The 288,358-nt window shown below is 35.6% G+C and overlaps 2 pseudogenes; both read left to right on the plus strand.

The window, feature by feature from the left end:
* Positions 1-71,613: 71,613 nt before the first annotated feature.
* On the plus strand, positions 71,614-72,208 carry LOC110145645 (integrin beta-1-binding protein 1 pseudogene; annotated as a pseudogene).
* A 128,914-nt stretch (positions 72,209-201,122) lies between these two features.
* LOC110145644 (elongation factor 1-alpha 1 pseudogene) lies at positions 201,123-202,504 on the plus strand (annotated as a pseudogene).
* The last annotated feature ends 85,854 nt before the right edge of the window (positions 202,505-288,358 follow it).

A 288,358-nucleotide genomic window follows, 5' to 3' on the forward strand; every position in this document is an offset into this window, starting at 1 on the left:
AAGGTGTAGACGGAGAGCCTGATGGGATACAGGCCGTGGGGATGCAGAAGTTAGATACAACTTAGCAACACCAACTACCAGCAAGTACAAAAGAAGGAGCAAGTGTGCTGGACCTTCTATAGTAAGTGGAGTGAGAGGGAATGAGATTATCATGTTAGTGGTATCTCTCACACTTGTTTCTTGTCTGCCCTCTGCTTGGTTCTTTTATTCCAAGAGCAATAAAAATGTCAGTACCAGGAGATGACATGAGATGATACAGCTGCTTGGCATCAAACAAAACAGGCGAAAGCTGGAAAGAGTAAGAAAATTGTGTTGCAATAAAAAAAAATTGTTTTTCTCTTGCTAGCTATCACTTTTAAGTTGCATTTCTTTTGTTCTCCATTTTGATTGTTATCCCCTACCTCTTGCCTTTCCCTTTTGCATTTATTATTGGTATTTCTGTCCAATTCTGTTTTCAGCCTTATTTATGATATTTAAAAGTAATTTTCTGTAGTTATGTTAGTTTGCAATTCTTAAGTTGTCTCCTTATTTTATCAATTTCTCTTCAACTCTCACTCTACTTTTCTTAAAGATTACTGCTTTGAGTCATTTTTTTTTTATTTCATAATTGGAGCAATTTATTTCTATAGCATACTCGTTTAAAAAACTAGTGTTTTGATTACTTTTGCTTATTCTTTGAGTTACATTTTTCTATTGCCAGAATTTTTCATCTTCTTTGCATACATTAGTGTTTGTCATTTTGTTACTTTTCTGTATAGTTGCATAATTGTCTTGCCATTCTTAATTTTGCTCTTGTTTAAAGTGACTTGCTCTTTCTAAGGTACCTAGTTAGTCCTCTGCAAAACAAATTTGAATTCTTTTTATCTGCATGTTTTCAATACACTGTGAGGGCTGGAAATAGTATAAATCTACCCATTCGGAGTCCAAAAGCATAAACCCCTTCTTGAGGACTTGATTTTGATCTCTCTTTTGAGAGTTTTTTCTTTTTTTTCTGTGTAATGTATAAATGTTCCTTTATATCGGGATATTCTAACACAATGGATGGATACTCCTAACCTTACAGTAATTTCCCAGTGCTCATGCCTTGTTTAGCCAATGCCTACCTTAGAGTTTGTTGTCATTTTTCAGCATCATGTGAGTTCCAGGAAACTTCTGTTAGGCCTATACCTTATGAAGTTTTAATTAATACAAGCTTACTTTACTATCTTAATGTGTAACTTTCACTAGTTTATAGAAATATTTAGACTTACACAGCTTTTGGTTTCAGCTGAACTTTCCCAGAAAAATTATTTTAAGTGGTTCACCAGGATTTATTTTTATTTTATATATAATAAATGCAGTCCTCCAATTGCCCATTAATTTTTTTTACAGAGATAATCAAAATGGTTAAAGGTTACTTGTTACAGCTGTGTAACATTAAAAAGAAGAAAGAACTACTAACTATAATAATTAGAGAAGGAAATTGGGAGAAAACAGTGAGATATATTGGGCTTATTGCTCTTTTATTTAAAGATATGCTTTAGATGATCTATTAAAGATTATTTAATTAAGAGGAATAAGATTTCCTGATCACAGACTTGAGTCAGTTTGAGCAAAGAAATAGCTATGTTGAAACTGCTGTTCAGTTAATGAGACCAAGGCTGATCCAAACACAATGTGAAGAGGAAATATTCAAGTTCCAAACACAGTCTCCCAGGCTTATTAATTACATGTATAATTATAGAATCTGTACATTTTCCCAAACTCAACCTTACAGTCCCTCTTTACTGAAACACTATTACTCCAGAAGTTCTTAAAGTTTCTCTGTCTGTGATGCTGTTATGGTGTACTTTTTTTTCCATGATATCCATAGGCCAAAGAAATCATCATTCTGTTTAATAGGTTAAAAAAAAAAACTTAAAAGTGTTCATATTCTAAAATGTACTAGTGATTTGAAAAACAAATGTACATAAACTGAAAAAGAATTTTACTTCATTCTTGAAATATTCACTAACTTATTAATGGGTTGTGTGTGTCTATTTCAACCCTTGAATTAGATTGGATGTCACCATCCTAATTCCTCTTCCAGACTGATTTTTGAGTGACATTTGCTTTAAAAATTTTTTTTTTCTATTATTAATGTATTAAGAGTTTATTTTCAGAGCAGTTTTAGACTTACGGCAAATTTGAGGGAAATATACAGAGATTTCCTATGTATTTCCTGACCCCACACATTCAAAACATTCTGCATTACCAACATTCACCACCACAGCATTTGTTTTAATTGATGAATGTATGCTGACAAGTCACCCAAAGTCCATATTGACATTAAGGTTCACTTGATATTGTATATTCTATACACTTGGACAAATGTATAATGACATAAATCCATCATTATATAATCATACAGAGAATTTTCACTGCTCTAAAATCCTATGTGATCCAACAACTGTTCATCTCTCTCCCCTTCCCCAAGCCCCACCAACCAGTAACTTTTTTATTGTCTCCATAATTTGTATAATCCAGAATTTCATATAGCTAAAAACATACAACATATAGATTTAAAAAATTAAATTGCCTTTCACTTAGTAATATGCATTTATGGTTCCTCCATGTCTTTTCATGACTTGATAACTTATTTCATTTTAGTGCCGAGTAACATTCCATTGTCTGGATGTACCAACCAAGGATATCTTGGTTCCTTCCAAGTTTTGGCAATTATGAGTAAAATAAAACTCCTGTAGACATCCATTTGCAGGTTTTTCTGTTGACAGAAGTTTTAAACTCTTTTGGGCAAATACTAATGAGCATGGCTATCATATCACATGGTAAGAGTAAGTTTAATTTTGTAAGAAACTGCCAAACTGTGGCAGTGGCATTTTGCATTCTTACCTGAAATGAATGAGAGGTCCTGTTGCTCCACATCTTGGACAGCATTTGGGGCTGTCAGTGCCTAGATATTGGGTATTCTAATAGGTGTGTAGCAGTATTTCATTGTTGTTTTAATATGCATTTCCCTGATGATCTATGACATGGGACATCTTTTCATATGCTTATTTGCCATCTGTATATCTTCTTTGATGAGGAGTCTGTTAAAATCTTTAACATTTTTTAAATCAGATAGTTTGCTTTCTTATCACTGAATTTTAAGAGTTCTTTGTGTGTTTTGGATAAAAATTCTTCATCAGATGTCTTTTACAAATATTTTATGCAAATCTGTCTTATCTTCTGATTATTTTAATATTGTCTTTCACAGAGTGTAAGTTTTTAAATTTAATGGAGTCCAGCTTATCAATTCTTTCTTTCATGGATATTAACTTTTTTTTTTTTTTAACTTTGGTATTATATGAAAGAAATCATCACTGTATCTAAGGTCATCCATATTTTCTCATATTTGCTTTCCAGGAGTTTTATAGTTTTTAGTTTTACTTTTATACCTGTGATCAACTTTGAGTTAATTTTTGTGAAGGGTATAAGGTATATGTCTAGATTGGTAATTATATTTTATCACAAAAAACACTAGAAATCTAGCTTGCAAAAATGATTATTAGTCAAAAGAATGTAGTAGAATATAATGCTGAAATTGTTAACTTCTTCAAGCTAGTATTTTACACATTGTTCAATAGATATTCAGCATTGCTGCATTTCCTTTGAAAATTTAACATATCCTACAGCTTTCCCGTGAGTTCAGATGGTATATAGAAGTATAACAAGATACATTTTGGGAATTGTGGGTATATACCATTGATAGAAAAACCAAGGGTCTAAAATGTATTAAAAAAACACATCTACAGACATAATTAAAGCAAAATGCTAAGTAGCAGAAGATATTTGAAGTACAACTTAGATATTGGAAGTACAACTGGGAGAAAACATTTGCCAATGATGTTCCTGACAAGGGCTTAATTTCCAAAATATAAAAATAACTCATACAATTCAATAGAAACAACAACAACAAACAACCTACTCAAAAATTGGACAGAAGATCTAAATAGGCATTTCTTCAAAGAAGGCATACAGATGACCAACAGGCACATAAAAAGATGCTCAACACTGCTAATTATTAGAGACATGCAAATCCAAATTCCAATGCAGTACCACCTCACACCAGTCAGAATGGCCATCATAAAATGTCTACAAATAATAAATGCTGGGGAAGGTGTGGAGAAAAGGAAACTCTCTTCCACTGTTGGTAGGAATATAAGCTGGTGCAGCCACAATGGAAAAATGGTATGAAGGTTCCTCAAAAAACTAAAAGCAGAGTTACTGTATGATCCAGCAATTCCACTCCTGGGCATATATACAGCCAAAAACTATAATTCAAAGATTCATGAATCCTATGTTTATAGCAGTACTGTTCACAATAGCCAAGACATAGAAACAACTTAAATGTTCATCAGTATATGAACAAAGAAGATGTGCATATATACATACATACAATGGAAAATACTCATACTCGGACAAAATAAAGAATGAAATGTCGTTTGCAACAACACTGATGGACCTAGCGATTATTATACTAAGGGAAGTAAGTCAGAAAGACAAAGACAAATACCATATGATATCTCTTACACATGGAATCTAAAATATGACAAAAATGAACTTATCTAAGAAATGGACTCACACGTATAGAAAACAGACTTGTGGTTGCCAAAGGAAGGGAGTGGGAGAAGATGAATGGGAGTTTGGGGTTGGCAGATGCAAACTATTATATGCAGAATGAATAAACAAGGTCTTAATGCATAGCACAAGGGACTATATTCAATATCCTATGATAGACCATAGTGGAAAAGAATATGAAAAATGTCTATGTATTAATTATTAATATGTATAATTGAATCACTTTGATGTGCAGAAGAAATTAGCACAACATTGTAAATCAACTGAACTTGAATAAAATAAATTTAAAGCAGTTCTACAAAGCAATGATAAAAGAAAAAATATTTCAACAGGAAAAACATGAGTAAATACCATTATTTTGTAATGAAATATTTCTGAAGTATTTTATAGGAGAAATACATGAAAATGCAAGTGATTTCTATAGCAATAAGTGAATAAAAAATAAAACTATAATAGATACCATCATATACTCACTGTAATGACTTAACAATACATTGAAATCATCAACAATTTCTATTTTTCCAAAAGTACAGAATGATAGAATTTTTATATACTACTTGTAGGAGTGTAAACTAATATATGGACTATGGAAATGAGTTTGGTCATTAAAAATTCACATATTCTCTAAAATGTAACTCCACTCCAAGTATATACTCTAGACACATGCATGCTCAATTACACAGATGTTGCTCAGATTGAGAAAAACTGAAAACAAACTAAATCTCTACTAAAATAAAGAATTAAATTGTATATTCATGAAATGGCCTATTACACAGGAAGGAAATGAGCAATATTGAACACAGGAAGGAAATGAAAAATTAAATGTCAAATCAAAGCCAGACACATAAAACATAGTATGTGAAGCCACTGGTATAAATTTCAAAATTAAACAAACTTAAATGATTTTTCATGGATTGCTGGAGGTAAACACAGGTTTTGGAGTAGGGGTATTTTATAGAGAGTAAGATATTGTGGGTTTCCCTCATGGCTCAGAAGGTAAAAAATCTGCCCACATTGCTGGAGACCTGGGTTTGATCCCTGTGTTGGGAAGATCCCCTGGAGAAGGGAACAGTTACCCACTCCAGTATTCTTGTCTGGAGAATTCCATGGACAGAGGAGCCTCACAGGTTATAGTCCGTGGGGTCACAAAGAGTCAGACATGACTGAGCCACTTTCACTTTCAGGATGTTGTGAGGAAGACAATTGGGAACAATTTAGGAGATTCTAACAATGTTATATATTTTGATCTGGGAGATAGATATACAATGTTGACTTTGTAATAACTTGTTTAACTGCAAGTTTTGTTTTACACTCTTTTCTATGAATGTATTACATGTCTCAATTTAAAAAATAAATGGTTAAAAAACTAGGAAATACAAAATCAAAATGTTAAGAACTGATTGAAATATAATTCAGTATCTTTTTTTTTTCTAAGAATTAGGTGAAAAGTTTAGATAGCAAAATTTAGCATTTAAAATTTTGGGTGGAGAGAGATGATTAGTAGTTGCATTTTCTACATTTCTGCTGTGTTTTTTCTCAAGATGTATCAACAATAAACAAACAAAAAATCAAAACAGGCCATGTATACTAACAAAGCACACTTACTCTCCAATACCTTCAGTAGTTGTCCCTACTGTATAGTATAATGATGTTTTTACTGGTAGTTTTTACAGGTTTTGCAGGTTGTAGAGTCACATGAGACAAAAGCAAGAGTTTTCTGCAGATTAATGGATTATATTACTATCTAGAGTAGAATGTATAATGGAAAAGGGATGATTGACAGGTCTAATTGGTAAAAGCAGAACAAGCTTGAGAAGATGCCTGTGGAAATAAATTACACTGCTAAGATTAGGCTGTTTCACCATTATGAAAAAGTTAGAAGAAAAGTTTAATTTTATTTAAAATTCATTTGTTAGGCTACAGAGAGGGACAATCTATACTTTGCAAGTGAACATGATATAAGATGTAAATTTTATAAGTGTTTGTAACCCAATGAAACATGGATAATCAATTGTTATTACCTAGGCTTTAATTGTCTTCATCATATAATTTTGACTGAGGAGCTAAAATGAGTAAAAAATTAAAAAATATATTTTTAAACAATTTCTGGAATGAGTGTGTTTGTGTGTGTGTGTTCAGTCATATCTGACTCTTTGTGACCCCGTGGACTGTAGCCCGCCAAAATCCTCTGTCCATGGAATTTTCCAGGCAAGAATACTGGAGTAGATTGCCGCTTACTCCAGGGGATCTTCCTGACACAGGGATCATACCTGTGTCTTTTGCATCTCCTACATTGTCAGGTAGATTCTTTATTACTGTGCCACCTGTGAAGCCTATTGTATCACAGACACACCAAAAACACATATTAAAAAAAATTAAGATTTTTTTTCTTGAAAACAGCTATACAACCTCCATCTGCCAATGTAGAAGAGGAAGGAGTTGTGGGATGGATCCCTGAGTCAGGAAGATCCTCTGGGGTAGGAAATGGCAACCTACTCCAGTGTTCTTGCCTGGGAAATCCCATGGACAGAGGAGGCTGGTGGGGTCACAAAGAGTCAAACCCTACTGAGCAACTGAACATGCATGCACAACCTAAAGTAAAATTTTTAAATGTTTTATATATTGACAATGTAAATATTTAAAATAAAATACAAGCCTTTTTTTTACTTGTGTTATAATCTATTTTAAGACATTCTCTGTAGCCCTCCTGCAAAAGTGGCCATGCTCAGAGTAATGTCTTCCATTAAACTCTATTGATTCTGGTAGTAGGTTGCACAAGATCAGGGATTGAAGAGCAAATGGACTGGTGAAAAGAAGTTGTGCATAGCTTTGGTCAACCCCTAGGTAACTTTCTTGTTTGTTTTTGAAAATTTAAAAGAAATTCCTCCTTTTTTATCAAAGGGAAGTTTGGCTTTATCCTGCCCCCCATCACTCCACTCCATACCCACTTCCCATAAGCTGGGTGCCTTGGGCAATGTACAGTATGCAAAATCATACTCAATTACTCTGTAGTTGAGGGACTCCAGGTTCAAGATCTATTTTATGATGATATTTTTTTAAGCCACTGTTAATTTGACAAGTTAGGTTAAATATTATATGTAAATATATATTAATGAAATTGTCTACTTAAAAGCACACACACACACACACACACACACACACAAATACTTCAGGCTAATTAATTTAGTAAAAGTTCAACTAAATATTTTAATGTGAAACACTATTTTCAACAATCTGTTTATACCAATAGATCAGACTGTTCTGTTTCCATCTGTCTTAATAAGTTTAGTATCACAATTATGTTGTAGTGCAATTTATTTTGCCAAGATATCTTTTTAGTGTTATGAATCTTGTTGCTTGTGATATGACACATTTGTTAAAAATGAATACTTTTGCATGAAGTGATGTACATGATATAAGTTGTATGTCCTACAGGAAAGCAATATTATCGTACCTCAAAGTCCTGTTGACTTTTATTTCCTATTTTAAAAGCAAAAATAGTTGATAGCACCATAAACAGCATGCAATAAATACTTTTCATGATGTGACAATGTGAATATTGGTCCCAATAAATATATTATTGTCCTAACACTCACAGCTCATTAGAGAAATGCTGCTAGTTTGTAAACAAATATGCAAGCCATCAAACTTTAAGGCCAAACTTGATCAGCAGAAGAATTTTAATTAGAAATGGCTCAAATCCCAGATCACAGGTATGAAAAAAATAGTACAAAATGTGAGCTTTAAAATGGAGGGAAATTTTATTTCACTGATTTCTTTAAGCTATTCCATCTACAATATATTGTTCTTGGCTTCTTGGAAGAAGACTAAAAACAAGAATGCTTGACTGATTAGGATTGTTTCCATAGGAAATAATAGATGCCTGTTATTAACTATAACATCAAATGCAAAATAAGAAGTGATTTTTTATTTTTATTTTTGATGCAAGATTATTAAAGTAGATGAAAATAATGTAATTCAATTTGCTTTTCAGATAACAGCAGGGAAAACTTCACTATGTCAGCTCACTGGTTACTCTCTACTAATTTTCAAAATATTCTATGAGGTAATATAAGGTACTTAAATGGTAGTTTTTGCAGAATCTTGTTTCTGAGTAAATATACTCCATTGTTCTTTAGAATTATGATGTCTTTCAATTTTTTGACCAAGAAACACACACAAAAATATATTTTCCATCATGATGTAGCATATATGTATGAATTGCATTTGTGTGCATAAGCAAAAGTTCATACGCACACACGCCGAATGGCCTTTATAGGTGTAAAAAGCTTGCTTATAATCCACACTATGCTTCCTTGGAAGCCCAGATGGTAAGAATCTGCCTGCAACACTGCAATGCAGGAGAGGCAGGTTTGATCTCTGGGTCAGGAAGATCCCTTGGAGAAGGGAATGGCAAACCACTTCAGTATTCTTGCTTGGAGAATTCCACAGACAGAGGAGTCTGGCAGGCTACAGTCCCTGGAGTCACAAAGAGTCATACATGACAGACTAACTAACACAAACATGCTATTTTATCTATTCTATAATTTTCATTAATAATAATATCATTTTATCATTTTTCATTAAGAAAAAATAAATTAAGATCTCAAATCTCCTCAAATTAATATTACTGACTTTACTAACAGTTTGAAAAACATCCCCTTTCTATTTCTCAGCTGGAATCATGGAGGGTGCAGAAGAGAAGAAAAAGAAGGTTCCTATTGTGCCAGAAACCCTTAAGATAATGGGAAGGATTTCAGAGAGATTAGGATAAAGTGCCTTAGAAAGAAATTTTCCCAAAAGATGCTTCGAAAGGCAAGGAGGAAGCTTATCCATGAAAAAGCTAAGCACTTCACAAGGAATACAGGCAGACGTGAACTGCATTTGAACTGAAATTTGAATGGCTATGGTGGCAAGATAAGCCTGCAACTTTTTTGTACCCTTGGAACCCAAATTGGCATTTGTCATCAGGATCAGAGTTATCAATGAAGTGAGCACGAAGTTTCTGAAGGTGTTACAGCTTCTTTTCCTTTGTCAGATCTTCAACAGCACCTTTGTGAAGTCCAAAAAGGTTTCAATTAACATGCTGAGAATTGTGGAATCATACATTTCATAGGGGAACCCAAATCTGAAGTCCATAAATGAATTGATCTACAGCATGGCTATAGCAAAATCAACAAGAAACAAACTGCCTTGATGGATAATGTGTTGATTTCTCAATCTCTTGGCAAATATGACCTCATCTGCATAGAATATCTGGTCCAGGAGATTTATACTTTTGGAAAATGTTTCAAAGAAACAACGGCTTCCTGTGGCCCTTTAAATTGTCTTCTCCATGAGGCAGAATGAAGAAAAAGACCACCTATCTTGTAGAAGATGAAGATGCTGGCAACCAGAAATACCAGATCAACAAGCTTATTAGAAGGATGAAGGAAGCTATCTACCATAATTATTTTTGCAATCTGGTCAGTTAATAAATACTGATTGTTTTCAAATTGAAAAAAAAGAAAAGAAAAGAAAAGGAAAACGTCCCTTTTGACAAACTAAATTTGTGCTGTTCAGTTTAATGCTTCAGAGTACATACCTTCCATAGCAAGGAACACTCAATAAACACTAATGAATGAATGAATGAATGGATGATGCTTAACATTTCTCAGTTGCATTCACAATCTAGCCCTACCTTTCTGAGACAACATCTCTGTACTTTATTGGGATTTTGGGTATTTTCCAAACTCCCAAGGATTCATTTGCATCCACTCTCTTGAGTTACTTCTACAGGGAGTTGTCGCAATTAAGTGTTCATTCTATTACTTTATTTATTTATTTATTTATTTATTTATTTTTGAAGAAAAGGCACACTTTAAGGCTGAAGCAGGGAAAGACAGAACTGTATTTTAATTCCAACCCTACCATGTGTTATTTGTTAATTTCTGAGACTGCTTTCTTATTTACAAATCTACACTAACAATTGATATCCATGTTTGTTATATAGATTAAATTTTATGATGAATACAAAGCACTAAATTTCAAAAAAGTCAATAAATGTTAAATGATATTAATGCTAATGGCTGTCTTACAATATACAGCATGTCTGCAAATAATTTTGTTTGTGTTCTGTTGGACTTCTTGCTTTATCACTTCTTACTTCCTTTTAGTTTAGTCTTAAAAGCTGAAGCAATGTAACCAACTGCCATGAACCCATTGACATGACTTCTGTTCTTTGATTTAAACAATTTATCTATAAAATGCATGATCATAATCTTAACTTTATCATGTCAGAAAAACATTGGTAATAATGCTAATTAAAATAGTGATAGATTACATGGAATTATCTACAAAGTCACACACATATAACTCTATTAGACACATATAAAAATAAGTCATTTTTGAGGGGAATATCAAAGGGAATTACAGGATCAGTATGTTACACTTATTCAGCAATTATTTCCCATGCTTCAAAAAACAGAAACTCTGTATCTAGCTACTTTGCATAAACAAAAATTATGTATCTAGCAAAAATAAAGGAACAAGGGTATTTCATTAATTGTTTCTCAAACACAAACCTGACATGGAAGTACTGCATCTTACAAATCCTGTACTATGTTCTCATTTTTTATTCTGCAATTGAGAGATGTCAGCCTTCTGATTCTGACTACGACAGAGTAGCTTATTTCAGACCAAACAGTTCATAAGGAATAATGATTAAAAATTTAAAAGGAAATTGTTTAAATACAATAGAGAGTGACCAGGACAGCTAGGCCTTGTACCAAAATCACAAAGAGGAAAATAATGCATTGAAAGAATCAGATTTTTTGCTACTTCTTCCACTTGGGATATTGACTGATTCTTTGTTCAGGCTTTTGATACTCATCATAATTATTTAGAGATTAATCTATTTTGCTGCATGTGGTTGTGACTTTTTTTTTTAATTGCTTGGTAGTATTCTGTTGCCTAGATAATATCAGCTGATTTATCCATTCATCTGCTGATGACATTTGTTCTTTTTCCAGTATTTGGCTATTATATTATGTTTGGCTATTATATGGTTAATCCCCCCATGGAAAGTGATAGATGCTCAGTCATGTCCAACTCTTTGTGACTCCATGGACTGTAGCTTGCCAGGCTCCTCTGTCCATGGGATTTTCCAGGCAATAATACTGGAGTGAGCAACCACTCTCTTCTCTAGGGGATCCTCCCAAACCAGGGATCAAACCCCGGTCTCCTGCATTGCAGGCAGATTCTGAGCCACCAGTGAAACCCACTATATTATGTTGTTAAAATTGCTTTAAACATTTGGGGAAAGTCTTTCTTTTAAGGAATTGTCCATTTCATATAAATTGTTGGATTATGGACACAAAGTTGTTCATAATTGTAGCAGTTATTCTTATGGCATCTATAATTCCTACTTCCTAATGTTCTTGCCCTGTATAATCCCCTTCCTTGATGCATGGACAAGACTTGTGACTTTCTTCTAGCCAATAGCACAAGGCAAAATTCTGTGCCGAAAGAATTGTACAACTGTAAAATTTCCCTCATAAATCTGAGGCAGAATATTTCTTTTAGGCAGGAAAATGAGGCAATCATAGGTTCACCTTCTTTGTTTCCCATCTCCAAGGATCACTTTCTTAATATCCACTGTCATGAAAACCCTTTTCCTCCTGAGATTTTGCGTGTTTTTTTTTTTTTTTCTTCTTCCCTTGTGGAAGGATAAATCCGGCCCCTGTTCCTCCATCTTGGTCAGAGGCAGAAGTCCTCTTATATGTTTTGAAATATAAATTTTTGAGAGAATTATGTCTGCCTCTGAATCTTGTTCATAGAATTTTATTATGGTTTCTTGAAGTAAAACTATAAAGTAGTTCAAGTTTTCATTTTCATATTAGTTAAACATTTAAACTTATACCAACAAGTAATGATTGTATTGTTCCCGTTGTTCAGTTCCTCAGTCATGTCCAACTCTTTGAGACCCCATGGACTGCAATACAGCAGGTTTTCCTGTCCTTCACTATCTCCTGGACTTTGCTGGAACTCATATCCATTGTCCAATGAATGTATAGTGTTGTATAACCTTTTTCTTTTTTTTTCTACCTTCTTTTACTAGTCTGATACCTTCATTTATTCATTTTCTCAGATGCTTCTATTTTAATATCCTCTTAAAATCTGTGTTGGATGTCTCTGTCTTCTCTCCTTTGCTGATGATGCTGAATCAGTACATAGGGGCCTCAGAGGAAAAATTTCTCATCATACGCTGTACATTTCAAAGACTGAAGACACAACCAAACTTAAAGACTGCTTTGGGAAAGTTGTTCACTGATTTTGGAACCTGAAATAAACAAACAAAAAAAAGTCTGGTGCAGATCTAAAGACAGAGATAATTTTTTTTCTCCAAATGCCCTGACCCCTGGTGGAATAAATCTCCTTGAATAATTTTTTTTTTTTTAACTGCCTCATCTATTAAAGATAGAAGACCATTGTGGGATTGTAACTGTGGTACTCAGCACAGAAAGACACAATGACACAAATATTATGTGCATATAGTTGTAGTAGATTGATATAAATAATTTAATACTGAAGGGATTCTATGTAGTTGCTTAGTTGCTAAGTCATGTGTTACCCCTTTGTGATCCCATAGACTGTAGCTCACCAGGCTCCTCTGTCCATGGGGTTTCCTAGGCAAGAGTACTAGAGTAGGTTGCCATTTCTTTCTCCAGGGGATCTTTACAACCCAGGGTTTGAACCCATGTCTCCGGCTTGGCTGGCCGATTCTCTACCACTGAGCCACATGGGAAGCTGTAATAATTAAGCTCTAACTATATATTTTTTTCTTAAGTTTACATTCACTTATAGCTATGGAACCAAGAAACACACTGTGGGGTCATCCCCCAGGTAAAGGTCTCTCCATGTCCCCTGTCTCCTGTTTTGTAGAAAAGCTGAAATCTCTCAGGCTTTCCTAAGTCAAAAAAGAACAGACTCAAGCAGTTAATGATTAGGAAAATAGAATCACAGACTCACTGTCTAATGTACATTCCTGAGTTGTTTTACAGACACTATAACTGCCACCAGAGGGAAAAAGCTAACTGCAGGACGACCAGACTGTATCCATTACATAAGCTGTTCCATCTTGAGCAGTATTGAGGCTGTGGCTAGGACGATTGCAAGAACTGGCCTTAAAAGGATGGGATTGACAGTATTTCTCACAATAATCTACATATTTATGGGTATTAAAATGATTGTAACTTGCTCTATCCATACATGTAAGTGGGCAATTAAAACGATCAGCAAAGAGATTCTTCAAATCCAGGTCAATGTCTTTTTTTTCCCTAAGACTTCAATACCCTTTCTCAGCATGAAGCAGTTACAGGAGACAGACCTTTGTCCCTAATCCCATAGAAACGAAATGAAATATCTGATAGGGGTGAGCGGGGGGATTTGTAAGCAGCTCTTTGCAGGGAACTACCCTCAGCAAGAAATCCCTTTTCCTCGTCACTATAGCAAAGCTATATTGCAACTAAACTTAAACCAGACACCCCTATTCTCTGCTCATCTCCAGTCCAAGCACACTTTTCAAATCATTTGATCACACAATGCCTTACATAACCTGTTGTTTCTTCCTGTAGAGCAAAGAAATAGACATGAAGAATAATGTAATTAACAGAAGACCAAACCTTTTCCCTAGCTTCCCCTTCAGTAATCTTATGAAAAAACTGTGTGAACAAACTGTGGGCAAGGTTAGCATCTAAAGAAAGATCATAAGATGTTAACAAGCTTGCATTTAGTGGGAGTGACAATGGCTCTGCCCTCTGTCTCAATGATTAACTGAGATTTACTTCCACTTTTCCCTTTAAAATTTTCATAGCCAAGCAGAATCTTCAGAGACAGTTTTTGGTGGACACTGAGTTCACCATCTCCCTAGACTTACAGTGATCTTATTAAAAGCAACTTTCTTTTCTACCAAAAACTGCCTCTTGGGTATTGATTTTTTGAGTGGCAAGCAGCCAGACATGAGTTCAGTTACAGCTAAAAAGTTATAACCATCCTATAATTATTATTTAACTTTATTCAAGAGAGACCTAAAGTTTTCCATTAGCTATCATTTACAAAATCAACTAATAAATTATAGTTAATTATTTGCTGAAATAATTAGTTAACTAATTAACCAACTCATTAAGTTGTCAATTAAGCTTATCATAGAGCAAATAGAATCACTTGTGAAAAACCATGATGTTAAAAGTGAAGACATAAAGGAAATACTCTTCATAGAACAGAAATGATAGACTCATGCTTGGCAAGAGAAAAAATATTACTATCACTAGCCTTCTTTTCCCTTAAACTTTTTAGACCAAGACTAAGATTTTTTTTTTTTTTTATAAGTCATAGGAGAGTTTCCTCCAGGGGGTAAAAGTAACAAGTTTCAGAATATAGAGTAAGTGAAAAATTTGTGAGCTCTGAAAATTTTTATTTTCAGCAACATTTGATATTATTACATTCTAATTAGTGTGTGAACATTTAAAAATGATTTTAAAACAACTTGCATATGTCATTTACCATAATATGAAACACCTGGACATACACAGAGTTTCTTTTTTTTTTTTTAAATAATGTTAAATTACCATTATTTCTATTAGTAGTGTGCCCTGTTGGCTCAATTTCAATACATGTAGGGAAGTGTAGTAGTTTATCAAGCCATTGACAAAGAAAGTGACAAAATTATTAATAAGTTCAAAATTTCACATGTTAACTTTTTATCATTACAGTAGAGGAAAAAGTAAATGATCAGATTTGTAAATGCATTAAACACCAATTATATCTTTATATCTTTGTAAGTTTTATGCTCTTCAAAGATAATGATAAACATTATTATGTAAAGTGTCATTATGTAATAAGAAAAATCTGTGTTATGCAATTATTTATACTTAATACATAATTATATAATTCTTTTTTTATGTATCATTTTCAAAAAGTATTATATGAATACAGCAGACTGTGCATAAATATTACCCTTTTCAGCCAACGTTCCTTGAAATAATATAAAATGAACTTTAAGAAGAAAATATTTCCATAGCAGCACTGAAAAAGAAATCTATGATCAGTGGAAAAAATATATTAAGAAGATACGTATCACAGCCTGAAAAACCGAAGATAGGGAAAATATGCAGGTGCCAATATGAAGATAAAATTAAAATATCTTCTGTTTTATGCTTCAATTCATTTTCTTTTTCTTTTTGCTCCTGCACATTTTTGAATTATAGCATAATACAGGAAAATGCTGAAGTCATACCTGTACAACTGAACAAATTTTTGCAAAATGAACTCACCCATGTAATCAGAACCCAGAGAAAAGAGCCCACTATTACCAGTATCCCAGCATACTTACTTGTATCTCCCTCCAATTACTAATTTCACCAGCAATAACTATTTCCCTTTTATAAACGAGACTGTGGTAACTCATTGCGTTCTATATTTGCTTGCATATGCTACACAATTTTCACATGCTTATTAGCGATTCTCTTTTGTGAAATCACTGTCAAATATTTTGTGCATTCCTAAAATTGGATTGGCCTTCACAGGGATACTTTTTATCCTACTACTGTTCATGACTTCATTTTTTACTTCCTTAATACTGTCTTTTAATAGGCAGAGATTTTTAATTTCAGTGATGTCCAGTTTGTGGATAATGATTTTATGTCTTTTTAAGAAAGATGTTACTTCAAACTGCTGCAGATATATTGTCATCCAATTGGTCACAATAGTCATATCTAATCATTTTGATACCTTGAGTATCTGTTGCAATGTTATTTTTAATTTATGATATTCATAACATGTCTTTTCTCCCTTTTTTTCTCAATTAATTTCTCTAGAGGTAAGTTAAATGTGTTAATTGCTTAAAGGACCAGTGTTTAGCTCATTTTCTCAAATGTATATTTTTTATTCTGTTTAATCAGTTTCTATTATTTTGCTATATCTTTACTTGAATTTATTTTTGCTTAATTCATTTTCCCCCTCCAGTTTCATAAGCTAGAGCCCTTTATATTTTTATTCAGGCTTTTATTATTTTTTATTTTATTCATTTAGAGATATGATTTTTTATCTGAATACTGAAATGTTCACCTCTCTTAATTCCATTATCACTGAATTCAAAATGGTTTCTAACTTGGCTTGTGTTTTTTATTTTTATTTTTTTTGTTTGACCCATGGGTACATGAAAATGTGTGCCTTAATTTTCTCACATGTGGGGAATTTTAAGTTACCTATTAGTGAGCTCTGAGTTAATTCAGTGCTCACTAAAACTTAGTAAATATATCTTGTATTATAATTCTCTGTAGTGTACCATTTTGTTTCCTTTCTCATTTTCCTATTCATATACTTTAAAGACATTCTTATAGTGGCTACTGTGAGGATTACAACTAATATCCTAAATTTATAACAATTGAGATTGAATTGATATTAAATTTAACTTCAATAGCAAGCAAAAACTATTCCTAATCATCTTTGTTTTTTCCCCTTTATACTGTTATTGTCACAACTTACCTCTACAAACACTGTGTGTGCTTGTTAATGTAGTATTATAATTTTTGTTTTATACATTTTCCCTTTAAATCATATAGGAAGTAAATAGAAGATTTACAAGCTAAACAATAAAATATTGACTTTTATGTTTACCTATAGTGTTATCTTTACTAGAGCTCTTTATTCATATATCTTTGAGCTATTGCTTATTATCTTTTGTTTCAGCCTGGACTCCTGGATAGCATTTCTTATAGGATAGATCTACTAGTGAAAAACTACCTTAGTTTTTGTTTAGCTATTTGTCTAACTATTTTAATTTCTCCATTTTTGAAGGATAGTTTTGTCAGATATGGCATATCTCATTTTATTGCACTTTGATTTATTGCACTTCACAAGTGTTTCATTTTTTTCCCCCCACAAATTGAAGGTTTGTGGGAACCCTGCACTGAGCAAGTCTATCAGTGCCAGTTTTCCAACAGTATTTTTTTTTTTTAATTAAAGCATGTATGTGTTTTTATAGACATAATGCTATTGGACACTTAATAGACTACAACATAGTGTCCATATAAGTTTTGTAAGCACTGAAAAAACAAAAATATTTATGTGACTCATTTATTGTGATATTTGCTTTGTTGAGATGGTCTGGAATCTAATATACACTGTCTCTGAGGTTTGTCTGTATAGGATTGTCGGTTGACAGAATTTTTTTTTTCCACTTCACCACCTTAAAACTGTCATTCCACTCACTTCTGGCATCTAAGATTACAAATTAGAAATATACTGTTAACACTGAGGATTCCTTGTAACTCATTTCATTGGTTTGCAGGTTCTTTACTACTACCACCACTTGGGAAGTCCATTATTATTTTACTATATCTTTACTTCCACGATCTTTGTGCTTAATTTGATGCATTCAAGATTATAACCTTGTCTCCACTATTGAAAAGTTGATTATAATGAGTCATAGTTTATGGATCTCTTTTGAGTTTACTCTGTTGAAGTTCATTTAACTTCCTGAATATGTAGATTTGGGTGTGTGTTTTTGGCTCTGTGTGTGTTTGTTTTAGATTAAATTCAGGGAGTTTTCTGCCATTATTTTTCCAGATGCTCTTTCTGTCCTTTCATCTATTTCTTGTTCCTCTAGGATTCCTATTATGTCTATATTAGTATGTTTAATGATGCCCCCATGTCTCTTGGGCTTCCCTTGTAGTTAAGCTGATAAAGAATCCACTTGCAATGCAGGAGACCAGGTTTGATCTCTGGGTCAGAAAGATCCTCTGGAGAAGGAAATGGCAACCCACTCCAGTATTCTTGCCTGGAGAATCCATGGACAGAGGAGCCTGGCAGGCTACAGTCCCAAGAGTTGGACATGACTTAGCGACTAAACCACCACCACCCATGTCTCTTAGACTGTGCATTTTTTTCTCCATTCTTTTTCCTTTATGCTCCTCAGACTAGACAATTGCTCTGTCTTCAGTTTCTCTTATATATTATACTTACTGTCTGCTAAAATCTACTACTGAACTTCTCTAGTGAATTTTTCATTTGTTACTATACATCTCAGTTCCAGTATGTCTGTCTTTTCTGTTCTTTTTCACATTTAAAAAAAAATTTCTCTTCATATTCTTTATTTTTCATATAGTGTTCTCTTGGTTTCCTTTAGCTTTTTGGCTGTGGTTTCTTTTAGCTCTTCGAGCATATTTAAGATAGTTGATTTAAAGTATTTGCCTAGTAAGTCAGTCCAATGTCATACTTTCTTAAAAGCAATTTTTGTGAATTTTTTATGTGAATGTGTTACATTTTCTTGTTAAAGAAATGTCTTCTTTGTTGAAAACTTGCTATTTTGAATATTATAATGTGGTAACCCTGGAAATACAATTATTTCCTTCTTCACAGTTTTTGTATATTGCTTTCTATGCCCTGTAGGTGTTTGTTTAGTGTCTTTTCCAAATTATTTTTGTAAAGTGTGTGTTCTTTGTCATGTTTGTTCTCTCAAGTTTCTTCTTCTTAGAGATTGGAAGAATTTCCTTGAACACCAGGAGCCCTCTTCCACCTGGGGTTGGTAGGGGGGAAATAGAGAGAGAAAAAAAAGCAAGTAGGTAAACAACAACAAAAAAAGAAAAAATGATCTCTCATAATCTTTGCAAATTTGCTCTGTGCTGGGAGCACTCCTTCACCCTTCAATTCTTAGCGAGGGTCTTTACAATTCTGCCTTACCTTTATGTTCTACCTATATGCAGTAAGCCTAGAGATGATAATTTAGGGTCTTTACAGGTCTTTTCTGAGCATGTGGTATGCCTGGGCATGAATGTCATTTTCTATGTTTCCCAGAATGCACGGGTTTTGGCATGCCCTAATTTCCCCCAAAAAAACATTCTTTCTAACTTTTCCTCCGTGACTTTCAATCTCTATAGTTTGTTTGAACTTTAATCTTTTCCCCTAGGCAAGAGAAATGCCTGCCACTTTTCTATCCTGAATGAGTTCTAAGTTAGGCAAAATGAAGACAGATGTTTCTCCTGAATTGTTCAGGTTCATACAAGCACAATTGTTTGGTAATAAAGTTTGCTCTACCCCCTACAGATACAGGAAACTGCTTTCCAAGCTGGGAATCTAGGCTACTGCGAAACCAGGGAGGCTGGTGAAGCAATGGCAATTAAAAATACCATAATGCTTTCCAATTGTTTGTTTCTTTGTTTAAATTTTTTTTATTTATTATTTTATTTTTGTCTGTGCTGGGCCTTCTTTGCCATACTCAGGCTGTCTCTAGTTGCTGCAAAGCACGGGCTTTGATTAACCAGGGATCAAACCTGTGTTCTCTGCACTGAAAGTCAGATTCTTAACCACTGGACCACCAAGGAAGTCTCTCCAATTGTTAAGTTGCTTTTTGCTTGACTAGCATTTGCTTGCTTGCTTGCTTTTATTATATCCACTTATTCTCCAGTTTCTGTGAAGAGATAGCTCCTAGATGCTACCTACTTACTCTACCATTTTCACTGAAATCACTCAAAGCACTTATTTTTAAAATTGCACCCTATGCAGAACCCTGATATGTCAAAATACTGCTTCTTTAAATTGGAGCAATTTAGAATATGAAGGAGGAAACAGAAACAGAGCCTTTACAGTCATCCCTTTCTAGGATTTGTCTTTGGAAGTGTTTTTTTTTTTTTAACATCTAAGTATTTTTGATAAACTGTTTGAAAAAAAAATCAGTGATATAAACCCATTTTTCAGATAAGAAAATTGTGGTTCCTAGACATGAAGCAAACTCTTCTAACACTACAGATAAGATAAGAAAAGCCTGAGACACAAGTCTAGGTATTTTGGCTTCTTTCATATTGCTCTTCCCACCAAGCCTTTCTCTCCCCTTTCCTCTAACCCACCTTTCAATAAAGAACGATGACACTGTTAGGGGAAGCACACTGACTGAAGCCGCCCACCCTGGCCAGGCACCACAGTAACCATGTGCATGGGTTATTTTATGACAGGAGGTCCTGGTAAGGAACAGGGACCTAATAAACCTCCACCAACCAGAAGAGTTCAGGAAAGGTCAAAAGGAAACACCACATGTCTGAGCACCTCCCAGAATCCTTCTCGCTGGCATCCATCTTGGCTGAACAAGGCTGGACCACCAGGAAATATCCTGAGTCAGAATGATTGGCTGAAGACAACCAGGAAACTAATCCCATCACCATAAAACCAGAGACTGCCAGCCACATGGCAGAGCAGTTCTCCTGGGTTCTCTTACCCTACTGCTTTCCCGCCAGGCACCCTTTCCCAATAAAATCTCTTGCTTTGTCAGCACATGTGTCTCCTTGGACAATTTATTTCTGAGTGTTAGACAAGAGCCCAATTTCAGGCCCTGGAAGGAGTCCCCCTTCATCCAACAACACCAATGAATTTTCATTTAATTTTGAAAATAAAAATACATGTGGAATAGAAAAAAAAAGGATGATATCAATGAAAATCTATGAATTCAGAAAAGTAACAGATAACTTGATGTGAAGAACTGACTCATTTGAAAAGACCCTGATGCTGGGAAAGATTGAAGGCAGGAGGAGAAGGGGATGACAGAGGATGAGATGGTTGGATGGCATCACTGACTCAATGGACATGAGTTTGAGTAAACTCCGGGAGTTGGTGATGGACAGGGAGGCCTGGCGTGCTGCAGTCCATGGGGTCACAAAGAGTCAGACTCAACTGAGCAACTGAGCTGAACTGAAGAGATCAATAAAATATTAAGCAAGCTGGCAAGAATTAAGGTGAAATAGATCCAGAATAAAAACTAAAGTTTGAGGATTGAACTAGTTCATACATCCATGCTAACTTCTTACCTGGTGTACTTTCTACTGCCAAATTAATACTGATATTGAATCCTGAGTTTGCTTTAAAAGGCTTATATAATGAAAAGTTTGCCTGACAGACTAAAATAATGAAATTTTAATAGCATACAATATCCACAACTTTATATGAATTTTTTGTAATAGTCCAAAAGGTTTTACTTCTTGCTCCAAATAATGACACAAATTTTTAATTGTCCGTATGGACTCATGAGGTCTTGTGCCTAAATATGTGAGTGCATGCTCAATGGTGTCTGACTTTCTGTCCGTAACAAACTACCCCCCACTCCACCCACCATCATTAGCTTTTTGAATTGTATTTAATACTTCTCTCAAGGAACTTCAACTCAATGCAGTGAAAGTTTCCAAACCCACAGTTATCTTGGCTTATTGTGAACTCTAGTTATATTATTAGTATTTGTGTCATTTATTATTCTGTGTAAACTATATAAGCTTCTTGCTCCATTATTCTAGTTACTTATTACCAGGCTATTATTGCTATTTTCCAGGTAAGCCTCCACCAACTCATGCAGCAAGTTGATAATCAAATTACACAAAAGAGAAAAGCCAAAAGCAAACTAAAAAATCCCCAAATTACATATACAAGATATGCTTTTGTATATGTATTTGATTGAAAGTCAAAGTGAAAGTCTCTCAGTTGTGTCTGACTCTTTGTGATCCATTTGATTATATTCCTATAATTTTTGTTAAAAGCACCCTTGTTGTTTCACCATATCTTTATACACAGACATTGAATTGGTACATCATTTTGTAAATCTCATTGGAGAAAATATTTTAAGATATAAAAGTAAATATAATATGGGTTTTAATTTACTACAGAAAATTTTAAGTGATTTTTACATTTATCCCAAAAACAATGGACTTCTCTTGAAAACATTAATCTTTATCCTCTCCTCTAAATTTTCTGCTTTATAGTCATTTCTCACATCACCTTAGCTTTCCACAAGCAACATGGCATTATAAAGATAGTCTAAATACATGTAAATGTGGAAGATATTCACATTTAAATTTATTCTGAGATTGTAATCATGCATTTTTCTTGGGATTCCATTGTCTGCTGGAAACCAGAGCTCCCTCAAAATTGCTTTGCAACTGCTATTCAATATTCATTTACTGGAAATGGTACAATAAGAACACCACATGATGAAACACTGTGCAGAAGGAGCCAAATATTCTATATAATTCAGAAAGAAGAGTGCATCTTAAAAGGCATGCACTAAATTAATGTAAGCACGAAATTAGAAAGATATATTTTAGCATTTTGTATGGTAGTGTCTCATACCACTACAGCATGTGGAATCTAGTTCCCTGACCAGGGATGGAACTTAGGCCTCCTGCGTTGGGAGCCTGAAGTCTTAGCCACAGGACCACCAGGGTAGTCCCTTGATTGGCTGATGTATTTGGGATGGATAGGTGCACACTGCTATATTTAAAATGGATAACCAACAAGGACCTACTGTACAATATATGAAACTCTGACTAATGTTATGTGGCAATCTGCATGGGAGGGGAATTTGGGGGAGAATAAATACACGTGTATGTACAGCTAATTCCCTTGGCTGTTCACCTGAAACTATCACAACATTGCTAATCGGCTATACCCCAGTACAAAATTAAAGGTTTAAAAATAAAAACATTGTAGAAACATGAAAAAAAAAAAAATAAAATAAAAGCAATTAACATAAGCAAAGAATTTGATGGCAGCTTAATGCCAGAGACCTGAGTTTGATCCCTGGGTTAGGAAAATCCCCTGGAGAAGAAAAAAGCAACCCACTCCAGTAATCTTGCCTGGAAAATCTCATGGAAGGAGGAGCATGGTGGGCTACAGTCCATAGAGTCAAAAAAAGTCAGAAACAACTGAGTGACTTCGTTTTCACTTTCGGCTACCACTAAACTCAGATTCGAAAGTCATTTAGGTATGATGCTTTCAGAATATGGCATTTATTTTGATATTATTAATGATGAGAATGTAAGAAGCCTAAGAAGCTTCTGATGTTCACAGATAGTAGAAGTTCTCACAGTATATTATCACATCTTTTTCAGTATACTTAACACTGCTTTGTTAAAACCTGCATCATTGCCAAGTTATCATGCCCAAAAGGTAAATATACACTATTTTTAAAACTGCATTACAGATACAAAAGTTTTTTTTTTTTTTTTCCTTGTAGCATCCAATCTATTTGTCTGTAGTGCAGGTAAAGGTGATTATCTGGCCATATGTTGTTTTTCATTTCATTTTTGGAGAAATTTGTTTTAAGAATACATAAAAACAAAAAAGATGCCTACCATACCATTATAAATTTCATGGGGAAATCTGAAGTGTAAGAATATAATTTACTAAAAATCTTAACTGTAAGTTTAAAAGACTGAAGACCATAATTTATCATTTCATTAAGCTGGTTTTAGAAAAGGCAGAGGAACCAGAGATCAAATTGCCAACATCCGCTGGATCATCGAAAAGGCAAGAGAGTTCCAGAAAAAAATCTATTTCTGCTTTATTGACTATGCCAAAGCCTTTGACTGTGTGGATCACAATAAACTGTGGAAAATTCTGAAAGAGATGGGAATACCAGACCACCTGACCTGCCTTTTGAGAAACCTGTATGCAGGTCAGGAAGCAACAGTTAGAACTGGGACAACAGACTGGTTCCAAATAGGAAAAGGAGTACATCAAGGCTGTATATTGTCACCCTGTTTATTTAACTTATATGCAGAGTACATCATGAGAAACACTGGTCTGGAAGAAGCACAAACTGGAATCAAGATTGCCAGGAGAAATATCAATAACCTCAGATATGCAGATGACACCACCCTTATGGCAGAAAGTGAAGAAGAACTAAAGAGCCTCTTGATGAAAGTGAAAGAAGAGAGTGAGAAAGTTGGCTTAAAGCTCAACATTCAGAAAACTAAGGTCATGGGATCCGGTCCCATCACTTCATGGCAGATAGATGGGGAAACAGTGGAAACAGTGGCTGACTTTATTTTTCTTGGCTCTAAAATCTCTGCAGATGGTGACTGCAGCCATGAAATTAAAAGATGCCTAGGACCAACCTAGACAACATGTCAAAAAGCAGAGACATTACTTTGCCAAAAAAGGTCCATCTAGTCAAGGCTATGGTTTTTTCCAGTGGTCATGTATGGATGTGAGAGTTGGACCACAAAGAAAGTTGAGCACTAAAGAATTGATGGTTTTGAACTGTGGTGTTGGAGAAGACTCTTGAGTCCCTTGAACTTCAAGGAGATCCAACCAGTCCATCCTAAAGCAGATCAGTCTTGAGTGTTCATTGGAGGGACTGATGCTGAAGCTGAAACTCCAATACTTTGGCCACCTTATGTGAAGAGTTGACTCATTGGAAAAGATCCTGATGCTGGGAAAGATTGAGGGCAGGAGGAAAAGGGGGTGACAGAGGATGAGATGGTTGGATGGCACCACTGACTCGATGGACATGGGTTTGGGTGGACTCCGGGAGATGGTGATGGACAGGGAGGCCTGGCGTGCTGCAGTTCATGGGCTCACAAAGAGTCTGACAGGACTGAGCGACTGAACTGAACTGAACTGATATTTCATGAAAGTATAAATTAAAATTTAAAGACATTAAGCTTTTATGTCTAATTGGAGAAGAATGGGATGAAATAAAGATCAGTTCAGTTCAGTTCAGTCGCTCAGTCGTGTCTGACATTTGCGGCCCCATGAATCGCAGCAAGCCAGGCCTCCTTGTCCATCACCATCTCCCAAATAAAGATAGCCTTGGCTTAAAAATAAATCCAAATTCAACCCCTTTCTTTGATAATCCCTTACTGTGTTTAATATAAGCAAGCAATTTACCTTCTATGAATCAGATTCATCATTTCTTAGATGAGGATAATAATACCTAACAAATGATTCTATGAAGTTTATAAAGGATAATCTTTTAAAGGATAGATATAGACATTGTTTTGTTGATAGAGCAATGCTTAAATTAAAATCATTGAAAGGCTTTAGTTTTACTTACTATAAATATTCAAGTATCATTTTCAAATAACAACATTTCAAAATATTTTGAAAATTCTATTGCAAATAGCATAGTTATGTTAGACATTGTTTACTAAGTATTGGGAACTCAGCTAAATTAATCCTTGTGGCAAGCAGATCAGGAAGTTTTCATTAATCACATATAATAAACAATTTTAGCTAAAATTAGTTGCTGAAAGTCCCAGAGCAATTGAGTGGTAGAGCCAAGATTTATGCTAAACTTTGGCTCAACATACAAACAAGGTATTTAAAAACCAAGCTACACAGAATCCCAATAACTTTCTTGGTGTTTGGTCAGAAAACAGGATACCCTTTTCTACATTTAGTTGGGAAAAAAATTCTTGTAAACAAAATTATTTCTCTTGTTAAGATGAAAAATAAGAAAGAAATTTAAAATTCAGTTAGATATAGACATCTGCATCATATAGGTTACATAGAGATGTCCAATAATTCCAGAACCATTTGCTGAAATAGTTCTTTTAAAACTGAATGTCTTGGCACCTATGTCAAATATCAATCAAATACCAACTGTGTGCCTGATTCTAGACTCTATTCTCTCCCATTTATTTCTATGCCTGCCCTAAAAGCAATAGACTTCGCTGGTGGTTCAGGTGGTAAAGAATATGCCTGCAATGCAGGAGATCTGGGTTTGATCCCTGGGTTGGATTCCTGTGTCGAGAAGATACCACACTATTTTGGTTACTCAAGGTTTATATTAAACCCTGGAAATCAAATAATGTGAGTTCTCCAAATATGTTCTTTCTGATAATTGTTTTGTCTCTTCTGGGCTCAATCTTCTTCATATAAATTTTAGGATCAGTCTATCAATTTCTATCAAAAAAAAATCCTTCCAGGACTGTGATTGAAATTGCAGTATATCCACAGATAAATTCGAGCAGAATTGATATCTTGACAATTTTGAGTCTTCTGAACCACAAACACAGTGCATTTTTCAATTTTTGAGATATGCTTTGATCAGCCAAACTTTGTAGTATAAAAAGTATTGCACATATTTTATTATATTTCTGCCTAAATAGTTCATTTTTCATTAATATTATACATGGCACTTTTATTTCAATTTTCAATTTTTCATTGCTAGTATATTAATAGTCTATTGTTTTTTGTTGTTGTTGTTGTTGTTGTTGTTGTTGTTTTGGTATACTTAAATCATTCTATGGTTACCCCAAACTACTTAGTAGTTCTGGCAGCATAATTTGAGGCTTTTCTAAATAGTCAAATTGTTTATTAATAGAGGGTCTTATTTCCTTTTCCATAGTAAGCACTTAATATCTTTATTATACTGATTACATACTCTGGTAAATAGAAGAAGTGAAATTAGATTTCATTGACTTGTTCCCAAAATTACAGGGGGAGAAATAAGATTTTATTTAAAAATGGAATATGAACTTTAGTTTTTCCAAACCTGTTCTGTAAGAATGAGAATGTTCTTTACAGATCCTATTGTGCTGACAGCTTTCAAACACATTTGTGCATACGTTGTACTGAAATGATCATACTGTTCTGTTGTTATTGCCATTGTGTTTTTTTTTTTTTAACTTTTTTATTCTGTAGTAAGGTAAGTGGCAGCCCACTCCAGTGTTCTTGCCTGGAGAATCCCATGGATGGAGGAGCCTGGTGGGCTACAGTCCACCGGGTTGCAAAGAGTCAGACACGACTGAGTGACTTCACTATCACTATTATAGCTGATTAACAATGTTGTGATTCACTCAATCATACATATGCATGTATCTATTCTCCCCAAACTTCCCTCCCATTCACAACATTCAGCTAAGTTCCATGTGCTATACAGTAGGTATTTGTTGGTCATCCATTTTAAATAGAGTAGACTTTACATGTCCATCCCAAACTCCCTATCCTTTCCCCCATCCTTCCATCTTTCCCCAGGCAACTGTAAGTTTGATCTCTAAGTCTGTGAGTTTGTTCCTGTTTTGTAAGCTCATTTGTATCATTTCTTTTTAGGTTCCACATTTAAGGGATGTCATACAATATTTTATGTTCCCCCTCTAACTTACTTCACTCAGTATGACAATATTTATGTCCATCCATGCTGCTGTAAATGGCGTTATTTCATTCTTTTTAATGGCTGAGTAATATTCCATTATCTTCTTTATTCATTGCTCTGTTGATGGATATTTAGGTTGTTTCCATATTTTGGCTACTGTCAACAGTGTTGTAATGAATACTGGGGTGCATGTATCCTTTCAGATCATTTCTCTGAATATATACCCAGGAGTAGGATTGCAGTGCCATAACTCTATGTTTAGTTTTTTTAAGGAATCTCTTTACTGTTCTCCCTAGTGGCTGTACCAATTTATATTCTCACCAACAGTGTAGGAGGGTTCCCTTCTTTCCACATCCTCTCAAGCACTTATTTTATGTGGATTTTTATTTTTCCTTTTTTTAATGACAACCACTCTGGCTGGTGTGAGGTGACATCTTATTATAGTTTTGGTTTGCATTTCTCAGGAAACAACAGTTAGAACTGGACATGGACCAACAGACTGGTTCCAAATAAGAAAAGGAGTATGTCAAGTCTGTATATTGTCACCCTGCTTATTTAACTTATACCCAGAGTACATCATGAGAAACACTGGGTTGGAAGAAGCACAAGTTGGAATCAAGATTGCCAGGAGAAATATCAATAACCTCAGATATGCAGATGACACCACCCTTATGGCAGAAAGTGAAGAGGAACTAAAAAGCCTCTTGATGAAAGTGAAAGAGGAGAGTGAAAAAGTTGGCTTAAGGCTCAACATTCAGAAAACTAAGATCATGGCATCTGGTCCCATCACTTCATGGTAAATAGATGGGGAAACAGTGGAAACAGTGTCACACTTTATTTTGGGGGGGCTCCAAAATCTCTGCAGATGGTGATTGCAGCCGTGAAATTAAAAGACGCTTACTCCTTGGAAGGAAAGTTAGGACCAACCTAGATAGCATATTAGAAAGTAGACATTACGTTGTGAACAAAGGTCTGTCTAGTCAAGGCTTTGTTTTTTCCAGTGGTCATGTATGGATGTGAGAGTTGGACTGTGAAGAAATCTTGCGTGCTGAAAATTGATGCTTTTGAACTGTGGTGTTCGAGAAGACTCTTGAGTCCCTTGGACTGCAAGGAGATCCAACCAGTCCATCCTAAAGGAAATCAGTCCTGGGTGTTCATTGGAAGGACTGATGCTGAAGCTGAAACTCCAATACTTTGGCCACCTGATGTGAAGAGTTGACTCATTGGAAAAGACCCTGATGCTGGGAGGGATTGGGGGCAGGAGGAGAAGGGGACGATAGAGGATGAGATGGCTGGATGGCATCACTGGCTCAATGGGCATTAGTTTGAGTAAACTCCAGGAGTTGGTGATGGACAGGGAGGCCTGGCCTACTGTGATTCATGGGATTGCAAAGAGTCGGACATGACTGACAGACTGAACTGAACTGAATAACTAGTAATGTTGAACATCCTTTCATGTGCCTGTTGGCCACCTGTATGTCTTCTTTAGAGATATGTCTATTTAACTCTTCTGCTTATTTGTTGATTGAGTTGTTGTTTTAATATGGTTAAGCATTACGAGCCAGTTGTATGATCATACTGTTTTGTTTATTCAGTCTAGCCTGTTATTATGGTGATATATTGATTGGTTTATCAAATACTGGAAATTTTTTTTTTTTTCCTAGGAAAAACCTTACTTGGTGACTGTCGTATTATGATATAATAAGAAATACATATTTTAGTCTTCATCCATGGTTTCTGGCACTTAGCTCCTAAATCTCTTGCCATTTCCTAAGTGATGAGCTCTAGGGACAACTTTTGTTATGATCTTCATGTGTTTGCTCCTGAAAAAAAATAAAACTGAAATGGATATATTTTTTATTCCTAATAAACCCTTTTCAATCACATCTGTGTTTATGATAATGATGTGATTTTTGGAAAGTCCCTATAAAAGAACAGGATGAGAACTGTTTACCTAAACTAATCATGTGATTAGAGGGGTGGAATTTTAAACCCAATCCCCTGATCTCTGGAGAGAGGAAAGGAGCTGGAGGCTGAATTAATTCCTAATGGCCAATGACCTAATCAATCATGCCTATACATTGAAGCATCCCTAAAACTCCCTAAACTACAGGATTTGGGGAGTTTCTGGGCTGGTGAACACAGGAAGTACTGGGAGAGTGATGTGTGTGAAATAGGCATAGAACCTCTATGCCTCTTCCTCCATACCCTGACCTATACACCTTTTCCAACTGTCTACTCCTATGTTATCTAATACATACTTGTAGAAGGAAGGCAACAGAAAACCAAGAATAAAATAGCTGAGCTCTCCACAGTTTGGCTTCCTGCTTACTTTCCCTGTTCAAAGAAAAGAGGAGACACCATCTTGCAATAGAGGCTTCATAGACAGCTGGGCTTCTCCAGTGACAGTCAGCATTTGATGCCCCATATACCTTGGTTCTTCTTGTTGCCAGTGGTCAGTCTGGTGATGGTGGTGAAACAGGAGCAATTAATCTGTAGATGAGGGAGGGCTTCCTTTAACAGTTGAATTTAGAGAACCATTGGAGAGAGAAAACTATGAAGTGTTGTTTTTCAGAAATGACTATGAAAGCTTTTATCACTGCTATACCCTTAAGAGCCTTAGCTCTACGCTTTTTGAAATTTTAGGGAGAGTTAGCCTATAATTTCAAGATACCTTAAACAACAAAACTTGAACCACATCTTCCAAGAGTCATGCTTCATAAATCTATTTAGAACAAGCTTAAAAATCACCACCAGCAAATCATTTGCATAGCCTGTATGGCAGCTGAACTTTCTTCTATTTAATTTTTCAGCACTGCGTTATTATAAGACATAGGTTGCAAAAAATAATAAGCTATTTGTATTGTAAGCTGAAAAGAATAAGAATCATAGAGTAGATGTGAAGCAGTCTCTTCTGAGGATAGCAAGAAAAATAGACATTTCAATGGTGTCTTTAGATTCGTAATTGAATTGATGGAAACACATATCCCCAGGTCATTCACCTTAAAACCTAAATAAAGAAACAAGCAATCGGCCAACCAGAGGTATAGAATTGGTATAGAATTCAAAGACTCAAGAGGCAGTTTTCTGTAACAGGTTAACCTGGGGTATCCTCTAATGCACATTAATGACGTCTCCTTTATGTACAGTTGGGAAGGTCCGCTGGAGAAGGGAATGTCTACCCACTCCAGTATTTTTGCCTAGAGAATTCCATGGACGGAGGAGCCTGGTGGGCTACAGTCCATGGGGTCGCAAAAAGTCGGCGACAAATACAATACTCCTATGTTGGTCTTCCCTGGTGGCTCATCAGTAAAGAAACTGCTTGCAATGCAGGAAATTTGGTTTCAATTCCTGGGTTGGGAAGATTTCCGCGGAGAAGGAAATGGCAACCCACTGCACAATACTTGCCTGGGAAATCCCATGGACAGTGGAACCTGGACGGCTACAGTCCATGGGGTCGCAAGATTCAGATATGACTTAGCAGAAACCACCACCACTACCACTCCTGTGTTGTGTCCTTTTGTAATACAGTGGCAAGCTAGTAAGAAAACCGTCTTTTCTGAGTTCTGTGGCCCACTCGAGCAAATTACTGAGCATTAGGGGGAAGTCACAGGAATCTCCAGTTCACAGCAAGTTGATCAGGAGTAGAGGTGACTTGTGATTGGTAGGGGGTAGGGGGAAGTCTTGGGGACTGAGCCCTTAATTTGATTCTTGGGGAACAAAGTAAGCTATCCCCAAATGTGCCATAATGGCATACTGATTATTTTGAATTAAAGTTACTTAAAATGCTTGAGGGACACTCTGACACTCCTCTCCATCTCTTGATAGCAGGAAATAAATCTATAATGTGAAATGTGCACTCCTGCATCTGGAAGAATAAAGATACCATTACTGCCAAACATAGTGAATTCAGGGAAGCCTGTATAAAGACCTGTTATTTCTTTAATTTACTGCCCCAAGCCCAAACTCTGTTAAGATGTTTCACCAAATTGAGCAACCAAGACCTAAATTTCTTTGTCCTGTCAATTTCTTACACATTTATTATTTGTCTAAAAATTGTAAGAGCTTCTTGCCTTGACCACTTCTTAGGTCCCATTTCTAAGAGACTTCTGAACCTGTGAATTAAATTTGATTTCTTTTTCTCCTGTTAATCTGTCTTGTGTTGATGTTATTCTTTGTCTAGTCTAAGAACTCAAGAGGGATAGAGGGGGAAATTTTCCCCTCCTGACACCTGTGAGATCTGATGCTATCTCCAAGTAGACAGTGTTAGAATATAGTTTAATTGTAGGGTACCCAGTTGATGCCAGAGAATTTCTTGGAGTATCAGAAGATCCATTCATTTTGTCAGAAGTGAGGTGGTAAGAGTAGCAGTAGCAGTGTAAAGAGAAACAAAACTTTTTTTTCCCTTTTTCTGATAGCATGTTTTTCATTTATTGATAAATTCAATTTGCTACAACTATGTTGAATTTTTTCTCTTTTATCTTTTTTCTTTTTTGCATTTATAATCCTGAGACCAGAAGCATAGTTTTTTTTTTTTTTTTCCCTGTAATAACTTTTTCTGATTTGAGTTTGAGGGTTATGCTAGCTTCATAAAATATGTTGGAAAGTATTATTTTTATTTCTCGTTTCTGAATGAATGGTTGTAGGATTAGTATTATTTCTTTCTTAACTGTTGGGCAGAAATGTACTGTGATGCATCTTTTCCTGGAGCTTCCTAGCTGGGGAATTTTAAACTATGATTTTAACATCTTTAGTATATACTCAGCTGTTGCAGTCATTTCCCTCTTCATAAGTGAGCTTTAGTACTTAGTATTTATAGAGTCTGTTGTGATCTCTCATCACCTGTTTCTAACACTGTTATTTTCTATCATTATTTTCTTTTTACTGATAAATCTTATCATTTCATCAACTTTTTGATCAATTTCAAGACCCAGAATTATGATTCATTGATTTTTCTTTTGCTTTTCTCTTCTCAATTTTATCACTTTCTAATCTTATCTTTATTATTTCCTTTACTGTGCCTGCTTTGGAAATATCCTCCTATACCACTAGTAATATTCCTTGCTCTAAAACCCACTTTGTATGATGTTAAAATAGCCATGTCAGCCTGGCTGACATGTTGACTACTGTTTTCAAGACTTGACATTCTTGATCCTTTTATTCTCAGATAGTCTGTGACTTTACAATAAATGATTTTAATTAGAATTAATTTACAACTTGATATCATATATATATATTTTCTTTGGTATATTTTATTTTTATATTTTATATTTTATATTTTATTTTTATGTCATCATTTATAGTTGATGACATAATTGCTTTTTGTTTACTTTTGGCTGTGCCACATGGCCTATGAGATCTTAGTTCCCTGACAAGGGATTGAATCTGTGCTCCCTGTATTTGAAGCACGAAGTCTAAGGACTGGATCACCGGGGAAGCCCCTCCTACTGATTGTTAGCATCATTTCTTTTACAATTTTGCACAGATGTGTGCGTGGACATTTTTTTTAACCTATTTGTCAATTAGCCTGTATTATTTCAAACTACACTTTTATTGCATTGTAGTGAATTCTGATATCAAAAGGAAATAATTGACATTTTTATAATACTGCATTTTCCCACCCACAAAAATAATGTAGTTTTCCATTTATGTATCTAACCTTTATCTGATATTATTGAATATTTTAATTTTTTTCTATAAAGTCTAATTTTAGATGGGTTTATTCTTATGTGAGTGAGTGAGTGAAAGTCTCACAGTCATGTCTTTGCAACCTCAGTCACTCTTTGCAAGCTCAACCTCATGGATGTAGTTTGTAATTTTATGCTATTATGAATTCTATGCCATTCATTTATATCATTTATTTGCTGTCTTGTAAAATCTATTATTGGTTGTAGCATAGTAATTTCATATCTTGTAAATTTAAAATATTTCTTACAATTCCATCAAATTTATCCATACATTTTCTTGGATTTTTCTTTGTAAAAATGACAATGATTTCTTTTATTGTTTCCTGTACCATGCATTTCATTTTTTTTCTTTTCTTAAGTACTATTTAGAATTTGCATTACAACATTAAATAGAAATGCTGTTCATTTAACTGAGATAAATTCTAGGTTATAACATAACTCTTTTGTTGGAATTTAATTGCTTATTATTGTTTTTATTATTTAGATATTTAAAATTCAAGTTAATGGTGAGATTAGCCTTTATTTTTTCTTTTTTTCACAGTATCTATGACTTAAAATTTTGCTGTCAAATCCTAAGAGCAATTCATATCTTTTTGTACACTTTGCTTACAGTATTGAAACATTATCTTTATTTCTGATGATAAGCTCTTTTGTTTCCTTTTTTCTTGCTTTTAAGAGCTCGAATTCTTACCAAACTAATGCTAATCGCTATTTTAGTCATATTGGTAATTTCTCACACATTTGCAGTTTAGTTGCCCAGTCTTTAGTTCTGGAAATAAAATAGTATGATTGAAACATTTTTTTTTTTTTTTTGATGGGTACATCAACTATTTTTTTCTTTTTCCTTTTTTTTTTTAAAATTATTTTTATTAGTTGGAGGCTAATGATTGAAACATTTTATAAGGTATCATGATTTTGGATGAGAAGTGAGAGCAGCTCTCCCTGCAAATATGTCACATGTCCCAGAATAATAAATAAGGAGGACTGAGTCAAATAATTGCTATTCCTTACAAATGCACAGGTTAGCTTCATTAACAACTGAGCAGCACCGCCTTGAAAATAGGCAGTATATAAATTTACCATGGATTTGTGATCACATTAACTTCGTCTTCTACCTATTATTTTCCTCCACGAGTCTACATGTCTTTTCTTTTATTTTTTTTTTATTTTTTATTTTTATTTTTTTTACATGTCTTTTCTTTTAGAACATAAGGTGTCTTGAAATTTCCTCTCCTTTAATCTATTTTAAATTAATAACCCCCTCAAACAGTGTTAATAAAAAAATAAACAAATGAGGATTGAGTCATAGCTTTTGCCAAAAACAGAGAGGAATTTAGAATTATAAAATAGTAAGTTAAAAGGATTTTTTTCTTATTTAATGAATATTTTCTTCTGAGTTTTATCTGCCTATCACTTGTCTCTTGGGCTAAACCATTGGCTATTCCTACCTACACAAAAACATGCATGTACTTGCATGCTAAGTAGCTCTAGTCATGTTCAATTCTCTGCAACTCTATGTACTGTGGCCTCTATACATGTGGTTCTCCAATCAAGAATACTGGAGTGTGTTGCCTTGCCCTCCTCCAGGAAAAAATATGCCTAGCATCCTGGATATCTTATAGACAATTATTTTTTCTTGAATGATAGCAAGAAATTGCTATAGAGAGTGTGAACAGGAAACACAACAGTGGATTTTTAAAAGCCTCCCCAACTTACTCCAATTCCTAATTTGACCTCTCACCTTAAGGAAAATAATGAAAATAATGGGACAACAGCATTGTCATTTTGTTTGTTTTTAATTATCATTCAAATTTTACTTGCAAACATTTTCATTTACATTTTTCAAAGTCTAAAATTGAATCAAATTCTTTTCTTTTACAATTTTTATTTAAAACATTATTAAAATATATTGTGATGTAAATGTATATAACATAACTAAAAAAATTGTTTATTTATAATGTAAAAAAGGAAATAAAGAGAACTAAAAACCTATTAAATTATCCAATGTTTCAATTATTCAGTTTCATAAATCAATTAGAGCTATATAAAGGTTTTGATCACTACCTATGAAATAAGATTCAGTTCATAGATCTGATTTACAGTCCTAATTAAAAGTCATTTTACCATGAGGTTGTTAAGCCATGGGATATAAGCTAGTATTTCTGCAGACTATCAGGTAAAGAGGCCAACAAGTGAAGCCTAAGCTAAGAATGAACCCCAAAGAGAGAAAATCAGAGAAACTGAAAAAAAGATAGAATTAAGATAAAGGTTAAAAAAGAGACTCAGAGAATGATTCCTGACTATGCGAAGAGAAAATGATGGGAAATTCAAAGATGTGGTAAACTTCTGAGAGATCATTACAGTGGAACTCTAGGTGGTAAAAATTCAAGTGTTTTTGTTCCTTGGTTTTTAATTTTACACTTTGCCTTTGTAAAGTTAATATATTTTTAGTCTAAGTTATGTAGTGGATCACAAAATGTCTTCCCCAAATGCATCACTTTTGTATGAGGATTATTTTGAACTAAACACAATTGAGAGCCTGCAGTTTTAAGAGAAAATACTGCCCCTCTCTTAACTTACCTAGAAGAGCTTAAACTGAGAATCTTCCCAAGGAAAGAGCTATTACCAGAGATAAATTTTATCTAAGTGGCTGCATCCGTATATTAGGGTGAACATTTAATTACTAAACATCTGTTCTTTTTTTTTTTTTTTCCTTTTATCATCCTGTGAATGACTCTCTTTTCCTTGAAAGTCCCAGGCTCTTCCTTAGCTCAGGATCATATATACCTCATTTTATCTTTCTTTACCTTGAATGTGGAATTCTCATACACATAACTATAATTTTATTTTATTCTGTTAATGTATCTTACATCAACTTAATTCTTAGATAAGCCAGAAGAATCTAGAAGAGGAGAGGAAAATTTTCTTCAAGTGTTATTTTTAAAATATGGAAAAAATTGGTCTTAGGATTTGCTTAAAAGAGGCTTTTATGTATCACATAGGAATCATGATGGCATTTGAAGAAAGAAAGAATAGCAATTGTTTTAATAATTATAATTAGTAATGATAATAATAAAAATAAATTTTGAATTAAACAAGTGGTGAGTTGTTAGTGAGAAACAGACATTTCTGACACTGTGAGTCCATGGCTTCTCTGTAGCTCTTGTGGAGAAAGAAAAATAATATTCCCTCTACTTTGAAGACTGTGACTGAGATATTCTGTATTTAAAAAAAAATTAACAGGAGACAAAATTTACTAACATGTAGACCTCAGCGATCAATGCAAAAAAATAGAGGAAAACAATAGGATGGGAAAGTCTAGAGATCTTTTTGAGAAAATTAGAGATAGCAAGGGAACTTTTCATGCAAAGATTGGCACAATAAAGGACAGAAATGGTATGAACCTAACAGAAACAGAAGGTATTAAAAAGAGTTGGCAAGAATACATAGAAGAACTATACAAAAAAGATCTTCACAACCCAGATAATCACAGTGGTATGATCACCAGTGTAGAGCCAGACATCCTGGAATGTGAAGTCAAGTGGGCCTTAGGAAGCATCAGTATGAGCAAAGTTAGCAGAGGTAATGGAATTCCAGTTGAGCTATTTCAAATCCTAAAACATGATGCTGTGAAAGTGTTGCACTCAATATGCCAGCAAATTTGGAAAACTCAGCAGTGGCCACGGGAATAGAAAAGGTCAGTTTTTGTTCCAAGCCCAAAGAAAGGCAATACCAAAGAATGTTCACAGTGCCACACAATTGTACTCAACTCACATGCTAGTAAAGTAATGCTCAAAATTTTCCAAGACAGGCTTCAACAGTACATAAATTGTGAACTTCCAAATGTTCAAGCTGGATTCAGAAAAGGCGGAGGAACCAGAGATCAAATTGCCAACATCTGTTGGATCATCTAAAAAGCAAGAGAGTTCTAAAAAAATCTGCTTCTGCTTTATTGACTATTCCAAAACCTTTGACTGTGTGGACCACAACAAACTGGAAAATTCTACAAGAGATGGAAATAACAGACCACCTGACCTGACTCCTGAGAAATCTGTATGCAGATCAGGAAGCAACAGTTAGAACTGGACATGAAACAACACACTGGTTCCAAATAGGGAAAGGAGTACATCAAGGCTGTATATTGTCACCCTGCTTATTTAACTTATATGCAGAGTACATCATGAGAAACGCTGGGTTGGAGGAAGCACAAGCTGGAATCAAGATTGCTGGGAGAAAAATATCAGTAACCTCAGATATGTAGATGACACCACCCTATGGCAGAAAATGAAGAACTAAAGAGCCTCTTGATGAAAGGAAAGAGGAGAGTGAAAAAGTTGGCTTAAAGCTCAACATTCAGAAAACTAAGGTCATGGCATCTTGGCCTACCACTTTATGGCAAATAGATGGCGATACAGTGACAGACTTTACTTTTGGGGACTCCAAAATCTCTGCAGATGGTGACTGCAGCCATGAAATTAAAAGATGCTTATTCATTGGAAGCAAACTTATAACCAACCTACACAGCATATTAAAAAGCAGAGACTTTACTTTGCCAACAAAAATCTGTCTAGTCAAAGCTCTGGTTTTTCCAGTAGTCATGTATGGATGTGAGAGTTGGACTATAAAGAAAGCTGAGCATGGAAGAATTGGTGCTTTTGAACTATGGTGTTGGAAAAGACTCTTGAGAGTTCTTTGGACTGCAAGGAGATCTAACCAATTCATCCTAAAGGAGATCAGTTCTGAATATTCATTGGAAGGACTGATGCTGCCACAGAAATTTCAATACTTCAGCCACCTGATGTGAAGAACTGACTCATTTGAAAAGACCCTGATGCTGGGAAAGACTGAAGGCAGGAGGAGAAGGGGACAACAGAGGATTGGATAGCTGGATGGCATCACTGACTCAATGGAGTGTGAGTAAATTCTGCTAGTTGGTGATGGGCAGGGAGGCCTGGAATGCTGCAGTCCATGGGGTCACAAAGAGTCAGACATGACTGAGCAACTGAACTGACTGACTGACTGATACCGTCTGGTGACTCAGATGGCAAAGAATCCAACCTAGGTTTGATCCCTGGGTTGGAAAGATTCCCTGGAGGGAGGCATGGCAACCCACTTCAGTATTCTTACTGGAGAATCCCCATGGACAGAGGTGCCTGGCAAGCTATGGTTCATGGGGTAGACTCGCAAAGAATATGACTGGAGAGACCCAGGAAAGCTGATACCCCAAGCTGTCATCTTACATACCATTTATGCTGAAAACTTGGCCCCTGTGTACCAGTGCTGAATTGAATCTCAGAGACAGAATTTCAGGTGAAGTAGAAAATAATAGCTTAGTGCTTTGCCAGGCAAAGGGAATGCACACGGCGTGTGTCCCTCAAAACAGTGTGTCCTAACCTGAGAGAATTTGACGAGGAGTTTTATAACAGTTGTTCAAGGGTTCAGTTCAGTTCAGTTGCTCAGTCGTGTCCGACTCTTTGCAACTCCATTAATCACAGCACGCCAGGCCTCCCTGTCCATCACCAACTCCCAGAGTTTACCCAAACCCATGTCCATCGAGTCGGTGATGCCATCCAGCCATCTCATCCTCTGCCATCCCCTTCTCCTCCTGCCCCCAATCCCTCCCAGCATCAGGGACTTTTACAATGAGTTCAAGGGTAGGGTAGTTGATAAGGACTGGGGTGTGTGCAGGGCCTGTACACCTTTAATCAGCCTTAGGTGGCCTCTTAAAGAGCTTCTTTGGTTCCTTTAATCTGAAATGAAGAGTGCTAACATCTCTTGGTTGCTCAGATGGTAAAGAATCTGCCTGTAATGCAGGAGACCTGGGTTTGATCTCTGGGTAGGGAAGATCCCCTGGAGAAGGAAATGGCAACCACTCCAGTAGTCTTGCCTGGGAAATCTGGGAGCCTGACAGCACTGCAGTCCTCCCTTTTCTCTGCATCCCTGACCTTCCCTAGGTAGCAACTCTTTGAGTCTGTCCTTTGGAACACAGGGGAGGTAATGAAGGCTGGAGCCTATTCCCTACAAACAAGAAACAGGAGCCCCGTAGGGTCCTGCTCAGTTTCACTATCCCAAGTTAAAGATAAAAGAAGGTGTTGTAGGGGGCTGGGAGAACAGTAAGGGCTTTACCAAGAAAAGCACAATAAACAATGATATGGTTGTTATGCAGATAAAGTCTGACTTCTCCCATGATCAAAGTTTCTAAAGGATTGAGTCTTCTCATCTTGGTACAGAGAGGGAGATATCCTTAGGAATGGAGATTGCCTTCACAGATGTAAATGTCTCTTTCAGAAGGATAACTAATACTGTTTTCAGAGTTTTTCCTATGTCTACCACTTCTAAAAATAATCAGCCTAAAATAATCCCTATGCAAAGAGGTATCTTTTTTGGCTGGCAAATTCTCCTTCTCTCTACTCAATGCCACAAGCCAGTTATTTTGTGTGTTTTTGGCTAAATCTTACTCTCATAATCTTCAACAGATAACAATCACACTTCACTATTAACCTCAAATTTTCCATTTAGTTGTCTGCCATTTTTAGACTCTGCCCTACTTATTTCATAGAGAAAATAAAGATGTTCAAGAATAAAGTTGAATGTTTAACTTTTCATTCTGATATCCATCTCTTTTTTCCCACCATTCTCAAGGAAGTTCTTAATCTTCTGATAAAAATGAAGCTTTTCTACTATTATTGACCTCAAGCACTCTATCTTTTAAAATATTATTTCTTCATCTTTTATTTCCACCATTTGCTATTTTCCAGAAGCTACAAAAACACTCACCTCTTCTCATGATTTTTGAAAAACTCTCCTTCAACTCTGTCAGAGGAGTTTGGGGACTGGAGTGCAGAGAATAATCAAAACAGCATGAGCTTTGAATCCAGATACACCAAGGATTAAGTCCCAACTCTATCCCATTCTTACACTGTAACACCATAAAGGTGCCTAATCTTTCTGATCCTTAACTTATCAACTTACAAAGTGAGTTAACATCTAACTTTGTGTTTTTGTATAGATTGAAATCCTCTACATGAAAATCCCAGTACCTGGCATTACAAAGATCCTCAACAAAATGAAAATTTGTGTTATCTATATATCAATTGTATAGTCTCATAGGTACTGTTTAAAGAAATAACAGACCCAAAATGAAATCACTTGTGCCCCATGTCAGCAAAGCAAGACTTAACATCTACCCTGACTGAAGTTTTGGTCCCTCTTAGGAATGTAATCTTAACTAGTCAGTCTGGAGTTTCTTGATCAGCACTAGTTAGGAAATCCATCAGATTGGCCTCTTTCATTCCTTAAAGAAAGAGGAGGTAAGCTACTCTTTCCTTGTCCCTTTGGCCTATAAAACCTTTCTACTTGCGTATGTGCTAAGGCTCCTTTTCACTTGTTAAATGGGATGCTGATCAATTCATAAATCATTTAAAGTAGCCAATTTGATTTTCAAATTTACTCAGTTGAAATTTTTTTTTTTTTTTTAACAGTACTATCCTTTTTTCTCTCCTTCCAGGGCAGAGACCTTCTGGTTATACTTCTCTTCTGGTAGAACTGTGCAACCTGTGACTCAGAACAAGATAAGGCTTACTTCCTATCCCTTTTCCAGGAGTAGATAGCTTTTGATTCTATGATTTCTCAATCATCGCTTAGGCTTTGGGTCCTAGGATTAGGTTGTTTTCCTAATCTGTCATATATTTGTAAAATTCATGAGTGTTAGCTGAAACATGGGATTCTGGATGATTCAGCAACAGCCCATAAGAGAAACTGAAATAGAGAAGCTTATTATTTACGGATTCTGGGGACAGTACCCACATACCTCAAGGAGGCACATGCCTTTATTAAGATCAGTGGGTGCAGTGCTTTGGAGTTCCTGAGCTTAGACTACATTGGCCAACTGAAATCTTAAAAGTGGGACTTTGATAAATCCCATGGGGGTCTTGTCTAAGTGTACATAATGGGAAAGCATTGGGAAGCAGGAGAGGATCACAAAGGGCCACTCACAAAGGGTAGGTATTCTAAGGAACTCACATTTACTTGTGACTCTGCCAGCTGCTGTCTAGGACATCTGCTTGTGTGAAGGGCTACTGTCAGAATAATGTCACTGCAGGCCATCTGCCAAATAAAATGAACACAGAGGCAGTAATACCATGGAGTAACTTAGCTATAGTCACAACACCTCCTTAAGTTTGCCTTCTACTTCTGTAACAGAAAGGTCTAGGAATGGCATTGATTTTTTTCCTTGTGGCTGAGCTCAGATGGTTTTGAAGGGGAGCACAATATACTACTCCAAAATATACCTCTTTGGCATAAGTATTATATTAGGTTGATTATTTTTAAGAAACGACAGGAAAAACTCTGAAAACTGAGATTAAGTTATCCTTTTGTAGGAGACATCCACATTTATAAGGGAAATTTCCATTTCTAAGGGTGTCTCCCTCTTTGTACTAGAAAGAGAAGGGTGACTCTAATCTTTAGAAACTTATCAAAGAAGAAGACAGTGAGTTACATTTGCATAAATCCATATCCTTGTTTATTGTGCTTTTCCTGGTAATCCCCCTAATTGGCCCTCCCTCCCCCAAATCTTCTTTAATCTTTATCTGGAGATGGTATTAAAGGTGATGGCTTGGGCCATTTTAGGGAGTTACTCAGTTTTCCTGGGTCTCTCCTATGTAAAAAGGAAATGTACATGTTACACAATTCTGTTTATTTTTCTCCTGTTAATCTGTCTTTTATTACAGAAGGGTCTCAACCAAGAGCTTAGAAGGGTAGAGGAAAAATTATTTTCTCTCTCCCACCAAACCTTCTGTTATCTTGTATTAGATATGCTAATATTGCCTCACAGGCCCTTGAAGTTCAGCTGATTTTTTTCAGAAAAATATATTTCCTCTTTCTTGTTCAAACTGGATAACTTCTATTGATCTAAATTCCAGTTCACTGATTTTTCCTGATTCTCCTCAACTATTGCACAGGAAGACAGGTTGAGCAGCATAATATATACTTTGTTTTTAAAGTGAAAACTAATTTGCAGATAGCAGGTATTTTCCTTGATATTTATTAATGACTGCTTCTTTTTCAAAAAGTAGAATGCTTAAATCCAAGGTAAAGCTATCATTCTGGTATTATATGATCAAACTGCTTTTTGTTTTTTGATTCATGCACTTTTGTGGAGTGTATTTCTCCCATGACCTCTTTTCTGAAATGGCCCGTACTCTGTCTATAGAGTACGTATCTTTCGCTTTCTATGATCACTCTTGAATTCTTTCCCACATGAAGCTAAGAACCCACTGTTGGAAGTCCATCCCAGGGACTCATCTGAGACCTGAAAAGTATCCTCTCTGGGGGGCAGGGAGGGGGTGGTGACACATCCTGATTCCACAAGAAGAGGGTATGAAGCTCTCCATTTCTACACCCTCTAGACCTTGCCCATGTGTGTCTTCATTTGGATAATTCTGATTTGTATCTTTTACAATTTATTTCTAGTCATTAACAGAACACTTTCCTCAATTTTGTGAGTCATTATGGCAAATTATTAAACCTGAAGGGGTGGTGGGGATTCCTAAATCTGTACATGGTTTGTCAGAAATGTGGGTAGCTTTGAGACCCTCAAACTTGTGGTTGGCTGTGGACAACTGTGACGGTTGAACTGTGGACAGTCTGTTCGGGACTGCGTCCTCAATTTTGAAAGTCTGTACTAAATCCAGATGGTTGGTACCAGAATTGCATTGCAGTACTGTGATCTGTTAGGCATTTTTATAAACATTAGATTTTTCTGATGAGACATGTTTCTTAGTCTACATTCTATTCCTTATGTATGTGAAGGTCTTGTATTTTTCACTAATTATTACTTATGAGGATTAAATGGAAAAAATATATGTACCTAAGTCAGGTGCAATGTTTGGCATCAAAAACAGATTCAATAAATGGAGAATATCTTTTTAAGAGATTAGCAAAAGTCAGGGCTTTCAAGACATCAATCCCCACCTCCTTTGGAAACATGGAAGACTGACAGTATTGACAACAACATGGCAGATTATTTCACTCACCAATTTGCAAGAGGTTGAGCTGCTCCAAATTTAGAGTTTTGAATTCATTGGAGTCTTATACTCTAATGACTTGCATACATTATAAATTTAAATGAGAAATTGCATAAGGGAATAAAATGATGTATTTTTTAGTTTGGTAAAGCTGATTATATTGAAATATATATTATTCTCAATAAATCTTTTAGTGCAGGAAAACAATGAGGAAAACAGAAATCACTATTAACTAACACAGCAGTGATTGCCATGAGGTAGATCTGATGGTTGCTAAAATTAACATCCAAAAATTTAAGCAAATTCAGAATGCTTGCATGTTCATAAAGATCTTTCTCATTAGATTTATTACTAGATGCAAAATGGGATTGGAGATTAGATCCTGGGATAGAGGCTGGCATAAAAATCAATGAAGTTTCAAAATATTCTGCTGCGTACTTTATATACTATGCCAAAATTAATCTCCTAGTTTTCATCATCATTCTATGATTATTGAAGATGTTTACATGAGAGGAAGATGGATGGGTGTTATGTAAAAACTTAATATTATGATTGCAACATCATGTAACAGTAAAAGCATTTTAACAATAAACATTTTTTTAAAGCATAACCTATTACTGGTTGTCAGGGTCTTGTACTGGGGGAAGACAACTGACTCCAAAGGGAACAAGGGCAATTTTGGGAGTGATGAGACTGTTAGACCTATGTAAATCAATTGTGCTTTGGTTAAAGGACTATATTTAAAGTCCATTATACTACATGTCTATTTCGGTTGAATTTTTGTCTATAAATTATACCAATAAAAATTATAATAGTTTTCCAGTATATGATGGACTAAAAGGTTAATATGAGTTTTTTTAAAGCTACTGTAATAAACTTGAGTTTGCAATATCTTATTATATTGCTATACTGTTTAACTTGGTGAAATGCTATTTTAGTTCTGTTCACTATAGCGATTCTTCTATAAAATAGTACAACCATACACTGAGTTAATATATTACAAGTTAATTAAATATGGATTCAAAGAAATGTTAGACAAAGTCTATTATTTTACATTCTGTGCCAGGAAAGTGTGTCAAACTCACAAGTTAGTTTTATTTAATTCTAATATAGTAATAACAAAAATAGCTTTCATTCATAGCATTCTCAGATTGAATCAAGCATTGCACAGTTGATATGGAATATTTTAGTTAAAATGTCAGAACAATTAACAGGGATAGATATTATCATTGCTTCTGATTTAGAGATTACCAAACTAAAGTTTTTATAATTGAGGAAATTAATGAACCAAAGATTAAATTGCCAACATTCACCAGATCATAGAGAAAGCTAGGGAATTCCAGAAAAACATCTACTTCTGTTTCATTGACTATGCCAAAGCCTTTGACTCTGTGGATCATAATAAACTGTGGAAACCTCTTAAAGATACAGGAATACAGGTTCCTCCTGAGAAACCTGTATGCAGGTCAAGAAGCAACACTTAGAACCATGTAAGGGACAGCTGATTGGTTCAAGATTGAGAAAGGAGTATGACAGGGCTGTCTACTGTCATCCTGTTTATTTAAACTATATGCTAAACACATCATAAGAAATCCCAGGCTGAATGAATTACAAGCTGGAATCAAGATAGGCAAGAGAAATACCAACAACCCCAGATATGCAGATGATACCACTCTAATGGCAGAAAGTGAAGAGGAACTAAAGAGCCTCTTGATGAGGGTGAAGGAAGAGAGTGAAAGAGACAGCTTAAAACTCAATATTAAAAATAAATACATAAATAAACTAAGATCATGGCATCCAGCCCCATTCCTTCATGGCAAATAGAAGGGGGAAAAAGTGGAAGTAGTGACAGATTTCCTCTTCTTGAGTTCTAAAATCACTGCAGATGATGACTGCAGCCATAAAATCAGAAGATGTTTGCTTCTTGGCAGGAAAGCGATGACAAATCTAGACAGCGTGTTGAAAAGCAGAGGCATTACTCCGTGGACAAAGATCAGTATAGTCAAGGCTATGGTCTTCCCAGTGATCATGGTCAGTTGTGAGAGCTGAACCGCAAAGAAGGCAGAATGCCAAATAATTTATGCCTTCAAACTGCTGTTCTGGAGAAGACTCCTGAGCTCCTTGGACAGCAAGGAGATCAAACCAGTCAATTTTAAGGGAAATCAACCCTGAATACTCCTTTGAAAGACTGATGTTGAAGCTGAAATTTCAGCATTGTGTTTATCTGATGGGAACAACTGACTCATTGGAAAAGCCCCTGATGCTGGGGAAGACTGAGTGCAGAAGGAGAAGAGGGCATCAGAGGATGAGATGGTTGGATGGCATCACTGATGCAAAAGACATGGATATGGGCAAACTTCGGGAGATGGTAAAGGACAGAAAGGCCTGGTATGCTACAGTCCATGGGGTCACAAAGAGTTGAACACAACTGGAAAACTGAACAGTGACAATAAAATTAATGAACGCACCCAACTAGTGTGTGCTGGAGCTGAGATCCAAACCAGAGTCTAAGACTTCACTCTTAGGCAATATAATGATCAAAATATGGGATTCCATTTCTACAGTAGCTTAAAATAAGTGACAATTTTTGGTTCTGTTTCTATCAGGTTACTAACACACTAGTTACTAACATGCTAGTCAACACAATACAATATTTCAAAGTATTTTCTAAAAGAATAGGATCCAAAATCTTTCTTTTTTTTTCTGTTAAGTATTATTAAATCTAAAAATTACAACTGAAGAGAAAAGCAATCAATTAAAGTTCAATTTACCTTGTTTTCTAGCAAACTAATCTCTAATCACAAAACTGTAACTGGCTTATTCAACCTATTATCATTTGATTAGAAAACAACATTTGGGGTTAAGGTAGATCTCAGAATGTAAGCAGCAATGCAGCATGTTCAAATAGCCACAAGATTTGAGCTTCTTCTTCTTTTTTTTTTTTTTTAATAATTCTGGCTTCAATAATGTTTGATCTCATAACAACATTTATATCTCAGTCTTTATGTAAAGAAATATATTTAACTAATACTGGGGAAAGGGATGGGGCTTTCCCGATGGCTCAGTGGGTAAAGAATCTGCCTGCAATGCAAGGAGCCACTGGAGACAAGGGTTTGATCCCTGGGTGAGGAAGATCCCCTGGAAAAGGAAATGGCAACCCACTCCAGTATTCTTGCGGGGATAATCCCATGAACAGAGGAGGCTGGATGGCTACAGCTCATGGGGTTGCAAAGAGTCAGACATGACTGAGCACACATGATAAGGGAAAAGGATAAATTTATGTAGAAAACATTTGTGGTTAAAAATCACAAAGTTTGAGGGTTTCAAAACCAAGACTTAAGAAAATTAACCAAACTTATCATATTAACAAACCCAAGTGTATTCAATGTCTTGCTTTACCTTTCCCATTTAGCAAAACTTTATGTGTGCTAAGTCGCTTCAGTCCTGTCCAACTCTTTGCAACCCTATGGACCATTGTCCACCAGGTTCCTCTGTCCACGGGATTCTCCAGGCAAGAATACTGTGCCCCCCTCCAGGGGATCTTCCTGACCCAGGGACTGAACCCACATCTCTTATGTCTCCTGTATTGGCAGGTGGATTCTTGACCACTAGTGCCACCTGAGAAGCCATTTATGCATTTTTAGTGCTACTTCACTTAATATTTATTCAATGCTAGAAATTCTTAAGATTAGTGTAAAGCCCAGACTGTTTTTGAATATCTTAATAATGGACTATTTATACAAACACATATTTATTTAGTACTTAAATAAAGTCCATAAACAATATTAGATTAAATAAACCTTCATGTATCAGTATTTTTCATTTAAAGAGTATGAGGTAAATTAGAGCAGTTAGATCCATTTCTAAATATTATTCAAATCGTGCTTTTACCCAAGGATTATTTTTACTGCTATGCACATGAGTAATGCACAATAATGTACTTTTTATATCATAGATTTTTATCATTTATTTTAATATGCTGTTCTAATCTGCATATATATATATGAAAATAATATATCTTATTACCATGTAAGAAGTATAGCATGTTAGTTAAAACCTCAAGTACTAGTCACTTTTACCCTCAATGATAACTTCATCTATTTTCAGCTGAGATTCCATGGTTCAGATCTATAATCACTTGCAAAAACTCTGAACCTATTATCCCTTTGCTTGCCACAGTCATCTAACAAAAGTCCAAATCATTTTATACCTACTTATCTGCCTATTTCATGTCTATACTTAAAGCAGCTGATTGAGGCTGGAGTGAATTTCTTAACTGATGAACTTATCTCATATTTCATGGTGAAAAAGCACAATCAAATATCCCTGTTGGGATGAAAAGCTAACCTATTCACAGTACACTAAGTCCAATAGCCTTATATTTTCTCTAGAATGCTAGTTAAATAGGCATCTCTGCCCTTTGGTATATCCAATGCCCTATTTCACCTTGCTCATTAAGCAAAACTTTCCTACATCCCTTTTGTTAATTCCAATAGTCACTTCTCTCAAGAACATCTAATTTCTTCATTCACACTTTTTTGATCCTTTTGTAGATGTTTTCCAGACCTTTCCTTCCAATACTTCTGTGTCAATGTATAGTAATGCTTCCTGTAAAAAATATGTTCATTGGCTTCCTTTTTGAAAAATCTAGGTTGACAATATTTCCCTTCCATTGATATGCTAATCTATTTACATTTAATGTAATTTCTAAATGGACCATCTTAAATTTTTTCCTATTTGTTTCATCTGTTGTTTGACCTTTTATTCTTTCTTTTTTGATTTCTTTTGATTTGTTCAATATTTTTTTACTTCAATTTCTCCTTTATTATAATTTTATTTATATGATTTTTATTCTACCTCTATCTCATAGACTTACTACAATTTATCTCAATTTGACCATTTACTAACCAATGCTAGAAACTACTACTTAATCCAATTTAATTCCCCTACTCTTTGCACTACCAATGTCATAAATTACATTGACATATATTATAACCTGACAAGACATTATTGACATTTAAATTATTTAAGTCAGTGTTCACTTATTATTACTCTAATTTTTAAGTCTATAATGACCTTCATTTCAAAATCGAAAAGAAATGAAAAATAGGTAGCAAGGTAACACAACAATTTTGAATCTTAGAATTCAAATCCAAATTTCTAATAAATTCCTGTTAAAATGGTATTTGTTTATCAGGCATGATGAGATACAGAGACACAGAAATCAGGGTTATGAAGAAAGAAATTTTTATTCACAGTTTCTTGGAGGCAGGAAGCATGGTGCATCTTACATGGCTACATGAAGAAATACCAGGGTTTGTCACACTGCAGAGGAAGTAAGGGGAAAATGTAGACCATAGCCTTTATAGTGATTTCTTGGAAAGGAATGGATGAGGCAATTAGCAGGCTAAGCAGGTTTGGATTGGTTGGTTGAAGTAATTTCATCAGACTCTGGAGTGTAGGACCTGTCCTGAGTTGTCTGCTATTTGTGCTTGGGTGATTAGGGGACACAGTCTTTCTCCAGTGCTTTTTTTATTATTCTTTATATGGAAACATAAGGTCAGAGGGGTGGGGATGGGAAAGCAGACAAAGATCTTAACCTGTTTCCCTAAGATCACTAGGGCCATTTTTAATAAACTCAACTTATTCTCTACCCCAATTCTATGTGGTTAAATTTTCTTGACCTTCAGAGAGACCCAAGAAAGCCTCCCATTGCTCCGTTGGTTGAGAAGCTAGATCAGTGCTTCTGCATCCCTTGTAGAACTCATTCTTGCTCAGTCATTGCCAAACGTTGCATTGTTCTGTATTACCCAGGGTATTGGAAGAATGATATTCTTAAGTGTGGGGTACGCTGCCTCCAGAACACAGAGGTCTACCAAGATTGTGCTTCCTTCTTCATAGCAGTGGTTGCAAGAAGCAGTGATTGTCTCTTACTTTAGATTGGAATTTACTGGCACACTCATGACGCCTGAACGTCTGAAAACATTACTGAAGTGCAAAGTCTTTGATTCTTATAGGATTTATCACCTACCCTCTAGTGTGTATCTTGCTTACCATGAGCTCTAGCATACTAGGCACTCTTGATTGCCTTTCTGGGTCATGATGCTATCATTAATATATGGGATCAATGTGCTGTTCTGTAGTATGACTAAATAATTCAGATCTCTGTGCATTATTTTGGGAGAGGATGCAAGATGCTGGGCATCAAGAGGAGGCTGATACTCTGCAGGTTCTGTCAGTTGACTCTAGCAATGACATGTTATCTGACAAGGTGGAAGATAAAGCTTCTAATGACTTGTGATAGTACATAGTCATTCTCCAAGACACATTCAGTTTCTGCAGGGACAAGACTAGTAAATTTAGTGGATATATAAAGAGTGATCAGGACTATCTCCCTGAATCCTTTAGATCATCAAGTGTGGCTTAATCTTTACAGTTCCCCTGAAATCATATATATATGTATATATATATATATATATATATATATATATAGCATTTACTATCCTGGTCAGGAGTGGAGGGTTGCTAGTTTCAGATGCTAAAACATGATGAGGTAGATAGCACTATAGGCCAAGGACTCTATGGAGGGATTACTTCAGGAGCTAATTATGTGACTCTGATGATTAGATAGTTCTATGCAGTCACTTGATTCACTGTGGAGAATTTTAAACACAAATTCATTCATACCATTGTCTCCATCTGCTGCAACTATAAACTAAAGGACTATGATGATGCAAGTATCCGTGTATCAATGCCAACTCAGACTGTGTTCAAAATGCTTTATTCCTCTTTCCCATACAAATGGATAAATTTTATTTCATTTCTCTAATTTTTCCATTAGTGTAAAGATCTTTCACATCCTTCCCATCCCAGTGGAAGTAGACACCATTTAGTTTTTTAACATTGGTTTAGTTAAACCTAGCCAAACAAAATATCTTTCCATACCAAAGATTCAGTTCAGTTCAGTTCAGTTCAGTCACTCAGTCATGTCCAACTCTTTGTGACCCCATGAATCACAGCACGCCAGGCCTCCCTGTCCATCACCAACTCCCGGAGTCTACTCAAACTCATGTCCATCGAGTCAGTGATGCCATCCAGCCATCTCATCCTCTGTCATCCCTTTCTCCTCCTGCCCCCCAGTCCCTCCAAGCATCAAGGTCTTTCCCAATGAGTCAACTCTTTGCATGAGGTGGCCAAAGTACTGGAGTTTCAGCTTCAGCATCAGTCCTTCCAATGAACACCCAGGACTGATCTCCCCTAGAATGGACTGGTTGGATCTCCTTGCAGTCCAAGAGACTCTCAAGAGTCTTCTCTAACACCACAGTTCAAAAGCATCAATTCTACTAGCTGGTAATTACTTGACTTGTGATAGTACATAGTTATTCTCCAAGACACATTCAGTTACCAAATTTTCTATGCCTTTCTTTTGCTCCTAATTTTTCCATCCACTTTTTTTTTGTTGATAAAACTTGTACATCTGATCTATGCTCTTCCAGATGCATATTATCTGAATCATTTTGCCCCAGTTTATATTAGCGCAGTTTACAGTAAATATAACTGAAGCTTACCTATTTCATTTGATGTGCTTAGTTGCTAAGTCGTGTCTGACTCTTTGTGATCCCATGTACTGTAGCCAACCTGGCTCATCTGTCCATGGGGATTCTCCAGGCAAAAATACTGATGTGGGTTGCCATGCCCTCCTCTAGGAGATCTTTCCAACCCAGGGATCGAACCCAGGTCTCCCTCATTGCAGGCAGATTCTTTACTGTCTGAGCCACTAAGGAAGCCCTTTCATTTGATAGGTGAATATTTTTAAAAGTGCAAAGCTGATTTAATTAATTTAAGCAGGTTCCGAGTCCTCCTTGCCTCCTTTCAGTGTTCCTTTTCCAGCTCCTGATCTAGTTTGCTAAGGAGAAAAATAAAAATGGTCTCTACAGCTCATGAAATCATTCATTTTCCCAAGTGACTACTGATCATCCTTATGGTTTTTTGAGCTATTTAAGCTTTGGGAAATATTTTTATCTGTTAAATGAGTATAGTGATAGATATCTTTAAATATATGACGTGTTGACAGTATATCACATTTGATTGATTTCAGTGCATACAATTTTTACATTTTAACCCACAGAAACTGGAATTAATTTTACAAGGTATGACATCTTAAAATCGCTGCTAGCCAATTCAAATTTGTCATTTATTTAATGAAAAACATATTAACACCCTCTAGAGTTTGAGTCAATGAAATGCAGAACAAGATTCTTATAACAGTCAAGTTTTTATTTTTGCTAATATTGTTAAGGCACATTCAAATAACTTAAAGCAGGAAAGAACTTTCTGACACTCAGAAGTGATAGCTCAGATGTAGAATCTTTAGATACAACTTTCTCGGGTAGTTCAAATGGTATAACAAGTGTTGTTTATCCCCATCTTTCACCTCTGCTTCCCTAACACAGCTTTACTTTTCAGAATACATGTGGCATCTCCTTGTTCCCCAACCACATATGCACAGTAATACCCAGTCCACATGGTGATTTCAAGATATTCCCTCATTGCATAAAAAATTGCAGCAGTTCTCAAATCATCACAGCACAATGCTAAGAGTAAGAGACACAGATGATTTTTCACAGAAATTGAAATAATGTCACCTTGCTTATCTTTTCACTTGAATAGCTTGCTTCCTCTTCCTGGATTAATTCATTATGGCTAGGGAAATGGAATGCATTGAATTGATTAAGGCAAGCAGGGGCTACTAGAACTAATGCTAGGGTAAATCCCACACAACACAATTTGATAAATGTATTAATTCATTGATTTTATCCCCATTACTCTTTTGAAAAATTCTAATGAAAGTTACCAAGTACTGCTATATAGACAAATGATAGTTAATTTATAGTCCTCATATTATTTGATTATTTAGCCTAATTCCTCAGAGCTTATTACTCTGTCTAAAATACTTGATGAATTTTCAAGACAATGGTCTCTGGGTTTTCTTCCTGTCTTCTACTCATGTTCAAAGAATGTTTTGTTTTCACAAAAATAAGTCCAAATCACAAATTTTTACACATTTTTCTGTTTAGAAAGCCTTAATACTAGGTCTGTCATCCTCTCTGCCCCCCATTTATGCTTATTCTATATGTGACTTCATTTACTACCATGGCTTTAAATACTGTCTCAGCACTAATGAATCTCAAATGTACATAACCATCCCTGGCCTCACTCTTGAATTTCAGATTGATATATTCAATAGTTGATGTGACATTTCACTTGGAAAATAAAAATTTCAAACTCAGTGTTACAAAAATTTAACTGTTTCACCAACTAATATCTGCCTTTAACTCAAGTATTACCCCTATCAGTAAGTGATATGAACATTCACTCATTTGCTCAAGAGCAGAATCCCACATCTGACTAATCTTCAGATCCTGTTGACTCTATAAGCAAAATATATTCCAAATCCAACTACAAGTCACTGCTTCCCTAGAATCCACCTTAGTGAAAGTCATTATCTCTACTGGGATAATGTCAATTGGTCACTCCCTAAACAACTTCTAGAATGTATTCTAAAGGAGGAGCCAGAGTAATCATTTTCTAGCTTATATGTCAGATCATGACATTTTTCTGTTCAGAATCATCAAGTAGCTTGCTAATCACGTTTAGAACAAATCTTAAGTAATCATTATAGTGTCAAGGAATTATGTTTTCTGTATGCCTTGCTGAAGGCAATAGGAAAAGAAGGTGGCTGAAGATGAGATGGTTAGAAAATACATCACCAGTTCAATGGACATGAGTTTGAGCAAACTCTGGAAGACAGTAGAGAACAGAGAACCCTGGCAGGTTACATTTGTGGGGTCACAAAGAGTCAGACATGAATCAGTGACTGAACAACAACCACAAATGCTTTTCTGGTACTATCCTCTTGGGTTAACTACTGGAAGAATTTCATTAGTAAAAAGATGTAAATTTTCTTGATTAGTCCATCTGAGAATATGAATTTTTATCACAACAGCCCTACTTAACAGAAAGTTCATGATCTTCATCACCAGTCACACATAGTCCAACCAGCTGGACTCTGTACCTACTCAGTGAGTTGATTGCGAGTGCGCTTTTGTGTGAGAGAGAAAGGTGAGAGTGGAGGGGAGCTGGTAAAGAGAGATCAGATTTCCTGTGCAGTGAAGTATGTCATTAAAAAGCATTAAATAGTCAAATAGTGTATGTTTACTACAATAAACATAGGTTAATATAGAGTTTAAAATATTTTCTATATTCTTTTACCCAATGAAAATTTATGTATGTCATTAAATTTCCATATATTTGAGCATTTGCTGGTTATCTTACATTTTACATTTCTAATTCTACTGTGGTAGAGGAACATACTCTGTATTATTTCAATATTTAAAAATTGATTTAGACACTTTTAAGGTGTTGATTGTAGCCCATCTTTGTAATTAAACCATGAACACTTGAAAAGCATTTTGAGGCAGTGTCCTATAAATATAAAACTAAGGTAATTCATAGTGTTCTTAAGATCTACATCTTTGCTAATTTTTTTATCCAGTTCTTTTATGAATTTCTGACAAAGTTGTTAAAACTTCTAACTATGATTGAGGTGATCTCTATTTTTTCTTTTAGTTCTGTTAATTACTGACTTCAGAATTTTGAAGCTCTACTTTTCTGTATCTGTTTTTTACTCATCTTTTTTCTGTCTTTTTTGCTTTGAGCATATTTAGAGCTCCATTTTAATTTTTATGTTGGTGTTATAATTGTTGTTCTAGAGATTAAAACTGACATCTTCAGCTTTTCACAGTCTACTTACAGGAAATAAAGTAATACTTCACATAAAATATAGACATCTAGTAAATTTGTAGTCTCATATAGTCACTCACCCTTTATGTTGCAGTTACATGTAATGCATCTAAATATATCACAAACTCCACGAGACTATGTTATAATTTTTATTTTCAACAGTTTTGTTAATGAATTAAGAAGGACAATATCAAAAATATATCCTGTGTCTTCACCCAGATACTATTTCCAGTGCTTTTTTATTTTCTTCAGAGTATCTCTTTTTGCATTAGATATAACTTTGCCTTATCCTAAAGCAATTTCCTCGGATTTTTTTTTTTTTAAAGTACAGGTCCTCTGGCTACTTTCCTTTCTCTAAAAATGCCATATTTCATCTTGAATTGTATTTTTGCTGGAGATACAATTCTGAGTTAAGCATTTGTTCTTTTCATTTCTATCAAAATGATAGAAACATGCTTCTCCAGCTTCCTATGAAGTTACATGATGAGAGACCAGTCTTTGATTATATTCCTATTATTTTGTATGTAATGTATCATTTTCTGTTTACTTTTTCTTCATGTTAAATTTGATTTTTATGTGCTTCAGCATAGGTGTCTTTGTATTTATTTTGTTTGCTGTTCTACTTACAAGAGCATGTTATCTGCATGATTTCCCTGGCTACCATATCAAGAAAAATGTTAATTAGAAATGGTGAGAACTAATATCCTTGTTTTATTTCTTATCTTAGTGGAAAAGCTTTAGTCTTTATTGTTAAATATTTGTGTTCGCTGTGGGGTATTCATAAGTACCTTCTATCAGGTCAAGAAAATTCTTTTCCATTCTTTGTTTAGTTTCATCTTGAAGAGTGCTAAATTTTGCCAAATACTTTTCCCAGTATCTGTTTATCTTGTATTTTTTTTCTTAACATTCATTGGGCCTTTCAGCTGTTCTTTTTATCTGGCTAACTCTCAGTTAGCTGGGTATACATTAACTGGTATGGTTATCCAGATTATCAATAGTCAACCATATTTACAGATGAATCTGTTTCAAATTTAGTTAGATCATTGATCAAAAGTTAATGATTTTCATATTTACACAGTTCAAGTTTTGCCCTAAAGGGGTCTTTTTGATTGATAACTACTAGTCTTCCTTAAACCACAATACAGAAAACCCACAAGGTTGCAGCCTCATTTGGGGAAGCTTGAGGAAGACTTGGCTTGGTCAGAGCACTGCTAAAGGGTCTTAAAAGACATCAGTTTAATATTCAGTTTACTTGGAGAACATGAAAGGCTTTTCTTATGGAATTCATAGTTTAAGCATTTTCTCCACTGGTGACTTTTTTATTCTCTACTACTTTTTCATTTTTCATCAGTTATTTTTTCTTTTTCTTTTAGTTCTCAGATTAAATGACATTTCTTTAAATAGTGCAAACAGTCCTTAAAAAAGGTGGCAAGTCAACATGTCCCCCTCTCTCAGTGTCCATTCCTTTGTCATTCGGTAGATCTGTCTTTCTTAATTATTGGCCTCCCTGTGGATGCTTTATACTTTGGATGGTAATGTTCTCAGGGAATAGTCACTTCAGGTAAGGGGCACTTCTTCTGGAGAGTTGGTTTGTATGCCATCACATCCTCCTTCTATTTGTTCCACATTTTACTGTATCCTGGAAGGGCTGTTTTTCATACTGTGTTTTGGAATTGTAACTATAACCCAGTTTGATAGAAAATGGAATTTCCATTTTTTGTTTTATACTTTAATACCTCTTATGAGATTCAGGGAGAAAAATAGGGTGAAAATTAATTTAATTCAATATCCCTTTGATAGCTCATTTTCATGCTGAATTTTAATGCCCTTTCATTCTTACCAATGACACTTATATAGAGCTATCTTCTATAAATATTTGATAAATAATAATGTGATACCTTAAATATATAATAAAGGTAATATCACATAAAGCTCATGTGATAATTATAAATTTAATGAAAAGTAAATTTATAATTTGGATGTTTTCATGACAATATTATTTTCTGATCTCAATTAAAAATGGTTGGCTTTATTAAATATATCAGAGTGATGAATAATAATTTCTTCTAGTTTTATATTTTAAAAATATGTGTTTCTATGTCTTTAAAGTAGTGGAGTTCAAGAAAGTGAACTTATAAAACCCCACTTAACACTTACCAAAGAATATGGCAATAAACCACTTTTAAAGTAATCTCCATTATCCATTTTAGCTAGTTTCAGTGTTTCGCATAAAATGTCTAGAGTTTTAGAAGCTTTCAGCTTATTCATCATCCTCTCATGTGGAACTTTATCAAAGGTTTCTTTCAAGGAAGTCAAAAGTACTTATTCCATGTGCACTTTGATAATACATTTTACTTCCCAGCTTAATGAGAAAAAGTTAATTTAGTCAGAAGAAATTATATATTAATCTATAAAGATTATTTTATACTAGTGATTAAGTTGGTATTTTCTCTATTTGTAAGATGTATATGTAATGTATTATGCCATATATACTTATATAGCAATCAAAATGATTCAATAACTTATTTCTAGTTTAAGTTATTAACACATAATTTACTTGGGTGTTTATGGAAAACTATGTCCTCAGAGTAATGAGAAATCTTCCTTCTATAGTTATATTTTGATTATTTTCTGAACAAAATGTACATTATATTCATATAGTGACAAAATTCATCAAAGTTGATGCTGAAGACACAAATCATTCAAGTAAAGGTTTCTTTTAAATAATAAAAGTGTTTAGGTGACATATTTTTACATATTTTAGTTTTGTGTCATGATTCTGATTTATACATAAAAAAGCCTTCTTTTTATGTCATAAAAACATGAGCTAGTTAGAATGCAGTCTTTCCAATTCATTGATATCTCACATTAAACTCCAAGATTCAGATCTAAGTAAAATACTTCCATTAAAGACTGAATATAAAAGACACAGAGAAGGCTGCTACAGTATCATAAATTATTTGAAAGGCCTGATATTACACTTCTTTATTGAGTCCTATGTAAGCCACAATTTCCATGCAGATATCACTCCACAGAATGGTTATGCACTTGGATTCTGGAGGCATGGTAGCCTAGATCTAAACTCAGGTCTGCCACTGAAGGAATGTACAACCTGGACAAAGTAAGTCATTAGAACCTCAGATGTCGCATCTACAAATGGAAATAATAATAACCATTTTCTGATAAAACTGTTGCAGTTTTTTAAGCTACAGTGAATTTCCACAACTAAACACATCTATATAACCAGCACCTTAATCATGAAACAGAACACTTCCTCCAGTGTTGTGGTCCTTTAATGGACCAGAACCGGGTGGTATGGAGTCGACAGTAAGAAAGTAAAAGAGAGAAACCGGCTGATATTCCCTGGTTTACGCAGAGGACCAATAAAGCCCTTGACACAGGACTTGCATCGCTCACGAAGGCACCAGGCCGCCCCCTCGAGGGGAGGAAGGCACAAAGTGCCTTCTCAAGAGGGTCTTAGAAGTCCGGGCAGGAAAGTGAGCATGACGGGCCTCCATGCTCCAGAGAATCAGCCAGAAAAAAGAGAGAGAGAGAGAGAGAAACAAAAAAGACACGGAGACTTAAGCTCTAATGGAGCAAAGGTGCTTTAATGATTTTTCTATGAGTATATATAAGTGGTGGTACAAGAAACTTCTTTCGGGAATGATAGACGTCAGAAAACCAAACGTACAGCAACCGTTACCAAGGGAACAAGGGGTAATGTTAGTCACAAGGTCAGGAGACAATCCATATCTCAAGAAAGGGGAGAAAGACTAAGCAGTTTTTTCATAAAGAGAATGTTTACTAAAGGAGACCCAAGCCTGCCTCACACAACGACCTCAGTCCCTGGGAGCAGCGTGCTGTTCCGCTTGAAGAGGGACAAAGGATTCATGAGAGACAGCACTTAGGCATCCTCCCGTCAAATATTCCCTGACACTCCAGATGTGATCCTTACGTTCCTTTCCTGTTGCTGGGTTTTAAAGTAACCGCCACTCTCGTGTCTAAGAGCACATATTAGCTTTGTCTACTTTGTACCTCCTGTCAATGGAATTATGTAGAATATTCTATTTTGTATCCGACACCTTTTCCTTAATATTATGTTCTGAGATTCATGTGCTGCTTGTAATTGTGAATATTTCATGAAGAAAGTCTAGAAGTCACAGAGATTGGGAGAAACGGGTGGGCAGTTCAGAATCAAAAATGTCACTAGCAGACTACATTTGAATAGGAAATTAATTAGCATATGAAGAAACCATCACCATTATAATCTGTAGTTTGCTAAAATATTTTCCTGTAGTCCAAATCTCTCTTCCATTCTGTACATGAACAAACATAAATACTATTAGTCTTCACTGAGAAATTAAAGTGGTCACAAATATGAAGAGCTGAGGTCAGTTTAGGAAAAGATAGAATAACACTCATTTTGAATCCTTGTTCCCACTGTTTCCCCATCTATTTACCATGAAGTGATGGGACTGGATCCCATGATCTTATTTTTCTGAATGTTGAGCTTTAAGCCAACTTTTTTACTCTCCTCTTTTACTTTCATCAAGAAGCTCTTTAGCTCTTCACTTTCTGCCATAAGGATGGTGTCATCTGCATATCTGACGTTATTGATATTTCTCCCCACAATCTTGATTCCAGCTTGGGCTTCATCCACGTCAGCATTTCTCATGATGTACTCTGCATATAAGTTAAATAAGTAGGGTGACAATATACAGCCTTGACGTACTCCTTTCCTGATTTGGAACCAGTCTGTTGTTCCATGTCCAGTTCTAACTGTTGTTTCCTGACCTGCATACAGGTTTCTCAAGAGGCAGGTCAGGTGATCTTGTATTCCCATCTCTTTCAGAATTTTCCACAGTTTATTGTGATCCACACAGCCAAAGGTTTTGGCATAGTCAATAAAGCAGAAATAGACGTTTTCCTGGAACTCTCTTGCTTTTTCAATGATCCAGCCGATGTTGGCAATTTGATCTCTGGTTCCACTGCCTTTTCTAAAACCAGATTGAACATCGGAAATTCACAGTTCATGTACTGCTGAAGCCTGGCTTGCAGAATTTTGAGCACTACTTTGCCAGCGTGTGAGATGAGTGCAATTGTGCAGTAGTTAGAACATTCTTTGACATTGCCTTTCTTAGGGATTGGAGTGAAAACTTACTTTTTCCAGCCCTGTGGCCACTGCTGAGTTTTCCAAATTTGCTGGCATATCGAGTGCAGCACTTTCACAGCATCATCTTTCAGGATTCGAAATAGCTCAACTGGAATTCCATTACCTCCTTTAGCTTTGTTTGTAGTGATGCTTTCTAAGGCCCACTTGTCTTCACATTCCAGGATGTCTGGCTCTAGGTGAGTGATCACACTATCGTGATGGTCGTCAAGATAGTTTTTTGTACAGTTTTTCTGTGTATTCTTGCCACCTCTTCTTAATCTCTTCTGCTTCTGTTAGATCCATACCATTTCTGTCCTTTATTGAGCCCATCTTTGCATAAAATGTTCCCTTGGTATCTCTAATTTTCTTGAAGAGATCACTAGTCTTTCCCATTTTATTGTTTTCCTTTATTTCTTTGCACTGATCACTGAAGAGGGCTTTCTTATCTTTCCTTGCTATTCTTTGGAACTCTGCATTCAAATGGGTATATCTTTCCTTTTTTTCCTTTGCTTTTGGCTTCTCTTCTTTTTACAGCTATTTGTGAGGCTTCCTCAGACAGCCATTTTGCTTTTTTTGCATTTCTTTCCCATGGGGATGGTCTTGTTCCCTGTCTCCTATACAATGTCATGAACCTCCATCCATAGTTCATCAGGCACTCTGTCTATCAGACCCAGTCCCTTATATCTATTTCTCACTTCCACTGTATAATCATTAGGGATTTGATTTAGGTCAAACCTGGACGGTCTAGTGGTTTTCCCTACTTTCTTCAATTTAAGTCTGAATTTGGCAATAAGGAGTTCATGGGTGGAGCTGTGTTCCCTCCCTGCCTTTTACCTGGGGCCAAACTATGGTGGAGATAGTGAAGATAATGGTGACCTCCCTCAAAAGATCCCATGCATGTACTGCTACAGTCCATACCCCTACCCCTACAGCAGGCCACCACCCACTCCCGCCTTTACCAGAGACTCCCAGACACCCACAGGCAAGTCTCCTGTGGGGTCACTGTTCCTTTCTCCTGGGTCCTGGTGCACAAGTTTCTGCTGTGCCCTCCAAGAGTCAATTTCCCAGTCCTATGTAAGTTCTGGCAGCTCTATGGTGGGGTTAGTGGTGACCTCCTCCAAGAGGACTTACGCCATACCCACACCCCGAGCCCCTGTCCCTGTGGCTAACCACTACCGACCCGTACCTCCACAGGAGACCCTCAATCACAGTTCTGTCTCAGTCTCTGTAGGGTCCCTGGGTCCTGGCACTAACAAAGTTTGTTTGAGCCCTCTGAGCATCTCTGGCGGGAATGGGGTTTGATTTTAAATGTGAATTCGCCCCTCCTACTCTTTCGCTGGGGCTTCTCCTTTGCCCTTGGATGTGGTGTATCTCCTCACAGCCACTCCAGTGCCTACTGTCTTACTGGGGTTTCTCTGACCTTGGACGTAGGGTATCTCCACATGGCTACTCCAGCAAAGTGAAGGTGCCGCTACTGATCTTGGATGTGGGAACAGTGACAGACTTTATCTTTTGAGGGGCTCCAAAATAACTGCAAATGGTGACTGCAGCCATGAAATAAAAAGACGCTTACTCCTTGGAAGAAAATTTATGACCAACTTAGACAGCATATTAAAAAGCAGAGACATTACTTTGCCAACAAAGGTCCATCTAGTCAAGGCTGTGGTTTTTCCAGTGGTCATGTATGGATGTGAGAGTTGGACTATAAAGAAAGCTGAGCACTGAAGAACTGATGCTTTTGAACTGTGGTGTTGGAGAAGACTCTTGAGAGTCCTTTGGACTGCAAGGAGATTCAACCAGTCTATCCTAAAGGAGATCAGTCCTGAGTGTTCATTAGAAGGACTGATGTTGAAGATGAAACTCCAATACTTTGGCCACCTGATGTGAAGAAATGACTCATTTGAAAAGACCCTGATGCTGGGAAAGATTGAAGACGGGAGGAGAAGGGGATGACAGAGGATGAGATGGTTGGATGGATGACTCAATGGACATGAGTTTGAGTAAATTCTGCGAGTTGGTGATGGACAGGGAGGCCTGGTGTGCTGCAGTCCATGGAGTTGCAAAGAGTTGGACACGACTGAGCAACTGAGCTGAACTGAACTGAGAATTCTTGCTTTTATCCAGAAGACAAAAAAAGGAAAGAAAACTGTCAGATTTTTTAGAGTGTATAGAAGAATGGCATTTATATAGATGATTTTCTGCTATTGTGGTTAGGTTCCAGGAAATATTATGAGTAAAAAATAAAGTTATATAATAAGATATAGTTAATTCAGTTGCATTCTTTACACAGAAATTTATAAAATACTGTGTTCTAAGCTCTGAATTCAGTACTAGAGATTCAAAGGTAAAAGTAGATACTGAAGGTCTGAAGTTTCATGGGGATATGTGCATGTGTATGCTCTGTCACTCAGTCATGTCTGACTCTTGGCAACCCATGGACAATAGCCCAGCTGACTCCTCTGTCCATGGGATTCTCCAGGCAAGAATACTAGAGTGGTTTGCCATTCCCTTCTCCAGGGGATCTTCTTGACCCAGGGATTGAAGCTGTGTCTCATTATGTGTCCTGCATTGGCAGGTGGGTACTTTACCCCTAGTGCCACCTGGAAGCCCAAGTGGTAAGCTAAAGATATGCAGATAAGCCATAGGAGTGGGACCTAATCTGGACTAGGAAGAGGTGATCCATTAGCAAGGAGACTTGCTAAAGTTGGGAAAATCTGTTAGTGAAGAAACATGAGAGAGGGAGGTCAGAATATTTCAGTCTATTAGGGGAACCATTGACCAAAACTGTCCACTGTGGCCAGACACTATAGTGACCATTTGCATGGGTTGTCTCATAAGAGGAGGTCTTGGTAAGGAGTGTGGAACTAACAAGTCACCACTACCTGGAAGAATTTGGGAAAAGCCAAAAGGAAAGAGGAAACAGTCCATATGCCCTACCAATCTCCCAGAATCCTTCTTCCTGGAATCTCTCTTGGCTGAGCAATGCATGTGCCACCATGAAGGATGCTGAGTCAGAATGATTGGCCAGAGATGACCCAGAAACTAACCTCATTATCATAAAACCTGAGACTGCAAGCCATGTGGCAGAACAGTTCTGATTTTCCTCATTCTAATGCGCTCTGCTTGGGCACTCCTTCCCAATAGAGTCTCTTGCTTTGTCTCCTTGGACAATTAATTTCTGAGTGTTAGACAAGAGCTCACTCTTGGGCCCTGGAAGGGGTCCTGCTTTCTGTAGCCTGACTCTACAGTTCTTATACCTGCTCCATGGAGCATGAGCAAGGACTGATGAGAAAAGTGGCTGGAGAGACCACTCATGATCAGTCATGGTGGTACTCCACGGCATGGCAAGAAATTGATCTAACTCCAAAGGCAGTGAGGAGCCTTGGGAAGATCTTTAAAAGGACAGTGACATAATTAGTGTTGTGTTTAAAAATATCAGTTAACACAATGCATAGAAAACAGATTAGGAGACAGCCGAGTTCATAGTTATTTAAATAGTCCATGAAAAGTATCAGAAGGCCCAATCTACTCCTGTGGCAATAGATTCAGAATCCAGACAAGAACAAGGGGTTAGAGGGGTCCTTTCAACTGAACTATATTATGTTAAAAAACAAAAGTTCAGTTGTTTTAAATTTAAAGATCTAATTGACTTTATTAGGTAATTCACGAATCAGGCAGCATTCCATCTAACAGCTAGAAGAGCCTGCTGAGGGGCTGTACAAAATGGAAGGTTCTTTATAGGAAGAATGGTAGGGAATGGGAGCTAAATATTAGCAAAAGAAAAAAAGGGGGGGGTTATCTTTAGGCTAGAATATATTTTTGTGGGGGAAGGAATGGGAACAGCCAGGTTTTTATCATGCAGTTTTTCTCCTTTTCCCTAGGGGTGGAGAGGGCCCAAGTGGCAGATTACCTCATTGGTGAAAACAAACCATTCCAGACTGGTTGATTACAATGGGATTTCTGTGTAAGGTAAAAACTGCAGTTAGGTTAGGTACTAAGTCTAGGTTTGGTATCATGGGCATGAACCATGGGCATTATGCCATTTGGGGCCTGGTGAGAAAGTACCAGGGAGATTGTAAATACAATAAAAAAGATACAAAAAAAGGCTGGTATTTACAAATACCAGGGGGGTTGAAGAGTAGCATAAAGAGCAAGTGAGTCCATAGAAATCTAGGAATTATAGTTTGGAGATCTCTTAACAGTATTCCTATAATAAATAGACACATAAATCCAAATATTTCCTTTCTTTCTTCCTTAAAACCATTAGGAAGAAATAACATTTGTTGAAAGCTCGTGAAAGGCACCATTCTAAGTGTTATATGCTTGCTAAATGTTTAATCCGCCTGACAACAATATTAATGAGAAATTTTAATTTTGGTAAAGAAAATTGACACAGACAACTTGTCTAATCATACACAGCAGTGAACAGCAAAACCTAGACCTAAACTCAGGCAGTGTGGATCTTAAGCCATTCTCATCCACTGTTTGAATTTTCTGGAGATACAATTTTTGATAAATAGGTTAAACATATTTTGGGTAAAGTTTTGAGTAGAAAAAAAAAAAATCATACTCATGTCATCAGCCACTGGTGGCAATTCAACCACAGAAATAGGATGAGATCATAAGAATATAATGCAAAAGGGCAGAAGAGGAGGTCCTTATTGAATACAAATGTTTAAGAGATGAGCAGAAGATGGGGAACCTGGAAAGAAGTTGGAGAAAGAGAGGCTTGATAAGAAAGTGTCAACAAAAACAAAAGAAGGGTCCATCAAGAAGTTAACTTCACTAGTGCTTAGACCATGGCTTTTGAAATAGCAGTTTCAACTAGTGATGAAGAAACAACAACATAAAATACAATGTATTAAGTTGAAAATGGAGATGAATAATCTGAAGAAAGTTAAAGTAGTTTTTTACTTTGAAGTTAGGATTGGAAAGAAGCACAATAAAGAAGTATTTAAAAGAATATGTAAAATAAACATGGAACATAATATGATAGGGAGAATTATTTCACAAATATTCTGAAGGGAAAGAAAGAGAAGTTGAAGGTGTGAAAAGAGGAGAAATCAAAGTGATGGATCAGTGTCAGAGGTGATGAGAACAAATACAAACTAGAATATATGTGAAAAGTGAGAGTGAAAATGTTAGTCACTCAGTCATGTCTGACTCTCTGCAAGCCCATGGACTATAGCCCACCAGGCTCCTCTGTCCTTGGGATTCTCCCAGCAAGAGTACTGGAGTGAGTTGCCATTTGTATTTATCTTTAATTTAGTAGGGAAGAATCAAGTTTCAACTGAAATTAGAAGGAATTAGATGAGAACAATTTGGTCACTGACTAATGAGGAAAACTGTAAATCAGGGAGCAAGAAAATGCCAGCAAAGCTCTGAGGGAGCTGTTTTAGAAATGCAAGAAGCAGCTAACCAGTGATATGTACAAAGATCTCCAATTAGTAACAACATCTTGTTGAGCTTAGAGGCCATATTTTCAAAGAAAACAAACTGCTAATTTAGATGATTTTCATTTAAATACTGAATGAATGACCCATGTGTATGAACTGAGCATATAAATTTATGGACTGATTACCCATAGTGTATGTATTGGATTGTTGCAGAAAAAGACAAGGGACAAAATTGGTAATGGTATTAAGTGATGAACAAAGTAAAGAATAGATTGTAAGGATTAAATTTATTCACAGAAAACTGGATATGCTGATAAGACAGGAAAAAACATTGGCTGGAAACAGTGAGAGTAAATTTGAAAGACAGAACATGTGGTCATGATGATGATACTGAGGGCAGAGTGGAAATTAGTCATTTAAGAAGTGTAGAGATAAAGAGCTACAATGTGAAAACAGGAAAAAAACAAAAAGATTGTATAAGGTTTATACATGGACCATTCACATATATGGTGAAGTCATATGAGAAGATGCCAGAGAAGATTCTAATCATCAAGATTTAAAGGGGATAAATTAGAAGCCTGGCAGATAAAGAGGCAGAATAGTGATACTGGATAGGATGGACAGGTACCAGGAACTTTTAAAGATGGAAGACATTTACATAGGATGAAAGCAGAAGTGGAAAGCTATGGAAAAGTCAATCCTCACTTGAGCTAAGTAGAGAATGGTAGAGTGAACACTTATGACACTTATGATGAATGCAGGAACCGACTAATATTAGAGGAAACTTAGGTTCTAGTGAAAGAGAAGAGATTGGTGGAGAATACTGCTGAGGATGTGTGGGTGTTGTTGCCCATGGAATAGAGATTCTGTAGAGAATAGTGGGGAAAATGACAGAAAGAGGAATTTGGGTGGGCCTAGGCAGAGAATAAAAACACTGAAAAGCATGGAAATTAGATTAAGTCAATGGTCAGCTACCCCAGATTTGACTTCTACTTAGTAGTCATCAAAAAACTAATTGCAAACATCTAATACATGGAATTTATCAGTCTAAATTTCTCAGTGGATACTAGAAATTTTTTTTTCAAGTGCAAGTGGAAATGTCAACCTGGAGTTTTTAAATAGCCACACAATTCACACTCTGAAAACTTTACTGAGGACAACAAAAGAAATATTAAGAAATTGTTAGGATCCTTCCAAGGAGACCTTGGCCCCTTTGGGCAAAGTTAGTTATTTGTTTAGAAGTTCACCTGAGTGAGAAATAACAGCTGCTTTGGGCCTGCAGCAGAATATCAGCTTCTCTGTAGGGTGTTACCTAGAGCAAGGTTTGATTCCGCTGTGTATGTATAAGTCATGTCCAACTCCTTGCGACCCCATGGACTATAATACTAGAGTAGGTAGCCTTTCCCTTCTCCAGGGGATCTTCCCAATCCAGGGATCAAATCCAGGTCTCCCATATTGCAGGCAGATTCTTTACCAGCTGAGCCACAAGGGAAGCCTTGATTCCACTGTAAATCAGATCTAATCATTCCATTATGAAGACCAGCAGCCTCTAATAGAGAAATCAGTCCTGTAACCCTTCCTTACATAGCCTTAAGTTTCTAGAATAGCTGTGGAGTGTCAGACAAACCACTTTCTACACAAAAGCAATGAGATGGGCTAAAGGGACAACTTGTTGGAAAATTTGAGTTAGAAATTGATGGTCAAGTTGTTTTTTTTTTTTTTTTTTTTAGAAATGGCTGGTGGCTCAGACAGTAAATCATACGCCTGCAGTGTGAGAGACCTGGGTTCAGTCCCTGGTTTGGGAAGACCCTCTAGAGGAGGAAATGGCAACCCACTCCAGTATTCTTGCCTGGAGAATCCCCATGGACAGAGGAGCCTGGTGGGCTACAGTCAATAGCATCACATAGTTGGACATGACTGAGCGAGGAAGCACACACATAGACACGAACAGCATACCTATGGAGGGTAAAAGAGAAAATAGTTTATAGTTATACTACATTGGAAATAACAAGAGACTTTGGAGCAGATCAAACCTAGATTAAAGTTTACAAGTGTGATATAGTTGCTCACTGATGTAGGAAAAATATTATATAGCATCTTGAATTTTCTAGTTACACATAAAATTGTAGTAATAAAATTATTTTGAGAAAGATGCCTATCAGTCTGCCTGAAAGATTAATATTATAGGACTCAGGGCAGTTTGAGTACCCTCTAAAACTGAATTGTGGAATAACCAAATAATAAATAGTTTAACATGCTACAATAACACCAACCACTAGTAAAATTTGTATTACACTTTTTTAGTTTCTAATTTTTCATGTGTGATAAACTAAAAGTTTGAAGAACTACTTTCATTATTAGCCTGTTCTTTAGAAGGACTTCTTCAGGATGATTTTGACAAAGTTCTTTGATGACATTTTTGAGGAACTGATGAATTGAGATGCCTATCTTTTTAACTCACTTAACAAATAATCTTGAAATAATTCTAGGTTCACAGGAAGTTGCAAAGATAGTATAGTGAGGTTCAGTGTAAACTTTATCCTGGCTCTTCAAATTGTTATACCTTACATAAATATAGTACAGTTATCAAAACTAAGAAACTGACATTGGTACAATTGGCACATATAGTTCTATGCCATTTTATCATATGTGCAGATTCATGTAATCACCACAGCAATAAAGATACACAGCCACTGCATCAGCATAAGGATCACCTCATGGTACCTCTTTATCTGTCATATCCCACCCTTACTATCCTCAGTCCCTGGAAACCACATATATGTTTTCTATCTCTGTATTGTTATGATTTTGAAAATTCATGTCAATGGAATTATATAGTAGTTTGCAGCCTTTTGAGATTGGCTTTTTTGTTCAACATAATAGCCTTGAGATACATACAAGTTGTTGCATGTGCCAATAATTCACTTGTTTTTATTCCTAAGTAGTATTCCATGCAATAAAAATACCACCATTTGTTAAACTATCCACCCACTGAGGGACATTTTGGCTGTTTCCAGTTTCTGGCTATTACAAATAAGGCTGGTATGAACAACTATCTACAAATTTTTCTGTGGGTATAAGTTTTGGCTTTTTGGATAAATACCCAAGTGCATCTGGTGGGTTGTAAGGCAAGAGCATGCTTTATATGTGTATGCATGTATGTGTCTATGAAACCTATTTTCCAGAGTGAAAATATCTTCCAGTGTAACTGTATCATTTTTATATCCTCACATGTAAGAAATCCAATTTTCATGAAACCTTGCAAGAATTTTATATTAGAGCTATTTTATTTTTATTTTTAGCCATTTTGATAGATGTATAGTAATAGCTCTTCATGTTTTTAACTTAGCCTTTCCCTGATGGGTAATGTTATTCAATATCTTTTTATATGCTTATTTCCCATCTATGCTTCTTTGGCAAAACATTTTTTCATGTCCTTTGATAATTTTGTAATTAGATTGTTTACCTTTGTTTTTCTGTTGAGTTTTGAATGCTCTTTAAATATTTTTAAATATGAGTCTTTCAGCAAATAAAGGATTGGGAAATATTTTCCCCAGTCTCTAGATTTTTAAAAAAATCCTTTCAATAAGATCTTTTATGGAGCAAAAGATTTTAATTCTAATAAGTTCCAATTTAACAATATTCATTTTTTATACAGATTGTGGATTTAATACCATTCATTTTCTGTCTTTTATTTAATAAATTGATAACAAGATCTTTATTGTTTGATACAGGATCAATCTCCATAAAATTTTCTTAACAACATTTATCATTACTTGTAAAATTACTGTTGTCTCTCAGTATTGGTAAAGTGGCTCTCGGACTTGTGGATACCCAAATCTGGGGATGTTTAAGTCCCATAGCTAATCATTCATATCTGTGGATTATGTATCTGCAGATTTAACCAACTGTGGATCATAAGCATTGTACACAATCTGTAGTTGGCTGAATCTGAGAATGCAGAAGTAAAGATATGTAAAGCTGTTTACTAATTGTTTCTAGTTTCAATTGTCATACTGCTAATAATAACAACAAACATAAAAGCTCATGTTTTATCATCAACCAAATGGCAGGCCAGTGATTTGCAATAAGTCTTGCAGGATAAGCAACAAGGTCCTACTAGATAGCACAAGGAACTATATTCAATATCTTGAGGTAAACCATAACGGAAAGGATACAAAAAAGAATGCATGTTTCTGTATAACTGAGTCACATTACTGTATACCAGAAACTAATACAATACTGCAAATTAACTATACTTCAATGAAAAATCAATTAAATAATAGAATAATCTATATAGTATTACACTTGATATTTGCAGCAATTCTTTGGATTATGTGCTATTATTTATTCCCAATATCAACACTTAGAGCTCAGAAGGTTTAAATAAACTAAATGCATGTTTTAATCACAATGCTAAGATCAGATCTAGTTTTGAGCTGATTTGTGCACAAATTGTCTATTACAAAGTATAACTCTATCTACTGCCCTGTTGCTGTGTTTATTTTATTTACAACCTAAACACTCTGAAAAATCCTTCGGTTTGACAACAACCCAGAATTTCAGAGATTTTTGTCCTACAAATTTATCTAAATCCACTGGTGTAGTTATTCAAAACAAATGTCTTTTTTCTTTTTAAATAAATAAGTGGATATAGAGTCAGTTATGACTAGATTCCAGTTCATTTCTCTTTGAAAAAATAAATATAATTGCCTAGCACACAGATGAGTAGAAAGATAACTAAAAACATTCAGGCCCCTTTCTACAATATTGTTAAGGCTAGATTATATTTTTTTTAGAAACAGTTTCTGTTTTTCTTTTTTTTAATAGAGGGATAGTCTATCAATAAGAGTAATCATAATAATTAGTAGAATAATTAATTTCTTATTTTTTCAATAAATTTTCAACATAGTCCATTCTATTTAATTGTTTATGAGTTTTAACACAGAAAGGATATTTTAAATAGCTATAAAAAAAAAAAGTAAAAGGAAATAAATTAAGTAAAACAAATTAACTTTCTTATTACTTAATTTTCCTAAAACTGGATGCAAATAATAAAATGATTAAATATTTTTTAATGTCTACATAAGCATACTTCAAATTCTAATGCACACTAATTAAACAATTATATGTTCATTGGATATCTGAATTTTTTTTAGTTTTTTTTTTCCTACTCTTTTGGAATTCCCACTATCTAGTCACCTAGTACCAAATTCACAGTCCTGAGTGAGTTCTACAAAATTGAGGAGGCCTAGTTGAATACAAAGTCTCAGTCTTCAGCTTGAATCCATGTCTGATCTGTGACTGTATTCGACAAGGTAAAAGGAAACCTTTATATATTATTTATTACTTTTCCTTAAAGCCTTGAAAATTACTAAAGCTCTAAGTACCTATCAATATTTTACTTGGGCCTCCTCCTGGGAAATGTGCAACTGATGAAGTTCAATGCAAAAGGTATACTTTTTAGTTTTTCAAATTTTATCTTTCAGTATGCTTTTTGATGTGATATTTCACTAACAATTCTTCCCAATCTGCCTTCTAATGATTGCTCATTCCTCATGTAGTCTGTACTTGCCCATCTTTGTTAGATAATTTACCAAGACAGGTTTATATTCATCTGGGATACTCTAAAATTTTCTCTTTGCACTTTCACATTTATTGACAACCTACTATACTACGAAATTTACTTCAAAACAAACACACGTGTATAGAGCTCCTAAGGTATAGGGTTTAATCTACAAAATGACACAGAAGGTAACTACAATTTTTTTCATTTTAAAGATTAGAAAGCTACAGCTTTTGCTTCAAGGAAGTGAGTATAACATGAAATTTCAGCTTGGATCTGTCTGACTCAAAGTCCCATGTCCTTTTATTTCACCTGGTTGCTTGGGTTAGAGCATTTCCAGCTTTCTGGCACCAGGGATTGATTTCGTGGAAGACAATTTTCCATGCCAAGGTGGGAGGGATTGGTAGTAGTAACGGTGAATTAGGGGAGTGAAGGGAAGCAGGGGCAGTTTGCCCTCTGGTCTCCAGCTCACCTCCTGCTGTTTGGCCCCGTCCCTAACAGGTCGACCATTATCTGTCTGTGCTTGGGAGTCGGGGACCCCTGGGTTAGAGAAATCACTCAATTAGAAAAGTCACAGAACAATATTTGTGATATTGTTGTCTCCTAATGACTTTCTCCTTCTTAAGTGTCAGCTTGACTTCATGATTCTTTAAAAAAACAAAAAACAGACCATGAAAAAAGTGATAGGCTGCCATTTCTAATGTGAGTGTGCTTAGCGGTTCAGTCATGTCCGAGTTTTTGCAACACTATGGACTGTACCCCGCCAGGTTCCTCCATCCATGGGCTTTCCCAGGCAAGAATACTGGAGTGGGTTGCCATTTCCTCCTCCAGGGGATCGTCCCAACCCAGGGATAAAATACAAGTTTCTTGCATCGGCAGACAGATTCTTTACCACTGAGCAATCTAGGAATTCCATCATTTACAATATTAGGTTATAAAAGAGATTGTGGCTTTTGCTTTGGATGCCATTTTCTCTCAAATCACAAGCTTCTGGAAGAAATCAGCTGTATATTCTGAGGCAGCCCAACAGAGATACAAGAATAAACCTGGGACATTTTGAGACTTGCCAACCAACGGACAAGTGAGGGAGCTCTGAAACAGAACTTGGTTAAGCCTTGAATTGACTTCAGTACTAGCTAATATCTTGGTTGACATCTCTTGAGAGACCCTAAGTAAGAACCATCCAGCTAGAACCAGAGTGGCTGCCAAGGCTCTGGCTGCCCGGGCGGTGGGTGTCTGAACCATGAGCGCAGATGGCGGGGAGTGATTCGGTCGCGACTGACTCTGTTGCGACCCCATGAACTGTTAGCGTTCCAGGCTCCTCTGTCCATGGGATTTCCCAGGTACTTTGCTTTTCTGTCAAGAATTGACTATGTCGGAGTGAAAGGATGCTACCTGTGCAGACACTGTCTGTATAACCTTTGAAGACGGTAGTATAGCGTTCAGTTCTGCAGGGAGCACCTGTGGATCAAGCGATGGTGGGAGATGTTTCGTAAAGGCAAAAAGCACCACAGCAATAGCAGTTCCCAGAGCAGGGAAATCAATACCAAGAGCAAGTTGGTAGACTCCAGCCTTGGGGGGCTGTCACGGTCCAGCACCGTGGCAAGCCTCGAAACCGATTCCACCAGGAACACAGGACAAAGCAACAATTCGGACACCTGTGCAGAACTGCAAATAATGTTGGTGCCATTGGGAAACTGAAATTTTCTGAGGGGAAAAGTTGGAAGGGCCACTGGACCTGATAAATTATATAGCTATTGCCCAGCAAGATGAAAAGTTGTCCTTTGTTCCTCTGGAGGAAGACTTTATTATGGGAGTTTCCAAGTACTGTATAAAAATATCCACATCAGATCAGTATGGTGTTCTTCATAGGCTTGCTCTGTATTTAATCATCCGGATGGTGTGTTTCCATGACGGTCTCGAGGCAGGAAACATCTTTCTGGCTCTGAAGACCACAGATGCGAGCAACCAAGAATACAGCCTGTGGGTTTACCAGTGCAACAGCCTGGAACAAGCACAAGTAATCTGCAAAGTTTTACCAACTGCTTTTGACTCTGTATTGACATCTGAGAAACCGTGAATTCTGCAATTAAGGGGGAAGTAGGCTTCATGTGCAAGTTCAGCTGTTTCCTCAATAGTTCTGTTTCCAATCTGCAGTGAAGAACTTTTATGGAAATATGAACAATCCTTTGCTTTCAATTTTCTGAAGAAAATGAAATCTATAAAATGTCAGTCATTTTTTTTTATTAAAGTGTGTCTTATTTAACAGTGGAAACAAACAAACAAAAAGAATCATCCAGCTAAACTATTCTCAAATATCTGACCCACTGTAACTGTGAGATAAGAAATGTGCTATTTTCATTTTCAAAGTTTGAAGTTTTTTAATGTGGTAATAAATATAATGTGGTGTGATTTTGAACTGTGGTGTTGAAGAAGACTCTTGAGAGTCCCTTGGACTGCAAGGAGATCAGACCAGTCCATCCTAAAGGAGATCAGTCCTGGGTGTACATTGGAAGGACTGATGCTGAAGCTGAAGCTCCAATACTTTGGCCATCTGATGCGAATAACTGACTCATTGGAAAAGACCCTGATGCTGGGAAAGATTGGAGGCAGGAGGAGAAGGGGGTGACAGAGGATGAGATGGTTGGATAGCATCACCAGTTCAATGGACATGAATTTAAGCAAGCTCTGGGAGTTGGTGATGGACAGCGAGGCCTGGCATGCTGCAGTCCATGGGGTCCCAAAGAGTTGGACATGACTGAGTGACCAAACTGAACTGAATAAATATAATACTCAAAAATACATATTGAATAAATAAATGAATAAATGCATGAATGAATAAATGCCAGGACTTTGAGTTCTGGATCTATATCTGATTCTGACATCTATTACATGAGAAAAAGAATTCACTAAAGAGAACTGCAAATGATTAGAACTGCAAAATAACATTTATGATTGAACTGTCTACAAACGTAGCAATAGTAGGGCTTCTGGGGTGGTGCTAGTGATAAAGAGCCTGCCTGTCAGTGCAGGAGATGCAAGAGATGCAGTTTCAATCCCTGGGATGGGAAGATTCCCTGGAGGAGGGTATGGCAACCCACTTCAGTATTCATGCCTAGAGAATATCATGGATAGAGGAGCCTAGTGGGCTATAGTCCGTAGGGTTGCAAAGAGCTGCACATGACTGAAGCAACTTAGCACATATGGGTAGCATACATGCTAAGTTGTAGTAATTGCCCAGAAAATTGGATAGGTTTTAAAATAAGAAAAGGTTTTAAGCAGAAATTATTTTAAATAGGTTTTTCAAGGAAGGGTTTCAAACTCAGACACCCTCTCATCTATCCAGGATGGCATAAGCCTGATGCCTTAGGGCTGAATTAGATGAGGTGCCTCTCACTCTTTGATATTATGATAATTAGTACTTACTAAGCCCCTATGGGGTATATGACCCATTCTGGGTGCTATTTGAAGGCTAGTTTAGTCATGATCCTTTTGATTTGATAAAGAGAATGTTCCATACATATTAATTACAAAAATCTTTCCAACTCATTAAGTTTGTGACCTCTTTGCTTTTTTGAAATTATAGCACAAATTGTCTGTACAATTCATTTGACAATAATTCATGTACTGGCTTGTGACATTTCTTGAATTGTTGTTTTATTGATGTTTAATTCTTCATGTAAGGAAACATTTCTGACTTATTATTTCATAATGTGCATCTCTGCATTTTTAACCATACCAAGCCACACAGTCAAACTTACAGGTAGTTAATTCTAAATATTAGATACAATGACCATATAGAAAATACAACCTTGTTATCACATTTTAGCTGTGATGTGTACCTGTGCAATATAATTTTGAAGCCCCGGTCTCCCTGTTGTACTCATCTAGAGATGTCTAGGTCACTCTTTATTCCCGAAGGATTTTGAATCATGATTCATTGTCATGGTTCTCCATGATTTTAATAACCAAGGTGTTGAAGAAATACAACAGAAGTGTTTGTTGCTCAGTCATGTCTGACTCTTTGTGACCCCATGGACTGTAGCCTGCCAGGCTCTTCCAGAACACTGGTGGATTGCCATTTCCTTCTCCAGGGGATCTTCCTGACCTAGGATCGAATCCGGGTCTCCTGCATTGCAGGCAGACTCTTTACTCTCTGAGCCACCAGGAGCTATGGGGTACAAGAGTAGTATGAAAAAGTTTTACTACTGAATAAGTATTAAACCAGAATGTGATGTACATTACTAGCAATCTGCTAAGAGATTGCAAGGACAGAAAGACATCTCACTCTTTAAATAGCCAAACAGGTAAAGTCCATTATTTAGTTGTTTTCAAGATAACCAATAACTTGTCCTCCAATAAGAAAGCTCAGCAGCACTATTTTCAAATACAGTTTATCCCAAATTCATCTGGTAATTGCTACTGGTGTTAACTGACTCTATCAAGAAGAAAAACAAAGTTACTGTATCTTTATGACTGGATATACTTTTACAACATCGAGCAAGACATCCATTAAAGTGAGGCTACTACCCTACCATAGATGTTGAGGTCCTTGATAAAGGCATCCCTGAGTCACATAACTGGGAAGAGGCTTGTCCAATTACTGAAAAGATTTATATACAGTCCAAAGAGACAGAGAAAGAACTTACAAGTTTTACAAAGTAACTATTCTAATATAGGGAGAGGGAAGACTTGTCTTCTCTTATTTTCAACAGGGAGACTTAAGCCTCTTATGTTTAATTATTATTTGTACTTATAGTGCAGATAATCTTTTTGATACCTAGGATTCTCTCAGTATGTCAAACTACCCCAACTATCTCCTCCTGAAGTTATTGCTTAAATCTCATACTTACCAAACTATAAGAAAGTGAAAGTGAAGTTGCTCAGTCGTGTCTGACTCTTTGCAACCCCATGGACTGTAGCCTACCAGGCTCCTCTGTCCATAGGATTTTCCAGGCAAGAGTACTGGAATGGGTTGCCATTTCCTTCTCCAGGCAATCTTCCTGAACCAGAGATTGAACCCAGGTCCCCCACAATGCAACAGATGCTTTACCATCTGAGCCACCAGGAAAGCCACCACCAAGCTGTAAACCTTACGTTATTTCGATGTGAAGCGCTCCTTTCCCCAAAAATCACATTTGATTTTCCAACCCACTCCCTCAGAGTACTTCAGTTGTAAAGCATCTTTCTGTCCACCTGGACCTACAATCCATTGATCTTATATTTCCTCATCTTCCATTCCCATTATGCCCGCACTTTCCTGATTATCAAGCTCTGATTCCATGGCTTTTCATTAAAATCATTCCAATGAATATATTCTTAATTCTTTTATTCTCCCTCTTCTATAGAGATGGAGGTCATCACTGCAGAAGTCCAGCCTTTTGTTCTCCTCCTCACATGCAAGCAAGGCAGTTGACTGTGATGGGAGAGAAACACATGTTGACTTGTCTCACTTTAACTTTATGGCTGTCCTTCACAAAGGAACCTTGATACTGCCTAGCAGTTCTGCTACATGTGTCTAATCCAGTCAATCTCCTTTCCTCAGCAACCACTTCTTTTCTTTTCTCTCTTTCAAGCACTTTTTCAATCTTCAAATTTTTTTTGTTTGATTGTTTGTTTCACTAAGAAAATGGAAGTGATCATCAGAAAACTGCTTTATGTTCCCACATCTGCATACTAGCTTGTATCTGTACAAATATATCAAGTTTCCTTTGAGGTTGATGGTCATAAAATTATTTAAAAAACAGAGAAATATACCCCCTAAACCTGAAAAAAAAAACCTATGCACCCCTCTCTAAGCCATCTTCCCTTGAGCTTCTCTCCTGATTTTTGACTTCTAGTAAGGTAAATACTTTGAGTTATCTATTTTTGTTTTTTCTTGTTCCCCTCATCTTTTTCACCCCCAAATAAATCCCCAATATTTTTTCTTCCCATAGTTCTAAACAGTTCTTGCCAAGGTTATTAATGATCTCAATTCAGTTCAATTCAGTCCCTCAGTTCAGTTCAATTCAGTCACTCAGTCGTGTCTGACTCTTTGTAACCCCATGAACCACAGCATTCCAGGCCTCCCTGTTCATCACCAACTCCCAGAGTTTACCAAAACTCATGTCCTTTGAGTCTGTGATGCCATCCAACCATCTCATCCTCCGTTGTCCCCTTCTCCTCCTGCCTTCAATCTTTCCCAACATCAGGGTCTTTTCAAATGAGTCAGTTCTTTGCATCAGGTGGCCAAAATATTGGAGTTTCAGCTTCAACATCAGTCTTTCCAATGAACAGCCAGGACTGATTTCCTTTAGGATGGACTGGTTGGATCTCCTTGCAGTCCAAGGGACTCTCAAGAGTCTTCTCCAATACCACAGTTCAAATGCATCAATTCTTCTGTGCTCAGCTTTCTTTATAATCCAACTCTCACATCCATACATGACTACTGGAAAAACCATAGCCTTGACTAGATGGACCTTTGTTGATAAAGTAATATCTCTGCTTTTTAATCTGCTGCCTAAGTTGGTCATAACTCTTATTTGATCTTTGTTGATAATCTTCAGAATGATCTCCATAGTTCTTTCTTTAATCAAAATCTACCAGTGCCCTGCTAGCCTATTCAAAATAAAAGCAGACAAAACTTCACAATGACCAAGACTTAGCATGATATAAATTATCTTGGACTCCTCATTCACATACACATTGACCAGAATACTGACATTTTTTCCTCTGCCTTCATTCTCTGTTCTTCTCTCACTCTCTTCATTCCAGACACAGTGACTTTCTTGAATTTTTTTTCCCCCTCACACATGTTGATTAAGCTCCTGTGTCAGGATTTCTGTATTTGCTATCTTTTCTGCTTAGAGTGTGTATAAAAATATATCTTATTCATTGGGCTTCCCTTGTGGTTCAGTCAGTAAGAAATCTGCCTGAAGTTCAGGAGACTCAGGTTCAATCCCTGGGTCAGGAAGATCCCCTGGAGAAGGAAATGGCAACCCACTCCAATACTCTTGCCTGGGCAATTCCATGGGCAGAGGAGCCTGGTGGGCTATTGTCCATGGGGTTGCAAAAAGTCAAACACAACTTAGCAACTAAACCACCACCACTTTATTCATTACAAGTTTTTAAGAACTCTGTTTAAATTTGATCTTAGCATCTTCCTGAATATCCTAAATAAAAACAATGATTCTTTTCCTCCGTCCTGGTATTCCTGCTGCCCTTTATCATGTATTAGCACCACCTGATATGCCTCCTCACGTATCTCCTGCCACCAATGGAAGTACCGTAGGACAGAGATGATGCTTTTTTACCCTGCTTTGTCTTTCTAAAAACACTTTCCGGAATAGAATGGGTACTCAACAATTGTTTGATGAGTTGATGATAAATAATTTATGATAATAGTTTTTACTCTACACTATATATTTTTTTCTTCCTTAACAATAGAGTAATACATACTATTATTTTTAGGAATATCTAGACTCCTTCATGTTAAGAGGGAAACATTTGTTTATCAACCACTCACTTAGAATACTGTTGCCAAAAACCATCCCCAAGAAAAAGAAATGCAAAAAGTCAAAATGGTTGTCTGAGGAGGCCTTACAAATAGCTGTGAAAAGAAGAGAAGCGAAAGACAAAGGAGAAAAGGAAAGCTATACCCATCTGAATGCAGAGTTTCAGAGAATAGCAAGGAGAGATAAGAAAGCCTTCATAAGTAAACAATGCAAAGAAATAGTGGGAAACAATAGAATGGGAAAGACTAAAGATTTCTTCAAGATTAGAGATATCAAGGGAACATTTCATGACAAGATGGGCACAATAAAGGACAAAAACGGTATGGACCCCACAGAAGCAGAAGATATTGAGAAGAGGTGGCAAGAATACACAGAAGAACTAGGCAAAAAGGATCTTAATGACCTGGATAACCACGGTAGTGTGATAACTTACTGAGAGCCAGACATCCTGGAATGTGAAATCAAATGGGCTTTAGGAAGCATCACTACAAACAAAGCTAGTGGAGGTGAGGGAATTCCTGCTAAGCTATTTCAAATCCTAAAAGATGATGCTTTTAAAGTGCTGCACTCAATATATCAGCAAATTTGGAAAACCAGCAGTGTTCTCAGAACTGGAAAAGTTCAGTTTTCATTCCAATATCAAAGAACCACGATGCCAAAGAAAGCTTAAACTACTACACAATTCCACTTATTTCACATGCTAGCAAGGTCATGCTCAAAACCCTCCAAGCCAGGCTTCGATAGTACATGAACTGAGAACTTCCAGATGTTCAAGCTGGATTCAGAAAAGGCAGAGGACCCAGAGATGAAATTGCCTATATTGGTAGGATCATAGAAAAAGCCAGAGAGTTCTGGAAAATCATCCACTTCTGCTTCATTGACTACGCTAATGTCTTTAATTGTGTGTATCACAACAAACTGGACAATTTTTAAAGGGATGGGGATGCCAGGCCACCTGACGTGCATCCTGAGAAATCTGTATGCAGTTCAAGAAGCAACTATTAGAACCAAACGTGGAACAACAGACTGGTTCCAAATCAGGAAAGAAGTGTCTCAAGGCTGTATATTGTCACCCTTTGTATTTAACTTACATGCAGGTCATGTGAAATGCTAGGCTGGGTGTGTCACACAGTGGAATCAAGATATCCAATCAAAAATATCAACAGTCTAAGATATGAAGATAATAGCATCTTTAAAGCAGAAAGCAAAGAGGAACTAAAGAGCTTCTTGATGAAAGAGAAAAAAGTGAGTCAAAAAGCTGGCATAAAACTCAATATTCAAAAACCTAAGATCATGGCATCTGGTCCCCTCACTTCATGATATATAGATGGGGAAAATGTAGAAACAGTGACAGATTTTATTTTCTTGGGCTCCAAAATCACTGGATGGTGACAGCAGCCATGAAATTAAAAGACACTTGCTCATTGGAAAGAAAGGTATGACAAACCTAAACAATATATTAAAAAGCAGAGACATTACTTTACCAACGAATGTCCATGTAATCAAAGCTATGTTTTTTCCAGTAGTCATGTATGGATGTGAGAGCTGGACCATAAGGAAGGTTGAGAACCAAAGAATTGATGCTATTAAACTATAGTGTTGGAGAAGACTCCTGAGAGTCCCATGGACAGCAAGGAGAACAAACCAGTCAATCCTAAGGGAAATCAACTCTGAATATTCATTGGAAGGATAATACTGAAGCTGAAGCTTCAATACTTTGTCCACCAGACACAAAGAGCCAACTCATTGGAAAAGGCCCTGATGCTGCAAAAGATTGAAGGCAGGAGAAGGGGATGACAGAGAACAGGATCGTTGGATGGCATCACTGACTCAATGGACATGAGCTTGGGCAAGTTCCAGGAGATATTGAAGGGCAAAGAAGCCTGGTATGCTGCAGTTCATGGGGTCACAAGGAGTTGGACATGACTACACCACAGCAATATCAGTTAGAATACAAAAACTCATTGAAGGAAATTATTACCATATATTTTTCATATATCTCACCTTATCTGTCACTAGTTTTTACTTAATATATGCTCAGCAGAATATGGTCATTGTGCTTTTAATTGCCTAGTTAATTTCTTTCCTTAATGTTGTGAGAATATACTTAGAAAATTAGCCAGTCATTCCTTAAATTGTCATTTTTCTGTACTTCCTACAAGTTAAGTACTCTAATGGCTCTATCAAGTTACTTTCATGTTAATTAGTATCTCCCCTAATAGGTCTCCCTCTTTCCTCTTCAAAATTATACCCCCTATTTATTTTTCAATATTTATATTGGAATTTAGTCAAATTACTGTCTTCTATATCCATGTGCCACACCCACCAACTCCACTGGTTTGCTACTCCCACAGCTTCAGAATTAATCTATCCTTTATACTAGCCCAGGTTTCTCTGTATCTCCCAAGGTCTAAGCTAACTTCAAATATTTTTATGATTATAGTAGTCTACATCCTTTCTAGTCTTCTTCAAACACTAAATTACACTTAGCATGCCTATAGCAATAGTATTTGTCTTTGTTTTTTCTGTAATTGTTGAATTATATACTTAAATATTGACTCTCCAAGTGAAGCATCACCATGTTATTCTTTTCCATTTGATGCTAAAATGGTATCATGTATCATGCTAAAAACAAGCTGAGAGCTTACTAATTTGTCCAAGTTATCATGAAAATGCTCTAGCTAAATTATAATAATTATAATAATTGTCAGAATGGTAAGTCAAAATAAATCATATTCCATTAATATATAAGGTAATTTCAGTTGAGACTTTTTGTGATTCAAAATTTTATCTAGAGGAACAAATTGAGAGGAAAGAGGGAACTAAATTTCCCTCTCTTCCAAATTAAGTCAGACACTTTCCCAAAAAGACCTGGTAAACATCATGTGATATTTACTTCATAATTCAATCTTTTATGTAAGCAGAAAAATAAAAAATTTATACTTGGAAAAAAGTATTACTGGGATTTGGTTTTATGAGGAATATGAAGAATTTCCCTATTTTTCCTTATGGAGGAGAAGAAGAATGGTCCTTCCCAAACCAAGTTGTTGGAAACTTGAAGAAATTTATAAAATGGAGAGACAACTATTTTGTGCAAAACTTCGTAGCTCTAGCCTGGTGTGGCAGTGAGAGTAAGGCATGGTAAAATTATCTGAAGGAGCTTAACATTGAATTCTGGGATTTGAGGATAAACATATAACTGGTGTGTACTTGCCCTGAGGATTATGAACTTGAGAGATAATATAGAGCTTCTAATGATGGCTGCTTGAGGATAAAAGGTAATGGAGAAAGCATGCACTCCCATTTTTTAGCATGACAATGTAAGTGGATGAGTTTCCCACAGGCAGTCAGAGACAGTAGTCTTTATCTAGAATTGGGTCCTAGTGAGGTGAGAGGAATCAGGAGCCAGGCTTAAGGAGAACTATAGGAAACCAGATAAAGATTATAGCACACATGTCGGGGAATTTTTGGAGTGCAGAAGTCCTCATGGGGACTTTTGAAGAACAATTACTTAAACCTCATAAAAAAAGACACTTCTAAATGAACACTAATAAAGAAATAGGATTAGAAATCAGCCACTGATATTCAAGATGCAGATTCATAAGGGAAGAAACTAAGAAAATATTGAGTAAGTAGTTTTCATTTACCATACCTGTTTTGATGATTGCAATATATATATATATATATATATATATATATATATTTGCCTGGTGCAAAGTAATTTTTAACACAGCTTGAAAACAATTTGAGTCAACCTTTTATTTAAGAAAAGGTTGATGCAAGACTGAGACACATATATAGTTAAGAAAATATTCTGTAAGTATAGAATATTAGAAAGTAGAAAATAACCTTTTATAACATATAAAACTCAATGTTCATATATAATCATTTATTTTTTATTTCTAAGAAGAAAGTTATATACTAAATTCTAATGAAAGAAAGAATGCAAAACGCTGATTACTGATGTAACTTTGCTTTAGTAATAATGCAATTTTATGGCCACGGAACTAGAAAAGGTCAGTTTTCATCCCAATCCCAAAGAAAGGCAATGCCAAAGGATGTTCAAAATACAGGGCAATTGTGCTTATTTCACATACTAGCAAGGCAATGCTCAAAATCCTTCAAGCTAGATTTCAACAATACGTGAACCAAGAATTTCTAGGTGTATAAGCCAGATTTAGAAAAGGCAGAGGAAACAGAGATAAAACTGCCAACATCTTTTGGATCATAAAAAAAAAAAAAAAGAAGCAAGAAAATTTCAGAAGAAAACATCAGGTTTTGCTTCATTAGGTAAGCTGAAACCTTAAGCTTTTACTGTGTGGATCACAACAAACTGTAGAAAATTCTTAAAGAGATGGGAATACCAGATCATGTTACCTGCCTCCTGAGAAATTTGTATGTAGGACAAGAAACAAAAGTTAGAACTGGACATGGAACAATGGACTGGCTCAAAATTGGGAAAGAAGTGTGTCAAGGTTGTTTATTTAAACTTCTACTCAGAGTACATCATGCAAAATGTTGGGCTGGATGAATCACAAGCTGTAATCAAGACTGCTGGGAGAAATATCAACAACCTCAGATATGCAGATGATACCACGCTAATGCTAGAAAGCAAAGAACTAAAGAGTATATTGATGAAGTTGAAAGAGGAGAGTGAAAAAGTTGGCCTAAACTCAATATTGAGAAAACTGTGATTATGGCATCAGTCCTATCACTTCATGGCAAATAGATGGGGAAAATGTGGAAACAGTGGCAGATTTTATTCTCTTGGGCTCGAAAATCACTGCGGACGGTGACGGCAACCATAAAATCAAAAGATGCTTGCTTCTTGACAGGAAAACTATGACAAACCTAGACAGCATATCAAAAAGCAGAGATATCACTTTGTCAATGAATGTCTATATAATCAAAGCTATGATTTTCCCAGTAGTCATGTATGGATGTGAGAGTTGAGACACAAAGAAGGCTGAGTGCCAAACAATTGATGCTTTCAAACTATGGTGCTGGAGAAGACTCTTGAGAGTCCCTCGGACTGCAAGAAGACCAAACCAGTCAACCCTAAAGAAAATCAACCCTGAATACCCATTGAAAGGACTGATGATGAAGCTGGAGCTCCTATATTTTGGTCACCTGATGCAAAGAGCCATCTCACCTAAAAGGACCCTGATGCTGGGAAAGATTGAGGGCAGGAAGAGAAAGGGCTACAGAAGATGAGATGGTTGGATGGCATAACTGACTCAAAGGACATGAGTTTGAATATATTCTGGGAGGTAATGAAGGACAGGGAATCCTGGTGTGCTGCAGTCCTTAGGGTCATATAGATTCAGACACAACTTAGCGACTGAACAAGAACAACAACTATTTTATGGTAAATATAGTGATCCTAAAATAATAATATAATGATTCTATACTAAAATGTAATAAAACCTAAATGGTTGATTGTATTAAAACTGAATAATAAATTATATTTAATTTAATAATTGGTTTATTAATCCCTCAAATATAAACTGCCTATGTGTGTTTGAGTAAAGTTTGGTTAATTTCAGAGTGTTATTATTGACACTGATTAAACTGGAGTATACTCTATCAAGATTTTACCAAGAATGGGGGGAAAATAAGTTCAAAGGAGAAAATGAATAGAAACAATTCATTCTCCCTATCATCACATACGGTTTCATTAAAAAAAGGGGGTGGGGGGTCATTAGTAAGTGACTCTCTCACCTCGACAATGAATAGTGAATCCTATCATTTGCATTCTTAGCTATCCATGAAGGCTTTCACCTGATAATTTCATTCTATTTGCTGAAACTAAAATGTGTAAGCCCAAGGAAACCAAAGAATAACATTTTCTGCTGGCTGTCATCCTTTCCAGACTGATTCAATCTGTAGCTGACTGCTTCAGAATGAGTTTCATTATCACCTTTAAGTAATTAATTGATTTCTTGATGCCCAATCTTCTTTCACAGTACAAAGATTTCACTTTTTGTCACATCCTCCAACTAAAGAGGTAATATGCCTTTCAGAGATGTTTTGTCTGCACAAGGATGCATTGTCTCCTGGCTATTTTCCCAGTCTCATACCATACATAAGAATGAGAATCATACTATTGCTCCTGATATACTTCGATCCAAAATGGTATTGGCTATAGTTTAGGAAGTCAGCCAATACAGTGCTGATATTCCTATCATGGTCTGTCATTGCCTTGTTTAAGATCAAGTGTTGCTATAATACCTAAATTAGATTAGCTATTTTGCTTCTGTCATCACAATACCACTTGGCTCCAAGCAGAGATTTTGGAATATAGTAATTTAAATCTCTTTGTCTCTCATGTTTCAATACAGTGTGTAAGTGCAAAGATTCTATACATTATTACACAGGCCATTTGTATGTTCCTATGTAGTCTCTGGGCTTCCCTCATAGCTCAGTCAGTAAAGAATCTGCCTGCAATGCAGGAGACTTGGGTTCGATTCCTGGGTTGGGAAGATCCCCTGGAGAAGGAAATGGCAACCCACTCCAGTACTCTTGCCTGGAGAATCCTATTGCCAGAGGAGCCTGGCAGCTACTGTTCCATGGGGTCGCAAAAGTCAGACAGGACTTAGCGACTAAGCCACTACCACCATGTAGCCTCTGCTGGGATGCAAAATTAAGAGTTTCTGTAAAAAAAAACTCACTGCCATGATTCTATATTTTCATCAGGGATATGGGCAGAGTCCTCATTGCCAATTTCATGTTATATATTTTTATTTTCCTAAGAACTAAGCAACGTGTATCAGTTCAAGCCAAAAATAAACTGCTACCTGATTTTTTGAAAGAATTTAAAATGATCAAATAAATTTTTTTTCAGAGAAGAAGCTTATCTCTGCCTGGATGAAAAAAAAAAAAAAAAGAAGAAGAATAAGAAGAAATGACAGCAATGCAAGGATGACTGCACATGACCAAATGGGGCAAGAGCTGAATGGGAACACCGAACTGGAAAATGATTCTGACAAGTTTTCATCAATACTGACTCAATCCGGTGGACCCTCTAAGTCTCTGAACAAGTATACCAATGTAAAAATGTTTAAGTACTTCAAAAAGCAAGAGAGGGGCTCCTTATGATGATTTTTCCTTACTCACGTTTAGTGTTCTGTTTATTTAATGGAAACTTCCTAATATACCTATAGACTTAGATTTCTTTCTCAAAAGCAGTGGGAAGCAAATGTTTATCATTTGGAAAATAGATGAGGAACTTGAAGTCTGTGGTTTAATTTTGAGTGCAGTCTTTTAGAGGGATTAGTGCATGAGAGCACCTGCAATAGCTTGTGAGTAGAAAAACTTTAAAACATTATTCCCAAGCACAGAAGCTCTAGGCAGGATGCCTATAAGCTTGATTAAATTAGACACTATTAGGGAAAATGGACAGAATATCATACCTATCTTTCTGATCTGAAGTTTATAGCAGGCTAGGACCTCCAGACTCCAGTAGTAAGCAAGGAGCAGAATAAATTAAGTTGCCAGCTAGATTTTTGAAAGGTGTAATCTTTCAGTACTTGAGAGTGTGGTCTAAGGTACAGGTGATAGGAAATCACATCTTACTCACTTTTGTTTCCTGGTGCCTAGCACAAAGCAGATGCTCAGAAAATGGCTCACAGAATAAAAAATTATTTCCAGCTCTGATTTTTTATTAACAACTTTAGTAAGAATCATTCTCTCTATCATGTAGACTAACAATACTAATGGTCATATTTTATTGGTCATTTCAAGAGCTAACAGGGATAATATATATCAGTGCATTTAAATTCTAAGGCTTAGAAGATACATGAAGGTTTATATATTTGAAAGATTTCTTCAGCAAATATATTGAAAGTTAATAATGACTTTATATCAATAACAGAAAAAACTGTAAAAAAAACCCACAAATATATGGATATTAAATAATACCTTTCTAAATAAACAACCAGTTACTGAAGAAATAACAAGGGAAATAAAAAATGCCTAGAAACAAATGACAATGAGAAATGATGACTGAAAACCTATGGGATTCAGCAAAAGCAGTTCTAAAGGGGAAGTGTATAGCAATACAATTTTACCTCAAAGAACAAGAAAAGTATTGAGTAGACAACCTAATCATACTCCTAAAGAAACTGCAAAAGGAAGAAGAAGAACAAAAAAGACAAAGTTAGTAGAGGGAAAAAAATAATAAAGATCAGAGCATAAATAAATGAAAAGGAAATGAAGGAAGCTATGAAAGTGAAAGTCACTCAGTCGTGTCTGACTCTTTGTGATTCCATGGTCTATATAGTCCATGGAATTGTCCAGGCCAGAATACTGGAGTGGTTAGCCTTTCTCTTCTCCAGGGAATCTTCCCAACCCAGGGATCAAGCCCAGGTCTCCTGCATTGCAGGCAGATTATTTTCCAACTGAGTTATCAGCAAAGATCAATAAAACTAAAACTTGGTTCTTTGAGAAGATAAACAAAATAGACAAACCATTAGGCAGATTCATCAACAGACAAAGGGAGAAGACTCAAGCAATAAAATTAGAAATGAAAAAGGAGAGGTTATAACAGACAATATAAAAATACAAAGTATCATAAGAGACTATTATGAACAACTATATGCCAATAAAACAGACAACCTGGAAGAAATGGACAGATTCTTAGAAAAGTTCGTCCATCCAAGACTGAACCAGGGAGAAATGGAAATTATTAATTAACAAAGCAATTTCAAGCACTGAAATCAAAACTGTGATAAGAAATGTCCCCCCAAAAAACAAAAGCCCAGGGCCAAATGGCTTCATAGGTGAATTCTCTCAGACATTTAGAGAAGTGCTAATGCCTAGCCTTCTCAAACTCTTCCAAAAAATTGCAGAGGAAGGAATATTTTCAAATATGTTATATGAGGCCACAATCATCCTCATACCAAAGCCAAACAGAGACATCATCCAAAAAGCAAGTTATGGCCAATATCACTGATGGATATAGATGAAAGAATCCTCAACAAAACCCTAGCAAACAGAATCAACAACACATTAAAATAATCATCTACCATGATCAAGTCAGGTTCATCCAGAGGATGCAGGGATTCTTCTCTATACAATCAATCAGTGTGATATACTATATTAACACATTAAAAGATAAAAAAAATGATAATTTCAATAAATGCAGAGTAAGTTTTTGACCCATTTATGGTAAAAACCTCTTCAGAAACTGAGCATAGAAGGATCATATCTCAGCACAATGAAGGCCATATATGACAAACCTATAGCAAACATTATTGTCAATGGAGAAAAACTGAAAGCTCTAAGATCAAGAACAAGATAAAGGTACCCACTCTCACCACTATTTTTCAATAATTTTGGAAGTCCTAGTCATGGCAATCAGAGAAGGAAAATAAATAAAAGGGATCTAGATTGTGTTTGCAAACAACATGATATTAGACATAGAAAACCATAACGAGGCTATTGGAAAATTACTAGAGCTAATCAGTAAATTAGGTACAGTCAAGGGATACAAATTCAGTACATAGAAATCACTTATACTCCTATACACTATGAAAAATCAGAAAGAGGGAAATTAAGGAATCAATCCCATTCACCACTGTAACAACAAGAATAAAATATTTAGGAATAAACCTACCTAAGGAAATATGAAAACTGTATACAGAAAACTATAAAACACTAATGAAAAAAATGCAAGATGACACAAACAGATGTTCTTGTATTGGAATAATCAATATTGTGAAAATGACTGTACTAGCCAAAGAAATCTATAGATTCAATGTAATCCCTATCAAAATACCAATGGCATTCTTCACACAACTAGAACAAAACATTTCAAAATTTGTATGGAAACACAAAAGCCCCTGAGTTATCAAAGCAGTCTTGAGAAAGAAGAATGGAGCTGGAGGAATCAACCTTCCTGACTTCAGATTATACTACAAAGCTACAGTCATCAAGACAGTAAGGCACTGGCACAATACCAAACATATAGGCCAATGGAACAAGACAGAAAGTCCAGAAATAAACCCACACACCTATGGGCACCTTATCTTTGACAAAGAAGGCAAGAATACACAATGGGGAAAAGACAGTCTCTTCAATAAGTAGTGCTGGGAAACTGAACAGTTATGTGTAACAGAATGAAATTAGAACACTTCCTACCACCATATACAAACTCAAAATGGATCAAAGATCTAAATGTAAAACCAGAAACTATAAAACTCTTAAGTTAAAAAATAGGCAGAACATTCAATGACATAAATCACAGCAAGAACATCTATGATCCACTTGAAGTGATGGAAATAAAAACAAAAATAAACAAATAGGACCTAAATAAACCTAAAAGCTTTCACAGCAAAGGAAACCATAAACAAGATGAAAAGTCAACCCTCAGAATGGGAGAAAATAATTGCAAATGAAGCAATTGACAAAGGATTAATCTAAAAAAATATACAAGCAGTCCAATAGCAGAAAATCAAACAATCCAATTAAAAACAGGGGGGTTGGGGGGGGCAGAAGATCTAAACAGACATTTTCTTCAAAAAAGACATACAGACGGCTAACAAATACAAGAAAAAATTGTGCAACATTGCTTATTATTATAGAAATGCAAATCAAAACTGCAATGGAGTATCACCTTACACAAGTCAGAATGGTCACCATCAAAAAAATCTACAAACAATAAATGATGGAGAGGGTGTAGAAAAAGGGAACCCTTTTGCACTGTTGGTGGGAATGGCTACTAGGGAGAAGACCAGTATGGAGATTTCTTTAAAAAATAAAAAATAAAAACTAGAAATAAATCTATCATATGACCCAGGAATCCCACTACTGGGCATATACTCTTTGAAAACCACAATTCTAAAAGAAGCATGTGCCCCAAAGTTCAGTCACTTCAGTCAGTTGCTAAGTCGTGTCCGACTCTTTCCGACTCCATGAACCGCAGCACACCAGGTCTCCCTGTCCATCACCAACTCCCAGAGTTTACCCAAACTCAAGTCCATTGAGTCGGTGATGCCATCCAAACATCTCATCCTCTGTCGTCCCCTTCTCCTCTTGCCCTCAATCGTTCCCAGCATCAGGGTCTTTTCAAATGAGTCAGCTCTTTGCATCAGGTGGTCCAAGTACTGGAGTTTCAGGCTCAACATCAGTCCTTCCAATGAACACTCAGGACTGACTTCCTTTAGGATGGATTGGTTGGATCTCCTTGCAGTCCAAGGGACTCTCAAGAGTCTTCAACGGCATAGTTCAAAAGCACCAATTCTTCTGTGCTCAGCTTTCTTCATAGTCCAACTCTTACATTGATATATGACTACTGGAAAACCATAGCCTTGACTAGATGGACCTTTGCTGGCAAAGTAATGTCTCTGCTTTTTGATATGCTATCTAGGTTGGTCATAACTTTTCTTCCAAGGAGTAAGTGTCTCTTAATTTCAAGGCTGCAATCACCATCTGCACTGACTTTGGAGCCCAAAATAATTAAGTCAGCCATTGTTTCCACTGTTTCCCCATCTATTTGCCATGAAGTGATAGGACCAAAGTGCCATGATCTTAGTTTTCTGAATGGTGAGCTTTAAGCCAACTTTTTCACTCTCCTCTTTCACTTGCATCAACAGACTCTTGAGTTATTCTTCACTTTCTGCCATAAGGGAGGTGTCATCTGCATATCTGAGGTCATTTCTCCCAGCAATCTTGATTCCAGCTTGTGCTTCTTCCAGCCCAGCGTTTCTCATGATGTACTCTGCATATAAGTTAAATAAGCAGGGTGACAATATACAGCCTTGACATACTCTTTTCCCAATTTGAAACCAGTCTGTTGTTTCAGGTTCAGTTCTAACCATTGCTTCCTGACCTGCATGTAGGTTTCTCAAGAGGCAGGTCAGGTGGTCTGGTATTCCCATCTCTTGAAGATTTTTCCACAGTTTATTGTGATCGACACAGTCAAACGTTTTGGCATAGTCAATAAAGCAGAAGTTCCAGATGTTTTACTGGAACTCTCTTGCTTTTTTGATGATCCAGCAGATGCTGGCAGTTTGATCTTTGGTTCTTCTGCCTTTTCTAAAACCAGCTTGAACATCTGGAAATTCACAGTTCACATATTGCTGAAGCCTGGCTTTGAGAATTTTGAGCATTACTTTACTAGTGTGCGAGATGAGTGCAATTGTGCAGTAGTTTGAGCATTCTTTGAAATTGCCTTTCTTTGGGATTGGAGTGAAAACTGAACTTTTCCAGTCCTGTGGCCACTTCTGAGTTTTCTAAATTTGCTGGCATATCTAGTGCAGCACTTTCACAGCATACTCTTTCAGGGTTTGAAATAGCTCAACTGAAATTCCATCACCTCCACTAGCTTTGTTTGTAGTGATGCTTCCTAAGGCCCACTTATCTTCACATTCCAGGATGTCTGGCTCTAGGTGAGTGTGAGCGATGACACCTTGTGATTATCTGGGTTTATTATCTGTGATTTATTATTATCTGTGATTATTACAGTTCTGTTTATTCTTGCGACCTCTTCTTAATATCTTCTGCTTCTGTTAGTTCCATACCATTTCTGTCCTTTATTGAGCCCATCTTTGCATGAAATGTTCCCTTGGTATCTCTAATTTTCTTTAAGAGATCTCTAGTCTTTCCCATTGTATTGTTTTCCTCTATTTCTTTGCATTGATTGCTGAGGAAGGCTTTCTTATCTCTCCTTGCTAATCTTTGGAATTCTGCATTGAAATGGGAATATGTTTCCTTTTCTCCTTTGCTTTTGGCTTCTCTTCTTTTCACAGCTATTCGTAAGGCCTGATCAGACAGCCATTTTGCTTTTTTGCATTTCATTTCCATGGGGATGGTCTTGCTCCCTGTCTCCTGTACAATGTCATGAACCTCCGTCCATAGTTCATCAGGCATTCTGTCTATCAGATCTAGACCCTTAAATCGATTTCTCACTTCCATTGTGCAATCATAAGGGATTTTATTTCAGTCATACCTGAATGGTATAGTGGTTTTCCCCATTTTCGTCAATTTAAGTCTGAATTTGGCAATAAGACGTTCATGATCTTAAAGATGAACTCCCCTAGTCTTTAGGTGCCCAATATGCTACTGGAGAGGAGAAATGACTCCAGAAAGAATGAAGGGATGGGGCCAAAGCAAAAACAACACTTAGTTGTGGATGTGCCTGTTGATAGAAGCAAGGTCCAATGGTGTAAAAGCAATATTTCATAGGAACCTGGTATGTTAGGCCCAGAATCAAGGCAAATCGGAAGTGGTAAAAGAGGAGATGGCAAGAGTGAACATTGGCATTCTAGGAATCAGTGAACTAAGAACTGGAATGGTGAATTTAACGCAGATAACCATTATATCTACTACTGTGGGCAGGAATTAAAATGGAGTAGCCATCATGGTCATCAAAAGAGTCTGAAATCAGTACTTGGATGCAATCTCAAAAATGACAGAATGATCTCTGTTTGTTTCCAAGGCAAACCATTCAATATCACAGTAATCCAAGCTTATGTCCTGACCAGTAACACTGAAGAAGCTGAAGTTGATGGTTCTATGAATACCTACAAGACCTTTTAGAACTAACAGCCAAAAAAGATGTCCTTTTCATTATAGGAGGCTGGAATGCAAAAGGAGGAAGTCAAGAAACACCTGGTATAACAGGCAAATTAGGCCTTGGAGTACAGAATGAAGCAGGGCAAAGGCTAATAGAGTTTTGCCCAGAGAACGCACTGGTCATAGCAAACACCTTCTTCCAACAACACAGGAGAGACTCTACACATAGACATCACCAGATGGTCAACACTGAAATCAGATTGATTATTTTCTTTGCTGTCAAAGATGGAGAAGTTATGTATAGTCAGCAAAAACAAGGTTGGGAGCTGACTGTGGCCCCAGTGATCATTACAGCACTATTTACAATAGCTGGGACATGGAAGCAACCTAGGGGTCCATCAACAGATAAATAGATAAAGAAGTTATAGTACATATATACAATAGAATATTATTGAGCCATAAAAAGGAACAATTTGAGTCAGTTCCCATGTGGTGGATGAACCTAGAGCCTGTTATACAGAGTGAAGTAAGTCAGAAAGAGATAAATAAATATTGTATTTAACTTATATATAAGGAATCTAAAAAAAAAATGATACTGATTAACCTATTTGTAGCAATAGAGACATGTACATAGAGAACAGACTTGTGTACACAACGTGGAAGGAGAGGGTAGGGCGAATTGAGAAAGTAGAATTGAAAGACACATATTACCATATGTAAAATAGATAGCCAGTGGGAATTTCCTGTATGATTCAGGGAGTTCAACACAGTGTTCTGTGACAACCTAGATGGGTTTTCTGAGGGATGGGTGGGGAACTGGGAGAGATATTCAAGATGGAGGGGGCATATGTCTACCTTTAGCTGATTCATGCTGATGCATGGCAGAAACCAATACAACATTGGAAAGCAATTTTCCTCCAATTAAAAATAAGTAAATTAAAAAATATTGTCTGTGCCATGATTTCTTCCTTCTTGATCAACACCCTAGACTCTATAAATTTTTTTTCTGCTCATAAACACGCTTTCTAAAATATCAAAAGCCTAGTTACTTCATGAATAGAAAGAAGCCCAACTTAAGAAATATTGAAAAAAAAATTAGCATTCTTAAAGTATTATTTACATATACCTAAAACTGAAACTAAGGACAAAATCTGGTGAATTATTATTCTCAAGAAATGCTTACTGAATTGAATTAATACCTGATACACAATTTAGAATTAAATATATTTTAAAGGATCCTTTGTGGTTGATATCACAGTGCAGCCATATGTTGCACTCTTTAAATTTATTAAATAAAAGTGACTACAGAGGTTTCTATAGCAAGTATGGATTTTGTTTTCTAAATAATGAAGCCAGTAAGCAACTCATAAAACTTCAGAGTATAAATTACTACTGCTGAAGGCTACCATTGCCTAATATTTTTCTGTAAGGAAGATTTAATTCTATTTACTGAGCATAAGTATTTCATACACAAGAGCTTGGAATGTTCTTTCCTGAAATCTTTGTACATTCTGAATATCATTTGTTCATAATGATTCCTTTATGTGAAAATAAAAACACAAATAAGCAGAAATGAAAATATGAAGAATTTCTTTGCATTAATTATAGCACAGAATGTGAGCTATCTTAGAGCTATCTTATATTTTCTGACTTACATTTAGACTTTAAAGTTGTTTTCAAAAATCACCAAAGTGTTCATATGAAACAAGTGTGTGAATGAACATATTTACTGTAGCCAATTCTTCATTTCACCTTGAAACTATTGTCCCACTTAATGTATTTACTTTCCCAGGGGTGTTATAACAGAGTGCCAGCAGGAGTTCGTTTTCTCGTAGTTCTGGAGGCTAGGAGTTCACATCTGATGTGTTGGCAGATTTGGGGTTTGTTTCACATCTGTCTTTGGCTTGTAAAGGGCATCATCTCCCTGTGTCTATTTACACTGTCTTCCTTCTACTATTTCTGTGTTCAAATGTCTCCCTTTTATATGGATGCCAGTAATATTGGACAATGTCTTATCTTAATGATCTAATTTTTAACTAATTTTATCTTCAATTAATCTATTTTCAAAAGGTCACATTCTGAGAAACTGGAGGTTAAAATATTAGCAAATGAATTTGGGAGGCACCCTCAAAATGTGAGTATTATGTTCAACCCATAACAGCTTTCAGCGGGAGAGCTCAATTCCTCCATGGTTGTTGGCAGGGGAGATTAATTCCTTACCACGTGGGTCTCTCCATAAAGGTAGTTAACAGCATATCATAGCATTTTTTTTAACATTTCAAAGATGGCATTTACAAATGCAAAATCTATATTCAAGTAATATCATGTTATTCCCAACATCTCATAAAATTCTCATGCAATGCTTCTAGAATTTATAAACTCTTTTCATGGAACTGATTTAACTTAAGTGGCATTACTAGGTATCATATTCTTTATGCATAATAACAAAAGTATAAAAGTAATTCAAATTATTTAAGCATGATGATTAATATTATCCAGATCCAAATTTGTGGGTGAAAGGAAGAAAAAAGATATAAGTAAAATTAAAGAATATCTGACAGTAGCAAAGTTTTAACTAATATTAATTTTAACTAATATTAATTTTTTTCAACAAAAATAATCATTTTAAAAAAGCAAAAGCAGATTCCATTAAGATTTTCTCAAGGTAGTAACTAATTATGTGGTCTCAATATTTTGCTTTTAGTTTAAAAATTCCCATTATTAGTTTTGAGTTAGAACAGAATCACTTCACAGGACTGCTGTAGATTTGATAATGTTCAGAATATTCTAGAATCAGGTATAAGTTAATTATTTGTAAATCCTTTCGCATAAGGGAAAATTGCAGTCACTAGCTGGGGAAGACTCTTAAGAGTCCCTTGGACTGTGAGGATATCAAAGCAGTTAATCCTAAAGAAAATCAACCCTGAATATTCATTTGAAAGATTGATGCTGAAGCTGACGCTCTAATACTTTGGCCACATGATGCAGAGTGGACTCATTGGAAAAGACCCTGATGCTGGGAAAGATAGAGGGCAGGAGGAGAAGGGAGTTGCATGGCATCACCAACCCGATGGACATGAGTCTGAGCAAACTCCAGGGGATGATGATGGACAGGGATGCCTGGCGTGCTGCAGTCCTTGAGGTTGCAAAGAGTCCAACGTGACTGAGTGACTGAACAACAAAGCTGCTCCAATGAGAGGGTGAAATAGACACCTCTCGTAACTTCCCATCACATGGCAAAGTGCCTACCTTTTCTCTAAGACTAAAACCTGGGAACACAATAGTTTCAAGGGCTTAATAAAAGGATACCATGGAGTACGTAATTATGCCTTTGTTACTATTTCACTATGCATCTTGCAAGGCTTCCCCAGTGGCTCAGAGATAAAGAATCCACCTGCAATGCAGGAGATGCAGGAGACATGGGTTTGATCCCTGGGTCAGTAAGATCCTCTGTATGCGGGCATGGCAACCCGCTTCAGTATTCTTGCCTGGGGAACTGCATGGACAGAGAAACCTGGCAGGATATAGTCCATGGGCCTTCAAAGAGTCAGATGTGACTGAGCATACAGTTACACATTTTGAAAGATAAGCTTTAACTTGATATCCTCCTGCAAGAAATACAGATATTTGCAGATATCCACCTACTCTCATTTGACAATAAGCCAAATTAAACCAAAACAAATCAACTAAACTAAAGATAATTTTTAGAAACTGCCAATAAAACATGACAATATATTTATAAATAATTTACAAGCACATGTTTACATTTTGAGTTGAAAAAACTGTTATCTAAAATTTTAATGTTAAACTGAACATCAATCAATAGTTTTGGTTTACAATAGTGTAAATAGTAAAAAAAAAAAAAATGTGAAAAATATACAATATTAAACATCCATATGATCTTGTAATGTTACCTAATAATTTTCTGATGTTAATACAGTTTGATATTTTCTCCTTATCCTCTCAAAAGAATTGAACTTTCTGTGAAGATTAATGCAGCACTCACTTCACTGCACATTAATGTGTAAGACGTTATTACTTTGAGCTCCAGGAATTCCCAGTGGCAAAGGGCATTAAATCATAACATCCACACACTGCCTTTTTAGTTTTCCTGACATGATAGCCTTACAGGTTCCTTAAATTCAGCAGTGATATTATGAAGTGATTTTGTGTCCTAAATTTAATTGGAATAGCAGCATATTTGTATTTAAAGAAAAGTGTATCATAACCACTACATCAAAATCATTGCAATTTTATTATCTTTAATATTTCATTTTAAGATTTCCATGGGAACAGCTGTTTTATTTTGAAAGTCAAGATTAAACACACTGAACTTTAAATTTATTTTTCTCTATACTTAATACTGTTTGATTTCTTTTGTTATAGAATTGGTTAACAACTATATATGCTAATCTGTTTTTAATTAAAGAGAAATTTAATCTTTATAAGTGAATACAATTTAGACTTAATTCTTAATAGCTCATCAGGTTTATTTGCATAAAAATGTATGTTGTTTATACAGACCTATATCTTTTATTCAAAGTGGTTATCAAAGTGTCAACTCATAACCTTTGGCTCTATTTTAACTGACAACACTACTCTTCAAGCCAAAGAAATATTTTCTTTCCAAAGATCCCAAGTATTTACTCTTGTAAATCTGCATGTTGGTTTGTTTTCTTTCTTCTTCAGTTTTCTGTAAGGTCGAGAGTGGAGAAAAAGTATAGGTGTGAAGAACAGAAAAGGGTGGGGGACTTGTTATGCTACAGGGAAAAAGCTTAGATTCTCAGTATGTTCAGAGGTTGGAGAGAACCTGCGAATGCAGGACAATTTAGGGTCTGATTTTAAGTTTATAATTATTATCACGTTTACTGCTTCCGCTGCTGCTCTGTCACTCAGTTGTGTCTGACTCTTTGCGACCCTGTAGACCATAGCCAGCCAGCCTCCACTGTCCATGGGATTTTCCCAGCAAGAATCCTGGAGTGTGTTACCATTTCCTACTCCAGGGGATCTTCCCAAACCAAGGATCGAGCCCACGTTTCCTGTGTCTCCTGCATTGTAGGTGATTTCTTTACCATTAGGCCACTCCAGAAGCCCTATTATCACATTTATGTTTTAGCTTTTTGGTTTATAATAAGAAACCTCATAATGAGCCTGAATGATTTAGAAATAGGTGCTCTACTCAATAGTACCAAAAATGTACTTTACACCAAAAGTGTAACGAAAATATGTGAAAAAATTTAAATGGGCCAAAAAGATCATGCAAAAAAGATGTCCTATCTAGGTGCCCCATGGCTTATCTCAGTCTTTCAGTGCTTTTGAGATCTTGGACAACTCTGTAAGTGTAGAAACATAATATAGCAAATGCTTCTTCTCTATAGAAGTTTATTTTATCAGAAACATCTAATTGATTCTTGTCATAGAGATAAACTCATTTTGCATGTATTTATAAATTTATTCCAGCTTACTTTATTTGCCTATATGTGTGTGTATTTCTTTCAATTTTCCTTTGAACCAGCTATAATGTCTTATCAGTCTTTTTTTATTACTTTATAAACTAAGTAAAATCTTTGACATGACTTTCTTTAAAAAAAAATACTGTGTATCACTTCTGAATTTATCCATCAAGATACCCAATTAATTCACCTGATAAAAACAGGTAAATATGTTGTCAGACAAGGATTTTTCCGGAGCAGTTTGAGCTCAGGTATAGATTTTCTTGGTTCTCTGGGGTAAAATCCATATAATAAAAGAACTTTGATATTTCTCTAGATTTTGTTTTCATTTCTTTCTTTTTTCCCCTCTCCACTAATATTGTGTTTTCTGTTAGATTTTGGTTTGTTTCACACATCTGATGTTTTTACCCCATTAGTAGCAACATTGATTGGGAATTTCATTTTATGATCTGACCACTTAATTGTCAAAAACAGATGTACAGAAGGTCTCTGAGTTAACAATAGTTCAACTTAACACATTTTCAACTTAACAAATTCATGAAAACAATATACATTCATTAAAAATTTTCCATTTTTTTCTTTCCTGGCTAGCAATATGCAGTAGAATACTTTCATAGTGATGGGCAGTGGCAGTAAGCCACAGTTTGCAAACATGCATGCAAACATGAGGGTAAACAACTGATACAGTTACCACAATTCTGTATCCATACAGCAATTCTGTTTTTACTTTCAGTATATCTTTCAATAAGTTACATGAGACATTGTACACTTTACTATAAAATAAGCTTTGTTTTAGGATTTAGCTCATCTGTAGGCTACTATGAGTGTTCTGAACACATTTAAGGTGGGCTAGGCTCACCTTATTATGTTTGGCCACATATGTATATTAAAGGCCTTTTTGAATTAACAATATTTTCAATTTAATATAACTTTATTGGTATGTTAGCCCATCATAATTTGAAGAAGATCTGAAATGAACTATAAAAATTTATGAGCTATTGAGTGAAGAAGAAATTTGGTTTGTTAGTCTGTTGTTTGCATGACTGATTAATTTGAGGTCAAATCAATTAAGGATTTCATGCATAAAATGAAGGAAAAGAGCTTTTTGATGAATGCTGAATTTCTGTCTTTTGTGCTTCTTGAATTGAAGAATTAAAACTGCATCTATAGGTCTATATGTCTGACAAAGTCCTTTACCTCTTGTGTATGAATGTGAAATACTTTCCCATCTCTACAAATTATTATTAGATTGATAAAGCATTTTAAATTAAATGAAAGCATTTTAATTGGCTTATAGCCTATCATCCTTCTCCATCAGAGGGCAGAAAGACTGAAAACCACAATCACAGAAAACAAAACAATCTGATCACATGGACCACAGCCTTGTCTAACTCAATGAAACTATGAGTCATACCATGTAGGGCCAGCCAAATGGATGGGTTATGGAGAGTTCTGACAAAACACGGTCCACTGGAGAAGGGAATGGCAAACCACTTCAGTATTCTTGCCTTGAGAACCCCATGAACAGTATGAAAAGGCAAAAAGATAGAACACTGAAAGATGAACTCCCCAGGTCTGTAGGTGCCCAATACGCTACTGGAGATCAGTGGAGAAATAACTCCATAAAGAACAAAGACACGGAGCCAAAGCAAAAACAAAACCCAGTTGTGGATGTGACTGGTGATGGAAGCAAGGTATGATGATGTAAAGAGCAATATTACATAGAAAGCTGGATTTTTAGGTCCATAAAGCCAGGCAAATTTGAAGTGGCCACACAGAGATGGCAAAAGTGAACATCGACATTTTAGGAATCAGCGAACTACAATGGAATGAAATGGGTGAATTTAACTCTGATGACCATTACATCTATTACTGTGAGCAAGAATCCCTTAGAAGAAATGGAGTAGCCATCATAGTCAATAAAAGAGTCTGAAATGCAGTACTTGTATGCAGTCTCCAAAACAACAGAATAATCTCTGTTCATTTCCAACGCAAGAAAATCAATATCACACAACTCCAAGTCTATGCCCTGACAAGTAATGCTGAAGAATCTGAAATTGAACGGTTGGTTCTATGAAGACCTAAAAGAAGTTCTAGAACTAACATGCAAAAAGGATGTCTTTTTCATTATACGGGACTGGAATGCATAAGTAGGAAGTCAACAGATACCTGGAGTAATAGGCAAATTTGGCCTATTGAAGCAGAGCAAAGGCTAACAGAGTTTTGCCAAGAGAATGCACTGGTCATAGCAAACACCCTCTTCCAACAACACAAGACTCTACACATGGACATCACCAGATGGTCAATACCAAAATCAGATTGACTATATTTTTTTCAGCCAAAGATGGAAAAGCTCTATACAGTTAGCAAAAGCAAGACCCAGAGCTGACTGTGGCTCAGATAATGAACTCCTTATTGCCAAATTCAGACTTAAATTGAAGAAAGCAGGGAAAACCACTAGACCATTCAGGTATTACCTAAATCAAACCCCTTACAAGTATAGAGTGGAAGTGAGAAATAAATTCAAGAGATTAGATCTGATGGACAGAGTGCCTGAAGAACTATGGATAATGGTTCATGATATTGTGCAGGAGGCAGGGATCAAGACCATCCCCAAGAAAAAGAAATGCAAAAAGGCAAAATGGTTGTCTGAAGGGGCTTTACAAATAGCTGAGAAAAGAAGAGAAGCGAAAGACAAATGAGAAAATTAAATATATACCCATTTGAATGAAAAACACCAAAGAATAGCATGGAGAGATAATAAAGCCTTCCTCAGTGATCACTGCAAAGAAATTGAAGAAAACAATAGATGGGGAAAGACTAGAGATCTATTCAAGAAAATTGGAGATACCAAGGGAACATTTCATGGAAAGATGGGTTCAATAAAGGACAGAAATGGTATGGACCTAACGGAAGCAGAAGAGATTAAGAAGAGTTGGCAAGAATAACAGACTTATACAAAAAAGATATTCATGACCCAAATAATCATGATGATATGCTCAATCAACTAGAGCCAGACATCCTGGAATATGAAGTGAAGTGGACCTTAGGAAGCATCACTACAAACAAAGCTAGTGGAGGTGATGGAATTCCAGTTGAGCTATTTCAGTTCCTAAAAGATGATGCTGTGAAAGTGCTGCACTCAATAAGCCAGCAAATTTGGAAAACTCAGCAGTGGCCACAAGACTGGAAAAGGTCAGTTTTCATTCCAATCCCAAAGAAAGAAAATGCATAAGAATGCTCAAACTATGCACAATTGCACTCATCTCAGATGCTACTACCAACGAAGTGCTCAAAATTCTCCAAGACAGGCTTCAACAGTATTTGAACCATGAACTTCAAGATGTTCAAGATGGATTTAGAAAAGGCAGAGGAAACAGAGATCAAATTCCCAACATACATTGGATCATTGAAAAGGCAAGTGATTTCCAGAAAAACATCTACTTCTACTTTATTGACTATGCCAAAGCCTTTGACTGTGTGGACCACAATAAACTGGAAAATTCTTCAAGAGATGGGAATACCAGGTCACCTGACCTGCCTCCTGAGAATTTTGTTTGCAGGTCAGGAAGCAACAGTTGGAACTGGACATTGAACAACAGACTGGTTCTAAATTGGAATACAGGCTGTATAGTGTCACCCTGCTTTTTTAAGGTGTATGCAGAGTATATCATGAGAAATAATGGGCTGGATGAAGCACAAGCTGGAATCAAGATTGCTGGGAGATATATCAGCAACCTCAGACATGCAGATGACACCACCTTTAGGTGGAAATCGAAGAAGAATTAGAGTCTCTTGATGAAAGTGAAAGAGGAGAGTGAAAAAGTTGGCTTAAAACTCAACATTCAGAAAACTAAGAATGGCATCTGCTCCCATTATTTCATGGCAAATAGTTGGGGAAGCAATGAAAACAGTGACAGATTTAATTTGGGGGGGCTGAAAATCACTGCAGATGGTGACTGCAGCCATGAAATTAAAAGACACTTATTCTTGGAAGAAAATTTATGACCAACTTAGCATATTAATAAGCAGAGACATTACTTTGCCAACAAACATCTGTCTAGTCAGAGCTCTGGTTTTTTCCAGTAGTCAGGTATGGATGTGAGAGTTGGACTATAAAGAAAGCTGAGTGCCAGGAATTGATGCTTTTGAACTGTGGTGTTGGAGAAGACTCTCCCAAGTCCCTTGGAATGCAAGGAGATCCAACCAGTCCATCCTAAAGGCAATCAGTTCTGAATATTCATTGGAAGGACTGATGCTGAAGCTGAAACTCCAATACTTTGGCCACCTAATGAGAAGAACTGATTCAGTTGAAAGATCCTGATGCTGGGAAAGATTGAAGGCAGGAAGAGAAAGGGATGACAGTGGATGAGATGGTTAGATGGCATCTCCATCTCAAAGGACATGAGTTTGAGTAAACTCTGGGAGTTGGTGATGGACAGCGAGGTCTCCTGTGCTGCAGTCCATGGAATTGCAAAGAGCTGGACAAACCTGAGTGACTGAACTGCACTGAATAGAAATACATGCCTATGTAATTTAAATATTGTTAAAAATTCACAGAAATTATGAAATATTAAATTTCTTATACTTTGACAGTACCAGACTAAAAGAAATTCTTATAGAAGCTAACTCTGAAACATTTTAAGAATCTAAGTATATATAATTAATCAAAACTTTGACAAGAATAAGGATAATTTTGGTTTCAGAGACAGACATGCTTTTCTTCATGAGTTTTAAATATAATATAGTTACACATTTATTTTAGTTAGCTTTTTTATAAATATTCATAAGTATAAAAATAAGGTAATGTTACTCCATAATGTTTAATATTTATGAACATTATAGACTTCCTAATTTACCAACATATTGTTCTTCAAACTTATTTCAGTAGCATTAACTTTAGCTTCAGGATCCTTCTTAGATCTTTATGTGACTTAGAGTCAAAATCTGAAATGTAATTCAGTTGGAATGACAAGTTGAAAATTAATTGTTAATTATTGGATATGAAAATAAGAATACCAAAGCACTGATTACTAAGCGTGATTTTAACTTAATATATATTTTTTTCTTTTTGAATATGTTATAGAGAGTCTATTGCTTTGAGCTGTTATAATAAAATGTTTAATTTGTTATTGTGTGAGGTCATATAAGGAATGTGTGTGATTGTGGAAAGTTGTACTGTGTATATGAATAAAGTCCACTAATGTGCTAAAATGCTCATATGTAAAAGTTCTCAGTTATATTCCTCCCACTTTTTGTCTATGAAATAGAATATGTTACTTTGGTTAGAAGTTATTACTAATATAGGTGGTTGAGACTATACTCAGAACAATATTCTGAGCATGATATATATAAATGTATGTACTTTTGTCCTAAAGCAGTGGTTCTTGTGCTTTTTAATCTCCAGACTACTTTACACTCTTAGGACTTACCGATGACACTTTTACACTCTTAGGACTTACCGATGACACTAAGAGTTCACCATGTGTAGATTATAACTTTTTGTACTTACATATTGAAAACTGAACTGAAATATTTTTTATAATTTTTATCTTTTTTTTAAGATAGAAACCATAAGTGCATCACATGAGAGCAGAAATAACATTTAAATATTAGTATGAAATTAGTTTTGACCACAAAGAACTACTATAAGCTGTACTAAAGAAAAGGTGGCATTTTTCCCCCAGAAAATTAAAGAATACTATAAAGGACAAAATGTGGAAAGTGAATTAAGTTGCATAAATTTGCAATATAAAGGTCTGATAAGAAATTATGAAATGTGTTAAAATCTTGGCAAAGTTTTCTGAATTTTGATAAGCTTGTTTGTTTGGTTTACTGATTAATGCCTTTGACTACAATTGAAATATTTTGTAAAATGTCAGTGTAATCTGCAGAGATAACAGAGATTTTATGTTCTTCTGAAACATTTTTTTGTGCTTTATATCAACATCATTATATCTTTGATTGTTTAAGAGGAAAAAATAAGTAAATGATCCTCCCATATGAAGGAAATTATTCTTTACAACTGTTTTAACTTCCCTCTTAATATTTTTCCCACTTTGCTTTAATATGCAATTAATTATTATTTCTTAGACACCCATGATGCTTATACGTTGTGTTTTGTGCATGCTCAGTCATGTCCAACTCTTTGGAAGCCCATGAACTGTATGTAGCCTGCCAGGACCCTCTGTTCTTGGGATTCTTCAGGCAAGAATACAGGAGCGGGTCGTCATTTCCTTCTCTAGGGGATCTTTCCCATGCAGGGATCAAACCTGCATTTCCTGTGTCTCCTGCACTGGCAAGTGAATTCTTTACCACTGTGCCTCCATTGCTTTTGTAATCAATTGCCTAAAATTTCCTCTGATAACTGTTTGATTTTTTTTGTCTGTCTAAATTAATATTGAAATACTGGAAAAAATACAACTTTTGCAATATCATTTACAGATAAAACTACGCAGTTTGGGATTTACCTCCACTGGACACTGGAAATCATAATGATCTTTTTCTGTTATCTTTTTTAAAAACAAAAACAAAAAAGGAGGTGTTCAATAAAAGAGCATATTTTGTGAGAAGCCTTTCAAAACCTTTAATGTCTCAACCCCATCATGCTTTAACATAAGGAAAATAGTAATCAGCATTTTTATGAAGTATTTCTCTTATAGTTTTCTTACATTTATCAGAGTTCCAGGGGTCATTTTCCTGGTGATATTTGATAAAATCAGGAGTTATTGATTATAATTTGTTGTTATTGAATGTGTTTAATTTGTCAAAAGCTTAATGCTTTACCTTGAATCTAGTAGCACTGAGACTATTAGTTTATTCCTGGGGCACTTACACATGAAGTTTAATAAAAATAGAAATGTCTAAGCTCTGCTCTAGACTTACTAAATCACTTTGCTTGATACTTATAATATATAAAATATATATCTTAAAATAACTATATCACAATATTTTTCCTCTATAATAATCATAGCTTCTGAGCTGACATTTTATGAAAAATGTTCAGGCTGCACCAGTGGATTAATTCTAGAGAACCAGGATTCCTGTTAATTAAGAAGCAGACAGCTTCACACACTGCTTACCCCAAATCCAGGAAAGCAGGTATTGATTATATAGAAGTGAAACAACTGATAGAAAAAATTTTATTGTAGTTTTATGTTTGGAATATTTGATTTATTAACATTAATTTTCTATTTCAGATACACAAGAAAACTCATTTTCTCAAGCTATTGAACCCTCAACTATTTATTAAGCTTTATATTTGTAAAATGAAATATTTAAAAATGAAGTCAGATTCCCAATGACCCCCTGCTGATTACTGCTGATTATGAAATTCTTACTAAATATTTTTATTTTTATGTAAAAATATTTACTTTAAAACTCAAAATCAATCTCTCCTCCCTTGTGCCAGAATATAATTGGACAAATTGGCTGTAAAACCAAGACCTCACTGGAGTTCTGTATTTGAGGATAATTTGCACTGAATCGTGTATGAGCAACCACTGTTAAGTATATATGGCTTCAACATGGTTTTCTAGACTTGAGACACCAAATAATGGAGTTTTTTTAAAAAGTCCAATCAAATATTCTTTATGAAAACTTCAAGACAAAATTAAATTTTGTGAGCATAGTAATTGTTCACTACTCTAAGTCTCTAGACTTCTAAATAAAGTAGCAAAGTAACCTTTATGGTTAATTAGCACATCTGTTGAATAAATACAAATAATCAGATCCAAACTACTCAGACAAAACATTTTGGAATAATGTTCGAGAATATTAAGATCAAAGGATGTGACGGTGGACATTGTAAAGAAAAACTGTGAAAAATTTAGGAATAAATGACAAGAGATTATGGGCTTCCTGTCTAGAACACTCCTTCAGGTAATCTAAGCCTTTCACTGTCTTTGAGCTCTTGCAAAAATCTGCAGATTGTAGAAAATTAATAATAATGCAAATTATTCTGATTCATACAAACATGACTGATTTCATCCCACAAAACACAATTGGATTTTGTCTCTGGATACACCTGTTTTATATCTATTTTAAATTCATTTTTCAACGTTTCTTAATTGCCTATCTATATTTGGTTCTTCAATTTACTTTTGAACCTGTTGCAATATCTTTCTGATTCTTTTATTAATTACCAAATTAAATGAAACATTTGACAGCCATTTATTTTATATTTGTACGAGAGCATAAGTTATTAGTTTACCTTACTGAAATATTTACTCTGAGAAGTTTTTTATATTGTTGTCATTTGTTTGCCTGTTTTTCCTGTGTGTGTGTGTCTGTGTTTTCTTGAAAGCCAACTAAAGTCTGAGTTCATATCTGAGTCTATAAGAAAAGTCATATATTCCACCAACAGTGTAAGAGGGTTCCCTTTTCTCCACACTCTCTCCAGCATTTATTGCTTTTAGACTTTTGGAAAGCAGCCATTCTAACTGGCGTGTAATGGTACCTCATTGTGGTTTTGATTTGCATTTCTCTGATAATGAGTGATGTTGAGCATCTTTTCATGTGTTTGTTAGCCATCTGTATGTCTTCTTTGGCATGTAACTCCATGGCTGATTCATGTCAATGTATGACAAAACCCACTACAATATTGTAAAGTAATTAGCCTCCAACTAATAAAAATAAAAGAAAAAAAAGTCATATATGAGTCAAGAAGCAGAAAGAAATGTACCACCAGAAATGTACTATCTCAGAAATTATAATTCAGGGACTAGCTGTTCAGTTGCTGTCATGTCTGACTCTCTGTGACCCCTCAGACTGCAGCACACCAGGCTCCTCTGTCCTCCACTACGTCCTGGCGTTTGCTCAAATTCATGCCCATCGAGTCAGTGTTGCCATCCAACCATCTCATCCTCTGTCACCCACTACTCCTCTTGCCCTCAATCTTTCCAAGCATCAGGGTCTTTTCCAACGAGTTGGCTCTTTGCATCAGGTGACCAAATCTGTGGCTCAGATCAGCTCCTTATTGCAAAGTTTTAGGGACACATTTAGATTATATAGACATTAGGATTAGGAAACCTAAGATGAATGCTTCTAGATGCCAAAGGTCTATGTGACTCAAAATAACATGTTGGTAGCACAGTTCTATTTTATTACTATTATGGCTATAACAATTATTGTGATAATTATTATAAATTAAGCAAAGCACTGAAAAATTACAGGAAGTTATATAATGCAAACTGCAAGTTAATTGAAAACTGCTTTCCTATTTAAAAACCTTTTATTGAACCCTTTAATTTTAGGTTCTATCAAATTTAAAATATCCTACAATGTTACCTGAAATCAAGTCAACTTCAATCTACAAATATTAAATTAAGGAAATACAAAGTACACCTAATTTATTTTAATATCTAGTTAGAGAACTGTTTGACAGACAATATTACTGATGGAATATTTAATCAGAATAAGAAGATTTAAAATTTAGTAGAAGAAAAATATAGTTAAATCATGGCTTTGGTGAAAACAACTTGTTCAGTTCAGCTCAGTCGCTCAGCTGTGCCCAACTTTTTGCGACCCCATGAATCGCAGCATGCCAGGCCTCCCTGTCCATCATCAACTCCCAAAGTTTACCCAAACTCACGTCCATCGAGTCAGTGATGCCATCCAGTCATCTCATCTTCTGTCGTCCCCTTCTCCTCCTGCCCCCAGTCCCTGTCAGCATCAGGGTCTTTTCCAGTGAGTCAACTCTTCACATCAGGTGGCCAAAGTATTGGAGTTTCAGTTTCAGCATCAGTCCTTCTAGTGAACAGCCAGGACTGATCTCCTTTAGGATGGACTAGTTGGAACTCCTTGCAGTCCAAGGGAAAACAACTTACAGAACCAATTAAAAAAGGAAAATAAATGCTGAAAACTAAGCAGCATCATTAATTAACATTAGATAATATGCAAGAACAATGTTAATGGTTAATAATCTTCACCCTCTATAGAATTTTTAAATATACAATTATAAGTGATAATAGCTCTATTTCTATGAAAACTGCCACTGTAATTTTGATAATGATAAGGATTGCATTAAATGTGTAGATTGCTTTGGATAGTATAACAAGTTTAACAATACTAAGTCTTTTAGTACATGAGGATGGAATACTTTCCATTGATTTGTGTCTTCTTTAATTTCTTTCATTAATATACAGTTTTTAGACCATAGGCTTTTTGCTTCCTTGGTTAAGTTTATTCCTCGGTAGCTTATTCTTTTTATGGAATTGTAAATGGGATTTTTTTCTTACATTCTCTTTCTGACAGTTTGTTATCAGTGTATAGAAGCAAACTGATTTTTTTGTGCATTGATTTTGTATCCTGCAAGTTTGTTGAACTTGTTTGCTAATTCTAACAAGTTTTTAGTATAGTCTTTAGGATTTTCTACTTCTGATATTATGACATCTGTATAAGGTGACAGTTTATTTCTTCCTTTTTAATTTAAATGCTTTTTATTTCTTTTTCTTGCTTATTTTTCTGGTTAGGCTTTCTAATATGTTGAATAAAAGTGGCAATAGAGAGTATCTATGTAGTTTTCCTGATCTTAGAGGAAAAGTTTTCAGTTTTTCACTGTTGAGTATTGTGTCAGCTGTGGGACTGACATACATGGCCTTTATCATGTTGAAGTATGTTGACTCTATACTCACTTTGCTGAGAGCTTTTTAATGAAAAATTGATGTTGAATTGTGTCAGAAGGTTTCCTGCATTATGATAGAACTATGATAGGATTTTCATTCTTCATTTTGTAAATGTGGTGATCACATTGGTTTTTTCTGTTGTTGTTAATGTTGTGGATGTTGAGGGCTTACCTAATAGCTCAGTTGACAAAGAGCCCCCCTGCAATGCAGGAGACTCTGGTTTAGTTCCTGGGTAGGGAAGATCTGCTGGAGAAGGGATAGGCTACACACTCCAGTATTCTTTAGCTTCCCTGTGGATCAGCTGGTAAAGAATCCACATGCAATACAGGAGACCTGGGTTTGATCCCTGGTGTTGAAACATCCTTGAATCTCTGGAATAAATACTACTTGACTAAAATAAGCGTTCCTAAAATCTGTATAGAACTGCAAAATAACCTGAATAGACTGAGCTGTCATGAACAACCAGAACAAAACTGGAAGCATCACTTTAAAACTATATTAAAACTATAAACTTATAAGTCTATAGATTTAAAACTTTATTAATTTATAAATATATGAAATTTATAGACTTTATAGACTAATAGATTTTTATATATTTTATAATTTTCTAAATCTATAAAATATATAAATCTATAGATTTAACACTATATTAAAAAGCTATAATAATCTGAACAGTATGGTTTTGCAAAAAATAGACCCAGATCAGTGGAACAGAATAGAAAACCCAGAAATAAGCTCAAGTATATATGATCAATCAATTCACAAGAAAAGAGCCAAAAATATACAATGGAAGAAGAATAGTCTCATTAAATGGTGTTGAAAAGATCAGAGATCAGATAGCCACATTTAAAATAATGAAACTGAGCCAATATCTTACACTATATACATTAAAGGTTTAAATGCTACTTATAATATATGTTTAGATTTTACTATTATTATTTTTGTTTTCAAATGAGGAAAAATTTGTGAGGTGGATTTAAATAATGCATTCAAATTTGTCAGGCAATTAGAAGCTGAGCTGGTCATTTATCTGAGTAAACTGAATCTATTCATTCATTTAATTTTACTGAGAAACTATCATACATCTGCAAATAACAAATAAAGAACATTGCTGCTAAATAAGAAAAATATATACCATCCCTCCAAATATATATAGTTAAAGGCAACAGCTGACAGATAAATAAACATTGTATTTTCCAATTGACCCCTCCTGTTATCTATGACTATGATAACACATGCACACACACACATACACATATGTGTACATGCATTGCTACTCCCTCCCTCTACCACATTTTGGTAGAGATTTTCCAGTCATTCACTGATTTTACAAATGTAGACAAAGGTATTAATTCCACACAGAAAGCATTTTTTTCAGTTATGTATTATCTACACTTTGAATACATAATAAGAACCAAACCAATCCATATTCACAGAGAAATGTACATTAATAGGGCTTTACTATTCCATTGCTTTCATTGATTAGCTTATTATTCTTGGAATACCTGCAGAGAATGATAAAACTCCTAGGAGTTTTCTGAGAGAGTTATCAACTGTACAACATCAAAATGTGATGTGTTTTTTCAAAGGACAATAGTCTTTGAATCCCTCACTCTAAAGTATTCCCCTTGCAGTGTTCAGTACTCTTAAATTATTTTATTATGATCTTTATCTAATCCTCCATCCATAGTTCTTCAGGCACTATATCAGATTTAATCCCTTGAATCTATTTGTCACTTCCACTGTGTGATAATAAGGGATTTGATTTAGGCCATACCTGAATGGTCTCGTGGTTTTCCCTACTTTCTTCAATTTAAGTCTGAATTTGGCAATAAGGAGTTCATGATCTGAGCCACAGTCAGCTCCTGGTCTTGTTTTTGCTGACTGTATAGAGCTTCTCCATCTTTGGCTGCAAAGAATATAATCAATCTGATTTTGGTATTGACCATCTGGTGATGTCCATGTGTAGAGTGTTCTCTTGTGTTGTTGGGAGAGGGTGTTTTCTATGACCAATGTGTGCTCTTGGCAAAACTTTATTAGCCTTTGCCCTGCTTCATTCTATACTCCAAGGCCAAATTTGCCTTATGCAAATTTGCCACCCTTACGGCAGAAAGCAAAGAAGAACTAAAGAATCTCTTGATGAAAGTGAAAGAGGAGAGTGAAAAGTTGGCTTAAAACTCAATGTTCAGAGAACTAAGATCATAGCATCTGGTCCCATAACTTCATGGCAAATAGATGGGGAAACAGTGGAAACAGTGGCAGACTTTATTTTTGGGGGCTTCACAATCACTGCAGATGGTGACTGAAGCCATGAAATTAAAAGACATTTGCTCCTTGGAAGAAAAGTTATGCCTAACCTAGACAGCATATTAAAAAGCAGAGACATTACTTTGCCAACAAACATCCATCTAGTCAAAGCTCCTGTTTTTCCAGTAGTCATGTATGGATATGAGAATTGGACTATAAAGAAAGCTGAGCACTCAAGAATTGATGCTTTTGAACTGTGATATTGGAGAAGACTCTTGAGAGTCCCTTGGACAGCAAGGAGATCCAACCAATGCATCCTAAAGGCAATCAGTCCTGAATATTCATTGGAAGGACTGATACTGTAGCTGAAACCCCAATACTTTGGCCACCTGATGTGAAGAACTGACTCTTTTGAAAAGACCCTGATGCTGGGAAAGGTTGAAGGTGGGAAAAGAAGGGAACAACAGAGGATGAGATGGTTGGATGGCATCATTGACTTGGTGGACATGAGTTTGAGCAAACTCCAGGAGTTGGTGATGGATAGGGAGTCCTGGCGTGCTGCAGTCAATGGGGTCGCAAAGAGTCGAACAATACTGAGTGACTGAACTGAGACTGAACTTTATAACTCCTCAGAATGAGAACACCTTTTAAATGTTATTTGAAGATTCAGTGATCAATCATAAGTTAAAGAGAGAGAGAAGCTTATTGTATATTTACCTAATGCTTAGGCAAGAATTTTTAAAAAGTCTAGGTATTTCATAAATTTAAATACCGTAACTGAGAGAAAACCTGCTATACAAATTATACTCCAATTTTCAGAGGCAGTGTTCTCGCCTTTGGGAAATTATTGGGCAGAAAAATCACTTGAAATATTATACCCAATAGAAATTCCTTCAGGGTAAATGAGTGAGGTACATAAATGGCCCCTTCATTGAGAAGCTTTCTATTTTTAAGCTCTTTCTTGCTTATAAATTAGGACCCTCTGAAAACTCTTTGAACTACTTTAGAATGCCACTAAATAGCACTTGAGAGTCTAACCAAAATTGATTTCACTATTCCGCATTACATTTTCACAAGATTATAAATGTTAAAGACTCTCTTAAATGTTTATCCTGTCCAACACTGGGTCCTTCTATGTTAATCCCAAAATAAACTCTGTTGACCTATACGAAAGAACCTGAAATTTAGAAGAAAGAAACAACAAAATGCCAAAACTAAATCCAACAAAAATATACATATTTACATATATGTGTATTAATATGAGGGAAGAAACTCTGAAATGAATTTTGCTTTATATATTGCAGTATGCCTTTTAGGATATAATAAGATCTGTTGGAAAATATTTTGTATACTTAAATAGTCCTGGATAAGAAAATGAATTAAATGTTCACATTGCAAACATGAAGCAAATGCAAGAAAAAAAAAAAAGAACTTGGATTGATGGCATTAAAAATTAAATGAATGAAATACTTTTTAAAACCAATTTCCTGAACATTTTTGCCATCATATACAAAGTTGCATTTCAAACGTGCGAAATTTGGCTTTCAATGTTATTAGAACGTGCGAAATTTGGCTTTCAATGTTGTTAGAAAAGAAAGAAATATTTGAAAGTGTGGTTAAAGTAGAATGTCAACTCAGTTCCGTCCAGTTGCTCAGTCGTGTCTGACTGACTGCTACTCCATGGACTGCAGCACACCCGGCTTCTCTGTCCATCACCAACCCCCAGAGCTTGCACAAACTCATGTCCATCGAGTCGGTGATGCCATCCAACAACTATCTCATCCTCTGTCGTCTCCTTCTCCTTCCACCTTCAATCTTTCCCAGTATCAGGGTCTTTTCCAATGAGTCAGTTCTTTGCATCAGGTGGCCAAAATATTGGAGTTTCAGTTTCAACATCAGTCCTTCCAATGAATATTCAGGGTTTCCTTTAGGATGGGTTTGTTGGATCTCCTTGCAGTCCAAGGGACTCTCAAGAGTCTTCTCCAACACCATAATTCAAAAGCATCAATTCTTCAATGCAAGGCTTTCTTTATAGTCCAACTCTCACATTCATACATGACTACTGGAAAAACCATAGCTTTGATTAGGTATGTCCAATTCAAGAGAAAGTAATTTAGTATTTCATCATCCATGAAATAAAATTTACTCTCTGAGATCATTATTTTGTAAATTACTATAGGTGAGAGGCATATATCATCTGAATTGAATAAAATGCATTTTATATAACAGTCTCCTAGGTTAATAATCCAAAAATACTATTAACTTTATAACAAATACATATTAACTTTCTAGCAATGTAATTAGAATGTAACAGAAGATAAATTTTACTCTCACCAATGTATTTTTAATGACAGTAGAAAATACAAAAATAGAACAATAGCTTGTTCACAACAGCAATACTTAAATATTTTTTATTTGCTTTCAACTTATATAAATGCTGTTGCTTAAGATGTATTTAAATAAGATTTTAGAAAATTCAATATTGCTTACTGATAAATACTTTAGAATTTTGAACTTCTGACCCCTAATTTGAAACTTTCTATAGACTGCTTTTAAAACAAATAGTGAATTTTTTGAAGCATCCTGAGCTAAAATTTTTCATTTCACAGAGTGATAAGTAGGGTTTGTTTTGTTTCATTTTGCTGAAGGAAAGGATAAAAGTAAAATTTAAAAATACTTGATTTCTGAATTTTCCATGTAGTTTTAAAATCCCAACTGATGTAAAAAAAAAAAAAATCCAATATGAGTGTTTGAAACCCTGTCTGTTTTAAGCAGAAAGATCTTTTTTAAACTTGAAGATCATTGCCTCCTTCACTGCAGACCTGTCTGTGACTAACAGACTTGCCAGTTTTATCTTCACCAGACACCGACACTCAGAATGAACTACTGGGCTCATCAAAACACACAAGTCAAGGGATATTTTTCAACAATTTATATAAACAAATTACTGAGACTCCAGAAAACTTGCTGTCTACAAATTTGACTGAAATTAAGAGTTATCAGAAGGCATGAAATAATCAGAGCTAAGGCATGGTTTAACAAATGTTATACTTCTAGAAGTCAGGTAACTATCAAGGTGAAAGATAGAAAGCTACTAATTTTTTCTCCCTGTCAAAGTGAGAATGAAAAGAATTGTTAGACTGACATATAGAAAAATGTGTGGGCAGAAGAGAATTAGAAGATAACCTTTAATGATGTGTGAGTGTGTGTGAGAGAGAGAGAGAGAGAGGAAGCAGAGAGAGACAGAAAGAAAAGAAAAGTGGTGAGATCTTTGAAACTGCATCTCCTGCATTGAACCTGCATCTCCTGCACAGTGGGTGGATTCTTTACCACTGAGCCACCAAGGAAGCCATGTTTGGATTAGTGTGACATTTATCTCTATTCTTTTAGTTTTTTATTAATTTTGAAAATAGAAAGCTCTCAATCTCAGAACAAAATCATCTGACAACATCACCTCATTTTCTTCCTATATTCCATTCAGAAGGTATTTATTTAATTCTTAATAAAATGCATGTGTCTTTTTAAAATTTATTTTATTGAAGTATAGTTGATTTACAGCCTTGTTTTTTTTTTTTTTTTTACAAAATAATTCAATTATACACACACACACACACACACACACACACACATATATATTCTTTCCCTTTATGATTTACTGCAGGATATTGAATATAGTTCTCTGCATTATACAGACCTTATTGTTTATCCATCCTATATATAACAGTTTGCATCCGCTAACCCCAAACTTCCAGTCCATGCTTCACCATCCACCTCCTTCTTGGCAACCACAAGTCTGTTCTCTATGCTGTGAATCTGTTTCCGTTTCATGGACAAGTTCTTTTATGTCATATTATAGATTCCACGTATAAGTGGTAAGTTTTAGTCTCTCAGTCATATCCAATTCTTTGCGACCCCATGGACTGTAGCTCACCAGACTCCTCTGTCTATGGGATTTTCCAGGCAAGAATACTGGAGTAGTTTGCCATTTCCTTCTCCAGGGGATATTCCCGACCCAAGGATTGAAGCTGGATCTCTTCAGCAGATTCTTTTACCATCTGAGGCAGATTCTTTACTGTCTGATTTACAAAGGAATGTCTTATGGTATTCGCTTTTCTATTTCTGATTTACTTCACTTAGCATGATAATTTCAGCTATAGTTTTTTTTTCAGAAGTTATCTTTGCTTTAAATAAATTATATTACACCACTTAAAGGGACACCTGCCTAACACCAAATTAACAGAGAATTTGGAGGCTAACCTATGTGCCATGTTTGAGTTTTTTGAGGCCACTAAAATTTTTAAAAAAAAATATATATATATATATATATTATCAAGATGAAGGCTGAAGCCTGTTAGGCAAAGATGTAGAAAACATGCCACTAGGTAGCTTTTCAAAATCCTTAAAAATAATTAATGATTTAACAATGATTTATTTGATTAAATTTAACCTAAACCCATGTTTTACTTTAAGTTCAATTTCTTCCTTCCAGAATGTATACAAATCAGCCATGTTATTTATATTGCATAGTTTGTATTTACTGACTGATGGTATTCTTTTATATCAATATGCCACAATTTGCCTAATATTTTCCATTTTGAATGGACTTTCAAATAGTTACAGATTGAGAATATTAATGAACAAAATTGCTCTAAATTGTCACATACAAGTTTTCAAGTAAATGCAAGTTTTGCTCTTCCTTTTAGATTATTATGTATTTTATTTGTTTTTTGTGCTGTATTGCAGTTGTCTGGACTTCCAGTACACTAATGAACTGACTTATAAGAATGTGCATCTTGGTCTTATTTCTTTATTTAAAATCTTATTGTGATAATTTAAAAAAAATATTGAGTTATACTTTATATACCATACAATTCACTTGCTTTACTTGTAAAATTCAATGATTTTTTAATATATTTACAGAGTTGTCTAACTATCACCAAAGGCACAGTATTTTTTTTTTTTTCTTGGCAGTGGGCATGTGGGAAAATAGTTCCCAGGTCATCTGCATTGGAAGTACGGAGTCTTAACTGTTGGACCACCAGGGAAATCCTCCTAACCTTATTTCTAATCTTTGTGAAAGAGTGGCAATGCCTCATTGTTAAGTATATCTCTTTGTCTCACTATGAAGTGTCTTTAGGCTCTTGGTAGTGCCCTTTCCTAGAATATAGAAATTCCAGTGAATCTGCAATGTAATGACTTTTTAAATGAATATTTGCTAAACTTTATCAAAGTTTTACTAGATTTATTGACAATAAATATGATAAATGCTCATATTTTTACCCTTTTCTGTATTAGTTTGATTTGTTATCATGATTTATTTGTTAGTATAAAATCAAACTTACATCTCTGGAAAAATTCAACTTGTTAATAATGTATTATCCTTTCTAGATACTGCAGGATTCTCTTTGATTTGATTTATATATATATTTTTCTATCTGTATTCATGGGATGTTATGGCCTATAATTTTCTTCCTGGTAATATTTTTGTCTAATTTTGCTATTAGGTTTATGATGTCCTCATAAAATAAATAAGAGATAGGTAGATTCCTTCTGTCTTTTCTGAAATAATTTAATTTAAGCATTATTTATTTTCTACATATGTATACCATTGTATGAGTTAAATTATTATTGTGGTTTGCATTATATACTTACAAAATTTATAAGTTGATGTCTTAACTTTCAGTACCTCAGCATGTGACCTTATATGAAAATAGGTACATGGCAGATATAATTGGTTAACTTAGGACGAAATCACACCGGAGTAGGGTGACCCTTTATTTCAGGTGACCCTTTATCTCCTTATAAAAAAGGAGACATTTGGATAAAAACAGACAACACACACATACAGAATGATAATACCATCTGAGGATAAAAGTAGAGATAGAGGCGATGCTTCTACTAGCCAGAAAATATCAAACATTGCCAGCAAATGACTACAAGCTAGGTGAGTAGTGCAGCAGATTTTTCCCTCATAGCTCTCAGAAGAACCACTGTTGACAGCTTGATCTTGGATCTCTAGTCTCTAGAACCATGAGACAATAAATTCCGTTGTTTAAACCACCAAATTTGTGGTACTTTGTAATTGCAGCCCTAGGAAACTACCATAGCATATTACATCTCTGACTTTGTCTCATGCTATCCTCTACATTATTTACTTTGTTTCAACTTCATTGTCTTCCTTTATTCTTAATGAGTTTGCTAAGACTCTAGGCACACATGTTCTTTCTACAGATACATACGTATTAATAGCTCACTGCCTTACCATTATAGGTCCTCATTCAAAAAAACCTCTTTCTCCATTAAATCCTACCTGATGATCCAAATGCAACATCCATCTCTAGTATTTTTATCCCTAATACATATCACTTTAACCATATTGGGCTAAAATTGTATATTGTGTTTAATTCCATTTACTTAAATGTCTAGGAAATTCAAACTAATGCATAGAAATAGAAAGGAGGTAAATAGTTAGAGAGGGAGAAAACATAGATGGTTGGGAGAGTTGGTATTATAAAAGTTACATAGGCATGTTTTGAGAGTGATGTGATATGCTCACTATTATGACTATAATGGTGATTTCACCAGTGTATGCAAATATCAAAATTTAACAGATTTTAAACTTTAATCATATTGGTTTATCATATATCTATTATATCTCAAAAGTATGTTTTAAAAATGTAGCAAGAAGGTTAAGAAAGAAGGAAATTTGGGCTCAGTTGATCATTGATTGCTTGTGAGACACCATGGTTTCTGAAAAATATTTATTTATTTATTTTTATTAGTTGGAGGCTAATTACTTTACAATATTGTAGTGGTTTTTGTCATACATTGACATGAATTAGCCATGGATTTACATGTATTCCCCATCCCGATCCCCCCTCCCACCTACCTCTCCACCCGATCCCTCTGGGTCTTCCCAGTGCACCTGCCCTGAGCACTTGTCTCATGCATCCAGCCTGGGCTGGTGATCTGTTTCACCCTAGATAATATACATGTTTCGATGCTGTTCTTTTGAAACATCCCACCCTCGCCTTCTCCCAGAGTCCACAAGTCTGTTCTATACATCTGAGTCTCTTTTTCTGTTTTGCATATAGGGTTATCGTTATCATCTTTCTAAAGTCCATATATATGCGTTAGTATACTGTATTGGTCTTTATCTTTCTGGCTTACTTCACTCTGTATAATGGGCTCCAGTTTCACCCATCTCATTAGAACTGATTCAAATGAATTCTTTTTAATGGCTGAGTAATATTCCATGGTGTATATGTACCACAGCTTCCTCATCCATTTGTCTGCTGATGGGCATCTAGGTTGCTTCCATGTCCTGGCTATTATAAACAGTGCTGCGATGAACATTGGGGTGCACGTGTCTCTTTCAGATTTGGTTTCCTCGGTGTGTATGCCCAGAAGTGGTATTGCTGGGTCATATGGCAGTTCTATTTCCAGTTTTTTAAGAAATCTCCACACTGTTCTCCGTAACGGCTGTACTAGTTTGCATTCCCACCAACAGTGTAAGAGGGTTCCCTTTTCTCCACACCCTCTCCAGCATTTATTGCTTGTAGGCTTTTGGATAGCAGCCATCCTGACTGGCGTGTAATGGTACCTCACTGTGGTTTTGATTTGCATTTCTTTGATAATGAGTGATGTTGAGCATCTTTTCATATGTTTGTTAGCCATCTGTATGAAAAATATTTAGATGGACACCAGAGGACAGTATCAAAGAGAAACTGGAAGATGATGCTAAATTTCTCAAATATTAAAACAAATACTACCACTCCAACCCCAACCCCATCTCATTTTTTTAATTCACTTTTATAAATATTTTTATATTTATATGCGTGAATTTTTTAATCGGCTCAGTAATAAAGTGAAAAAACTTATTTGTACTTTAGGGTTATCTTCCCATACAAAATATAACATTGTAAATATAAGTGGGTGCAGGATAAACTTAATTTTTAGTTTTTAAGAGATGCAATTCAAAATAAAGGTGCTATTGTACGAAAGGTTTCTATGCAAGTTTCAAGGATGAAATATGATACTCTTTATAAATCGTCTCCTTTCAAAAATGAATTGAAAAGGGATGGGCTGCAAATTGCTGAGAGAAATGTTAAATAATAAGAAAAAATATTATACAATATCATAATATTTATAAACTTAAGAAACAATATTAACATCTCTAACCTTGATTATATACTCTGAGTTATATATTTTTCAAGAAACTTAGGGCTTGTAAATAAGTTGTTAAAATTTATTAAGCAATATGTTCTTATTGTTGATTACTGCTTCATTTTAAGTTCACAAGTACACAGTATCATTTTCAAGGAGAACTGAGAAATAAAAAATAGATTTACACTCATTTTTTATCATGTATATTTTTGAGAGGTTATATTCCATTTCAAATTGCCAGAGGACCTTCCATGTGCATTTTTACTGAAGTACAGTTATATCTCTTTGGAATTATTAAACCCTGACAGCTATACATAAAGTTGAAATAATGGGATTTGTCATCTAAGAGTTCCTTAATCTTCTTTTATCACTATAGATATAATAATTGAAAATGTCAAGTTGAAATGATTGCAAGCCACAGACATCTGTCACTTATAATCATAAAATTTAGCTATGATTACTAAATGTATGCATCATTTCCAAGCCTATTATAGAAACCATAATTATTTGCAAAGCTTAGAAAAGCAAGTATCATTTTGTAGTGATTATATATAAATAAAAAATGTTGAAATAATTTACAAAAAGAATTTAAAATACTTCTCAGTATAGTTGAAAATATGTGGTACTTACAAATTGCTATTCAAAAATATGTTATAGCACTTGAATAATTTGGGGAGTTGGATAATAAGTCATAATTCTGTGTGATCTAGAAATGGGAATCTTCTCTTTGTCCCTGGTCTCTGGTCACATGAATAAGAAGACAGAACAAAATTTTCACTTATAAAAATTCTTCACTTCAAGTGAGGCCTTTTGATAATATTTTAACATAATCTTATAAGTTTTTTCCCAGTTACTTTGTTTTTCTGATAATATGGTATATATTACTTTTTGAAATTTTATGGTCTAATTTTCTATTTCCAGTATTAAAATTGTGATTTATTGTTATATATTAGAGTTTTCATATTCAGCAAATTTTTAAAGTTTTCAATTCTACCAGTAACTCTAAAGATAGCTTTTTGGTTTCTGAGTAACAACTGTATTATAGGGGAATCCTAGCAGTTCTATTCATTTCCAGTTTTAAAGTTTGTATTCTTATCTTCTTTTATGGTACAAAGTTAGACATTCAGCACTAGCTTAATTAGAAAAAAAAATGTCAGTGGACATACTTATTTTTATTTATTTCTAACATAAAGATATTGCTTCTAATAATTTCCAAGCAAGTAGTGCACAATAAATTTTTAGTACCTCATTGTTAGGTTAAATATGTTTTTCTTTATTGTTGTTCAGTCACCCCGTCGGGTCTGATTCTTTGTGAGCCCATGGACTACAGCACTCCAGGTCTCTCTGTCCCTGACCATCTCCTGAAGTTTGCCCAAGTTCATGTCCATTGCATTGGTGATGCCATCCAGCCATCTCATCCTCTGACACCCTCTTCTCTTCCCACTCTCAATCTTTCCCAGCATCAAGGACTTTTCCAATGAGTCAGCTGTTCACAGCAGATGACCAAAATTCTGGAGTTTCAACTTCAGCATCAGTGTTGCTCTTTACTCATAGTTTATTAGGATATTTAATATTGTCACTACTATTATTTTGTTATGAATGACAAGCTGAATTTTCCTATGAGAACTAGGATGGAGCTCAGGTAGAATGGGGTCTTATGGCTATAAAACATGGAAAATGAGAATTTCCATGTGTGGCCTGTCCAGCAGCACCCCATTTGAACATGCACTGAAGACTATCCCAGATACTTAAAAAACAAATGGATAAAACAATTTAGCTAAATCTGGTGAAGACTAGAAAGACAGAACATAAGACCGAATACCTATCACTTAACACCATGAGGTTCATAAAATTTATTGGAACTGAGAAAGAAAAAAGAAATTGTAGGAATAACTCAAAGGTCATTTACCCACAGAAACTGAATAAATTGGATAAAGTTATGAGGTCTTTCAGGGTGCAAAGTTAGATTCTCCCTGTCCAACTCAGAGGACTAATATGTAATTGCATTTATATGCAGAAAAGTGAAGACTATTTCTATACATTCAATTTTTAATCCCAATTTAAACTGGGAATCCTAAAAGTTGATTCATCATTGATAGCATAAACTTCATCAATATGAATTTTTCATTATTTAATGCAATAAAAAAACATTTGTATAAAATTATACTTAAGAAGCCATCTATTATTGGTTTCTTTTTGTTAATACTGTGAAAGTTAATATTAATGTCAGTAATGTTATTTTTGTTTTCAGTCTTTCAATTCAATCCTCTTTCTTATTCTTTGAATCCTCATTTTTATTCACAATATCCTCTAGAAGCAATTCAGTCTGGCAATATCATTTTTTCTTCTGGTCCAGAAGGAGAAATTCTGGTAATAATTACAACATTTTCTCTTTTTATTAGTAACTATACCATTAATAAGGTCCTCAGTTTATCCAAGAAAAGTATTCTAGCTGTGATCTGATATTTCTTTCCTGAAGTTATAATTTGTTATTTTCTAAAAAAAAACTTTGAGACATTAAAGCATATGCTTTCTTCATTATAGACAGTTTTTTTTTTCAGATTCCAATGTCTCTCTATTAATAAATCCCTAAGCAATTTAATATTTAAAATGCATTGCTTGATTTTCATCCAGTTGTCAGACTATAATTTTATAATTAACAGTCACTGCCTTCTCTGATTTCATGTACTTAGAAAGACAATTCTTTGAACTTTGTTCTTTTAATAGAGGTGCAGAAAAGTTACTCTTTTATCTTAGTGATTCAGGGTTTGCTGCCTTTATATCTTTGTTTGAGTCTATCTTTAGTCAAAAGAATACATTTTACATGTAGAAAAATTGTGCTGCTGTCTCTGTGTCAATTTATATTACAGATAGTTTTTAAAGATTCCTTTTCCCTTGTTAAGAGTTTAAGGAAATAAACTGAAAGGGTAATAACATAATTGAGAATCCTTACCCAAATAAACCTTATTAACATAAGATCTACCTGTACCCCTTCAATCAGCTTCTTTTCCAGAATTCAGCACTATAATTTGAAGGAATACTTTCCATCATATTTCTCTGAGTAGTTTTGCTTCTACTTGGTTTTTATTGGGCTTTCAAATGTAATACTGTCTGAATGCAAGAGTTGTTGCAGGCATATTAACTCTGCTACTTCATTTTCAGCTGTGCCTTATTTAAACACCCACTCCAGTATTCTTGCCTGGAAAATTCCAGTAACAGAGAAGTCTGGCAGGCTACAGTCCTTGGGGGTCACAAAGAGTTGGTCACGACTGAAGGACTGAACACACAGGAGGAGCCCAGAAATCAGATTTTGCTACAGACGTGTTTTCTAACATGGGCTGCACACTGAAATCGTCTGAAAAGTATTAAAAACAATACCAATTATGGTGTCCCACCTCCCGGTTCATTCTTTTAATTAGTTGTAGGTATAACTTGAAAATTTGAATTGTTAAAATTTCTCTAGGTATTCTAATGAATGTATAAGCAAGGTCGAGACCCATTGGCTTACAGTAACACAATTTTCATATGCAATCTTCCTAACAATAGCTGGGGAATTGAAGTAATATCAAGGGTATGAATTTTTTTCTAATGTGTGTTTTCTGTAACTCTTGCATTTTATAATGAGCTTGTATAATTTTTAAATAATTAACATTACTTTGTCTGGTATCAAATAGCAGTTCTAACTTTCTTAAGTGTATTCAAGATGTATCTTTTTTGTATCCTTTCATGTTTCTTTTTGCCATTATTTTTTTTAATCTCTAAACTTATTTTTTTTTAATTTTTATTGGCCTAGAGTTGATTTACAATGTTGCGCTGGTTTCTATTGTACAGCAAATTCAGTCAGTTATACATATACCCCTTCTATTCCATATATGTCCTTACAGAGTCCTGAATAGTTTTCTCTGCTTACAGTGGGTTCTTATTAGTTCTCTCTTTTATATACCCTAGTGTGTGCATGTCAATCCCAGTCTCTGCTTATCCCTCCACCACTTTCCCCCTTGGTAACCATAAGGTTATTTTCTACATCTGTGAGTCTGTTTTTCTTTTGTAAATAAGTTCATTTGTACCTTTTTTTATATTCCACATATAAGAAATACCATGTATTTGTCCTTCTCTGTCTGACTTCATTTAGTCTGATAAACTCTAGGTCCATCCATTTTGCTACAATAACGTTATTTCATCCTTCTAAAAGGCTGATTAATATTGATTGTATACATGTACCGTGTTTTCTTTATCCATTCCTCTGCTGATAGACATTTAGTTTGCTTACAATGTCTTGGCTATTGTAAACAGTGCTGCCAATGCACATTGGGGTGCATGCTCCCTTTCAGATTATGATTTCCTCTGGATATATGCCTAGAAGTGGGATTGTAGGATCATATTGTAGCTCTATTTTAGTTTTTTCAGGAACTCCCACACTGTTTTCCACAGTGGCTGTACCAATTTACATTCTTACCAGCAGTCCAGTGGGGTTCCCTTTTCTCATCTTCTCCAGTACTGGTTGTTTGTAGACTTTCTGATGATTGCCATTCTGACTGGAGTGAGGTGAGGCCTTATTGTAGTTCTGATTTTCATTTCTCTAATAATGAGTGATGCTGAGCATCTTTTCATGTGCTTTTTGGTTATCTGTATGTCTTCTTTGGAGAAATGACTATTTAGATCTTCCGTCCATTTTTTGTTTGGGTTATTTGTTTTTCTTGGCATAGAGTTGCATGAGTTGTTCATATATTTTGAGATTAATCCTTTGTTGGTTGCTTGTCATTATCTTTAAAATGAACTTTGCATTGGCAGTCTGTAGTTGAGTTTTTCCTTCTTATCCAATCTGATAATTTACCTTTAATTGTAGTGTTTTGATTTGTAACTAATAGGGTAATTGATATGCTTAAGTTTGAATCTACCATATTAATATTTATTATGTATTTTCCTCTTTGTTCCCCTATTGTTTCTGTCTTCTTTTGTACTATTTTTTTTAAATGATTCCATTATGCATCCATTGTTGGTTTTTAGTGATTATAGTTTGTTACACCAAAAGTTGCTTTCTAGTTTATAATATATGTCTTTATCTTATTACATTTAACTTTCCAGTGTTACATAACCTTTATAAATATAGCATGAAAATATGAAAATGATATAATGCTGCATTTTTCTCCCTGGCCTTTGTTGTTATGTTGTTATACATTTTGGTACTTCATATGTTATAAACCACAGTATGCTATCATTTTTAATATAAAAAAGTTAACTATTCATTAATAAGAAAAACAACTTATATATAGATCCATGTTATTATAATTTCCAATGTTTCTCATTTTTTATGCATGTTAGGAGTTAGTTTTTGCCCCTCCCACTGCTCTGCCCCACAAGGACTTTCTTTAACTTTGCTTTTATTATTAATCTATTTATGATGATTATTTCTAATTTTTATATGTCAGAAAAAGTTTTACCTTTCTTTTGAAAGGTATATTCATTGGCTATACAACTGTAAGCAGACTTTTAAAAATAAATTTTACTATGTTGTGTCACTGCTTGTTTACCTGCATTGTTTCTAATTAGCAATTCATATCTTGGTTCCACTGTACCTAACATGATTCTTAATCTAGATGCTTTTAAGATAATATTTTCTTCATAACTAATTTTGTGCAATTAAATTATGTTTTGCTTTGAAGTTTTCCTCATGATTTTTAACCTTCGAAGTCACGAGCTTCCTGGATCCCAGGTTGTGTAGTTTTCATAGAATTTGATGATTATTTGACCATTATATTTTCAAAATTCCCCTCATCCTCAGGAACTTCAGCTACACATATATTAAGACACTTTATCACCTTGATCAATGATATTCTGTCTACTTTTAAAAGTGTATCTTGTTCTCTTTCTGTTTTGCCTTGGGTGACTTCTGTTGCTATATCTTCAAGTTTGCTAATATTTTCTTCTGAAATATCTAATCTGTCATTATTTCCATGCAGCATTGTTGTTAATACTAGCATTTGATTTTCATTTCCAGAAGTCTGATTTCAGTCATTTTGAAAACTCCCTTTTCTTTACTTAACACGTTGAATATTTTCTCTGCCTTTCTGATGATATGAAATATAATAATAGCATTTTTAAATGTTCTTGCCTATTAATTATAGTGTTTGTGACATTTGGGGCTTTGTTTATGCTACTTTTTCTTATGCTAAGGCTTCCCAGGTAGTGCTAGGGGTAAAGAACCTGTCTGGCGATACATGAGACCTAAGAGACATGGGTTCGATCACTGGGTCAGGAAGATCACCTACAGTAGGAAATGGCAACCCATTCCAGAATTCTTGCCTGAAAAATTCCATGGACAGAGGAGCTTAGTGGGCTACAGTTCATGGACTCAACAAAGAGTTGGACACGAGTAAAGCAACTTAAAACACACAAGTTATCCTAATCATGGATCATAAATTTCTGTTTCTTTGTATACTGAGTCAAATTTGAAAGAATGCCAGATATTGTGAATTTTGCCTTTTGGGTTCTGGATGTATTTGTATCCCTACACATATTTTGGGGGCTTCCCTGGTGGCCCAGACATAAAAGAATTTGCCTACAATGCAAATTCTTTTGCCTACAGTGCAAATGCAGTGCAGGAGACCCAGATTTAATCCCTGCATTGGGAAGATCCCCTGGAGAAGGGAAGCTACCCACTCCGGTTTTCTTGCCTGGAGAATTCCATGGACAGTGGAGCTTGGTGAGTTACAGTCCGTGAGGTTGCAAAGAGTCAAACATGGCTAAGTGACTAACAACTTCAATTTTCACACATATTTTTGAGCTTTAATCTGGATTGAAGCTAAGTTACTAGGGACAGTTTGCCCTTTCGGATCTTGTTTTTAGTCCCGTCTTTGTTAAATAGGGACAAGAGCAACATTTATTCTAGAACTAATTGTTTCCCACTACAAAGGCAAGGATCCTTTTGAGGACTCTATTTAATATCTTATGAATTATGAGGTTTGTCTTTCTGACTTGAAGGGATAATAATTATTCCTGGTTTTAAGTGAACTCTGGGTACTGTTCCTTCCATTTTTTAGAAATGGTATCCCTCCTACATCCTTTGACGTCAAGTGGATTTCTCTCATGCATGGGCAGCAAGCACTCTGAATTACTTGAGCAGGGTAGTTTGCAGATTTCTAGGATTCATCTGTCTAGCTTTTCTCTCCAGTGTTCTTTTCTTTAGACTCTAGCTGCCTAGGTCTTCCTGGGCAATTCACTCTGGATTCTTAACTGAAGTGCTTACTGTGTCCCAACCTGAACTCTCCTCCACAACACTACGATCAAGAAAAAGCATTAAGCTGGTAAATCATTTTGCCAGCTTTGTTTCCCAGGTCTCAGGGATAACTGTCTCTTGTTGCTTGATTTTTAATATTTTAAAAATCATTGTTTTATATATCCCATGGGTCAGCAAGCTATGACCAACAAGTCAAATCTGCCAGTGATCGTTCATTCATTTTCATATTATTATGACAAATTTTGAGATAAAATAGCAGAGTTGAATAGTTTTAAGAGAAAATTCACATCTCACAAAGTTGAAAACAGAAAGTGTTTTCCAAGTCTTGATTGGTATATTTTGTTTGTTTGTTTTCAGACAGGAGGATAAATCTAGACCATGTTACTGTACTTTGGCCAAAAGAATTATGTTTATTATTTATCAATATCTCCTTTGGATATCTTAAATCATAATACAGATTTTTAATGTCAATCACAGCAAATGTTAGCAAGAAAAAAGTAAAGTGAATATATTTTCAAGTGTGTAGTCACCCAATAATAACTCAGGAGCACACTTTATAGAATGATTTCTCAAGTCTTGCTTGTTTTACTCTATCTCAAATATTTTACTTTCTGAGCAAATTCTTAATATCCAAAAGAATAGACAATGGACAATGCTGTGTTACTTCAAAGCACTTAAACTTCTGAGTTTTATTCCATTGAAATTTGATTTCTGTTTTTTTAATTTTTTTAAAATCAGAGCTCTGTTAGCTATTGAAAATGAGATTGAAGTCATTCAGTCATGTCCAATTCTGTGACCCCATGGACTGTAGCCTGCCAGGCTCCTCTGTCCATGGAATTCTCCAGGCCAGAATACTGGAGTGGATAACCTTTCCCTTCTCCAGGGGATCTTCCCAAGCCAGGGATTGAACTCAGATCTCCCACATTGCAGGCAGATTCTTAGACTCCACTTTTAAAAAATTTAATACAAAAATACTCCATTTTTTCTTAATATAGTGTAGTATATCATTAATAGTAACATATTTTGTGTATTAGTGATGTATTAAACACTTTGTTTAATTTATTTTTCATAAATAATTGCAAGCAAACACAATAAGGTCTGTACTGGTATTAAAAAGCCCTTAGATCTGAAAAACAATACTAACTTTAATTGCTGTTCTGGTCTAGTTGAATATTAATACTAAATTTCTAACACTTTCCCAGAAATTTCCATTAGCATTTTGTTCCAAATGATTAACTGCTGCTAGTTTTAATTACCTTTTAAATCTTCCTCCCTAATATTTATCCTGGCTATAAAATCTTGGATCAGTCCATTTTATTTGTTAATTAAATAAGCATATGCTTTAGGCATATACTTTCATTGAAACAACCTATTATATTGGATGCTGATTTTAACTATCAAACATTAGAGAAACCCCCCAATTTTTTTCTACTAAACAGTGTTCAAAACATAATTATAAGGTACTATGGATTCTGATTATTGCAGCTCTTTTAAATATCTTGTCCAGTAAGCTAAATTCCATGAAGCCCTGAGATGAATGTGTATAGTTATAAACACTTATTTAAACCACAAAATACTAAGCTTAACTCAAATCAACCTCAAAGGAGTAAAATCACAAATTTGTGGCAGTACCAGCTGATGAGGCATACTGTCATCTTTGATTTACTTATATAGACACTTTATTTTGATACAACATCATAAAAAATTATTATAAGAAACAGTATTAAACTGCCAACTTAGAGGTTTTTGAAAACGCATAGACACATTTGTGACAAACAGTACTAGAAACAAAAATGGTCACTATAATTTGGTAGTTAGGAGCAGGGATACAAAATAATTTGCAACAAGTAGGAAATTCCTGTACAAAAAAATAAGTAACATCCCCTTCTAAGAAGTAACAATGTCCATGTGGGAATCACAGATACAAGGAATGAATAGGTAATATAAAAATATGCTGCCAAATTTCCATGACCACATGCACACACTTCTCTGAAAACACAAAGTCCTGTCTGTTTTTTATGTATGAAGTAATTGAAAGATGGCAAATTGCCCTTAAGCATTTTTTCCCTTGAGTTTTTTATAGTCATGTCTGATAGAGAGCATTATAGATTTCTCATTGCTTGAATTTCTATGAATAAAGGTATTTTTTAAAAAATATGGCAGGAGCTCTTCTAGATTCTCTAATAGGAGGAGAAATGGTGTTTGATTATCATGTTTAGGAGAAAGAACTGAGCATGTGCTTACTTTTTTCTTAGGCTGTGAAACCACATATTAAAGTTGTAAGTTCTGATATATTCACATGTGGAAAGTTTATTATTACTCTTTAATAAAGAGGGCACTTACAGTTTTGGTTTATGTTCAAATACTGGGGTTTGGAGTTGAAGTGTATTTAGTAAAAGATTACAGTCACGTTTCATAGTTCAACTTTTGCAAGAAAATCACTGATATTCATTCAACAAATATGACTTTATTTTTGGCAAAACAGACAAAAATAACTTCATTTATGGGGCTTATATTCTACTTAAGTGTGATAGATGGTTAAATAAGTGAATTATAGAAGATATTAGGAAGTGAAGGAAGCAAGCAAGGAAAATAAGACATGGAAGAGGAAGATGAACATCAGGCCAAAGGGGCTGCATCTGTAGAAGGCTTGGCTAAAGCCTTTCACTGTGTGGGTCACAAGAAACTGTGGAAACTTCTTAAAGAGATGGGCATACCAGACCACCTTACTTGCCTCCTGAGAAACTAGCATGCAGGTCAAGTAGCAATAGTTAGAACACGACACGGAAAAACAGACTGGCTCAAAATTGGGAAAGGAGCACAACAAGGCTGTATACCGTCACCCTGCTTATTTATTTATTTTATTTATTTATTTATTTATTTACCCTGCTTATTTAACTTCTGTGCAGAGTACATCATGCGAAATGCAGGGCTGGATGAATCAAAAGCTGGAATCAAGATTTCCGGGAGAAATATCAACAACCTCAGATATGCAGATGATACCTTTCTCATGGAAGAAAGTGAAGAGGAACTAGAGAGATTCTTGATGATGGGGAAAGAGGAGAGTGAAGATGTCTTAAGACTCAACATTCAGAAAAAAGAAGATAATGGCATCCAGTTCTATCACTTTGTGGCAAATAGATAGGGAAACAATGGAAACAGTGACAGACTTTATTTTCTTGGGCTCCAAAATCACTGCAGATGGTGACTGCAGCCATGAAATTAAAAGACACTTGCTCTTTGGAAGAAAAGCTGTGACCAACATAGGCAGCATATTAAAAAGCAGAGACATTACTTTACCAACAATGGTCCATCTAGTCAAAGCTCTGGTTTTCACAGTAGTCATGTACGGATGTGAGAGCTGGACTATAAAGAAAGCTGAGTGCCAAAGAATTGGTGCTTTTGAAGTGTGGTGTTAGCGAAGACTCTTCAGAGTCCCTTGGACTGCAAGGAGATCCAACCAGTCTATCCTAAAGGCAATCAGTTCTGAACATTCATTCGAAGGACTGATGCTGAAGCTGAAAGTCCAATACTTTGACCACCTGATGCAAAGAACTGACTCATTGGAAAAGACCCTGTGCTGGAAAAGACTGAAGGCGGGAGGAGAAGGGGATAACAGAGGTTGAGATAGTTGGATGGCATCACCAACATGATGGATGAGAGTTTGAGTAGGCTTCGGGAGTTGGTGATGGACAGGGAAGCCTTGCATGCTACAGTCCATGGGGTTGCAAAGAGTCGGACACAACTAAGAGACTGAACTGAACTGATGTATTATTATATTGTGTTTTTAGACATACAGCTAATACACTCTTAACAGACTTTAGCATAGTGTAAACATCAATTATATGTGCACTGGGAACCCAAAAATTCATTACTTGTTTTATATTTACTATATTGCAGTAGTTTAGAACCAGACTCACAATATCTGTGATATATGCCTGCATATGGAGTACAAGAAAGAAGTTTTCAGGATGTTTCCAAATCTGCCTGGCTGTCTAACTTTACTTATCTATCTATCATCTATCTTTCTATTCACCAAATTATTTATTTACCTACTTACTTCTCCTGAGCAATTAGAAGATTGAAATGGCTATTTTTTAAGATGGAAATATCAAAGGTATTAGGGAGGGGAGATAATTAGACATTCAGTGTCGAATAAACTGAGTTTAAAATATCTACTGTCCATGTAAATAGTGATGTGGTATATGCAGGAGATCTGGGGGTTTAGGGAGAGATATGGGTAGAAGAGATAAATTTGAAACTATCAGTGTATATAACATTTGATTTATTAGGTCATCAGACAGGATGTGATTTAAGAGAGTGAGTGTGGAACACAGAGACCCAAGGACTAAGCCCTTGGCTATAACTGTGTAAAAATGTATGAGCAGTGAGAAAAGTCTCAAAGGAGACTGAGAGGAGCAGCGAGACAGGAGGAAATCAGGAAAATGTGGTGCTTCAGATAAAAGTGAAAAAAAGCTGATTCTGAAATAAAGGTGGGAAAAGAGATGAAATTCACTTGTTCTTTACTCCCCCCAAATTTCAACATGATACACTGAACTATATGTGGAATTCTGTATGTCATTTATATACCAGAGTCCTTGTGGAAGAAAGTTGAAAATGATGAAACAATTTTGTTTTGAGGTATCATTACTAACATATATTAAAGTTTATGGATATTTAAGTAAAAATGCCCATTAACAAAAAATAATAGACACAACAAGCCAGGTTTTTCTAGATTACTTTTTTATAACACCAATGAGCTTACATAAAGAGTCTACCACTTTGATAACAAATTTTTTCACATAACTGAAAGTATATATCACATTTTCAAGTGAACTGAAATGGAAGGAGGCCAAGGATAATTAACATAATTAATCTTAGGAATGTTGACTCAGATACTACTACATAAATAACTGACCAACTAATTAATGTGTTCATTTACATAGTCATCTAGATAACTCTAATCATGTGTTTCCTTTGCCCCAAACAAAAATTTTGGGGAGCAAATGGAATTGAGCAGGTTTAAGGTAAGGCATAACTGACAATGTGACCTTTCGACTATAGTTTAAAGAGTGATAAGGAATATCCAGGTGAAAAATCATGCTAGTGGGCAGAGCAGGTAATGATGGAGCATGCTAGCATAGGAAAAGCCCACAGAAAAGAATCGTGAATGTGTCTGGAATGTCAGGGGGAAGGTACTAAATATAATCATCAATAGCACAGTGGTTAATGTAAAGTGGAAAGGATGTTAGAAGAGTCAGAAGAGCAAATCGTGGACAGATCTCGAAAGATCTTTTCTGTCAAGCTAAGGATTTGGGGTTTTATCCTGTAAGCTATGGACAGATTGTTAAGCAGCAATTTGACATGATCGACTTTTCTCTGTATAACATAGCACCACTGGCTGTTTTACCTGGTTGGGGACAAATATCAATCAAGCTGGCTTTCTGGCATTGTGTAGACAACATAACTGGTTGATTGACTGAGTACTTCACATTTTCATCTCATTGTTTTGACATGTGTATAGCTAACCTCAAAATAAAAATGGTATTTTTAGTATGCCTGATTTAGTCCATAATTCTTTATGACAGCTATCTTTAAGAGTTAATTCTGTCACAAAATTACAAGTGCCTATTTTATATATGTATATACGACATTTTGTTGAAGAGAAATAGTGTGAAGCTCATAAATTAGAAAGCAATATTAATACACAGAAATGGTACAGTAAAACTTTTAGAAAATATTAACACAAGCTGTGCTAAGTAGTAGAAGTTGAGGATGGTGAAATAAGAATTTTAGGCTTTATTTCAGGTCTCTTTTTGACTAATGTGATCTTAAACTTCTTCTCAGTAGTAAATAGGTAATTCATTAATTTTTATTCATAAAATGCTATGTACTTTAAACGTATCCATGTTTTTTTGCATTGTTTATAACAAGAAGTCTAATTTTAGATATCATATTGAATATCAGGAATAAGAAAAAATACTACAAGAGAGTTAAACCCAATACATACGTATAAGCTGGATGCTAATTTCTGTTTCTAGTCTAAATGGGAATTATAAGCATAAATAACAGAAGTCAAGTTCACAATACCTCAGTGGAAGAAAACCAGAGAATTACTTCTACTGAAGAAAGCAAGAGACATGTTCCATATCATCAGAATAGTAAACTGCAAATGAAGAGATAGCCAATCATTACCAATGAAAGAATCTTTATAGTATAAAAGTTTCTGCATTTGTTTCTTGTTTACTCATTGTCATGCCCAACTCTTTTGCAAACCCATGCATGTAGCCCACCAGACTCCTCTGTCCATATTCTTGACTGCTCAGGCAAGGATTCTGGAGTGGGTTGCCATTTCTTTCTCCAAGGGATCTTCCCAATACTGGAGCTTCCATGCAAATGTGTCTCCTGCATTGCAAGTAGATTATTTTTTTTTCCTTAGTCTCTTCTGTCTGCTCTTTTTTTTTTTTTTTTTCTTTTCCACAATATTGTGGTGGTTTTTGCCATACATTCACATGAATCAGCCATGGGTGTACATGAGTTCCCCATCCTGAATCCCCCTCCCACCTCCCTCCCCATCCCATCCGTCAGGGTCATCCCAGTGCACCAGGCCTGAGCACCCTGTCTCATGCATCGACCCTGGACAGGTGATCTATTTCACATATGATAATATACATGTTTCAATGCTATTCTCTCAAATCATCCCACCCTCGCCTTCTTCCAGAGTCCAACAGTCTGCTCTTTACATCTGTGTCTCTTTTGCTCTCTTGCACATAAGGTCATCATTACCATCATTCTAAATTCCATGTATACACATTAATATACTGTATTGGTGTTTTTCTTTCTGACTTACTTCACTCTGTATAATAGGCTCCTGTTTCATCTACTTCATTAGAACTTATTCAAATGCATTCTTTTTAATAGCTGCATAATATTCCATTGTGTATATGTACCACAGGTTTTTTATCCAGTCATCTTACGATGGACATCTAGGTTGCTTCCATGTCGTGGCTATTGTAAACAGTGCTGCGATGAACACTGGGGTACATGTGTCTCCTTCAGTTCTGGTTTCCTCAACGTGTATGCCAGGTAGTGGGACTGCTGGGTCATATGGCAGTTCTATTTCCAGTTTTTTAAGGAATCTTACAACTGAGCCATCAGAGAAGTGCAGAATAAAAGAGTCAAGAGATTCAATTCAGTCAGTCATTCAGTTCAGCCACTCCATTGTGTCTGACTCATTGCAACCCCACGGGCTGTAGCGCACCAGACTTCCCTGTTCATCACCAACACCCGAAGCCTACTCAAACTCATGTCCATCGTGCTGGTGATGCCAACCAACTATCTCAACGTCTGTCGTCCCCTTCTCCTCCTGCCCTCAGTCTTTCCCAGCACAAGATATTTTCCAATGAGTCAGTTCTTCACCATATCAGGTGGCCAAAGTATTGGACTTTCAGCTTCAGCATCAGTCCTCCCAGTGAATATTCAGGACTGATTTCCTTTAGGATGGACTGGTTGGATCTCCTTGAAATCCAAGGGACTCTCAAGAGTCTTCTCCAACACCACAGTTCAAAAGCATCAGTTCTTCAGTGCTCAGCTTTCTTTATGGTCCAACTCTCCCATCCATGCGTGACCACTGGAAAAGCCAGAGCTTTGTCTAGATGGACCTCTGCTGGTAACGTAATGTCTCTGCTTTATAATATGCTGTCTAGGTTGGTCATCACTTTTCTTCCAAGGAGGAAGCATCTTTAATTTCATGGTTGCAGTCACCATCTGCAATCATTTTACAGCGCCTCAAAATAAAGTCTGTCACTGTTTCCACCGCTTCCCTATTTATTTGTCATGAAATGATGGGACGGGATGCCATGATCTTAGTTTTCTGAATTTTGAGTTTTAAGCCTACTGTTTCACTCGCCTCTTTTACTTGCATCAAGAGGTTCTTTAGTTCTTCTTTGCTTTCTGCCATAAGGGTCATGTCATCTCTATCTGAGCTTATTGATATTTCACCTAGCAATTTTGATTCCAGCTTGTGATTCATCTAGCCCTGCATTTCACAAGATGTACTCGACATATAAGTTACATAAGCAGGGTGACAGTATACAGCCTTGACATACTCCTTTTCCTATTTGGAACCAGTCTGTTGTTCCATGTCCAGTTCTACATGTTGCTTCCTGATTGCATACAAATTTCTCAGGACGCAGATCAGGTGGTCTGTTATGCCCACCTATTTAACAGTTTTCCACAATTTGTTGTGATCCACACAGTCAAAGGCTTTGAAATAGTTAATAAAGCAGAAGTTTTTCTGGAGCTCTCTTGCTTTTTTGATGATCCAGTGGATGTTGGCAATTTGATCTTTGGTTTCTCTGCCTTTTCTAAATCCAGTTGAACATTTGGAATTTCATGGTTCATGTACTATTAAAGAATGGCTTAGAGAATTTTGAGCATTACTTTGCTCATGTGTGTTTGATGAATGCAATTGTGCAGTAGTTTGAACATTCTTTGGCATTGCTTTTCTTTGGGATTGGAATGAAAACTGACATTTTCAGTCCAGTGGCCACTGCTGAGTTTTCCAGATTTGCTGGTTTGTTGAGTGCAGCACTTTCACAGCATCATCTTTTAGGATTTGAAATATTTCAATTCGAATTCCAAACCCTCCACTAACCTTGTTCATAGTGATGCTTCCTTGACTTTGCATTCCAGCATGTCTGGCTCTAGGTGAATAATCACACCATAATGGTTATCTGGGTCATGAAGATCTTTTTTGTATAGTATTTCTGTTGATTTTTGCCACGTCCTCTTAATATCTTCCGCTTCTGTTAGGTTCATACCATTTCTGTCCTTTACTGTGCTCATCTTTGCATGAAATATTCTCTTTGTGTCTCTAGTTTTCTTGAAGAGACCTCTAGTCTTTCGCATTCTGTTATTTTCCTCTTTCCTTGCCTTGATTGCTGAGGAAGGCTTTGTTATCTCTCCTTACTATTCTGTGGAACTCTGCATTCAAATGGGTATATCTTTCCTTTTCTCTTTTGCTTTTTGCTTCTCTTCTTTTCTCAGCTATTTGTAAGGTCTCTTCAGACAACCATTTTGCCTTTTTGCATTTCTTTTTCTTGGGGATGGTCTTGATCTTTGCCTCCTGTACAATATCACGAACCTCCATCCATAGTTCTTTAGCCACTCTGTCTATCAGATCTAATCCCTAGAATCTGTTTGTCACTTCTATTGTATAATCGTAAGGGATTTGATTTGGGTCATACCTGAACGATCTAGTCATTTTCCCTACTTTCTTCAATTTAAGTCTGAATTTGAGAAATAATGAATTCATGATCTGAGCCACAGTCAGGTCCTGGTCTTGTTTTTGCTGATTGTATAGAGCTTCTCCATTTTTGACTGCAAAGATAATCAATATAATTTTGGTATTGACCATCTGGTGATGTCCATGTGTAAAGTGTTCTCTTCTATTGTTGGGAGAGGGTGTTTGCTATGGTCAGTGAGTTCTCTTGACAAAACTCTATTAGCCTTTGACCTGCTTCATTTTGTACTCCAAGGTCAAATTTTCCCATTACTCCAGGTATCTCTTGACTTCCTACTTTTGCATTCCAGTCCCCTGTAATGAAGATAGTTTCTTGGTGTTAGTTCTAGAAGATTTTGTAGGTTTTCATAGAACCATCTGACTTCAGGTTCTTCAGCATTTCTGGTCAGGCCATAGACTTGGATTACTGTGATATTGAATGGCTTGACTTGGAAATGAACAGAGATCATTCTGTTGTATTTGAGATTGCATCCAAGTACTGCCTTTCGGACTCTTGTTGACTATGAGGGCTATTGCATTTCTTCTAAGGGATTCTTGCCCACAGTAGTAGATATAATGGTCACCTGAGTTAATTTCACCCATTCTAGTCCATTTTAGTTCGCTGATTCCTAAAATGTAGGCGTTCACTCTTGCCATCTCCTGTTCGACCACTTCCAATTTGCCTTGATTCATGGACCTGACATTCCAGGTTCCTATGCAACATTGCTCTTTACAGCATTTGTCTTTACTTCCATCACCGGTCACATATACAACTGGGTGTTGTTTTTGCTTTGGCTCTATCTCTTTGTTCTTTCTGGGGTTATTTCTCCACTTTTCTCTAGTAGCATATTGGGTACCTACTGACCTGGGGAGTTCATCTCTCAGTGTCCTATCTTTTTGCCTTTCATACTGTTCACAGGGTTCTCAAGGCAAGAATACTGAAGTGGTTTGCTATTCCCTCTCCAGTGGACCATGTTTTGTCAGATCTCTCCACCATGACCCATCTGTCCTGGGTGGCCCTACACGGCATGACTCATAGCTTCATTGAGCTAGACAAGGCTGTCATCAATTTTGTTAGTTTTCTGTGAATGTGGTTTTCATTCTCTCTTCTGATGAATAAGGATAAGAGGATTATGGAAGAGACTGGGTTCAGTTCAATTCAGTTCAGTTCAGTCGCTCAGTCATGTCTGACTCTTCTGACCCCATGAATTGCAGCACACCAGGCCTCCCTGTCCATCACCAACTCCAGGAGTTTACACAAACTCATGTGCATCGAGTCGGTGATGCCATCCAACTGTCTCATCCTCTGTCGTCCCCTTCTCCTCCTACTCCCAATCCCTCCCAGCATCAGGGTCTTTTCCAAAGAGTCAACTCTTCACATGAGGTGGCCAAAGTATTGGGAGCTTCAGCATCAGTCCTTCCAATGAACACCCAGAACTGGTCTCCTTTAGGGTGGACTGCTTTAGCTGTCTTTATACCTCCTTACTTATCCTTTCCTTTTCTTATTCATTCACGTGTTTATGAGCTAAACATTAATGAGATCATTTCCCCATTAAGATATCAATAAACAATCAAGCAAAACACTGTATCCGAAATTATGCTAGTACATAATTTTTCTATTTCAAACAACTTTGGCCTATAGAAATTTGGAGTAAAGCTCCACCAGATTATATGAACTTAAATATGGGAGAACTCATTGAACACATAAAATGTAGAGTTGTAAATGGAAGTAAAGCACATGGATGCCAAACAAGCAAACAATAAATGCTCAGCGCAAGCATACAAATGAGTCCTAATAATCCTAAATGTCTTTAAGACATGGATAACTAAGGAGATCCAAATATTTGATATGTACTTTGCTTCTTACTGGGGCTTCCCAGGTGGCTTAGATGGTAAAGGATCTGCCTGCAATGCAGGAGACCCAGTTTCAGTCCTTGGGTTGGGAAGATCCCTTGGAGGAGGGCATAGCAACCCACTCTAGTATTCTTGCCTGGAGAATTCCATGGACAAGGGAGCCTGGTAGGGTACAGTCCAGGGGTCACAAAGAGTTGGACATGACTGAGTGACTAAGCAGATCAGAATTCATTTAGGCCTGCTATCTTGGCTAAATAATTAATAGCCTTCTGTTTCTCTCTTAAAAGTATCATAGTTTAGATGATAAGTTTATATGACTACCTATTTATAATGTGTACAACCTTCTCTAGCATTTCTTTCTTTTTTTATTTTTTTGTAGTAGAACTCTTAAGATTTATTCTGTTAACACCTTTCATGTATAATATACAGCAGTTTTTGGCCATCCGCTGGCATTTACCTTTACCTTACCTTTACCTTTACCTTTAACTCAGGGCACTGTGCATCCTCTTGCTTACAAAGTTAGCACTGAAATCCTTCACTTTCAGTTACATATGTGATTTAGGTAATAGTTCTTATTTTGATGGGAGACTGTTGGCTGGTGAAGAGGGCATGTGTAAATTTAAAGTATATCCTTGGCAGCAATGTGCTATAAAAATCCAGAATCCATCTGTGGATTTTACAGTGCTAATTGACAGATGCTGTAACTCATAAAATGTTCACAGTCCATACAAGTGATAAGAGCACCAGATGGGACCTGTCCAATAAGAAACTCCAAAAGCTTTTCCCTTCTGTCTCTCTAGAAGATTACCAAAAATATTTATTGTGGAATGTTATTTGTTATGATGACAGAAAGTATGTGAATTGGAAAGAATTGAAAAAAATAAAATAAAATATCTCAGAATTTTTAATCTTTGCATTCAAACTTACAATGTCATATCTTCTAAACTCATGATATTGGCATGCATGTTTAAAATTTTTATCATAATATATATGTGTATTAAATATAACTTCACTAGATTAGCATGTTATATATAACTATAAACACAAATATAAGTGCTTACAATTAAAAAAAAACTATTTTACCATAGCTATTTACAACATACAATCTAGAATTAACTATTTTTTTTTAACATTTTATATCTCCATATCATGTTTTATTCTTCAGAGTTAAATATTAGTTAATTAGCAGCTCTGTCCTATCAGGGGATAAAGCTCTCTCATATTGTACAGTATCTGATTTTTGTTCCTTAATCTGCTCAAAATAGTCATATCACTAGTTAGTTAAGACAATACAATAGGATTCTCAACTTTTTGATTATGTTGATTATAGTTTCAAACTGTGTACTGCAATTTTTTCCTAACTCATATAAGTTTATATTTTTAATATCTGTCTGTAATGCATTCTTTATTTAAAAAAAATCTTACATAAACTTTATATCAGCCATAACTGGGACCATCTGGGCATGATAATTTTGTTTTAATATTATACACTGGATTTCATTTTTAGAGAAATATTAGGTTCTCAGCAGAACTGGGTGGAAAGCATAGTTACCAGATACACTCTTCCGTATATTCACACTGCCTCTCTCACTAGCAACATCCCTTACCAGAGTGGTACCTTTGTTACACTCCATGAACTTACATTGATATGCTTTTATCACTCAAGGTCCACAGTTTAGATTGCGGTTCATACTCGGTGTCATGGGGCTTCTATGCTGGCTCAGATGATAGTGAATCTGCCTGTAATGCAGGAGACCTGGGTTTGAATCCTGTACCAGAAAGATGCCATGGAGAAAAGAATGGCTACCCACTCCAGCATTCTTGCCTGGAGAATTCCATAGACAGAGGAGCCTGGTGGGCTACAGTCCATGGGGTCACAAAGAATCAGACTCGACTAGTGACTAACACTCCCACATTTCACTTGGTGGTGTACATTCTATGGATTTTGAGAAACATACAGTGACGTGTATCCACCACTATATTATCATGCAGAGTAGTTTAACTGCCCTAAAAATCCTCTGTATCCTGCCTATTCATATCCTTATGTGGAACTGAATGCATTTCAATTATGCAAAATTGAATATTTTTGAATTTTCTTTCAACACCTTAAAATTTCATTCCACTCTTTTCTTGATTGCATGATTTCTGACAATTCTGCTTTAATTCTTATGTTTTCTCCTTTATAAGTAATGTGATTTTTTTACTCTTCTGGCTTTTTTAAGATTTTGTCTTCATCTCTGGTTGTTTACAGTTTACCTAAGATAGGCCTAGTTGTAGACATTTGGTATCCATACCACCGTTTTGTGTTCTCTGAGCTTCTTAGTTCTCTGGATAGGCTGTCAATAATTTATTTTAAGTGTTCAGCCATTATCACTTCAAATATATCTGTTATCTTTTTTCTCATTTGGTGCTCCAATTACACGTGAATTACTCATTTCATATGTCCCACTACTTTGGGATAGTCTGATATTTTTTTAATGTCTTTCCATTTCCTTTGCATTTTAATTCTGGAAAACGTTAGCATATTTTCTAGTTCACTAATTCTTTCCTCAGCCTTGTCCAGTCTACTGATAAGTCCATCAGAGGTATTTATCATTTCTATTACAGTATTTTTTTATTCCAAGAAGTTTCTTTGATTCTTTCTTAGAGTGTCCATCGCTCTGCTTACAATTTCCTGATGCTTACATTGGGTTTGCATTTTCGTCTTGTTTTTAGCATGACTTGCAATATTTTTTTGAAAAGTACATGTAATACAGCAGGTGACAAAAGCTAAGGTAAGTAGGCCTTTAGTCGTGTCTGACTCTTTGCAACCCAATGAACTGCAGCACGCCAGGCCTCCCTGTCCATCACCAGCTCCCAGAGTCCACCCAAACCCATGTCCATTGTGTCAGTGATGCCATCCAACCATCTCATCCTCTGTCATCCCCTTCTCCTCCTGCCCTCAATCTTTCCCAATCTTTCAGGGTCTATTCAAATGAGTCAGCTCTCTGCATCAGGTGGCCAAAGTATTGGAGTTTCAGCTTCAACATCAGTCCCTGCAATGAACACCCAAAACTGATCTCATTTAGGATGGACTGGTTGGATCTCCTTGCAGTCCAAGGGACTCTCAAGAGTCTTCTCCAACACTACACTTCAAAAGCATCAATCCTTCTGTCCTCAGATTTCTTTGTAGTCCAACTCTCACATCCATACATGACTACTGGAAAAACCATAGCCTTGACCAGATGGACCTTTGTTGGCAAAGTAATATCCCTGCTTTTTAATATGCTATCTAGGTTAGTCATAACTATCCTTCCAAGGAGTAAGTGTCTTTTAATTTCATGGCTGCAATCACCATCTGCAGTGATTTTGGATCCCAGAAAAATAAAGTCAGCCACTGTTTCCACTGTTTCCCCATCTATTTGCAGGAAGTGATAGGACCGGATGCCATGATCTTAGCTTTCTGAATGTTGAGCTTTAAGCCAATTTTTTCACTCTCCTCTTTCACTTTCATCAAGAGGCTCTTTAGTTCCTCTTCACTTTCTGCCTTAAGGGTGGTGTCATCTGCATATCTGAGGTTATTGATATTTCTCCCAGCAATCTTGATTCCAGCTTGTGCTTCCTTCAGCCCAGTGTTTCTCATGATGTACTCTGCATATAAGGTAAATAAGCAGGGTGACAATATACAGCCTTGACGTACTCTTTTTCCTATTTGGAACCAGTCTGTTGTTCCATGTCCAGTTCTAACTGTTGCTTCCTGACCTGCATACAGTTTCTCAAGAGGCAGGTCAGGTGTTCTGGTATTCCCATCTCTTTCAGAATTTTCCACAGTTTATTGTGATCCACACAGTCAAAGATTTTGGCATAGTCAATAAAGCAGAAATAGATGTTTTTCTGGAACTCTCTTGCTTTTTCAATGATCCAGCAGATGTTGGAAATTTGATCTCTGTTTCTTCTGACTTTTCTAAAACCAACTTGAACATCTGGAAGTTCATGGCTCACATATTGCTGAAGCCTGGCTTGGAGAATTTTGAGCATTACTTTACTAGCGTGTGAGATGAGTGCAATTGTGTGGTAGTTTGAGCATTCTTTGGCATTACCTTTCTTTGGGAATGGAATGCAAACGGACCTTTCCCAGTCCTGTGGCCACTGCTGAGTTTTCCAAATTTTCTGGCATATTGAGTGCAGCACTTCCACAGCGTCATCTTTTAGAATTTGTAATAGCTCAACTGGAATTCCATCACCTCCACTAGCTTTGTTCATAGTGATGCTTCCAAAGGCCCACCTGACTTCACATTCCAGGGTGTCTGGCTCTAGGTGAGTGTGAGTGATCACACCTTCATGATTATCTGGGTTGTGAAGTTCCTTTTTGTACAGTTCTTGCCACCTCTTCTTAATATCCTCTGTTTCTGTTGGGCTGAATGTTTAATGGTTGCTGCAGCGGTGGGTGACAGGGGATTCATTTTTCTCTAGTGGCCTTCTTTTTGTCTCCCTTGTTGTCTTTTGGTTTTCTTCAGGATGCCTTAAATACAGGTTGAGACTTGAAGCTCTTTCCATTGTAATCTATTGTTATTATATTTTAGTCTTGTTAATGTCTTGTTAAGAAGTGGGATGGGAAAGAATTCTATAATCTTATGCTTAAATTTCAGTGTTTGAGTTGATCTGTGTTCTTGGACTGTTACTTTCACAAGAGTTTCTTTTGCTTTTTTGTTTTCATATCTTAGGAGAAACAGAAGTTCCGGGAAATGTGCTTTCCCTCAGATGAGATAAGTGAAGTGACTCAGTCATGTCTGACTCTTTGCAACACCATGGACTGTAGCCTACCACGCTTCTCTGTCCATGGGATATTCCAGGCAAGAGTACTGGAGTGGATTGCCATTTCCTTCTCCAGGGGATCTTCCCAGCCCAGGGATCGAACCTGGGTCTCCCGCATTGATAAGTCTCTGTAAAAATCTTTTTCCCCAGAAAGCTGGCCTTTATTACGAAGAATGCTCTGGTCATATTTCAAATGGTTTATTTTCCCCTCCCTTGCCAGAGACCTGAGGTGATTTTCCTTTTGGCTCATCCTGGTGAGAATCTTGTAAGGTTTCTGGAAGTAGAATCCACAAAGCAAGACTTTCCCTTAGTCTGTGGTTTCAAGGAGATTTTCACATTCACTGGATTACTTGTATTAGTTGTCCTCCAGGCCCCAGTGTTTGGTATGTCTCCAGGTAAGCTACCTCTGAGCACAAATGTCTTTTAATAAATTGATAGATCCTGACTTAGGACAACTAGACAACTAGAATCTTCTCCTTGTTTTCCTCAATTATTATTCGTGGTGGTTGTATCCACTGAGAAAGTTGGGGTTCATAGCATGTAAATTGGATCCTATACTTCCCTACATAAATATTTTGTTGACAAATATATGTTTCTTTTCAGAAACTAAATTAACTTTGATTAAATACTACATTTACTGATTATCTCAACATACAATATTGCCTTTGAGAAGCTTGTTTCACAGGTATATACCATATATTTTACAGTTATTTATATTATACATATATGAATATGTATTCATATTTTGCATTTGAAAAAATACATGATGTTAACTTACTGATATAAAAATGAAATTATGAAAAGAATCTTTAAGGTAACAACATGCTTCTCATTTTTTTATCCTTTAATTTTGTGTTATTGAATCTATATTGAAGTCATTTTCTCATGTTTTTGACAACAGAAGCAGTTGCTATAACAAAGAATTTAATGTCATGAATTTCAATGGAAAATTGGAAAGTTCTATTACTACAGGAAAATCCTTTGTCCTGGACACAAAGACCTCAGTTATTAATCCTGTCAACACTGATATATTCTGTCACCTCAAATAAGTTATTAAAGTTGAATTGACCTCATAAACTATCAAAGAGATGAGTACTTATCATAGAAAGGAAGCCATATTTTAATATAAATAGTTTTGAAAATTAGCAATCACAGTGAACAATGCTGCCATGCAAAACTGGTAATGAGATTTATGCTGGTATTTTGGATTTACTAATAGATAATGTTTACGTATTTGGAAATAGGTGATATGTCATGGAAATCAATTAACTACAGTGCATTGACTCTAGATAAGCTTCTAAATGAAAAATATCCCTCAAGTAGTCAATCAAGATGCAATTTAAACTTGACTCCACCACAATTTTAATTTTCTTTGAGAGTGAACTTCATGTCATAAGAAAAACAAGACAAAATGAAAGCATTGTTCATTATTTGATCTTAATTAAAGTGTACCTTTAGTTTTCACATTCTGACTGGCAGGATTTTATGCTTCCTATTTCTTGAATCTGTTATTCCAAGCTACAAATTTTTGAAATACATTCATATATGTTCTAAACTTAAATAGCTGAATTTATGTACACTTCATGCAGGCAACAATTATTTATCAATTGCCTCCTATGTCTCTAGCAGTCCTCTAGGCAATGAGGAATTAAAAGTCGATTAGACAAATTCATTGGACCTTACTAAATACAGAGACTAGAAATTTTACTTCAGTGCTCATTAAACACATTTTAAATTATTATTTAACTAGTCCAAAAAGTTCAGCCTATTGCAAAAATAAGAAATTGCATAGGATGTACACTTATACCACAATGCAATGGTTCTAGATGTTAATGCAAACATTTGAGTAAATCCCACAACCCCTTCACCTGCAACACTAAAATTACTTAGGAACAAATCCACCATACTAAATATTTATTAAGTCAGAGAAGAAGTAAAAACTATCATATCAAACAACTTATTACATAACTGAATGGAGGAGGATGTGTAAAACAACATTCGGTCAAAGTAATTTTCTATACTAAGTGGGAACTCATAAGCCCGAATGCTGTTCTTAGGAAAAGGAGAGAGAATAAATAAAAGAGAAACGAGTAGTATACAAGATTAAGAGTAAATTCAACTTAATTTTTTAGAAAAAGAATATACAAAAGCAGTAGGCAGTAAGTGAGAAGCAAGATTGCTAAAACCATTACTAGGCAAGTTATAAACTAGAAAAACAATAGCATTGCTATGACAGAGTTACCTGGCAAAAAATAATAAAATTTAGAAAGCCCTTAGGTTAGTATACTGTAATGGTCTTTATCTTTCTGGCTTACTTTGCTCTGTATAATGGGCTCCAGTTTCACCCATCTCATTAGAACTGATTCAAATGAATACTTTTTAGTGGCTGAGTAATATTCCATGGTGTATATGTACCACAGCTTCCTCATCCATTCGTCTGCTGATGGGCATCTAGGTTGCTGCCGTGTCCTGGCTATTATAAATAGTGCTGTGATGAACAAGGCGAGGGTGGGATGTTTCAAGAGAACAGCATCGAAACATGTATATCTAGGGTGAAACAGATCACCAGCCCAGGTTGGATGCATGAGACAAGTGCTCAGGCCTGGTGCACTGGGAAGACCCAGAGGGATGGGGTGGAGAGGGAGGTGGGAGGGGGGACTGGGATGGGGAATACATGTAAATCCATGGCTAATTCATTTCAATGTATGACAAAAACCACTGCAATGTTGTAAAGTAATTAGCCTCCAACTAATAAAAATAAATGGAAAAAAAAATAAAAAATAAAAAATAAATAAAAATACAAAGATGGAAAAAAAAAAAAAAAAGAAAAGAAAGCCCTTAGGTACTTAATAAAAATCAAAGGAAGAAAGAAACAAAGAAAAATTTTAAAATAATTAAAGCTGTATGTAAATACAGTTATATTTTTGTATAGTGTGTGTCATGGCTGTTTGAAGAAAGGTGCCTGATTTTTGGTTGAATAATATTTGTTTTATTTTTCTGAAAAAATGCAGTTTAAAATTTGTCAGAAATAGATTTAGATTGCTGACTTTGAATGATATATATAATTTATAAAAGTGTATCAGAAAAGGCACAAATGTAGTCATTTGTCAAAGGTGCTTACAGCAACATTTTATAGCAAATATAGTATAATTAATATAGTATAAATATATAAGCAATGGGCACACTATCTATAAATAATAAACTTTATATTTTTAAAAGTTCGATTGTCAAATTTTATAATAAATTATATACTGAAAATAATTCACTATCATAAATTCCAATTTTACATAATAAAAGTGAAATATATTTAAACAATTTCTTAGCACTGTTTGAGAGATTATGTTGTTAATGAAAATCTACAACTATTATTATTATGTTTATATTCAAAACTATGGAATCAAGATATCCACCAGGATTACAAGGTGAGCTTTAAATGGTGAAGTCAACATATCATTTAGTGGAATCTTACACATAGCAGAATCTATTATTCCCTTACAACCAACCCTTACATATTCCAACTAATATATTTACTTAGCTTTCAAGTTTATAACTCAAGTTCACATGTCAATAACAGAAATATCCCATCATAACATATATTTTTGTTTGCAAGAGCTTATATAAAAGTTAGTGTATGCTCAGTATTTTTGATGTCCATTAACTGAATAAAAGTTTGATTTGCTACTACCAAATATATATTGAAACGTTTGAGACTAAATTGTTATTAAACAAATAAAGTCTAGGTAATAGTTCATGCCTGTTATTTTTATTTAAGACCTGTATTTTCCCCCAGTTTTGCTTTATTAATCAATGTAACTTTATCAAAATCATATTTGAAGTCATTTAATCCTTTGCAAACCTGTTATTTTGAGTTGCTCAATCACTGTTTGCTTTAAAAAATCTTTTTGAGTCAATTCTTCTTGACACTGTGGACTATAGCCCACCAGGCTCCTTGGAATTCTCCAAGCAAGAATATTGGTGTGGATAGCCGTTCCCTTCTCCAATAATAATCTAGTAATAACAATTTAAGATCCAAGTGCACATTTCAACAGTAATGATTTGCACACCCCCAAAGTATGGTGATTATCACAGTATCATTTAATTATCATAATTATCCATTGAGATTTTAATTTTAAAGTGCAAAGAAAATTTCAAAAACACTATCCTTTTCTATCGTTAAACACATACACACACAAAATGAAAAGAGCACAATTCTGTCTAGCTCTTTTTTTTTCATTTATTTTTATTAGTTGGAGGCTAATTTTTAACCTGATACAATAAGTAAATAATACAGATAAAGACAATGAATTTAAATTAAAAATAAACATTCTATGTGAAAACATTCTGGAAGAATTTTGAGAATAAGTTGGCAGTTGGGGTGAAGCCAAATTTAGATTTCAACCTACTTTAAACAACTGTCTTGGATAACCATAGAATTTATTTTGTTATTCTATTAAAGTTTAATACTAATAATATGTATTTTTAACCTAATGGAATCATCCAAAGCATTTAATCACTATGTTTGATGATATGACAATAGAAATACCTATATTTAGCTTGTTTTATTAAGTTAATATTCACATAAATTAAACACAACAAAATATCTGACTTTTTCAAAAGTAGATGTAAACACTATTTACAGTACTTTAAATATAATAGAATTATTCAGATAAAGCAGATTATAATAGCTGATGAATTTATAACTTAGAAATAAATAAGTATAAGTACCCCAGACCATTCTTTTTATCACTTAGTATATAAACCACATCAAATATGAGAAGTAGTCTAGAATTATAAGAGCCTCATGAAGAAAGTTCCTACCATCTTTAATTATTATTCTCTGAGCAATTTAAGTGTTCTTTTAATTCCATTACACCAACATTTATATCATGTGAATCATAAAAATACCTTACTATCAAGGAAGTTTTATGGAGTTGACTATGGTATTGTCAAGCATCTTAGTTCTACTTAATTTCTGTATCTTGAGTAACTGCTTTTCCCTTACACAATTCCTAGTAATATAAATCTTTCCTGATTAAAAAAATTAAAACAAGCTAAGCAAGTTATGAAATACAAACTATGTTATCTAATTCATAAAACTGTTGAAGTACTTAAAATGACAAGGAAATGATTTGTGCGAACCTCTTAACCTCAAATTTAATGTTAAAAAAGAGCATTTTTACTGAACTTGAACACAGCATTGAAATGTGAGAAATCATCGTATTCTTTTTATCTTTATAATTTTAATATCATTACAAAACACTTTTGTGATATATAAAGTAGTTCCACAAAGCCCAAAATTAAAAACAAAATGAAAGTTTATACTAGCATGCTATCTGATATTCAATTCCACATAATCCAAAAATATTATGGTTCAATAACTTTAGCATATTTATCAATTGTATATACATTGTTATAAATTTTGACAACTGCAGCTTCTATTTTAGTGGTGAAAGAAAGTGAAACTCTTAGTCGTTCAGTTGTGTCCAACTCTTTGTGACCCCACAGACTGTAGTTGGCCTGGCTCCTCTGTCCATGGGATTCTCTAGGCATGAATACCAGAGTGGGTTGCCATTTCCTTCTCCAGGGGATCTTCCCAGTCCAGGGATGGAGCCTGCATCTCTTGCATTGCAGGCAGAGTCTTTACCATCTGAGTGACTCACACATGAAAACAGGCAAGAACACACAATGGAGAAAGAAGAGTCTTTTCAATAAATGCTATTGGAAAAAGTGGACAGATTCATGCAAAAGGATGAAACTGGACCACTATTATATCATATACAAAAAAATTCAAAATGGATTAAAAACTTGAATATAAGACTGAGATCATAAAATTCCAAGAAAAAAACACAGGCAGTAAGCTCTCCAATAACTGTCCTAGCAATATCTTCTTGGGACCGTATGCTCAGGTAATAACAGCAACAAAAAATAAACAAATGCAACTGTCAACATATTATTCTTAAAAACATTTACATAGCAAAGGAAACCATTAACAAAATAAAAAGGTAACCGACCAAATGGGAGAAGATGTTTGCAAATCACATCTGTTAAGGGGTTAAGATACAAAATACATAAATAACTTATACAACTTAATATAAAAAACCCAAACAGCTCAATTAAAAATTGGGCAAAAGACCTGACATTTTTTCCAAAGAAGGCATACAAATGGTTAATTCCAAAAAACGGGGCTGTTCACTCAGGAGGTCAGAAAAGAAGCTGAGGGAATAGAAAAGTATAATTAACTGGTGAAAGTGAAGCTGAGTCAAGAAAAGTATATACTTTTGGCATGCTTCAGACAATTTTAGTCTTTGAAAAACACGATTGATTTGGAGTAAGCATTTTGTTCTGAGGCCTCACAATTCACATTTTAAAAGTTGATTATTGATTTTTTTAAATATGTTTTACTGAATTTCTATGTTTCCTTTTTGTGCATTAATTTATTAATTTTAATATATCTAGAGTTCTGCTTATGGCTAATGTTAGGTTAAGTTTATGTCTATATCTATAGTGTTTTCCCAAAACAAGTTTAAGATTATAGTGAGACTTCATACAGGAAGTGTGAGGTCTTCCAGGAGGAGGTAGCCACTTTGAAATAGACAAACACATGACAAGGAGGAAAATGGTACTAAAAACCTCAAATTGGTAAAAAGTATGTGTTTATATATTGCTATGGTTTTTATATATTTTTTATATATTGCTATGGTTTTTCCAGTGGTTTTGGGATTGGGGGCAGAAGGAGAAGGGGACAACAGAGGATGAGATGGTTGGATGGCATCACCGACTCGATGGGCATGAGTCTGAGTAAACTCTGGGAGTTGGTGATGGACAAGGAGGCCTGGCATGCTGCGATTCATGGGTCGCAAAGAGTCTGACACGACTGAGCGACTGAACTGAACTGAACTGATATACTGCATCTTTTTTCACTCAGAGAACAAAAAAGATCTAGGTTTAGTGGCTTGACCATCCTTGACCCCCAAACCTGAACAAAGCAAAGTGAACTTATTTAGTGAATTCACTAGATAGAAGTTCTCAGGAAGGTCCAAAGCTAATTTGACCAATCTCTTTTTACTATCATTCACCAGCCAAGTTAAGTCATCCAACCATTAGTCTTTAGGCCAGCTTAGACTGGATAGGAAGGAAACTTTGGGAATCTATGTTTTGATGCATGCTTTATGGAGACTTTCCTTTAAAATTAAGAAAGTAAAAAAAATATATAAAGCAAAAGCTTTTCAGATAAGGTGTAGTACAAAAAGATGAATTTAAAAAAAAGCAACAGTAGCAGCAAAGAAATAATCAAATTAAAGGCAAAGATATTTACAAATGTTCACCAGCATAGCGTGATTCTTCCTTCAGAATAATCAAGAATATAGTTTACCTTACAGGGTTCTCATATTCACTCTCTTTGAGTTGTCTTTATTTCACATAAATTGACCCTGGCAAGAAGTTGCAGAAGTGACTGCCACCTACTATCCTTGTTTCATTTCAATATAATGACCATATTTATTTATCTTTTCATTTCAACATTCCCTACTTTACCACCTTCTGATATTCAGCAGGGCTGTAAAACATTCCCAGAGTCATCCATGCCCTTAATTCTACTGCTCCATAAGAAAAATGAATAAATGAATGAATGTATGATGAATGAATAAGTAATCATCATTTGCTTCCTTTAAGGTTATGCTGCCCATTTGCTATAACTATGTTAATTATGGCACCTAGTGAAAACAATAAATAGTTGTAATTTGGTAGAACTAAAATAAATGTTTGGATAGAAATATGCACTTTCCAAGTTAAAAGTTAAATAATAATACCAAGGCCAAAAACTGAAATAATATGAATAATGGAATTGAGTTATGGAATATAAGATGTTTTTCCGGGTGGCACTAGTTGTAAAGAACCCACCTGGCAATGAAGGAAGCATAAGAGATGTGGGTTTGATCCTTGGGTTGGGAAGATCCCCTGGAGAAAGAAATGGCAACCCACTCCAGTATTCATGCCTGGAAAATTCCATGGATAGAGGATCCTGGTAGGCTATGGTCCATAGGGTAGCAAAGAGTTGGACATGACTGGACACAAATACACACATACATATACAATGATAGAGCTAGAATTTCTCTTAAAAGAGAATTTAAAAAAAACTCATACTGCATCCTACTTTCTTTAATCTTTAATATATGTGCCTGCAATGTATCTGATGTCATTATTATATTTTATTTATATGTTTTATTATATTATATTTACATTATTATATTTCATTTAGACATGAAATAAAGAATTGGGTTAAGTTAAATTAACCTTTGTATTATCAATAAATGAAGGACACTAGTAAGAAACATGGAAATATTAAAAAGTAACATATGACATGGTTAGAGATGAAAGGATTCTGAGTTTCTAACACAAGGCTGTGTCCAAAGCCAAATGAGAAAAAAATCTATTCTGTATTTATTCTGTATTTCACAGTTTATAGAATGTTTAGCTAATATTAAAATAATAGAAATAATGAGCTATGAAAATATATTTCAAAAATAGAAAATTAAACACAGGAGCCTGCTCATTCTTAAACAGTATCAGCCTTAGCTTTAATATTGATTTTATATGGACTGTAAAATATATAAAGCATTGTTATTAATTTCTTTGTATTTTAGTTTCCTCCTTAATAAAAAATGAAAACTAATTAAAGCTCTCTAATAAAATGTGCATGCAGTTAATTAATGCAGAATTATGTCCAGAACACATTAAACAATTATCATATGCCAAATGGAAAACATATAAAATAAACAGGTTACAGATGTCTTAAATACTCATCTATTAATCTTTTTTTATGGCCAAACTGTTGAGACAGCCACATTTATTAGAATAAAAGTACTGTATATGTTTTGTATTATTTACATATTTCTACCTCTGGAAACATCATATATGTCTTTAGGGAGCAAATGTGTGATTTTAAATATTCACTTAATTATTTCTAATAAACTGATGTTATAAAATGAGAAAACTGGAATCCCTACGGTGAACCTCTAATTATAACCTTGAGTAGATATTGTTGTATTTTAAGTAGTAAACTCTGACAACATTTCCTGGTTGTGTGAACATCCTTACTACTTTAAAATATTTCCATGGCTTGCTTTTGTACTTTCTTGGCAAAACCTAGCTTTTCTTGGAGAAGAATGAGGGATGGAAAAAGAGTAAAAGAAGTGACATTCTCTTCATCATCTTCAGTCACATGCTTTGCTAGTTATTTATTCACTGCCACACCTTGTTATTTGTTCACTATCACACCTTAAACTTTGAAAATTATTTTCAGTCTCCCAGATTCAATACAGCTCTGACCAAATTATTCTTACTCAATAAACATTGATTAACTCATTACACCATTTATGTTTCTGAAAAATACAAATGAGAATTTTAAAAAAATATTAATAGAGAAACACAATTACAACGTTTTGTACAAACATTCAGTGGAGAAAATTAGAGATTTATGTTTACGATCTGGAGTAAGGGAACTGCTTAAATAATAGCAGTTCATTTCCACAGTTGTGTTTCCACTACAAAAGGGAAGATGGTAAAAAGATAGAGCATGCAGGAAGCAAGAGACCTTGGTCAAAGCCTGCAAAGATAATATGTAAAAGAGAGCAGAACCAAGAAGAACATTAAAGCAGAGGTTCAATACCTTGAAGTTTTGAAACAGAAAATCTCTGCAGGAACCAAGCAGGAGGCTAGAAATGATATGAAGTAAAGTTCCCAATATGATATGAAGGAATAATAGGTGGACACTAAAGATCTCTATATTAATAAGTGCCTAGAATCTATGGTGACACCCAGCAAACTAACAGTCATATAGCAAGAAAGCAGGTTGGAATAAGATGTGCTTATGAAGCCAGGCCTGGTATGAGAATGAGTTGCCAAGTATGGGTCCAAGTGGCAGGAGATAGAAGGGAAATAAGACCTTTAGAAACAAATCCATATATTATCTTAGGAAGGGAGGTCTGCATATTGTGATTGCTTATTGTAAAAGACTGCAACTTTCAGATAAAGTCCTTGGTATTAAAATTGGTACGGCTAGAACTATCAGAACAATACCTTTAAATAATATTCCTTTTTGATAGTAAGATACTGAAAAACAGAGGGATGGAGTTGATGGTGAACTTTAACTGTATTGAGCATGTTTACTTTATAACATGAGAAAGCTTATTTTAACACATTTATTTATGGACAGTTTATATGAATAGAAAAGCTGTACTTTATGTCAAATAGTTACTGATTTTTAGTGTCTCCAGAAAAAGATAACTTAGTATTTCAAAGTGTGATAACTTAAGATTGGTCAGAAAAGTTAATTTCAGAATAAGAAACAAAAGAAAACAAATAGATGACTTGAGAAAATTGGAAAGGTACATTATTATTTAATTATGTTTTGTAATAAAAATGTCTAATTAAAGGGTTTAAGATCAATTTTGCACCAAACCCAGGTACAAGCTCCAACATTTCCATTTCAGTTAAGTTTTGGACTTAAAGCAGTAGTTACATTAAAAACATATTCATTTTAAGGTTATAAAATAGTATATTGATTTGTTTTCACAAAAAGTTATATAATTAAGTCCAACTGATTAAAACTGATGACATTAAACTGGCCATTCTAATTTTACCTGCAGTTCTGAGGGTTTTATTAGTACACTGTTGTCATTTGATTGATATGTTATTCCAGTGCTTTATAATACTTTCATGAATAACCTACACAGTAGAGTTTCAATGTTAAAATATTAAAACTATGATGTTTCATCCCTAAAGCATTTTTTCATTTTATTCTGAAATCATTTTAAAATACATTATTAGAAAATGCTAGAAATTTCTTTAGCTTCCTTTTCACTTTCTAAATTAAAAAAAAAAATTAAAATAATGTTACTTATTTCCATTTGCCTGTGCTGGGTCCTTGCTGCTCTATGGGCCTTTCTCTAGTTGTGGCAAGTGGGCCACTCTGCAGTTGCGGCGCATCGGCCTCCCACTGCGGGGGCTTCTTTTGTTGCAGAGCATGGGCTCTAGACACACAGGCTTCAGCAGTTGTAGTGCGCAGGCTTAGTAGCTGCGGTTGCCTGGCTCTATAATGCAGGGTCACTAGTTGCGACTCACAGGTTTATTAGCTTCACAGCATGTGGGGTCCTCCAGGACAGGGATCAGACCCATGTCTCCTGCACTGGCAGTCAGAGTCTTCATCACTGAGCCACCAGGGGAGCCCTGCTCTCGATTTCTTGCTTAGCAGACATCTGGCGGTTGTTTCACATCATATTTGTTTAGCCATCCTTTTTTTTTGTTCATAATTCCATAGTTTATTTTAAGTATATTTGTTTGCACAAGACAAATATATAAATCATATAGAAATATTTTCTCACTTAAATTTTCCAAGTTATCAGTAATAGTCAAAAATATCATAACATACTGATTTACTCGGTAAACACATAAGAAATTAAATGTGGCAATTTACAGTCACTATTCGGTTTTTCTAGGATAAAGAGAACTATGTAGACTGAATGCTAAATTCCAGGAGTTTATTTAGTTTATTGATATATAATTGCTACATAGTTTTGAAAAGACACTACATGATATCTTGAATCTATATGAAGAAATAAAAGGCACAGTTAAAGATAACTAATATGTAAACATAAAAAGGTGCAATGCATTTTTTGTTAGAAATACTTTTTCTCTGCTATCTGACCTAAAATATAGCTGCATTAAGCGATGATTATATATCTTTCTGTAATTTCCACTCAATTTTGCTGTAAATATAAAACTGCTCTAAAAAACAGCCTATTTTAAAAGTGAAGAAAAATATAACAAAAAAGTATATATCTATTGACCTGCAATGTATAAAGATATAACTTGTAAATAATGCCAGAGGGAGTGGAAGGGATGAAGTGATATACATTGAAAATTTTGTAAACTATTGAAATGACTTTGGCATTAAAAAGTGATAGAATATTATAAATTAAGAAATTAATTTAAATCTGCCGAAGTTAAAATTTAACATACAAAAGGAGCTAGTAGAGGTTGAGAGGGGAAGATATTGAAAAAAAGAATGAATGGATTAAAAAACACTGTTCAACTATATGCTTTCTATCAGAGATATAGTTTAGGTCCAAAGAAACATAAAGCTTGAAAATTAAAGTATGGAAAATGATATACCACCATGTTAATGGTAATCAAAAGAGAGCTGAAGGAGTTATAATAATATTAGACAAAATAAACATTAAGCCAAATAATTGTTACTATAGACAAAGAAATACAATTATAATTATCAAATGGTGGTGGGGGGGTCTATCCATCAAACAGATATAACTGTAAACCTAACAGCACCTAACAACAAAGGCCCAGAAGACAATAAACCAGAGGAATCGGGTGGAGAGGGAGGTGGAAGGGGGGATGGGGATGGGGAATACATGTAAATCCATGGCTGATTTATGTCAATGTATGACAAAAACCACTACAGTATTGTAAAGTAATTAGCCTCCAACTAATAAAAATAAATGGAAAATTAAAAAAAAACAAGATGATACATTAAAACACACACCAAAAAAAAAAAAAACCTGACAATTAGAATGAGAACTAGCAATTCCACATTGATAGTTAGAAAGTCTAACATTTCAATTTCGATAATGGAATAGAACAATAAACAGAAAATCAATAAAGAAACAGAAAATCTCAGCAACAACTATAAACTGTTTAGAATTAAAGACGTGCATGAACACTCCACAGAGTATGCTTATGTAAAACAACAGCAAAATACAGATTCTTTTCAAGTACATAAGAAATATTGTCCAGATAGACCAAATGTTAGACCATAAAACAAGCCTCATTAAATGTAAAAGGACTGAAATCAAACAAAATACATTATGAATCTCAATGAAATAAAATCATATTAATAACAGAAGGAAATTTGATATATTTACAAATATGTGGAGATTAAATCACGCAGTCCTAAATAAAAAGTGGTTCAAAAAAACACAAGGAAAATTGGAAAATGCTTTGAGCTTAAAAAAAAAAAGTATGAAAACACAGCAAAGAACACACAGGATAAAACCAAAACGGAGGAAAATTTAAAGCTGCAAACACCTATATCCGGAGAAGGTAATGGTACCCCACTTCAGAACTCTTGCCTGGAAGAACCCATGGTCAGAGGAGCCTGGCATGCTGCAGTCCACGGGGACGCTAGAGTCGGAAACGACTGCGCAACTTCACTTTCATGCATTGGCGAAGGAAATGGCAACCTACTCCAGCGTTCTTGCCTGGAGAATCCCAGGGATGAGGGAGCCTGGTGGGCTGCCGTCTATGGGGTCGCACAGAGTCGGACACGACTGAAGTGACTTAGCAGCAGCAGCAGCAGAAAACACCTATATCAAAAAAGAATAAAGATATTATATTAATAATCGAACATTCCTCCCTATGCTACAAAAGAATAGCAAACTAAACCCAAAGCAGCATAAGAAAGAAAATACTAAAAATTGAGGTTAAAATAAAGTAGATAAAAGAAAAACTATAGATAAAAATCAACAAACGCATGTTAGTTGAAAAGATTTTAGAAACCTTTGTTAGATAAACAGAAGGAAGCAATAAGAAGGTTCAAATTACTAAAATCAGAAATAAATGAGAAGAGAGTACTATCAGCCTTGCAGAAATAAAAAGGATAAGAAAACACTATGAAGAAATATATGCCAAAAATTTAGGTAATTTAGATGAAATGAACAAATTGTGAGCATGACACAAAGTACAGAAACTGACTAAAAAAAAAATAAATACTCTGACTAGAAATATAACAGGTGAAGAAACAAAGTTAGCAATATGAAAATGTCTAACAAAAGAAAGCCTGGGCCTACATGGATACAGTATGGAATTCTTCCAAATATTTAAAGGATTTTCTAAGTAATAAGAGAGAAAGGGTAACTTACCAACTTATTCTATGAAGTCAGCGTTATCTTTATACCAAAACCAAACAAACACATCAAAAAGCAAGAAAAGCATAGAAAAAATGTCATATAAGAATGTAGAATTATAATATATTTATAATATACTAACAAAATATGACCAAACTGCATCCAGCAACATATAAAAAGCATTCTATACTATGACCAAGAAGTATTTAGCTCAGGAATACAAGGTCACTTCAACATTTAAAAATCAATCTATTGTGCCATCTTAACAAAAATAGAAAAAAATATAACTATTATCTCAACAGACAACAATAAAGCATTTGTCAAAAAGCACTTTCTACTTGTGAAAACACTCTGCATTCTAGGAATACAAAGGAACACTCCCAGTCAGATATAGGGCAACTATGAAAAACCCATAACTAATATAATGTGTTCATGCATGTGAAGTCACTTCAGCTGTGTCTGATTCTTTATAACCCCATGGACTGTAGCCTGCCAGGTTCCTGAGTCTGTGGGATTTTCCAAGCAAGAATACTAGATCAGGTTGTCATGCCCTCCTCCACGGGATCTTCCTGACTCAGGGATCAAACCCAAGTCTCTCCCATCTTCTGCATTGTGAGGTAGGTACTTTGCCACTAGCACCATTGGGAAACCCCAGCTAATATCATACTTAATAGTAAAAGACTGAAATTGTACCTATTAAGACCAGGAACAAGACAACGATGTTTATTCTCATTACTTCTATTCAACATTTTACTGGAGGTTCTAGCCAGTTACAAATCAAGAAAGTGAAAAGACAATTCAGATAATGAGCAAGAACATTTGCAAATCGTATACCTAAAGACTCTAATCTATAATATATAAAGAGCTCTTACAAGTCAATAGTAAAAAGGAAAACCCAATTGGAAAATGGGCAAAAGATCTGAATGGTTATTTCTTGAAAGAAGTATGCAAATAACCAATAAGCACATGAAAATATGTTCAACTTATTAAGAAAATGTAAATCATATGAGATCCCATATTCACTCAGAATAGAATGGCTCTGCAATAAGACAGATAAAAACAATTGTTGATGAGAATGGGCAGTTGAAATCCTCTACATTGTTGGTGGGGATGTAAAATGATGCACTACTTTGGAAAACAGTTTGATCATTCCTAACAATGGAATGCAAGGAGATCAAACCAGTCAATCCTTAAGGAAATCAACCTGAATATTCATTGGAAAGGACTGTTGTTCAAACTCCAATACTTTGGCCACCTGATACGAAGAGCTGACTCCCTGGAAAAGGCACTGATGCTGGGAAAGATTGAAGGAAAAAGGAGAAGAGGCCAGCACAGGATGAGGTGGTTAGAAAGTGTCACTGCCTCAATGGGACATAAATCTGATCAAACTCGCAGAGATGGTGGAGGACAGAGGAGCCTGGCATGCTACAGTCCATGGAATTGCAAAGAGTTGACACGACTTAGTGACTGAGCAACAACAACAAATAATGTTAAATATAATTAGCATATGGCCTTAGATATATGCCCAAGACCCTTGGAGGAGGACATGGCAACCCACTCCAGTATTCTTGCCTGGAGAATCCCACATACAGAGGGGCCTGATAGGTTGTGGTCCATAGGGTCACAAAGAGTCAGACATGACTGAAGCAACTTGGCTTGCACACATACCCTCAAGAGGATAGAAATCATATGCTCACACAAAAAGCTAGCACATAAATTTTAATAGCAGCTTATTCATAATAGCTGAAAAGCAGACTAGGCAAATGCCTATGAATTGATGAATGGAAAAACACAAGCTCATCTATCTGTACAATGGAATAGTATTTAGCCATAAAAAGTAACAATATATTAGCATAAACTATGACTTGGCTGGCCCTTGAAACATATTATGTAAGAAATCCAACATAAAAGGCCACACATTGTACACTTCCATTTATGTAGTATGTCCAGATTAGGTAAATCACATAGAGACAGAAAGATGAGTGTTGGCCAGGGACTGGGAGAGGGAGAAGAAATGGCTGCTGATGGGTATGAGATTCGTTTTGGGGGGTGATGAAAACTTTTGATATTGGTGATGATTAGAGAGCTTTAGAATATACTAAAATTCACTTAATTCTATACTTGAAAGCATTATTTTTTTTACAGTATGTTGGTTATGTTTCAGTAAAAATATAAATTTAAAAATCAAGTCTAGAAAAGTTCAAGATGCTACACAAATAAATTAAATGTCAGTCAAATAAAATTATAAATTCTAAAAGAGAAGAAAATAATTTGGGCACTCAATGTATAACATGACAATGTAAAGCATGAACACAAAACTTAATAGACATGTGAAGTATGTATCAATGTGATATATAAAGAGGAACATAGTCAATAGAAACTGAACCAAAATTATGCATATGAAGAGATATTAGCAAACAGAATCAAGCAATACAAAACAGGTCATTTCTCACATATATTCTAATTCTTCAGTCAACAAATATCCTGTTAAGCTCTGACTCACCACACTGTCATCTTCATTTGTACAAACATGTTTGCTCTACCAAAGTGAAAAATATGAAAATTCATAACTTATGGATCATTAAAAAATTTCTAAAATGCAGTTCTACTCATGTTTCTTAGTTTTGTGCTTATGCATTTTAATTATCTATATCCAATCACTATTGTTTATCTACTATATTAGAAGACACTTCTAATTATATAATTAATTATGTCATATTTTAAAATGTGGGAATATGTTCATGTTAACAATCTGAGAACCTTTATCTGCACATTACCTTTTTTGAAATTCTATGTACCTATTGCTCCTGTATATAGTTAACATTTTATTTTCCCTTGTGTTTGATATCTAAAATCTCAAGTATCTTCAAATTCTAGTCAATAAATTACTTCACAGTGTCTTGTTTTGGTATTATTTTACCTTAGAGTATTTTAAATTTTTTATTAATGAGAAATGGCCCACATAATTGTGTGTATTCTTTTACTTGTACCTTAATGTGATAATTATTAAAAACACTTTGCAGTACTTTCCATTAGTATGCTTCAATTTATGCATTCACATCATCTTAGTGATCTCAAAAAATAACCATTTCTGTTATAAGTCTATATCCAATATGTTTCTGAGGTGACACATAGGAATTGACTGAAAAGAAAATTAAAAATCTGTTTTCAAAGCCATGACAGAGTTACATATGGTTCTAGATATGATAACCAACTTTCTTTGTTGCAGAGTTTGTAGAATTTGTAGTTATTTAATCTTTAACAGTCATTCATAGTTCATATTAGGATCTTAAATATGTGAAATTCACAGGTGCTTTTGGACCATATATTACTTTTCATCAGAATCCCTCTATCATTGTGGCCTCCTACACAAACTGATGATCTCTAGTTACCAATAATTTTGAAAAAAATCTTTTAAAAATTATATTTTTCAAAAAAATTTTAATTTTAGAGTACAGATCAAAGAAGATATATTTTCTTTTAATGAGAAGTCGAGTTATGGAGATCATATTCATGGTTAAAGCAAGCAGCCCATGGAATTCTCTAGGCCAGAATAGTGGAGTGAATAGCCTTCCCCTTCTCCAGTGGATCTTCCCAACCCAGGGATCGAAACCAGGTCTCCCACATTGCAGGTAGATTCTTTACCAGCTGAACCACAGGGGAGCCCAAGAATACTGGGGTGGGTAGCATAGTCCTTCTCCAGTGGATCTTCCCAACCCAGGAGTTGAACCCGGGTTTCCGTCACTGCAGGCGTATTCTTTAGCAACTGAGCTATCAGGGAAGCCTAGTGAAAGGAAATAAATTATATTTCAATCAGTTTAGTGCAATCTTAAGTTGTGGCCAATTTAGATTTTCTGCTGGTTCAAGTGCGATACCTTCTTTTAATGGACAGCAAAATCATCAGCATTAGCCACAGTAATTGGCTGTTTAACTATCAATGGCATATGTTGTTGAAATTCTAAAAATAAAAGTGGAATTCAAAATAGACTGTCTACCATAATTGTTATGAGCAGTGCTCTGAGGAGATATGCATCCCCTAGTAAAACTACAAGTTCATATCAAGCACTACTAATAAGAATTGAGTAACAGATATTGGCAGTCCTAACTAAAGCTCATCTCTTCTGACAGCAAGTAAAGCTAGTTGAACAGAGCAAGAGTCAAAGGAAATATGACCTCCGACATGGTAATTGGCAAAGGACTTTGATTCATTTGAGTGTGTTTTTCTCCTTCATCCTTAGCTGGGTATAGCATGGTTTTCAGGCATTATCTCATACAATAAATAAATATTCAAAGAGAGCCCCAAAAGACAATCTTCCCAAGGGTAAACAGTACACTCAATTTGGAGAATGGGGTACATATACAGGACGTTACCAAAAGATGCAATTAAAAATTTATTCTCAAATTTATCGTCCTATAAAATTGCATGTCAATGTCTTTCTTACATATATATAAACAGGGAAAACATTTTTTAAAAAATCTTTGATTCTTATCCTGCTTCATTGCCTTGATTATTAAACCCTAAATTTAAGATCCAAGTACTAGAGCAAAATGTCTATAACTTGGTAGATTCAGAAAATAATAAGTGTGTATATAAATGTGTAATGTGTGTACAGACTGAGATATAGAAACAAAAGAGGGAAAGAGAAAACAACAGCAAATATGGCAAAATGTTAACTTGGGAGAAATTTGGTTGAAGTTTATACAGAATTCTTTGTTCTATTCTAGAAACATTTCTGTGTTGAAATTTTATCAAAATAAAATTTAAAAGAAAAATCAGGCCCCACTTTATAAAATTCTTGACTCTGTTGTCATTCAGGAAGATAAAAACAGAAATATAGTTTTTTATGAAACTTAAAAAAATTATCAGAAATCCAAGTTTTATAAAAGAAGCATGTGCAAACCCATTTAGATAATAAGTTTCTTTCCAGAATTTATAGGGCTCAACGGAAGTAAGTATATGGATACCAGAATCTTTCATTTTGCACAACATATTTGCTAATAGTTCTTTCTTAATTCCATGCGGCATACCTTTAGGAGAGAGACTTCTGTTCCAAAGTTCTGATTTATGAAATGAAGTAAGTAGCACTATAAATCTCTGACTCTGTAATAAAGAATAGAAAATGAATTCCTATAGCTTTCTCCTGGAGAGCAAAATATATTCCTTTTCTCTATTACCTACTTGCAATACAAATTTTGTATCGTAATTATATTCACATAATAGTAGGTGTGGGAAATATATGTAATAAGGAAGTGAACATCAATTTACATTCCTGCTACATGATTGCCAATATATCCAAGTATAATTTGTGGATAAGTAAATGGACAGTGTGACCCATATACTCTCTTGCTTGATTATATTTCAGCTGCCTTTTTCTCTAAAGCTACATCTCAAGAAGTGGGGCATTTTTATTCATTCTTTAGTATAATATATAGTTAAACCTGTCATACAGTAAAATAGTAGTAATTCTGCAGATAGCAGAAAATCTAATAGATGATGAATAGATACTCTAAGTCCTTTTATCTTTACAAGAATCTCAATAATTAACCATACAACTGCTTGTCAACCTTGACTATCTCATCATAAAAACAAACAAGGCTTTGCAAGTCATTTATTTTTTCAACAAACATTTGAGTGTCTTCTATGTGCTACTGATTCTGTAGTCTTTGGGGATCAGCAATGAACAAAATGGAAAAAATAAAATAAAATCCCTGCCTTTGATGAACTATTTGAGTAGAGCAAAAAATACAAATAGACAATTAAATGCAATGTAATGTATATAAGATGATTAACGTGGCACATTAAAAAAAAACTGCTCAAAGGGAAAGAATCTATATAAAAACCTATATATCACAAGTAAAGGCTGTATTTTAAATTAAGTGGGAAGGGGAGTTCTTTTTGATAAGGTGACATTTATTTCAGTATCAGTGAAGGCATAATGCGGAGAGAGTTTTCACTCAGTGCAAAGTTCTTAAAACACACAGAAATAGTTGGTCCTGCCAGTGTTCAAAGAAGAGGGTATAAATGAAAGGAGAGAGAGAAACTAAGATTACTAAGATCCTGGGGTGGGGTTGAGGGGAGTGGGGACTAGATCATGTAATAATTTCAAGAACTTTGGTTTTACTTCAGAATGAAATGGTAAACCATTAGAAGGTTTTGAACAAAGAAGTGATTTTATTCTGCCCATGAAATTGAGTATAATTCATTATAAGCAGAGGTGGAAGGGAGAAATCCATTTGAGAGGCTATGGTTGTAATGCAGAAGCCAGATAATAGTGACTTGGATCAGTCGAATGTCTCCCAGCTACTCCAGACAAGGTTGATCCAAACTTGGAAACTCTGTCTGTTTCTCCTCCTAGAAAATTAGTGAGTTAGATTGATCTCTTTACTTCGTTTCAAGAGTTAATATTCCATTAGCATTTGAGTGTCCTAAAATGGAAGTCATAGCCAATTTGAGTGGAAAATAAGTTTAATAAGACCAGCAAAATGTTTCCATAGATATCAAGATGCCTCTTCTTCCTCCTTCATTTACCATCTGTATTTGTATTTGCAGAGCATGCTGCTGCTAAGTCCCCTGGTCGTGTCCGACTCTGTGCGACCCCACAGACGGCAGCCCACCAGGCTCCCCCGTCCCTGGGATTCTTCAGGCGAGAACACTGGAGTGGGTTGCCATTTCCTTCTCCAATGCATGAAAGTGAAAGGTGAAAGTGAAGTCGCTCAGTCGTATCCGATTCTTTGCTACCTCATGGACTGCAGCCCACCAGGCTCCTCCGTGCATGGGATTTTCCAGGCAAGAGAAAGGGAGTGGGCTGCCATTGCCTTCTCCGTGCAGAGCAGCAGTGGAACCCATAGAATATTTGTTACAGTCTTAACAGAAGACAGGTGCCACAGGCAAATTAGGATAGTTTGAAGAGGAACTATAAATAAGGAGTCCAATTACTGAGGCATGGGTTGGGTGTAGGGGACACACAAGAGAGAGCCAGCAGCCGTGGAGCATCACCATCTGTAAGACCACAAGAACGAGAAGAGTTTAATAAAATTGTAAGCGAGAGAGAATCCTGTAGACCAGCGTTGTTAAAGGGAAGAATGATCCATTATGAAGAGAAATAGCAGTTTAGGATTACTTCTCAAGGTTAGGACTATCTTTGGGTGGTAAATATCCTGATGTCACTTTCTCCCCCTACCATACATCCTCCCTCTTATTTCCATTGTCTGAATGGAGAAGAGAGCCTCAGGCCTCCAGAAATGAATACAATCTACTACCTGTTAGCTCCCAAGGGGACAGAAACTTTAAGAGTAGCCCTGGAGGGACAACTGGAAAATACTTGACACAGAAGGCAATGAAAAATGCTTTTGTTTATTATTCATACATGTATTCACATATTTTTCAATCATTCAAAAGAAAAGATTGCTGAATATATCCAATGTGCCCATACTGGTAATAGTATTGGTTTTATGGTGACAGTTTGAAGGAAGGGAAGTTTTCTAACAATAATAATTTAAAAGGCACAAATTCCCAAATTTTATTCTAGTCCATCTTGTATCTAACAGTCAATTGAACTCGATGAAGATAAATAAGAAGGTGTATGTTATTAGTTGCTCTATCTTTTATTTCATTATTTTCTTTCAATGAAGAGGAGTTTGGTCCTTTATGGAAATCCTTTCTGAAAATAAAATGAACATGAACCAAAATTTATAAAAACAGTTAGGTACGAGGAATGCTGGTTGGAAATCCTGTGTCTTTGATGTGGGTGGCTACACCTGTAGAAGAACATATGAAGGATACTGAAAATTATGGAGTCATCCGGGACCCAGTTCTGATTATCACACCCAAACTAATCATCCCTACAGGCTAACAGACACTTTTACTGATTTATATAAAATGTAATGACATAGTCAAAATAAAGATAAAAATCAGATCATATCACTTCTCACTCACAACACTCCAACCACTTGGCCGACTGCTGAGAATCAAAACAAAGTTTCCTAATAGCACCTGTGAGAATATTAAAAAAAAAAAAATTTGGCCTCCTCTCCTTGCTAGCTGTCCACCCTCATCTCTACCTGCTCCCCAGCTCCACTTTGGCCTCTGTTTCAGCCACAGTGCCTTTTTGCTGTTCCTTGAATGTGCCAGGCTTGCTCCCTTGAACTATCTGTTACTTCTGTCTGGAATATTTTTTTCAAAGATACCCGCACAGCAAATTCTAATACAATCTCATATTTCTGCTCATATGTCACTTTATCAGTAATGCTCTCTCTCACCATCTGATGATGTAAAATAGGCATCTCTCACACCAATCCATCCCCACCAAGATTGTCTCTGATTTCCCAGCTTTTTATTTTTCTCTGTAACTTTTGCCATTGCTTTGTGCTTAGTTGCTCAGCCGTGTCCAACTCTTTGAGACTTATATATAGCTTATTTATTATTTCCTTATTTCTTACTTGTTTGTTCAGCTTTACGAATAAAATATAACTAAACCTTCACTGGCACAAGGGCAGATGTATTTGTCTATTTTGATCATAGTTTTATTCCCAGGTGTTAGAACATATATACACTGATGTTGGTAGATGCCCAATGCAATTTGTAGATAAATGGATAATGAATACTTTGAAGTTTCAGCCAGTAAACTGAAACATATGAGTGACCAAGTAATAATTTTACAACACATTAAAATTTTAGTTTAAAAGTTAGAAGCAGGCAAAGAGGTTCTTAGAAATAGCTATATAAATGATTTCCTACATCATAACAAATAATACCAGAATAAAGGTCTCCTGGAAAGCACAGGAATGAAACTCACACAGACCACATAGTAAAGAAGGCAACTTTCTTCTTGATAAATGAAGGCTACTTAACTGCCTTCTGAGTAGATGTTCAGAGAAATATGAAGAGAAACAGCAGAACAAGCATTATTAAAAGCAATGTATCTTTCATACAAATAAGCACCTTAACAAATATGATGATAATAATAATGAAAGTGTAGGTTGAAGTGCTTTTTAATAGCTACTAGATTATGGATAACAAAATGAGTATTTTTATTTTCTGTCCAAGCTTATCAACATATCCAAGATATTTACATGGCTAACTATTAAAATTAATTTTAAGAGACAGAAAATACAATAAGAACCATGTTGCTGTTGTTTAGTCACTCATTGATGTCTGACTGTCTGTGTCGCCCATGGACTGTAGCTCCCCAGGCTCTTCTGTCCTTGGGATTGCCTATGCAAGAATACTGGAGTGGGTAGCCATTTCCTTATCTACTCAAGGAGAGATCCAGGGGAAAGATCCAGAAGATCCAGAGGATCTTCCCGATCCAGGGATTGAACACGCGTCTCCTTCATTGCAGGCAGATTCTTTACCACTGAACCACCAAGGAAGCCCAGGAACTATGCAGAGTGAGCTTTTCACCAGATAATTTTATTTTATTGGAAGTTCAAACATTTTCCTCAAATATACATTTCTAGATGAAATCCTTTTTACAACCAAGTGAGATGAACAAGAATGCAATAATTACTGCTCTTCTTTTGCAAGATCATAAAGTCTCTTCAGCTCTGTTTACTTAATCACAGACTCATTTCTAGTAAGTGTAAAATTGAGACTTAAATTCAGATCTATTTTTTAGCCAAGGTTTACTTATCAAGATGCTAACATAAGCATGTAAACAGTGTATCCTAACAGAGACTGAACAAATATTCACATGCAACACACACACAGTGGCAGTAAAGGCCATACTTTCTTTGGTTATCAGTAGAGTACCCCACTCAGGAAAAAGCAGAGTAATTAACTGATTCTTGATTTGTATAGATAGTTCATCAGAACACAGAAAAACCACAAATGTTATCCAGTACTTGATATTTAAACTACATAGAATTCATTCATTTTATCTTGATATCAAGTATCAAGAACCTAGGAGGGAAGTAAAAACTTTTATTAAAGATGATAATAGTCAAGAAAGTGAAAAGGGAGCAGTCTAACGTGTTTAACTTCAGAAAAGTGGACATCAAAACCATTCTTGGAAATGTACTGTATTTCTTTCTGGGCAGCACTTACAAGGGTATGTACATGGTAAATTCAAACTCCATCTTAAAAATCTGTGAATGTTACTAAAAATAAGCTACAATGAATGCTCAGGCATGTGTATGTGTGTGTGTGTGCATCTGTATCAGGAGTCAGCAACTACTGTTCTTGAACCAAACTCAGCCTGCTGCCTAATTTTGTATGTAAAATTTTATCGGAATACAGTCAATCAATTTATTTATATATTTTCTTAAAAAAATTTTTTTTCATTTATTTTTGTTAGTTGGAGGCTAATTCCTTTACAATATTGTAGTGGTTTTTGCCATGCATTGACACGAATCAGCCATGGATTTACATGTGTTCCCCATCCCAATCCCCCCCTCCCACCTCCCTCCCCATCCCATCCCTCTGGGTCTTCCCAGTGCACCAGCCCTGAGCACTTGTCTCATGCATCCAACCTGGGCTGGAGATCTGTTTCACACTTGATAATATTCATGTTTCAATGTTATTCTCTCAGATCATCCCACGCTCGCCTTCTCCCACAGAGTCCAAAATTCTGTTCTATACATCTGTGTCTCTTTTTCTGTCCTGCATGTAGGGTTATCGTTATTTATATATTTTCTACTGCTGCCTATATGGTACAACTGCTGAACTGAGAAGGAGAGAAAACAGATGGCCCTCAAATTCTAAATCTTTACTATTTGACATTTTCTAGGAAAAAAACATTTATTGAACTCTGATATATAGTAGTTGATATATATCTAGGTCTAGATCTGGATTTAGATATGAAGAACCAAGTCAGACAGCTCCCCTAGCATTGTAGGTGATATTTGGATAATTATGAGTATGAAGGAGGCATAAATGATGTTTGGAACACAGTATATTATGAAATATAACTACACTTTGCTCAGGTATGGTCTCCGTTGACAGCCTGATTTTGCATCCTTTCATTGGCAGAGACTTACTTGGAGAATCTGAATTATCTACAGTGTTGAATGATCTGATATTTGAGTGCCGATGTATATTTTTGATTTAATCAGCCTTGATGGTGACGTTGACATCAAGGCTTTAGAGAATGATTCCAAGGTGCAATCAAGTAGTTGTAACTTCTACTTTAGAGAAGCAGAAGTGTCATTTCAGAGATCCTTAAAATACAGGATTGAATTTAGCTTACTTTATTGACAAGTTTTATGCTTACACCACACTGAAGTAACAAGGTTAGCTATCCTCCTGGATATTACTGCCACGTATATCATTCTTGTTTTTTTTTTTTTATGTACAATTCTATTTATTTAACTTTTTTTTTTTGAGGATCTACATTTTATTTTATTTTATTTTTTTTTTTTTTTTACTCTAAGAGCTTTTTATTTTTTTTTTAATAGGCTAATTGCTTTACATCATTACAGTAGTTTTTGTCATACATTGAAATGAATCAGCCATGGATTTACATGTATTCCCCATCCCAGTCCCCCCTCCCACCTCCCTCTCCACCCGATCCTTCTGGGTCTTCCCAGTGCACCAGGCCCGAGCACCTGTCTCATGCACCCAATCTGGGCTGGTGATCTGTTTCACCCTAGATAATATACATGTTTCAATGCTGTTCTTTTGAAACATCCCACCCTTGCCTTCTCCCAGAGTCCACAAGTCTGTTCTATATATCTGAGTCTCTTTTTCTGTTTTGCATATAGGGTTATCATTACCATCTTTCTAAAGTCCATATATATGTGTTAGTATACTGTAATGGTCTTTATCTTTCTGGCTTACTTCGCTCTGTATAATGGGCTCCAGTTTCATCCATCTCATTAGAACTGATTCAAATGAATTCTTTTTAATGGCTGAGTAATATTCCATGGTGTATATGTACCACAGCTTCCTCATCCATTCGTCTGCTGATGGGCATCTGGGTTGCTTCCATGTCCTGGCTATTATAAACAGTGCTGTGATGAACATTGGGGTGCACGTGTCTCTTTCAGATCTGGTTTCCTTGGTGTGTATGCCCAGAAGTGGGATTGCTGGGTCATATGGCAGTTCTATTTCCAGCTTTTTAAGAAATCTCCACACTGTTTTCCATAGTGGCTGTACTAATTTGCATTCCCACCAACAGTGTAAGAGGGTTCCCTTTTCTCCACACCCTCTCCAGCATTTATTGCTTGTAGACTTTTGGATAGCAGCCATCCTGACTGGCGTATAATGGTACCTCATTGTGGTTTTGATTTGCATTTCTCTGATAATGAGTGATGTTGAGCATCTTTTCATGTGTTTGTTAGCCATCTGTATGTCTTCCTTGGAGAAATGTCTGTTGAGTTCTTTGGCCCATTTTTTGATTGGGTCATTTATTTTTCTGGAGTTGAGCTGGAGGAGTTGCTTGTATATTTTTGAGATTAATCCTTTGTCTGTTGCTTCGTTTGCTATTATTTTCTCCCAATCTGAGGGCTGTCTTTTCACCTTGCTTATAGTTTCCTTTGTTGTGCAAAAGCTTTTAAGTTTCATTAGGTCCCATTTGTTTATTTTTGCTTTTATTTCTAAAATTCTGGGATGTGGGTCATAGAGGATCCTGCTGTGATTTATGTTGGAGAGTGTTTTGCCTATGTTCTCCTCTAGGAGTTTGATAGTTTCTGGTCTTACATTTAGATCTTTAATCCATTTTGAGTTTATTTTTGTGTATGGTGTTAGAAAGTGTTCGTATATCATTCTTTAAAGTCCATTTCTTAAAATACTATGAAAGAGTCATGCAATAAAGTAATTTCAAACATTGCCTTTATATGGAAATTTTCAGCCACAGTTATTGTTAATACATTATAGTAGGCAAATCATACACCTACAACACGAGTCACTTTTTGAATTTCTGTGAGTGTGACAATAACAAAAGAAGGAAGATTGCACTGTGTTAAATACTGTGAGCAGGGTTGTAGACAGGGATGTGATATTCTGAAATATTAACTTAGTGTTTAAGAATACACTAAAATATTTCTGGATTTGTACATCATATGCATTTCTTAAATATTTGTTGCATAGTAAAACCTTGCAAATTTATAATGTACTTATATGTGAAAAGGGATTATAGATTCATATCATTCAGTACTTATGCAGGACTGTCCTAAGCAGTGTAGGGGGCCTAGCAACTTTGATTGCTTATCAGCAACATTCTCCAGTAATTGGGACAATAAAAACTGTACCAAGTTTCCAAAAATATTCCTAGGAATTGTAACAGAGAACAAATATGAATCCATATTGGATCTATTCTGTTAGCTCTAAACTTCATGTTCTGTTTCCTGTGCTTAGAAATGCTGGCTCTCCACCTCTGTAAAAGCATGCTGCCTAAAGTCTGAAATACACATGATTAGCCTTTTCTCAAAGCTCTGCTTCCCAGGCTTTACGTTTAAAGGTATAACATATTTTCATTCAAATACAGACAAAAAGTCGCAGGAGAGAAAGTAGCAATTTTCTTGTTGGAGGTTTACAGGAACATTGTAACCAGACCTACAAGGAGCTGCAAGAATAAAGTTTGACCACATTTTCTCTGGGGTCTGGCCAGCACCAGGAAGCCTGTGACAACTACACACACTTCCTCCTCATTTAGTTAAAAGAAGCCTGACTTCTAACTCGGGTCAGATGGCTCTTTGGGACAGTAATTCACATCTCCTCAGTCTGCTGGCTTTCAAGATGAAGTCACTATTCCTTGCTCAACACCTTGTCTCTTGATTTATTGGCCTGTCGGATGACAAAGCGTAGGAGATTGGACTCGGTAACAAGACCAGTTCCACTTCTATTGAGAACCACCGACATAAATGATCTGATTGTACATTATTATTGTCATGATTAGTTTTATACTGTTGACCATATAATCATCATAGCTGAATCAATCAACAAATCATGTTTATTGAAACTATTCTATGTACAAAGTTACTTTCTGCTTTTTGAATGTTTCATAGATTTGAGTACTGGGTATTATATGGTTAACTGGCAGCTCTAGAATACTGCAAACTATAAATGTCCACCATCCTTGCTAAAGGTCAAATACCATTTCATTGTCACCTCTAAGGCCAGCTATGGTATGTGTGATGACATATAACAGAGTATGAAAGTACACAAAACCTGAGGGATGAAACATTCAATCTTTTGGAACTGAAACTCATGTGAAACTTCCAGGTTCAAACCCAGAAAGTCCATTATTTATGATTTCGGAAAAACTATGAAAAAATACACAGTGAACTTCTTGATAAAGAAGTCTAAGTTCATAAAATTTACATATAGGGGCAGAAATGAGAGAATTGAGATCCAAATATAAAATTCTGGGTCTGCCAAGATTTGCTTGATTTTATCTAAAACTGCGAAGAGACAGTCTAAGATAATATAGTTGAGAGATGTGTGGTCAGCAGAAAAAGAGTTCTACTACACTGTAAGCATGATCAGTGTGAGCAGTGAGGATACCCAGGAACAGAGTCCCTTGGGCACTAATCTGTCCATTAGTTCAGAGGGAAGAGCACACAACATAAATTATATGAATTTGAGGAGGACAGTGACATCTTTTCTTTACACAGACTGCTTCTATTTATGATATTGATTGAATTTTTGACCCCACTCTGTGCAAACATCTTTATCAAATTCTTTGAGCATTCTATGCTTTTCCTAAAAGTATCATTAAATATTTATTTATAAAACGTCCTTCTCCCTAAATATTTTTCTACCATTGAGAGACAATAATACATAGATAAGCTGATTATTATGAAACAAGGAAAACCACATAATGAAAGGCAGACTTAGAGACAAAAACATTTATCAAAGGAAAGTAGTTTAGTAGTAAAGATTATCTGCAGGAGTATAGAAATGTACTAAGTTCATCATAAGTTTACCAAAGAAACCAAGTTTGTTGACAGTCAGTTCATGGTGGAAAAACAAATTTTTTTTTAAACCATGATATTCATATCTGCAGAAGTCATCATATATTTTCAGGCCTCAGCATCACAAAAGTAAAGAAAAAGTTGTTTTGGTTGTAGACTGGTTTATAGAAATGGTCCCATTTTTAAGCTTAATTTCCACCACACTCCAACACTTTAAAACTTTCCACTTGCTCTTCAGCATACACAGTATGTCATGAGTGCAATTATCTATATCCTCCACCCCCTCTCTTCTCCTCCTCTCTTTAACAAAGCTTATTTAACAAAGCCCAATTCTCCTGTGAGAAAACCTATAAATTCTCAGATAGTAGGTATTTCCTTTTCTAAATCCCTCATATCAATAGGTCCAGGTTATTTTTCTCTTTGTTTTAACTGCTATTTTCGAACCACTTCCCCATTTCTTCCTTAAAACCATTCAGTTGTGAATTTCATATAAAAAAATCAGTTCCTCCTTATTGCAGTCACATAAAAATATCTGAAATGTTAGGTCCTGATCAGTTTCTCCAGCATGATTCTTGTCATACTTGTCAATAATAGTACTGACCTCTCATTTACTTGAAGTGTTCTCAAAATACCACATTTTCTAGACTATAACTACTTACTTCTGTGGTCGCAGCCTAGTCCTTGTCACTACCAATAATGGTAACCATTCCATAATCAAAATTTCAAAATTCTCATGACCACTATCTCTAATTTTTCCAGCTCATTTCATTTAATACTGACTCTAAAATTTATTAAGGACTTCACTGTGAACCATGTTTGACCTTATTATTTTCCCCATGTTCTTTCCCTTCCCTCTTATAATCACTTGCCTCTTTGCTGGGCTTAAATGCTGGTCCATATTTGTAATCATTACCTCTCATGAACTTTCAACTTCTCATTTTCTTTCTTGCTTTATTACATTCTCATAGAAAAACCCAACTGTGTTTAATTCCAACTCTGCACTTGTCACATATTAGCATCTGTAAAACTACATATGACTGGAAGAAAACAGAACTACACATTTTATTTTACTCTATTCAGTAATAAAACATTATTTGCTTTGTCCATTTATTCTCTGAGACTTCAAAATTACTTTTTCCAGACTACTTTTTCATCAGATTTCTAAAATCTTCTTGAAATAATCATGGCCCCCTAATGATCTTACTTTCTAGTTCACTGACAAAATGGAAGTAAATTTAAGTGAATTTCTATTAGCTCCTATCACTAAATCTATCCATCCACCTAAATCTTGATATGTGCTCTGACTTCTTTTCTATTACTAAGAATACATTGTTCAAGTTCCTAGCAAAGTACAACCCCTTCATTTTTTCACTAGATCCTATCCCTCACTGTCCTGAATCAACTTTCCCCTCATTACTGAATTATTACTCTAAGTATACAAATATCCTGAAATGCCTCCTGTAATTCAGTAAGGCTATGCCACTAGCTTAGTTCTGACTATTCATACATTTACTCTTGGAAAACAAAAACAACAAACAACTACCACCACAACAAATCCCCAGGAACTTTATATTATAAGAAGACTCCTTAGTACACAGACTTCAAGGCAGAGATTATTAGGTGGGATGCTTATTAGAGATTTCCCTAAGGATTAATACTTGTAAGGAGTAGACGTCAGGATTAGGCAGAGGAAGTTGAAATGTAATATAGATACAACACAAGCTTAGTTATCTATAGAGGATTGTGATAGAGGTCACAATTTTGGAATTAGGATGGTCCTTCATAATTGTTCCAAAACAAAGTAATGATGTTTGATATTGCCATTTTGCTGAATCAAAGGATGCACTTCCCCTGGGGGAAAGGCATAACCCTCAGTGAGATAAGCCCTTTAGCTAAGGATGATTTCTGTAGAGGAATTCAGTGTTACCTGGAAGAATGGCTCTTGGATCTCTTGGAAGTGTGAGTGGTACACCATAGCAGCAGCTTAATGGTATATTTTCAGGAAAATTAAAACACGGAAAATTTGCAAAAACCAACATTATGTGCAAATCACACTTAACAGGAAACTCTCTCCCACATTCCTAAACAATTTGAAATGTATCCACCTCTTACCATCTCCTCCATCAGTAGCAGTGTCCAATTAATTTTTAAAATAATCTGAAATTCAGCTATAGCCTCCTAACTGATCTCTGGATTACCACCCTTTCCCTACTTCATTTGAATCTTATTATAGAAAAATGAATGAACTTATTAAAATATAAATTAGTTTTTGTCACCTCCCTATTCAAAGCTTCCTATCTCATTCAGACTAAAAGATAAAGTCCTTACATCTTCATGCCCCCCAGCATGATACAGTCCTGCATACCAGGGTCCCTCATTACCAGTTATCTTCCTTGCCACTCAATCCTGCCAATTTCACTGTTGAGGAACATTCTAGCTGTTTGCTTCAGAGCATTTTCCAATAATATGTCCTCTCTCAAGTATGTCTTCCTCCATATAATAGCTCTACCCATTCCCACGTCTCCTCATCTTTATTTCGGTCACTTTCTCAGTGAATCCTCCTCTAACAACTCTATTTTAATTTGTTAAAGCCTAAAGCAACTTACTACTAAATATTTTACTTATATTTTTATTGCCTGCTTCCTCCAACTAGAATGATAATGGATATTCTCCTTAATTAACTTCTTACTCTCACAGTAGACATCTGATCCAAAAATGTAAAATTTGCCTCTACCATCAAAACATGTCTTGAACTTTTTTGCTGCATCCATTGTCATCACTCTGATCTAAGCCACCCCATCACCTTTTGCCTGGAATGCTGCACTGGCCTCCTAACTGCTCTTGGTATTTCCATTCCCCACTCCCATCTCCACCTCACACATAGAATTGTGTTTGGTCCCCAGAAGCAGATAGAGTGATATTGAAACTGTAAGACCATACCATTTCCCTGCATAAAAGCTATCACACTTGGAAACAAAACTGATATTTCTTAGCATGTCTTGAAAGACTCCATCTATACTCCTACCATCATTCCCTATCACTCACTCATTTCGCTAGAATATAAAACTCACAAGGAAGACAAGTGATTTTTGTCTCTTCTGTTTACTTTGGTATCTCTGGTATTTAACAAGGCATCTAGGGACTTCCCTGGTGGTCCAGTGGTTAAGACAGCCTTCCAGTGAAGGGGGTGCAAGTTTGATTCCTGGTTGAGAAACTAAGGTTCCACATGCCTCACACACAAAAAAATAAGAAACATAAAACAGAAGCAATATTGTAATAAATCCAGTAACAACTTTAAAAATGGTTCACATCATAAAAATCTTAAAAATAAAAAAAATGACATCTAGCACATGACACAAGCTTGGTGAATTCAGTTCTCATTTCATTTTTGTGGCATGCTATTTTCCAAAACTGGTTTCAACAACACTTCTCATTCCATTTTATCTTCTCATAAGGTGAACTGACATCCCTCTTATTAGAAGGTGAAATGTATGTTTCCTTTCCTAGAAATCTGGGTAGAACTGTGACTACAGCAGAATTCATGCTTCCTATAGGACCTAAAAATCTAGATCATTAAAATAAATACAAATTTTTCCAAATATTTGTGAAATGTTCATTCCTAGAATCTAGCCAAGACACTGCAAGGAAATTTAATAGAATATGGGGAAAAGCACACACATTGAGGAACAGAAGTAATGACCCACAATCCCGGTTGATTTCTCTCATCATGTGGATATGTTATTACGAAAACAGATACTCCAGTCCTAAATTCTCAATCCCTACTAATTTCTCATGAAGCAAAGATGAATCACCTTCACCAAATAACATTCAAACTGCAGATGTGTGAACAAAATAAGTGATTTTTTTTTTAAGTCACTAAAATGTGGGGAAGTTTGGTATGTTATATTGGTAGTTGAAACATTTGGGTACATTCACTTTCAATACCTTTCCACCCTCAAGTCTTTTCCCTTGTAGTTTCCTCTGCTTACAACAGTATCCAGAATTCACTTGTCTTGTGGCTTCAGGTCTCTTCTCAGATATTACTTTTTCATTCACTCAGCTATTGTGTTTAGCATCATATACAGAGAAGTCTATGTATATGATGGACTGGATAAAAAATAGCTGGATTTTGAGATTTGTTCAACAGTTCAAATATGTCCTAGATGAGCTCTCCTTTTCTGATTTTCTTCCATTTACATATAAAGAAGTAAGGAAAAGGACAAAATTCCCATGCCAATTATCAAATTATTATTCAGAAGCTTCATACAATGAATTCTATTTTCATCTCACTGGTTAAAATTTGCCCTAAAGTAACCTCTAACTATGGGGTTTCCCTGGTGGCTCAGTGGCAAAGAATCACCTGTAATTCAGGAGGCCTGGTTTCGATCCGTGGGTTGGGAAGATCCCCTGGAGGAGGACATGGCAACCCACTCCATTACTCTTGCCTGGAGAATCCCAGGGTCTGAGAGCCTAGCGGGTCACAAAGAGTGGGACACAGCTGAAGCAACTGAGCATGCACACGCACAACCGCTACTGTAATAGAAGACTATACATGTTTTTTGTTTTTTAAGAGGTTAAAATATCACACTAATAATTTTAGATTAATTATATGTTAAATGATAATGTTTTGTATATAATGAGTTAAAGTCTACTCTATGATTAAATGGCTTCTCTGGTGGTGCAATGGTAAAGAATGTGCCTGCCAATGCTGGAGACATGGGAGACATGAGTTCGATTCCTGGGTAGGGAAGATTCCCTGGAGTAGGAAATGGCAACCCACTCCAGTATTCTTTCCTGGAAAATTCCATGGACAGAGGAGCTTGGTGGGCCACTGTTCATGGGGTCACAAAGAGTTGGACACAACTCAGTGACAGAGAATGCACACACGTATTATTAAAATTAATTTCACCTTGTTTTAATGTACCTAATGAAAGATTTTGAATTATGTTTGTGGCTCCCATTATATTTGTTTTATACATTGCTATTCTAAATGGATCAACCATGATCATATATAGATCTCATGTTGATGGACTGCATAATACAACAGAAAATCAAGAATATTAGAATCAGACAGACAATAATTAGGTTTGAATCCTGAATTTGTTAGTTTTATTAAGACTGTAGACTTGGATTCATAACTTTTCCCTAAGGTTTAGATTCTACACATGTAAATTAGGAATATTAATATTAGGCCTTTAAAACTGTCAAGAATAATTGTTTATAAGATACTCCCAGAACTATGACTTGAAAAATAATAGGTGATCAAAAAATGCTAACAATTATAACTGTCTTTTAGTAGTGTGTTTTTAATAGCACTAAATTTTGAAGTATCACAATACTTGAAACTTTTGTGCAGGATAGTGGAATACGGCAAAATTTAACATAACTTGGCCTAGGACTACTTTTTGGAGTAATGGAGAAGATGCATGACAAAGAATCTGGTATAAAATCAAAAGATATTATAGCAGTTAAAAACCAAGTATTATGGGAAGTAGTATGAGAAATGATAAATTTCACTTGAAGTCCTTAGGAGAAATAAGGAAAATGTCACATGAGATGAGCCTTGAAGGGTAATAGCAAGAGCTGAAGTGTCAGGGATTATAATATCATCTATAATTTAGCAATACTTATTATCATCTTTATTTGCATTATTTCATTTGGACTTTATAATCTCTTAGGAAATTATCATTATGATAGCCATAGTAATGGTAAGTAAATTAAAAAATGAAAATAAAAATGATTTGTTTAAAGTTACCATGGCGTAATATTAATAACTCAGTAGACAGAATTTCAAAGAAGGTGTAACATGTGGAGTGTTCAGGACATGTGTAGAAACAATAAACACCTAGGACTAACATTATCTCTGATTGAAGGAAAGGATGTATTTGATGGTGAGACAAGAAAGGTATATTGTGGTTGAAGTAATAGCTTAAATGTCATGTTCAGAGATTTGAACTTCATTAATTGATCTTCATTAATTGATCATCTTCAGTGGGTTTCAGAGAAGTGTTACAAATATTTATAATATATTAGGAAAATAACTGTCTTGGGAATTCATGAAGTTTGTAGGAGAAAATGGGTTATTTTATTATGGCAACAATTTTCAATTAAGGACAATTTTTTCCCTTTCTCAGGGGTCACATGGCAATGTCTGGAGACTTTTTTTTTTTTTTTCCACACCTGGGGATGGGGTGTTACTGGCATCCAGTGGATAAGTGCTAGAGATGCTACAAAATATCATACAATACAGGACAGACCCCATAAAAAAACAATTATATTCCTAAACATATTATGAGTGCTAAGACTGAGAGAAAAGAATGACTATGGGATAAAATTGTTATCCCCTAGCTTGCACTCGCTTCCCTGGAGGCTCAAACAGTAAAGAATCAGCCTGTAATGCGGGAAACCCAGGTTCAATCCCTGGCTTGGGAAGATCCCCTGGAGAAGGGCATGGCAACCGACCCCAGTATTCTTGCCTGAAGAATCCCATGGACAGAGGAGCCTGGCGGGCTACAGTCCACGGGGTCGGAAACAATTGGACACGACAGAGCGATAAAGCACAGCACAGTTTATGCTCATCTAGCACTTAAACTTCTGATTTATACTTAAAGCATCATATAATTACTCTTTCTGCTTTCCCACAAAAGACTGCACAAAACTAAAGAACAAAAACTGTGGTTTTTTTTTTTCATTTCCCTAGTTCCTTACACAGCTCATACTACATAGTAAATAATTAATGGATGATTGTAGCTGTGAATTGAATTAAAGTAATAAGATCATAAACTAGGACAGTAGAACTGGGAATAAAAAAGAATAGAACAGTTATGAAAGGCATTTGCAAAGTTAGAATCAGTGTGATTCAGCAGTTGATAAAAATGATAAAGATAAATTTAGCATTAGAAAATCTTGACACAAGTAAGCAAGGAAATAATAAATACAATTTGGAAAATGTTTTGCTTTCATGGAACAATACCATACAGTTTTTTCAACAGACAACAAATACCAATCACAAGTGTGTAAGAGTTTTCAGAGTGATCAAAGCAAATTGCTGCATTACCTCTAACTATGAGGCTATGGTAAGGTATGAAATTATCTAGGGATTTTGTATAGAATAAAAAAAGAATATTGGCTGAAGACAAATACACAAGAACACTTTTACTTAATGTGTAGCTAGTGGAAAAAAAGGAAAAATAGTCTAAGATTACTAATTGCAAAAATTGAATGAAAATAAGCTTTATAACATAAAGCTGCAGATAAATCAAACTATATATATATTTTTAAATCCCAAAAAGATCACCACATTAGGCAGTTACATCTTAACCCCATAAAAATAAGTGCAAGGGTTAAGTGATTACTTTAAAACCAATCTTCCTTATCATTATTTAGTTTTATTCAAAAGTGTCATAACCAGAATCTACTTTAACTTAGTCAAGATCTTGACATTCAATCAGCTAAGTTCAATTTAATTCAGTTGCTAAATTGTGTCTAACTCTTTGCAACCCCGTAGACTGAAACACACTAGGTTTCCCTGTCCATCACCAACTCCTGGGGCTTATGAAACTCATGTCCATCAAGTCAGTGATGACGTACAACCATCTCATCCTCTGTTGTTCCCTTCTCCTCCCACCTTCAATCTTTCCAAGCAGCAGGGTCTTTTCCAATGAGTCAGTTCTTTGCATTAGGTGGCCAAAGTATTGGAGTTTCAGCTTCAGCATCGGTCCTTCTGATGAATATTCAGGACTGATATCCTTTAGGATTGACTGGTTGGATCCCCTTGCAGTCCAGGGGATTCTCAAGAGTCTTCTCCAAAACCACAGTTCAAAAGCATCAATTCTTCGGTGCTCAGCTTTCTTTATAGTCCAACTCTCAAATCTATACATGACTATTAGAAAACCAGAGCTTTGACTAGATGGACCATTGTTGGCAAAGTAATGTCTCTTTGCTTTTTAATATGCTGTCTAGATTGGTCATAGTTTTTCTTCCAAGGAGCAAGTGTCTTTTACTTTCATGGCTGCAGTCACCATCTGCAGTGATTTTGGAGCCCAAAACAATAAAGTCTGTCACTGTTTCCATTGTTTCTCCATCTATTTGCCTTGGGATGATGGGACTGGATAACATGATCTTAGTTTATTGAATATGGAGTTTTAAGCCAACTTTTTCACTATTCTCTTTCACTTTCATCAAGAGACTCCTTAGTTGTTCTTTGCTTTCTGCCATAAGGGTGTTGTCATCTGTGTATCTGAGGTTATTGATATTTCTCCTGACAATCTTGATTCCAGTGTCTGCTTCATCCAACCTGGCATTTCGCATGATGTACTCTACATATAAGTTAAATAAGTAGGGTGACACTATACAGACTCCTTTCTGCATTTGGAACCACTCTGATGTTCCATATTTGGTTCTAATTGTTTCTTTCTGATCTGCATACAGATTTCTCAAGAGGCAGGTCAGGTAGTCTGGTATTCCCATCTCTTTCAGAATTATCCACAATTTGTTGTGATCCATACAAGCAAAGTGTTTGGTGTAGTCAATGAGGCAAAAGTAGATAGTTTTCTGGAATTCTCTTGCTTTTTCAATGATCCAACAGATGTTGGCAATTTGATCTCTGGTTCCTCTGTCTTTTCTAAATCCAACTTGAATATTTGGAAGTTCACAGTTCGTGTACTGTTGAAGCATGGCTTTGAATTTGAGCATTACTTTACTAGCGTGTGAGATGAGTGCAATTGTGCAGTAGTTTTAACATTCTTTAGCATTGCTCTTTTTTTGAGATTGGAATGAAAACTGACCTTTTCCAGTCCTGTGGCCACTGCTGAGTTTTCCAAATTTGCTGGCATATTGAGTGTACCACTTTAAAAGCATCATTTAGGATTTGAAATAGCTTGATTGGAATTCCACCACCTCCACTCGCTTTGTTCAAAGTGATCCTTCCTAAGGCCCACTTGACTTTGCATTCCAGGATGTCTAGCTCTAGGTGAGTGAGCATACCATCATGGTTATCTGGGTGGTGAAGATGTTTTCTGTTTAGTTGTTCTGTATATTCTTGCCACCTCTTCTTAGTAACTTCTGCTTCTGTTAGGTCCATACCATTTCTTTCCTTTATTGAGCCCATCTTTGCATGAAATGTTCCCTTGGTATCTCTAATTTTCTTGAAGAGATCTCTAGTCTTTCCCATTCTATTTTTCTCCTCTATTTGTTTGCATTGATCACTGAGAAAGGGTTTGTTATCTCTCCTTGCTATTCTGTGGAACTCTGCATTCAAATGGGCATATTTTTCCTTTTCTCCTTTGCCTTTAGCTTCTCTTCTTTTATCAGCTATTTGTAAGGCCTCCTCAAATAACCATTTTGCCTTTTCCATTTCTTTTTCTCGGGGATGGTTTTGATCACTGCCTCATGTACGAAGTCACAAACCTCCATCCATAATTCTTTAGGCACTCTATCAGATCTAATCCTTTGAATTTATTTGTCACTTCTACTGTATAGTCATAAGGGATTAGACTTAGATCATATCTGAGTGGCTTAGTGGTTTTCCCTACTTTTTTCAATTTAAGTCTGAATTTGGCAATAAGGAGTTCATGATCTGAGCCACGGTCAGCTCCTGGTCTTTTTTGCTGACTGTATGGAGCTTCTCCATCTTATTTGGCTGCAGAGAATATAATCCATCTGATTTTGGTGTTGGCCATCTGGTGATGTTCCTGTGTACGGTGTTCTCTCGTGTTGTTGGAAGAGGGTGTTTGCTATGACTAGTGCGTTTTCTTGGCAAAACTATTACCCATTGACCTGCTTCGTTTTGCCCTCCAAGGCCAAAATTGGCAGTTACACGGGGTTCTCAAGGCAAGAGTACTCAAGTGGTTTGCCATTCTCTTCTCCAGTGGACCCCTGTTTGTGGTGGACTGGATCCACCATGACCCATCTGTCTTAGGAGGCCCTATATAATATGGCTCATCATTTCATTGAGTTAAACAAGGCTGTGGTCCATGTGATCAGTTTGATCCATTTTCTGTGATTGTGGTTTTCATTCTGCTGGCCCTCTGATGGATAAGGATAAGAGGCTTATGGGAGCTTCCTGATGGGAGAAACTGACTGAGGGGGAAACCGGGTCTTGTTCTGATGGGTGGGGCCATTCTTAGTAAATCTTTAATCCAATTTTGCATTGATGGGCAAGGCTGTGTTCCCTCCCTGTTGTTTGACCTGAGGCCAAACTATGGTGGAGGTCATGAGGATGATGGTGACCTCCTTCAAAAGCTCCCATGCAAGCACTGCTGCGCTCAATGCCCCTGACCCTGCATCTAGGCCACCGCCTACTCATGCCTCCCCCAGAGACTCCTGAGTCACCTATGGGGAAGTCTGGGTTGGTCTATTGCAGGGTCACTGCTCCTTTCTCCTGGGTTGGTGGGCACAAGTTTCTGTTTGTGCCCTGCAAGAGTCTGATTCCCCAGACCTGTGTAAGTTCTGGAGGCTGTATGGTGGGGCTAATGGCCACCTCCCTCTGGAGGGCTTATGCCATACCCAGGTCTGCCCCTGCCCCCGCGGCAGGCCACTGCTGACCCATACCTCTGCAGGAGACCCTCAAACACAGTTCTGGCTCCATCTCTGTGGGGCCTCTGGGTTCTGGTGCACACAAGGTTTGTTTGAGCCCTCTGAGTATCTCTGGTGGGTATGGGGTTTGATTCTAAACATGATTTCACCCCTCCTACCATTTTGCTAAAGTTTCTTCTTTGTCCTTAGACTTGGGGTATTTTTTTTTTTTTTTTTTTTTGTGGGATCCAACATTCTCTTGATGGTGGTTCAGCAATGAGGTGTAATTTTGGAGTTCTCACAGAAGATGAGTGCACATCCTTCTACTTTACTATCTTGTATGATGGCCATAATCTGTTAAAACTCCTCCTGAAAGTTCAATATATAAAAATGAAAATGTCAGCAAGGGCCAATTTATTTTCCTCTCAGTTTTACTCAACTTATTTTCTACTTCTGTCACAATCATAAACACATTGGGAAATTCTAACCTACATTAATGTGCATACTAAAAATTCAAATTTTCTTTTCTTTTGGGATGATAAGAAATCTATCCTTATCATTTAAAAAAAAAAAGCTTAAATGAAGCATAGAGTATACATACAATACTTACATACATCAGTGATTTAAAAGAATATTCCTGTAACATACTGACAGAAATAGAACATAATCAGCACTTCAGAAGCCTCCCCCCTTTATCTGCAGCTGCTGTCCTGCCATGTTTAATCATGTATGTGTTTGCTATTTTGAATTTATATAAATAGAGTCACACAATGTGGACTCCCACATGTCTGGCTTCTTTAACTCAATATTGTGTTTGAGATTCATGCAGAGTATATGTCTCTTGTTTGGGGATATGTACATTTCTATATATCTGTTTGGTCAGCTCATATATATACTTCTATTGGATATTTAACTAGGAGTCAATTTGATGTGTCATAGGGCATAAATAGGTTGAGACTTAATAGATACTGCCAAAGCATTTTCTAGAGAAGTCAAAATGAACCCTTACTAGCTGTGCATTACAATACTGTTTGCTTCACATTGTTACCCTGTATTTATGTTTGCTTTTTTAAATCTTTTTCATTTTAACCATTCTGGTGGCTGTGGAGCAGTCTCTTATTGTGTTTTGAATTCATATTTCTCTTTTAACTACCAAGGTTGAACACATTAGTAAAGATAGACTGAGCATGTGGCTGTTTCTTTTTACAATGAGTGCCTAAGCTTCTCCTATTTTTTTATTGATCTATTAAATTTCTATTAATTATTAGTAGCTACTTATAGATTTTGGATGCAAGGAATTTGAGAGATACATATATTGCAAATGCTTTCTGTACACTCTGTAGCGAGCCATTTCACTCCCTTAATTAGGTCTTTTGACGAACACAAATTCTTAATTTTGCTGTTCTCCAACTTATGTTCTTAATGGTTACTTGTGGTTTTATTTTTTATTTGTATGTTTGTTTGTGTGTGAGAGAGAGAGTGCACATACTCTGTTGAGGAGTCTTTGTCTATTTGAAGTATTCAAAGGTGAAGAAGTTGCTCTATATTTTCTTCTAAAAACTTTTATTCATTCATCTTTCACATTTAGGTCTGGAATCCTCCTGGAACTAGGTTTTGTATAATGTGAATTGGTTTCGGAGGTTGAAGTCATGATACACACACAAATACACACACACACACACACACACACGTAAAATTTCAACATTTTGATACCTAATTGATGTAGAACCTTTGGTTAAAAAGACCAATTTTACCCACAATAGTGCAGTGTCATTTTGTTCATAAATCAGATGATCAAATAGTGTGGATCTTTTCTTGATCACTAGTCTGTTTTACGGTCAGTTTATCTATCCCCAAAGTAGTATTCAGTGTTCTAACGTCATTAGGACACTGAATAGAAGTATCTGTTCTTTTAGTATATGTTTCTTTTAGCCTCCTTCACCTTCTTCTTCAACATTTTCTTAACTTTTTCTTTGTCATTTGAATTTCATATGATTTTTTATAATAAATTTGATGTATACACAACTATTGTGGATTTTAATGATCTTGTGTTACAACACAGATTGATTTGGTGAAAACTGACATGTTTATAGTATTGCTTATTCAAATCAATTTTGTCTTCTTAATATATCTAAAACTATATAAGTACATACGTATATACACACGTGTTCATACACATTTTTAAATTAGTTTCCAGCAACAAAGTCTTGCACATCTTCCATTAGATTTAACCCTAAAAACTTTAATTTTTATAGTTTATAGAATTTTATGGCTTATAACTATAAATGGAGAAGTTTTCCTATTCTGGACTAGAAATGTATTATTGGAATTGATGCCCATAAGCTTAAGAGACTGGCCATGAGGACAGCTAATGCTTATAGATTTCTAAATTTTCCTTCTATACTATTTTTGTGTGTGTGTGAAAAAATAAAGAAATGTTTTATATTTACTCATCTAACTTTCTTTCTCAATACCTCTTTACTCTTAACTCTCATTTATTTATGAAATAAATAATTAAATAACCACCATGTGCCTTGTATCTGGGGCATTTATGCTATGTTTAGGCAACTCTTTTCTTCTACATTTACCATTATCACTATAAAACAAACTTTTCTATTATTAAAGTATTCTCTTCAAATCTTCCTCTTCTTTATCTGGATCTTTACTAGGTTGTGATGATTTATTTATTCAACAAATTTTAAGAGCATCATGTGCTATACATTGAGTTGATCTCATTAGAGTTAGCTGCTGTATGCCAGACCGACATAAAATTTGTCTCTCAAAAGGAAAGTGTTTATCAAGGTTAAATTCTCATCCAATGAACATCCAGTACATAGAGAATTGCCCTTCACTGTAGATGAGGGTCTTGCTACTGATGGAAAACTGGGTATTCCTTCATGCTTTGGAGCAACAGTCTGCACTTCTACTTGGTGAAAGGCCTGAAAAAATATTTTTGAGGAGGGGAATTCCCTGTGATTCTGTCTACTTCACTTTGAAAATTATATCCATTCCCTAATTTTCTATAGTGCCAAAGAAAAAATGTTAGATATAGTCACACACATGGTTTTCTTATCATTGCAGGTAGAACCCAAGCTGTTTAAAAAAATCTCTCAGAATATTTATGGAAAGCAATTGTCACAATAAATAAGAATAATAATAAAAAGTGGATGGTTTGAATGGTTTACCTGGTTGTATGTATAGGGCATAAAGTATTGACAATACCCAGAAACATTAGACAAGGACAGAACCACAGGCTGTATTATTATTATTAAGGACAGAAGTAGTACTAAGAACAACAGTGATAGCATTAATTCTCTTTGAATTGTAGAGTTTTATATTAATTAACATATGATTTATTTTAATCCTTCAAATATCCTTGGGATGCAATCAAGCAATTTGATATATACAGAAACAGAAACCCAGGAAACCTTAATAACTTGCTTCAATCCTTATAACTTGTCTCAGGACTAAAATGCTGGCTGCAATAACTGTCATAAGCAATAGATTACAGCATACATAATAGATGGTATAACACCCTGAAATAAACAATAGTTTTATGATGGTAGAATATAGATAACACCTGATGAATCAACTACATTTTATACCATATAATGAGCAAATTAAGATTAATCTTTAAGACTGGTTGAAAGAAATAACTCATTAAATTACAATATTACTCTACTTTAAGTATAATAAAAGGCTTGATTAGTATTTCAAACTCCAAGAAACAGACTGTAAGCAAAGTGAGAAAGAAAATATGGGGACATGGACATATGATCATTTAATATTAATGATATACATTGATTCCACAACAATTGGTTAGCTTTTCCATGTATCTAGCATAATAGTACATACAAGAAATATGGGGATGAGACTCAAGTTCCTCTCTAAATAGGCAGCACACAAGTTAAATCTATTTTGACTACTGCAGGAGATAAATACTTTAAAAACAAATTATGCAATAGTGTGTGAAAGTTTAAATCACAAAGTTAAAGATATATTACAGGAGGGGCACATGTTCATTTGGTCAAATGGTACTTGTAACAGGCTGGATAACGGCCCTCAAAAGACATTATCCTCTAATCCCTAAAATCTAGAAACAGCACTTTATAGGGAAAGTTTTTCATTTTTTGTTTTTTTCCTTTTTCTCAGATGTGACTAAACTGAGGCTTCCCTTGTGACTCATATAGTTAAGAATCCACTTAATGGGTTTGATCCCTGGGTTGGGAAGATCCCCTGGAGGAGGGCATGGGAACCCACTTCAGCATTTGTGACTGGAGAATCTGCATGGACAGAAGAGCCTGGCAGGCTACAGTCCATGGGGTCACAAAGAGTTGGACATGACTGAGCAACTAACCACAGACCAGCACAGGGACTAAACTAATGATCTTGGGATAGCAATATTATCCTGGATTATAGCCTCTAAATGCAATCACAAATACTCTTATATGAGAGCAACAGAAAGAAATTATACAAAGAAGAGAAGGTAATGTGACATAAAGGCAGAGATTAGAGTGATGAGGCCCCAAGCCAAAGAATGTAGGAAGTTGTCAAACGCAGGAGATTAGGAACATATTCTCCACTAGGGCCTCTTGAGGGAGCATAACCTGTCCATATCTTGATTTTGGCACAGTGAAATTTATTTTCATTCTCTGGCATCAAAAATTGTGCAAAGTTAAATTTATGTTGCTTTAAGCCATCCAGTTTGTGATAGTTTCTTAGAGTAGCCACAGCACACCAGTACAATATACACCAAAAATAACAAGGAAGGTCAGTTAAAAAAAAAAAAAAAAAAGAAAGAAAACCCATCTAAACAACCTTAAGGAGGAACAGTTCTTCCTGGCTTTGATATCTACGTCTTTGTTTTTAAATTTTCAACTCAGCTTTGAATATAGAGTTTTCTGACCTCTTCTGAATACTCAAATTTATACAATCCAAACAGAGAATATATCTACTTATATAGACTCTCTTCCTGTTTCCATCTTGTTGATTTTTAGGTGTAAGACCTGAGAAATACTTCATGGAATGGATGCTATTTGAAGAGAGAAATCAAGTAAAATGAAGAGAGGGGAAAAAAAAAAACACTCTAGGCAAGTATTTTACATGAGCAGAAGTACAGAAATGATTCGTTTCAATTTGTCTCATTGGTTGATTTGTACAAAGAGATAAAAAAGGTATCTAAATAACTTGGAGTGTTCATGTGAAATTAGTGACAGACTTAAATGTTGGTAGTGGATAAAGCCACATTAGGGAATAATGGAAAATTTGGATGATGTTTTGTTGTAATGAAAATGAATGTATACCAGAGATTTAAAGTTGGTGAATCAGGGAATTCCCCAGGGGTTCAATAGTTAAGACTCCACATTTTCATTGCCAGGGCACAGGTATGACACCTGGTTGGGAACCTAACATCCTACAACCTTGCAGTGTGGCCAAAAAAAAAGAAAGAAAAAAAAATTAAAGTTGATGATTCAAGCATAGTTCAAATGACCAACACTAGGCTCTGGTTCTGTGGGTATGCAGCCTACAGGTGTTGCCTTCTCAATAAGATCATTTTTGAAATTCTGTATGAGGACTTTTTTTCTGCTAGATGAATATCTCTGTAGAATTCTTGCCCAGATAGTTGACTTCAACCAAACACAGACAGGAATTGATTATAAATAACCCAAACCCATCACTCCTTAAGTGAAATATCTCTGAGGTGAGTGTTTTATATTGAATCCCAGAAACCCCAGCAGGTTTAAGCTCCAGCTTACCACAGTGATAATCATTGATTGATTATAGCACTAACTAGCTAGGTTTTCTCTGTCTCTTTTCCACAGACTCTGATTCATGATTCCTAGGAGTACCTCCAAATAGCCTACTTACTCTCCAATTCTATCTCAAGAACTGAATCAGGGAAGGCCAAATTAAAACAACACTTTTTCAACTTTATTTTTCTATCACATTATCCCAATAATTAATTTTCACATAGTAGTCATTCTGTGTAATATAATGTTAACTGCAGGACTTATAGATAAAACACAGTAAATTCATTTGAGTTTGAATTTCTAATAAATAATGGGCAATACTGAAAGATTATTCATTGTTATTCTGAAACTAAAATTTAACTGGATGCCCTGTATTTTTATTTATTAAATCTGGAAAACCTAGGAAAGGCAAATGTAGTTTCCAAATATGAAAGACTTGAATGGCAGACAAAAGAGAACTCTAACCTGAAGGCAACTTTTCCTGTAGGAGACTCATTAAAAATTAAGATTTTTTAAACTACAGTTTCTAATGTATCATCATAATGTGTAGTCTACTTTGACCCTGAGTACAACTTGCAATAAATTTGATAGCTTCTCCTACAGTTATCTTTTACAGACTAAACATGTATTCTCCATTTTGTATTATTTTTTAAATTTTTAATAGTCAATTCTTGATGAGTTAAAAGCATATGTGATGGTTCTGAACTTCGAAACATTTTGTATGGTTTTATTTCCTGTTTCAGATAAGTTTAGAAGCATAGAGGCAGAATTACCAGGCTTTTTTTTTTAATGTAATGTTTTTCACTTCCACACTTCATATGGTTCTCCTTTGTTTTTGTCCTTCTCACCAGCAAGTTTAAAATTACACAGTAGTTAATAGAGCCAGATATTTTCATTCTGAAATTTTATTTATTTGCTCCATCCAATACATGTCACTGGCATTATATTTGCTGTTGTCTTCACCTGGGTCCACTCCAGAGTGAAAATGGTATTTTTAACAGTTTGGAAGCAGTGTTTTAAAGCTGGAAGCTAATTTTAAGAACCATTAAACCCATTAAACTAAAATACTGCAAGTATTTAATTTGATTTCCTCTACCTTCTCCACTCATCAGTTGCATTGTTTTCCTGTAAAGTAGTGAAAGTACATGATAATCTACCTATGAAAGTATTTTAGATACTCTCTGTTCAAAAGTGTCTTCCCTCTTAAAATTTCCATATTACTTAATAATTATAATATAATCACTCATTGTATAAAGCTTTCTCTTTTGGTGTGAATTTATGTACCTGATTTAAGACTTCCAAAACAACTGTATGCTTTTTAGGAGAAAAGTACGTGGTTTTGTTTTATCTCATCTTTCTCTGACCAAAGAAAGAGAACTCCTCTGTGAACTGTATACTGATTAAGTGAATGAATAAACGAACACATTTGTGAAATCATGAGAATACCTCAGACTATGATTCATTAACTTTGAAAGTATTTTCTATTTTTAATATATGCAATTGTTTTTACATGATGGTATATCATCTTTTCAGTGATGGTTTCTTATTATGGTTCTGTCAGCTGCATGTGTAAAAGTAGAGCGCTGTCTTTGATTTATCTTCTAATCAAGAAAAACTTCTCCCACCTTTTGAATCACAAGGCAGGAGATTTCTGCTATCTTGCTAGTTCTAAGATTCTATTTCCTTACTTCTCCACAACTTTTAACAGCTTCAAATCCCTTGTCTCACTTCCCACATTTCTTCATTTAAAAGAATCTCTTGACTCAAACAACATTTATGTCCTACAAGATCTCACATAAACCAAAATAGATTCTCATGCATATCCAGATTCCACTTGGGAAAATTTTTTTTTTTTTCTGTGCAGTATGTAATTCTCCAACAGAGTAATGATTTGCATGGAAAAGAGAAAGCTAACAATTTTTTCTCTATATACATTGGCACAAAGTAACAGTTGTAATGTGCAGTGTATCTGGATGTAAAAAATTCTTTAACACATTCTCTTAAGACAATGGTCTTTAACAACCATGTTAAGAGGTTATTTCTGATATGTTATAGATGGGTAGCTCCATTCTTAGCAAAGAGAAGGCAGTGTTTTTAGCCTGCAGTCAGCTTCCCAGTCTTGCTCACAAATTTCTGCACTAAAGATGCACAAAGGCTCTTTGGTAGTCCTAGATTTTGTGTGCAATCCAATGTTATTTATGAGCAGAGTTAGCAAATAACCAATAAAGTGTAATTGGAAAATTGTTTGATGATTATTGTTTGAAATTATCTGTGATAATTTCATTTTAGTGTTTGAAGTAATAGAAAGGTATCTAACATACTGAGAGTACTGGGATAAAGATCCTACTTTTAATACTTGCAAAAATACATGAGGTAGGTAATAGTATCTTCATTTACAGAAAAGTGACATTCAGAATGGTTAAATGGTATTAAATCAGGTGTCAGAGGAAAATGTGATTCAGTGAAATTCAATCACTTATCCAGGTAATGTCATAGCTAACATTAAAATCCAGGGCCTTGTGACAACAGAAGCTGATATCAGGCTTTCTTAGTTTGTTTTTCTGTTTATTTGTTTCACTCACTGTTTTTTCCTAAAAAGTTATGATTTTTAAGATATAATGAAAGATATGAGTATAGCACTTGCTCATAACTTTAGATTTTATCTTGTGAGATGTGCTTTGTGATATTTAAATTTTTTATTGATTTTTAAATTTGCAATTTCAACTTTGATTTGCTATGAAGTTTCTGGTATTTGGGCTTCTTTGGTGGCTCAGAAAGTAAAGAACCCTCATGAGATGCAGGTGACCTGGGTTTGATCCCTGGATCTGTAAGATCCTCTAGAGAAGAGAATGGCAACCCACTCCAGTATTCTTGTCTGGAGAAATCGCTTGTACAGAGGAGCCTGGCAGGCTACACTCCGTGGGGTTGCAAACAGTTGGACCTACAGGACATGACTGAGCTACTAACACTTTCACTTTTCACTTCAGGTATTTGGATGTTTGCTATTGTTATTTCTGACATCTAACCATCTCCAGTCAATTTTGATTATATGGACTTCCTGTTAAAGAATATAATCTGAAAAACTGTGGTCTTTCTGATTTATTTGAGTGTCTTCAAATTTTGAGCATGAAAAATCAACATGAATTTATATGGACACTGAAAACAAAGGACTTTCATATGTGTACTTGATTTTACTAATTTCTCTATATCTTTATTTTTTGTTTTATTGACAAAGATTATTCTTTTAATTCAATATATTTCTATTGATTTCACATCATAAACTAAATCAATTAACATTTTCAAGTATCTGTGTTTTCTATATTTTTCTTATACTGTCATATTTAATTTATACATACTCATAACTATTGTTTGATATTTGTCTCTGTCATGTTGTTTAAAGATTAATACTATTGGCTTGTTTGCACTTTCATTCCTTGAACCCACTTCAATAAAATCTAACTACAGTTCTTTTCAGAACAGAATCAAGTTACTCTTTCTACTTCAATCCCACTAGTGATCACAATACTATTATTTTATAAATACTTATTATATTATAATAATTAATAAGGACTTCTCAGGTGGTGCAGTGCTAAAGAATCCTCCTGTCAATGCAGGAGATGGTAGGGAAGATCCCCTGGAAGAGAAAATGGTGACTCACTCCAGACTCACTGCCTGGATAATCCCATGGACAGAGGAGCCTGGTGGGCTACAGTCCATGGGGTTGCAAAAGCTGGACACGACTGACCATGCACACACAATAATTATACATGCCAATGTTTAAGTAGACAAATATAACCTACATTTTGGAAATTAAATTATTTATGTACTTTTGTGCATTTTTATGCCATAGAAAATTTAGATCTGGAGATAATATACATCATCATGCATCTTTTACATTGGAAAAGTAGGAATCAGTTTATAAAAAATAGTTTTATTAAGTATACTCTATACAATTTATACTTACATGTATGACAACTGAAACTGTTGACAATTTTTCTTTAAAGGAAAGCATTAACTAGCCACTTGGATATTACTAGAAAAATTATAACATATTTTCTTGAATATAGTATTCATCACTCAGTCATGTCTGACTCTTTGCAACCCTATGGACTGTAGCATGCCAGGCTCCACTGTCCATGGGATTTTCCAGGCAAGAATACTGGAGTGGGTTGCACTCCCTTCTCCAGGGGATGTTCCCGACCCAGGGATCAAACCCTCCTCGCTTGCATCTCCTGCACTGCAAGCAGATTCTTTACTGTCTGAGCCACCAGGAAAGCTTTCTTGAATATGACAGTACCCCAAAAATAAAAACCTATATTTTCCTCAGGAAAAGATCCCAACGTATAGAATACTGTTAAATGTCTATTTGGAAGGTTAATTTACTAGTTTAGATCATTTATTTGGGAAATGTGTGTTTAATTTACTAGTTTAGATAATTTATTGGGGAAATAATTAACCTGAAATTTGATCATACATATTTACTGAAATAAATTCTTTTAAAATGCTATTAGCATCAGAATTTCCTTATGCATTTTCCTTTTGATAACCTCTTTCATTTATTTTAAATTGTTTTCTAATGGTGACACATATGAGGGCATCATTATACTATTGAGTTGGCTAACTAATTCATTTGGGTTTTTCCATAACATCTTAAAAAATGAAACTTTTGGCCAATCTAATACCTAAGACCTTGAATATGTGAGAATTTCTATTAGCTTCAATGGTACAAGTTTACTGAATTTGGGATTCTTGGATAGTCTGTTTTCCCTCAGAGTTCTAAAGCTGTAATGTTCCATTCATTCTAGCTCTTCTAAGATGACTCAGCTTGTTCTTTTTCTTGTAAATTGAATTTTTGCTTCTTGAATTATTGGAGATTACTTCGTTATGGTGGTTTGAAAATTCCAAAGAAATATAATTTAGTGAAAGTCTCTTGATTATGTTTAGATGACTTTATGTCTAAAATTTTTGGTCAGAGTTCTTTCTTTCTAAATCAGGAACTATTTCTTGAATTATTTTTGCATTTTAGTTCCATTGTCTCTAATGTTCCAGCCTTGATATCTGCCTTTATTCATTTAATAGTATAGTAGAGATGAAAATGAACAAAACAAAACCAATGCGAGATTCAGTGTCTTATTTTTGCCTGGAGGAGACAGAAAAAGCAAGAATTATAGGTATGAAAGCTGCAATAGGAACTCTGTCTGCATCTTACACATTTCTGCATCTGTATTTGCAACTAGGGTATGCTTCCCCATTGCTTTTCATTGCCACTTCTAGAATATTTTCCTCTTCCTTTCCCTAATAATGCCCATCTTTATTTGCTTATATTTAGACTATGCTATTTACATTGCAATCACCACCTACCTTCTAGAATCTTTCTGATTTCTCAAAGAAACCCTAGATTATGTCCCTTGCCATAAGACTGCTTCTCATTTAATTCTTAATGATTTCAATACCCCAAAATACAAGCTTTCTCACTTTCTGGCTTCTTACGTGAACACCTCTACACCAATGATGTTGAGTTTCATTCTACTTCAGTTGCATATTCACGAACATGAATATATTCTAAACTTTGTCCATATGGCAATCATTTCAGTGTCGGGTGTCCATTCTCCACTTTTACCATCCATCTTCCAACTCACTCTACATTCTAGTCTTTTGACTGCGACAGTCCTTTGACCCCCTTGGAAGTGAGAAATCACCAGTTCTATGAACTTTCTTCTGTTCCTCATCTGTCCCTGTGTTGAGACTTATCTCACCACCTAGACCTAAATCAACTCTCAATATTCAACTAATTATGCCGAATATGACCATGTGTGTCTTACTGCATTCTTGTTCTATCATACCTGCTTAACAAAATCTTAACCCTGGTTGAAAACTGGTGCAGTTTAAGTTGGAGAAGGCAATGGCACCCCACTCCAGTACTCTTGTCTGGAAGATCCCATGGACGGAGGAGCCTGGTAGGCTGCAGTCCATGGGGCCGCAAGAGTCAGACACGACTGAGCGACTTCACTTTCACTTTTCACTTTCATGCATTGGAGAAGGAAATGGCAACCCACTCCAGTGTTCTTGCCTGGAGAATCCCAGGGACGGGGGAGCCTGGTGGGCTGCCGTTTATGGGGTCACACAGAGTCGGACGCGACTGAAGCGACTTAGCAGCAGCAGCAGTTTAAGTTAACCTGGAGGGAAATATATAGCCATAAATATTGATAAATAAAATTTCTGTTTTCCTCACTGTGTCTTTAGCTTCCTAGTCAGCATACTACACATATAACTGGTCTGTTTAGTCTTCTACTTCCCTTGTGGCTATTCTATTCATTCAAAATCTTCAATACCATTTCAGTCTCACTTCAACTTAGACTTGTTATTTTTCTGAGAAAAATAAATTAGAAATTCTACAAGCTTTGCTCATCACCTTCATCTAACTTTCATAGCATCTGAAATGGATTCCTTTCCTCCCTCAATCCCTTAGTACAAGATTGTCTGTGCATCTAAGGACAAAGATACCACATTTGTCCTTTTCATATCTATTCAAAGATGTGAATTCAGCATGCTTCCCTTCTCTCTCCAGCATAATCAATGTCTCTCCTCTTTGTTAAAGCATACCCATCTCGTGTTCATTAAATATGTTAGTATCACTCCCAGCCTAAAAGCATGAATAACACATTTCTCGAGCTCACATTTTTTCTGGCTATAATTTATTCTCCATTCCCATTTTCATCAAAGCTTCTCACAATATTTGTCTATCTTCAACACAGTACACAAAAGATGCTCTGAAAATGCAAAATACAGCATATCAGTCTTCCAGTGGTTTCTCAACTCACTCAGAGTAAAAGCTCAAGCCCATACAATGGCCTAAAAGGCTCTACAGCCTCAGTCCCCAGCCTCAACCCTGACCTCACTTTCCACCACTGCGTGCTTTCAGGGTCCCCGCAGCCACACTGGCCTCACACTGCCGTCACTCAAGCCCAGTCCCCTCCCACTCCAGGTCCCCTGTTTATATAGCATCAACCATGTGTACAATTCACCCGTCACTCCCCATAAATAATTTACTAGCATCATCATCTCACAAGGACTTTCTCCACCCAGCCTATTTAAAATGGAAATTCCCATAGTATTGTTTGTATCCTTTGTCTCATTGATTTTTTTCCTCCATAAATCGAGTACTTTCTATTATATTACAGACTATTTATTTATGTAGTCAGTTAGTTAATTGCTTAGTTCCCTGCCTTCTTCCAAAACAGTGCAAAATTTAAAAGACAAATGTTTTGGGGTTTATTCAGTGTGGTAATTTCAACACAGAGGCATTGTCTGGTTCATGCTATGTGCTCCAGTGACTTTTTTATTGAATGAATGAATGAATAACCAAACAAAAATAATCTTCCAGACATAGGCACTTAATTCCCATCAGCTATATTGCTTATGTATTTTCAGAAAGGGGCTTCTAGAACAATGCACATCATTGCGGCTCCCTGGCGTTGTGGGCAAAGTCCATTTGCTACAGGTAAAGAATTACAAGAATCCAAAGAACATGGCAGAAGCTCAACTTTGAGCATGTTGGTCAGTCACTGCAGGAAATGTAGCCTTAGACAACAAGTTAGAGAAAGACATGCCCTGTCATCTCTTGTGCTGGAGGTTGCTAATCTCCCACTAGAGACTTCCAAGGGCAGACTCCAGTTTAAAAAAATAAAAAATAAAATCAAACAAGAGCCAGAGAAACACAACTTGCAGGAATTAATAGATCCTTTGACATAAATCTTACATTAGGTAGACAAATAAGGCAAGTGTGAGAAACAGGTCTGAGGACAAAACTGTCCAGGGCCAGAAACACCATTGTTCTAAGACGGTCGAAAAGTGAGCTGCAGGATGCAGCTAGAGAGCTATTCTCCAGTAGCTACCTTGCCAGAAAATTTATAATGGACTTGACATTCTTACCCATGAATAAAATATGTTCAATATGAGTTAGATTACCTCAGGAACAGAGGACTAAAACACATATTTGAAAATACAAGCCTTTTGTAATTAGGGTCAGATGTGCAGTCTGAACTCTACATGTCTTTCATGGCAAAATTGATGTTACCCCACACTAGTTCTAAGTGACTCAAGGAAATACATTTGGACCTTGCAACATTTCTTCTTTAAAGGAATGCTGTAGTACTTTAAAGTTAACTAAGACCTAGAGGCTTATTTCATCTCACCCACAGTCAATGTACAGTAATCTCAAAATCATGGTCAAACTCCAAACTTCCCCATGTCCTCTTGAGATCCTTCAATCTAGAAAGGACAAATGCATAAAGATTCTCCAGGCTGACTTAGAACAAATTATAAATATTTTTAAGATTAACACTCATGACTAAAAGTAAAACAGCCGCTCTTAAAATTCACCCATTGCTATCAGGCATTATCACAGAACTGTCAATAGGAAAACTGCATCCCAACGATTGTGGTCATTTTACAACTTATTCATATTTTTATCTCCTATAGGTCACCTTTCTGTCAAGGATGTAAGATGACTGGATAAATAGATACAAAAGGAATACAACTTTGTTGATGCTCATTTTTTATCAACAAAATTTGTAATCACAAAGGAAAATGGAAAGATATGCTAGAGTATGTTTGGGTGTGCTGCGTGCTGTTGGAACATAAAAGATAATAAAAACTGATCAGCGATGCCGTGGCAGGATGCTAATCAACTGAAGCATGCTAGGAACTGAACTGACCTATGAGGCAGTTAGATGAATGCAGTGCACTGTGATAACCAAGAAACCTAATCCTGTTTCTGCATTTTAGTGTGTGTGATGGGTGTTTAATCTGCTTATGAGTGTACGCTATTTAAAAAATTGAATCTCTATCAAATACACACTTTACTTTGTCTTCCATAACATGTTTTGAAATTATTTTACATTTGGTTCCTCGCTAGACAAGACTGAATCTGAAATGGAATACTTCATATTATGAGACTATAAATTAGAAACAGTACTGTCTATTTGATGTAATTGACCGCAATTTCTAAAAGGAATGAAATTTTCTCTATGAAGCAGTGTATCTACCCGAGATACACACAAGGATGCATATGCACATGGGATATGGTTAAAAATGTGATTTATTCTGGTGAAAAACTGGAAACAGCATAAGCCTTCCAAAAATAAGGGATAATAGGATGGTAAAATAAACTTCAGTTTATATGTGTAAAGAATCCTATACTCTTTTATGGAACATCCCTTCTTCTGGGTCTATTTTTATAATGGGGAATGGCTGCAAAAGTAATTTTCTTTTCTGAACCTTTGCACACACCTCCCTGAATGATCAACTTTGGAAAAAAAAAAAAACACACACACACACATTCAATCAATCCTTCCATCTTCTCTTTGCAAAGCAAGCCTGTCATGTGAATGTTTATGTTCATAGTTCTTCCATTCCCTAAATCATAAAAGATGCTATACCTCCATGGTATTCAGGGATGAATACTACCACCAATAGAGTATTCATAAATTTACCTGGTTACCAATCTAGAGGCAGTCACCCCTATCAGGTTAACAGGAATACAGATAATATGTGATCACCATCTGCCTATCTTCCCCATTTGTTCATCTTTCAACTGATTCTGTCTTTAGAAAGAAAGATAGGGCATTTTCTTTTTTTTTTTAATTTTAAATCTTAAAGTGCTTGTGCACCAACTAGGAACACTGAAGCATAGACAAAAGTTGCAATTTATATATCAAAATCTGATGTATTCATTTTTTTCCCATTTATTTGTATTAGTTGGAGGCTAATTACTTTACAATATTGTAGTGGTTTTTATCATACATTGACATGAATCAGCCATGGATTTACATGTATTCCCCATCCTGATCCCCCCTCCCACCTCCCTCTCCACCTGATCCCTCTGGGTCTTCCCAGTGCACCAGGCCCGAGCACTTGTCTTATGCATCCAACCTGAGCTGGTGATCTGTTTCACCCTTGATAATATACATGTTTCAATGTTGATCTCTCGAAACATCCCACCCTCGCCTTCTCCCACAGAGTCCAAAAGTCTGTTCTGCACATCTGTGTCTCTTTATCTTTGCGTATAGGGTTATCGTTACCATCTTTCTAAATTCCATATATATGTGTTAGTATACTGTATTGGTCTTTATCTTTCTTGTGCTTGTAATTTCTGCTATACTTGAAGCTTTAGATTTTGTATCTTTCAATTTCATTTGGTTTTAGCTTAACAAATCACAGATAGAGAATATGACTCAAACCTATGTATAACTTAATAAATTATTATAAGATAAACAGTCTTATATGCCCAGCCAGGTCCTGCCCTGGAATAGTCGGCAGAACTTCACTGGCCACCTTGGAAATTCTCTGTATCCCCATCTTAATCAAAGACCCTTGTCACCACGAAAATTAACAACCATCAGCTTTTATAATATTGCTTCCATGAATTTCTTTACACTTATATTGCTCAAATATATATCATTGGGCATTAATAACATAGTCTTCCATTATTCTAACTTGTTATATTTCAATTCTGTTATTAAACATCAGATTCTCTTTAATTATTTTGTTTTCCATAGAGTTCATCTGTTTATGACCTGAGACTTGTCATGCATAGACCTGCCCATTATCTAGATTTTGTGGTTTGGATATTCATCATGCAGTTCAGCATGTCCACGTGTCCCCTGAATTGATTTCACATTGGCATCCTGATGCATATATTCAAGCAGACACTAGAGGTGGTGTAACCATAGGATATACAAACTGCTTTTCTCTCCTTTTAAATGCAAACAACTCAATGATGATGTTCAATACCTACATCTATCTATTTACCAAGCTGTAAAACAGTAAAATGTTATTTTCTTTATTAGCCAGAATAATTTTATAAGAAGATGTTTATCTATATATACATTTTGGTTACCTAGTGGTAAAGTCTGTATGGGAAAGGTGAGATAAATATGCTATCCTTTCCTTTCATTTATCTAATTACCTAGATAATGAATTAGTTTCTTACCATCCTTATATTATGAATTTAAACATATTGAATGGGTTAACTACCATTATTATTATTGAAGCTCAAGATATGCCTCCCATATTTGGCCACTGATAGTGTCTTACCCACAAGGGAGCAGGAACCGTGTCTGTCTGTGCACCACTGTGTCTCCTGCACCTATAACAGCCTGGGGTCTATGATGGGTGCTTAGCAAATATTTTTTTTGCAGTAATACATGAAGTACCTAAAATTAACAAGGAGGAGAAATAGACAGGCAGACGAAAACCATGGACATGTGGACATGGTGGGAAAAGGAGGGTGGGACAAACTGGGAGATTAGGACTGACACATGAACTGCCATGTGTAAAATAGATAGCTAGAGGGAAGCTGCTGTAAACACAGGGAGCTCAGCTCAGTGCTATGTGATGACCTAGAGAGGTGGTGTTTGGGAGAAGGCGGGAGATCCAAGAGGGAGAAGATATAGTATACATATGGCTGATTCACTTCATTGTACAGAAGAAACTAACAAATATTGTAAAGCAATTATACTCCAATAAAAAAATCCCTAAAATAAATGAGGAAGAATAGAGAAGAACTAACTCTTCCTTAGTGGGATTGTATCTTTTTCTGCACAGTAATAACCCTAACTTATGCCAACTCCTAAAGGAGATCAGTCCTGGGTGTTCATTGAAAGGACTGATACTGAAGCTGAAACTCCAATACTTTGGCCTACTAATGCGAAGAGTTGACTCATTGGAAAAGACCCTAGTGCTTGGAAGGATTGGGGGCAGGAGGAGAAGGGGATGACAGAGGATGAGATGGCTGGATGGCATCACCGACTCAATGGGCATGAATTTGAGTAAACTCCGGGAGTTGGTGATGGACAGGGAGGCCTGGCGTGCTGAGATTCATAGGGTCACAAAGAGTCGGACATGACTGAGCGACTGAACTGAACTGATAGCAACTCCAGAAAATGTCAGAACCACTGTATTTGTTTTTTTCCTGAACTTCCACTTGGGATTGAAAGATGGGTTGCAACTGGATTAGAATGTGTCATACAGACAGACTAAACATTAGAGCTGTTCTTTTTCTGCATTTTTTTAGTCAGAGCTTGGCCCAAGTTGTGTGAGTAGTAGATTTTTTGAAGGCACTAAGAGATAAACAGATTAAGGGACCAGTTTGGATTCTCAATGGCTAAAATCTGATACTACTAACTAGAAGACCAGCTAGGGAAAGATCCAGTCAGTTACACTGGTAAGATTTCATATTAATCCTATAATTTGCCTGTAAAAAATTTGGGGGATTCTACCTATATTATTAAATCATTTGGAAGCATAACTGTTTTCTCCCTTCCTAGTCCTTATGTTTTCATTTCCTTCCCTTGCTTTACTTGGCCAAAGTCTTCCTAAATAATGATTGATAGAAGTGGTGTTAAATTGGCATTCCTAAAAGTTTCCCAGTCTCAGGGAAATTTTTCAGTGATTTCCCCAGAATGGATGACATTTTCTTAAGCTATTTTGTAAATACTTTTAATCAATTTGCCAAATTCTTCTTTGAATACTTTTTATAAAAATGTACATTGAATTTTATCAAGTTTTTCTATATATTTATGTAATCATATAAATTTAAGTCATTAATATAATAGATTTTGATCAAACTTGATAAAATTCAATGTATATTTATATTCAGTATGACATAATAGATCCACCCATATATATACACATACAGACATATATATACACACATAAATATATATATAAAGCTCTAGACAAAAATAGATATAGATTTATAGATTCTAATTTTATAATTATCAATCAGTAATTTTTCATTTCTTTTAAAGTCCTTTTCAGATTTTGGAAAGAAGGTTATGTGAGCCTTGTATAGTAATTTACAGCATGTTCCTAATCTCCAAGGAATTTAACTTTGCAGATACTTTCTTTGAATGTTATCTAGAACTTGAAAGTAAAATCATTATGGGTCTAGAGTTTTCTTTGTGAGGAGAATTTTGACTACCTTTTTAGTTTTTCTATCTTTTATGCTGACAACATAATTCAAGTTTCTTCTTTTCTTGTATAAGTTTACTCACAGCAAATTTAATTGCAACCATTGGCGGAGTCTGGTGGCCTGCCGTCTGTGGGGTCGTACAGAGTCGGACATGACTGAAGTGACTTAGCATGCATTGACTATATCCTGCAACTTTTCACATATATTATTAATTATTATTATTACTCAGTTCAAAATATTTTCTAAAGTATATTATAATTTTTATTGACCAATTGGTAATCAAGGAAATTAGAAATATGTAGCTTAATTTCTAATACAATATACAGATTTTATGTAATACCTATTACATAAAATATTTATGTAATGTATGTCAAAATATTTGTGACACTTTTTACAGAACTAGAATAATTCTAAAATTTATATATAACCACAAAGACCCATAATGGCCAAAGCAATATGGAAGAAAAGAGCAAAATTGGAGGCATAATCCTCTTAGACTTCAGACAATACCGCAAAATGACAGTAATCAAAACAGAATGGCTTTGGCACAAAAACAGAAATATAAAAATAAATGGAACAGAATAAAGGCCAGAAATAAAGCCACATACCTATGGTCAGTTAATCTATGACAAAAGAAGCAAGAATATATGATAGAGAAAAGAGAGTCTTTGCAGCAAGTGGTGTTGGAGGAAATCTGGACAGCTACATGTAAATCAATAAAACTGAAACATTCCTTCACACTGTATACAAGAATAAATTTAGGTTTAAAGACCTAAATGTAAGTGATAACATCATAAAATTCCTAGAAGAGAACACAGGTAAAGCATTCTTGGATGTATTCTCAGATTGGTTTCCCAAGGCAAAAGAAATAAAAGAAAAAAGAAAAAAAGAGAGAACCTAATCAAACTTAAAAGCTTTTGCACAGCAAAGGAAACCATCAGCAAAATAAACTATCAACTTATGGAATGGGAGAAAATAGTTGTAAATGATGCAACCAATAAGAGGTTAATATCCAAAATATACAAATATTCCATACAATTCAATATTAAAATAAATAAATAAATAAAAGATGAGCATAAGACCTAAATAGACATTTTGCTGAAGAAGACATACAGATGGCCAACAGGCATGGGAAAAGATGCTCAACATCACGAAGTATTAGAGAAACGGCAAATCAAAAACATGAGGTATTGCCTCCCACCAGTCAGAATGGCTATTATAAAAAACTGTACAAATCATAAATGAGGGAGATAGTGTGGGAAAAAGGAAAACCTCCTACACTATTGGTTGGAAAATAATTTTATGCAGCCACTATTTAGAACAGTGTGGAAGTTCCTTAAAAAAACTAAAAATAAAGCTACCATATGAGCCAGCAACTCCACCCTGGGCATGTATCCAGAAAAGACATACACTCTAATTTGAAAAGAGATATGTGCCCCAATGCTCATTGCAGTGCTGTTTACAATAGTCAAGATATGAAAACAACACAAGTACCCATCAGCAGATGAATGAAAAAAGAAAATGTACTATATATATATGTATATATATACACATACATATACACATACATATACACACACATATATATATATGTGGAATGGAATATTACCCATTTATAAAAAAATGAAATATTGTCATTTGCAGCAATACAGATATACCAGAGAAAGACAAATATTATATCATTTATTTGTGGAATCTAAAAAATGATACAAAGGAGTCTATATATAAAACAGAAACACACTCATAGACAAAGAAAAAAAAATTATGGTTACCAAAGTGGAAAGGGAGGGGGTAGAGATAAATTAGGGGTAAGGGATGAACAGATAAAAACTACTATACATAAAATAGACAAACAAAGAGGCTTTACTCTATAACACAAGGAACTATTCAATCTTGTAATAATTCATAATAGAAAATAATCTGATATATATATATATATATATATATATATATATATATATATATATATCATTCCCTTTGCTATACACCTGAAACTCACATAGTATTGTCAGTCAACTATACTTCAATTCTTAAAAAATGCAGCAACAAACTGCTGATCAAGATCTGATCCACTCTGAGGAAAGTTCTCCCTGAGTTCCCCAAAATGCTATACAAAAGAGAAAAAATATTTTCCTAACTTTTAAGAACTTCTCTATATTGCTGTTTTCATCATGGAAGACAACTATAATTCTCTCTAAAGAAATAGATAAATAAATTCTGAGTTTTTTAAAAAAAGAATAGTATCTTAGGCTTTTTTGCAATGAGTTTGCTGCCAGGACACAGGTGTCATGAAAACCACCATTAAACCTAAGCAAAAATGGGAAAGGAAGTGACCCACATCAACATGTTGTCATTGGGCATGTTGATTCAGGGAAGTCTACCGTGACTGGCCATCGGATCTACAAATGTGGTGGCATCGACAAGAGAACAATTGAAAAGTTCAAGAGGCTGCAGAGATGGCAAAGGGCTCCTTCAAGTATGCCTGGGTCTTGGACAAACTGAAAGCTGAACGTGGGTGTGGTATCACCATTGATATCTCCTTGTGGAAATTTGACACCAGCAAGTACTATGTTACCATCACTGATGCCCCAGGACACAGAGACTTCATCAAAAACTTGATTACAGGCACATCCCAGGCTGACTGTGCTGTCCTGATTGTTGCTGCTGGTGTTTATGAATTTGAAACCGCTATCTCCAAGAATGGGCAGACCCTTGAGCATGCCCTCTGGCTTACACTCTGGGGTGAAACAACTAATTGTTGGAGTTAGCAAAATGAATTCCACTGAGCCACCGTACAGCCAGAAGAGATACAAGGAAATTGTTCAGGAAGTCAGCACCTACATTAAGAAAATTGGCTACAACCCTGACACAGTAGCAATAGTGCCAATTTCTGGCTGGAATGATGACAACATGCTGGAGCTAAGTGCTAATATGTCATGGTTCAAGGGGTGGAAAATTACCCGTAAGGACAGCAATGCCAATGGAACCACCCTGCTTGAAGCTTTGGATTGCATCCTGTCAACAAATCGCCCAACTGACAAACCTTTGTGTTTGTCCCTTCAGGAGGGCTATAAAATTGGTGGTACTGGTACTGTCCCTGTGGGTCAGGTAGAGACCAGTGTTCTCAAACCTGGTGTGGTGGTCACCTTTTCTCCAGTCAATGTAATATCTGAAGTGAAATCTGTAGAAATGCACCAAGAAGCATTGAGTGAAGCCCTTCCTGGCGGCCATGTAGGCTTCGATGTCAAGAATGTGTCTGTCAAAGATGTTTGTCATGGCAATGTAGCTGTTGACAGCAAAAATGACCCACCAATGGAAGCAGCTGGCTTCACAGCTTAGGTAATTATTTTGGACCATCCAGGCCAAATCAGTGCTGGATATGCACCTGCGCTGGATTGTCAAACAGCTCACATTGCTTGCAAGTTTGCTGAGCAGAAGGAGAAGACTGATCATCATTCTGGGAAAAAGCTGGAAGACAGCCCTAAATTCTTGAAATCTGATGCTGCTGCCATCCTTGATATGGTTCCTGACAAGCCCATGTGTGTCGAGAGTTTCTTTGACTCTCCTCCCCTGGGCTGTTTTGCTGTGCGTGACATAAGACAGACGATTGCTGTGGGTGTCATCAAAGCAGTGGATAAGAAAGCAGCTGGAGCTGGCAAGGTCACCAAATCTCCCCAGAATGCTCAGAAGGCTAAATGAATATTATCCCCAATACCTGCCACCCCGGTCTTAATCGGTGGTGAAAGAACTGTCCCAGAACTATTTGTCTCAATTGGCCGTTTAAGTTTAATAAGTAAAAGGCTTGTTAATGATAACAATGCATCGTAAAACCTTCAGAAGGAAAGGAGAATGTTTTGTGGACCATATGCTTTGTGTGTGGCAGTTTTAAGTTATTAGTTTTTAAAATCAATACTTTTTAGTGAAAACAACTTGACCAAAAATCCGTCCATTAAAAAAAAGTTTAATGAGAAAAAAAGAAATACTATCTTTAAAAATATTAATTGTAACTCATATTAATACAATAACAGTAGTACCACAAAACATAAGAGTACTAGTAGTTTTGGTGTGTACATGAGGACTTGTAGAAAAATTCTACCAAGTGATGTCTAAAGGCAAACTTACCCTGCGATAAATATATGCATAATTTCATGAGGGTTTGGTTGTTATAAATTTATAATATAAAATGTATGATATAAAATGTCTTCATACTACAAATTATTGTTAAAATTCTCCACACTTACATCATAGAAGAGATGAATATGTTTTCTTTTCCTTGGATTTATACAGAGACATCATTAAATTGAATAAGAATTGATTGAGCAATGACAATATACTAAGTAGGATTTAGGTATATAACGGTGCCCATATACATGATGATAACATCTTGGAGGAATTTTGATGTTTGAGGATAAATAAGCCAAAAATAACATAATACTCTCTTCTAAATAAGTTAATTGCACACGGAACTCTCATTATAAGGTTTTTATACTTAGTATGTTTTCAGCTATATTATGAGTACATGGAAAACTGAGTATATTTGAGAAGACTTTCTAAATTACCTCCTTCATTTGTCAATATGCAAGAAAATTCTCTAAAGTCTATTGCCAAAAAGTTTATTCCACAGAGAGTACTCATAGTTTATAAAATATAGAGTCAACTTTTTAGCAAACTACTCAAGATTTTGGAGAAGGAAATGACAACCCACTCTAGTATTCTTGCCTGGAGAATTCCATAGACAGAACAGCCTAGAGGGCTACTGTTCATGGGGTCACAAATAGTCAGAGATGACTGAGTGACTAAGCACACTCAAGACTTTATAAATCTTTATAAATCCAGTCTTAGTAATCAGAATCATACTCATACATTAATATCATATGAAGGGAAAATGAAATTTTACTCCTTCATATCTCATAATTGTACTAGAGGCTGACTCTCAGTTCTTTTATTTTCCCTGAACTTAATTTCATTGCTTTCTTATTTGTGAATATTGGTGACCACATTAGGCTTATATTTCACACAAATGTCTTTGAAAGGCATATGAGGATTGTTAATAATTCAGCATATGATGATCAACTTTTATTAACATTTTACTATAATTGAAAATCAAACAGGTCAATCTTATGATCTGTGTTAAACTAATTTCATTTAATTTAGCCCAAGAAAAAGTAGTCCATGTTCATATGTGTATACAAACGTTCTGTTATAATATGCACAATACCATTTTCATATGGTAAGACATAAAGAAATGTATATATTAACAGAAATAAATGTGTCATAAATTTTCTCCTGAAAACAGATTTTTAAGTTTTAGGAAGCTTTGATTAATTCTGTGTGTATAAGTACAGTAAGGATTTGGTGTTTCAATACACTATGTTAATACTTAATTTGAAACAAAAAAAAAACACCTTTCTGAACCAACTGTCAGTAGTCCTTTAAAACAGAAATTTATAGTGTTTGATTTGTAGACCACTGTTCATGGCAAGTCACTGTCAACTGTAATGGACTTTGCAGACAGCCACAAAAAGTAAGGCCACCTCTCATCATGAGTGCAGACCACAATATCATCCAATGACAATATAGATCCCAATCTGGAGATTTGTGATATACGGTTCATGAGATCTCCCACAGTCCTCTCTTCACAGAGTGCTGGCTTTTTGACTCGAAGATTAGGATTATGATTTGTAGAGTGATTTTTTTCTAAGCAACAGCACATTTCCATTTCTTAAGGTTAAGTGAGTAGCTAAGGTTTCAGTTCACTTGAGTTCAGTCACTCGGTCATGTCCAACTCTTTGCGACCCCATGGACTGCAGCATGCCAGGGTTCCCTGTCCATCACCAACTCCCAAAGCTTGCTCAAATTCATGTCCATCAAGTCGGTGATGCCATCCAATCGTCTCATCCTCTGTCAACCCCTCCTCCTTCTGCCTTCAATCTTGCCCAGCATCAGGGTCTTTTCCAATGAGCCAGTTCTTTGCATCAGGTGGCCAAAGTATTGGAGTTTCAACTTCAGCAACAGTCCTTCCAATGAATATTCAGGACTGATTTCTTTTAGGATTGACTGGTTGGATCTCCTTGCAGTCCAAGGGACAGTCAAGAATCTTCTCTAACACCACAGTTCAAAAGCATGAATTCTTCGGTGCTCAGTTTTCCTTACGGTCCAACTCTCACATCCATATACGACCATTGGAAAAACCATAGCTTTGATTAGATGGATGTTTGTTGGCAAAGTAATGTCTCTACTTTTTAATATGCTGTTTAGGTTTGTCATAGCTTTCCTTCCAAGGAGCAAGCATCTTTTAATTTCATGGCTGCAGTCACTAATTGCAGTGATTTTGGAGCCGAAGAAAATAAAGTAAATAAAATAAAATAAACCTAAGGTTTAGATTTTGATAAATAGATATGAGAAAAAGAAATTTGACTATGAAAAGATTATAATGTGAGTATAAAAAATAGGCTTTTACTTTTTTCTGTTAAATTCTGTTGCTTTAACCATAAAGAATTAATACCGATAAGAATTCCAGAATTTCACTTCTGAAATTAAAAATAAAAGAAACCTATACTTTTAGGATTTGGGTTGTAAATTACCAGCACACAATAGTTTCCTCTTAACTAAGAGCAAAATTAATCTAGTCTAATAAAAATGTCAATATTGGTATGTTAACCTTTATCTGGCTATTTGACAAATGAAAGTATTCTCTCCTGATATTGGAATAATTAGATGTTTCAAAAATAAAGTTTGTTTAGGAAAGATACAAACTTAAAGAGATATAGGTAGCATGGATTTGTAATATCAGAATCAATAATTCTACAACAATTTGCCATAGAATTAATCTTCATATAGTAATTAAAAACTCAAATGTCCATGATTTAAAGTAAATCAAACCTATAATTCAAAGAATCTTATACAAAGAAGCAATAATATTAACAAACTTAAGTTAGGTAATATAATATCCTCCTCATTATCTGATTGTCTAAAGTTAATTTTATTTTCTAAAATTATAAGATGTAATGAATAAAATGCTCTGAATGAAAAACAATAGAACTATAAATATTTTTGTGGTAAATAGTAAAATAAATAATATAAGAAGGTAAATAATACAAAAATTTCTTGGTTTATAATTCAAGATATTTATGAATTCTATCCTGCAACATTACAAAGGTGCTATTATTGTCATGCTGAGATTACTAATTACAAAATATTTACAAAACTTTCTAATAACATTTACAAAACTTTCTCAAAGTTACTAGCTAGAAAGTAGTTGACTCTTAAATTAAAAATTCTCAAACTTCTTTGGCCAGCCCCATAGAATACAGCTCTGTCCTGTCACTCATCCGTGGTTAAACATCTTTTAGTGGTGGTACACATTCTCAGGACAATGGGACATTTAAACACATACTGTGCCATCCCCTGTCATCTGCAACTGCCAGTATAATAGCTATTGCTTTATCAAAAGACTTTCCATTGCCATGAACTCCTTTCAGTTCAGTTCAGTTCAGTTGCTCAGTCGTGTCCGACTTCCCACGCTATTCATTTATAGTAATTCAAGTTCTTTCCCCTACCCCCAGGTTAGGAGCTGTAGTTTCAAAGTCTTAAATATAGTCTAAAGGATGCCTAGTCCACCACACTAGTTAAAGCTGAATTCCCACTAAAACAACTGCTATTGCCTCTATTCAAAACACTGCCTTTTTAAAGCAAATGTAACAATTTTTTTTATGCTGTTTAAGTTCTCATCCAACTAATACTTAAAAGATCTAGGGGATTTCAAAACAAACAAACTGTCTGGGACAATCCTTGGAAACACGTATAGAGTTCCACGCAAATGTTATTTGTCCCCAACATCAAACACATCCTTGAAAAACAGCACCAGGAAGACTTAGAGTGGTCAACCCTTTGTCCCTAGACTTCAGCTAGACCCCTAGATGTACTAGCCTTACCCAGAATTTTTCTGTGGCAACCTCACAATTCAGGTATCAATAACCATAACCTATATTGCTTAAACGTAGACTAGAATTACAAATTACAAATGCTCAGAAGCAAACCGGAATTACTGTTTGGAAACCATGATGCTCCTGTGCTATCACAGAATGGAGATTTCTGCATTAGTTCTGGATTCAATAGAGAAAATCTAAGTATGCCTTAGAACTATTGCTCCGGTTGGGGGGGGGGGAGCAGGGGGAACAGTTATATACGTAGTGTCCTGTAATATACAGTATTCCTTTAGAACAGTGAAGTGAATATCAAATCATGGCTGCAGACTGTTGTGATAAACTGTCTGTATCTTAACCTAGTGATCCCTGAATCATCTTGTCTGTTTTGAGGTTTTAGTGTCATCGTAAGAAACTGGTTATTGTAGGTAATCATTGGTGGAGAAATCTGTAAACATTTTAAGTGAATCTTTCTTAAATTTCTCAGAAGTCTAATTGTTTCAGAATTCAACAACCAGTTCAAAAGTTCTCCAGTTTAAATCAACAACCACCAAATATCTCTGTAGTCACATACTCCAACCTTAAATTTCAATCTTAATCATTTTGATAAAGTTCTTGGAGTTTTATTTCAAATCAGAAACTATTGTGATGAATTTGGAAAATTAGGATTTACACACTCTTTCCAATAAAAAGACAATCTCTGAGAAAGGTAGGAGAGAAATTTGTTGCAATATTTATATTTGGTGGAGTCAGTATCAATAATATGATTTAAAAAACATTTAAAATATACTGAAATAGACACTCAAAAAGTAATAATATATTGCTTTAACTTTTAAAAATCATTTTATATTCCAGTATGCATCAATTTTGTTATTTTCATGGTGTGTTAAATCCATATATTACACATATTAAAAATCAATTTTTATAAAATTTACTCCCAATTACAACACACCACATAGAGGTAGACAAACTGCTAAAATTCATCAAGCATGCCTTTATAATTAACAATATTTACAACTGATTTTGAAACTATGTGTGTGTGTGTTAGTTGCTCAGTTGTGCCCAACTCTTTGCAACCCCATGTACTGTAGTCCATCAAGCTCCTCTGTCCACAGGATTTTCCAGGCAAGAATACTGGAGTGGGTTGCCATTTCCTTCTCCAGGGGATCTTCCCAACTAGAGAATGCATAAAGTTGCTGTAGCAACTTTATATAGTGAATATAAGTGTTCATGTTCACTATATACATAAAACAGTGATATATTCTGAAATCATATGAAACAAATAGAAAACTGCAAGTCATTTATCATATTTGGATAAAGGTGATTGGCATAAGCTACATAATATATACCTGCTTAAGTATACTTGGAAATACTAATTTGTCTGATGAATCACTTGATAAGGATAATATCCTAAGTGAAGTTTAAGCTAAAGCAATCATTTCAGGAAAAAAATTATTTCACAATTAGATCTGTCATGAAAAATTTAATTCAACCTTTCAATCTAAGATAGTCTAAAATGATTTTTATAATTTTACATCATTTACTGTGGAAAAACAATTAAACTAGATCTCTGTAGAGTCACAGGTGCACATAAGTATCCAATTTTCTGGATTTATGATGCAGACAAGAAAAGGGATAGGGCAAATTAATAAGTGCTATAATAAACACATGCAAGGCATGGATTGTTGGCAGTAAGTACATCATTTTCCATCACATTCTACTGGCTAGTTCCAGGGTTGCTCCTAAATGCAAAGAATCTAGGAAATGAAGTTACCTGGGTGCTCAGGAAGAATAAGTATCTTTCAATTCAGTTGATCAGTTGTGTCTGACTTTTTGCAACCCCATGGATTGCTGCATGACAGGTTTCCCTGTCTATTACCAATTCCTGGAGCTTGCTCAAACTCAGGTCCACTGAGTCAGTGATGTCGTCCAACCATCTCATCCTAATTGTCCCCTCCTCCTCCTGCCTTCAATCTTGCCCAGCATCAGGATTTTTTCCAAAGAGTCATTTCTTCACATCGGGTGACCAAAGTATTGGAGTTTCAGCTTCAGCAACAGTCCTTCCAATGAATATTCAGGACTGATTTCCTTTAGGATGGACTGGTTGGATCTCCTTGCAGTCCAAATGACACTCAAGAGTCTTCTCCAACACCACAGTTCAAAAACATCAATTCTTCGGCACTCAGCTTTGCTTATGGTCCAACTCCCACATCCATACATGACTACTGGAAAAAACAGGGCTTGGACTAGACAGACTTTTGTTGGCAAAAGTAATGTCTCTTCTTTTTAATATGTTTTCTAGGTTGGTCACAGCTTTTCTTCAAAGGAACAAGCATCTTTTAATTTCATGGCTGCAGTCAACATCTGCAGTGATTTTGGAGCCCCCCAAAAATAAAGTCTCTCAATGTTTCCATTGTTTCCCCATCTGTTTGCCATGAAGTGATGGGACCAGATGCCATAATCTGAGATTTCTGAATATTGAGTTTTAACTGAACTTCTTCACTCTCCTCTTTCACTTTTATCAAGAGACTCTTTAGTTCTTCTTCACTTTCTGCTATAAGGGTGGTATCATTTGTATATGTGAGGTTATTGATATTTCTCCCAGCAGTCCTGACTCCAGCTTGTGCTGCATCCATCCTGACATTGTACATGATGTACTCTGCATATAAGTTAAATATACAGGGTGACAATATACAGTCTTGAAATACTCCTTTCCTGATTTGGAACCAGTCTGTTGTTCCATGTCCAGTTCTAACTGTTGCTTCTTGATTAGCATAAATATTTCTCAGGAGGCAGGTCAAGTGGTCTGGTATTCCCATATTTAAGAAATTTTCACAATTTGTTGTAATTTACACAGTAAAAGGCTTTGATGTAGTCAATAAAGCAGAAGTAGATGATTTTCTGGAACTCTCTTGCTTTTGTGATGATCCAATGGATGTTGGCAACTTGACCTCTGGATCCTCTGCCTTTTCTAAATCCATCTCGAATATCTGGAAGTTCACAGTTCATGTACTGTTGAAGCCTGGCTTGGAGAATTTTGAGCATTACTTTGCTAGTGTGTGAGATGAGTGCAATTGTGCAGTAGTTTGAACATTCTTTGGCATTGCCTTTCTTGGTTGTTTGAGGAGGCCTTACAAATAGCTGAGAAAATAAAAGAAGCTAAAGGCAAAGGTGAAAAGGAAAGATATACCATTTGAATGCACAGTTTCAAAGAATAGCAAGGAGAGATAAGAAAGCCTTCCTCTGTTATCAATGCAAAGAAATAGGGGAAAACAGTAGAATGGAAAAGACTAGAGATCTCTTCAAGAAAATTAGAGATTCCAAGGGAAAATTTCACACAAAGATGGGCACATTAAAGGACAGAAATGGTATGGACCTAACAGAAGCAAAAGATATTAAGAAGAGGTGGCAAGAATGCATAGAAGAACTATACAAAAAAGATCTTCATGACCCAGATAACCACAATGGTGTGGTCACTCAACCTAGAGCCAGACATCCTGGAATGCAAAGTCAAATGGACCTTAGGAAGCATCACTACAAACAAATCTAGTGGAGGTGATGGAATTCCAGTTGAGCTATTTCAAATTCCAAAAGGTGATGCTGTGAAAGAGCTGCACTCAATATGCCAGCAAATTGGGAAAACTCAACAGTGGCCACAGGACTGGAAAAAGTCAGTTTTCATTCTAGTCCCAAAGAAAGGGATTCTTTGTTCTAGTTTGGACAAAGAATGATCAAACTACTAGACAATTGCACTCATCTCACATGCTAGAAAAGTACTGCTCACAATTCTTAAGCTAGGTATGTTTAGAGAAAATCTAAATGATCTATTCCATAGGCACTTAAGCTTTACAGGTTTTGTTTTGTTTTGGTTTTGGTCTTCACTCTATAATGGAGGTAATAAACCTCATATTGTTGTTGTTTAGTTGCAAGTCATGTCTGACTTTCTGTGACCCTATGGACTGTAGCCTGCCAGGCTCCTCTGTCCGTAGAGTTTCCCAGGCATGAATATTGGCCCAGGTTGTCATTTCCTTCCATGGATATTCCTGGCCTTGGGGTCAAAGCTTCATCTCCCGTGTTGGCAGGTAGATTCTTTACCAGTGAACTACAGGCAAGCCCAATAAACCTCATATTTAGTACTGAAAAAAAAAAAAAAAAAAGAATAGTGGAAACAAATGTTAAAGACCTTGTCTATCTACTTCACAAAATATATGTTTCACAAAACACAGAATATTTAAAGCTTTAACCTCCTTCTATGACACAAGAGATAAAGAAGATGCTTCAGTCAGTATGCACAAAATGGGCTGAAGCTGTTAATCATGAATACCTCACTCTATGATCTCTAAGTCACAGAAATAAACAATTAGGCATGAAATAAAAGTCAGGGGAGAGAGTGAACTACTGAAACCAGACATACTGAGTTGCTAATATGCAAGTTTGCATTTTAGAGGAGAATTTTAGGAAATAAATAAGTGTGGCATGTGCTATGGCAACCTAGCTGAACTCTAAAGAAAAATACTGTTATACTTATCAAATTCAAATTTTCCCTGTTTAATATTGTGACTTAAAGGACTACATGTAGATAGCTATGTAGGGTTCGTTCTTCAGAACATTAACTAAAATATCAGAAGTTTATTGAATTCTCTATCAAATCAAACTTGTAGAGAATCAGTAGACAGAATTTTGTTTTGACCACAAAACTGTCTATATTTTTAGACACTTAGTCTTGAGGATCTAAATTAACTGAAGAAACTATTACTTAATAAAAGTACTGTCATCCTATAGCCTTTCTGTGGTGAGAGGGTGGGTGGGAGGAGGAATAATCGATCCCAGGTATCTTGTCTGCCTCCTTTGAGAGTATCAGACCAGCAGTTGGTGAATATAGACTGTGAAGAATGGGCAACAGAAAACAATTAATAAAGGAGATCTCTCAAAAAGGAATAAAATGCAGACCTATACTTTTGATAGACACAGACCAGTCAAAATACAGGTCTAGGAATTCCACTCAAGTTCTTGTCAATAATGTGTTATGTATTTTATGCTGGGTGGAGTCATTGTGCTTTAAGAGGCTGAGGCCAAAAAATGAGAATAACATTCTTAAGCCATTGCCCTTTCCTAAAAGTGTATGAGTGGAATCCAAGTAACAGGTAGGAAAATAGAGATTTTATGTTTGTTTGGCCAAAACATAATCAGGTTATTGAGATGTCAGCTAGCTGTTTCTAAGCATTAAGCCGATATCATTATCCAAAGATGCAGAAAGAAGAGCCTAAAGCAAAAAAAGGTAGAAATTGTCAAATAGTTCTTCTAGATTCTAGAGATACATGGTCCCCACTTGATTGCATATTCCATGAATTCCTTTTGCATGCAATGGTAGAAAGTAAGGTTTTGGGAAGAGGGCACAGTAATTTAAGGACAGAAATGATAGGAGGTGAAAGGAAACCAAAATCTACTACATGGCATAACCCAGAATCGAAAGATTGAAAGTTGTTAACAGATTAAATTTAGGCACCTTTTTCTTTTCAGGGGTTAAGCAGATAATGAATGGAAGCACAATATCTTCATCGGTAGACAATGGTTTTATCAAGCAAGTTTGTAATTTCCTTGGTTCTGTCTCACTGCAGCAAAAATTTGAAGCGGCAGATGGACCAGTATTACAGCCGCATGTTACAGCTCAATTTTATTTAGAAAGCAAAGGAAAATACATCCTGAAGGCATGAGGGCAGGTCAACCCAAAAGAGGCAAAGAGAAGAGAAGTTCCTGGCTCAATTTTGGCTTCTCTTTTTATGTTTGTTTTTTTTTTTTTCTCCTCCCACTAAGCTTGCTCTGTGTAAACTGGGCTAGCCAGGAGGACTGTTTGTTTTACCTGGGATCCTCACTCTGGTCTTTGGACCTTCCCTTGTTCTATTTTCATGAGTTTTTCCCACCATTGTCTTTTAGCCAATGCCATTTTGGACTCCTTTTTCCTGTTCTAACTATCTAACTGTTTCATTCAGTGTTTAATGGAGCTGAGTCCTGGGCAGAGATTAAAGGTTGAAAGTAGGTTAACCATGTGGAAACAATAAATATCAGCATGTCAAAATCTAAGATGGGAATACAGTGTCCAGAAATGGAGAGCTCTCTCAAGTGTTTACAAAGAAAATTTTATGATGTTTTCCAATTCTGCATAATATCCTCTAGTTTTTCCCTTCTCTTACCTCTTTTGTAGGTCCACACCATGAATGACAAGAAGAAAAGAAAAAAAAAAAAAAAAAAAAAAAACAGACTCCAAGATTTCTTAGTCTTCAAGTCTATAACATATCTCACATTATAAAAGTATATTGTTAGTATAATCAATAATCTAGTTTTTTATTCATTCATTCAAAAACATTGATTAAGTTCCTAATAGATGCTTAGGTATTAGGTGCTACAGAGGCAATTATGAACAAAATATCCAATGAGTAATCCTTGGAAGCCCCCTCTTACTTAACATACTTACAAAATCCCTCCCAGGACTTCCTGCCATTTGCTTTGATGACTTAGACATTTCTGAGGCTTTCCCTTGTTCCAAAACTGATTGAAGGCAAGCAACATTTATTAGGGGCAAAACCAAATATGTCAATACCACATCAAAGCAAATAACAGGGAGATGAATGAAAAACTATGGAAAATGCTACCTGTAGGCCGAGGTAGATAGCCAATCATTTATTATTCTATGGAATCTAGATCTTCTGTGACTACGACCCCAGACCCTACCTTCTTGTCAATTGCTTAGATAAAAGACATGGCAATAATGAAGAGGGTTAAGTGGTAAAATGCCAACCACTTTGGCAGATACTCTTACAATAGTCACACAGAAAGAAGAGTAAAATGCTTTGGAGAGGCTGAGTTTATGTCAATAGGAATTTTTATAAGGACAACACAACTTTTTTAGAGTCTTTCAAGATATTAAAGTAAGTTTTTGATGTTGATGTTCAGCTTAGTAACTTACAAGTGAGAATATCTGTAACAGTTATTTTCTTAAAAGTATTTTTATTAGAAAATTCAAGGTCTCCCCATATTTCTAATTTCAAATAATTGTTCACAATCAGTTGTCTTTATACATCTGACAATATCTGGGAGTGAAGTTTCTAATGCAATTCCCTATGAGTTTGAGGTTGTATCTCTTTTTTAAAACATTTCTGTTCCTTTTTTTTCAGAATTTTTTGAAATGTTTATTCAAGATTGGATATTCTTCCTTTTAGGTTTGTAAGATAATGTATGCATGTGATGAAGACTACAAATTCCATAAAAGAATATGCAGTGTAAAAATAAGCCCCAATTTATCCTTTACCCACAATTCTCAGTTCTGATCTCTACTGGAAATGACAATAGTCTGGTTTGTGAATATCTACATTTCTCCATTTTCCTCAAAAAAATATATATAGGAAATTATTTCACATCAGCCTTTGATAAGTTTCTTGAATTTGGAGAAAATAAGTCATATGCTGAATCATTGGAAATAAATAATAATAGAGCAACATGCATAGCTTCACATATTTAAAACCAAGTTTTTCTAAATGATAGCATGGTTTTGTAAACACACTGGTCCCACTATTTTCCTGCTTATTTTGATGTTTCATGTGTCAAGTGGTTTGAGTATATAATTTTATAAAAACAACTCTGTGTACATGTGTGTGCACATGTGTGCGTGGCTAGTAGGGATGGGTGGCATGGGGGATGTGAGAGGTTGAAGGATTTTTATTACCAAAATTAGCTGTTTCAAAGCAGAAATGGTGCAGATTGACAAAGATCTGAATTTGAATCATTAAACAAATGACAAATGGATGTCAGGGAATAAAAAAGATAGATGATAGGGATGCTTAGAATCAGAGATTTTGATGACCTGTGTTTATCTAATCAAACCACTGAAGAACGGTTCCCTTTGGTAAAATGCCTAGTGCAGTCTATTTTTATGGCCTAAGAGATGGCATTTTTTAACCACTTTACTTAATAGACTGTTTCACAATCCATCTGATTTAATCATTTGGATATTGCTTCTCTGACAGTCAGCCTAACATTTTCTTTGCTTAATTTTATCTGACTTCTGCTTTTACTCTTTTATCACATTATTCCAGAGAAATATGACTGGCAGGTTTTAATGGATGTAACTTGATGTATATCTTTAATTTGGGGCATTAAAATAATTAGGAAATTAAAACCATACAATCATTTCTTATCTGTCCCATTAATTGTCTTAAATATTCCTATTATGATTTCACATTGGTCCCATGAGTAATGATATAAGGAAGAACTCATTACATTATGGGGGAAAAATCCTACACTTTATTAGATTTATACCTATGGGTCAGTCCATTGCAATGTTATCCCTGATTAATATTTTTTTACCTCTCTGAGTTGCAATTATGCTTTGCATAATGAGTGTTCAGGGTTCAGTACAATAAAAGAGTCATGAAGGTCATGGTTGAACAAGTGGAATGTGATGAGTAATAGCTCTGAGGTCTAGAGTAATATTTAATATAGACTCCATTATTTTCCTAATGTATCATTCTTTTTATCTAGAATTAGGACTTTATTAATGTTCAGTGACATCATGCTTCTTTTATCAAATGTAAGTCTGAGATCTTTGCATGACATGCTGAAAGAGTAGACATGCCAGGTTGTGATGCTGTTAGATAAACTTTTATGTAATGAAAAGTTGAATTTTAATTTGAGTAAAAAAATAGACCATATACTACACACATCTTTGCAATTCCTCCTTGCTAACCTATTTCACTGATAACAGAAAAGAACCTTGAGGAGCATTTATTCATTCACATTTCTTGTTTATAATTTGATTAGTCAGCATCCCTTCAGGAACATTTCTCCCCTCCAAGGAAACAAATGAGAGGAGTTGGGAGGCTATGGAAGCACTGGGTCCCCAAGGCACAGCTGTATTCTTTTGCTGTTTGAGTTACTACATTCTTAGAAAATATGTTGGAATCCCAAGATAGAAGCAATTAAAAGAACATATGATTTAGTTATTGGACAGAGAAAATTTATATAAAAACTTTGTCAGGATATAATACTGCCAAAAATAAGTCTAACCTGGTGAGGCATAGAAGGGAGGTAGGATTTCTAGAAAACATTCCAGAAGAATCTCCCTATATACTCTTAGAAAAGAATAAGTCCTTGTTTTTCCAAGTTTCTCCTCTCTGGGGTGATGGATGTCCTCTGACTGCACTTTTAAATATACACTTTTAAATATACTGTATCAGCCAAACCAGATACAGTTAGAAAATAAGTGGGAAACTCCAGATCCAGTGACTAATAGGGCAATGAATTAATTGTATTTCTCTTTCTTATTTTATGGTATTTTACATACCCTGAATTTTAGTTCCTGTTATGTATGGTCTGAATGTTTGTGTCTCACCAAACACTAACTCATATGCTGAAATTCTCATGCTCAATATGAAGGGATACATTTAGAAGGTATTTAATATCCTTTCAAAAGAGGCTTGAGAAAGCTCCTTTGCCCCTTACATTCTTCATGTGAGAATACAAGGAAAAGTCTGCTACCTAGAAGAAGGACCTCACCTAACCATGCTGGCACCCTGATCTCAAACATCCAACTTCCAGAACTGTGATCATAAATTTCTATAGTTTAACAAGACACCCAGTCTGGGACATTTTGTTATAGCATCCTGAAGGGACTAATTAAAACAATTACTGTGGACTGCAGCTCACTGGTTAAACCCACTTACTCTTAGCAACAACACAGTTTACCCATCCAGGCACTTTCTAACCTCCTAACCTGAGTGTTAAATCTTGTTCCCTGTATCTCTAGTCACTGGCATCCTTCTAATGAAGAATAAGACTCAGAAAAATAAGTGGTTTTTTTTTTTTTTTTTTTTTACCTGAATATTACCTGTTCTATGAAGCACAAGCTGGAATCAAGATTGCCGGGAGAAATATCAATAACCTCAAATGTGCAGATGACACTACCCTTATGGCAGAAAGTAAAGAATAAAGAGCCACTTGATGAATGTGAAAGAGGAGAGTGAAAAATCTGGCTTAAAACTCAACATTCAGAGAACTAAGATCATGGCATCTGGTCCCATCACTTAATGGCAAATACATGGAAGAAACCATGGAAACATTGAGAGACTTTATTTTTTGGTCTCCAAAATCACTGCAGATGGTGACTGCAGCCATGAAATTAAAAGATTCTTGCTCCTTGGAAGAAAAGCTATGACCAACCTAGACAGCATATTTAAAAGCAGAGATGCAAAAAAATAAAAAAATTTAAAAATAGTAAATAAATCAAAAGCAGAGACTTTACCTTACCAACAAAGGTCTGTCTAGTCAAAGTTATGATTTTTTCAGTAGTCATGTATGGATGTGAAATTAGGACCATAAAGAAAGCTGAGCACCAAAGAATTGATGCTTTTGAACAGTGGTATTGGAGAAGACTCTTGAGAGTCTCTTGGACTGCAAGGAGATCCCACCAACTCATCCTAAAGGCAAACAGTCCTGAGTATTCATTGGAAGGACTGATGCTGAAGCTGAGACTCCAATACTTTGGGAATCTGATGCGAAAACCTGACTCGTTGGAAAAGCCCCTGATGCTGGGAAAGATTGAAGGCAGGAAGAGAAGGGGACAACAGAGGATGAGATGGTTGGATGGCATCACTGACTCAAAGGACATGAGTTTGAGTAAATTCCAGGAGTTGGTGATGGACAGGGAGGCCTGGCGTGCTGCAGTCCATGGGGTCGCGAAGAGTCAGGCACTGAACTGAACTGTACCTTTTCTTTAGAATATTATTTTCCGGAGCTATTGCCTATCACGTTGACAGATTTAGCTTTTTTATAATTAGCCAGAATATACCTGAATTTTCACTGGAAGTCCCTCTTGGTCCCTCAGGCGCCTGCAGCTAATTAATTTCTTCTTTCTCTCTCTTATGTATAACACCCAATTTGTCTCCTCTAAATACTCTCCTAGGATAACAAAGGGAGTACACTCTGATAGGGAGTTGCAGATTTAGTGCTTATTTTCATTTAGCAAGTATTTTGTATGTCAAGGGCTTAGGATTTCTCCAGAACATTAGGAAGATCCCTAACTCACTAAAGGCAACTGTTCAGTTTCACTGATGATTGATTTGAGTGGACATCATTTCTTGTCAGAGAATCTCTGAATGGGCAAATGCTATTGTCAGAGTGCTATATAATGTACTGTTTACAGAAAAAAAATATGATAGGAAAGTAAAAGTAGGAAATCTAGTCTAGCTTTGAAAAGCAGAGAGAGAAACTTGGAAAGGAGACATAAAAAAGCTGAAATCTTAAAAAATGAATAGAATTTATTGAGGTGACAGGTAAAGGAAAATGTACCTGAAAAAGAAGAAGGAAAAGAGTAAAACTGCCAATATGACTTTACATTTTCCTCAGCTTGCAACAGGCTTTGTCCTGCTTTTAGACCTCTTACTTCTTGGAGAATTTACTTTAGAAAATATAACTGCAAAGTCCTTCTCTATCCACTTTGACATGCAAATCTTCTTCCACTTTCCTACCAGTTTTACAAACTAAGAATGTAGGGAATGACTTTCTCAAGGACCAGAGAGCCATCAGTTTGAAATCAAGGAGAGAGCGTTCTTTATGCCAATCTCTGTGGGAGGGCAGAAGCCTAATCTAGATAAGGGATAATTAGCAAACACAGATGGTCAAACAACACTGACTGCCTCCCACACAATGTCCTCTAGTACTTTTCCATTAGCTCACCCCAGCTTTCCTGCCTTTTGTCTCTGAAATCAAGTTCAGTTTTTCTCTCCCACAGCAAGAGTCTTGAATACAATCTTTCTGGACTGTTTCATTCTATTCAGTTTAGGGTTTCTTTTTTCTTTTTCTTTTTTTTTTTAAATTTAGTGTTTCTTTTATAAAATTCAGCCAAAAAAAAAAAAAAATAGGCAACGTGGTGCTGTTGAGGAACATAGGATGTCTGGTATGGCTATAGTATGGAGGATTCAAAGGAGCAGTTAGTCTTTTATGTCGCTGGAGAAGGCAGAGCAACTTTCCTTTAGTGAGAATCTGTACAGAAAATACTCACCGTGAAATTTTTATCAAACTTCAGTAACTTAGGCCCTAAACATCTAGTCCTGAATTCTCTAAATGCCAGGTTCCTCTGAACCATTAGGTTTTAACCACTGGCTCAATTCAGCATAAGCTATTCTCATCACTCTCTATTAAAATGTAAAAAAATAAAATAAAGAAATGCTAATCTGAGTTTTGGAATTTCATATTAAAGTGAAGCATTTTATAGCAATATTCAGAATGTATCTGCAATGAGAGATCTAAAAGACACATATATTCAAACTGAGGTTGTCAATTTCAATGTTTTCGGAACTCATACCGTTAGGGGAAGCACACTGATTGAAACCGCCCACCCTGGCCAGGCACCATAGTAACCATTTGCATGAGTTGTTTTATGACAGGAGATCCTGATAAGGAATAGGGAACTAATAAGCCACCACCAACCGGAAGAGTTCGGGAAAGGTCAAAAGGAGACACCGCGTGTCCGTCCACTTCCCAGAGTCCCTCTCGCTAGTGTCCATCTTGGCTGAGCGATGCGTGCACCACCAGGAAAGACTCTGAATTAGAATGATTGGCCAAAGACCACCCGGAAACTAATCCCACCACCATAAAACCCAAGACTGCGAGCTACAGGGCAGAGCAGTTCTCCTGGGTTCCCTTACCTACTGCTCTCCACCCCGGGTGCCCTTCCCAATAAAATCTCTTGCTTTGTCAGCATGTGTCTCCTCAAGACAATTCATTTCCGAGTGTTAGACAAGAGCCCAGTTTCGGGCCCTGGAAACGGTCCCCCTTTCTGCAACAATACGTTTTCTATTAGTTAAGACTTTTTAACTATTGGTATCCTTTAAAATCTCTTCATTTACATATATATATATATATAATATCTTAAGCAATTAAGAGATTTTTCATTATTTTCAAAATATACTCATTTATTTCATTTACATTACTGTTAGATTATAGAATCACTCAGTTGTGCCTGACTCTCTGTGACTCCATGAAATGTAGATTGCGAGGCTCTTCTGTCTGTGGGGATTTTCCAGCAAGAATACTGGAGTCAGTTGTCATGCCCTCCTCCAGGAGATCTTCCCAACCCAGGGATTGAACTCAGGTCTCCTGCACTGCAGGCGGATTCTTTACCATCTGAGCAACCAAAGAAGCCCATGAATACTGGAGTGGGTAGCTTCTCCACTGAAGCATGGTAAAAAATCTGGCTGGTAAAAAATCTGCCTACGATGCGAGAGACCCGTATTTGATCCCTGGGTGGGGGAGATCCCCTGAAGGAGGGCGTGGCAACCCACTTCAGTATTCTTGCCTGGAGAATCCCCAGAGAAGCCTGGTGGACTATAGTCCATGGGGTTCACAATGAGCTGGACACAACTGAGCGAATATATATTTTGCAGGAAGGGGGACCGTTTCCAGGGCCCGAAACTGGGCTCTTGTCTAACACTCGGAAATGAATTGTCTTGAGGAGACACATGCTGACAAAGCAAGAGATTTTATTGGGAAGGGCACCCGGGGTGGAGAGCAGTAGGTAAGGGAACCCAGGAGAACTGCTCTGCCCTGTAGCTCGCAGTCTTGGGTTTTATGGTGATGGGATTAGTTTCCGGGTGGTCTTTGGCCAATCATTCTATTCAGAGTCTTTCCTGGTGGTGCACGCATCGCTCAGCCAAGATGGACACTAGCGAGAGGGATTCTGGGAAGTGGACGGACACGCGGTGTCTCCTTTTGACCTTTCCTGAACTCTTCCGGTTGGTGGTGGCTTATTAGTTCCCTATTCCTTATCAGGATCTCCCGTCATAAAACAACTCATGCAAATGGTTACTATGGTGCCTGGCCAGGGTGGGCGGTTTCAATCAGTGTGCTTCCCCTAACATATATATATATGTATAATTATATACATATTAAGAAACAATTAAGAAACTTTTCATCATTTTCAAAATATACTCATTTACCTATTTATATTATTGTTAGATGATAGAATCACGTCTGAATTTTTAATTAATTAATTTTAGTGCAGTATAGTTGCTTTACAATGTTGTCTTAGCTTCTACTGCATATCAAAATGAATCAGCCATATATATACACATGTATCCACCCCCTTTTGGGTTCCCCTCTCAATTCGAACACCACAGATCATTAAGTAGAGTTTCCTGTGCTATACAATATATTTCTATCAATCTTCCATTTTATACACTGTATCAATAATGTGTATGTGCCAATCCCGATCTCCCAATTCCTGCCACCCCACACCATTCCCTGCTTTGTATCCATATATTTGTACTCTATATCTGTGTCTCTAGTGTTGCTTTACAGACAAGGTCATCTATACCATTTTTCTAGATTACACATATGTGCATTAATATATGATACTTGCTCTTCTCTTTCTGACTTCACTCTGTATGACACTTTCTAGCTCCATCCATATCTTTACAAATGACCCAATTTCATTCTTTGTTATGACTGTGTAATACTCCATTGTATATATATATGACATCTTTTTTATCCATTCCTTCATTGATGGACATTCAGGTTGTTTCCATGCCCTGGCTACTGTAAATAGTACTGCTGTCAACACTGGGGTGCATGTGTCTTTTTGAATGATTATTTTCTCAGGGTATATGACCCTGAGTGGGTTTGCTGGGTCATAGGATAGTTCTCTTTTTACTTTTTAAAGGAAACTCTGTACTGATCTCCTTAGTGGCTGAACTAACTTACATTCCCACCAACAGTGTAGGAGGGTTCCTTTATTTTTCACACCCTCTCCAGCGTTTATTTGTAGATTTTTTTGATGATGGCCACTCTGACTGGTATGAGGTAATACCTCATTGTAGCTTTGCTTTTCTCTAATAATTAGTGATGTTGAGTATCTTTTCACCTGTCTGATGGTCATCTGTACATCTTTGAAGAAATGTCTATGTAGGTTTTCCACTCATTTTTAAAATAATTATTTATGTATGTAGTTTTTGTTTATTTTTGGCTATGCTAGTTCATTGCTGGACATGGGCTTTCTCTAGTTGCAACAAGTGGGTGCTACTCTAGTTGTGGTGTGCAGGCTTCTCAATGCAGTCGTTTCTCTCATTGCAGAGCACAGGCTCTAGAGCATGAGGGTTCAGTAGTTGTGGCACAAGGGAGCTCCAACAGCATGTGGAATCTTCCTGGACCAGGGATCAAACACATGTCCCCTACATTGGCATTGGCAAGTGGATTCTTAACCACTGGACCCCCAGGGAAATCCTCTGCCCATTTTATGACTGGGTTGTTTGGAATATTTTGGAGATCAATCCTTCATCAGTTGCTTCATTTGCAAATATTTTCTCCCATTCTGAGGGTTGTCTTTTTGTCTTGTTCCTGATTTCATTTGCTGAGCAAACACTTTTTAAATTTAATTGGGTCTCATGTGTTTATTTTTGTTTTTATTTTCACTGCTCTAGGAGGTGGGTCAAAAAAGGTCTTGCTGTGATTTATGTCAAAGATTATTCTATATCTTTTAGTTTTATCATTGGTTAGGCATAACAAAAGCTTATAAATTGAAATTTCATAAACCAAGTATTATCTATATCTCATGATGTTACTTTGATATTATTCACTAATAAGGTAACTAATTCAAATGGTTGCCTACTTTGCTATATTCTCTTTTCTCTATTCTAAATACTTAGATTTGATCTATTTTTAAAATTATTCATTTAGTGGAAATTTACTGAAAATACAGTACCATATTAAAAATGGTAAAGTACCACTGAAGAATCCCCAAAAAATTTCCCCTCAGTCTTACCCTACACCTCATTGAAAAAAAAATTAAAATACTACTGTGATTCTATGGTTAGGCAAACTAAAAGAATATATATTTACATAATAGAACAGGGAGGTTTGCTTATACAAAAGAAAGGAGTTAAGCTATGATTCTCAATTCTGGTTTCACTCAAGAGTCACAAGGGAGAGCTTTTTACATAACCCAGAGCTTGAGCCACATCCACAGTGATACAAATTTAATTGTTTTGTGGTAGAGTTAGGTTGTTAAAATACACACTTCACGTATGTATTTTCTATGTCTTGTGAGGAATCTAATGCCCTGCCACAGTTGGGCAAACTGGTTAAAGGTAGAGTCTGTGCACGGTGATCTCTCCTGGTATTTCCACTTTATTTCCAATCTAGGGAAAAAAAAAAAAAGTAGTGTTTTTCTTCCTCCTTACTGACTGCTTCCCAAAGCAGGAAAGAAAGGGCAGTATCATGTCATATATTTGGGGGCGTATCACAGATAACTACCTAAATTAGTTCTGTTTTGCTTTATTTTTCTAAACTATATTGCCTCTCTGCCAATTAGATTACCATGACTAAGCAAAAGGGTATTTTGCTGTACTGTAGTCTAGTTTAATAAAATTCTATAATTATATATGACTAACATCTCCATAAGTAACATTATACTCTTTGCCATCATTTTATATATATAGATTTCTCCTGTTTAGATGGGATGAAGTTATATTTTCTGCATTATACAATTAAAATCCTTTCACACAAAATGAAGAGTCAGTTTTTCCAATCTGTATATCTGAATAAGAAATACAAATTTGATGCCTTTTCTTTCAGGATTCCAGAGAGGTTGAGATCATTAAAATGAAAGATGTTTAGTTTTTCAAAATTTGGTTTATATATGTGTGCATACAGATTATATGGGCTTCCCAGGTGGCACTAGTGGTAAAGAACCCACCTACCAATGCAGGAGCTATAAGAGATGCAGCTTTGATCTCTGGGTCAGGAAGATCCCCTGGAGAAGAGCATGGCAACTCACTCCAGTATTCTTGCCTGAAGAATCCCATGGACGAAGGAACCTGGTGGGCTACAGTCCATGGAGTCCCACAGAGTGGGACATGACAGAAGCAACTTAGAGCACATGCACAAATAAACCATGAATTAGGGAAAAGAGTAGAGAGTGAACTTGAAGAAACTTCGATAGATAACAACATAGTTGAGAACCAGATCTGGTCCCAATCTAGCACATTAGAGCACTAAGCAAATAACAGGATCAAGTATGCCTATGAGATATAAACTTGAGAAGAATCACATCAGAATATCCTATCAAATTTTATACTGGCACATGACTAATGAATAATTTACCAAGATTATGAGGTTACTCCTTAATATCTTTTGTTATCCCTTCAACATACTTTCTATATCGTTTTGTGTCCAACTAATTATAGAAGAGAGCTGAAAAAGCTTTCTCTCTATCTTTAAGGAATTGCTAATCAGATAACTTCTAATGAGGGCTTTCCTTGAGCACCCCATATAAGTAGAGTCCTCAATCTTATTCTTATCACTAGTGATTATTGTTTACTTCACAATAGTCGTTTGTAAGTATACACTTATTTATTCATTTTCCTTGCTTAGTACCTTTTTCTTCAATAGAAAACCAGCTCTTTAGAGCTGAGAAGAAAAGTCCTTTGATTTACCAATGTGTCTAACAGTCTACCTGGAATTAGAGATGTTCAATAAAATGACTTGGATGGGTAATCAACTAGTCACCCCCAATGTATATTCCCTCCATACCCCCCAAACGTTAGAGTAGATATGAAACAGTTTTAGTGCTGCAATAATGGGAAAATGTAATAAAAATGCCTAAGAATATGCATATACTAATAAAAAGAAAAAATGAGAATTGAGAGCCATTAAGCCATTATCAGAATGGCATGCAAAATACACTTATTTCTTTTATTACTATCGTTATTATTCTACTGACCAGAAGAGTTAAAAATGGTTTTTGAATTCATTTAACTGACTTCTGAGTAACAGCTCACAAGTAAATTTAATCTGCTTTTGTACTCCTGCCAAAATTGGAGGAAAGTTTTAGCACTAGAAGTTTTAAAAAATGCTATCAAAAGAACAGGAACTGAAAAATAACCGCTTTAAAATGCAGAAGCAACCAGACTAAAGAAAGACATCAATACCCTTCCAAATGAAGCATTGAATCATTGAAAGAATAAGAAACTAATGAAGGTCCTAGCAAGATAAAGTTGTTTATAAAAATTTGACCCATAACTACAAACCTAATACATTTCATCAAATCCAAAAATGGAAAAAATTTTTTACAAAAGATAATAGAATACAAACAGATAAAACACTAACACTCAAAATGTTATGATTATCATGAAAATAAGAGATCACCTGCCTGGAGAATTCCATGGATAGAGGAGTCTGGCAGGTTACAGCCCATTGGGTTGCAAAGAGCTGGACATGACTGAGCAACTAATACTTTTACCATATTGATTCCACTCCGTGCCGCAGTCATTGTAAGACTTATGTATTAGCTCCTTTATAACTTAACAACAACCAAGAGATAGATACTATTATCAATAATATGTTAAAAATAAGAAAGCTAAGGCACAAAGAGGTAAATTAATTTGCCTAAGTTCTCACACAAAGTAACTATAGAACCAAAGTTAAATCTGGGTGATGCCAATTCCTCTCCAGTTGAATTGGTGTTAAAAATTTATTCCAATCAGCTCTTCAGCTTAAGACTGGTAGAAGGATATGGATTAAAATGCAGCAAAAATTCAGGGAATTTATTTTTCTAGAGAACATATTTTTTTTTTTATTTTACAGTGAGTTTTCAGATGTAACAAAAATATACAATGATCTAGCAAAGAAAACATTGATAATTTGGATTTTGTTAAAATTAAAGAACTTCTGTACTGTGAGAGACACTATTAAGGGAATAAAAAAGAAAAGCTATAGGCTGAGAGAAAATATTTGCAAAACACTTACAAAATAGAGGGCTTCTATCTAAAATAGACAAAGAAACCTTAAACTTCAATAAAAAAAATAAACAATCCAATTAAAAATGAACAAAAGATCTTAACAGCTATATCACCAAATAAGATATACAAATTACACAGAAGCATATAAAAACTACACATAATTTATCATTAGGAACTGTAAAATAAAATAATAATCAGGAATTGTAAAGTAAAACTATAATGCTTATCAATTACAAAGGATACACCAAAAACAAAATAACGATAAAGCAGATGGAGCAACAGGAACTCTTATTTATTACTGGTAAGAAAACACAATGGTATAGTCACTTTAGGGTATACTTTGGTAGTTACTAGAAAAAAACTAACTATATTTTTACCACAAAATCCAGCAATTGAGGTAATAACTGTTTTGAAAATGCATGGCCACACAAAACCTGCATGTAAATATTTACAGAACCTATATTCATGACTGTCAACAACTGAGAGCAAATGGGGGCTTCCCAGGTGGCTCACTGGTAAAGAATTCACCTGCCAATGCAGGAGACACAGGAGACACTGCTTCAATCCTTGGGTCAGGAAGATGCCCTGGAGTAGGAAAGTGCAATCTTATCCAGTATCCACACCTGGAAAATCCCATGTACAGAGAATCCTGGCAGGCTGCAGTTCATGGGGTTAAAGAGTTGGGTGTGACTGAGCAACTGAGCATGCAGGAACAAAAGCAAGGAAGGTGTTCTTCAGTAGGTGAATGAATAGACAAACTGTGATACCAACAGAGAATGGAATATTATTCAATAATAAAAAGAAATGAACTCTAAATCTATAAAAAGACATGTGAGAAACCAAAATGTATATTGCTAAATGAAAGAAGCCAGTCTGAAAAAGCTTTCTGCTGGGTAATTTCAATTACATTATGAACTTCAATTCGCATGATGGGAAACACATTATGGAGGCCAAAAAATCAGTGGTTGCTAGTGGTTTAGGGCAAAACTAGCTAATGATGAGGCTTAGGGAGCAGTTGAACTATTCTGTGTAATATTCTAATTGTATATATTTTTCACATTAAGCATTTGTCAAAACCTATATATTTTTACACAACAATGAATGAACTTTAATCTATGAAAATTAAAAAGTTGTTTAAAAATGACTAGGGGATCCCAGGGAGGAATGTGCACTGTGACAGGAGATTCTAACTGTATTGTTGTTGTTCAGTCACTAAGACCTGTACGACTCTTTACCACCCCATGGATTGTAGCAAGCCAGGCTTCCCCCTCTTCCATGTCCTTCACTATCTCCTAGAATTTCCTCAAACTCATGTTCATTGAGTTGGTGATGTTATTCAACCATCTCACCCTCTGTCGCCTCTTTCTCCTTTTGCCTTCAATCTTTTCCAGCATCAGGGTCTTCTCCAATGAGTTGGCTCTTCACATCAGGTGGCCAAAGAATTGGAGTTTCATCTTCAGAATCAGTCCTTCTAATAAATATTTAGGGTTGATTTCCTTTAGGATTGACTGGTTTGATCTCCTTGCAGTCCAGGGGAGTCTCAAGAGTCTTCTCCAGCACCACAATTTGAAAGCATCAATTCTTTAGCACTCAGCCTTTTTTTATGGTCCAACTGTCACATTTCTACTTGACTACTGGAGAAATCATAGTTTTGACCATATGGACCTTTGTCAGCAAAGTAATTTCTCTGCTTCTTAATATGCTGCTAAGTTTGCCATAGCTTTTCTACAAGGAGCAAGTGTCTTTTAATTTCATGGCTGCAGGCATCCACAGCACATCCATGGTACAGTCATCACTGCACCATCCACAGTGATTTTGGAGCCCAAGGAAATAAATTCTGTCACTGCTTCCACTTTTCCCCATTCTATTTGCCATGAATTTTGGGACCAGGTGCCACGGTCTTAGTTTTTTGAATGTTAAGTTTTAAGCCAGCTTTTTCACTCTCCTCTTTCACCCACATCAAGATGTTCTTTAGTTTTTCCTCACTTTCTGCCATTAGGGTGGTATCATCTGTGTTTCTGAGGTTGTTTCTATTTCTCTCAGCAATCTTTATTTCAGCCTGTAATTTATCCAGTCCAGCATTTCATATGATGTACTCTGCATATAAGTTAAATAAACAGGATGACAGTATACAGGCTAGACATAATCCTTTCCCAATTTTGAACCAGTCCATTGTTCCAAGTGTGGTTCTGTTGTTTCTTGAATTGCATGCAGGTTTCTTAGGAGGCAAGTAAGCTGGTCTGTTAGTCTCATCTCTTTAAGAATTTTCCACAGTTTGTTGTGATCCACACAATCAACAGTTTTAACGTAGTCGATGAAGCAGAAGTATATGTTTTTCTGGAACTCTCTTGCCTTCTCTGTGATCAAACAAATGTTGACAACTTGATCTCTGGTGCCTCTGCCTTTTCTAAATTCAGATTTTCATCTGGAAGTTCTCGTTTCACATACTACTGAAGCCTATCTTGAAGGATTTTGAGCATAACCTTACTAGCATGTAAAATGAGTGTAACTGTATGGTAGTTTGAACATTCTTTGGCATTGCCCTTCTGTATTACAAACATATACATAACTTCAGGGGAGAGAATTGGAGGAAAAAATGCTAATCTAAGTAACCTTGCTCATAAGTAGACTCTATGGGATTGAAGTGAAAAGGAATCAAATGTAATCACTATATTTTAGTTGACAAAGTTTCTTCCCACTGGGGTATAAGTTATCAATTCTGATATTGCTATATAGGTACACTGAATTTGAATGATTAACAAAATTCCTGGCCAATGCTGAGAGTTAGGTTTCTCACTGTTGGAGCAGGAATTTACAGATAAGCAAGAGGAGGAGGCTAGGATGACCCATATGGTAATGGACTATAGTTGAAATATCAGTACAAATTCATGCTTAGCTTAATATAAACAAGATGATTATATAAAGAAATAGTCATAAGTGAGAATATTTACACACCCATGTATATTTCCCTGTTCTATGAGGCTACCTAGAGGCAATGATGCTCAAATAGCAAAGAACACACCTAGCAACCCAATCTTGCTTTCTAATATCATTTCCCAATAAATGGAAACAGAGCCCCTTAGAGGAATGAGTGATTCTAAACTGGGGCAGGAAACATACAAGATGAACTCAGAGCATCTTGTAGTGCTAGAAAGTAAAGAAGAGTTAAAAAAAAAATGTAATAAAATTTACACTGATGGGAGCTTGTCAGAGGGACACAGAAGCCAACTGAAAGAGCTTCCCCAATGATTAAGGCTGGTACAATTTGAGTGACAAAATAATTTTGGGCTACAACCCAAAGTACAAAATAAATATACAGCATCTATACTTATATAAATATAAATGAATCATAAATAAATTACTAGGCAAATAAAAATCATAAATAAATTACAGGAAAAAGAGATACATTTCTTTTGGGAAAAAAATTCAAGTAATTGATTTTACATAATCTATCCTTAAAAGTGAGAATCATAGAATGGAAACTTCACCTGGTGTCTTCTTCAAAAAAAGTATAAAATGGAAAGGGGAAAATATTAATTTCATGTGATAAAACATGACAAACATTATCTCAAGCAGTTTATCAAGTCATTATCAAAAGTAATAAATCATGTCGCCAGTATTTACCCCTTGACATGACATGATAAAAACAGAACTTTTGGGTCTTCCTCCCCAAACCCATATGTTTATTCATGAGAAAAACATCAGACAAATCTCAATAGAAGGTATCTTACAAAATGCTTGACAAGTAACTATCAAACATATCAAGGTAATCAAAAACAAGGGAAGTCTGATAAAAATTCCCAAGAGGAGCTTAGAGATATAACAAGTAAATATTAGGTGGTATCTTGGATGGGATCCTTGAATAAAAAGAGAATATATGTAAAAATTAAGGAAATCAGTATAAACTATGGACTTTTGTTAATAATAATGTATCAGTGTTGGTTTACTCTTTGTAACAAAGGTACCATGCCAAGGTTGCATGGGTGTGCTAAGTTGATTCAGTTGTGTTCGACTCTTTGCGACCCCATGGCCTCTAGCCCTCCAAGCTCCTCTGTCCATAGAAACCAGGCAAGAATACTAGAGTGGGTTGCCGTGGCATCCTCCAGGGGATCTTCCTGACCCAAGGATTGAACCTGTGTCTCCTGTACCTCCTGCATCACAGGAGGATTCTTTACCATTGAGCCACCAGGGAAGCCCATACCAAGGTTAGATATTAATTATAACAGAAAATGAGTGAGAGAGTATTTGGAGACTCACTGTAGTAAATCCATTATTTTATAAATTAAAACTATCTTAAAATATAAAGTGTTAAAAAAAACAATATTTTTTTTTTTTTTTTTAATTTATTTTTATTAGTTGGAGGCCAACCATTTCATAACATTGCAGTGGGTTTTATCATACATTGACATGAATCAGCCATGGAGTTACATTAAAAAAAAACACAGTATTTTATATCAGAGAAGCAGTTCCTTTGTATCCACCTAATTCACTTGTTTACATTGTACCAAAACCAGAAAGACCTTGGAGGAAAGCAGGGGACTACTTTACTCAGACAAGAAGCAGCAGGATCATAGCCACTGTCCCAAATGTGGAATCTTCATTGGAGCAGATTAACATATCCTGTAGCCACTGCTCTGGAAAACACATTCTTTTTTTAATCCATTTAAGAAAATAAATGATTAGTAATGGTTTGCATGCAATTAAAATAAAATGCATTGTCCATTTAGTTTTGGAGCAAGGCTGTATTAACCTCCCATTCCAAGGTATAGTACAGTCTAAAGAGATCTTATTATCTGAATATTACTGTATTAATTTCCTGTGGCTGTCACAAATTACAAATTATTATCACAAAGTTGTTGTCTTAAAACCACATAAATCTAATCTCTCTAAATTCTGGAAGCCATATGTCTGAAATCAAGAGGTAGGAAGGACCATGCTGGCTTCACAAGCTCCAGAGGATGATCTGTTTCTTAACTCTTCCAGCATCCAGAGGATGTTGGCATGCCTTGGTTTATGTTTGTATCTCCCTGTTTCATATTCACATCATCTTCTATGCTGGTACTACTTCTTTGTCCCCACTTATAAAGATACATGTGACTGTATTTAGGATATTTTATATCTATATGTACATATTTTATATCTGCAAGAGATTATTAAATTCATCAGAACAAATAATTTTGAAGAGAACAAACAGGTATGAGGGGCAGAGGAGAGTCAGACAGACAGACAGACAGACACAGAGAAAGAACAGACATTTGCAAAAAGGAAGGAATTCAAATAATGAATATCACATATTTTCTTTCTTTAGGAATTGGGGCAAGAAAGAAAGAAAGGAAAGTTAGTTTCCACCTTCTATAAAACAAAAAGCTTATACCAGTTTTCTATTAAAAGAGCTAGATGGAAGAACTAATAGAAAAACTAATATGATCATTCAAAAGTCAAAATTCAAAACTCCAGAAACTAAGGAGTTGTGCAATATGAATGTGCTTCTATAAAAATATAATCTACAGAAAACTACACTATTTGTACACCTCCAAGACTGTTTTAGCTGAATATTCCATGATTTATTAAAAAAAAAAAAAGGAACAGAATCTCAATCTGAGGCAAGAAAAATTATAATTTTTACCATTTTATAATTAAATCCCAGTATTTTGAATAAATCTGAAGTAAAGATTAACAATATTTAATTATCAATTTTCAAATTTCTTGAGAAACTTAAATCCTTTCTTCTAAGTCTGAATAATTTACTTTTCAGTCATTATGAAGTCCCTATGTATACATCCATTTTATTAGCAGCTCACTATATTTTAATCTTTAGAATAGACTACAAACATTTACAGATTCAAATTCCCATAAATATGTTTAAACCTGATTTATTTCTTCTTGTGTAAAATTATATATTTTCTCCTATCTTCTCTCTTTCTAATAAGATTGCTTGGGTAATGAAACTTTTTATGCTTCAGTGTTTCCATTTTGCATTTATTTAGTAAAATCATTTTGAAAGTACCAGGATGTGGTTAGGCTAATTAATGCATCCTGAAGTTATTATTATTATTTTTAAATCTTCCTACCAGGATGGAGGAGCTTCCCAGATGGCGCTAATGGTAAAGATCTCACCTGCAAATGCAGAAGACATAAGAGATGTGAGTTCAAACCCTGGGTCAGGAAGATGCCCTGGGGGAGGTCATGACAACCCACTCCAGTACTCCTGCCTGGAGAATCCCATGGACAAGGAAGCCTGGCAGGCTACAGTCCATAGGGTCACAGAGTCAGACACTAATGAAGCGACTGAGGGCATTGAACACCAGGATCAAAAGAGAGCCCTTCTCCAAACATATCCCAAATCTCTTTCTTGCTTTTCACCATAGCATTTATAAATACATATTTTATTTATTTAATATTGTGTTATATATCTCTTTCACTAGAAAGCAAGCCCTATGAAAACAGAACAGTTTTGTTCCCTATAGCAGTACTTAGAACAGAGCCCAGTTTGTGTTAATCATTTCATAAATACATATTGAGTGAATGAATACAAATATTTTTGCCATATATATGAAAGCAGTTCCATTCTAAATTCATGTTTATTGCTTTATGGAAAATCCTGTACCATTATTATGGAAATTTATCTAAATTCAATTAATGTTAAATAATAGATTTTAACAAAAAGGACTGTAAATACTAATTTTATTCATAAATTTCTTGTATATAAAAAACATTAAATTTGAGAGAATTAATTTTCTAACCAAATTTAATTTGCATGAATTTTAAGGAAATAAGAACACTTCAATTGTAGCATACAAAAGTTATTTGACTAAGTAAAACCACATTCTTTAAGTATCTTAAATTAGCTTTCATTCATGGCTTACCACAATCAAAATCATAATATTCATTAGATTAAAGGATTCCTCCTTTGCTCTGAGGGCTTTTTTTTTTTTTGCCATGAAGAAAATAATAAGATTATTATTATTAGTTATTTGTTTTCATAATTTATATACTTTAAAAACTTTAATATATTCATGCAAATATATTTAATTGCCCTGGACAGCAATTTTATTATTGTTTTTTATTATTGTTTTATTATTGTTTATTATTGTTTTTTATTATTACACTTCAATTAACTTCTCTTATTCTAGACTTTTTAGTTTAGTTAACAGATAGACTAAATGAATGGGCATGTAGAAGTCACTGATTACACTCAGTTAATTTATTATATAATATAAATGAGCCTTAGGTTGCATTTAAACCTGGTTCCCTAAGAACCTGACTGAAGTACCAAACTACACAGTAGAACTGCTCTCAATGTCCCAGACCCCAAAGGCACCAACTCCCAAACTGAACTCACTGGTCTCCTCACACCACTTCTCTCTGCCCTCCGCGGATAATTCCTGTGCTGCCAACCACATAACAACTCAGACTAGAAGCTTAGAATCACAGCCAAGTCTTTCCTTCACCACCTTTGAGGCCAAGTAATACTGGTTTTTATCTATGAATATTGTTTTAAACTATTCCTACTCTATCTCATCTGCCACTGAACCAGACCTCAGTTTTTGCCAGGACAGTTGCAATAACCACCTAACTCATTTTCCTGCTTTAATTTTCTCACCATTCCTAATTTATCCTTTACACTGCCTAAAGATGGATTTTTCCAAAACACATGTCTCAGCAGGCCGTTCCCCTGCCTAAAAATCTTTTTATTATTTTTTTTCCATTTATTTTTATTCATTGGAGGCTAATTACTTTACAATATTGTAGTGATTTTTACCATACATTGACATGAATCAGCCATGGATTTACACGTATTCCCCATCCCGGTCCCCCCTCCCACCTCCCTCTCCACCCGATCCCTCTGGGTCTTCCCAGTGCACCAGGCCCGAGCACTTGTCTCATGCATCCAACCTGGGCTGGTGATCTGTTTCACCCTTGATAGTATACTTGTTTCAATGCTGTTCTCTCTAAACTAAAAATCCTAAAATAGTTCCTGATTGCCTACTAGCAATTCAAAATACATGGTATGCCAAATAAATCCATCACAATTTTAATCTAGATAATCTTTTTACATGACTGTTGTCTGCTTCTGTATGCTAACATTTTCACACAGAATTCTCTGTCAGGCATATTTCCTTTGCATCGAATATCTTTATTTTCTTATCATGCTTAGGATCCTTTTCAGTTAGCGTAAATATAATTTCTTAAATACCTCCTCCAATTCGCCCAGAATTATTTCAACCACTTTGCTCCTGTGATAATCTTATATGTATCCCTATTTTAGATTTTATTAAACTACATTGTAACTGAGTCAAAGCATCTGTTCTACTAGGCCAAAAATGGCAGTTTATCTTTGTTTTCCCTGTATCTAGTACAGTGCATGATACACATATACTGTGTAGTGAATATTTCATTTTGGTTATTATACTTTTCAATCTAGAAATTTTGTTTGATATTTGACAATATTTTCTTTTTATGGTTCTCTATTTGCTGAGACATTGCCATTGAACCTTTACGTCTTTAGACATGATTTTCTTTACTGCTTTGCAACTATTTAGACTATGGTCTTTGAAATCTTTATTAAATCTGATATCTGGTCCCTTTCAAAGACAATTTGTATTTTCTACCTATTTTTTCTTGGGTTTGGATCCTCCTTTCTGCTATTTTTTCTTGTCTCAAAAATGTTTTTGTAGAAAACTGAACAATTTATACAATATGTTACAGATTCTTATATCAGCTCCCCCCCCCACCCCACCTAAGGGCTTGTCAGTGTTTCCTTGTTTCTTTATGTAATGCCTACCTCAATTATTTCAGTAAGTTCTATTTCTGTTTGTAGTCTGACCCCATTCTCCAGAAGGTGTAGCCTTGGACATGCACATAATCATGTGAAATCTATTTGATTTTCTTAAATAGTCTCCCTATTTTCTGTATTCTCTTAAGAAAATTTGAGGAATTTTAGTACTAATTTTAACAAGTTATGATTTCTTTTCTGGAGAAAGTGGTCACAAAGTTCCTTATGGTATCTTCTCAGGAGCATATTTTCTATATTTTATAAACTTATAACAAAATCCCTGAGTATTTTAATGACAAAATCCACTTTTGTTTAATTTTCTAGAAAATTGAGTTGTAGCAAACTTACAGAACCAATAAGAATGAACATATAAAAGTATTTTAACTGTTGAGATAGTAGAGTAAATCCTACTGAATATTAAGTATTTAATTTGCTACATGATTTTCAGATTTGAGTATTTGCTCTATTTTGGAATTATTAATTAAGTAGGTAGATTTTCTTTCAAAATACTGAAATGACAGTGTGGACATTAGGTAATCAAAGATGAGAGATACATCTTATATGTATTTAATACTGTCTTGGTGTTATAGATATATATGCCAGCTATGTATTATCAATGAATGAAAATGATAAGTGAAACAATATCTAACATTATTTTTGGATTTAACAGTCCACAGCTTTGGCAAGGATCCAATATATGGTCTTTGAAAAAAAAAAATAGAACAGGTTCAGATGCAATAGGATAGAACAGTTTATAGAAAGACATATTTGAGAATTAAATTCTGTGAGCAAGTATAAAATCAAGTTTGGTCAAATATAATAAAGAAATAAGACCAGTATCTAGAACCAGTAGATGGTTGGAAATAAATTACCACATTATTGTGTCTAGTGTAGAACTCCAAATTCACAAATAACCAGTATGGCTAAGATCAAATAAAACCACATGGTTATTAGCAAGGCATTGAAAAGCTGAGGCCTTGTATTAGTTACATAACTGCCTTTATTTAAGAACAGCTGCCCTGAAAGACCAATGCCTCCATTCCCATCAATCATCTCTCAACCTATATCATAGGTGTACTATGCCCCAGTCAACAGACAAGACTCTCATCTTGTACATATTTTTGTACAGCCCATGAAGACTAGCTTAGTTTTATTTATATAATAGTGTTTCCCAAAGTATATTCCATGGGACGCTAGTCACATCATTTTGTAGTTGCAAAAGGCTTATTTTTTAAAAAATAAATTTGATAAACATCATTTTACAGCTTATCTTGAAGAAATTAAAAATCTGTGTACTCTGATACAAGTTCCACAATACAAGGAGACTATTTTGTATTTTAATAAATATCTTACATACTTTATTGATTACAATGCTATTTTTATATAGCAAATATTAAAATCCCTAGGATATCTCCTACACATACTTCAGAAAACTCTGTTGAATATACTGAATACTCAATATATGTTTGGACATTAATGACTAAAAGTTAATTTTGAATGTTTGCATTGTATGAATCACTGTACAGGGTACTGAGTGTATAATGAAAGGCAAACTAACTTGAATAATATTCTATTATTGTATAAATATGATAATAACTTCATATATCCTTATATAGAGTGAAATTTAAATATTTTCTATTGACTTTTCTTAACAAAGAACAAGACTTTCAAAATACTTTTACAACTGCTGTCTGTAAAGCATAAAACTGTCAACATAAAATTACTATTAGAATCTGAACATGTTTTACTATCCATACACTTGTTATGTACTTATTTTATTAATTACAATTAGCACAAGAAAAATATTTGCATTAAAGTAGAAATATTTCTGATTCAGAGATCAAAGTGCCTTTTGTAGCTAAGACAGAGAAGCAAAACATCATTTAGTGCAATTCCTGATATTAATTCTGAGTCTGAAAAGAAAGTTTAGAAAACCCAATGTCACACATTAGTACAGCCAAATATTAAAAGATACAGCTTTCATCTCCAATGCATTTCATTGATACTAAAATGCTTCTCTAAATTTTGCTTGTATGAATATATTGTTATTAAAAAAAAAAGCATAAACAGAAAAAGTATTTATTGCAAATCACACCACAAAAGGACATTCAAGTTAAACAAATTTTAGTTTAGGTACATTGCATATAATTTCATAGTATTTTTTCATAGTACAAACACTTAATGCCAGTGAGGGAGGTGACATACAATCCTATAAAGCCTTCCTACAATCCAAACTGCCTGTCTACTAGAGAGTCAGGGGATTTGATATCTTAGAGAGAAAATTGAATGTTGTCCCCTATAACTTTATTTGTCAAGGATAACAATGTTTAGAATTGAGTAATCAATTCTAGCTTCATCAATCAATATACTTATGGAATTTAGAATTAAAACTATCCTCTCAATCTACTTTCCCCCCTAAAAAGTCTCATGAACCAGATAATAAATAGATCTCAGCCATCACATTCTCTTATTCAGTAATGTCCACCAATGTTTACCTGTGTTCCCCTTGCCTTTCAACATTTAGCTTTTAATCTTTGGTTGATATTTTCAGTCTGTACAAAGTTGTTGTTGCTGAATCTGTCCGTGTTGTACCCGAAGGAGGACCACAGTGATACATTTGGTGCCAAGATACTTGACCAGTTCATGAATATCTCCAAGCAATAGGAATTCACATGCATAAGCTAGAATGAAACTTTCTGAGACAAACATTTTGGAATTACAATATGAAAATTGATGTGTCAAGATATTCATCTGAGACTATCCCTGGTTGCACTGGTAATAGGAAGAGTCTAAAATTGGGAGACAACTGGGGAATACCGCAATGAAGTAGGCTCCTACAATCTGTCATATCAGAGCCTCCTGTGGCATTCCTTGTGACTCAAATGGTAAAGAATCTGCCTGAGATGCAGGAGACCTGAGCTCTCTCTCTGGCTGGGAAGATCCCCAGGAGAAGGGAATGGCTACCCACTTCAGTATTCTTGCCTAGGGAATCCCATGGACAGAGAAGCCTGGTGGGCTACAGTCCATGGGGTTGCAAAGAGTCAGACATGATGGAGCAACTCTGACCTTCACTTTTCATAGGAGCCTTCTGGGTGCATTTTAAGTTATGTCCTATGATATCTCAAGCATGGTGATATAAAAAGTAAGCAGGAGAAATAATGTTAACAAGATGGATGAATAAGATATTTATTGATATCCCTCCTCAACAGCACTTTGGTACTCATGCAAGGATAAAAGTGTCTTTGTGAAAGTTAAAACAGCCAGTTCAGTCCAGTAGCTCAGTCGTGTCTGACTCTTTGCAACTCCATGGACTGCAACACGCCAGGCCTCCCTGTCCATCACCAACTTCTAGAGTCTACTCAAACTCATGTCCATTGAGTCGGTGATGTCATCCAACCATCTCATCCTGTGTCGTTCCCTTCTCCTCCAGTCTTCAATCTTTTCCAGCATCAGGGGCTTTTCCAACGAGTCAGTTTTTCACATCAGTGGCCAAAGAATTGGAGCTTCAGCTTTAGCATCAGTCTTTCCAATGAATATTCAGGATTGATTTCCTTTAGGATGGACTGGTTGGATCTCCTTGCAGTCCAAGGGACTCTCAAGAGTCTTCTCCAACACCACAGTTCAAAAGCATCAATTCTTCAGCACTCAGCTTCCTTTATAGTCCAACTCTCACATCCATACATGACTATTGGAAAAGCCATAGCTTTGACTAGACAGGCCTTTGTTGGTAAAGTAATGTCTCTGCTTTTTAATATGCTGTTTATAGCTTGGTCATAGTTTTTCTCTCAAGGAGCAAGTGTCTTTTAGTTTCATCGCTGCAGCCACCATCTGCAGTGATTTTGGAGCCCAAAAAGATAAGGTCTGTCACTGTTTCCATTGTTTCCCCATCTATTTGCCATGAAATCATGGAACCAGATGCCATGATCTTAGGTTTCTGAATGTTGAGTTTTAAACCAACTTTTTCACTCTCCTCTTTCACTTTCATCAAGAGGCACTTTAGTTTTTCTTCACTTTCTGCCTTAAGGGTGGTGTCATCTGCATATCTGAGGTTGTTAATATTTCTCCCAGCAATATTCCAGATTGCGCTTCATTGAGCAAGGCATTTTGCATGATGTACTCTGCATATAAGTTAATTAAGCAAGGTGACATAAAACAGCCTTGATGTATGCCTTTCCCGATTTGGAACCAGTCTGTTGTTCCATGTCCAGTTCTGTTACTTCCTGACCTGCGTACAGATTTCTCAGGAGGCAGGTCAGCTGGTCTGGTATTCCCATCTCTTGAAGAATTTTCCACAGTTTTCTGTGATCCACATAGTCAAAGGCTTTGACATAGTCAATAAAGCAGAAGTAGATGTTTTTCTGGAACTCTCTTGCTTTTTTGCTCATCCAATGGATATTGGCAATTTGATCTCCAGTTCCTCTGCATTTTCAAAATCCAGATTGAACATCTGGAAGGAAGTTCACAGTTCACATAACATTGAAGTCTGGCTCAAAGAACTTTGAGCATTACTTTGCTAGCCTGTGAAATGAGTGCAATTTTGTGGTAGTTTGAGCATTCTTTGGCATTGCCTTTCTTTGGGATTGAAATGAAAACTGAGCTTTTCCAGTCCTGTGGCCACTGCTGAGTTTTCCAAATCTTCTGGCATACTGAGTGCAGCACTTTCACAGCATCATCTTTTAGGATTTGAAATAGCTCAATTGGAATTGATTTGTAGTAAAAAAGCAGAGACATTACTTTGCCAACAAAGGTCCATCTGGTCAAGGCTATGGTTTTTCCAGTGGTCATGTATGGATGTGAGAGTTGGACTGTGAAGAAAGCTGAGCACCAAGAAATTGATGCTTTTGAACTGTGGTGTTGGAGAAGACTCTTGAGAGTCCCTTGGACTGCAAGGAGATCCAACCAGTCCATCCTAAAGGAGATCAGTCCTGGGTGTTCAGTGGAAGGACTGATGCTGAAGCTGAAACTCCAGTACTTTGGCCACCTCATGTGAAGAGTTGACTCATTGTAAAAGACCCTGATGCTGGGAGGGATTAGGGGCAAGAGGAGAAGGGTATGACAGAGGATGAGATGTCTGGATGGCATCACCAACTCGATGGGCATGAGTTTGAGCAAACTCCAGGAGTTAGTGATGGACAGGGAGGCCTGGCATGCTTGATTCATGGGGTTGCAAAGTGTCGGACACGACTGAGGGACTTTACTGGACTGAACTGAACTGAATCCTTCCTAAGGCCCTCTTGACTTTGAGTTCCAGGATGTCTGGCTCTAGGTGGGTGATCAAACCATCATGCTTATCTGGGTCATGAAGATCTTTTTTGTATAGTTCTCTGTATTCTTGTCACCTCTTCTTAAGAGACAGTTAGGAGATTGTAAAATCCTGCTGAAGTCCAAGAATGAGCAGAAACATTTTGAGAAAATGGATCTACACCCAGAAAGCAGACTCACTAACATGGACCTGATTATAAATCACATATACTCATAAAGACTTAGCTGCAGCAATGATTGGCTTTGGTTCTTTCAATAGCGCCAATTACAATTACAATTTCCATTACACCAAGGGGCCTAGGAAGTGCTACCTACCCGGGCATTCAGTAATATGTACATAGACCTCTGTCCTGACTGTGAACCCTAGAGAGACACATGACTGGCTCCAGCCTTTCTCATCAATAGTTCAGGAACTCCAGGAGAACACTGAACTAGATGAGAGAGCTTTGTTTGATGCCCAGAAGTCCAATGGAGAAGTTTCAACACACTACTGGAGCAAAATATGCGATTGGACACATTCATGAGGGTAAGAGGATCAGTCTGACTTTACCCAATCCACCCCTCCCTTAAGGCAGCACAGCTCAATGCCAAGAAGCCCTTCTTAGACTGATTTATCTTGCTGGCAGAAAATGAGAATGTACAAGTGAGAACCCAGCTTCCCAGTTTCCCACTCTCCCTATCCAGAGTCCTGAACAGTGAGCTGTACAACTAAGGGGTAGCCAGCAGCTAGGCTTGAAATGGAATGCATGAAGGGGACACAGATCCTACAAACTACATCAGGCACTCCACTGGGAGGCTCACCCAAAAACCACTGCAAATACTCTTGGTTGAGCCATGGGCAACCCAGCACTCTGTGATTTTTCATGCAAACACACTTCTACCCCATGACCAACTGTTTGCGCATGGTCTTAACAGCAACAGAAGTGAGCTTTTATAGACAGCTGGTTAGCATTCACAGAAAGCCAGCCAAAATCTGCAGCTCTGGTAAAGACTGCCTTTGGAAAAGTAAAAGGGGGATTTTCAGCATGTGGCTTATTCTGGAAAATCGAGAAAAGTTATACATGCTTAGGAATTTGCCCACAAGAGGGAGCAAGAAGGGTGGAGAAGGCATATTCAGAGAAGAACTGAGGAAAACTCAGAAATCTAGCAAGATTGACAGAAGGCAGTTCTTTCTAAGAGTCAGTCAGTAAAATCCACTACAATATTGTAAATTAATTAGCCTGCAACTAATAAAAATAAATGGGAAAAAAAAAGACTAGAAAAGATGATTGCTACTTGGAAAGCAAAAACACTAGTGCAAAACTTCAATAAACATGAATAATTAAAACATGACACACCAGAGGGATGCAATAATTCTGCAATGACAGATCCCAAATACACAGGGATCTGTGATTTATCTGATAAAAAATATCAAGATAACTATTTTAAGGAAACTCAATGAGCTAGAAGAAAACACAGAAATACAATTAAGTGAATAAAGTCAGTAAAGCAATGCATAAAGAAAATGAGAAGCTTAAAATCTTTAAGCCTCTTTTTAGAAATCTTAGAAAGAAGCTAACAGAAATTCTGAAGCTGAAGAATACAATGAATATAATGAAAAATACAATAGAAAGAGTCAACAACAGAATGGATCAAACAAGAAAAAAGTTTAAGTGAATTAGTAGGTTGACCTTTGAGATTATTCAGTTTTAAGAGAATAGACTGAAAAAATGAAAAAGAGTGAGGAAAGCCTACACATCCTAGGGGATACTACTAAAAGAAATAATCTGAGGATTATTGGAGTCCCAGAAGGAGAAGGAGCAGAAAGGAAGGGGGCAGAAAGATTCTTTAAAGAAATAATGGCTGAGAACATCTTCAAACTGGGAAAAATTCTGAACATCCCTGTTCATGAAGCTCATAGGTCCCCAGTTTCAACATAAAGAGATCTTCTCCAAAACACATTATAATAAAACTATTAAAGGAAAAATAAATTTTAAAAGCAGCAAGAGAAAAGAAGCTTGTAGATTACAAGGGAAACCCAATAAGGCTCTCAATGAATTTCTCAGTAGGAATCGTATAGGCAATGAGTAGGATAATATATTCAAAATTCAGAAAGAAAAAAAAATGACATTGAAGTATATTCTATCCTGCAAAATTATCCTTAAAAAATAAAGGAAAGATAAATACTTTCTCAGGCAAATAAAAGCTGAATAAATTCATCACTTCTAGAATAGTCTTGCAAGAAATTCTGAAAGGAGTTCTTAAGCTGAAATGAAAGAATGCTAATTAGTAATATGAAAATATACACTATACAGGTAGAGGTAAGTGTATAGTCAAATTCAGAATATTCTAATATTTTAACATGTTAACCACTTAACTCTAAAATAAATGTTAAAGGACTAAAGTATTAAAAATAATTATAGTTAGAATAATTTGTTAATAAAAACACAACATAATAAGAGGTAAACTGTAATATCAGAAACATAAGAGGAAGAAAAGGTAGAATTTTTGTACATGATCAGTTATCAGAATAAAATAGTTCTATGTTTTATGTAAATATTATGTTAACCACAAGGGGAAAAAAAACCTGCAATAGACCCACAAAAGATTAAGTTAAGGGAATCAAGGCTAACAATATGTAAGATCATTAATTCACAAAGGAAGATGAGGGAAGAAGAAAGAAACCCAAGGATTTATATCTATTAGGAAAACAATGACAGTATTAGTAGTCTATATCCATCAATAATTACTCTAAATGTAAATGGATTAAATTTTTTAATCAAAAGGCATAGAGTGACTAAATGGATTAAAAACAACAAAACCTTATTATAAGCTGCCTTATACAAGAAATTCATTTCAAATTCAAGGACTCATATAGGTTCAAAGTGAAATGATGGATAAACTTATCCCATGCAAATAGAAACCAAAAGAAAGCTGAAGTAGCTACATTTATTTTAAACAAAATAGACTTCAACTCAAAACAGTACAAGTGATAGAGAAAGACATCACATAATTATAAAGGGGTCATTTCAAGAAAAGGTTTTGTGATTATAAGTACATATGTATCACATCAGAGCATATGAATATATTTAACAAATACCTATCTAAAGGGAGAAATAGAAAACATAGAAATAGAAAAATTTTAAATAAAAGAAAAATACTGATTTCCACTTTCAGTATTCCACTTTCAAAAATGGACAAATCATCCAGACAGATAATCAATATGAAAATGTTGAACGTGAACTATATATTAGATCAAATGAACTTCACAGACTATTGGAAACATTCCAGCCAACATCAGGAGAATACATTCTTCTCAAGTATGCATGGAATATTCTCTAGAACAGATCATATGCTAAGTCACAAAACAAGTCTTTGCAAATTTAAGAACACTGAAATCATACCAGGTACTTTCTCCAACCACAATGGTATAAAACTAAAATCAGTAATAGAAGGAAAATGGAGAAATTCATAAATGCATGTGGACACTAAATAACACACTTCTAAACAACCAATGGGCCAAATAAGAAGTCAAAAGAGAACTCAAAACTCTTACTTTAAAAAACAAAAATGAAAAATAACATACCAAAACATGTGGGATGCACGAAATCAGTACTGAAAGGAAATATTATAGCAATACATGCCTACATTAAAGGAACAAAAACTTAAATAAAAAACCTAACTACTCTGCAAGGAACTAAAGAAAGAAGAACAAGGTTAGTAGAATAAAGGAAATTAAAAAAAAAAAAATCAGAGCAAAAATAAAATAAAGGCCAGAAAAACAATAGAAAAGATCAACATAACCAACAGCTCATTAAAAAAAAAAAAAAAAATGAACAAAATTAGCTAGATTAAGAAGAAAAGAAAGAAATCTCAAATAAACTCAGAAGTCAAAGAGGAGACCTTACAATGCATATAACAGAAATAAAAAGAATCATGAGACTACTATAAAAAAAGTTAAATGAAAACAACTTGGACAACCAGAAGAAAAAGATAAATTCCTATAAACACCATTTCAGTCACTCAGTCATGTCTGACTCTTTGCAACCTCATGGACTGCAGCAAACCAGGCTTTCCTGTCCTTCTACAACCCCTGGAACTTGCTCAGACTCATGTCCATCCAGTCAGTGATGCCATCCAATCTTTCATCTCATCCTCTGTCATCCCCTCCTCCTCCTGCCTTCAATCGTGCCCAGCATCAGGGTCTTTCCAAATGAGTCAGATCTTCACATAAGATAGCCAAAGTATTGGAGTTTAACTTTCAGTACCAGTGCTTCCAATAAATACCCAGAACCGATTTCCTTTAGGATGGAATGGTTGGATCTCCTTGCAGTCCAAGGACTCTCAAGAGTCTTCTCTAACACCATAATTCAAAAGCATCAATTCTTCAGTGCTCAGCTTTCTTTGCAGTCCAACTCACATACATACATAACTACTGGAAAAACCAGAGCTTTGACTAGATGGACCTTTGTTAGTAAAGTAATGTCTCTGCTTTGTAGGTTGGTCAGAACTTTTCTTCCACTTTGACTAGATGGACCTTTGTTGGTAAAGTAATGTCTCTGCTTTTTAGGTTGGTCAGAACTTTTCTTCCAAGGAGCAAATATCTTTTAATTTCATGGTTGCAGTCACCATATACAGTGATTTTGGGGCCCCCCAAAATAAAGTCCCTCACTGTTTCCAATGTTTCCTCATCTATTTGCCATGAAGTGATGGAACCAGATGCCATGATCTTAGTTTTCCGAATGCTAAGTTTTAAGCCAACTTCACTCTCCTCTTTCACTTTCATCAAGAGGCTCTTTAGTTGTTTTCTGCCATAAGGGTGATGTCATCTGCATATCTGAGGTTATTGATATTTCTCCCAGCAATCTTGATTCCAGCTTGTGCTTCTTCCAGCCCAGCTTTTCTCATGATGTACTCTGCATGAGTTAAGTAAGCAGGGTGACAATATACAGCCTTTCTTGATTTGCTTCTTGACCTGAATACAAATTTCTCAGGAGGCAGGTCAGGTGGTCTGGGATTCCCATCTCTAAAAATTTCCCACTGTTTATTGTGATCCACACAGTCAAAGGTTTTGGCATAGTCAATAAAGCAGAAGTTCCAGATGTTTTTATGGAACTCTCTTGCTTTTTTGATGATTCAGCAGATGTTGGCAATTTGATCTCAGGTTCCTCTACCTTTTCTAGATCCACCTTGAACATCTGGAAGTTCATGGTTCACGTACTATTGAAACCTGGCCTGGAGAATTTTGAGCATTACTCTGCTAGTGTGTGAGATGAGTGCAATTGTGTGGTAGTTTGAACATTCTTTGGCATTGACTTTCTTTGGAATTGGAATGAAAATTGACATTTTCCAGTCCTGTGGCCACTGCTGAGTTTTCCAAATTTGCTGACCTATTGAGTGCAGTACTTTCACAGCATCATCTTTTAGGATTTGAAAAAGCTCAAGTGGAATTCCATCACCTATACTAGCTTTGTTCATAGTGATGCTTCCTAAGGCCCACTTGACTTCACATCCCAGGATGTCTGGCCCTAGGTGAGTGATCACACCATCATGGTTAATCTGGGTCATGAAGATATTTTTTGTATAGTTTTTCTGTGTATTGTTGCCACCTCTTAATATATTCTACTTCTATTAGGTCCATACCATTTCTGTCCTTTCTTGTGCCCATCTTTGCATGAAATGTTACCTTGGTATCTCTAGTCTTCTTGAAGAGATCTCTAGTCTTTCCCATTCTATTGTTTTTCTCCACTTCTTTGGACTGATTACTGAGGAAGGCTTTCTTATCTCTTCTTGCTATTCTTTGGAACTCTGCATTCAGATAGGAGTATCTTTCCTTTTCTTCTGTGCCTTTCACTTCTTTTCTTTTCTCAGCTATTTGTAACACCTCCTCAGACAACCATTTTGCATTTTTTCATTTATTTTTCTTGTGGATGGTCTTGATCACTGCTTCCTGTACAATGTCATGAACCTCCATCCATATCTCTTCAGGCACTCTGTCTATCAGATCTAACCCCTTGAGTCTATTTGTCACTCCCAATGTACAATGGTAGGGGATTTGATTTAGGTATACCTGAATGGTCTAGTTGTTTTCCTTACTTTTTCCAGTGTGTCTGAATTTGGAAATAAGGAGTTAATGATCTGAGCCACAGTTAACTCCCAGTCTTGTTTTTGCTGACTGTATAGAGCTTTTCCATCTTTGGTTGCAAAGAATATAATCAATTTGATTTTAGTGTTGCCCATCTGGTGGTATCCATGTGTAGAGTCTTCTCTTGTGTTGTTGGATGAGGGTGATTGCTATGATTAGTGTGTTCTCTTGGCAAAACTCTATTAGCCTTTGCCCCGCTTCATTCTGTACTCCAAGGCCAAATTTGCCTGTTAATCCAGCTATCTCTTGACTTCCTACTTCCTATAAGCATGCAACATGCCAAAGCTGAATTATGAAGATATAGAAAATCAATAATGAGAGCAAAACAGTAAAGACTAAGAGAGCAAGCCAATAACGACTAAGGTGGTTAAATCAGTAATCAAAAACCTCCCAACAAAGAAAACTCCAGGACCAGATGTTTTCATAGATAAATTCTACCACATATTTTAAAAAGAATTAATACCAATCCTTCTTAAACTCTTCCAAAAATTTCAAGAGTAGGAAATACCCTCATTTCATTTCTTGAGGCCCATATTGAAAGTGAAAGTGTTAGTCGTTCAGTTGTGCCCAACTCTGAGACCCCATGAACTGCAGCCCACCAGGTTCCTCTGTCTATGGGATTTTCCAGGCAAGGATACTGGAGTGGTTTGCCATTTCCTTCCTCAGGGTATCTTTCCATGCAGGGATCGAACCTGGGTCTCTGGCACTGAAGGCAGGTTCTTTACTGAGTGAGATACCAGGGAAGCCCATGTTACCCTGATACCAAAATCAGATAAATATACTACAAGAAAAGAAAGCTATACATAATACCACTGATTAATATAGATGAAAACATTTTCAAAAATATTTGCACATTGAATTCAATAAAAGATTTAAGGACTATATACCATGTCATGTGGGATTTATCCCTGGGATGCAAGGATAATTCACTATACATAAATCAATAATTATGGTTCAAAATATTAACAGATTGAAAGAGGAAAATCATATGATCATTTCACTAGATATGAAAAAAGCATTTGGCAATGTACAACATCATTTCATGATCAAAAACCCTGAAAGACTGAAAGAAACTCATTATGATAAAGACCATATATGACAAGTTCACAATTAACGTCATGCTTAATGGTCAAAAACTGAAAGCTTTTCCTCTTAGTATCATGAACTTAATAAGATTGCCCACTCTCACTATACCCATTCAGCTAAGTACTTGAAGTGTAAGCTAGTACAAGCAGGCAAGAAAAAGAAACAAAAGGCATTCAAATCAGAAAGGAAGAGATGATATGAAGTTCATATACTTAGGGATAAATTTGTATATATATACATGAGTTCGTATATATTCATATGAGTTCATATATGTTCATGTAATTAGGGATTAATTTATATATATCCCTAAAGAATCCACCAAAACTGCTAGAGCTAAGAAAATAATTCTGAAGGATACAAAATCAACATACGACAATTAATTGTGTTTCTATACACTAATAATAAAATATGTAAAAAAAAAAAAAAAGGCAATTTCATTTAAACAGCATCAACAAAAAAAATAATTAGAAATTAATGTAAACAAGGATGTGAAAGAAAAAAAATTTGCAAACTGTTGATCTTATAATAGGTGAATATCCAAACTATATAGAAATTCATACAACTCAAAAGTGAAAAAACAAATAATCTAAGTTTTTTTCCAAAGGTGGCATACAATTGCCAACAGGTACATTAAGAGATGCTCTACATCACTGAAAATCAAAGAAATACACATTAAAACTATACTAAGATATCACTTCACACTTGTAGAATGTTGATTACCAAAAGACATAAGACTGCAAATGTTGCCTGGGGAGAGCTTCTGAGTGGCTCAGCAGTAAAGAGTTTGCCTGCAGGAGATGCAGGTTTGATCCTTGGGTCAGAAAGATTCCCTGGAGGAGGGCATGGCAATCCACTCCGGTATTCTTGCCTGAAAACTCCCATGGGCTGAGGAGCCTGGTGGGCTACAGTCTACAGGGTCACAGAGAGTTGGGCTCACCTGAAGTGACTGGGCACACTGGCTGTAGAAAACAGGGAAAACTTGAGCCCTGTTAGTGGGAATTTAAATTGGTGAAGCCATTTAAAAACAGTAAAAAAAACTCTTCAAAAAATTGAAAATATATGAACCATATGACCCAGCAAAACTACTTATGGATATATGTGCAAAGGAAATGAAATACATATTTAACTAAATAGAATCACACTATATATCACAAGTGATACTATTTTATTATGATGTGATACTATTTAGTTATCAAACATGCAACATTGTCATTTGAGACAACATGGATCAATCTTCAGAATATTATTCTAAGGTAAATAAGTCAGACTGAGAAAGAAAAGTACCATATAATCTTACTTATATAGGCAATTAAAAGAAAAAACTAAAAACAACAATAACACAAGGCAAACTCATAAATACAGAGGACAGATTGGTGGTTGCCAGAGATAAGGGGTCAGTCAGTCAGTTCAGTCTCTCAGTCGTGTCCGACTCTTTGTGACCCCATGAATTGCAACACGCCAGGCCTCCCTGTCCATCACCAACTCCCTGAGTTTACCCAAACTCATGTCCCTCGAGTCAGTGATGCCATCCAGCCATCTCATCCTCTGTTGTCCCCTTCTCCTCCTGCCCACAATCCCTCCCAGCATCAGGGTCTTTTCCAAAGAGTCAACTCTTCGCATAAGGTGGCCAAAGTATTGGAATTTCAGCTTCAGCATCAGTCCTTCCAATGAACACCTAGGACTGATCTCCTTTAGGATGGACTGGTTGGATCTCCTTGCAGAGATAAGGGGTAGGGGTGAATAAATGGGTAAAGTTGATCAAAAGGTGCAGCTTCTAGTTATAAAATAAGTAAGTCATGGGGATATAATGTGGAATGTGGTACTATAGTTAATAATATTGTACTGCATACTTGAAAGTTGCTAAGAGATAGATCCTAAAATCCTTATCACAATAAAAAAATTATAATCGTGAACACTGACAAATGTTAACTAGGTTTATTCTGTTTATTGCTTCCCATATGCAAATGCTAAATTTGTATGTTGTGCACCTAAAAATAATATAATGTTATATGTCACTTATATCTCAGTTTTTTTTTAAGTGCTAAGAGAATAGATATTAAATGGTCTCAGCAACAAAAACCTGCAATTATATGGAGTGAGAGAGACACTTACCAATCTAGTCATTGTAACAATTTTGCAGTACATATGTATATAAAATCATCATATTACTTGCCATAAACATACACAGTGTTTTATGTCAATAATATCTCATTAAAACTGGGGAGGTGGGCTGGGAGGGAAGGCACAAACAAAAATAAATTTAAAAATATGTGAGTCTGGACTGTTTACATTCTTTATATTAACCCTTTTCATACAGTTCACCCTGGAATGCAAAGTCAAGTGGACCTTAGGAAGCATCACTACAAACAAAGCTAATGGAGGTGATAGAATTCCAGTTGAGTTATTTCAAATCCTGAAAGGTGATACTGTGAAAGTGCTGCACTCAATATGCCAGCAAATTTTGAAAACTCAGTAGTGGCCACAGGATTGGAAAAGGTCAGTTTTCATTCCAATCCCAAAGAAAGGCAATGCCAAAGGATGCTCAAGCTACTGCACAATGGCACTCATCTCACAGGCTAGTAAAGTAATGCTCAAAATTCTCCAAGCCAGGCTTCAACAATAAGTGAACTGTGAACATCCAGATGTGCAAGCTGGTTTTAGAAAAGGCAGAGGAACCAGAGATCAAAAAAGAAAGAGAGTTCCAGAAAACATCTACTTCTGCTTTATTGACTATGCCAAAACCTTTGACTGTGTGGATCACAATAAACTGCAGAAAATTCTTAAAGAGATGGGAATACCAGACCAGCTGACCTGCCTCCTAAGAAATCTGTATTCAGGTCAGGAAGCAACAGCTAGAACTGGACATGGAACAACAGACTGGTTCTAAATAGGAAAAGGAGTATGTCAAGGCTGTATATTGTCACCCTGATTAGTTAATTTATATGCAGAATACAGCATGAGAAATGCTGGGCTGGATGAAGCACAAGCTGGAATCAAGACTGCTGGGAGAAATACAAATAACCTCAGATATGTAGATGACACCACCGTTATGGCAGTAACTCAAGAACTAAAGAGCCTCTTGAAGAAAGTGAAAGAGGAGAGTGAAAAAGTTGGCTTAAAGCTCAACATGCAGAAAACTAAGATCATGGCAGCCAGCATCACTTCATGGGAAATAGGTGGGGAAACAGTGGAAACAGTGGCAGACTTTATTTTTTGGGCTCCAAAGTCACTGCAGATGGTGACTTCAGCCATAAAATTAAAAGACGCTTACTCCTTAGAAGGAAAGCTATGACCAACCTAGACAGCATATTAAAAAGCAGAGACATTACTTTGCCAACAAAGGTCCCTCTAGTCAAGGCTATGGTTTTTCTAGTGGTCATGTTGGATGTGAGAGTTGGATTCTGAAGAAAGCTGAGTGCTGAAGAATTGATGTTTTTGAACTGTGGTGTTAGAGAAGACTCTTGAGAGTCTCTTGGACTGCAAGGAGATCCAATCAATCCACCCTAAAGGAAATCAATCCTGAATATTCATTGTAGGACTGATGTTGAAGCTAAAAAGACCCTGATGCTGGGAAAGATTGAAGGCAGGAGGAGAAGGAGATGACAGAGAATGAGATGGTTGGATGGCATCACCGACTCAATGGGCATGAGTTTGAGCAAACTGGAGTTGGTGAGGGACAGAGAGGCCTGGTATGTTGCAGCCCATGGGGTTGCAAAGAGTTGGACATGACCGAGAGACGAACTGAACTGAATTGATGCTAACCCTGGATCTGAATGAACCCAAGATGAAAGAAAAAGAGAATCTCATTTCCAGGCACATATATATATGTATGTATATATTTTTATGTGTGTATGGTAGTGGTTTAGTCTCTAAGTTGTGTCCGACTCTTGTAACCCAATGGACTGTAGTCTGTCAGGCTCCTCTGTCCATGGGATTCTCCAGGCAAAAATACTGGAGTGGTTGCCATTTTCTTCTCCAGGGGATCTTCCCAACCCAGGAATTGAACCCAGGTTTCCTGCACTGCAGCATATTACAAGGGCAATCCAATATATGTATATTTAAGCTTCCATGTTCATTTTGGGCATGGAAAAACAATGGTGCTTAACATTTACTTCTTTTCCTTATGTGTGTTGTACACACACACACACACACACACACACACACACACACACATAAGGTCATCATGGGCTACAATCATAATAATGCATTAGTTTCATTAAATGCTACCATGTTCATGGCATCATTTAATGAAAAAGACTGAATCATGAATGTGCTTCCCTGTTGGGTCAGCAGTAAAGAATCTAGCTGCAATGCAGGAGACACAGGAGATGCAGATCCAATCCCTGGGTTGGGAAGATCCCCTGGAGGAGAAAATGGCAACCCACTCCAGTTTTCTTGTCTGAAAAGTCCCATGGACAGAGGAGCCTGGAGGGCTACAGTCCAAAGGGTTGCTAAGACTTGGACACAACTGAGCAAGGGAAAATCATGAAAAATTCCCTTTATGTAGTAGATTGAAATAACAGCAAATTAAAATTAGCATTGACTTACATCTTCTATCCATTTCCATTATTAAAAGGCTCAAACACTTCAAATGTCAGGTTACAGATGATTTTATCTGGGGCTCCCTGTTCTGTCCCATGGAGTTGTTTTCCAACTCAAGCATTATTGTCAAAACAAAATTGAACTTTGGGATAGTTTTGTGGAAAAAAAAAATCAGCTAAAGTTGGAATTCCCTCCAATAGATCCAGAGTAATTAATGTCTACTTGAAGAACAAACAGCCATTTCTGCAGCTGAGTAAACATCATAAAACTAGGGAACTTGTGACATTTTGGTAAATAAATCTTCAACTGTCAAACTACCATGTTTCTTTGGGCATGGAAAATATTGGTGCCTAAAATTCACTTTTTTTCATTATTCTTTGGCAATGACACTTCTAAATTTTACAGGACTCTACTGTTGCTTTTATTCTCCAAGGGCTAGGCACAGGCCAATTTAATGTGAGTGCAGAGAGCTTCCTGCTAGTGGTCATCCTTCCCATCTGTGTGCTGACGCCTATGGATACATTATGAAATGTATGGCAATGTAGTGTTCTGGGCTCTTCTATAACATTAATGACAACTGGGATGCTCCACCTAAATCTGTCCCTTCCAAAGGACACTCATTTCCCAGATGCTGGAAGAGTTGACTGATGATGGCTCATACCTGAGATCCACCTCTGGGGATGGAATTCAGCAGAAGGGTGCTTCCTCACCCAAGAACATCTGCCTTTTCCTGTTCCATTGACAGGTTGATCAGGGGAACCCTTGACAGTTTGATCAGGGGTACAAAGCATTGTCCTCTTGCCTTGAAAGAAAATGAAAGTCTCTCAGTCATGTCCAACACTTTGCGACCCCAGGGACTATACAGTCCATGGAATTCTCCAGGCCAGAATACTGGAGTGGGTGGCCTATCCCTTCTCTAGCGGATCTTCCCAACCCCGGAATCGAATGCATTGCAGACAAATTCTTTACCAACTGAGCTATCGGAGAAGCCCTAATTTGGGACAATTTTGCAGGAGTTTCCGAGGTTCAGAGCTCTGCAAGTGGCTGGGTTAGACATTTGTCAACAATCATCTTAGTCCAATTTCTCTGTCTACTTAAGCCTGCTTCTTACAGGTTTCTTCTTTAGAGCATTGCTCAATAATCCTTTTAATAAAAATCTCCATTTGAACTCAGTTTCTCTAGACAGTTGTTGTTTAGTCACTAAGTCTTGTCTGACTCTTTGCAACCCCATGGACTATACCCTGCCAGGTTCCTCTGTCCATTGGATTTCCCAGGAAGAATACTGGAATGGGTTGCTGTTTCCTTCTCCAGGAGATCTTTCCGACCCAGGGATTGAACCCATGACTCCTGCATTGGCAGGTAGATTCTTTACCACTGAGTTACCAGAGAAGCCTGAGACATACCCCAAGGTAAGCCTAAATTTCCTTAACAGTAAAGTGAGGGTCTTTGTTGCCATAATCTTTAAGATATGTAGTATGAGCTTTAATATGCTAGGATTCTAAAACCATAGCTCTTCACTCTTTTCCTCCAGTTATATTTGCTTATTCTACTATGAGTTAAGAAAATAAATTAATTGCTCATAATTACTAAATAGATATTCTGCTAAATGAAGAGAATGAGTTTAAGTGCATGGGTTTTCAATTAGCATAGCATAGGGGCTACATATGTATTGTTTTAAATTACTCTAGGTTTGGGGCTGCATTCTGCACAATTTGGGTAGTACTCAATGACTATAAACTAACTGCTATAAGATCATTTATCTTAAGGGAAGATACTGTGCTAAATGCTGGGGAACATATATAATTAATAGAAGCATGTACATTAACAACTTCCACAATTACAGAACTTTTATGAAAACTGTGACAAAGGTGATACAACACAGAACAGTGTGATTATGCACTAAGCATTGCAAATGTTTTAATTATACAATTTAACAATTCATAAAGTAGGAGAATAAACAAGTAACTTAAAGCTTAAGAACTGAAATGGAATTGTTTTTGATAAAGGCACCTGGAACAAGGATATCTGAACAACAAAAACATTCTATTACAACCACTCTTAAGAAATATTTTAAACATGTTAATGAGTTTCCAAAAATTCAGTGCAAATAGGGAGGAAGGACATGGAGAAAGCTTCCAAAATGTAACAGAAGTTCAAAAGCACATTTGGTGCATATCATAGATGAAATACATGGCTTCTTAGGGAATCACTTTTTTCTTAAAAGTTGATGCATAGTTACTATAAACTCCAATTTTTAAGATACATTTAAGGCTTCTAGTGAAGTTTTACAGATTAGATTTTATTCTTGCAATCATATAAATGGTAGAATAATTCACAAGATCCTAAATGTTAGGTGCTACCTTCTACTATAAATGTTGACACTTTAAAGTCATTCAACTTCTAGAAAAGCCCACTTTCAGGGTAGCTATAGTTCTGAATGCCTTTTATATGGATTTTAACTATTGTAGTATAAATAATATATTACCCTAAATGCCACAGGATCAGATGACTGTGTCGATTCCTGCAGATCTCAACTTTTACTTACTAAAATGATACAACTTTTGAAAATGACTCATTCAAATGATAATTCTAGCTCTATTAGATGAACTATAGTGACATTATTCACAGTTTGACCAAAAAGTGACCAAAAAGACTAATGAATCATTTGTTACTAGTCTTTCTGTTTTAAAATGAGTAAGTACAACCAACAGTTTCTTACTGTTGAACACCTAATACCCCTGCCAAGAAAGGTGACCAAAAGAGCTATGGTTAAAGAAAATATTAATCTTATTTTTAAAAATTATAAATGCTAGAACATATTTGTGCTTTTCATGGGGAAAAATAAAACATGTTTGAGTGAATTTTAATATATCAAGCATGTATAGGTTCCCTATGGGATAATTTTATTTTACTCTTCAATACCTTTCTCATTAAGTTAACAATTTAAAGTAGCCATGGGGATTTCAACTTTTAAAACAACTTAGAATACTATTGTACTCTGGGATTTGTTGTATTTGTGGCATTCTTCGAGTATTTCTGATAAGACCTACTTCATTTATCCTGAACATACTGGCATTCTCAAAACTAATTATCAGAAACTTAAAACCAAAATTTAATGAAAAACAGAACATAAAACCCCAATCATCCATCACATGATTTCAAAATAGGTTCAACCTTCACTTTCTTTCTCTTTTTGTAGTTTATTATCTTTTACCTATAGATATATCTGCTGCTGCTGCTGCTGCTAAGTCGCTTCAGTCGTGTCCGACTCTGTGTGACCCCATAGATGGCAGCCCACCAGGCTCCCCCATCCCTGGGATTCTCCAGGCAAGAACACTGGAGTGGGTTGCCATTTCCTTCTCCAATGCATGAAAGGAAAAGGAAAAGTGAAAGTGAAGTCGTGTCTGACTCTTAGCGACCCCATGGACTGTAGCCTACCAGGCTCCTCCATCCATGGGATTTTCCAGTGAGAGTACTGGGGTGGGTTGCCATTGCCGATAGATATATCTACTATTTTTCAAGTTCTGTTCCCATTTAGTCTATCACATAATATTGAGCAGAGTTCCCTGACCTATTCAGTAGGTTCCTGTTGGTAAATATAGCAGACCCCTCACTTTCTAAAAACTGGATGCTATCCTGATAAATGAAAGAACTTTTATTTTTTGCTTGCTTTGTTTTGTCTTTTTGTCACTCAAAAATAAATGATGTCTAATGTAGTGTTAAACTGAATTTTAGAATTGGAGCTTAAGTTGAAAACATATTTATATTTTTAAATTCAACTTTTTCAAATAAAGTAAAAAATAAGATAACAGACATTAGAACATATGGCGCATAATCATCATAAATCTATAATCCCACTGCTGGGCATATTTCAGAGAAAGCATGATCTGAAAGGACACACACCCCGATGTTTCTTGCAGCACTGTTTACAAAAGGCAAAACATGGAAGCAACCTAAATGTCCATTGACAGAGGAGTGGATAAAGAAGATTCAGCATATATACATAAAATGGAATATTACTTAGCCTTTAAAAAGAATGAAATCATGACATTTGCAGCAACATGGAAGGACCTAGAGAGTGTTACACTGAGTGACGTAAGTCAGACAGAAAAGGAGAAATATTGTATGGCATCCCTTACAGGTGGAATCTAAAAGGAAATTGCTATGAATGGACTGACTTACAAAAGAGAAAGAGACTCACAGACTTAGACAGACTTAGAAAATGAATTTATGATTGCCAGCAGATGGGAGGGATAGTTACAGATTTTTGGAAGGTCATTTACACACTGCTATGTTTAAAATGAATAACCAACAAGGACCTATTGTGTAGCACATGGAACTCTGCTCAGTGTTATGTGCCAGATTGGACGGGAACAGAGTTTGGCTGAGGCCCTTTACTATTTACCTGAAATTATCACAACACTATTAATTGGCTGAGTGCTGTGCTGTGTTTAGTCAGTCATGTCTGACACTTTGTGACTCCATGTGCTATAGCCTACCATGCTCCTCTGTCTGTGGAGTTTCTCCAGGCAAGGGTACTGAAGTGGGCTGCCATGCCCTCCTCCAGGGGATCCTCCCAACCCAGTTCTCCCACATTGTAGGCAGATTCTTTATCATCTGAGCCACCAGGAAAGCCCAAGAATGCTGGAGTGGGTAGCCTATCCCTTCCCCAGGGCATCTTCCCCTCCCAGGAACTGAACCAGGGTCTCCTGCACTGCAGGTGGGTTCTTTACCAGAGAAGGCTTAATTGGCCATACCCCAATACAGAGTAAGAAATTCAAGTTTGGGAAAAGTAGCAATATTTTGTAGTTTCTGATCTCAGAGTAATGTAATATCATTATACATACATGCATATATATAAATGAATATATATATATGAATATGAAATATATATATGAAAATGAATATCCTCTATGTCTATGTCACTTATTCAACCTCTCCCTCACCTCACACCATAATCTTACAGTCAAAGATGAATGAACTTAGAGCTTTTCTAAGCCTTTCTCAGACTCTCTGCCCTCAGCTTAAAAAAGTAGATGATGATAACTCCTGTGTTATAAATTCATTGCCTTTCAGCTCCAAATTGACTCACAATTGCCTGCTCTGGAAAATGGAACTAGGTCTTTTAGATAATTTTTCTTGGTCATCTATCATAAAGAATGTTAAACAGATACTGCAAGAGGAAAGGGTTTGCTTTTTGTTTCTCTGGTGCCTCTGGGGTGTTTCCTGCAGCACATGTAGCTCCTGCATTGCCAGCTCCTATGGTGCCAGCTCTGGGATCCTGCAGTCCATGGCAGCCAGCAGCATCCAGCAGTGTTCCATGGCACCTTCTCAGGCAGTTTCATAAAGTTGTGTATCCAGCAAGACACCTCTCCATGAATAGCTTTTCCTAAAACCTTAATGGACAAATTTCCAGCACATTCCACCATCATGCCACCAGATCAATTTCTCTGTTATTCAGTGAGCAGAACTCTCACCCAGAATCTCTGATCTCAGCCCCGGAGGCAAGGGTCTTCAATGGATGCTTGATATTAGCCTTAGGAGTAGTGAGTGCTCATTATATCTGATATTCTTTTTTTTTTTTTTTAAACAATTCTATTCCTTTCTTTCTTTCTTTCTTTTTTTTTTTTTTATTAGATGATAACTTTCCTTCTGGTCTCCTTTTGTGGAATATTTATACTAAGTCTGAACTTTGACTGACGCACTGCCCTTCATTGTTTAGGGATTATTCATACTCAGCATGTGCAATCTGAAGTTCAGAGCATGTCATCCAAAAATATACCTTTTTGGTGTACTGGTAATTTTGACTTACAGGCACTTGATTAACAGAGTAGAAGAAAAACACTGTGATTTCCTTATTTTTCTTTAAAGTAGAAGAAATTCCCATGTGAAAGACGCCCATGTTATACCAGAAGAAAATAACATTTCTTATCACCCGTGAAGAAGAGCTGGGTCATAGAGAATTCTACACAAACAGACCTTGTTAGGATTATTATCTTTCTTTTGTTATTCAGTCACTCAGTCGTGTTCAACTCCTCATGACCCCATGAGTTGCAGAATGCCAGGCTTACCTGTCATTCACTATCTCCTGGATCCTGCTCAGACTCATGTCCATTGAGTCAGTGATGACATCAAACTATCTCATCCTGTGTCACCCCCTTCTCCTCCTGCCCTCAACCTTTCCCAGCATCAGGGTCTTTTCCAATGAGTCAGTTCTTTGCATCAGCTGGTGAAGTATTGGAACTTCAGCTTCAGCATCAGTCCTTCCAATGAATATTCAGGATTGATTTCCTTTAGAATTGGGTTTGATCTCTTTGCTGTCCGAAGGACTATCAAGTCTTCTCCAGCACTACAGTTTGAAAGCATCAATTTGGCAGTCAGTCTTCTTTATGGTCCAACTCTCATATCTGTACATTATTACAGGAAAAGCCATAATTTGACTCTATAGACCTTTGTTGCCAAAGTGATGTGTCTACTTTTTAATACACTTTCTAAGTTTGTCATAGCTTTTCTTCCAAGGAGCAAGCGTTTTTTAACTACATGGCTGTAGCCACCATCCACAGTGATATTGGAGCCCAATAAAATAAAGTCTATCAATGTTTCCATTTTTGTCCACTTCCCAAAATAGCTACTTTTTCACAATTCCCTCTCTATGTTCAATCTAATTAAAAGCAGGTTGGCTTTCCCATTTCTTTGGGTCTTCATTTTTATAAAGACTCTCATGCTCCATGTCACATAAAACTTGTATTAAATAAATTTTTTTGTTTTCTTCTTCTGAAATGTTTTATGCCAATTCAATTCTTAAGCTCAGTCCAGAAAAAAATGCTTTAATAAGGTAAAGATTAAAATGTGCCTCAGGGCTTCCCTGAAGGCTCAGTGGTAAAATATCTGCCTGCCAAAGCAGGAGAAATGGATTCCATCCCTGATCCACAAAGATCCCCCATGTCACAGAACAATTAAGCCCATGTGCCTATGCTCTAGAGCCCTGGAGCTCCAACTACTGAACCCACATGCCACAACTACTGAAGCCTGAGTGGCCTAGAGCCTGTGCTCCACTATGGACAACTATCACAATGAGAAGCCTGAATATTGCAACTAGACAAAAGCCTGAGGCAGCAGTGAAGATCCAGCACAGCCAAACATAAATGCATAAAATTATTTTTAAAATGTGCCTAGCCTGCAAGACTATCTGATATATAACAACACATCACACAATTATTATTTCCTCTTCGGTCCTTGGATTGTCAATATCATTACATCAACTGCATATTTGTCAGAAACATTTATTAAATATCAGATATTTTACATTTAAATAGAATAACAGAATCTGTTAAAACAAGTTAAGTTTTCCCCAATATACTGACAATTTAAATGTAAAGAGGAACCCAAGGTGAAACATATATGAACAATTACCACTTAAAGAAACTAAGAAAAGTATATGACAACTTGTTTTATTAGTAGTAGTAGTAATAACCTCTTCCTTCCCTTTCTATATTTATTCATGGTGCAACTCACTCCAGTATCCTTGCCTGGAGAATCTCATGGACAGAGGAACTTGGCATGCTACAGCCCATGGGGTCACAGAGTTGGACATGACTTATCACCTGAACACAAACACATACCTACCATGTAAGAATCATTGTTGTATGTACTAGGGAAATCAGAGTAAAAGGGAACTCTGGATGTCATGATATGGAATCAAAGTAAAAATACAAATGTAACATAATCCAATAGTAAGAATAAGGAAGACAACAACAAGATTATAAACTGTATAGGGAAATACATAATAGGTTTTAATCCTAACTCTGTATTTGAAAGAGTGAGGAAGGGTTTCTTCAAAGAAATCTTCCTAGACTAGGAATTTTGACAAGATTATGCTGGAAATTGATGTTCAAATAATAAACAATATTTAATCAGACTAATAGGTAAAATAATTAAGAAGTGTGCTGTAGTCACAGCATATGTAAAAGCTTAAAGACATTAGAGAAGCACAGAATCCTTGGAGAGTAAGTAGTTCTTGATGACTGGATTGAATAATGTAAAGAGTGGGGGAATAGCAGAAGAAGCCAAAAAGGCTTTCCTGGTGGCTCAGATGGTAAAAGTGTCTGCATGCAATGTGGGAGACCCAGGTTCAAACCCTGGGTCAGGAAGATGCCCTGGTGAAGAAAATGGCAACCCTCTCCAGTACTCTTGCCTGGAAAATTCCATGGATAGAGAAGCCATGTAGGCTACAGTCCATGGAGTTGCAAAGAGTCAGACACGACTGAGCAACTTCACTTTCACTTTTTGCTCCCTACATACCACTAGCTCCCAATACTAAGTTGTCTTACCACTGAAGATATTAGCAGAGATAATGACATGGTCAGCCTTAAGTTTTCAGAGGGCTATAGCAGAAATAAAGAAAACTCACTCGCAGGTCACACAGAATGGGCCAGGAAAAAAGAGGGGCAAAGATTAATAACAAGAATCTATAATAAAACAGTGATGATAAATGAGGAAGATTAAAGAAATATTTAGGAAATAGAATAAAAACACTTAATCAATCTTTGGATGGACTGATGATGGAAAGAGGATTGAGTTAGTGATGCTGCCCATTGTTCTGGTTTGGCCAGTAGGTCAAATTCTATCAACTGGGATAATCGCATCCAACTTTTTGAGTCTATGGACTATAGCTTGCCAGGTTCCTCTGTCCATGGAATTCTCTGGGTAAGAATACTGGAGTGGGTTGCCATTTCCTTCTCCTCACCTGGTAGGGGAGACTATAAAGAAGATGATTTGTAATAGTAGTGGGGAAATAAATAGTTGATTGCATTTTGAACTGATTAAGTCTGAGTATAACATATCTGTTTTTAATTACTAGCCATTTGAATGTTTTTATTTGACATTCAAGAGAATGATTTCAGAGTTGTGTATGATGATATGCATTTATAGATGGAATCAAGAGAAAATTTTTTTGCAATTATTTAAAATTGGGAGGTGGCCCATTAGTAGGCTATTGACACAATAATACTGCATTAACAATGTATCTGAAAATTTTGGTATCATGCAAAAATAAGCATTTATTTTGGACTTTTGTATCTATGGATAAGCTGGGCTTCAGATAACTTAGGTTGTGCACCAGAAGGATTGGCTCCAACATGCAGACTTGGTCCAGGTCTGATTTATCTATCCAAGCCTCTTTGGTTCAGTGACTAACTGAGGCAAATGTGTCTCATGGCAAAAGGTGGGAATGCAGGAACCTAAGCCCAAATATGCAAGCAATTTCTAACCTCTGGTCACATCATATCTCTTAGCATCACTATGGCCCAAGGACTAAGCTAGAAATCAAGAGCAGGGAAGGACATTATGAACTCTTTATGTTTTACAGAGCAGAAGAAACAGGAATTTGCTACAGATGATCTCTATTTTCTCTGAGTCAAACTTTAAAATTTACCTGTTACGTTGCATATATCAGTAGTCCTATATTTAATGACAAAAAAAGTATTTCATTGTATGGATATATCAACACTTATGTATTCAACCACATTTATAAATAATTGCTTACTTTGGTTTTAGTTATTATACATATCAACTGTTAAATTACTTTTGTATAGGTCTTTTTATGGATATATGTTTTCATGTCTCTTGAGAACAAGTGAGTAAATATAGTAAATAAGACTAGAATTACAGCATTCAGTTCAGTTCAGTCACTCAGTCATGTCCAACGCTTTGCGACTGCTTGAATTGCAGCAAGCCAGGTCTCCCTGTCTTTCACCAACTCCCGGAATTTACTCATACTCATGTCCATTGAGTCAGTGATGCCATCCAGCCATCTCATCCTCTGTCATCCCCTTCTCCTCCTGCCCTCAATCTTTCCCAGCATCAAGGTCTTTGCAAATGAGTTAACTCTTCACATCAGGTGGCCAAAGTATTGGAATTTCAACTTCAAAATCAGTCCTTCCAATGAACACCCAGGACTGATCTCCTTTAGAATGGACTGATTGGATCTCCTTGCAGTCCAAGGGACTCTCAAGAGTCTTCTCCAACACCACACTTCAAAAGCACCAATTCTTTGGCACTCAGCTTTCTTTATAGTCCAACTCTCACATCCATACATGACCACTGGAAAAACCATAGCCTTGACTAGATGGACCTTTGTTGGCAAAGTAATGTCTCTGCTTTTTAATATGCTGTCTAGGTTGGTCATAACTTTCCTTCCAAGTAGTAAGCGTCTTTTAATTTCATGGTTGCAATCACCATCTGCAGTGATTTTGGAGCCCAAAAAAATAAAGTCTGACATTGTTTCTACTGTTTTCCCATTTATTTTCCATGAAGCGATGGGATCAGATGCCATTATCTTAGTTTTCTGAATGTTGAGCTTTAAGTCAACTTTTTTACTCTCCTCTTTCACTTTTGTCAAGAGGCTATTTAGTTTTTCTTCACTTTCTGCCATAAGGATTGTCTCATCTGCATATCTGAGGTTATTGATATTTCTCCCAGCAATCTTGATTCCAGCTGTGCTTCCTCCAGCCCAGCGTTTCTCATGATGTACTCTGCATATAAGTTAAATAAGCAGGGTGACAATATACAGCCTTAACATACTCCTTTTCCTATTTGGAACCAGTCTGTTGTTCCATGTCCAGTTCTAACTATTGCTTCCTGACCTGCATGCAGGTTTCTCAAGAGGCAGGTCAGGTGGTCTGGTATTCCCATCTCTTTCAGAATTTTCCACAGTTTATTGTGATCCACACAATTATGGGGTAGGTATGTGTTTAAATTTATATATATATATATATATAAAAAAAAAAAACAGCTAAAGACTTCCAAAGTGAAAATACAATTTTAGAAGATATTAAGAAGAGGCAGCAAGAATAGACAGAAAAACTGTATAAAAAAGATCTTCACGACCCAGATAATCATGATGGTATGATCACTCACACTCACCTAGAGCCAGACATCCTGGAATGTGAAGTCAAGTGGGCCTTAGGAAGCATCACTATGAACAAAGCTAGTATAGGTGATGGAATTCCACTTGAGCTATTTCAAATCCTAAAAGATGATGCTATGAAAGTGTTGCACTCAATACGTCAGCAAATCTGGAAAACTCAGCAGTGGCCACAAGACTGGAAAAGGTCAGTTTTCATTCCAATCCCAAAGAAAGACAATGCCAAAAAATTCCCAAACTACCACATAATTGCACTCATCTCACATGCTAGTAAAATAATGCTCAAAATTCTCCAGGCCAGGCTTCAACAGTATGTGAACCATGAACTTCCAGATATTCAAGCTGGTTTTAAAAAAGGCAGAGGAACCAGAGATCAAATTGCCAACATCCACTGGATCATCGAAAAAGCAAGAGAGTTCCAGAAAAACATCTATTTCTGCTTTATTGACTATGCCAAAGCCTTTGACTGTGTGGCTCAAAATAAACTGTGGAAAATTCTGAAAGAGATGATATCATCACTTCATGGCAAATAGATTTGGAAATAGTGGAAACAGTGCCAAACTTTATTTTTTGGGCTCAAAAATCACTGCAGATGGTGATTGCAGCCATGGAATTAAATGATGCTTACTCCTTGGAAGGAAAGTTATGACCAACCTAGACAGCATATTAAATAGCAGAGACATTACTTTGCCAACAAGGTCCGTCTAGTCAAGGCTATGGTTTTTCCAGTGGTCATGTATGGATGGGAGAATTGGACTATAAAGAAAGCTGAGCATTATAGAATTAACGCTTTTGAAGTGTGGTGTTGGAGAAGACACTGGAGAGTCCCTTGGACTGCAAGGAGATCCAACCAGTCCATCCTAAAGGAGATCAGTTCTGGGTGTTCACTGGAAGGACTGATTTTGAAGCTGAAACTCCAATACTTTGGCCACCTGATGAGAAGAGCTAACTCATTTGCAAAGACCTTAATGCTGGGAAAGATTGAAGGCAGGAGGAGAAGGGGATGACAGAGGATGAGATGGTTAGATGGCATCACCGACTCAATGGACATGGGTTTGGGTAGACTCCGGCAGTTGGTGATGGACAAGGAGGCCTGGTGTTCTTCGGTTCATGGGGTCACAAAGAGTCGGACACGAATGAGTGACTGAACTGAACTAAACTTATACTCCCAAAGCAGAGAGATGTATGAGAGTTCTAGTTGCTCTATACTATCACCAATATTTTGTGTTCTTAGTTTATAATATTTCACTATTATGAATATATAGTAATATCTCTCTCAGTATTTTTCTTAATGTATTATCTTTTATTATTAATGTATTGATATTCTTTAGAGTTTAAACATGTAAATTCCTTGTAAGATGTATATATATATATATATATACATATATATATATATATATAAAATATATTCTCTAAATAACTTTTAATTTTTTTATCTTTTTGGAAATGACTTTTGATAACCAGATGATTTAATTTTAATGAAGATTCATGAATCCCTTCATTATATATAGTTATTTTTTTTGAGAAATATATAAATAAATTGCTTATCCTGAGGTTGTGAAAGTAGTCTCCTTTGTTTTATTCTCTATGCTTCATTGAGCTGAAGTTTATAAGTGTAAAGCTTAGATGAGTTCACTTCAGTTCAGTTGCTCACTTGTGTCTGACTCTCTGTGACCCCATGACTATAGCATGCCAGGCTTCGCTGTCATCACCAACTCCGAGTTTGCTCAAGCTCATGTCCATCAATGATGTCCATCAGTGATGCCATCCAGCCAACTCATCCCCTGTTGTCCCCTTCTCTTGCTTTCAGTCTTTCTTAGCATCAGGGTCTTTTCTAATGAGTCAGTTCTTTGCATCAGGTGGCCAAAGTATTGGAGTTTCAGCATCAGCCTCAGTTCTTCCAATGAAAACCCAGGACTGATCTCCGTTAGGATGGACTGGTTGGATCTCCTTGCAGTCCAAGGGACTCTCAAGAGTCTTCTCCAACACCACAGTTCAAAAGCATCAATTCTTCAGCATTCAGACTTCTTTATGGCCCAACTCTTACATCCATACACAACCACTGGAAAAAACACAATTTTGACTAGACAGACCTTTGTTTGTAAAGTAATGTCTCTGCTTTCTAATACACTGCTTTTGCCACAGCTTTTCTTCCAAGAGTCTTTTAATTTCATGGCTGCAGTCACCATCTTCAGTCATTTTGGAGCCCAAGAAAATAAAGTCTTGTCACTGTTTTCATTGTTTCCCCATACAACAAGTAATCTAAAGGTTACATACAGATTATGTATTGGATATATGTATTAAGGAAGATAATACAGATTACACACAAGTTAAATATGATAATTTAATTTGTCATTGTCAGTAAGAGATAAATATTTAAGCATATTTCATTTTTCCAGAAAACAAGACTTGAGTTCCTTCTACTAAAACTAAGAAACTCTTCAAAAAAAAAAAAAAAGAAAAGCTCCACCAAAAAAAGGGGGGGGGAGTGGGAAATTAAGCTTTGTATGTGACTTTCTTTGTAATAAGTCAAAGGACAACTGTGACATAAGCCACAATTTTCTATCTTCAAAGGTTAGGGTAAGAGTAATACTATTGACAACTTGTATGAGCCAAGTGCCAAGGTTGGTAAATTTTGCATACTTCAAATCACTAAATTCTTAGAATTCCTATTTTACACATAAGAAAACTAAGGACCATGGATGTTAACCAGTCTTCCTGTTCCATCATTTCCCAAGTTTCCCAGTGGCTCTCAAAGGGCACATTATAGATACAAGGAGATGCTTAGAGAGTGTCTGAGAAACTGCTGTGGGAGAAGGTTCTGAGAGGGAAGAGAGAAATTCCACTTTTTCAAATAGAACTGCTCTATTTTTTAGCACTTTTATAAATGTTACTTCCTACTAATTTTTTAAAATAGTTTTGTTGCTTTTTAAAAAAAAGGGTGGGAAACTACTGAACAATGGAATCAAGGAGGTTTCAGATTAATTTAGATCCATTTCTATACTTGACCTCATAGGCTCAATGGAAAGATTCCAGGAGGTCACAGTGGCTTGAGGGAAGGAGGTCAACCAGTCTATAGTCATTTCATAAAGTCATTCCTATTTTAAGTCATATTTTAAGAAATATGGCCTGTGAGGGCAGATAATAGGGCTTCAAAGCACTGTGGTACCTAAAGAAAGTGACTGACTGCTGCAGCAAGTCAGCTGAGTGGAACACCAGGACGTTCTGTCCTAAATTAGCCTTTCCAACCACCTCCACACTTTATATAAAAAAGAAGGAAAGAAAGAAAAATCTCCCCAATGTTATCTTCAAAAGCAGAACTCTCTCACACATGCATTTTTAAAACAGAAATCATTCAAAAATACTTACAAGAAAAATTATGCCATTATTCACTGATTATTCACTGGAAAATGCTTATGCTATAATCTTATTTATCTTCTCATATTCTAGTGCATATTGATTTTTTTTATTTATTGGAAGGACACACTGCTTCTGAGAAAAGGCCAACTGAAGACACGGTTTTCCATTGTGGACCTAAACATCATGTTCTGAACTCACTTACCTCAATGTATATAGTTTACTTAGTGATTTTTATGTATTTTTGAGTATATTATTCTCTTGAAACAAATGTGAATTATATACTTAGGCAATGCATGTATTAAATTTAAATTTCCATATCTCTAATAGCAAACCCATTTTCTTTAAACTTGATGATTAAAGCCTTCTTAAACTCTGATTAAACTACTGTGAACCTTTATCAGGCACTTTTTCTTATAGACTCAGGGACAGCTTGCACTCTTCAAGGTTATTATGGCTCCTGGTTTTTCTACCTTACCTGTCTCCTGAAAAGTCTGTATGCAGGACAAGAAGCAACAGTTAGAACTGGATGTGGAACAACGGACTGGTTCAAAATTGGGAACTGAGTATGTCAAGGCGGTATATTGTCACCCTGCTTATTTAACTTATATGCAGGGTGACATATCACGAGACATGTGGGGCTGGATGAATCAAAAGCTGGAATCAAGATTCCTAGGAGAAATATCAACAACCATCTAGTCAAAGCTATGGCTTTTCCAGTAGTCATGTATGGATGTGAGTTGGACTATAAAGAAGGCTGAGGGCCGAAGAATTGATGTTTTAGAACTGTGGTGTTGGAGGAGACTCTTGAGAGTCCTTTGGACTGCAAGGAGATCCAATCAGTCCATCCTAAAGGAAATCAGTCCTGAATATTTATTGGAAGGACTGATGCTGAAGCTGAAACTCCAATTCTTGGCCAACTGATGCAAAGAACTGACTCATTGGAAAAGACCCTGATGCTGGGAAAGATTAAAGGTGGGAGGAGAAAGGGACAACAGAGGATGAGATGGTTGGATGGCATCACCAACTCAAAGGACATGAGTTTGTGCAAACTCTGGGAGTTGGTGATGGACAGGCAAGCCTGTCGTGCTGTAGTCCATGGGGTCACAAAGAGTTGGACACAACTGAGTGACTTAATTGAACTGATCTTCCTAATGGATGCGGATGTGTTTGCATATTTGATGTTTGAAAAAATAAATATGCCAGAATTATAGTAGATATTTTATTTTTGGCAAAAATTAGAGGCTAGCACCATAGTTAACTGCAGCAGTCATTAAGGTCTGGATTTGAACAGTTCTTAAAACTCTAGAAAGCACTTGAACTTTTTATTTAGTTACTCATAAATGACTTTGCTATTAATGATGCCTAAGGTCAATATGTCAAGAACAGTTTAGAACACAGCACACTGTTAATATAGGCCTTTTCTTTCTATCATCTTTATTTGATATAAAGCAAACTTTTACTTATTTTTGGACATATTTTAAGAAGCTCCACATTTTAAAAATATGTCACATTGGACTACATATAGGCACAATAAAAATATTCGTTACATTGGCTTTTGACTTTTGCGTGATATGCTAGATTTTGCAGCTAGAAAGCATTGTATGTTATATTAGAGACACAGACATAGAGAACAGACTTGTGGACACAGCAAGGGAAAGGGAGGGTGGGACGAATTGAGAGAGTAGCATTGAAACATATATATATTACCATATGTAAAATAGAAAAATGGGAAGTTGATGTATAACAGGGAGCTCAACCTGGTACTCTGTGACAACCTAGAGGGGTGGGATGGGATGGGGTGGGGGGGATGAGGGACATTTAAGAGAAGGGGACATATGTATACTTATGGCTGAACACATTGTTGTATGGCAAAAACCAACACAACATTGTAAAGCACAAAAATAAAAAGAGAATAAAGTTTTTAATAAATGGATAAATTAAAATTTGAATATAGCACAAAATAATCATAAATAGCATCTCAGTAACTGGGATTTGGGAATGCTTTTATTAAATCTCTTATGGAATTACAGAAGATGGAAATCTTGGAAATAATGTAATGATACCTCCATTTTACACTTGGAAGTTGAGAGTCAGAGCAAAGTTATTTGGTTGGAACAGAGTTAAGTAACTTGAATATTTAGTGCTATGTAAGAACCACTGTTTAAAAATACTGAAATGCTGTAAAAAGTTGATCATTTCAAATATTTAAAGATGAACATTTTTGAAAATGGATGAATGAATAGTTGAAGATTGTGAGTTCTATAATGTATTGCATTATGTTCTATTAAAGAAGTTTGGCTAAAATTTGTTACTAAAGGATATATTTGAAATAAATCATATCTACTATAACATGGGTCATTTGTATAAAATCTGTATACTGTACATAAAATTTTGTCCTAGAACTTAGTTATAAGGCATTAAATTATGGTATTATATGTTATGTCATATATAACCTAGAAATTCCAGGACATGTTAATATCCATTTAACTGCATAACTTTCTAAGGTAAAGCTGATACTTTAAATATCAAATTAAGTAAGACTTTAAAATTTTAAATCTTTCTACAAATAATCTTATAAATAAGCAAAAGTGCTATATATAAAGAGGCAAAGATTACAATGGAAAATATGGTATTGATTTTGAACTTCAACTCCAAATTTTTAAATATGTATCTGATTTAAAAGATGAAAAAGATTACGTCTGGTATCAAATATATTAAAGCACTAGATTTAAGTAACATTTGACAAAACATTCTGATGTTTTTTTCAACTTTTAAGTAAAGAAAGAATAATGCTTATCTTGCTCAAATTCATGATTTATTGTCATCAAATTGCATACACTATTTCTCTGCTTGAGTATAGCTTAGAGTGAATATTAAGATATGTTGGGGGTATTTGTGCACAGCACCTGCACTTAGAAACTTGGCAGATCTGTAGGAAGATTGTTATTGCCTTGATCTATCAGCTCTATTGTCTGAGGTAAGTAAATGTTTCAGATAATTATAATGAAACTACTGGAGTAGTTCTGAAACTAAGCCTGTTTCACCTTGTTCTGAACCACATAAAAATGTCTAAATATTATTAAAGCAAAACATTCAACATCAATTCAGACCTGTCAGAGGGACAACCAGAAATGTACAGAAGTCCTAACTTACATCACTTCTATATGGGCTTTTACTACTTGCCGGCTCTGTTACTTAGCACGGGTCAACAGGATCTAATATGCTTAGCAATGCCAAATGAATTACTTAGAGTTCTTTTTAGAGGTAAAATCACGTTTTTATTGAGAAGTAATAAAAGTTTGCAGCATCTGTGAGAACTTGGTACCATTTGCAAAAATATATAAGATGCAGAAAATTCGAGGAATACAGTTACACACCACGGAATATACTTAAAGTCATCTTTGAAGTTGTTCTTGTTTTTAATGTTTTTATAGTTGTAAATAACAATTGCAACTTTGCAATACCAGTGGTACTGTGTCAAAAATAGTATTTCTACTATTTTGTCATAGAGATAGAAAAGATTGGATGGGGAACAGGCTATATAATTGATTCTCCCAATTAGGACAATTTTTAGAGTGGAAGAATTCCTTTAAATAACTGTTCCAGGAAAACAGGAATACAATAGAACTCTCTTAGGAAAAATCTCATTCCAGTTTTCTTTTGTATAGATGACCCAGCAGTTCAAAGGGATTTACATGACTTATCATCATCATGTGATGCATTGGTGATAGAGCGAAAAGTAAAATCCTGGTTTTCTGACCCATAGTTCAGTTTCTGGAAATTCATAGTAGCCACAGTGAATTGATGAGAATTCAAGCATGTTGTATCAAAGAATTTTCCCAATATACTTATCTACCTAAAAAATTCATTGTTATCAAGATTAAAGTACTTTTTCCATTAATAACTCAAAAGAAAATACAGAGTGTTCTAGTTTTGTATGGTGCTTAAATTTCAGTTACTGTGGTTTAGTTAAGTAATACCAGTCGTTTAGTAACCATGTTCAGATTTCTAATACCACAGTGTAGTAACTGTTAGTAAATGCATAAAGCACACATCTCTCTGCTAGCTTTTCAGTTCACATACTATAACAGACCCAAATCATGATCAGTGACGCATTCTGTTAATTTATTCAAAGGCTGTAAGTGATTGGTCACTGTGCATCTCCTACTTAGTGCACATACAGAGCAAAACATATAGTTGTATTGTCTCCTTTTCTTCTAGTAGCAAACCCACTTGGCATTTTACAAAAATTAGTCATCAAAAGTGGGAATTGATCAATTAAAACAAAGTGCAACAAAGAAACAAAATAATAGTGGAAATGAAATTTGTAAATGGAGTTACAGAAGAAATAGTTGACTATGGCAATATTGACACTAATACTACTGGAAAAATTAGATATGCAGCCACTTGACTGTAATGAAGGTGAAATTGTTAACATGAATGAGGATAGTGATCTTGATGAACTGATGATGGTGACCCAGAGGAAGTGACATCAGCACAAACTTCACGTTACAGAATGTTTTGGAGGTATTACATAGCACTGAAAATGCAAAGAATATAATATTTGAGCTGATTCAAACTTTTGAGGGAATAAGACAATTTTTCCAAGTCATAGAAATGCTCCTCAAACTACTCTTGGTAAGTTTTACAAAAAACACTTTAATTATCAATATTTCCAATGTTCAAAATTATAGTGCATAGAATAAATATCAGGTTTTTAAAATTTCATTGTGCATTTGTAATTGACATTAATAGAGATTCTAATGTTTTGACAGAAATTTGTAAAGCTCATTGAATGATCACAGTTGTTTTACATTGGTTATTAAATTCTCTTTATGTACTTTCAGTTCACAAATTTACATTGCCATCTCACAATACCATGTAAAGTGAGGATTACTTGTAATATACATGTTTGACCAGCTTTTTTTTCTTTTTAAGTTGTGGTTTCTTTCTATCACATTGATGATTTTTTGTAACCTTTTAATTTTGATATAATTTTGGATTTATAGAAAAGATGCAACAGTTGTAACAGTAACTCCCAAATACCCCTTACCTATAATCTGCAGTTATGGAATTTTAATTCACTTACTTCATCGTTCTTTCTCTCTCTTGTCTCTCTCCATCTGTCTCCCTCCTTCTCCCCACTCCTTCATCTGTCTTGATCTTGCTTCTGAACATTTTAGACTAGTTTGTTTCCTCAAGTGTCCCTTGATTTAGGTTAATCTGATGTTTCCTCAAGCTTATAACAGGGTGTGTGTATATTCTGGAAGGAGTACCATGAAAGCGAGGCTGAGTTCTTTCTAATGAATCTTGTAGTTCTATCCATTACTGATGATATCTATTTCAATTACTTGATTATTGTGATATCTCCTAGATTTTTCTATATTAAAATCACTACTTTTGGCTTTTAATTTACATTTGTAGGAAGATATTTCAAGACTTGCAAAACCTCATTTTTTTTTAGTTTAATTTTAATTGGAAGATAACTGCCATACAATATTGTGTGGGTTTCTGCTCTACAAGAATGTGAATGAATCAACCATACATATATGCATATCCCCCCCACCCCCGCTTGGGCCTCCCGCCCACTCCAGCCCCCATCCCACAATACTATTTCTTATGAAAAGTTAACCCACTAGCTTTAGCACCAATTAATGATACAACTTGGGGGTTTTAAGTACAGTAAGAGATAAAGGTGATTGAATACAAATTGGTATGATCTTTCTTCGGAGTAATTTGATAGTGAACAGCAGACATTTAAAAACTAAAATATCTAGTAATTCCTTTTGTGAAAATTTGTCTTAAAGAAATAATCCTTGATCTAACATGGTTTCCATGGTTTCTTGTGATCCACACAGTCAAATGCATTAGCTTGTTGTAAAATGTATCTTTGTGACTTATTTTATACCAATTGTTTGCACTTTTTATCCTCCACTCCACTCCTATACTTCCCTTCCCCCCCCTCCCCCACTTTACTTCTCCCTACTGGTAACCACTAGTTTGTTTTCTATATGCATCAGTCCTCTTCTTTTTTGTTATATTCATCAGTTTGTTGTATTTTTTAGAGTCCACATGTAAGTGATATCATACAATATTTGCCTTTCTCTGTCTGATTTATTTCATCTAGCGTATTGCCCTCCAAGTCCATTCTTATTCCTTCAAATGGCAAAATTCTATTCTTTTTTAAGGCTAAGAAGGATTTATTGTACCCACACATATCACATCTTTATCCATTCTTCTGTTGATGGATACTTAATTTGCTTTCATACCTTGGCAACTGTAAATAATACTGCTATGAGCATGGAGTGCATATATTTTTTTTCAAATTATCTTTTTGTTTATTCTTAAATATGTACCAGGGAGTGAAATCACTGTGTCATGTGGTATTTTTTAATTTTGGTTTTTTTAGAAACTGCCATACTATTGATATTTTTCACAGTGACTGCACCGATTTACATTCCCATCAACAGTACAGGAGGTTTCTTTTTCTCCACATACTCATCAGCATTTATTATTTGTGTTCTCTTTGATGATAACCATCCTGACAGGTATGAAGTGACAGCTCATTGTGGTTTTGATCTGCACTCCCCTGACAATTAGAAATGTTGAGCATCTATTCATGTGCCTGTTGGCATCTTCATTTCCTCTTAGAAAAATATCAGTTCGGCTCCTCTGCCCATTTTTAAAGTTAAATTGTTTGTTTGTTTATGTTGATTTCTATGAGCTGTTTACATATGTCAGATAGGAATCCTTTATTGATCAAATCATTAACAAATATTTGCTCCCATTCGATAGGTTGTCTTTTCATTTTGTCAATCATTTCCTTTCCATAGAAAAACTTTTAAGTTCAATTAGGCTCTATTTGTTTATTTTGGCTTTTATTTGCAATACATTAGGAGACAGATCCAACAAAACATTAGTACAATGTACGTCAGAGTGTTCTGTTTGTGTTTCCCTCTAGGAGTTTCATAATATTGTTCTTACATGTAGGTCATTTTGAGTTTATTTTTGTGTATGGTGTTACAGAATACTCTAATGTTATTCTTTTACATGTAGCTGCCTTATGTTCCCAGCACCACTTATTGAAGAGACTATCTTTTATGCATTTTATACCCTTGCGTCCTTAATGATCCCTTTCTAGTAATCCACTAAGTATCTCTATGTTAACTAAGAACTGAAATGAAGGAGACATCTAAAAGTTTAATGCAGATATATGTAATTATTACAGAGAAATCTTGGTACAAAGTATTACACTTTATTAAACAAGAAAAATCTGCATGTACCAAAAATGTGAATAATTTATTTGAAATTTTAAAAATGAACAGAGGTAAATGAGACTGAAATGAAACACAGAGAACATAATCTTCTGCATTAAGTCTTTCATTCTAATTATATCTAGAATATCCACCAGAAAGAACCTCATTTTACCTGGTTAAAAAATCTAAAGTGATTTCAAGATTCGTTTTTGTTTTTTATGAGGATAAGAAATCATTTAATGACTGACTAGTTACATTATTTTTTTTTTCATTAGGCATACATTAACAGGAGCTACCCTAGGATATGGCTGAAACTTTTAGAAATTAATCACTCCACCTTTTATCTTTTAATAAAGAATCTGAGGTAAGTAAGTACATGAGATATAAGAAAATGACTTAGTATATCAATTCTACATAATGAAAATAAAATTTGAGGAAGAGTAATAAATCGAGTTGCTCTGAGTTGCAAACTTGTCCTTTGTCTGAGAGAATATGTTTGACAGACCTTGTCATAGCTGGTTCCCTCCACACCTCACTCTCTGGGATCGGAATATACCTGCCAGGAATGAGAAATTTTTAGAAGTGATGGGAGTGACTGTGCTGCTTCTTCATACGTTTAGGAATAAACAATTAATAGTAAGAAGGTACCCATGTTAGCCCATATCAACAATAAAGAAAAAGGTTTCAAGAAGAAAAACTACACTAACTATAGTTTCCCCAAATATATTAGAGTGGACTAGTTGTCCACAATACAATGTGTAGCACAAAAATTTAAAAAAAAAAAAAAAAACAACTATTTAAATAGGGCCTGCTTTAGAATTTCTAGAGGTAATAAATTCAACTAAGGCAACAATAGCTATAAGTCTATCACATATTAGTAAATGTGAAATATTTAAAATGTTTTCTTTAATATAGGTAAATATTTTATTCCCACTTTAAAGATGAAGAAAATGATGCTCAAAGTGTTTGTGGTTTGCTCAAAGCCATAGAATGCACAAGAGACAAAATCCAGAACTTGGATTCTGATTGCACTTCAAATCCTAGGCTCAAAGAACTCCAGGATCATTCTGCAGCAGGATCTTAAGACTTTTAACACCTAAAATGTTTACTGTTTTTGTAAATCTTTTCAAGGTAATAATAGGCAACAAAGCTATAGTAGTAGTCTTCTATTGTCTCTGTAGGAAATTCATTCAAATGTAATGGCTTAAAACACACAAATTTATCTTATAATAATGTAGGTCAGAACTTTGATGTAGCTAAATTCAAAGTGTTAGCCAGGTTCCCCACATTGTTTCAAGCAGTTAACAGGAATCAATTTGTTTAGTTCATGCCCTCCCCTGACACACACACACACACACACACACACATACACACAAGCCTCATAGTTTCCCAATGCCTGTTTCAGAGAAAATAAAACCAAAGTGAAGTGTGGTTAGCAGCTTGTCTAAGATCATTTAGTTAATGTGTTAGAGCTGGGATAATAATAATTAGCAATAAAATATTTGAAAGGAGGGCTAATATATGTTCTAATTATCTGAGATTTTAAGAAAATTTGCTCAACAAATATATCTGGCTTTATAGTTGAGAAGACAGACACCTAGGAGGGAAAAATAGGTTGTTTCCCCTAAATGGGAAAATAATTTGAAAAAGAACGGACTCTTGAATGGATATAAATGAATCACTTTGTATGTACACAGACTCAAAATAACCTTTCCAAATTTGGAAGCAGTCTGTTGTTCCATCTCTTATTCTAACTGTAGCTTCTTGACCTGCATACAGGTTTAGCAAGAGGCAGTTGAGATGTTCTGGTATTCCTATCTCTTTAAGAATTTTCCACAATTTGTTGTGAGCCACACAATCAAAGGCTAATGTAGTCAATGAAGCAGAAGTAGATGTTTTCCTGTAATTCTCTTGCTTTTTCTATGATCCAACAGATATTGGTAATTTGACATCTGGTTCCTCTGCCTTTTCTAAACCTACCTCACACATCTGGAAGTTCTCAGTGCATGTACTGTTGAAGCCTAGTTTGGAGAATTTTTAGCATAACTTTGCTATCATGTGAAATGAGTGCAGTTGTACTGCAATTGGCACTCAAAGATACTGCCTTTCTTTGGGATTAGAATGAAAATTGACCTTTTCCAGTCCTGTAGACACTGCTAAGTTTTCCAAATTTGTTGCCATATTGAGTGCAGCACTTTCACAGCATCATCTTTTGGGATTTGAAATAGCTTAGCTGGAATTCCATCACCTCCACTAGCTTTGTTCATAGTGGTGCTTCCTAAGGTCCACTTGACCTCACATTCCAGGATATCTGGTTCTAGGTGAGTGATCAAACCATCATTGTTATCTGAGTCATTAAGATCTTTTTTGTATAGTTCTGTGCATTCTTGCCATCTCTTAATATTTTCTGCTTCTGTCCTCCATTTCTGTCCTTTAGCGCACCCATTTTTGAATGAAATGTTCTCTCAGTGTCTCTAATTTTCTTGAAGAGATCGCTAGTCTTTCCCACTCCATTGTTTTCCTCTAATTATTTGCATTGATCACTTAGGAAGGCTTTCTTATCACTCCTTGCCATTCTTTGGAACTCTGCATTCAAATGAGTATATCTTTCCTATTCCCCTTTGCCTTTCACTTCTCTTCTTTTCTCAACTATTTGTAAGGCCTCCTCAGATAACCAATTTGCCTTTTTGCATTTCTTTGTCTTGGGGATGGTTTTGATCACCTCCTCCTATACAAGGTTATGAACCTCCATTCATAGTTCTTCAGGCACATCTAATCTCAGGTTTTGCTGCCTGTATAGAGCTTCTCCATCTTTGGATGTAAAGAATGAAATCAATCTGATTTCAGTATTGATCAGCTGGTGTGATTTCTATGTGTAGAATCAACTCTTGTGTTGTTGGAAGAGCGTGTTTGCTATGACCAGTGCATTCTCTTGGCAAAACTCTGTTAACTTTGCCCTGCTTCATTTTGTACTCCAAGGTCAAATTTGCCTCTTACTCCAGGTATCTCTTGACTTCCTTCTTTTGCATTCCAGTCTCCTAGGATGAAAAGGACCTCTTTTTTGGTGTTAGGTCTAGATCTTATAGGTCCTCATAAAACCATTCAACTTCTGTTTCTTCAGCATTAGTGGTTGGGGCATAGACTTGGATTACTCTGATATTGAATGGTTTCCCTCAGAAACGAACAGAGAAACAGAGATCATTCTGTCATTTTTGAGACTGCACCCAAGTACTGCATTTCAGACTCTTGTTGACTATGAGGGCTACTCCATATCTTCTAATAGATTCTTGCCCACAGTAGTGGAGATAATGGCCATCTGAATTAAATTCGCCCATTCTAGTCCATTTTAGCTCACTGATTGCTAAAATGTCAATGTTCACTCTTGCTATCTATTGTCTGACCACTTCCAATTTAACTTGATTCATGGACCTAACATTCCAGGTTCCTATGCAATATTCTTTACAGCATCGGGCTTTACTTTCACCACCAGACACATCCACAGCTGGGCATTGTTTCCACTTTTGCTCAGCCTCTTCATTTCTTCTGAAGCTATTTCTCCACTCTTCTCCAGTAGCATATCAGGGACCTACCAACATGGGGAGTTCATCTTTCAGTGTCATATCTTTTTGCCTTTTCATACTGTCCATTTTGGTAAATTCCATGAAAAGAGAATGATAGCTGCCAAGTAGAGAAGTGCATTCCTCCCCAAGCTAACAATAATATGAAATATATTTTTTTAAAAAAGATCCTCTGGAGAGGCATCTAGATAGAATACTAGGATTGGACAAAATGGCAGAAAATTTCTTCTGAGAATTCACAAAAACATCTCTGATGGTAAAGTTAAAAGGGATAGATGACTTTTTTCTATCTAAATTTACAGGAGTTGTAATCCAGAAGGGAATAATTTCAAAGGAGTTTTCCAGAGCACTTTCTACTTTCAATCAGGACTTTATCTGTATAACATTCTCCTCTACTCATTGTCACCAATAACCTCCATGTTACCCAATCTAATATTCAATTATTCATATTCTTAGCATCATTTGAATAAATTAATCATAATCACTCTTGTTGGAAACATTTCCTTCACTTGACTTCTGAGATATTAAACTTTTCTGCTTTTTTTTTTTCTTTTCTGCTTTTCTTACTATCATAGCTCTCTCTTCTTTAAACATTTTCCCTTTCAAAACCACAATCATCTGCTGGGTGAATAAACCCATCTTGTGAATTTAAATACCAAGTAAATGATCATGACTTTCATATTTGTATCTACATGAAACCCTCATGCTCAATACCAGACTTGTATATCTGACAGCCTCCAGGACAACTTCATTGGCAGTCTAGCGACATGCAAAACCAATTAACTGTCCTGAAGACACCTATTTGTACCTGAGTGTGTTTCTATTTTTAGTAAATAGCCCCAACTTTAACACAAATTGCTTAAGCAAAACATTTGGAATCATCATTTACTCCTCATTTTTTCACATCCCCACAAAATAAATTAGAGTATCCTTTTATCTCTATTTAAATGTAACTGTTCAGAATTGTTCTCATTGTTCTATTACTATTTCACTCAATCAATAGATGTAAATAACTCATATGTACCAATACATATTTAAAAAATCAGTTTATACTCAATAATTAATATAAGACAAATATAAACAAAGACTAGCACAAAGAAAACATACATAACTAAGAAATTCATATTATTCTTTAAAAAAGATCATTAGGAGAAGAGCCGAGAAACAAAACAAAGGAAAGTTTTCTTTTGTATTGCTGTCATTTAATTTTACACACAAAGTGTAAATGAGGTTTTTGAATTTTAGTTAAATATTATAAATTTTAATCATGTAATATTGTCTATAAACATTTGAAAGTTCATTTTCATAACTATATGTTTAGATTGCTTTATACTGACACATGTAGATGAAATTTGTTTACATAAACTTCTGCACTAAAGTTCATTATGCAATTGGATACCCAGTTGAATTGAACGATTAAATCAATTATCACCTATTTTCCCTACAGAATGACATTTACTTGTCTCTATTTTTCTACTCCAGGACAAAGAATGATAGAAGTTATCTTATTTTACTCATCACCCTGGCCATAAATGCAAGAGCTTCTATCATTAATAAACAAACTTTCTGTGTTACTGGGTATATAAGCTTTAATTTTATACTAGCTATGATCCAATTAATTTCTGATGTGGTTGTGACAATTGATTCCCTCTCTAGCAATGCACTGGAGTTCCTGTTCTCACTTGAAGCCAACACTTGATGCCATCAGGATTAATAATTTCTGGAAATCTGAGGACTGGGAAATAGTGTCCCACTACTTTCATATGCATCCCACCACCGACTAGTAGAAGACTAGCTTTTCCAATTTTTGTTTTTCTTTTCATTTCTCTTCTTGTACATTTGTGTTTTTAAAGAAATCCTTCCTTAACTCCAATATAATAAACATATTATCTGAATGATAATGACACATTCCTACATGTTTGCTTGTGCTTTGATATGAAATAAATTAAAATACAGAATAACCTTAAAAATCACTTACTCTGAACTTCAATCATCTGTAAAATGGGGATAATAAGGATTGTTGTGACAAATGTGTGCCTTACCATATTTAACTCACCTTCTGACTTTATAATTTACTCATGTTCATTCATGTAGTCCTAGTATGTTTTTAACTGCTGAAAAATATTTTATTGTAGGGATATCTGTGATGCATTTCTTCCTTCTGCAGTAGAAGAAGAGAAATTAGAGAAATTTTTAAGTAGTATTTGACTTGAATTTTGAAGAATATGTAGGTTTTTATAGAGATGCTAGAGAAAAAGTGACTATGCTCCTGAAAACCATTTTCCTTCATCTAGGGCAGTTCAATGTCAATAGTATTGCTCTTACAAAAATAATTTATCTTTTAATCTTTTTGACTGGAAACATTGAGGTTATTTTTAAATTTCTGGTCTATTCAATGTTACAATGGTTATAACAATTATTAAACTAAGGGAAAAAACTTTGCATTTTAATGCCTTTGCTGTGTGGAAAATGAATTTTATGAAATAATCAAGAGAAACTCCAATGACTAAGGGTCCTATCACTTTAGGCTGATTGAAAACACTTTTTGTGCAAAGGGTGTTCCAGAACCTTCTCTTTGGAATAATACAGCATGCTTAGAAAACTAAATTCTGCATGCTTTTCCTGAAAAAAAAAAAGTTATTTCAGAAATAGTTTCTCATCTTTTGTTGCTCTAAACATAATTGATATTTTTGCCTTTTTGGACTGGTATTTTTGAATCACATTTGCTATACAAAAATGTTTTCCTTTAGAGTATAGCAAGTTTTTATTTATTTGACTATGTTTGAAGTCAAGCAAATTTGATAACATTAGAAATTATGCAAAATTATCTATAATTATAGGTAAAGCTATTGATTTCAACATGTAAAAACATGCTTTTGAATTCTTGCTATTAAGTTATTAATGTATGTCACCTCTGTCCTATACACCACAAAGATAATCCTCCATATATATTCAGATTCAGTTCATGTTCAAGTATTCTTAAATACAATTCCTTGCACATATGAATTCTAGATATTCTTTTCTTTGAGCTGTGGCTTTATTATTAATATATTAATTCTTTTTCTTTAATATATTAATTCTTACTCAAAGAATTTTGAGAAAATATGTAACTCTTCCAGAGAAAAAGATGAGAAATGTAAAAAAAAAAAAAAAAAAACAGCTTTTTTCATTTAAATTTCTTGAATTAAACATTTAATTGTTTGTTGTATTTTTTAAAAATACTTCTTCATTTATCAAGTGAGCCATATAGGCTTTTTGTGTTTCCTTTCTAGAGAAGTTCCTTTAGCATTTGTTAAAGAGCTAGTTTGGTAGTGCTGAATTCTCTGCTTTTGCTTGCCTGTAAAGCTTTTAATTTCTCCTTGGAATCTGAATGAGATCCTTGCTGGATACAGTAATCTTGGTTGTAGATTTTTACCTTTCATCACTTTAAATATATCCTGCTATTCCCCTCTGGCCTGCAGAGTTTCTGTTGAACCATCAGCTGTTTGCCTTATGGGGATCCCCTTGTATGTTATTTTTTGCTTTTACCTTGCTATTTTTAATATTTATTCTTAGTATTTAATGTTTGTTAGTTTGATTAATATGTGTCTTGGCATGTTTCTCCTTAGGTTCATCCTGTATGGGACTCTAAATGCTCCAACCAAAAGACATAGATTGGTTGAATGTATATAAAAATTAGACCCCTGTATATACTGTCTACAAAAACCCCCTTCAATCCTAGGGACACACATAGACTGAAAGAGAGGAGCTGGAAAAGATATCCTGTGCAAATGGAGAAAAGAAAACGGGAGCAGCAAGACTTACATCAGATGAAATAGACTTTAAAATAAACACCATTATAAGAGACAAAGGACACTACATAACAATCAAAGGATAAATTCAAGAAGAAGATATAACAATTATATATATACCTAATATAGAAGCACCTCAATACATAAGACTAACAACTATTAAAGGAGAAATTGACAGTAACACAGTAACCTGGTGGTTCAGATGGTAAAGAATTCACCTGCAATGTGGGAGACCTGGGTCGATCCCTGGGTTGGGAAGATTCCCTGAAGGAAGGCATTGCAACCCACTCCAGTTTCTTGCCCAAGGACAGAGGAGCCTGGCAAGCTACATACAGTCCATGAGGTTGCAAAGAGTTGGATATGACTGAGCAGCTAAGCACACAACACAACATTAATACCCTATTCACATAAAAGGACAGATCATCCAGACATAAAATTCATAAGAAAACCCAGGATTTAAGTGATACATTGGACCAGCTGGACCTAATTGATATCTACAGGGTATTTCATCTAAGAACAATTATATTTCACTTTTTTCTCAAGTGCACGTGGAACATTCTCCAGGACAGATCACATCCTGGGCCACAAATCAAGTCTTGGTAAATTAAAGAGAGAAAAAAAAAAACTGAAATCATTTCAAGCATCTTTTCTGATCACAACACTCTAAGATGATTTGTCAACTACAGGAAAAATTATAAAAAACACAAACACATGGAAGCTAAACAACATGCTTCTAAATAAGTAACAGATCACTGAAGAAAACAAAAGGGAAATCAAAATAGAAACAATGACAATGAAAAGATGGCAACTCAAAACCTATGGGTTGTGGTAAAAGTAGTGCTGAAAGGGAAGTTCATAGGAATACAAGCATACCTCAAAAAAAAAAAAAAGAAAAGAAACAAGAGAGACATCAAATAAACAACCTAATCTTACAAGTAAAGCAACTGGAAAAAGAACAACAACAACAACAAAAACCCAGAGTTAGTAGAAAGAAAGAAATCATAAAGATTAGAGAAGAAACAAATGAAAAAGAAATGAAAGAAACTATAGCAACAATCAATAAAACAAAAGTTGTTTTTCTGAGAAGATAAGCAAAACTGACAAACCTTTAGCCAAACACTTCAAAGAAAAAAGGGAGAAGACTCAAATCAATAAAATTAGAAATAAAAAGAAGAGACAACACAGAAATACAAAAGATCATAAGAGACTACTGTAAGCAACTGTTAGAGAAGAAAATGGCTACCCACTCCAGTATCCTTGCCTGGAGAATCCCATGGACAGAAGAGCCTGGTGGGCTATAGTCCATGGGGTTGCAAAGAGTCAGACATGACTGAGCAACTAAGCACATGAGCAATTATATGCCAATAAAATGGAAAAATTGGAAGAAAGGGACACATTCTTACAAAAGTATAACCTTCCAAAACTAAGCCAGGAAGAAATCGAAAATGGGCAGATCAATCACAAGAATGAAAGTCAAAACTGTAATCAAAAATCTTCCAACAAACAAAAGCCCAAGACCAGATGGCATCACAGGTGAATTCTACCAAAAGTTTAGAGAAGAGCTAGCACCTATCCTGCTCAAACTTTTTCAGAAAACTGCAGAGGAAGGAAAACTCCCAAACTCATTCTGTGAGGCCACCATCACCATGACACCAATACCAGACAAAGATGCCACCAAAAAAAAGAAAATTATAGGCCAATACCACTGATGAGCATAGATGCAGAAATTCTCAACAAAATTCTAGCAAACAGAACCCAGTAACACATTAAAAAGACCATACATCATGATCAAGTTGGCTTTATCCCAGGAATGCAAGGATTCTTCAGTATACACAAATCACTCAATATGATACACCATATTAACAAGTTGAAAGATAAAAACCATATGATCATCTCAGTAGATGCAGGGAAAGCATTCAACAAAACTCAACACCCATTTGTGATGAAAACTCTCCAGAAAGCAGGCATAGAAGGAACGTACCTCAATACAATAAAGGCCACATACAACAAACCCACAGCAAACATTCTCCTCAATGGTGAAAAACTGAAAACATTTCTTCTAAAATCAGGAACAGGACAAGGGTGCCCACTCTCACCACTATTATTCAATAAAGAACTCCATTACATATGAGATGTTTGATCAGTAGTAACAAAGAAATTAATTTAGTATTAACACAATCCCAAAACAATCCTTGTTACAGTTGTTGCCCCATAAGATACTGAAGGCATGCTATATTTTTTCCATATTTCCTAATTGTGGATTTTTTTTTCTACACTACCTCCTTTAGTGCTTAATACATTTGCAAAATTTAGAACTTAGCTGAAAATTGATGGCATTTTTATTTTTTCTCTCCCATACTTATTACTCTCTTATTTTTTCAAAGTACAGACAATGTTCCAAACCATGAACAAAAAATAATTGCCATTTTCTCCCTACTTTTTTTTTAAATTTCAGAAATTAACTTAGAGCATTTTTCTACTTCAGGAACTCCAACCTTTTATTTTATTTTGTTATTCTAAAAATTTTCTGTGATAATTTCACAGCAGCACAAATTATCTTACTGATCATATACCATCAAGCTAAAAGTTTTGTGTTTGATTTTTTATTTTATTTGCTTTAATCTAATTGTCATTTTAACCATACAGTAATAACATATCAATTAAAGAACCTATCTTATACCTTACCTTATGTAGTTGAATTGCCAGCAGATCTTTTAAAAAAAGTTTCTGCTTGTGTTGAACCTGAAGGAATTACATTTTCAGTCACTAATAAAGGACCATCATGTTGGAACCTCTTTAGAAATAGGAGACTGTGCTTCTAAAATGAGTGATAAACTTACACTTTCTTTCTACTTGTTTTTTGGTCAAAAATTATAGAGCAGGGTCTGCACTATCTCCTACCTATATACTTTCTGATGTCTGTCCATTAAGAAGATCTCAGGATTTTTCCCTTATTTCATAAAAAAGAAAGATTCATGGTAACATGATGACTTAACCAAAAATAATGTGTTTGAAAGGTGGTTTGAAAGGTTTGACATGGTTTGAAATGTGAATAGAAGAGTTACCTGGCAATTTATCAACATGCTTTATCTTTAAAGACACTATTCACATAAACACAGCTCATCAATCTGAAAATCTTATTATTTTAGCAGTGGTTGGAATATTTTTACCAAAGAAAATTCAATTAATGAGAAAGAGATCTTTAATAATAGAAATGAAATATTCCTGAGCTTTTTCTCTTAGGTATCCTTATGTGATTTTATTTTTGGGGGCTCCAAAATCACTGCAGATGGTGACTACAGCCATTAAATTAAAAGACATTTACTCCTTGGAAGGAAAGCTATGGCCAACCTAGACAGCATATTAAAAAGCAGAGACACTACTTTGCCAACAAAAGTCCATCTAGTCGAGGCTGTGGTTTTTCCAGTAGTCATGTATGGATGTAAGAGTTGGACTATAAAGAAAGCTGAGCACCGAAGAATTGATGCTTTTGAACTGTGATGTTGGAGAAGACTCTTGAGAGTCCCTTGGACTGCAAGGAGATCCAACAAGTCCATCCTAAAAGAGACTAGTCCTGGGTGTTCCTTGGAAGGACTGATGTTGGAGCTGAAACTCCAATACTTTGGCCACCTGATGTGAAGAGTTGACTCATTGGAAAAGGCCCTGATGCTGGGAGGGGTTGGGGGCAGGAGGAGAAGGGGATGACAGAGGATGAGATGGTTGGATGGTATCGTTGACTCAATGGACATGAGTTTGGGTAAACTCTGGGAGTTGGAGATGGGCAGGGGTCCTGGCATGCTGCAGTACATGGGGTTGCAAAGAGTCATGTCATAACTGAGCCACTGAACTGAACTGAACTGATCCTTATGTTGGTTATATGCATATTTCATTGAATGTGTATAAAGAGAACAAGAAGAACTCTCTTCAAGTAGCCTTCACAGTATTTTAAAACAAAACAAACTTCAGTAGAGAGATGAACAATAGATACAAAAATAGTCTTACACTTGTCTGGTAACATACCTTTAATATAAATAACACCATTGAGTGCTGTTACTCATTATATGAATATAAATTGAGTCTTCATAGCCATTGCAAATTATCTCATTTTAAGAGTCTCTATCAGGTTTTTGAGGCACCAAGTGGACACATCTAATACCCAGATTCATACTGACTACTTTACTATAATGAATGAACTGGTTTAATCTAAAAGCATACATTCAATATATATCCAAAATTTCACCTGTTATAATGTGACAGTATAATCACACAAAGTGGTGTATACTGCACTCCTTTGAAGATAAGTATAAATATTTTCCTTCGAGCTTAAATCATAAAACTTCATACAATAGTAAATATTTAATCAACACATTTAAAAGAGTGTTCTTAGAGCCATTAGTGCCCTTTATTAATGGGGAGGTCTTTTACAACACTATCTGAGTTGGAAAAAAAAAAAAAAGAAGAACCATGTCATGGTGCTCAGTGATAAATATTCTCCAACAAATACAACTAATGGACTTGATACTATTAGAGTTTGAGGAAATAATTTTCCAAAATGTGTAGCCATTGACCTAAATTCACATATATACAAATAATGAAGCTAAAAATGGTTCCATTATTGCTAACATTACGTGTGTCCAGGATCACATAATTTCAGAACCATTCTGACATTTCTACAGAAGTAATGCAATAGAATATCATTTATAATCATGCCAGAGAACATCATGGTACACCTGTTACACAAAGTTATATATAAAAAACATGATATAGAAAGGAAAGGGTGACATAGACTTGTAAATCAGTTCTGAAATTCAATGATCCAGAAATTCTTTTTATGATACCATAAGAAAGTATACGTTTTTTTAATGACAATTCTGTTGGAAGTCAAGACAAACACTTGTTATGTGGTTGCTGATCTATTTTAATAAAATGACTTCCCAAGTTAATAAAATTAATACTATTGTCAGTATTTCTTGTGTTACACAAAAGCAAATAGCTGCTGCTGCTAAGTCGCTTCAGTCGTGTCTGACTCTGTGCGACCCCATAGACGGCAGCCCACCAGGCTCCCCCACCCCTGGGATTCTCCAGGCAAGAACACTGGAGTGGGTTGCCATTTCCTTCTCCAATGCATGAAAAGTGAAAAGTGAAAGTGAGGTTGCTAACTCGTGTCTGACTCTTAGCGACCCCATGGACTGCAGCCTACCAGGTTCCTCCGTCCATGGGATTTTCCAGGCAAGAGTACTGGAGTGGGGTGCCATTGCCTTCTCCAAAAGAGAGTAGAGCTTAGAGCAATTCGTAAATTATAGTAACATCTACCAATTCCAGTTAGAAACTTTACAATTTACAACTTCTAAGGTTAGCAACATGAGGGAAAAATATCAGTAAATATTCCCATGAAGAATATGTTGGATTTATTGCAAAAAGTAAAAATATAAGACAGGAGAGACTATTCATCTAAAATAGAATGCTTTTATACACAAACAAAACCCTTGAGTCGGGTTGTAGAAAAGTTTGCTGGAGTAGAAATGTCTTAAAGACATTGTTCTCTGCTCTTATCTCAATCTTTAGCATAGGTCAGTCATTCAAGAAGTGTTGAATAGTGAATGAAGCTTGCTCCAGCAAAGATAAACCAACTCTTAGTCTAAAGGAAGTGTTTACAATAACTCAGTGCACCTGTGTTGCCATCTCTGCAGGCATTCTACAAAGAGGAAACTGGCATAGGTGTGTTCCTTAAAATCTGCTCTCCCAATGCTGCTGAAATGTTCCAAGGGCAAATCACTAGGAAAAATACATGTAACAAAAGGGTCAGGAGCATTTCTTTCTGATTGTGTGATTTGCATTCTGTTGTGTCTCCCCTATTTTATACTGATTTTAATTTTCTTTGCCCTTAATTTATTCCACACAACCAATCTATTTAATTACAGTCCTGAAAGACACTTCCTTTTAGTGATTTTCTTTGCATATTTTACTCCTTTCAATTACAGTTACCTGAGGAATCATACTAGAACAAGGACGATTATAGCTCTTGGTTGAGACCATATTCAGTTTCAGTCCTTTCTTATTTTTAAACTGATAGTATTTTGAGAGCAAAAGAAATATTAGCTAAGACAAGCAATGAAATTTTTATATGATTTAAGAGCACAATGCCTTCTCTATAGAATTACTATGGTTTGCAGCAAATTCCACATCAAATATGAAATATAAAAGTAGAGCCATCTATTATTATGTACTAATATACACCAGGGCTTCCCTGGTGGCTCAGAGGTTAAAGCACCTGCCCTCAATGCGGAAGACCAGGGTTCGATCCCTGGATCGGGAAGATCCCCTGTAGAAGGAACTGACAACCCACTCCAGTATTCTTGCCTGGAGAATCCCATGGATGGAGGAGCTTGGTGGGCTACAGTCCACGGGGTCGCAAAGAGTCGGACACGACTGAGCAACTTCACTTCACTTCACTTCAATATACCCACACTGCTTCCAAATAGAATATATATTAATTCAGACATCTGACATTGCTTGACATCAACAAAGCATGACCTAGCTTCTGAGCTCCTTGCTTCTGTTTCTTTTAACCAAAATAAAAATATATTTTCTATATTTTCTCAGATGTTAATAACAGGGAATTTGAGAGTAAAAGATGCCCTTACTTCCAAGCAGTTAATTAGCTTACACAGATGAATAGTGGGCCCAGTTACTGTTTTGCAACACTTTAATCATAATGCTTAAAAGCTAAATATATTTTCTACAGTTCGTGTTGTTTCTGTATTACCTACAAGTTTTCTACATATTTAAGAAGAGCATTTTTAGATTTTAACCAATCAAGGAAATAAACAATAAGTTTATATATGATACAAAGATAACATCTTTCAAAATCATGATTTCATTTGCTTCATTTAGAAATTCTCTCAGTGCAGGTAAAAAATATCAGTCACGCCTGTCATGCCTATGTATATTTTAAGTGTCCCTTAAAAATACATTATTTAAATGCCTTCCAAAACTCCAAAGTGTTGGAAAAATTTTAGATATATACCTTACTGTGTATAGTAAGATAGGTAATTTCTAGTACAATTGAGACTAAAATGTTTATAAGTATAGAAAAGAGTTAAGAGTCCTTAATACAGAAAACCTTACTTCTTTTTTTTTTTCAATTAATTTATTTTTTTATTGAAGGATAATTGCTTTACAGAAGTTTGTTGTTTTCTGTCAAACCTCAACATGAATCAGCACAGGTATACATATATACCCTCCTTTTTGAAACTCCATTCACATCTCCCTCCCTATCCCACCCCTCTTGGTTGATACAGAGTCCCTGTTTGAGTTTCCTGAGAATTTATTTATAGGGCGACAATAGAGAAACAGACATAGAGAATAGACTTATGAACACTGGGGAGAAGGAAGGAGAGGGTGAGATGTATGCAAAGAGTAGCGAAAACTTACATTACCATATGTAAAATAGATAGCCAATGGGAATTTGTTGAAAACCTTACTTCTTGACATAGTATCCTAATGTGCAAAATGTGATCAGGCTTAAAGATACTTCTATTTCCAAGATCAGAGTGTAAATTGTAGGGAATCTGGGAAGGGAATCTGAGCACAAAATCTGTATTTTTCTCCAAAGGATGATATGACCATATACTGCAACATTCAATAGGAACGTGAACTCTGAATAACAAACTAGCACTGTTTTCACTAAAATCTGGATGTGCAAATCACTGTTCTCATCTGGGTTAATTATGTAATTTTTTTTTCCAGAAGCTTCATGTCACTCAGCGTTTTAGAAGTGGCATGCTTTGCTCCAAGCTAGTCATAGGACTGAGACAAGCTGATGTTCATTATGACAGGCATTTGCATCTGTAATTTATTTAGGCCTTTGTTGATCAGACATGAGCTCCTGAGAAGAGACTGACATTTGATGAGTGAACTGGTGACAGGACAAAAAGTGTTTTATGCATTTTAGTTTTTGCCATTTGGAATGCGATGGAATAAACTTATGCCCAAGATTTGTAAAATCAGAAAACATGTCTGTGAACTAGTTTTTAAATAACCATCAGGATATGTTTCTGAAAAGTTCTAATGCAAAGCTTATTTCTATTCACAAACAAAATCTCTATAAATGCTTTTACCTGATATGCCAGCAAAAACAAGAT

Source organism: Odocoileus virginianus, chromosome 5 (assembly GCF_023699985.2).
Source record: "Odocoileus virginianus isolate 20LAN1187 ecotype Illinois chromosome 5, Ovbor_1.2, whole genome shotgun sequence".
NCBI classification, from domain to species: Eukaryota; Metazoa; Chordata; class Mammalia; order Artiodactyla; family Cervidae; genus Odocoileus; species Odocoileus virginianus.